Source organism: Mytilus californianus, unplaced genomic scaffold (assembly GCF_021869535.1).
Source record: "Mytilus californianus isolate M0D057914Y unplaced genomic scaffold, xbMytCali1.0.p SCAF_1, whole genome shotgun sequence".
Lineage (NCBI taxonomy): Eukaryota > Metazoa > Mollusca > Bivalvia > Mytilida > Mytilidae > Mytilus > Mytilus californianus.
Window position 1 is genome coordinate 141229173 of NW_026262581.1, and position 288358 is coordinate 141517530.

At 34.4% G+C, this 288358-nt stretch overlaps 4 protein-coding genes across 5 annotated transcripts; 2 read left to right on the plus strand and 2 right to left on the minus strand.

The window, feature by feature from the left end:
* Positions 1–16063: 16063 nt before the first annotated feature.
* LOC127739169 (uncharacterized) lies at positions 16064–94746 on the minus strand. Its single transcript, XM_052250770.1, has 7 exons — positions 94622–94746; positions 67781–67845; positions 58450–58836; positions 54340–54569; positions 32176–32428; positions 19659–21902; positions 16064–16146 (listed from the first exon to the last, which is right to left on the minus strand). The coding sequence occupies exons 3-7, from the start codon at positions 58667–58669 to the stop codon at positions 16064–16066; spliced, it is 3030 nt and encodes a 1009-aa protein (XP_052106730.1). The 5' UTR covers positions 58670–58836; positions 67781–67845; positions 94622–94746.
* Positions 94747–108005: 13259 nt separating this feature from the next.
* On the plus strand, positions 108006–175732 carry LOC127737584 (QRFP-like peptide receptor). 2 transcript variants are annotated; one of them, XM_052248419.1, is made up of 4 exons: positions 108006–108565; positions 146347–146442; positions 161442–162154; positions 174720–175732. In XM_052248419.1, exons 1-4 carry the CDS (start codon positions 108253–108255, stop codon positions 175017–175019), a joined length of 1422 nt encoding a protein of 473 aa, XP_052104379.1. In that variant the 5' UTR covers positions 108006–108252; the 3' UTR covers positions 175020–175732. The 2 variants fall into 2 exon arrangements, with proteins under 2 accessions (XP_052104379.1, XP_052104388.1); XM_052248428.1 differs by lacking the exon at positions 108006–108565 and having other exon boundaries at positions 146339–146442.
* Positions 175733–276447: 100715 nt separating this feature from the next.
* Positions 276448–277206, minus strand: LOC127739175 (uncharacterized). The gene has a single exon (XM_052250784.1). It carries the CDS (start codon positions 277204–277206, stop codon positions 276448–276450), a length of 759 nt encoding a protein of 252 aa, XP_052106744.1.
* Positions 277207–277830: 624 nt separating this feature from the next.
* On the plus strand, positions 277831–288236 carry LOC127739183 (galanin receptor 2a-like). The gene is made up of 2 exons (XM_052250796.1): positions 277831–277917; positions 287041–288236. The coding sequence occupies exons 1-2, from the start codon at positions 277842–277844 to the stop codon at positions 288234–288236; spliced, it is 1272 nt and encodes a 423-aa protein (XP_052106756.1). The 5' UTR covers positions 277831–277841.
* Positions 288237–288358: the final 122 nt, after the last annotated feature.

Below are 288358 nucleotides of genomic sequence, written 5' to 3' on the forward strand. Positions count from 1 at the left end.
CTGTGTTATTGCTTAATACTGTGCAATTGAAGATTTCTTACTATTGCGCAATACTGTGTTGTTGCACATAACTGTGCTATCGTGCAATACTGTGGAATTGAAGATATCTTGCTGTTGCGCAATACTGTGCAATTGAAGATTTCTTGCTATTGCGCAATACTTTGTTATTGCTCAATACTGTGCAATTGAAGATTTCTTGCTATTTTGCAATACTGTGCAATTGAAGATTTCTTGCTGTTGCGCAATACTGTGCAATTGAAGTTTTCTTGCTATTGCGCAACATTGAAGATTTCTTGCTATTACGCAATACTGTGTTATTGCTTAATACTGTGCAATTGAAGATTTCTTACTATTGCGCAATACTGTGTTGTTGCACAATACTGTGCTATCGTGCAATACTGTGGAATTAAAGATTTCTTGTTGTTGCGCAAAACTGTGCAATTGAAGATTTCTTGCTATTGCGCAATACTTTGTTATTGCTCAATACTGTGCAATTGAAGATTTCTTGCTGTTGTGCAATACTGTGCAATTGAAGATTTCTTGCTCTTGCGCAATACTGTGCTATTGTGCAATACTGTGCTATTGTGCAATACTGTGCTATTGCGACATACTGTGCAATTACAGATTTTTTGCTATTGGGCAATAATGTGCAATTGAAGATTTCTTGCTATTGTGCAATACTGTGTTGCTGCACAATATTGGCTATCGTGCAAAACTGTGCAATTGAAGATTTCTTCCTGTTGCGCAATACTGTGCAATTAACATTTCTTGCTATTGCACAATACTGTGTAATTGAAGATTTCTTTCTATTTTGCAATACTGTGCAATTGAAGATTTCTTGCTATTGTGCAATACTGTGCTCTTGCGCAATATTGTGCAATTGTGCAATACTGTACTATTGCGCAATACTGTGAAATTGAAGATTTCTTGCTATTGCGTAATACTGTGCACTTGAAGATTTCCTGCTATTGCGGAATACTGTGCTATTGCTTAATACTGTGATATTGAAGATTTCGTGCTATTGCGCATTACTGTGCAATTATTTGAAATTTCAAAAATTGTGAAGACAAAAAATATGAACCCCAAAAAGAAATTGTGCTATTGTGCTAATGTGCAAAAATGTGCAATTAAAGTTTTCTTGTTATTGCGCAACATTGAAGATTTCTTGCTATTACGCAATACTGTGCTATTGCTCAATACTGTGCAATTGAAAATTTCTTACTATTGCGCAATACTGTGTTGTTGCACAATGCTGTGCTATTGCACAATACTGTGCTATCGTGCAATACTATGCAATTGAATATTTCTTGCTGTTGCGCAATACTGTGCAATTGAAAATTTCTTGCTATTGCACAATACTGTGTAATTGAAGATTTCTTGCTATTGTGCAATACTATGCTATCGTGCAATACTGTGCAATTGAAGATTTCTTGCTGTTGCGCAATAATGTGCAATTGAAAATTTCTTGCTGTTGCGCAATACTGTGCAATTGAAGATTTCTTGCTATTGCGCAATACTGTGCAATTGAAGATTTCTTGCTATTGCGCAAAATTGAAGATTTCTTGCTATTGTGCAATACTGTGTTGCTGCACAATACTGTGCTATTGCGCAATACTGTGTTATTGCTTAATACTGTGCAATAGAAGATTTCTTACTATTGCGCAATTCTGTGTTGTTGCACAATACTGTGCTATCGTGCAATACTGTGGAATTGAAGATTTCTTGCTGTTGCGCAATACTGTGCAATTGAAGATTTCTTGGTATTGCGCAATACTTTGTTATTGCTCAATACTGTGCAATTGAAGATTTCTTGCTGTTGTGCAATACTGTGCAATTGAAGATTTCTTGCTATTGCGCAATACTGTGCTATTGTGCAATACTGTGCTATTGTGCAAAACTGTGCTATTGCGACATACTGTGCAATTAAAGATTTCTTGCTATTTGGCAATAATGTGCAATTGAAGATTTCTTGCTAATGCGCAAAATTGAAGATTTCTTGCTAATGCGCAAAATTGAAGATTTCTTGCTATTGTGCAATACTGTGTTGCTGCACAATATTGGCTATCGTGCAAAACTGTACAATTGAAGATTTCTTCCTGTTGCACAATACTGTGCAATTAAAATTTCTTGCTATTGCACAATACTGTGTAATTGAAGATTTCTTGCTATTTTGCAATACTGTGCAATTGAAGATTTCTTGCTATTGTGCAATACTGTGCTCTTGCGCAATACTGTGCAATTGTGCAATACTGTACTATTGCGCAATACTGTGCAATTGAAGATTTGTTGCTATTGCGTAATACTGTGCACTTGAAGATTTCTTGCTATTGCGCAATACTGTGCTTTTGCTCAATACTGTGATATTGAAGATTTCGTGCTATTGCGCATTACTGTGCAATTATTTGAAATTTGAAATTTCAAAAATTGTGAAGAAAAAAAATATGAACCCTAAAAAGAAATTGTGCTATTGTGCTAATGTGCAATACTGTGTAATTGAAGATTTCTTGCTATTGCGCAACATTGAAGATTTCTTGCTATTACGCAATACTGTGCTATTGCTCAGTACTGTGAAATTGAAGATTTCTTACTATTGCGCAATACTGTGTTGTTGCACAATACTGTGCTATTGTGCGATACTGTGCTATCGTGCAATACTGTGCAATTGAATATTTCTTGCTGTTGCGCAATACTGTGCAATTGAAGATTCTTGCTATTGCGCAATACTTTGTTATTGCTAAATATTGTGCAATTGAAGATTTCTTACTATTGCGCAATACTGTGTTGTTGCACAAAACTGTGCTATCGTGCAATACTGTGGAATTGAAGATTTCTTGCTGTTGCGCAATACTGTGCAATTGAAGATTTCTTGCTATTGCGCAATTCTTTGTTATTGCTCAATACTGTGCAATTGAAGATTTCTTGCTATTGTGCAATACTGTGCAATTGAAGATTTCTTGCTGTTGCGCAATACTGTGCAATTGAAGTTTTCTTGTTATTGCGCAACATTATAGATTTCTTGCTATTACGCAATACTGTGTTATTGCTTAATACTGTGCAATTGAAGATTTCTTACTATTGCACAATACTGTGTTGTTGCACATAACTGTGCTATCGTGCAATACTGTGGAATTGAAGATTTCTTGCTGTTGCGCAATACTGTGCAATTGAAGATTTCTTGCTATTGCGCAATACTTTGTTATTGCTCAATACTGTGCAATTGAAGATTTCTTGCTATTGTGCAATACTGTGCAATTGAAGATTTCTTGCTATTGTGCAATACTGTGCAATTGAAGATTTCTTGCAATTGTGCAATACTGCACTATTGCGCAATACTGTGCAATTGAAGATTTCTTCCTGTTCCGCAATACTGTTTAATAAAGATTTCTTGCTATTGCACAATACTGTGTAATTGAAGATTTCTTGCTATTGTGCAATACTATGCTATCGTGCAATACTGTGCAATTGAAGATTTCTTGCTGTTGCGCAATACTGTGCAATTGAAAATTTCTTGCTGTTGCGCAATACTGTGCAATTGAAGATTTCTTGCTATTGCGCAATACTGTGCAATTGAAGATTTCTTGCTATTGCGCAAAATTGAAGATTTCTTGCTATTGTGCAATACTGTGTTGCTGCACAATACTGTGCTATTGCGCAATACTGTGTTATTGCTTAATACTGTGCAATAGAAGATTTCTTACTATTGCGCAATTCTGTGTTGTTGCACAATACTGTGCTATCGTGCAATACTGTGGAATTGAAGATTTCTTGCTGTTGCGCAATACTGTGCAATTGAAGATTTCTTGGTATTGCGCAATACTTTGTTATTGCTCAATACTGTGCAATTGAAGATTTCTTGCTGTTGTGCAATACTGTGCAATTGAAGATTTCTTGCTATTGCGCAATACTGTGCTATTGTGCAATACTGTGCTATTGTGCAAAACTGTGCTATTGCGACATACTGTGCAATTAAAGATTTCTTGCTATTTGGCAATAATGTGCAATTGAAGATTTCTTGCTAATGCGCAAAATTGAAGATTTCTTGCTAATGCGCAAAATTGAAGATTTCTTGCTATTGTGCAATACTGTGTTGCTGCACAATATTGGCTATCGTGCAAAACTGTACAATTGAAGATTTCTTCCTGTTGCACAATACTGTGCAATTAAAATTTCTTGCTATTGCACAATACTGTGTAATTGAAGATTTCTTGCTATTTTGCAATACTGTGCAATTGAAGATTTCTTGCTATTGTGCAATACTGTGCTCTTGCGCAATACTGTGCAATTGTGCAATACTGTACTATTGCGCAATACTGTGCAATTGAAGATTTGTTGCTATTGCGTAATACTGTGCACTTGAAGATTTCTTGCTATTGCGCAATACTGTGCTTTTGCTCAATACTGTGATATTGAAGATTTCGTGCTATTGCGCATTACTGTGCAATTATTTGAAATTTGAAATTTCAAAAATTGTGAAGAAAAAAAATATGAACCCCAAAAAGAAATTGTGCTATTGTGCTAATGTGCAATACTGTGTAATTGAAGATTTCTTGCTATTGCGCAACATTGAAGATTTCTTGCTATTACGCAATACTGTGCTATTGCTCAGTACTGTGAAATTGAAGATTTCTTACTATTGCGCAATACTGTGTTGTTGCACAATACTGTGCTATTGTGCGATACTGTGCTATCGTGCAATACTGTGCAATTGAATATTTCTTGCTGTTGCGCAATACTGTGCAATTGAAGATTCTTGCTATTGCGCAATACTTTGTTATTGCTAAATATTGTGCAATTGAAGATTTCTTACTATTGCGCAATACTGTGTTGTTGCACAAAACTGTGCTATCGTGCAATACTGTGGAATTGAAGATTTCTTGCTGTTGCGCAATACTGTGCAATTGAAGATTTCTTGCTATTGCGCAATTCTTTGTTATTGCTCAATACTGTGCAATTGAAGATTTCTTGCTATTGTGCAATACTGTGCAATTGAAGATTTCTTGCTGTTGCGCAATACTGTGCAATTGAAGTTTTCTTGCTATTGCGCAACATTGAAGATTTCTTGCTATTACGCAATACTGTGTTATTGCTTAATACTGTGCAATTGAAGATTTCTTACTATTGCGCAATACTGTGTTGTTGCACAATACTGTGCTATCGTGCAATACTGTGGAATTAAAGATTTCTTGTTGTTGCGCAAAACTGTGCAATTGAAGATTTCTTGCTATTGCGCAATACTTTGTTATTGCTCAATACTGTGCAATTGAAGATTTCTTGCTGTTGTGCAATACTGTGCAATTGAAGATTTCTTGCTCTTGCGCAATACTGTGCTATTGTGCAATACTGTGCTATTGTGCAATACTGTGCTATTGCGACATACTGTGCAATTACAGATTTTTTGCTATTGGGCAATAATGTGCAATTGAAGATTTCTTGCTATTGTGCAATACTGTGTTGCTGCACAATATTGGCTATCGTGCAAAACTGTGCAATTGAAGATTTCTTCCTGTTGCGCAATACTGTGCAATTAACATTTCTTGCTATTGCACAATACTGTGTAATTGAAGATTTCTTTCTATTTTGCAATACTGTGCAATTGAAGATTTCTTGCTATTGTGCAATACTGTGCTCTTGCGCAATATTGTGCAATTGTGCAATACTGTACTATTGCGCAATACTGTGAAATTGAAGATTTCTTGCTATTGCGTAATACTGTGCACTTGAAGATTTCCTGCTATTGCGGAATACTGTGCTATTGCTTAATACTGTGATATTGAAGATTTCGTGCTATTGCGCATTACTGTGCAATTATTTGAAATTTCAAAAATTGTGAAGACAAAAAATATGAACCCCAAAAAGAAATTGTGCTATTGTGCTAATGTGCAAAAATGTGCAATTAAAGTTTTCTTGTTATTGCGCAACATTGAAGATTTCTTGCTATTACGCAATACTGTGCTATTGCTCAATACTGTGCAATTGAAAATTTCTTACTATTGCGCAATACTGTGTTGTTGCACAATGCTGTGCTATTGCACAATACTGTGCTATCGTGCAATACTATGCAATTGAATATTTCTTGCTGTTGCGCAATACTGTGCAATTGAAGATTTCTTGGTATTGCGCAATACTTTGTTATTGCTCAATACTGTGCAATTGAAGATTTCTTGTTGTTGTGCAATACTGTGCAATTGAAGATTTCTTGCTATTGCGCAATACTGTGCTATTGTGCAATACTGTGCTATTGTGCAAAACTGTGCTATTGCGACATACTGTGCAATTAAAGATTTCTTGCTATTTGGCAATAATGTGCAATTGAAGATTTCTTGCTAATGCGCAAAATTGAAGATTTCTTGCTAATGCGCAAAATTGAAGATTTCTTGCTATTGTGCAATACTGTGTTGCTGCACAATATTGGCTATCGTGCAAAACTGTACAATTGAAGATTTCTTCCTGTTGCACAATACTGTGCAATTAAAATTTCTTGCTATTGCACAATACTGTGTAATTGAAGATTTCTTGCTATTTTGCAATACTGTGCAATTGAAGATTTCTTGCTATTGTGCAATACTGTGCTCTTGCGCAATACTGTGCAATTGTGCAATACTGTACTATTGCGCAATACTGTGCAATTGAAGATTTGTTGCTATTGCGTAATACTGTGCACTTGAAGATTTCTTGCTATTGCGCAATACTGTGCTTTTGCTCAATACTGTGATATTGAAGATTTCGTGCTATTGCGCATTACTGTGCAATTATTTGAAATTTGAAATTTCAAAAATTGTGAAGAAAAAAAATATGAACCCCAAAAAGAAATTGTGCTATTGTGCTAATGTGCAATACTGTGTAATTGAAGATTTCTTGCTATTGCGCAACATTGAAGATTTCTTGCTATTACGCAATACTGTGCTATTGCTCAGTACTGTGAAATTGAAGATTTCTTACTATTGCGCAATACTGTGTTGTTGCACAATACTGTGCTATTGTGCGATACTGTGCTATCGTGCAATACTGTGCAATTGAATATTTCTTGCTGTTGCGCAATACTGTGCAATTGAAGATTCTTGCTATTGCGCAATACTTTGTTATTGCTAAATATTGTGCAATTGAAGATTTCTTACTATTGCGCAATACTGTGTTGTTGCACAAAACTGTGCTATCGTGCAATACTGTGGAATTAAAGATTTCTTGTTGTTGCGCAAAACTGTGCAATTGAAGATTTCTTGCTATTGCGCAATACTTTGTTATTGCTCAATACTGTGCAATTGAAGATTTCTTGCTGTTGTGCAATACTGTGCAATTGAAGATTTCTTGCTCTTGCGCAATACTGTGCTATTGTGCAATACTGTGCTATTGTGCAATACTGTGCTATTGCGACATACTGTGCAATTACAGATTTTTTGCTATTGGGCAATAATGTGCAATTGAAGATTTCTTGCTATTGTGCAATACTGTGTTGCTGCACAATATTGGCTATCGTGCAAAACTGTCCAATTGAAGATTTCTTCCTGTTGCGCAATACTGTGCAATTAACATTTCTTGCTATTGCACAATACTGTGTAATTGAAGATTTCTTTCTATTTTGCAATACTGTGCAATTGAAGATTTCTTGCTATTGTGCAATACTGTGCTCTTGCGCAATATTGTGCAATTGTGCAATACTGTACTATTGCGCAATACTGTGAAATTGAAGATTTCTTGCTATTGCGTAATACTGTGCACTTGAAGATTTCCTGCTATTGCGGAATACTGTGCTATTGCTTAATACTGTGATATTGAAGATTTCGTGCTATTGCGCATTACTGTGCAATTATTTGAAATTTCAAAAATTGTGAAGACAAAAAATATGAACCCCAAAAAGAAATTGTGCTATTGTGCTAATGTGCAAAAATGTGCAATTAAAGTTTTCTTGTTATTGCGCAACATTGAAGATTTCTTGCTATTACGCAATACTGTGCTATTGCTCAATACTGTGCAATTGAAAATTTCTTACTATTGCGCAATACTGTGTTGTTGCACAATGCTGTGCTATTGCACAATACTGTGCTATCGTGCAATACTATGCAATTGAATATTTCTTGCTGTTGCGCAATACTGTGCAATTGAAAATTTCTTGCTATTGCACAATACTGTGTAATTGAAGATTTCTTGCTATTGTGCAATACTATGCTATCGTGCAATACTGTGCAATTGAAGATTTCTTGCTGTTGCGCAATACTGTGCAATTGAAAATTTCTTGCTGTTGCGCAATACTGTGCAATTGAAGATTTCTTGCTATTGCGCAATACTGTGCAATTGAAGATTTCTTGCTATTGCGCAAAATTGAAGATTTCTTGCTATTGTGCAATACTGTGTTGCTGCACAATACTGTGCTATTGCGCAATACTGTGTTATTGCTTAATACTGTGCAATAGAAGATTTCTTACTATTGCGCAATTCTGTGTTGTTGCACAATACTGTGCTATCGTGCAATACTGTGGAATTGAAGATTTCTTGCTGTTGCGCAATACTGTGCAATTGAAGATTTCTTGGTATTGCGCAATACTTTGTTATTGCTCAATACTGTGCAATTGAAGATTTCTTGCTGTTGTGCAATACTGTGCAATTGAAGATTTCTTGCTATTGCGCAATACTGTGCTATTGTGCAATACTGTGCTATTGTGCAAAACTGTGCTATTGCGACATACTGTGCAATTAAAGATTTCTTGCTATTTGGCAATAATGTGCAATTGAAGATTTCTTGCTAATGCGCAAAATTGAAGATTTCTTGCTAATGCGCAAAATTGAAGATTTCTTGCTATTGTGCAATACTGTGTTGCTGCACAATATTGGCTATCGTGCAAAACTGTACAATTGAAGATTTCTTCCTGTTGCACAATACTGTGCAATTAAAATTTCTTGCTATTGCACAATACTGTGTAATTGAAGATTTCTTGCTATTTTGCAATACTGTGCAATTGAAGATTTCTTGCTATTGTGCAATACTGTGCTCTTGCGCAATACTGTGCAATTGTGCAATACTGTACTATTGCGCAATACTGTGCAATTGAAGATTTGTTGCTATTGCGTAATACTGTGCACTTGAAGATTTCTTGCTATTGCGCAATACTGTGCTTTTGCTCAATACTGTGATATTGAAGATTTCGTGCTATTGCGCATTACTGTGCAATTATTTGAAATTTGAAATTTCAAAAATTGTGAAGAAAAAAAATATGAACCCCAAAAAGAAATTGTGCTATTGTGCTAATGTGCAATACTGTGTAATTGAAGATTTCTTGCTATTGCGCAACATTGAAGATTTCTTGCTATTACGCAATACTGTGCTATTGCTCAGTACTGTGAAATTGAAGATTTCTTACTATTGCGCAATACTGTGTTGTTGCACAATACTGTGCTATTGTGCGATACTGTGCTATCGTGCAATACTGTGCAATTGAATATTTCTTGCTGTTGCGCAATACTGTGCAATTGAAGATTCTTGCTATTGCGCAATACTTTGTTATTGCTAAATATTGTGCAATTGAAGATTTCTTACTATTGCGCAATACTGTGTTGTTGCACAAAACTGTGCTATCGTGCAATACTGTGGAATTGAAGATTTCTTGCTGTTGCGCAATACTGTGCAATTGAAGATTTCTTGCTATTGCGCAATTCTTTGTTATTGCTCAATACTGTGCAATTGAAGATTTCTTGCTATTGTGCAATACTGTGCAATTGAAGATTTCTTGCTGTTGCGCAATACTGTGCAATTGAAGTTTTCTTGTTATTGCGCAACATTATAGATTTCTTGCTATTACGCAATACTGTGTTATTGCTTAATACTGTGCAATTGAAGATTTCTTACTATTGCACAATACTGTGTTGTTGCACATAACTGTGCTATCGTGCAATACTGTGGAATTGAAGATTTCTTGCTGTTGCGCAATACTGTGCAATTGAAGATTTCTTGCTATTGCGCAATACTTTGTTATTGCTCAATACTGTGCAATTGAAGATTTCTTGCTATTGTGCAATACTGTGCAATTGAAGATTTCTTGCTATTGTGCAATACTGTGCAATTGAAGATTTCTTGCAATTGTGCAATACTGCACTATTGCGCAATACTGTGCAATTGAAGATTTCTTCCTGTTCCGCAATACTGTTTAATAAAGATTTCTTGCTATTGCACAATACTGTGTAATTGAAGATTTCTTGCTATTGTGCAATACTGTGTTATTGCGCAAAACTGTGCAATTGAGGATTTCTTGCTATTGTGCAATACTGTGCAATACTGTACTATTGTGCAATACTGTGCAATTGAAGATTTCTTGCTATTGCGTTATACTGTGCACTTGAAGATTTCTTGCTATTGTGCAATACTATGCTATTGCGCAATACTGTGCAATTGAGGATTTCTTGCTATTGTGCAATACTGTGCTCTTGCGCAATACTGTGTAATTGTGCAATACTGTGCTATTGCTAAACACTGTGATATTGAAGATTTCTTACTATTGGGCATTACTGTGCAATTATTAGAAATTTGAAATTTCAAAAATTGTGAAGACAAAAAAATATGAACCCCAAAAAGAAATTGTGCTATTGTGCTAATGTGCAATACTGTGTAATTGAAGATTTCTTGCTATTGCGCAACATTGAAGATTTCTTGCTATTACGCAATACTTTGCTATTGCTCAGTACTGTGAAATTGAAGATTTCTTACTACTGCGGAATACTGTGTTGTTGCACAATACTGTGCTATTGTGCGATACTGTGCTATCGTGCAATACTGTGCAATTGAATATTTCTTGCTGTTGCGCAATACTGTGCAATTGAAGATTCTTGCTATTGCGCAATACTTTGTTATTGCTAAATATTGTGCAATTGAAGATTTCTTACTATTGCGCAATACTGTGTTGTTGCACATAACTGTGCTATCGTGCAATACTGTGGAATTGAAGATTTCTTGCTGTTGCGCAATACTGTGCAATTGAAGATTTCTTGCTATTGCGCAATTCTTTGTTATTGCTCAATACTGTGCAATTGAAGATTTCTTGCTATTGTGCAATACTGTGCAATTGAAGATTTCTTGCTGTTGCGCAATACTGTGCAATTGAAGTTTTCTTGTTATTGCGCAACATTATAGATTTCTTGCTATTACGCAATACTGTGTTATTGCTTAATACTGTGCAATTGAAGATTTCTTACTATTGCGCAATACTGTGTTGTTGCACATAACTGTGCTATCGTGCAATACTGTGGAATTGAAGATTTCTTGCTGTTGCGCAATACTGTGCAATTGAAGATTTCTTGCTATTGCGCAATACTTTGTTATTGCTCAATACTGTGCAATTGAAGATTTCTTGCTATTGTGCAATACTGTGCAATTGAAGATTTCTTGCTATTGTGCAATACTGTGCAATTGAAGATTTCTTGCAATTGTGCAATACTGCACTATTGCGCAATACTGTGCAATTGAAGATTTCTTCCTGTTCCGCAATACTGTTTAATAAAGATTTCTTGCTATTGCACAATACTGTGTAATTGAAGATTTCTTGCTATTGTGCAATACTGTGTTATTGCGCAAAACTGTGCAATTGAGGATTTCTTGCTATTGTGCAATACTGTACTATTGTGCAATACTGTGCAATTGAAGATTTCTTGCTATTGCGTTATACTGTGCACTTGAAGATTTCTTGCTATTGTGCAATACTATGCTATTGCGCAATACTGTGCAATTGAGGATTTCTTGCTATTGTGCAATACTGTGCTCTTGCGCAATACTGTGTAATTGTGCAATACTGTGCTATTGCTAAACACTGTGATATTGAAGATTTCTTACTATTGGGCATTACTGTGCAATTATTAGAAATTTGAAATTTCAAAAATTGTGAAGACAAAAAAATATGAACCCCAAAAAGAAATTGTGCTATTGTGCTAATGTGCAATACTGTGTAATTGAAGATTTCTTGCTATTGCGCAACATTGAAGATTTCTTGCTATTACGCAATACTTTGCTATTGCTCAGTACTGTGAAATTGAAGATTTCTTACTACTGCGGAATACTGTGTTGTTGCACAATACTGTGCTATTGTGCGATACTGTGCTATCGTGCAATACTGTGCAATTGAATATTTCTTGCTGTTGCGCAATACTGTGCAATTGAAGATTTCTTGCTATTGCACAAATACTTTGTTATTGCTAAATACTGTGCAATTGAAGATTTCTTACTATTGCACAATACTGTGTTGTTGCACAAAACTGTCCAATCATGTAATACTGTGTAATTGAAGATTTCTTGCTGTTGTGCAAAACTGTGCAATTGAAGATTTCTTTCTGTTGCGCAAAACTGTACAATTAAAGATTTCTTGCTTTTGCATAATACTGTGTAATTGAAGATATCTTGCTATTGTGCAGTACTGTGCTATCGTGCAATACTGTGCAATTGAAGATTTCTTGCTGTTGCGTAATACTGTGCAATTGTAGATTTCTTGCTATTGCGCAATACTGTGCAATTGAAGACTTCTTGCTATTGCGCAAAATTGAAGATTTCTTACTATACTGTGTTGTTGCACAATGCTGTCCTATTGCACAATACTGCACTATCGTGCAATACTGTGCAATTGAAGATTTTTCCCTGTTGCGCAATACTATGCAATTAAAGATTTCTTGCTATTGGACAATACTGTGTAATTGAAGATTTCTTGCTATTGTGCAATACTGTGCAATTGAAGATTTCTTGCTATTGTGCAATACTGTGCTCTTGCGCAATACTGTGCAATTGTGCAATACTGTACTATTGCGCAATACTGTGCAATTAAAGATTTCTTCCTGTTGCGCAATACTGTTTAATTAAAGATTTCTTGCTATTGTGCAATACTGTTGAAGATTTCTTCCTGTTGCGCAATACTATGCAATTAAAGATTTCTTCCTATTGCATAATACTGTGTAATTGAAGATTTCTTGCTATTGTGCAATACTGTGCAATTGAAGGTTTCTTGCTATTGTGCAATACTGTGCAATTGAAGATTTCTTGCAATTGTGCAATACTGTACTATTGCGCAATACTGTGCAATAAAAGATTTCTTCCTGTTGCGCAATACTGTTTAATTAAAGATTTCTTGCTATTGCGCAATACTGTGCAATTGAAGATTTCTTGCTATTGTGCAATACTGTGCTCTTGCGCAATAGTATGCAATTGTGCAATACTGTACTATTGCGCAATACTGTGAAATTGAAGATTTCTTGCTATTGCGTAATACTGTGCACTTGAAGATTTCCTGCTATTGCGCAATACTGTGCAATTGAAGATTTCTTGCTATTGCGCAATACTGTGCAATTGAAGATTTCTTGCTATTGCGCAATACTTTGTTATTGCTCAATACTGTGTAATTGAAGATTTCTTACTATTGCACAATACTGTGTTGTTGCACAAAACGGTCCAATCGTGTAATAATGTGCAATTGAAGATTTCTTGCTGTTGTGCAATACTGTGCAATTGAAGATTTCTTTCTGTTGCGCAATACTGTGCAATTAAAGATTTCTTGCTATTGCACAATACTGTGAAATTGAAGATTTCTTGCTATTGTGCAGTACTGTGCTATAGTGCAATACTGTGCAATTGAAGATTTCTTGCTGTTGCGCAATACTGTGCAATTGTAGATTTCTTGCTATTGCGCAAAATTGAAGATTTCTTACTATTGCACAATACTGTGTTGTTGCACAATGCTGTCCTATTGCACAATACTGCACTATCTTGCAATACTGTGCAATTGAAGATTTCTTCCTGTTGCGCAATACTATGCAATTAAAGATTTCTTGCTATTGCACAATACTGTGTAATTGAAGATTTCTTGCTATTGTGCAATACTGTGCAATTGAAGATTTCTTACTATTGTGCAATACTGTGCAATTGAAGATTTTTTGCTGTTGCGCAATACTGTGCTATTGTGCAATACTGTGGTATTGCGCAAAACTGTGCAATTGAAGATTTCTTGCTATTGCGCAATACTATATTATGGCACAATACTGTGCGATTGTGCAATACTGTGCAATTGAAGATTTTTTGATATTGCGCAAAACTTTGCAATTGAAGATTTCTTCATATTGCGCAATACTGTGCAATTGAAGGTTTTTTCTATTGCAAAATACTGTGCACTTAAAGATTTCTTGCTGTTGCGCAATACTGTGCTATTGTGCAATACTGTTCTATTGCGCACAACTGTGCAATTGAAGATTTCTTGCTATTGCGCAATACTATGTTATGGCACAATACTGTGCGATTGTGCAATACTGTGCAATTGAAGATTTTTTGATATTGCGCAATACTTTGCAATTGAAGATTTCTTCATATTGCGCAATACTGTGCAATTGAAGATTTCTTGCTTTTGCACAATACTGTGCAATTGAAGATTTCTTGCTATTGCGCAATACTGTGCTATAGTGCAATTGAAGATTTCTTGCTTTTGCCCAATACTATGGTATTGTACAATATTGTGCTATTGAGCAATACTGTGCAATTGAAGATTTCGTGATGTTGCGCAAAACTGTGCAATTATTTGAAATTTTTTGAAGAAAAAATAATATGAACAAAAAAAAATTGGAAAAAAAAATTCCCCCAAACTTTTTGAACCCCCCTCTTGGAGTAATTACCCCTAACTCAATCCCAGCCTTCCCTTTATGGTATGGAACCTTGTAGTACAATTTTAGAGAGACCCATACACTTAAACACAAGTTATTGTCTGGAAACTAGAAAAATGCTTGTTTTTGGCCCCTTTTTGCCCTTATTCCTTAACGCTTGGAGCATTTACCTCCAAACTCAATCTCAGCCTTCCCTTTGTGATATTGAACCTTGTGGTACAATTTCAGAGAGATCCATACACTTACACACCATTTATTGTCCAGAAACTACAAAAATGCTTGTTTTTGGCCCCTAATTCCTATATTGTTGGAACCATAACCCCCAAAATCAATCCAAACCTTCCTTTTGTGGTATTGAACCTTCTGGTAAAATTTCTTAGAGATGCATTCACTTAAACTAAAGTTATTGTCCGTAACCAAATGTGTCTTCGGACGACGACGCCAACATCATAGCATTATATGACACAAACATTTTTTTGAGGTCGTATAAAAACTTTATAACTATATTATTAAAAATAAAAGAGGACATGTTGTCATATTCCGTCAAAATTTCATAGAATCCGGTATAAACAAAAACATTGAGATAGTAACTGTCTCATCCACATATACCCTATATCTCATTTGATCCATTTTAAATAGTGAGGGAAAATACTCTTTAAAAAACTTTACTGTTTTCGAGACTTAGTAAAACTCATCAAAAACTGAAAGGCAGCAATATTTATTGATATTTACAAGTTATAATAATTTCATAACAAAGTTTAATCATTGACTAAATAATACTTTTTATATCATGGACAAGGTTGACCTATGTGAAAATAAAATAATCAGGCAAAAACTCTGTGGTAACAAATGTCAATATTACCAATAAACAACTCTATGGTAAACATATGTTAAAATCATCAGTTAACAATTCTGTTGTAAACATATGTTAAAATGACCAAAAACAACTCTGTGATAAACATATGTTAAAATGATCAATAAACAACTCTGTGGTAAACATATGTTAAAATGACCAATGACAACTCTGTGATAAACATATGTTAAAATGACCAATAAATAATTCTGTGATAAACATATGTTAAAATGACCAATGACAACTCTGTGATAAACATATGTTAAAATGACCAATAACAACTCTGTGATAAACATACGTTAAAATGACCAATAACAACTCTGTGATAAACATATGTTAAAATGACCAATAACAACTCTGTGATTAACATATGTTAAAATGACCAATGACAACTCTGTGATAAACATATGTTAAAATGACCAATAAATAATTCTGTGATAAACATATGTTAAAATGACCAATAAATAACCCTGTGGTAAACATACATGTTTGTTAAAAATTTCAGTAAATAATTCTGTGCTCAGTAAATAAGTCTATAGTAACAAATGTCAAAACTATCAGTAAATTTAATTCTGTGCTTAACAAATGTTAAATTTATCACTATTTAACTCTGTGATTACATATGTCAAAATTATCAGTTAATAACTGTGTGGTAACATATTTCAAATTATCAGAAATTAATTCTATGGTAACAAATGTCAAAATTATCAGTTAATAACTCTGTGGTAACTATAAAATTGAGGAGATGTGGTATAATTGCAAAGGAGAGAACTCTCCATCAGAGACCAAATGACATAGAAGTTAGTAAAAACATTCTCTGTAGGGGAGACATTAATTTGGTTTCCAGATGTCTATTTTTTTGTATTGTTGGATTGCTGTCTCATTTACATAATTATATACACAATATCTCCTATATTGATTAAAACATGACCCGCTTAAATAAATGATGTCCTAATACTTGTAACCTTTATTTCCTATAAGAACATTAACTTGACCAATTCTATTGTAAATTATGGGCATTTCGACAATCAATATCTCTTCAGTGATACTCAATGTTTTTATAATACAAAGCCCAATACAAACATGGTAGCATTGATTACAACAAACAATTAATACATTTTTGTACATTCATATTAATGTTTATTTCGTCCTCAATTTAAAATAAAGTAGACTTAAGCACCTGCTTGACTATTTGTGGCAAAATACTATGCTAAAGTTTATGGTAATACTATTGATATCATTCAAACACTAAATTAATTAAAAATGAAATAGAGGTAGCATCAGTTTAACATGTCAAACAGACATGTCAACCTTTATAAGTACAGAATGAATAATTTAGACCTAACTATGAGTCTATATATAGTAAATACATTTGACGTTCTTCTTACATATTTTGACCATTTACCTTTAAGTTAACTATAAAAACTTTACACAACCAAATCAAGTACCCCATTTGTCTATTTATTAAAGTTATTTTGCTGAAACTTGAAGGCAGTTGATCTGAATCATTGTGGCACACAAACGTTATCAATTTTAACAATCATGACAGATATTATAACTTTTTTTATTTGCAAAAAGAATGGTTTGCCTCTTTATCATGTTTATAATCCTTATAAATTTGGACACCATTTTCTATTAAATAACTTCAATGAAAAACATTGGCATATTTAATTGTGAAACAATCCAAAATGAGAAAAATAACGCCATAAATTATGCTTAACAAAATTAATATATACGTATACTCCATTATGGACTTTTAGCTTTATATGATATTTGTATTTTGTTAATTTATTTTGTACACAAATTAGGCAGTTAGTTTTCTCGTTTAAATTGTTTTACATTTGTCATTTTGGGAACTATTATAGCTGACTATGCGATATGGGTTTTGGTCATTGTTGAAGGCCGTAAAGTGACCTATAGTTGTTAACTTCTATGTCATTTGGGCTCTTGGTGAGAGTTGTCTCGTTGGCAATCATACCACATCTTCTTATTTTTATATTTCTCAGACTTTTTGTGATGTAACTAGATGACAGTTTTAAATTACAGTGGTAAATATTAGAATAAAATTATATCTATTATTAACAGATTGAGTACAAAGTATTAAACAAGATGGTGAATTAACATTAAGTTTAAAATCTTCAAAATGATTTGTATGAAACAACAAAGTCTTGTGCCTTTGACTTTATATGTAATAAGCATAATCATATCAATATTACTGATATCTCATTCCTATTCTGCTATATATCCTCAGATATTACAGTTACTTTCCTGGAACGTTCATTTATCAAACTAACTATTTCACTGTGACCTTTTTCAGATGCAATCTTTACAGGTGACCAACCATCATTGTTACATTTATTATAATCTGCTCCTATGTCTAACAACATCCTTACTATGTCTGTATGTCCCTCACTACAAGCAATCTTTACAGGTGACCAACCTTCATTGTCACATTTATTATAATCTGCTCCTATGTCTAACAACATCCTTACTATGTCTGTATGTCCCTCACTACAAGCAATCTTTACAGGTGACCAACCATCATTGTCACATTTATTATAATCTGCTCCTATGTCTAACAACATCCTAACTATTTCTGTATGTCCCTCACTACAAGCACTCATTACAGGTGACCAACCTTCATTGTCACATTTATTATAATCTGCTCCTATGTCTAACAACATCCTTACTATGTCTGTATGTCCCTCACTACAAGCAATCTTTACAGGTGACCAACCATCATTGTCACATTTATTATAATCTGCTCCTATGTCTAACAACATCCTTACTATGTCTGTATGTCCCTCACTACAAGCAATCTTTACAGGTGACCAACCATCATTGTCACATTTATTATAATCTGCTCCTATGTCTAACAACATCCTTACTATGTCTGTATGTCCCTCACTACAAGCAATCTTTACAGGTGACCAACCATCATTGTCACATTTATTATAATCTACTCCTATGTCTAACAACATCCTTACTATTTCTGTATGTCCCTTATTACAAGCATTCATTACAGGTGACCAACCATCATTGTCACATTTATTATAATCTGCTCCTATGTCTAACAACATCCTTACTATGTCTGTATGTCCCTTATTACAAGCACTCATTACAGGTGACCAACCATCATTGACACATTTATTATAATCTGCTTCTATGTCTAACAACATCCTTACTATTTCTGTATGTCCCTTATTACAAGCATTCATTACAGGTGACCAACCATCATTGTCACATTTATTATAATCTACTCCTATGTCTAACAACATCCTTACTATTTCTGTATGTCCCTCACTACAAGCAATCTTTACAGGTGACCAACCATCATTGTCACATTTATTATAATCTGCTCCTATGTCTAACAACATCCTTACTATGTCTGTATGTCCCTCACTACAAGCAATCTTTACAGGTGACCAACCATCATTGTCACATTTATTATAATCTACTCCTATGTCTAACAACATCCTTACTATGTCTGTATGTCCCTTATTACAAGCACTCATTACAGGTGACCAACCATCATTGACACATTTATTATAATCTGCTTCTATGTCTAACAACATCCTTACTATTTCTGTATGTCCCTTATTACAAGCAATCTTTACAGGTGACCAACCATCATTGACACATTTATTATAATCTACTCCTTTGTCTAACAACATCCTTACTATTTCTGTATGTCCCTCACTACAAGCAATCATTACAGGTGACCAACCTTCATTGTTACATTTATTATAATCTGCTCCTATGTCTAACAACATCCTTATTATTTCTGTATGTCCCTTACTACAAGCACTCTTTACAGGTGACCAACCTTCATTGTTACATTTATTATAATATACTCCTATGTCTAACAACATCCTTACTATTTCTGTATGTCCCTTATTACAAGCACTCATTACAGGTGACCAACCATCATTGTCACATTTATTATAATCTGCTCCTATGTCTAACAACATCCTTACTATTTCTGTATGTCCCTCACTACAAGCAATCTTTACAGGTGACCAACCATCATTGTCACATTTATTATAATCTACTCCTATGTCTAACAACATCCTTACTATTTCTGTATGTCCCTCACTACAAGCAATCTTTACAGGTGACCAACCATCATTGTCACATTTATTATAATCTGCTCCTATGTCTAACAACATCCTTACTATGTCTGTATGTCCCTCACTACAAGCAATCTTTACAGGTGACCAACCATCATTGTCACATTTATTATAATATACTCCTATGTCTAACAACATCCTTACTATTTCTGTATGTCCCTTACTACAAGCAATCTTTACAGGTGACCAACCATCATTGTCACATTTATTATAATCTGCTCCTATGTCTAACAACATCCTTACTATGTCTGTATGTCCCACACTACAAGCAATCATTACAGGTGACCAACCTTTATTGTCACATTTATTATAATCTGCTCCTATGTCTAACAACATCCTTACTATTTCTGTATGTCCCTCACTACAAGCAATCTTTACAGGTGACCAACCTTTATCATTGTCACATTTATTATAATCTGCTCCTATGTCTAACAACATCCTTACTATTTCTGTATGTCCCTTATTACAAGCATTCATTACAGGTGACCAACCATCATTGTTACATTTATTATAATCTGCTCCTATGTCTAACAACATCCTTACTATGTCTGTATGTCCCTTATTACAAGCAATCTTTACAGGTGACCAACCATCATTGTCACATTTATTATAATCTGCTCCTATGTCTAACAACATCCTTACTATTTCTGTATGTCCCTTATTACAAGCATTCATTACAGGTGACCAACCATCATTGTTACATTTATTATAATCTGCTCCTATGTCTAACAACATCCTTACTATGTCTGTATGTCCCTCACTACAAGCAATCTTTACAGGTGACCAACCTTCATTGTTACATTTATTATAATCTACTCCTATGTCTAACAACATCCTTACTATGTCTGTATGTCCCTTACTACAAGCAATCATTACAGGTGACCAACCTTTATTGTCACATTTATTATAATCTGCTCCTAATTCTAAGAACATCCTTACTATTTCTGTCAAACCTGTAAATGCTGCTGTATGCAATGGTGTTATTTTCTCACTCCCACACTGATTAACATCAACACCATGATTAACACACCAATGAATCAAAGGAATATCACCTATAAAACATAACACTAACAGAGTAGTATTGTTGTTATACACATCACAGGTTTGTGCTAATTGTTTCTGGTAAGATACATCCAGTGCATTCACAACACATAGAAATCTCTGTCTGAACTGAGGTACTTTCATATTGATGTTACTAAATACATAATTGACTTCACCTTTTGACCAGTCATTAATCATTCTTTGTATGTACATTTCATGATACATAGGAGGCACAATTGTTATAAACTGATCCATATTTTCTTGTTTTTCTAGTAAAAATCTTTCCTTGATCAACCTACTATGTGCATTCTTTATCAAGCAGTGGATTATTTTCTGTCCAAAGTAGTACACCAGAAAGTCAAATATTTTATCATGAATAGTTTTGTATATGTTTTCCTCCTTTTTCAAGAATGTATGTATAAGTGAGTTCAGGTCATCTTGTAATGTAATCCTTGATGTCCCCCTATCCAGTTTACATGCCTCACATGTTTTCTCAATGATGATTCTTGTTTCTTCATTCACCTCCTCGGTTAACATTTCATCCTTTAAATTGTTGTTAAATATGACACATAAAGCCAAAGCACAGTATTTACTAGAAAATCCTTTTTTCTGTAGTTTGTCAATCTCTGCTTTATAAACTGTAAATGGGTTCTGGAAAAAATCTGTGATATTAAGTGCAGGATTTTCATTATATAATTTGCATAAAAGTGGGAAACAATCATATAAATTATAATAATCTATAATCTCAGGAGCTTTAGTTTTCAGGTATAACTCAGCTATTGACCCCTTTTCAGTTTTTGTCAAGCACATGCTTTCTGATAATAGGTTACATACACATGATTTGAAAACTGATAAACATTCAAATTTGTCATCCTGATACACTTGTAATCGACATGCTACAATTATCTTGGCAAGCTTATTTGAAAGGATTTTTTTAATTCTCTCCATGACAGGTTCCCAAACTTTCATGTCAGTCTGGTTTAAAGAATAGTTTCCACATAAATCATCGATAACAAACAATGTTTTCTGTTTTGGGTTATAATACTTGACAATGTCACCTGGATCTGTCACTAAAAGTACATCGTACCCTTCATCTGACATCTGTAAAGCTACATGTCGCAGTGTAGCTGTCTTCCCTACGCCAGAACTAGCAGTAATAGTTACACAACTGTTCTCCTTTATACATTTCAGTACATGTTTGGTAGCTTCTGTTGTTATAAACATCTTATCATTGTCCTTCCACTCCACAAGGATCTCATTAATTTGTGCTAAAAAATGAATAATAAAATATTTATTTAGATTATTCTGCAGTTAAAGTATTTGGTTATTGTCTGAATTATGATTTTTTTCACCACAAACACGAGTTTGCTAATTTCAAATAATTTAACTAATTTTGAGCGTTTTATTGAAGTAAAGAGGCCAAGTCATTGTCTCTAATTATATAGGCATTGACCTCTAGATCTCTTTTGATTTTTGGTGTAGTTGGGTTGTTGTCCCTTTAAATGACCTCAATGTCTTTTTCTCACAGATGTATAATCTTTTTTCTTGCTTTTTGAGGATTGATGCATTCAATCAGTGCAACCACTTTAACTGTTTTTGCTTGAAACTAGTTTTAACAACATATTCGTTTGACTAAAATTCCAAATTTCTCTATGTTTTTTTGTTTCTGATGTTGTTTGCTTGCTATCTCATTAATATATGTCCCACTTCTTTTATTCATTATGTTAAGTTTATAAGAAGTCGAGATATTATAAGGGAGCTACCATTTGATTTTTATGGGGGGGGGGGGGGGGGGGGGGGGGGCTAGGATGAAAAATTTTGTCCTGCATTTTTTTTAGTTGTAATCTCTGTCCTGCCTTTTTATTTTCCCCCCACCCATAAAAATCAAATGGTAGCTCCCTAAGATGTAATAAGACAAAACTATCATAAAAAGGAGACAAACATCTGTTGAAGAAATTAATGTTTATTTTCATGACTCTTTTACTCCTTTTCCTTGTAACAAGTACATATATTGTTAAATGGCGTTAAGTTATCAAAAAACATACAGAATAAATATTACAGATATTACAATTTTTGAACATATAACTCAACTTTCATGCTAGATAAGGTTAAGGTAATTAGGTGCTTTATTATTGAGAATTTTATGAACATCTTTCAACATCAATTCAATCAGTATCAGTAAAACAGGCGAGACATCTCAGTGTGGCACTATTGGCTTTATAATAAATCATATTTGGAAAAAATAGGCAGAATATATCAAGGGGACATTCAAAACTCATAACTGATTAGAAACTGTTTCTAAGGCACCTAATTACCTTAAAGAACTATGTTGTCCAATTATAAACCTACACAGCAGAAATTTAAGATCCTCTACAAATAATAATCTAGCGGTAGTGAGGCCTAATACAAATTCCATGAAAAAATCATTCACATACAGCTCCTCAATACTTTGGAATAAACTACCAAATGAAATAAAACTATTTGAAAATCTTGGCACTTTTAAAAGGAAATGTGTAGATGTTTTTTAACTATAAATGATATGTAACAACTCTCTAACTCTATCATGTTTGTGTATAATGTATTATTTTGTTTTTCTAGTTCAACAGACAATCATTTAGCGTTAAAGTTTAATTATATGTTCAAAAGTTGTAATATTTGTAATACTTGTTCTGTATGTTTTTTTGTGAGGGCCTCAAGGTAGATTAGTGAATGCTAATTGAGTCAACCTCTTTAAATAGTCAATAGGTTTAATACAAGTATCAAATAATCTTTACATTATCACTGAACTATGTAAATGAGGTGAAGGTCAGATGAACCCTTCCAGACAGACATGTACACCATACAACCATTCCATACACCAAATATATTTTACCTATTGCTTATAGTATGTAAGAAACATGCAGACATAACCACAAAAACTTAACATTAACAAATGAATTGTGAAAATGAGGAAAAGGTCAGATCAAGCCTGCAGATGGACATGTAAAACATACAATCATTCCATACACCAAATATAGTTGACCTACTGCTTATTGTATCTGAGAACCAGACCAAAGCACAAAAAACACAACATTCACCAATGAACCATTAAATGAGGTCAAAGTCAGATGAAAACTGCCAGACAGACATGTACACCTGGCAATCATTCTGTACACCAAATATAGTTTACCTACTGCTATAGCATCTGAGAGACATACCTTATTCCAACACTTAACATTGACCAATGAACCATAAAAATTAGGTCAAGTCAGACGAACCCTGCCAGATGGACATGTACAATTTACAATCATTCCATACAATAAATATAGCTAACCTGCCACTTAATGTATCTGAGAAATGAATCTATTCATGAAAATTTAACATGGATCTCTAATCAATGAAATGAGGCCAAGGTCACCATGTCTCAGACATGAAACCCTTGCAGGGATGCCGTATATCAAATATAGTTATCCTTCTACTCATTATAGGTGAGAAATACTGCTTTTTAAGCAGTGTATAACCATGAAAATGAAGATGATAGACATATTACAGACAGACTTCGTAACATGAGGCATTTGTATACAAGGTATGAAGCTTCAGAGACTTCTACCTTCTGAAATTTTAAATTTGAAAAAATAGGTCATGCCTTGGCTTCAATCACACCCCGATTAACATCTCTATGTCTTGTATTCTGCAACCTTTGTAACGGGCGAGACAAAAACCTTGCTTTTTCCAACCTTTAAAGGGCTGTTCCAAAAAGGTTATATTCCTTATTCTAAGGAAAAGGACTTTTTTTTACTTTTATCACTCATAAAAATCTATTCTATTTTGAACAAGATTGCTTTGCCGTAGCCAAATGTCCCCCACGCTGTATAAATGAGGAATAAAATTGTGTGTCACAATGTGTCATTGTGGTACGATAGTCAAAATATTGTAAAAGTCCCACAACTCTCATAAAAATGGTCAAATCAAAATGATGGTATAATGTTGTCAATTACACATGATGGCAAACAATCCTACTTAGTATGAGAGCTTTCTGTCAAATGGTCTCAGAGAAGTTGCATTCAAATGTGACACTATTACAATACTTAAAAATAAAGGGGCGCAGCTTGATACAACCGCAGAGGTTGAACCCTGAACAGAAGGGGCAAGTATGGACACTACATTCAAGCTTGATACAGCTCTGAATTTGGATTGTGATTGAATATTTGACACAGCATAGGTTTCTGACACAGAATGAATATGGTCAAAAGATAAAAGATAAATCAAAGATAAGACATAAGTTAACTCTTAATGTAAACAAGAGTGCACACGCTGAAATGTCTCGCCTTCTTTACTAACCATTGATATTATGTTGATAGTCCTAAATGAAAGCTTTACTACAACTATTACATAAACTTAACATGATCCAAGAAAATGAAGTCAAGGTCAGATAATCCAACGAGAAATACATGTACACCTTACAATCATTCAATACACTAAATATAGTTGACCTATTATAGTTTCAAAGAAACAGACTTAACCAAGAAAACTAAACATTGATCAATGAATCGTGAAAATGAGGTCAAGGTCAGATGAACCATACCAGGCAGACATGAACAGCTTACAATCCTTCCATACAACAAATATAGTTGACCTATTGCTTATAGTTTAAGAAAAACAGACCGAAACACAAAAACTTAACACTGAGCAATGAACCGTGAAAATGAGGTCAACGTCAAATAAAACCTGCGAGACTGACATGTACATCATAAAATATTTCCATACACCAAATATAGTTGACTTTTTGCATATAGTATTAGAAAAAAACCAAAACTCAAAAACTTAACTTTGACCACTGAACCATGAAAATGAAGTCAAAGTCAGATGACACCTGCCAGTTGGACATGTACACCTTACAATCATTCCATACACCAAATATAGTAGACCTTTTGCATAAAGTATAAGAAAAACGGACCAAAACACAAAAACTTAACTATAACCACTGAACCATGAAAATGAGGTCAAGGTCAGGGGACACCTGCCAGTTGGACATGTACACCTTACAATCCTTCTATACACCAAATATACTAGACCTATTGCTTATAGTATCTGAGATATGGACTTGACCACCAAAACTTAACCTTGTTCACTGATCCATGAAATCAGGTCGAGGTCAAGTGAAAACTGTCTGACGGGCATGAGGACCTTGCGAGGTAGACAAATACCAAATATAGTTATCCTTTTACTCATAATAAGAGAGAAATTAACATTACAAAAAATCTCAACTTTTTTTTCAAGTAGTCACTGAACCATGAAAATGAGGTCAAGGACAATGGACATGTGACAGACGGAAACTTGGTAACATAAGGCATCTATATACAAAGTATGAAGCATCCAGGTCTTCCACCTTTTAAAATATAAAGCTTTTAAGAAGTTAGCTAACGCCGCCGCCGCCGGATCACTGTCCCTATGTTGATCTTTCTGCGACAAAAGTCGCAGGCTCGACAAAAATTATATAAAATGATACGACCGCAGAGGTCAAACCCAGAACAGTTGGGGCAAGTATGGATAGTACATTCAAGTTTGATACAGCTCTGGTTTTGGATTGTGATTAAATATTTGACATAGCATAGGGTTCTGACACAGAATGAATGACTTCAATGTGGTTAAAGAACTGGAAAAATTGAAATTGGACTTTTACCTATCATGGTAAAATTTCCAAAATCTAAATACATGGTTAGATTCAGGTTATCATATAACCCTAAGAATTTGATTTTTTAATGAAATCAAACAAACTTTAATTTTGGACATCACTGTGGTCCAATTTGATAACAGGGCCCTGAAAATCGAAAGTCTAAATACACGGTTAGATTTAGCACATTAAAGAACGTCATATAATTAATTTTTGGACAGAATCAGCATATTCAAGTATACCAAGAAATCAATATAGGAGTAAGATCACGAATGGTTCAAACTAAGAATTTGATGTTTTTTTTAAATCAGTCCAAAATACTACAAATTTCAAGTAGAAATAGTTGCGATGTAACTATTTATACAAGGTAACTTGTTTTTGACACATCATATCTAAAATTAAGTATGCCTTATTTTTTAAACATGAGTTTTTTGTAAAATTTTCAATATTACCAACAGTTTTTTACATAATTTACTTTGGACGCCATCCCTGATCCAGGATGTTTTGTGTCTAGGGATTGAATAACATGATTGGCAACTTTTGGCTACTGAACATTTTTTATCCTAAGTGGCGTTCAAGGGTGGTGAAAGTTATTGGATATACTGGCAGCTAAAGTATGTCATGTCTCAAATTCCAGTGGTTGTACATGTGTCAAACACTTCGAAAAGTTAAAGCGAGTATTTATAATTAAAAATGTATTGCAAGTTACATTGAAATTATAAAGTGCTACTGTTGAGGTAAATTTGTGCACTTTAACCCACAAAATAGGCAAGATTTTCTGAATATTCAATTTTCACTCCCGGGGTGGGGGATTTAAGTTTTGTTATTTTTCTAGTTGCCTTTTATCCACTATTTATTTGTAAATGACAAACTGAATAGGAATAAAAAATACAGTTTAGTGTACATCATACATATACTAGTTTTAATCGAAAGCTCATCTAATTAGGTTTAAATAAATGGGGAATGTGTCCATGGAACACAGATGATGCCCCCGCTTGCATATAATGTTATAAAGGGCCATAACTCAAGAACTGTAAAAGTGACACTACCCAAATTTGAACTTGAACTGAATTTTATGGTAATAAGCATTGTTTATAAGTTTCATAACATTTAGTTGACGTAAACTTAAATAAGAGAACAGAAACGAAAAATTCAGCAATTTTTCCATTTTTAAAGGGCATAACTCTAGAATAGTAGAAGTGATGCCACTAAAATTCAATCTTTGTCTGTGTTTTGTGGTAATTAGCATTGTGCATAAGTTTCATAACATTTGGTTGAGGCAAACTAAAGTTAGAGAACAGAAACAAATATTTCAGCAATTTTGAGATTTGCAAAGGGGTATAACTCTAGAACAGTAAAAGTGACGTCAACAAAATTCAAATTTGATCTGTGTATTGTGGTAATTAGCATTGTGCATAAGTTTCATAACATTTGGTTCAGGCAAACTAAAGTTAGAGAACAAAACTAATATTTCAGCATTTTTTCCATTTGTAAAGGGGCATAACTTTAGAACGGTAAAAGTGACACCACCAAAATTCAAAATTGATCTGTGTTTTGCGGTAATAAACATCGTGAATAAGCTTCATAACATTTGGTTGAGGCAAACTCAAGTTAGAGAACGGAAACAAAAAAATCAGCATTTTTTCCATTTGTAAAGGAGCATAACTCTTGAAAAGTAAAAGTGATGCCACCAAAATTCAAACTAGATCTGTGTTTTGTGGTAATAAGCATTGTGGATAAGTTTCATAACATTTGGTTGAGGCAAATTAAAGTTAGAGAACGGTAACAATTTTGGAACGTACGGACGGACAGACGTACAGACGGACAAGGGTAAAACTTAATGCTCCCTCCACTAGTCGGGGGCATAAAAATCCAGAAAATCAAATTCACATTTTACAAAGTATAGAAAATATATTCAATATCTGCACGTCAGAGCCATTAAAAATCACCTTTTTCGTTAAGCGAAAAAAATAGACGATGTTTTGCAACTGCATTTTAAGTCAACTTTTGCCGCATGACCATATATAATTTTTTGGTTGTTATGCAACACTGACATTTCTAATAACTGGAAATGCTACCCATTTTTTCCTAGTTTGTGTAGTCTTTGAGAAATTAAATATGGAATACCACTGGTACCCTATGGAAAATGCATTACAAATAATTGCGCTCTTGTAACCAGAAATGTTTGGAAATTTGTATTCAAAGGGAGATAATGTTATGTATTTATAGTGAATTATGATTTTATTGTATTTTGAGTTATTTCCCTTTGATCTGAAAAAGCCAATCTATTTTAGAATATGACTCAACTATTAGTTGTTCAATAAATCTATAGATTTAGATTTAGATTTTTGGTGTTTTATCGCCACTTTTAAGCACCGCTTTTGGGCTATTTCGTGGCGGCCAGTTGGTATTGGTGGAGGAAGCCGGAGTTCCCGGAGAAAACCACCGACCTTCGATAGGAAAACTGACAATCCTAGTCAATTAAGATTGGAGTCGAGTGCACCCGCACGAGCGGGGTTCGAACTCACAACCTCAGTGTTAACTGGCTAGTGATTACAGTAGTAACTACTTAGACCACTCAGCCACCGAGGCCCCTCAATAAATCTATAAATGTAGAGCTTAATTAACTATTTAATATCTCAACCCTCCTATTGTGGTATGGAAACTTGTGCTAAAATTCCTTTCACATCCATACACTTATACTAAAGTTATTGTCTGTGAACCAATTTATTTTCCATAAACCAAATTATTTTCCATGAACCAGTGATGTAAACCACAAAAATAGTTCTCTGAAATTAGATATGATGTTATTTCTATTTTCAACTATGACCCAACTTAAAATTTCTGCTAATTGTCTAATAACATCTCTGAATTTAGATTCTGAGCAAATATGTAATAATAGCATAGTTTCTGACACAGAATGAATGTGGTATAAGTTCTTAAATAATTTTAAAATGTGACATTTACCAATTAAGGTCCAATATTCAAATTCTAAATACATGGTTTTGACCCCTTTTTGGTCCTTAATTACTAAACAGCTACAACAATAACCCCCAAAATTAATCCCAACCTTCCTATTGTGGAATGGAACCTTGTGCTTAAAATGATATACAGATCTATACAGTTACATGTATACTCAAGTTATTGTCTGTGAACCAGACAAATTATTGTTTTTGTTAGGCCCTTTTTGGCCCCTAATTCCTACTATAATAACCCCCAACCTTCCTATTGTGGTATGGAACCTTGTGCTAAAATTGAATAGAGATCCATACACTTATACACAACTTATTGCCTGCAAACCAGAAAAATAGTTGTTTTCTGCCCCTTTTCAACCCCTAATTATTAAATGGTATGGGCCATGACCCTCCAAAAATCATTCAAAACTTTCCTTTTGAAGTATGGAACCTTGTGGTAAAATTTAAAGAAATCTATACTCTTATACACCAATTATTGTCCCGAAACATGAAAATTGCTTGTTTTGGCCCCTAATTCCTAAACGGCTACGACAATAAACCCCCAAATTTTAATAAATCCCAACCTTCCTATTGTGGTGTGGAACCTTGTGCTAAAATTTTGACCAAAGAAATATCTTTTATACTCAAGTTATTGTCTTAAAACTAGACAAATAATTGTTTTTGGCCCCTTTCTGGCCCCTAATTACAAAACAGCTAAAACAATAAACCCCAAAATCAATCCCATCCCTCCTATTGTGGTATGGAACCTTGTACTAAAATTTCTTACACATCCATCATTACACTAAAGTCATGAAAGTTATTGTCTGCGAACCAATTTATTTTCCATGAACCAGTAAAACTGACCTTTTTTGGCCCCTGATTACAAAACAGCAAGGACAATAGCCCCCATAAACAATCCCAACCATTCTTAAGTGGTATGGAACCTTGTGCTAAAATTTCATAGAGATCCATGAACTTATACTCAAGTTATTGTCTGCGAACCAAAATGTCTTCAGTCGCAGACGCAGACAACACCATAACATAATACTAACGCAAATTGCGGTCGTATAAAAAACCAAACAAATGAAATTGATCAACTATAAGCAATTCAGCATAGCAAAAACCCTACCATTCAATTTTTGTTGAAATCAAACAGTTTAATTTTTGGACCCTTTTTTGTTTGTTGTTGTTTGTGCTTGCTGCTTGTCTCATGAGTCATGTATAATCCTGCCACATTCTGTATACATGTGCATATTTGTGTCATTTGTTGCTGTCTACCAAAATTGTTGTAAATTTTTTGTTTAAGTATAAATCAGGCGGTTGTTTTTCTCTGTTGGATTGCTTCCCACTCTGTTTTCTCCATAAACTAGACCTAATCACAAACTAATACATTTTTGACGCAGCCGCCGCCGGAAACTACATACCTATGTCTCACTTTTTGACTCCGTATGATAATAAAAAGATCTTAAAGACTCATCAGTCAGGGGACTTATTGAAATAAGTGATTATTAAATCACTTATTTAAGTAGCAAATTCGAAGTTTTGTCACAAATTGTGATTTTGTAGTTTTACCAAAATTTTAAACACATAGGTTTAGATAATATCTTTTCATTAGTAAAATTGAAAAAAATGAACTTTTTGCTTCTTTTAAGCAGCAAGGTTTATGCCTTTGATGCAATCATTTAGCTGCAAATTCTATTTTAGTTAAAAATGCTATAAAAATGGCTTTACATAATGGACTGATACTATCTTAACAGATTTTTCCCAGCAGTGGGAGTTTTTTTCCAGTAAAATTCAAGGTTTCTTCTTATAGATTATGTAATAAAATTCTACTGTGCACGATCAAAATTTCACTGTTCGAAAGGGGGGGGGGTTGAAATTAGTGGGGGTTATTAAAACAATACTTAAAGAAGTGATTTTCTGGAAGGAAATTGAGGTATGATACTTAAACAAGTGATTTTATGTCATTATCCTAGATTTAGTACAAGGTCATCCCCTGACATGACCCGGTCATCCTATCAACACAGATGTTGGTTCTGATAATTTTAGCAACGTAATTAGTCCCTGGATCATTAGTATTGTCTATTTAAAGGTACAATAAAATTAAATCACTTAGTCTAGTGATTAATTTGTACTACTTAAATAGGTGATTATTAAAGAAAGACAACTTTTTTTTCCAACCTTTCTGGACATAATGTTACTTGAATCAATGATTTAGAAAATCACTCATTTAAGTAAGTCCCCTGACTGCTCATAGAAGGACGACATCTCTGATTTTTTTTGTATTCACAAATTGACAACCACTTTAGACTAAGGTTTCTTTTGAAGAAACAATCCATAATATCAATAGATGAGGTTTTACATGTTTCCCTTCCAATATATGTTTAACTAGCCTGACCGGGTATACAGGGTTTTTTTTCTACAAAAACTAACATTTTTAGACTTTTTATAGTATCTTTTATTTGTCCCTTTTAATGAGAATGTACATTTTAGAGCTTATTTAGCCAGATGTACATTCATTAAAAAGAAAACATTGTTTGATATTAACATATTTTAAGCAAAAGAAAATAGGCTTTCAGAACATGTGACTATTAGCCTTGATGACTGTGATGTAATTATAGTAACGTTAAATGTATGATATTTCAGATCTTTAGCAAACATAAGCTAATTTTAAGTACATTTTGGCTATATTAATTAACATACAATGTAGAGCACAAGCATTGGCAAACTGATTTTTTTTCCCGGGAAAAGATAATGCAAAATAAACATACTATTAAATTATCTTTTTGAAAGACCGCTGCCTAGAATGTTTTATTTAAGAACATATATTCAACATTGACCAGCAAAAATCAGATATAGTTTGAAAATATATTTGATTTTAGGGCCAATTTGGCCAAAATTGAACCACCTCCTTGTTGACTGACAAATATTTACCTCTAATATTCCAAGGAACTGTATCTTCATGAGATATTTTCAACTTTTTCACTTCTTCTGTCATATCTTCATTGGTTGTTTTCATCTTTTTCACTTCTACTGACATATCTTCATTGGCTTTTTTCAGTTCCATTATTTCATCATTGGAATGTTTAATGCCAAGCATTATTTCCTGATTACTCTGGTCCAGTATCTTTGTCTTCAAAATATCACACTCCTGTTTCATTGGATGTCCACCTAATCTGCTGATAGCCTGGAAATGTAAGAGAACAGTCTTTATAAGTTAAATAAATGTAAGAGAACAGTCTTTATAAGTTAAATAAATGTAAGAGAACAGTCTTTATAAGTTAAATAAATGTAAGAGAACAGTCTTTATAAGTTAAATAACAAAGGATAATATGACTTATCACACTCCTGCTTCATTGGATGTCCACCTAATCTGCTGATAGCCTGGAAATGTACAGAGAACAGTCTTCATTAGTTAAAAATAACAGAGGTTAATATGACTCATCACACTCTTGCTTCATTGATTGTCCACCTAATCTCCAAATAGCCTAGAAATGTAGGAGAACAGTCTTATTAGTTAAATCAGTTAAATAACAGAGGTTAATATACATTTATTTCCCGTGCCGGAGGGAGATATGAAGATTTGTTCACCCAAGAATATTCATATTTCACGAGGGCTCTGCCCGAGGGAAATATGATTTTTCGAGGGTGAGCAAATCTTCATATCTCCCGAGGCAAAGGGAAATGAATGTTTTATTCCACTGCCTATGCTTTGTTTACTATCAATACATTAAATATTATTTTGCATACATTTTTTTTCTTATCCGCTTGTTTTTGTAAGTCAAACTAAACACGACATACCCATTTATAAACAGTAAGGATCAAAATTTAATTATAAGTCTTTTTGTTTTATCGTCTGAAATAAATTTGAACATGATAATGATTTTTGCTATCGCTATTTTAAGAAGAATAAGAAGTTCAAAACGTTATGTACATTAACCACGCGTAACGTCGCACGAAGTAATCCCGACATTTCAGAGGGGAATATGATCCTCAGAATGGAATATGAAGATTTGTTCAATGACACATGGGATAGTCTCAACCAATCAAATATTGATTAAACTATCAATATGTTTAAACAGTGGAATAATATGACTTATCACACTCCTGCTTCATTGGTTGTCCACCTAATCTACTGATAGCCTGGAAATGTACAGAGAACAGTCTTCATTAGTTAAATCAGTTAAATAACAGAGGTTAATATGACTTATGACACTCTTGCTTCATTGATTGTCCACCTAATCTCCAAATAGCCTAGAAATGTAGGAGAACAGTCTTATTAGTTAAATCAGTTAAATAACAGAGGTTAATATACATTTATTTCCCGTGCCGGAGGGAGATATGAAGATTTGTTCACCCAAGAATATTCATATTTCACGAGGGCTCTGCCCGAGGGAAATATGATTTTTCGAGGGTGAGCAAATCTTCATATCTCCCGAGGCAAAGGGAAATGAATGTTTTATTCCACGCCTATGCTTTGTTTACTATCAATACATTAAATATTATTTTGCATACATTTTTTTTCTTATCCGCTTGTTTTTGTAAGTCAAACTAAACACGACATACCCATTTATAAACAGTAAGGATCAAAATTTAATTTTAAGTCTTTTTGTTTTATCGTCTGAAATAAATTTGAACATGATAATGATTTTTGCTATCGCTATTTTAAGAAGAATAAGAAGTTCAAAACGTTATGTACATTAACCACGCGTAACGTCGCACGAAGTAATCCCGACATTTCAGAGGGGAATATGATCCTCAGAATGGAATATGAAGATTTGTTCAATGACACATGGGATAGTCTCAACCAATCAAATATTGATTAAACTATCAATATGTTTAAACAGTGGAATGATATGACTTATCACACTCCTGCTTCATTGGTTGTCCACCTAATCTACTGATAGCCTGGAAATGTAAGAGAACAGTCTTCATTAGTTAAATCAGTTAAATAACAGAGGTTAATATGACTTATCACACTCTTGCTTCATTGGCTGTCCACCTAATCTACTAATAGCCTAGAAATGTACAGAGAACAGTCTTCATCAGTTAAATCAAGTTAAATAACAATGGTAAATATGACTTATTCCTTTCTACCAGCAACAAAAATTAACTTAGCCCTTAAAAAAATAAATGTGGATAGTGTCCACATGTGGACACAGATGATGCCCCCGCTTGCATATCATATAGTTATAAAGGGACATAATTGAAGAACGGTAAAAGTGACACTACCCAAATTTAAACTTGATCTGAGTTTTGTGGTAATAAGCATTATGTGTAAGTCTCATAACATTTGGTTGAGGCTAACTTAAGTAGAGAACAGAAATTAAAAATTCAGCAATGTTTCTATTTGTAAACACATATAACTCTAGAACGGTTGTGTATAAGTTTTATAACATTTGGTTGAGACAAACTAAAGTTAGAGAAAGGAAACGATAAATTCAGCAATTTTTATGTTTATAAAGGGACATAACTCAAGAATGGTAAACGTGTCGCCATCAAATTTCATACTTAATCTGTATTATGTAGTAATAAGCATTGTGTATAAGTTTCATAACATTTAGTTGAGGCAAACTAAAGTTAGAAAACGGAAACAAAAAATTTGTTTCTTGATCTTAGTTTTGTGGTAATGAATATTGTGTATAGGTTTTATAATGTTTGGTTGGGTCAAACTTAAGTCACAGAATGGAAACTAAAAATTTTGCAATCTTTCGATTTATAAAGGGGCATAACTCAATAATGGTTAAAGTGACACTGCCCAAATTCAACTTGATGTGTGTTTTATCAGTGGAAGTCAAAATTACACATTGCATTAATTTTATTATATTGTATAAAGCATTGATTGTAGGTGATTCAACTATAATCATGGACAAAGGAAGATAACTCCAATTTTAATAATTACTTGATATTTAGAAGAAAATAAAAATTTTGCAATTTTTCCATTTATAAAGGGGCATAACTCTAGAACGGTTAAAGTGACGTCACCAAAATTCAAACTTAATCTGTGTTTTGTTGTAATAAGCATTGTGTCTAAGTTTCATAACATTTGGTTGAGGCAAACTTAAGTTAGAGAACGGAAACTAAAAATTTTGCAATTTTTCCATTTATAAAGGGGCATAACTCTAGAACGGTTAAAGTGACGCCACCAAATTTCATACTTAATCTGTATTATGTAGTAATAAGCATTGTGTATAAGTTTCATAACATTTAGTTGAGGCAAACTAAAGTTAGAAAACGGAAACAAAAAATTTGTTCTTGATCTCAGTTTTGTGGTAATGAATATTGTGTATACATGTAGGTTTTATAATGTTTGGTTGGGGCAAACTTAAGTCACAGAATGGAAACTAAAAATTTTGCAATCTTTCGATTTATAAAGGGGCATAACTCAATAATGGTTAAAGTGACACTACCCAAATTCAACTTGATGTGTGTTTTATCAGTGGAAGTCAAAATTACACATTGCATTAATTTTATTATATTGTATAAAGCATTGATTGTAGGTGATTCAACTATAATCATGGACAAAGGAAGATAACTCCAGTTTAATAATTACTTGATATTTAGAAGAAAATAAAAATTTTGCAATTTTTCCATTTATAAAGGGGCATAACTCTAGAACGGTTAAAGTGACGTCACCAAAATTCAAACTTAATCTGTGTTTTGTTGTAATAAGCATTGTGTCTAAGTTTCATAACATTTGGTTGAGGCAAACTTAAGTTAGAGAACGGAAACTAAACATTTTGCAATTTTTCCATTTATAAAGGGGCATAACTCTAGAACGTTTAAAGTGACGCCACCAAAATTCAAACTTGATCTGTGTTTTGTGGTAATAAGCATTGTGAATAAGTTTCATATATCTTGTTTTTTTTTTAAACTCTATTAACAGAAACTTACTAATATTAAGGTTTAAACTGCACATAAGCGCTTCAATTAAATTTTGTATTAGTGGCCCGAATACTCGTTTTCTGTATTGATATTCACGAAGTAGAAATTGCAGAGACTATGATGTTAACAAACAGTTCTATAGCATAGATTAAATCAAAAGTCATAAAGGATTTTTAAAAATAAGCAACAAATGTCTTCTATTGAGCAGAAAGAATTTAAATTGAAAGCTGTAAAATATCTTGGCGAGCGAAGTACAGTATGAAGATAATTAATCACACCACATCATCTTATTTGTATGTGGAAAGAAAACCGTAATTCACTTCAACACAGAAAATTTTATTTTCTAGTAAAGAAGTAAAAGATGAAAACACAGATAAAGATAAACATTGTGTATAGACAGTACATAGCATTACATGTATTTCAATAATCATAGAACACATTATAATTGTACAAAAGTCTTCAGACACCAGAACCACACGTGCACTCATAAACATCATTCTCATTCCGGAGGATTACATGCTTACTCTCAAATCAACATTCAGAAATAAACATTTAAATAAACGATAGTTTCATATAATACTTCCATTCATACGTCACTGACCACATTACATAGTACTGCTTTCTCTAATTGTACCTACAGGGCATGAAATATGTAGTCATTTGTAAAAATTGAAATATAATTCTTTCAAATGGTTCAATAAATCCTTTTTATATTTTCCCAGAACTCTTTTACTAGACAAAGTAATAGTTTAAAGGCAGTGGCTATTTTGCTGGCGCCGCCAACATTGAAAATATGCTATTTTGCTAACTCTCGGTAAGCGGAAGCATGCCAGTAAAAGATTTTGTTTACAGATATGCAATTCAAAACTGACTATTATTTCAAAATTAAATTTAATTTAAACATTTTTGATTTTGAAGCTATGTGATTCTATTTTTTAGACTGTATAACATTTTTATCAAATCGATATGCTATGTCTTTAGTTTTATTTACAGCATAGTTTAAAAATCTGAAATTTATTCTTATGCATATACATGTAGCAATAGACTGATTTTAGAAGTAATTTCAACTACATGTTTAAAGTGAAATGAAATGTGAACCTGTAAAAATGTTTTAAGAGTTTTCAAAAAGTTTGCTTAGTTCCAAAAAGTACGATATAAACAAATAGGTTTCACAAAGATGAGCAAGAGGAATACTGAGATAAACGTAGATGTGACAGCTACCCAACAATGATAAAATTAATATTCTATTCTTCAACTACACACTGCTCACTGTCACTTTCATCCATGGCATGTGAATAAATGCTGCATCTTCAAGAGAAGTTCCTCAATTCTGTACTCTATGTGTGATGTTCAGATTATATCTTGTATACCCTAGATACCAGAGTCTAGAGGCAGTGTGCGCAAATTAATATGTTCTCGTCTGGAATATGCATCTAACTTGCCGCTGGAAGTTAAACAGTCATCCATCATCATGAGACAAACAACTCAAGTAGTAAAATGGTGTGTTTCTTTGATATTCAATATTCTTTTTTTTTTCTTTTTTCCCAAAAAGTGAAATAATAGACGTTTAAATATCTTCTCAAAAGATTTTAAAATCTTTAATCATTTATTTAGTTATGTTTAAAGTCATTATTGTTCTGTAACTTTAGAGGAGATATGATTGATAGTTGTTTGATGGATGTCCAGTGGCAAATACTTCATGCATATTTATGATGTAGAGCAATTTAGAGAATCTATTTCAAACAGGAATTAAACAAGAAATTGCATGTGTTGTCATTGAACATAAGAGAAAATTCTACAAAGTTGGTGGGTGAATAAAATCATACAACACCATGATCATATAGAGGCGACAAAAAAAAAACAGCAATAAAAAAATATAAAAACAGATAAGTACAGATTGAACACAACCTCAGGCCACCACAAGAAATGCAAAAATCAAAAATATAAAGATATCTCATAGATAATTTATTCATAGTAAGCAGCCATTTTTGTTGGTCGCTTATAACATAGTCTCACTCAAATTTAAAAGAGACCACCAAAAAGGGACCAAATAAACAATTGCTCCTTGTATGCATTCTGACCAATTATGTACGCTATCCCGACTGAATATCAGATATTTATTTGAAGTTACCCAAGCTATATGATTGTGTCGGATAGTTTTGTTTCATCTCTATTTCAGTTTTCATTGAAAACAAATATTTGTTCTGGTTGAATGTCACGGATAGTATACACCATGCCCTCTCATGGCGTCGTAAATTTTATTTTAATTAACATGATTAAAGAAATATTAAAAAGCTTATTGAACCACTGTGCAATATGATATCAAAATTCTCACGTGGTTTCTTCTTATGTCCTACGATTTTCTATGTATGTTATTGCTCATAGTTCTGTAATTTATTTACACCATCTGAAGAAATTATCTAAAATGTTAACTTGGCATGCCATACATGATATAAAATGTGGACGTGAAAGAAAGCACTTCATCAAAAGCATCAACATGAGATTACATTCCGTGGAGGAATTACATTTCGACGATTTCGTCTTTAAAAAACAAAATAAGTGTATCTAAAAGGAAATTTGTATTAAATGTTTATGTCGACACCCATATCGATCTGCTGGATGCAGATTTTTACGGAAAAAAACTACGGCTCTAATACACTTTAGGGGACAACCATTTGATATTCTGGGGGGGGGCCAGGAGGATTTTGAAAATAAATAACTCAGCCTTGATAATCACAAAAATAAATGGTTTGTTCTGTGGTAGTTTGAAAATAAATTACCTGACTTGCAATGTATTGAAAATAAATAACTCAGCAGGTCTAATCGAAAGTATGAGATGGCACCAGATTCTTCATAAATTCATCTTTTTTCCAAAAAAAAAAAATCGGGAAACACTTCCCATATCTTTTAATAAAAGTATAAATATTATTTAAATATACTTGAAATGTCAGAAAATTGGTTTCATTTAACTTGAGGTTAATTGTCTCAGGAACACTTGCCTCACTTTTATTAAATCAGGGCCGTAACTACATTGAGACAAATGCCTCATGTAGGAAATTTCAAAACCAAACGCTTGTCTCCATATCAAATTGTGTTCACCGTGAGTGCCTTGCAAGAAGCAAGTTCTGTTCTCCCTCAGACGTAGCCCCTGATTTTTCGGGATCACTGTTTCTTATTTATTTGTCTTTTGTTCATTGATTGCCCTTCTGTATTCTGTTAGTGTTGCATTCATTTTGTAATTTAGTAATTTTATTATTAACTTGATTATGAGTTTAAAAAAAAACAGCAGCCACAGACTTAACTATGTGAATTACATTTTTGCTTTATCATGCATATTTGTCTTTTGATGTTGTTCCTAGAAACTTAAGTCTTACACTGAATCTATAACGTGATTTTGCTTTGAGATCAAAATATTGTCATAAAATTATTAAAACAGAACTTGCATTTTCAGTTTAAGAAAGGGTCTGGGGAACACCCAGAAGGCATGATTTTGCATCATTTGTTCTATAGCATCTTGGGCCTTCAGCGGTTCAAAAACCCTTCAAAAAAAATTTTGCCTTGCTCCGCTCGGCAAAACATGTTTGCCAATACTTTTAAAAGAGCCTTAGTTACAACCAAACTTTAATACTGATTGTGTATGCAATACATGTATATGCATTGGGGGATATAGAAGATTCATTTCTGCAGAGGATAATAATTAATTCTGATTAAATGGTACATAATGACTTGACTATACATGAATTATTTATAATAAACAAATAATTTAAAAATTGTATGTTTTCGAATATTATAAATATAGTTGAGAAAATAAATAATCAGTCCCTTGCTTTAATGAAAATGAAAAATCTTGCTTCAATAGTGCAGAAAATAGATAATCTGTCCTCTTAGTTTACAAAAATAAATAACCGATCCAAAACAAATCCTCCTGGCCCCCCCCCAGAGTATCAAATGGTCGTCCCCTTATCTCTATTTGGAAATCTGCGCCAGTTGACCTGAGAATCTGCACCGCTTGAACTATTGATGTCATACAACAATCACTTTTTCATTGTGGCCGTCAGATATTTTGTATTATGATGTCAAAATTTTATGGGAACTTTTGTAAAGTCCAGTAATGGTGGACAAATAGCGATAAGGTGTATTTAAAACTGTCATATTTTTGTTTGCATAGCACAGACCGGGCAAGCCTTTCAAGACAGACTAAGACCAGGCTAGTTATTACAAAATAACGTAGATATGAACTTTAAAATAATTTGCAAATTCATAATTTTTATTTCCACCAATTGGTCTTTTTTTTAACAGTTATCCTCGATGATTGGAAGTTCGTTACCCTAACTCGAAACGGAAGAAAAAAATCACAACATTGGAGCAACTATTATCCACTGTGAATGTAAATATTCTTTACTTATTTGCAAACAGTCTGATACACTTTATTGATGAATAGCTTCAGAAAAATGGTCAATCTGTCTATGTTTTGTATTGTGACCCGATTCCGTAAAATAAGTCGACATGCTTGTAAGTTCGTGACCTTTGTCTTGGGCGTTGGCTTTTGCGCATGTACAACAATATATAGGTCAGGCCTATTGTATTATCAGAGACATATAATACAAGAGATTCGCAACTCAGCGAAATCCCGTAATAACACGCGGCCACTAGTTAAACCTCGCGAGATCTCCTTAGGTAATAAAGTCATTAATAAAAGTATTAAAAGTACTTGAAGTAAGGACGAATGCTTTAGCTGTGAAAGGTATCGGCATTATCCATTAGAAAAATCGTGAGGCGTAGAACCTTTTTCACAACAATAGCGGTTTTTTACCCATAAATCCATCGGATTAATCGGCTTTCCGGTGGCCACGTCATTTCCTTGGCTGTTATATAGACTCCACTAGAGTTGCGAATCTCTTGTATTATATGTCTCTGGTATTATGTATTTGAACATTACAGAATAAATTTGAGACTAAGTAACAAATGAATATCTCGAAAAAAGAGAAATTGGGGCATTCTAACTTTTGCATTCTCCCTACAACAATTATTCTAATTTTTACACGTGACTTTCAATGGTCATTGGAAAGTCCAGAATTAAACAATTTAAACACGTTTAAGATAACTACAACGATGTCACAATGTGATTAATGCATCAAAGTATTTTTTCATTTAATTTGCACTCAATGCCATAGGATTAAATTTATTTTACGAGCCAATAGTCCGTATGTTTTGTTTTATCGAAATAAATCAAATCATTTTCTGATCTTAAAAAATCCGCTCACATACAAACTTTAAAAAATTATATCCTTGGCCTTAAAAAAAGAAAAAGAGCGCCACATAACCTAAAAATAGATGATGACTTTTTGTTGAGATGTCAAAAACATTGCTGAAAGGATTTTCCCAAGAATTCAACGAAATTCTAGGATAGGAGTAAAACAGTCATAGTGGAAATAGACGTTTAAACAAATAATATGCAAGAACATACACAACTTCTCTTTTTCAAGCCGATATTAGTAAAAATGCAATGCAAAATATCCGGTTAAGTTTTTTTGAAATAGCACGTTGCCGATGATAAATACTTATGCATGACGTCACAAATAAAGTGCAAACATCGACGATATGTAACTTATGAGGACGTATCTGTGTTTAAAAAAAGCGGTTAACGAAGCTTCGCTTAAAACAAAGACTTGTTATTCCATTTTCTTCTTTTTTGTTTGTTATAAATAAGAAAATAATAAATTATAGAATGTATTCTATTTATAGCAATTGAACAAGTTCTTGGTACAGTTATTTCGTCACAGAATCTATCGTACCTCAGAAATGGCGACGTTGAATCAGGATTTGCTTGTCAGCAAAAGTTAAATTATCAATGTGGCCACAGGCCTCGACCACGCTAAATATTGTTGCAAACTGAGTCAAAGTGTCAAACAATCAAAATAAGAGAAAACTTACTTTGGTCAAGGCCTGTGGCCAATGCAAAATTTAACCAGGAAGTGTGAAATTCTTTCGGAATTTGAACATTTTGAGCGTTTCGGTTTGATTCCGGGTATTACGTCACATTAATGACGTCACAAAAATATGATTTTAAACTATAATAACTAAGAAGATATGTTTTTGCTATAAAGGATCCACCTTATTTCTCTTTTATTTTTTGTCACCTCACAGGGCCAATATCGGCACTTCGTGGCCATACTCCTTTCAGAAATCCTTGTAATGTAGTTCCTGAGAAAGATGTGACGAAAAATATTCATGGGAAGCTAGGACTGACGGATGGACATATGCAGATGGACAGACAGAGGTAAAACAGTACACCCCACTTTTTTAAAGCGGGGGTATAATTACTTCTGACAATAAACTGATTCGCCGAGCGCAGCTGGATACGACCGCAGAGGTCCAACCCCGAACAGTTGGGGCAAAAATGGACACAATATTCGCGCTTGGTACAGGTCTGAATTTGGATTGTAATTAAATATTTGACACATAATAGGTTTCTGAAACAGAATAACTGTAGAACTGGTTATATGATTTAAATTATATATATTTTTTTTGCTTTGTATGCTGTTGCGAATTGCCCCCCCCCCCCCACCTTTTTTTTGCTTTTGTGCAATACACTATGCTGTTGCGAATTGAACCCCCAATTTTTTTTTCACTCCCCCCCCCCCTTATCTTTCCCTCAAGATATGGTCATAATATCAATTCAACTTTCCAATGGAGTTTGCAACCATAATTACCCATTTAAATACATCATAAAAGTCATAAAATAGAAAATGACATACATAATCATGGCTAAAATTAATATTCCTTAATCAGCATTTTTAAATAGTAACTTCTAAAAATAAATTGACAGCTAATCACCTCAAGACAATACAACATTTCTTTATACATAATTTAAAAGCAATGTAAGGGAGGTAATCCAAACATAACATTGTACTTTTTTTTAAATGTCCATTAACCAGGAAACCCTTGTTTTTCCCCCTTTTTTGCCCCTAATTCCTAAACGGTTTGAGCCATAACCCCCCAAAGCCAATCCTAACCATCCCTTTGTGGTATGGAAACTTGTGGTATAATTTCAGAGAGATCCATACACCGTCCCACAAGTTATTGTCTGGAAACTAGAAAAATGCTTATTTGGGCCCCTTTTTGGCCCCTCATTCCTAAACTGTTAGGACCATAACCCCCAAAATCAATCCCAATCTTCCTTTTGTGGTTATAGACCTTGTTTAAAATTTCATAGATTTCTATTTACATTTACTAAAGTAATGGTCCTGAAACCAAATGTCTTTGGACGACACTGACGACTATGACGCGATACCAATATTTTGCGGTCGTATAAAAACAGGATTCCCATATTTCAGTGATTCACTTTATACAGGGCTCAAACTGTTTCAGAATAACAGGGAGAAGTGACTCTTTTTTAACTTCAGAAAATTAAGTGCTAGTTTGCCTCTGATAACACAATGTTTAGCTAATATATATAAAATAACTGCCATTATTTAAATTATAATTTTAAACAAGAGTGCACACGCTGAAATGTCTCGCATACTATTCTGACCATTGATTTTATGTTGATAGTCCTAAATATAAAGTTTTACTACAAGTATCACATTAACATTTATGTTCCAAGAAAATGAGGTCAAGGTTAAATAAACCAAGCCGGAAATACATGTACAACTTTAAAACAATCATTCCATACACCGAATTTAGATGAACTATTGCTTATAGTATAAAAGAAACAGAACAAACCATGGAAACTATATATTGACCAATGAACCATGAAAATGAGGTCAAGGTCAGATGAACCCTGCCAGACAGACATGAACACCTTAAAATTATTCCATACATCAAATATAGTTGACCTATTACTTAAAGTTTAAGAAAAACAGACCAAAACACAAAAACTTAACATTGAGCAATGAACCATGAAAATGAGGTCAAGGTAAAATAAAACCTGCCAGACTCAGATGTACATCGTAAAATATTTCCATACACCAAATATAGTTGACCTATTAAAAAAACAGACCAAAACACAATAAAATGCTCCGCGGGGCGCAGCTTGATAGGACCGCAGAGGTCGAACCCTGAACAGTTGGGGCAAGTATGGACACAACATTCAAGCTTGATACAGCTCTGAATTTGGATTGTGATTAAATATTTGACACAGCATAGGTTTCTGACACAGAATGAATGTGGTCTAAGAACTTAAAATTTTTTAAATTACCTATTATGGTCCAATATCCAAAATCTAAATACATGGTAAGATTCAGCATATCAAAGTATCCAAAGTATCCAATTTTTGATGAAATCAAACAAAGTTTAATTTTGACCCTTTTGACCTCAATGTGGACCAATTTGATAACGGGGCCCAAAAATCAAAATACATGGTTAGATTCAGCATATCAAAGAACCCCATATATTCAATTTTTGTTGAAATCAAACAAAGTTTAATTTTGGACCCCAACTTGGACCAACTTGAAAACTGGACCCATAATCAAAAATCTAAACACATGTTTAGATTCAGCATATCAAAGAACCCCAATAATTCAATTTTTGATGAAATAAAACAAAGTTTAATTTTGGACCCTTTTGACCTCAATATGAACCAATTTGATAGCGGGGCCCACAAATAAAAAATCTAAATACATGGTTAGATTCAGCATATCAAAGAACCCCATATATTCAATTTTTGTTGAAATCAAACAAAGTTTAATTTTGGACCCCAATTTGGACCAACTTGAAAACTGGGCCAAAAATCTAAAATCTAAATACATGTTTAGAATCAGCATATCAAAGAACCCCATATATTCAATTTTTGTTAAAATCAAACTAAGTTTAACTTTGGACCCTTTGGACCTAAATGTAGACCAATTTGAAAAATGGACCCAAAATTAAAAATCTAAATACACGGTCAGATTTGGCATAACAAATAAATAAATGTGGTCAAAGATTTTACAAATCTAATGCGCCATACTGTGCAATTAAAGATTACTTCTTGAAATTTTTCAATATTTGAAATTTGAAAAAAAAATAATATTTGAAGAATAATTCTTTTTAATTTCTGAAATCTGAAATGAGAAAAAATTGACCTCCCACAATTTTTTTTTACCCCCCCCTCAATTCTTTCCCTCAAGATATGGTCATAATCTCAATTCAAATTTCCAATGGAATTTGCAACCATAATTACCCATTTAAATTTACCATAGTGCTAACTTAATTTATTTTATAATAGAATTTAAAATATGGTGTCAAATCTTTCATATGGATTTTTTTGTAAAAAAAAAAAAAGATGCAACATTTGCAGATATTTTTACTGGTCTTCCTTTATAAATATGCATTTCTTTAAACATAATTTAAAAGCACTGTAAGGGAAGTAATCAAAGTGTTGTATGTGGATTACCTCCCTTACACTGTTTTAAATTGTCTTAATTGTTCATTAACCATTACTTTATACATAGTTTAAAAGCAGTGTAAGGGAGGTAATTTAAATGATGTATTTGATTTATCTCCCTTACACTGCTTTAAATTATGTTTTGTACTAAAGTATTTGTCCATATAAAAATGCTTGTTTTTTGCTCCTTTTATGGCCCCTAATTTCTAAAATTTTGAGGCAATTACCCCCAAAATCAATCCCAGCAATCCCTTTGTGATATGGAACCTTGTGGTACAATGTCAGAGAGATCCATACACTAACACACAAGTTATGTCTGGAAGTTACAAAAATGCTTATTTTTGGCCACTTTTTGGCCCCTAATTCCTTAAATGTTGGTACCATAACCCCCTTAATCAATCCCAACCTTCCTTTTGTGGTATTGAACCTTATGTTAAAAATTTATAGAGATCCATTCACTTAAACTAAAGTTAGAGTGCGAAAACCAGTGTGTCTTCGGACGACGACGACGACGCCAATGTCATACCAATATACGATCGCAAAATTTTTTTTGCGGTCATATAAAAACTTAACTTTTGCCACAGAACCATGAATAAGAGGTCAAGGTCAGATGACACCTAGCTACCAGTTGGACATGTACACCTTACAATCATTCCATACACCAAATATAGTATAACTATTGATTATAGTATCTGAGATATGGACTTGACCACCAAAACTTAACCTTGTTCATTGATCCATGAAATGAGGTCAAGGTCAAGTGAAAACTGTCTGACAGGTATGAGGACCTAGCAAGGTACACACATACCAAACATAGTTATCCTATTACTCATAATAAGAGAGAAATTAACCTTACAAAAAATCTTAACTTTTTTTTCAAGTAGTCACTGAACCATGAAAATAAGGTCAAGGACAATAGACATATATGACAAACGGAAATTTCATATCATAAGGCATCTATATACAAAGTATGAAGCATCCAGGTCTTCTACCTTCTGAAATATTAAGCCACCGCCGGATCACTATCCCTATGTCAAGCTTTCTGTGACAAAAGTCACAGGCTCGACATAAACCAAGATATAAGTAAACCATTTATCAAGTAAATTTAAATGAAGTAAACTGTTTTGTTTATACCCAATGCTTCTCTTCAGCGAATGTATAAATTGAATTAATTGAGGCAACTTGAATAACTGAATTGAATCAATGTATTTGCATTATTATATACACTGGTAACTTATCATAAGGGATTCTAACAAAACATCTAAGTATGTACATAGAGTGCATGTTGTTCCCTCTTTGGCTCATCGTTCTCTGTTAACTGAGCCCAACAAGTGTAGTAAGAAGATGAATCCCAGTCATTGTCAGTCTGCCTCTGACTAAATCTGTAGTAAGTAAAAGCATGATAAGGTTGCAATAGTAAATAGATAGAAAAAAAAATAGAGGCTCTAAAATGACTGTGGCGCTCACCTGCATTTTCAACAAAAAGTAAAAATCATCATTTTAGATTTAGGTCATGTTGACTTATTTGTAGATTTTATCTTATTGATCATTTGGGCTACATAAAATTTCTATCTATTTTTTATAGTTTCTAGATAAAGATATTAGGCAAAAGGTCAAAAATTGGTAAAAATTGTCATTAAAGGGCAATCAGCCATGCTGACTTATTTGTAAATCTTGTCTTGCCGATCACTTTTCTTAAATAAAGATTCTCTCTATCTACATGATCTATATTTATAGTTTTCGAAATGATCAGCAATAAAATGCTCCGCTGGGCGCAGCTTGATACGACCGCAGAGGTCAAACCCTGAATAGATGGGGCAAGTATGGACACAACATTCAAGCTTGATACAGTACCCATACAGAAAAAATGATAGGATGGCCAACTGCATTGCTCAACTGGCCGCCAGTTGAACAAACAGTTGAGGGCTAGCTGGCCATCAGTTGAGCAAATAGTTGAGGGCCAGTTGAGGGCTACCTGGATTTTTGCCATGCAAATTAGGTAGCCCTCAACTATCAAATGCTCAACTTTATGCAAATTAGTTGAGCAAGGTTGAAAAAATATCATAGTTGAGGGCTAGGTGTCCAACAGTTGAGCAATTAGAGTTGAGGGCTACCTGGCCAACAGTTGAGGACCAGGTCATTAAAAGTTGAGGGCTAGGTGGCCAATAGTTGAGGACCAGGTCATTAAAAGTTGAGGGCTAGGTGGCCAATAGTTGAAGGCCAGGTCTTTAAAAGTTGAGCATAACATGTATCTGGTCATTGCAAACTGATGACTACACATTGTAGAAAAAATAAATTTAAATTGTGTATTTTATTTAGCCAAAATACTGCTGAAAGATCTTAACACACAACAGACTACATGACAGCTTTATCCTTGCTTTTTAAAAGTTATTATCTAGTAAATAAAATCTAGTTAATCCTGCAGCCATATTAATCTTTATGCAAGGAGAAGTATTTAGATATATATTGAAATACTCAAAACAGAAAGTGTTGTTCAACCAGAAAAAAAATTATATATATATTTATCTGTCATTTGTGGATAGATGTCTTATTTGCAGTCATACCCCAGATCTCTAGTTTTATACCAAATTCATTATATTAGAATATTCTTATTTTATTAGTAATACTTTCTAAAACAAATTGTCTTAAATAATAAAATAAATATGTCTCCTGTCTTACACATTTTGATAATATATAAATTAATGCATAAATATATTGTCTAAAATTTTTCTTCACTCTAAAAAGTTAACAAGACACTTTAAATATCACTGTTTTGAACTATTAAAGAGCATATACACTTATTCAAAATGGTGGAAATTCTAATCCAATGACTACTTACCAAAAGATGTTTCCATAAATATGTGTTAAAACATCAATCTTCCTAAATCCAAGAGTCATGTCATCAGAAGAATACACTGCACTATTCAATGTCAATACAGTTATTTGTAACTTTTTGATCTACATCCATTGAAAAATTCATATTTTATTCATGATAGCTAGAAGACATCTTTGCTTGCCATGTGCATGCTCAAGCCCAGTTCAAATTTTAAATGTTTGAGGTTTTTTATGGTATTTTGACAGTGTGATCCCTTTGAAATTTGCCGTAATAATAACTGTTAATTACCTAAATCATGAATATTTGATATATCTTATAATAAAAAAAATACTGTTTGTTTTTTTAATTTATCTTTATGTTATGAGTTATAGTTAAGTTAAAATACAGAAAAATGTATAAAAACATGTGCTTCCCTTAATTTGGCCTCAAACTCTGTGTACATTTATAATAGTACTTCCTGTCTACTTGCATTATACACAGAGATAAATGGAAAACAGATGGCACATTACATTTATATCACCAGCTCATATTTCTAATTGCTCAACTTCTGCTCAACTATATGAAAAGTTAAACCAAAGATCAATTGCTCAACTTTTCCTCAACTACAAAAAAAATCAAAGTCTGAATGCTCAACTTTTCCTCAACTTTTCCTCAACTCAGGGTTTTTTCTGTGTATTTTGGGAAAAAGGACCCTGGCCAGTTTTGGGAATTTTTTCACGCGCTTTTCAATGAAATAGGGAAAACAGCAAATATACCAGATTTGAGCTTAAGTGTGTTTAGTTCATTTAAGGAATGACTGTAATAATTTTTCTGTCTATGAAGAAAGCGTAGCGGGTTATTTTAAAGTGTGCACCACATTTTTTATGTTATTTCGAATAGACAGAAAAAATATTACAGTCATTTCTTATAATTTAAGTCTAAATTCCATTTTAAACTGGAGTAAACCATGAAAAAACGTTGATGACGTCACGGTCACATGACAAAATTATGTCTATGAGCTCATAAACAAAACAACGTCAGCCAATCAGAAGACGCGTTACATCCAAAATTAAATTATTAAAATTATCTTTTATTGTGAAAATAAAGTAAGAAACTTCCAGAATTTTACTGGCCCTTCAAAATAGAGAAGAAATTACCTCTTGGAATTGTAGTTATATGTTTACACTATAAAAACATCTACATGTAATATCAACATTTATTAATGATTAGGAAAATTACTGTCACATTTTATTGGATTTTGACTTGAAAATTTGTGAACTAAAACAATACAAATCCTTGACTAAAAGTAATTTTGAGTTTCTGTATAAATTATTTCCTGTTTTTTCTTGTTTTCCCATATTTCTTTTGGTTTTCAATTCTAGTGTTTATATTTCATCATCAACATGTATTTTGTCACCTGCCTGGAATTATTATTTTTTTATTGTATTTGATCGGCAAACCCAGAATTACCCTTATCCGTCCCCGGAATTGACCCGGTATTGTTATTGTCTTCATTTCCGGTTTATGGCATCCATTGTTTTTCAATGTTGTTTTTGTCAGTCATATACGATTTTACTCGGATTTACACATTACTTGTTGGCGATTTTCGGCATAAAGCTAGCGGTTGAACAAAATGAACATCGCTGTCATGAATAATAAAGATGAAAATAAATTTTGAGATCGTTTGGGAATTTTGCTCCCAAAATTGGGAAAAATGTAGGGTATTTGCCATTGGGAATGGGTCCGAATACCGGACCCTGTGGAATGCTAGAAAAATCCATGCAACTACAAAAAATTCAAAGTCTGAATGCTCAACTTTTGCTCAACTATATGAAAACCAAAGATCAATTGCTCAACTTTTCCTCAACTTAATGGCCAGCTTCAGTTGAGGGCCAGTTGAGCGACATCTATCAAACATACAGTGCTTGGCCAGGTTTGAGTTGAGCTAAGATGCTCAACCCCTAGCCCTCAACTATTTTGCTTAAAACAGCTAGCCCTCAACTGTCCGCCACATGGCCCTCAACTGGCCCTCAACTTTTTTTTCTGTAGGGGTACTGAATTTGGATTGTGATCAAATATTTGACACAGCATAGGTTTCTGACACAGAATGAATGTGGTCTAAGAACTTATAAATTTTTAATTTACTTATTCAAACCATATCATTATTATTTGCTTTTATATATAAATCAGAAAGAACCAATTTAAAATGGAAAATTTTAAAGAAAAAAAAATCCCCCCCAAATTTTTTGAAACCCCTTTATGATTCATCACCCCCAAACTCAATCCCAGCCTTCCCTTTGTGGTATGGTACAATGTACCTTGCAGTACAATTTCAGAGAGATTCATACACTTTAACACAAGTTATTGTCTGGAAACTAGAAAAATGCCCTTTTTGGCCCCAAATTCCTAAACGTTGAGGGCAATTATCCCCAAACTCAAACCCAGCTTTCCCTTTCTGATATGGAACCTTGTAGTACAATTTCATAAAGATCCATACACTAAGACACAAGTTATTGTCCTGAAACTAGAAAAATGCTTGTTTTTTGCCCCTTTTTGGCCCCTAATTCCAAAAATTTTGAGGCAATTACCCCCAAAATCAATCCCAGCCTTCCCTTTGTGGTATGGTACCTTGCAGTACAATTTCAGAGAGATCCATACACTTGAACACAAGTTATTGTCTTGAAACTAGAAAAATGCTTATTTTTGGCCCCTAATTCCTAAAATTTTGAGGCAATTACCCCCAAAATCAATCCCAGTATTCCCTTTGTGATATGAAACCTTATGGTACAATGTCAGAGAGATCCATACACTAACACACAAGTTATGTCTGGAAGTTACAAAAATGCTTATTTTTGGCCCCTAATTCCTTAACTGTGGGTACCATAACCCCCAAAATCAATCCCAACCTTCCTTTTGTGGTATTGAACCTTATGATAAAATTTCATAGAGATCCATTCACTTAAACTAAAGTTAGAGTGCGAAAACCAATGTGTCTTCGGACGACGACGCCAACGTCATACCAATAGACGACCACAAATTTTTTTTGCGGTCATATAAAAATGAAAAAAAAAGGTATAATTTGACATTTAAGGGCAATAAGTCCTATAAGAAGTCCTCTGACAGGTTTGACTTAAAATGGACAGCAGGTAGATATCAACATTATGAACATTTCTGTCCCTGTTGGATTATCTCTATTCATAGCAGTTTTCAAGATAATAGACAAAACTTGCACTTTACCCCTATATTCTATCTTTAGCCATGTCAGCCATGTTTGTTTGCAGCCCAGACCATCAGACACATTTTTTAAACATGACACATTCATAATAATTGCGGCCAAGTTTGGTTAAATTTTGCCCTGTAGTTTCAGAGGAGAAGAGTTTTGTAAGATAATAATCAAAAATGCAAAAAAATTAGTAAAATTCATAGTAAAAGGACATTAGCTCCAATAAGGAGTCGTCTGACAATTTAAGCCATGTTTGACTCATTTGTAGATCTTGTCTTTTTGATCATTTTTCTTAGATAAAGTTTTTCTCTATCTTTTTCAGTTTTCAAAATAATCAGCAAAAACGAAAAAAAATTGTTAAAATATGAAACTGAAGGGCAATAACTCCTAGAAGAAGTCGCTTGACAGTTTTGATGTAAATGAACAGCAGGTAGATCTCAACATTCTGAACATTTCTGCGCCTGTCAGAATTTCCCTAATCATAGGGGTTTTCAAGATAATAGACAAAACTTGCATTTTACCTAGGGCTATATGTTCTATTTTTAAACATGTCGGCCATGTTGGGTGGCAGGCGGGGCATCAGACACATTTTTAAAACTACATACCGCAATAATGTTTGTGGCTAAGATTGGTTAAATTTGACAAAATAGTTTCAGAGTAAAAAAATTTTGTAAAGTGAAACAACAACAGTGGACGACTGATGGCGGATGCCAAGTGATGAGAAAAAACGTTTCGGTCAGTTGAGCTGAAAAGATAGAATGTCAAAAAATAACAAATTGTACAACGAGTACATGGCCAATGTATATAGCAAGCACAGAATCTTTTATTAATGTACCGGTATATAAATAAATGGGGTATGTGTCCATGGGACACAGATCATGCAGATGATGCCCCTGCTTGCATATAACGTTATAAAGGGACATAACTCAGGAACAGTAATAAAGAAGCTACCCAAATTCATACTTGATCTGAGTTTTGTGTATAAGTTTCATAGCATTTGATTGAGGTAAACTTAAGTTAGAGAACGGAAACCAATTTCTGGACGTACGGACATACAGATGGACATACAGACAGACAAAGGTAAAACTTAATGCCTCCTACGCTACGGCGGGGGCATACAAATATTATAACAGCCACTGAAAATACTCTTCCTGTATTGATTCTATTGTAGGGTTTGTATAAATGTACCTTTTGTTATGCCACTGACCAATATTAATAAACAGCTGCGCCATGAGCACATGATACGCCCTTCGCTTTTTCAAAGAATAAAGTTCAATTACTTCTCAATGTCATATCAGAAATTCATGAAAAACTAAAGGGAGGTTATCTTCGTAAATATAAACCAGTCACTAAAGTTTCATGATAACTGCTCAAAGCAATTTGTCTGAAAACTTGAAAATCCCCTTTTTTATGAATAAAATCACATAACTCTGAAACGTAAAATCTAAAATTTATAAAAATCAAAAGGGAGCTTACGTCAATAGATATAAACAATTCACCAAAGTTTCATGAAAACTGCTGAAAGCATTTTTGAGTTATAGCCTGAACTAGAGGCTCTAAAGAGCCTGTGTCGCTCACCTTGGTCTATGTGCATATCAAACAAAGGACACAGATGGATTCATGACAAAATTGTGTTTCGGTGATGGTGATGTGTTTGTAGATCTTACTCTACTGAACATTCTTGCTCCTTACTATTATCTTTATCTATAATGAACTTGGCCCAGTAGTTACAGTGGAAAATATTATGTAAAAATTTACAAAAATTTACAAAATTTATGAAAATTGTAAAAAATTGACTATAAAGGGCAAAAACTCCTTAAGGGGACAATTGACAATTTTGATCATGTTGACTTTTTTGTAGATCTTACTTTGCTGTACATTATTGCCGTTTACAGTTTATCTCTATCTATAATAATATTCAAGATAAAAACCATAAGCTGCAAAATTTTCTTAAAATGACCAATTCAGGGGCAGCAACCCAACAACGTGTTGCCTAATTGTTCTGAAAATTTCAGGGCAGATAGATCTTGACCTAATGAACAATTTTAATCTGTCAGATTTGCTCTAAATGCTTTGGTTTCAGAGATATAAGCCAAAATCTACATTTTACCCCTATGTTCTATTTTTAGCCATGGCGGCCATCTTGATTGGTTGGCCGGGTCACTGGACACATTTTTTAAACTTAATACCCCAATGATGATTGTGGCCAAGTTTGGACAAATTTGGCCAAGTAGTTTCAGAGGAGAAGATTTTTGTAAAAGATTACAAAAATTTACGAAAAAATGGTTAAAAATTAATTATAAAGGGCAATAACTCCTTAAGGGGTCAACTGACCATTTTGGTCAAGCTGACTTATTTGTAGATCTTACTTTGCTGAACATTATTGCTGTTTACAGTTTATCTCTATCTATAATAATATTCAAGATAATAACCAAAAACGGCAAAATTTCTTCGGGCCAGGTGAGCTAAAAATGGAAAATCCCCTTTTTTTAATGAATAAAACCCCAGAACTCGAAAACATAAAATCTAAAATTTATAAAAAACAAAAGGGAGCTCACGTCAATAGATATAAACAATTCACCGAAGTTTCATGCGAATTGGTTCAAGCGTTTTTGAGTTATTGTCCGACATGTTGACGACGAACGGACAGACAGACAGACAAACAGACGGACGGACAGAGGTATACCATAATACGTCCCATAAACGGGCGTATAAAAAGGGAAAGGGTTAAGATATTAAGCTACTAGTTGATTCAGTAATATCGTCCATTAAATGTGGTGAACAACATATTATTTAAAATGAACTTACATTAGTTATATTGTCCCATGCTGTGGTGAATGTAGTATTGTCTATTTTCCCCTCATCCAGGTGAGCCAAAATATTTCTGTAATATTTTATCCTGGCTAAATCTGAGGTTGGTGTAGTTTCATTATCAGATGGTAACCAGTCATATCCACCATGAGGAGGGGTCAGATCAGTCAGGTGTCTAATTAATGTTATTATTAGAGTTACATCAAATGTTTTAGAATCAGGTCCATCTAAAATAAAATATATGCAAGATCATAAAATCATTGAGTAGTGAAAGAAATACACAGGAAAGAACAGACAGTTTCAGAGATTTTGTCTGAATCAATATGACAGGCTTGTGTACTCCCCTTCAAAAGAAGGAGCTTATTGCATATATTGTGCTCTATTTGGGGTTGACAATTTGGGAACCCTAGCATACAAACCATTAAATGAAATGGCACATGCTTGTACTAGACTTAACGAACATTTTGGCGAGATGACAAACTTTGTAAAAAGAGCCATGCTGAGGCAAGAGCCAAAGCACAGCTTTTCCTTGACAATATTGAGAAAAAGGTGGTCAATATACAAACTTTTATTGATTGAGCCATGACTGAGCAAATCAAAGCAAACAGAACTGTTTTAAAGTCGATCTGTAAATTTATTTGCTTTGAGGTAAGCAAACATTCCAATTAGAGGTCATAGGGATGATGCAAAACATGTATCAGATAAGAGTTTCAATTCTGGTACAAGCTTGACTATCGAACATTTTTGCCATCATCATAATTGTTTGCACCATGAGTGTAACAAGTTGTGAATGTGGTGCATTCTAATAGTGGGCTCAGGTTACTGAAAACATTTTTACATGCAACAATGGGCCAGAAACGACTAAATGGACTTGCACTGATGCATGTGCATTATAATTTACATATATAGAATAATGTGATCGCTTGCACACAGGCATCCTCAAACTAGTGTCTCTAAAGAGCCTGTGTCGCTCACCTTGGTATATGTGCATATTAAACAAAGGACAAAGATGGATTCATGACAAAATTGTGTTTTGGTGATGGTGATGTGTTTGTAGATCTTACTTTACTGAACATTCTTGCTGCTTACAATTATCTCTATCTATAATGAACTTGGCCCAGTAGTAACAGTGGAAAATATTTTGTAAAAATTTACAAAAATTTACAAAATTTATGAAAAAATTGTAAAAAATTGACTATCAAGGGCAAAAACTCCTTAAGGGGTCAATTGACAATTTTGGTCATGTTGACTTATTTGTAGATCTTACTTTGCTGTACATTATTGCTGTTTACAGTTTATCTCTATCTATAATAATATTCAAGATAATAACCAATTCAGGGGCAGCAACCCAACAACGTGTTGCCTGATTGGTCTGAAAATTTCAGGGCAGATAGATCTTGACCTGATAATCAGTTTTACCCTATGTCAGATTTACTCTAAATGCTTTGGTTTCAGATCTAGAGATATAAGCCAAAATCTACATTTTACCCCTATGTTCTATTTTTAGCCATGTCGGCCATCTTGGTTCGCGGGCGGGGTCATCTGACACATTTTTTAAACTATATACCCTAATGATGATTGTGTAAAAGTTTGGTTAAATTTGTCTAAGTAGTTTCAGAGGAGAAGATTTTTGTAAAAGATTACAAATATTTTCGAGAATGGTTAAAAATTGACTATAAAGGGCAATTACTCCTTAAGGGGTCAACTGACCATTTTGGTCAAGTTGACTTAATTGTAGATCTTACTTTGCTGAACATTATTGCTGTTTACAGTTTATCTCTATCTATAATAATATTCAAGATAATAACCAAAAACAACAAAATTTCATTAAAATTACCAATTCTGAGGCAGCAACCAAACAACGATTTGCCTGATTGGTCTGAAAATTTCAAGGCAGATAGATCTTGACCTGATAAGCAATTTTACACCATGTCAGATTTGCTCTAAATGCTTTGGTTTCAGAGATATGAGCCAAAAACTGCATTTTACCCTATGTACTATTTTTTAGCCATGTCGGCCATCTTGGTTCGCGGGTGGGGTCATCGGACACATTTTTTAACTATATATACCCTAATGATGATTGTGGACAAGTTTGGTTAAATTTGTCTTAGTAGTTTCAGAGGAGAAGATTTTTGTAAAAGATTACAAAAATTTATGAAAAATGGTTAAAAATTGATTATAAAGAGCAATAACTCCTTAAGGGGTCAACTGACCATTTTGGTCAAATTGACTTAATTATAGATCTTACTCTGCTGAACATTATTGCTGTTTACAGTTTATCTCTATCTATAATAATATTCAAGATAATAACCAAAAACGGCAAAATTTCCTTAAAATTTCCAATTCAGGGGCAGCAACCCAACAACGGGTTGTCAGATTCATCTGAAAATTTCAGGGCAGATAGATCTTGACCTGATAAACAATTTTACCCCATGTCAGATTTGCTCTAAATGCTTTGGTTTCAGAGATATAAGCCAAAATCTACATTTTACCCCTATGTTCTATTTTTAGCCATGGCGGCCATCTTGGTTGGTTGACCGGATCACCGGACATATTTTTTAAACTAGATACCCCAATGATGATTGTGAACAAGTTTGGTTAAATTTGACCCAGTAGTTTCAGAGAAGAAGATTTTTGTAAAAGTTAACAGACGACGACGGATGCAAAGTGATGAGAAAAGCTCACTTGGCCCTTTAGGCCAGGTGAGCTAAAAATGACAAATTCTGGGATCCACCCTTGCATTATTATGATGGAAACATTTTGTTGTGTTGAGGTAGTTATTTTTGTTTGTTTGATGATAAAGACTGTTAAGTATACAGGTCTACGATTTATGTCTGTCAGGGACGATAGAGTCAAAGACAAGAAAACAAAATGGCTCCACTACCACAAGTATTTAGGCACCAAAATAAATAGTTTTGTTTCCTGTTACATGTCCCTAAAATAGCAAAGAATTATTTTTTTTGCCTGCTTGCACATGTGGAATTGTGTTTTTAAACCATCAATCTGTTATGTCTTTGGGTCCATTTCATCAGTTCCTACGTGATCTTCCAATTGGTTATTTTCCCGGAAAACTTTGACATCACAAAGCAAATATATTTACGTCACAATGTCCTTTGAAGCATTTCCCCCCAAATGACGCCAAGTCAATCGGGCAATTCATTTACAAAATCAAAATTGGAATGTCGTGAATTGTGTAGATATATGAAGTCAATTGTGACACATTTATTATTATTATTATTATTCAAGGTCACAAAAACGTTCCTTTAAATAGAGCTTATTAGACCCAGAAGATTTAGGGACAAGCTAAGGTAGTAATACACAGTTATGGAAAAAAACTTAAAAATTGACACTCATAATTTTTAACAACCCTCTTTCCCTTGCTTTCTAACAAATAAGGCTTAAATGTTTGTGTTATGTATGTTCATGATCATATGTATGGAAACAGCATCTTCCATAGACTTTATTTTCAATAGTTGAAATGGTGAAATATAATCTCTCTTTGGTGAAACCATGGCAACAATCTGCATTTATTTGATAAAAAATATTGCAAAAAGGTGGAGTGAAAATGTCACCAAAATTAGGTCCAAAGTAGAATTGCAATCCATTCAAGTGATACTTTTTCTGAAACCATTGACATATATCGATCTATAGATCAGATAAAAATCATATGCATTTCACCTCATTTTTCCATAAAACTGAATTGGAAAATTTGAGGCTTAAATATTTTTTGGAAACACTACAATTATTTATGGACATGGGCGGTACAGATGTGAAAATACGGACTGTCAAACAGAAAATGGCCTATAACATGCAAAACAAATCTTGATGTTTACATAAACCCACTTTTGAAGGCTATATTATTCTTCAGCAATCTAAAAATCAATTTTATTGCACAATAACTTTCATATAGAACTAAAAAATTCACGGCCAAAATGCGTTATCCACCTTCTAACTGTATATTGCTACCTTAAAATGCTAAAGGAAGAGCTTTTAAAATAAATTAGGTTGGGCGACTGGAAACACAACTATTTTTTGTTATTTAGTTTCACACTGTGTAGACATGTGCCTTTTGATGTTAACGTACGTAGCTAGGCAAATGCTACTTACCAGGACGTCTTGGGAACAGTAGGTTCCACTGTGGCTGGTTAATTATTCGCTTCTTCTGAAGTTCTCTAAGTTTATTGTACTCTTTCTTTATTGTGGCATTCAAGCATGCTGGAACAAATTCACGATCAAACAAAGCTCGTGCTGCACGAGGAGATATTCCTGTCAGTAGCAAGCTCATCCTGACATAGTTTTCTTCCTCTTGTGAGAGTCTAGATGCCATGATGTAAGGCTATAATAATTTAGCTTATAGCTATCTTTTGTACAGAGTTCTATCTTTTTTTCCTTAGACAAAGATCATCACAGCTATTCATGCATATTTGGATCTTTATGCTCACAGCTGCACTTTTCACGATTTTCCTGAGGTCTGTTTCTTAACTTGGTTAACATCTGAAATATTTTCTTAAAAGTAAACCATCTATAAATAATAGAACAGATTTCCAAAGTCCCCCATGTTGTACATTTTTTTTGTTTGTTTTTTGTTTTTTGAAACTTTTTAAAATTATCTTAGAGATAAAGGGCCATAACTCAATAAAATCTTTGATCAGCACTTAATTTCGAAATTTTCAGAGAAATTTCTGTTATAAACCTTTGATATGAATTTGATAAAAATCTGGCAAAAATTGTATATGTGTGAGCATTTACAATGCAAATTTCCATATAATATATATTTCTAAGGCACATAACGTTAACTCTTTTTAAAAAATATAGATTGACTCTGATCTTCGAACTTGTCTGAGACATTGCTGATATAAACCTATAACATAAGTTTCACAAAAATCCGGCAAGAATTGTACACATGAGAGTGCTAACGATGCAATTTTCCATATAACTAATGTTTCCAAAGGGGCAAAACTCTTTAAAATTTAGTTGATCGGCACTGATTTACGAACGCTTCCAAGACATTGATGATAAAAATCTATGATATAAGATTAATAAAAATCTGGCAAGAATTGTACAAGTGAGAGTGCTAACAAGACCAGACGAAAGGATGCAGGGATGGATTGACAGACAGACAGATGGACGCCCGGTATTTCTATGTCCCCCATGACCCCTGCAACGGGTTAAAAAAAAATGAAAAAGAAATTATGATTCATCAATTAAAGTTTTATGAGGTAAACTATTCAATTTTTGATATTCATTGTTTCTCATTCATGTTGTCACTAAAACATTGTAAAAAAGTATATATTTTCATTGTAAAAAGAGTATAAATTTAACAAATAAGCAACTGAAATCACCAAATTGAAACAATGATTTGCATAAAACATTTTTTGTAACTAAAGGAATTTCACAAAATGTCAATAAATGTATGTTGAATGCGTATTTATCACTTTTGGGCTCCTAAATCTTGTGTCAGCTGAGCCATGCATGTGTCAGTAGTTCTTACAGTAAGATTGCGGATTTCGCTCATTGTTGGTAACCAATTGCCATCCACAGTTTCAATGGAAACATCTGATACACCAAACAATCAACACTTACTGGGTGGAGCTGACTGTGCACGAAACATCAATGTTTTGTTCTCTACAATACCTTTGTGGAACATTTCACATAGGAAAATGTCATCCTACTGCAACAAGGGTTTAACATGTTCCCTCATATTATGTCTAATGGAAGATCTAGGTATGCTGATCATCTCTACTGTTGACAGTTTCTCTCTACTGTTTATCTATTGAAGTGTTCATGAGAATTGCAAGAAACACATTTGGTATAAAGTATGCTCACATTATATTTTCATATTACCGGTACCCGAATAATTCAGTCCCTCCCCGTAATCGATCTCTCCTACTTACGAGGTACGTTAATGTAGTAATCGTAGATCAGCGGAATATAATGACTGAATTATTCGGGTTATATTACCTGTACCAATTTTGACTCCAGAGTATATATTTCTTCTACAGGTTAACTTCTCTGTGGTAGGACCTTCTGACACTCAGTCAAGTAGGAGTAACTAAATGAATTTCTTTTAGTTTCTATTAATAGGCTTATTACCATAATGTCCTACCACAGAGTAGGTAACCTGTCGAAAAATTATATACTCCAGAGTCAAAAGTTGGTAATATAAACTGTTATCACAGAGATATGTCTCGCCTTTTTGTAATTTTGATATGCAAATGTTGAAATTAAAATAGCAATACTTTAACATGTAAGTTATGCAAATATTCAAAGTCAATGAACCATGACTGAAGGTACATGGCTAAACAATCTCCATGAAATGAGATGTGCCAATGCTAATACAACTGCATACCAAATACCATTGACTTATTATAAGTCATTCCCTTTAAACAAACCTAAACACAAACATTAACATTTAAACTATGTAAAAGTTTCAAAGTCAATGAACCATGATCAGGGGTGGGGCTATATAATCTCCATGGAAATGATACTTGCAAATGCCAATACATTTGCATACCAAATATCATTGACTTAACATTAGCAGTTCATCTTAGTCTGATCTAATCACAAACTAATACATGTAAACTATGAAAAGTTTCAAAGTCAAAAGACCATGACTGAGGGGCGGGGCCAAATATTCTCCATAGAAATGAGATGTGCTAATGCTTATACAACTGAACACCAATTAACATTGGCCTACCACTAATGGTTCCTCTTGAACTGACCTAATCACAAACTAATACATGTTAACTTAGCAAAATTTTCAAAGTCTATAGACCATGACTAAGGGGGCAGAGCCAAATAATCTCCATGGAAATGAGATATGTCAATGTTTAAACAAATGCATACCAAATATCATTGACCTACCACTAGTGGTTCCCCATAAATTGACCTAATCACAAACTTATACATGTAAACTATGAAAAGTTTCAAAGTCGATAGACCTTGACTGAGGGGGCGGGTCCAAATAATCTCCATGGTAATGAGATGTGCCAATGCTAATACAACTGCATACCAAATATCATTGACCTACCACTAGTGGTTCACCATGAACTAGACCTAATCACAAACTAATACATTGTTGACGCCGCCGTCGACGCTGCCGGAAACAGCATACCTATGTCTCGCTTTTTGACTCCGTCAAGGCGAGACAATAAAATAGTTATAATACTACATTTTTGTTTTGGCAAATTGTTTTCTTATACATTAGCCTTAGGCCGTTAGTTTTCTCAATTAAATTATTTCATATTTTTCATGTCAGGGCCCTAAAGCTTCATGTCTGACTAAACGGTATTGGTTTTTCTCATTGTTGACAGCTGTACCGTTGCCTATAATTGCTTACATCCACTTCATTTGAACTTTAGTGAATAGTTAGGTGGATTGGCAATCATATCACATCTACTTATTTTTTATATTTATACCAAATGTGTTTCTTGCTATTTTAATGAACACTTCAATAGATAGACATTAGATAAGAAAATACTTCACTGAGCGCAGCCTGATACAACTGCAGTGGTGGAACCCTGAACAGTTGGGGCAAATTTGGACACAATATTCAAGCTTGATACTATCTCAATTTGGATTGTGATCAAATTTTTGACATAATATAGGTTTCTGACACAAAATAAATGTGATCAAATTTTTGACATAATATAGGTTTCTGACACAAAATAAATGTGGTCAAAGATCTTACAAATCTAATGCACAATACTGTGCAATTGAAGATTTCTTCTTGAAACTTCAAAAATTTGAAATTTTGAAAATTTAAAAAAAAAAATATGAACCCTTTTAAAAAAAAATTGGAAACCCCTCCTTCCCCCCAAACTTTTTGAATCCCCCTTTTAGCATTAACCATCAAACTCAATTGCAGTCTTTGCTTTGTAGTATGAAACCTTGTAGTACATTTTTAGAGAGATCCATACACTCAATCACAAGTTACTGTCTGGAAACTAGAAAAATGCTTTTTTTAAAACATAAAAGCCCATTTAAATACATCATAAAAGTATTAAAATAGAAAATGACATCATAGTCATGGCTAAAATTAAAAAACCTTCATCAGCAACTTTTAATAGTAATATCTAATCAAAGCACTGTAAGCGCTGTAGGCAGTTAACCAAAAACCAAGGCAAACATAATTATGAAAACTGTGGCTATGTTGCTTCATTTTTTTTAAGATTTAAAAGAACAAACATTAAACATTCATATATTGTGCATTTATGTTCATTTAATGAATTAATTATTAAGGCAAATAGTTCATATTTTATCAAGGTTTTCCAAAGCAACGCATATATCAAGTATATTTTTAATGGTCATGTGTCTGCAGTGGTACAAGTTCGAAATGATTGCAGTTGTTCTAGTTGATAGTTAACGTTGGTATTAGTTGACTGTTAGTAGTTCAAGTTGACTTAGTACGAGCTTGTAATAGTATGCATGGACTTGCTTCCCTGGAAAGAAAACTGAGTTTGTGTTCTACAGTGCAAAAGTTATGAGACACAAATCAGACAAATGTTTACTACTACGGGGATCAAAGGTGAGGTCTGACTGACTTGCCCATAGTAAATGTAAATAACCCCCGCCTTCACCCCAAGTCCATGATGTCTAAGTTTGGAATAAAATGACAGGTGATTATAATAAAGTTGGTCAAACATTCTTGGGCTTGAAAGATATGTTTTCTTTAAAATGAGCCATATTAAAATGAAATTTTTTATAGAACCAGAAATTATTCAAAATATAATTAAGGTAAATTCTTTAAACCTACTCATTTTTTGCATCAATAAAATTTTATAATAAACAAGAAATAATTGTAACAGAATGCTGTTACGAAGTCTCCCAAACAAAGCTCCCATAATTATTCATTCCCATGGTCGCCTGACATTGGGCAAAGTCTAGTACACATTGATTAGGTCTAGTAAAGTGATATGCATATGTGACCTTCAAATCTGTTTGAAATGACGAACAGGAATGAATATGGTTTAGGAGTTGGTATCTCAAACTTTTACAAGTTCTTAAAACACACACAAGAGGGGATGGGGTGACCTTAGGGACTACCCCTATATTTCATTTGATTTTTTATGTTGTCCCATACATGAATATATATATGGTTTAGGGGTGGGGATCTCGGCCGTTATCAAGTTTTCAAACAGGAGGGGGTGGGGTGACCCCAGTGACTTCCCCTATATTTCATTTGATTTGTTATATTGCCAAATACATAAGTATATATGGTTTAGGGGTGGGGATCTCATCTGTTTCCAAGTTATCAAACAGGACAATATTTCATTTGATAAGTTCTGCTGTCCCATACATGAATATATATGGTTTAATTTAGAGGTCGGGATCTCGACTGTTTCCAAGTTCTCAAACAGGAGGGGTGGGGTGACTGCAGGGACTCCCCTATATTTCATTTGATTTGTTAGATAGTTCCATACATGAATATATATGGTTTCGGGGTGAGGATCTCGACCGTTTCCAAGTTCTCAAACAGGATGGTTTACAGTGACCATAGGAGCTGCCCCTATATTTCATTTGATTTGTTATATTGTCCCATACATGAATATATATGGTTTAGGGTGGGGATCTCGACCGTTTTCAAATTCTCAAACAGGAAGGGGTAGAGTGGCCCCAAGCACTCAACCTATATTTCATATGATTTGTTATATTGTCCCATACATGAATATATATGGTTAAGGGGTGGGGATCTCGACCGTTTCCAAGTTCTCAAACAGGAGGGGTGGAGTGACCCCCAAGGACTCCCCCTATATTTCATTTCATTTGTTATATTGTCACATACATGAATATGTATGGTTTATGGGATCATTATTTTTTTGTATGCTCCAATGAACAAATTATGTCTTTAAGAGAAAGGTATATACCTACATATTACACACAAAATCCTTCCCAATTGAAACTTACTGGTCTATTATCACACTGTAACGTGCCACTGCTAACAAAAGTGTGCATGTTTCTAAGACATATTGAAAAAATATTTTCATAATACAAAGCATGTTACAATAACTTCATATCCACGTTGCAATTAAGAATTTTGCAAACAAATCAACCAAATATGGTTTATTTCAATTTTATTGTATGATATCACTTATTTATTTATTGTGTGTCTTGCTTGTAAATGTATAAGTATATATGTAATTGTTAATGTATAATTGTTATCCTCTTGTAGCACCATACGTGTGCTTAAGTTTAAATAAATTGTCTTGTCTTGTCTTGGGATCTTGACCGTTTCCAAATTCTCAAACAGGAGGGGTGGGGTGACCGCAGGGACTCCCTCTATATTTCATTTGATTTATTATATTGTCCCATACATGAATATATTTGGTTTAGGGGTGGGGATCTCGACCATTTCAAAGTTCCCAAACAGGAGGGTTGGGGTGACCCCAGGGACTCCCCTGTATTTCATTTGATTAGTTATATTGTCCCATACATGAATATATATGGTTTAGGGGTGGGGATCTCGACTGTTTCCAAGTTCTCAAACAGGAAGGGTGGGGTAACCCTAGGGACTTCCCCCTATATTTCATTTGATTAGTTATATAGTCCCATACATGAATATATATGGTTTAGGGGTGGGGATCTCATCCGTTTCAAAGTTATCAAACAGGAGGGGGTAGAGTGACCCAAAGGATTCCACCTATATATCATATGATTTGCTTACATTCAGGTATCATATAATCTAGTTGCACTATTTGTGAAAACAAAGTAAGAAACTTCCAGCTATTTTAACTGACCCTTCAAAATTGAGAAAAAAATTGCAGTAATATGTTTACACTTTAAAAGCATCTTACATGCATTATCAACATTTATCACTGATAAAGAAGATTTATACTGTCACCAGGAACATATATATTGTTAGATATACTGTTCCCAGCTGTCACATTGTATTGGATTTGGACATTAAAATTTGTCAGAAAGTAATTTTGAGTTTCTGTATCAAATATTTTTTGCTTTTTCTTTCTTTTACATATATCTTTTGGTTTCCATTTCTAGTGTTTATATTTATTTACCATGCATAGATGTATTTTGTCACCTGCCTGAAATTTATTTTGTAGTTGATCTCCAAAACCCGGAATTACCCTTATCCGCTTCCGGAATCGGACCCGATATTGTAATTGTCTACACGGCATCCATTGTTTTTCGATGTTGTTTTTGTCAGTCAGATACGATTTTACTCGAATTTACACATTACTTGTCGGCGATTATCTGTATAAAGCTAGCGGTTGAACAAAATGAACATCGCTGTTATGAATAATAAAGATGAAAATACGTTTTGAGATCGTTTATTTAGAGACTTTGGTAAAAAGGTTTGCAAAGTTATTTTTAATTTCTTTCAAGTGAAAGGTCCGTCGGGCGTAGCTAGTAACCAAGTCGAGAGTCCGATTGCAAAAGTGGAAGGTCGCGGACCTCGGACCACCGCTAATTTGAACCCCTGCCTCCAAATTGAAATGATACGAAAATTTCGTCTTCTAATTTGAAATTGCCGCCAACAGCATGAACAGTTGAACTTATTAATAGACTACTGACGTAGTTGTACCACGTATTGACGACAAACAATATTCCTACGACTTTTGCCATTTGGGAAATCTAAACTACTTGTCTTTAAAGATTTTCGGCGATTAAATATTTCATACAATTGTTCTTTGACATCTTAACCAAAAGCACAGGGGATAATAAACTACATAAGGATTCCTAATGTGCTCTACTTCCTATGTGCAACTTCAAAACTTTTGGGTGGTTCGACGATCATTTAAGGTTTTTTCTGGTCATATTTTTGTAATCCAGAATTAAAAGTATGAAAAAACTATTCAATTAGTTATAAATAACATTATATCCAGCTAGATAATAACAATGGCACGTATTTCAGCATTTATTGGGTAGAACACAAATCTAGGGTGCTCGCATAAGGCAGCTTAACTGCCTAAAAATAAAATTCCTTCATCAGCATTTAAAAGTAACTTTTAAAAATAAATTGACAGCTAGGACTTTGCAACCATAAAACCCATTTAAATACATCATAAAAGTATTAAAATAGAAAATGACATCATAATCATGCCTAAAATTAAAACACTTTCATCAGCAACATTAAATAGTAATATCTAAAATTAATTCCTTCACATACATCATGTACATAATTATGGCTAAAATTAAATAATTTTAAAAATAGAAAATGACATCATAATCATGCCTAAAATTAAAAAGCCTCCATTAGCAACATTAAAAAGTAATATGTAAAAATAAAATTCCTTCACATATATAATCATGGCTATAATTAAATTACCTTTATTAAACATTTTTAAAATAGTAACTTCTAAAAATAAATTGACAGCTAATCACCTAATGACAATACATTTCTTTATAAATAATTAACAAGCAGTGTAAGGGAGGTTATTTGACAATATGTGTTTGAATTACCTCCCTTACACTGCTTTAAAATTATGTTTTGTACTTAAGTAATTGTCCATTAACCTGGAAGCCCTTGTATTTCCCCTTTTTTTGCCACTAATTCCTAAACAGTTTGAGCCATAACCCCCCAAAGCAAATTCTTACCATCCCTTTGTGATACAGTAACTTGTGGTATAATTTCAGAGAGATCCATACACCATTTCACAAGTTATTGTCTGGAAACTAGAAAAATGCTTATTTGGGCTCCATATTGGCCCCTTATTCCTGAACTGTTAAGACCATAACCCCCAAAATCAATCCCAACCTTCCTTTTGTGGTCATAAACCTTATGGTGAAATTTCATAGAAATCCATACACTTAAACAAAAGTTATTGTCCGGAAACCAATGTGTCTTCGTCCGATGACAACGACATGATACCAATATATGACCGCAAAATTTTTGCTGTTGTATAAAAACTGTCTGAAACTATATGCTATGAGTCAAAAATCTGTAACATGAAATTTAGAGGCTATTCTAAATTTCAGAAAAGAAATGATTTGTAGTCCCTGTGAAAAATGCCACCAAAATTTAATACATGGCCATTAGCATGATTAGGGGTAAGAATATATATATATATATATATATATATATATATATGTTTTGCATGCACACGTATAAAAATTGCGGTTTTTATCCAACGCAATAATAGGTTTGAACGTTGTTTTCAATTTAGACTTGTTTATATGTATTCCAAAATGTCACTGATTTAATTACCATTAAAAGTTCCTTTTAAACTGACCTAGTCACAAACTTTAATAAATTGTTGATGTAAATGCCATCACAAGAATCTGTATGCTTAAGTCTCACCTCTACCATTCACTTGAGGCAGGACAATAATCAAAAATGGTGTCTATCAATCCTTAAAATCTTTTGTGTTGATGGCAGTCCTTTTTATTTGATGTCATGTGCCCTTTTCCTTGTTATCTTGGCATTCTATCATCAAGATCATATTTATTGAACAGTCCTGACCTTTTTGTTTCTCTTACTAACCTGCATTCAGTTAATTTTCCCAAGTACCAGCATTCCACTTCACCTTGGTTTCACATCTGTATTTCCTAAAGCAGAAATATACCAAATGTCCAAAAAAATAAAGAACTCATGATTGATTGATTGTTGCTAGACATCAAGATGCAAATATTTCATGTACATTCAAGACAATTTTAATAATACAATATATATCCTTCAGTACAAAAAAAGGATACAATCAACATTTCCATTAATTAAAATATGTGTGTCTATCATATTCCCTTAAAACATACTGTTAAGATAGCTCTAATTTTGGAACATTTTGCAATGTGAGCATAAAATTAAAAATAAGACTATATTTGAATCATTGTGAATGGAGGTTATCTTCCTTTGTCCATTTTTGTAGCGTTGTAGTGGCACCCATCTTTGGAACAGATAAATACATACATCATTGTCTCATTGGCAATCATACCACATCTTCTTTTTTATATCTTGAACAACTTATGTATTTTTAATAAACAAGTTTTCTTCAAAAATATGATTATACACATACATGTACATGTCATTTAGAAATTTGAATATCTGAGCAAACGTGTATATCATAAATACATTATTTGACATGTGCATGGTTAAAATCAAAAGAATTCTAACCTCGCTGTACTATGTTGTTTATATCCTCAAAGAAGAGATGAGGCCTGCAAATTATTTTCAAAAATTGACTAATTACTCATGAAAATAAGATTTCCATGAGTTCAATTTAAATCCCAGGAAATTGTGAGAATGCTGGATTTTGCACCATTAACCCCGGCCCAGAGCTTCTGTGGGCCTTAAGCGACCCCCAGAACCCTTGCCTTTTGACTTCATCCTTCCGGCATTGAGTACACATCATGTTGGCCTAGCTACGCCCCTGCTATGTCGCAGATTTTGGTAATATTTTACAAAAAACTTTGGCTCATTGAACTATAACTGGAAATAGAAAAATAAAGCATTTATCTCTTTTATTTTCAGTTATCATGGTTATAGTTCAATGAGCATTGATGAGCCAAAGTGGTACCAAAACCTGTGACATACAAAATGTAGCCCATTTACTGTACAGCTCAAGTTCCATAACTCTAGAGTGACAAACTGAAAAATTCTTTAAAACTCAAAATGGGAGCTTCCTTTCATCAAACCCAACAATAATGTAAAGTTTGGAGGAAATCAATCCAGGAATACTGGAGTAAGTTCAGGATTTGTGTATAATTGCCTTAAATCTAAGGATCAATGATCCGTAACTCTTGAATGACTAAGCAGCCAATAATTGAAAAAATCAAAAGGGGACTTTCTTCTGTCAATTCTAATGTTGTGTTAATATAAATAAGAAGATGTGGTATGAGTGCTAATGAGACAACTATCCATCCAAGTCACGATGTGTAAAAAGTAAACAATTATAGGTCAAAGTACAGTCTTCAACACGGAGACTTGGCTCACAACGAACAGCAAGCTATAAAGGACCCCAAAAAGACTAGTGTAAAACAATTCGAAAAGGAAAACAAACGGTCTAATCTATATAAAAAACGAGAAACACTTATGAACCACACCAACATACATGACATACAACAACCACTTGTTCAACTCTTGTTATTTAATTTCAATAATAGTTATATACTCAACAAAACATCACTTATTACTATATTGATATTTAATAACTCAAGTTGATATCAAGCGATAACCATGTCAGATAATCAAATCTCAGTGGTTATGAAACCTATAGTAATCACCTGATTAAAGGGTTTATGTAAAATTTATCTTTTATTCATTAGATTGGTAAAAAAAACATTGTATTAAAAGATACAACAAAAGTGCACACACTGAAATTTCTCGCCTGCTTTACTAAAACATGATTGAATTTCATACTATACACCTAATATAGTTAGACTATTGCTTATAGTATCTGAGAAACAGACCTAATTGCACAAATTGAACATTGACTAATGAATCATAAAAATTAGGTCAAGGTCAGATATCATGAACCCTGCTAGACAAAATGAACACCATGCAATTATTCCATACAGCGAATAAAGCTGACCTTTGCTTATAATATCTGATTAACACAAGAGTGCACACGCTGAAATGTCTCGCCTTCTTTACTAATCATTGATATTATGTTGATAAATATAAAGCTTTATTACAACTGACACATAAACTTAACATTAACCAAGTAAACTAAACATTGACCAATGAACCATGAAAATGAGGTCAAGGTCAGATGAACCATGCTAGGCAGGCATGTACAGCTAACAATTCTTCCATACAACAAATATAGTTGACCTATTGCTTATAGTTTAAGAAAAACAGACCAAAACACAAAAACTTAACACTGAGCAATGAACCTTGAAAATGAGGTCAAGGTAAAAAAAAAACCTGCGTGACTGACAAATAGATCATAAAATATTTCCATACACCAAATATACATTGATATAGTTGAACTATTGCATATAGTATTAGAAAAAAAGACCAAAACTCAAATACTTAACTTTGTCCACTGAACCATGAAAATGAGGTCAAGGTCAGATGACACCTGCCAGCTAGACATGTACACCTTACAATCATTCCATACACCAAATATGGTAGACCTACTGCATACAGTATATGAAAAATAGACCAAAACACAAAAACTTAACTATAACCACTGAACCATGAAAATGAGGTCAAGGTCAGATGACACCTGCCAGTTGGACATGTACACCTTACAGTCCTTCCATACACCGAATATACTACACCTATTGCTTATAGTATCTGAGATATGGACTTGACCACCATAACTTAACCTCGTTCACTGATCCATGAAATGAGGTAGAGGTCAAGTGAAAACTGTCTGACGGGCATGAGGACCTTGCAAGGTACGCACATACCAAATATAGTTATCCTATTACTTATAATAAGAGAGAATTTAACAATACAAAAAATCCTAACTTTTTTTTCAAGTAGTCACTGAACCATGAAAATGAGGTCAAGGACATTGGACATGTGACTGACGGAAACTTCGTAACATTAGGCATCCATATACAAAGTATGAAGCATCCTGACCTTCCACCTTCTAAAATATAAAGCTTTTTAGAAGTTATCTAACGCTGCCGCCGCCGCCATAACTGCCGCTGAATCACTATCTCTATGTCGAGCTTTCTGCAAAAGTCGCAGGCTCGACAAAAAAACATGAAATCTTAACATTGACCAATAAACTATGAAAATGAGGTCACGGACAGCTGAAATCTGCCAGACAGACATGTACACCTTACATGTAATTTAATATAACTTAAGAACATTTTTTTCCAGCCTTTAATTGTTTGACAAAAGAAAGAAAATCTGTAGCGGTCTTTATTACATTGAATTTGTCTGTAGCAGTTTTCATGGGAAGACCTTGTTGTAGACAGACTATGATGTAGAAGGTAATTTTTATGACGGAATGGCAATGGGAATCACATGCACTTGTCTCTGAAAAAAATAAATGTGGATAGTGTCCACATGTGGACACAGATGATGCCACTGCTTGCATATCATATAGTTATAAAGGGACATAACTGAAGAACGGTAAAAGTGAAGCTATCCAAATTTGAAATTGATCTGAGTTTTGTGGTAACCAGCATTGTGTGTAAGTCTCATAACATTTGGTTGAGGCTAACTTAAGTCAAGAGAAACTAAAAATTCAGCAATTTATCTATTTGTAAACACGCATAACCATGATAACTCTAGAACGGTTGTGTTTAAGATTTATAACATTTGGTTGAGACAAACTAAAAAATTCAGCAATGTTTATGTTTATAAAGGGACATAACTCAAGTATGGTAAAAGTGTCACCACCAAAATTTCGTACTTAATCTGTATTATGTAGTAATAAGCATTGTGTATAAGTTTCATAACATTTGGTTGAGGCAAACTAAAGTTAAATCAAAGCACTGTAAGCGCTGTAAGCAGTTAACCAAAAACCAAGGCAAACGTAATTATGAAAACTGTGGCAGTGTTGCTTCAATTTTTTTTTTTAAATTTGAAAGAACAAACATTAAACATTCGTATATTGTACATTTATGTTCATTAAATGAATTGATTATTAAGGCAAATTAATTAATATTTCATCAAGGTTTTCAAAAGCAACTCATATATCAATGTGAATGACCCCATCCTCACCCCCATATGCATGATGTTACTCCATACCAAGTTTAAAATAAATGACAGGTGATTATAAAACAGTTGGTCAAACATTCTCGGGCTTTACACTGCTTAAAACAATGTTAAAATGAGACATAAATGAAAATTATTATAGACCCAGAAATAATTTAATAAATAATTAAAGTAAATTCATTTAACCTAGACTCATTTTTTGCATCAATAAAATTTTATAATAAACAAGAAATAATTGTAACAGGATGCCGTTACAAGTCTCCCAAACAAAGCCCCCATAATTCTTCATTCCCATGGTCTCCTGACATTGGGCAAAGTCCAGTTCATATTGGTTTGGTCTAGTAAAGTGATATGCATATGTGACACCTAGGAGATTGACCCTGTATGTCATTCAAATCTTTTTGAAATGATGAACAGGAATAAATATGGTGTAGGTGTGGGTATCTCGACCGTTTACAAGTTCTCAAACAGGAAGGGGTGGGGTGACCCCAGGGACTCCCCCTATATTTCATTTGATTTGTTATATTGTCCCCTACATGAATACATATGGTTTAGGGGTGGGGATCTCGACAATTTCCAAGTTCTCAAACAGGAGGGGGTGGGGTGACCCCAGGGACTCCCCAAATATTTCATTTGATTTGTTATATTGTCCCATACATGAGTATATATGGTTTAGGGGTGGGGATCTTGACTGTTTACAAGTTCTCAAACAAGAGGGGGTGGAGTGTCCCCATGGACTCCCCCTATATTTCATTTGATTTGTTTTATTGTCCCATACATGACAAGAAATAATTGTAACAGGATGCTGCTAAGAAGTCTCCCAAACAAAGCTCCAATAATTCGTCATTCCCATGGTCGCCTGACATTGGGCAATGTCCAGTACAAATTGGTTTGTGATATGCATAAGTGACGCCTATGGATTAACCCTGTATGTCATTCAAATCTTCTTGAAATGACGAACAGGAATATATATGGTTTAGGGTTGGTGATCTCGACCATTTACAAGATAAAAGCACATTCTCAAATTGAAGGGGGGTGTGGTAAGAATATAAGGGGGGAGGGGGGTTGATCCCCAGGGGGTTCGCCCATTATTTCATATGATTTGTTTTTTTTTGTCCCATACAAGAATATATATGGTTTAGGGGTGGGGATCTCGGCCGTTTACAAGTTCTTTAACAGGAGGGGGTGGGGTGACCCCAGGGGACTCGCTTTTTAATTCATTTGATTTGTTTTATTGTCCCATACAAGAATATATATGGTTTAGGGGTGGGGATCTTGACCGTTTACAAGTTTTCAAAAAGAAGGGGGATGGGGGTTACCCCAGGGGATTTCCCCTTAATTTCCTTTCATTTGTTTTATTGTCCCATACAAGTATATATATGGTTTAGGGGTGGGGATCTGGAACGTTTACAAGTTTTCAAAAAGAAGGGGGTGGTGGTGACCCTCGTGGACTTCCCCTATATTTCATTTGATTTGTTTTATTGTCCCATACAAGAATATATATGGTTTAGGGGTGGGGATCTCAACCGTTTACAAGTTCTCAATCAGGAGGGGGTGGGGGTGGGGGTGACCCCAGGGGGCTTGCCTTTTATTTCATTTGATTTGTTTTATTGTCCCATACAAGAATATATATGGTTTCGGTGTGGGGATCTTGACCGTTTACAAGTTCTCAAAAAGATGGGGGTGGGGGTGACCCCCCTGGACTTCCCCTATATTTCATTTGATTTGTTTTATTGTCCCAAAGAAGAATATATATGGTTTAGGGGTGGGGATCTCGACCGTTTACAAGTTTTCAAAAAGAAGGGGGGTGGGGTTACCTCCATGGACTTCCCCTATATTTCATTTGATTTGTTTTATTGTCCCATACAAGAATATATATGGTTGCGGGGTGGTGATCTTGACAGTTTACAAGTTATCAAAAAGAAAAGTATGGAAAGCCTCAGCTGTCATATATTTGAGATCTACAAAACGTTATGCTGAAGCTTAAAATGTAAAGTTAAGACAGCGTGATGTTGAATTGAGTCTTCAAAATGCTAACTCTAAATTACAATATGCTAAGTTGAATTTGCGCAATGTTGACTTGCAATGACAAGTGCTTTAGTCGTGATAGTATAATGATAAGTCACGATGTTGTGATGATATGCCAAATACACGTAACGTTGGGTTTAAAGTACATGATGTGAAGTTGACGTTGCATGATGTTAGCTTGCAGATGGATACTGCTCAATCATCCACATCGACAGCTATGATAACAAATAAAATGAATAGCTAAAATGTATGGTGCTGACTTGTTATTAATAAATGTTGAGCTGAAATAGTACGATGTTATATCATTGTGATATTACGATTGGTCTTTCATGCAATCTGTTGATTTAAAACACCATGATGCACAGTTGAAAGAACATGATGTTAAGTTAAGATAACACGATGCTACACCACTATACTGAAACGAAAGGTTTACCATACAATTTGTTGACTTAAAACAACACGATGCAACGTGTTAAGCTTAAGATGCTCACTTGAAACTACAGGACGCACAGTTGAAATTTTGTAATATTAAGCTACGATAGCACGATGTTATATCATTATAATGTCACAATAGGCTTATCATACAATTTGCTCATTTAAAACTACACAACGTACAGTTGAATGTACGTGATGTTAAGCTAAGATGGCACGTTGTTATATCATTAGAATGTCACGATAGGCTTACCACACGATAAGCTCGTTTAAAACTACACGACGTACAGTTGAAAGAACGTGATGTTGAGCTATGATAGCAATATCTTATATCATAATAATATCACGATAGGCTTACCATACAATATGCTCATTTAAAACTACACGACGTACAGTTGAAAGTACGTGTTGTTCAGCTAAGATAGCACGATGTTATATCATTATAATGTCACGATAGGCTTATTATACAATTTGCTCATCTAAAATTACACCACGTACAGCTGAAAGTACGTGGTGTTAACCTAAGATAGCACGTTGTTATATCATTAGAATGTCACGATAGGCTTACCACACGATATGCTTATTTAAAACTACATGACTTTCAGTTGAAACTAGGTGATGTTAAGCTAAGATGGCATGTTGTTATATCATTTGAATGTCACGATAGGCTTACCATACAATATGCTCGTTTGAAACTACACGACGTACAGTTGAAAGAACGTGATGTTGAGCTATGATAGCAATATCTTATATCATAATAATATCACGATAGGCTTACCATACAATATGCTCATTTAAAACTACACGACGTACAGTTGAAAGTATGTGATGTTGAGCTATGATAGCACGATGTTATATCATAATAATATCACGATAGGCTTGCCATACAATATGCTCATTCAAAACTACACGACGTACAGTTGAAAGTACGTGTTGTTGAGCTAAGATAGCACGATGTTATATCATTATGACGTCACGAGAGGCTTATCATACAATGTGTTGACTTGAAACTACACGATGTCAACTTAAAGTATTTGGTCTTGACTTGAAACAGTCAAATGTTAAGTTATAAAAACAGAACGTAATGTCAAAATAAAACAATGATAGGATGACATATACTTGTTCAGAATTGAAGATTTTTGGTGTTGACTTCGAATATAGTACAAATATTAGATCGGTTTATGTTAAATTGAAAGACAATAGCGATGCGTAAAACATTACAGAATTATGTGAATTGAAACTGCAATTCTACGGAAAAGAATGAGGGACAAATCCACAGGATTTTTTCTTCTTCATTTGCAAGTTCGGAGGCAAAATGATATACAAAGAAAGTTTTCCATACATTCATAAAGCAAAAGAATTACCCATCGCTATATATTACACTTGAATACAGTTTTGCCGTATATTTTACATGTTTCGTTTGGATTTTTTTTTATGATTAAAAACCAGACTTTTTTTTAAGAACAATATTTAAGAAAATATTTATCTATGTTGTGTGTTAATATATACAACATAATATTGTGCTTATAAGACTTATGACTGCGAGGGTCAAATATTTTCTCATTTAAAATCACATCTATGTAAGAGTTAGCGGAGAATTTGTATTTACCACTCCCGTTTTCCACGAAATAGAACATAAGAATCTGGAGTCTTAATCTTAAAAAACAAAAATCAACTGATATAACAAATAATACGATTAACGTATGACTGAGAGGGTCAGAGTTATATCAGAATGTGACCCCCCCCCCCCCCCCCCCCCCCCCCCCCCCCCCGGTCTTGTTAGAGGTATCTGAAAATATGCATGTAATATTTGCCACTGTACGTAAAACGCACCCCTTTTCCCCGAAATAAAACCAAAAAATCTGGACGTAATCAAAACCGATGCTATTTGGATTTCCAAAGATTGTCAGGGTGGGTTTCAACTATATGTCCCCATTCAAATGCATTGATCGTCAAAAAAGGGGGGTTACAACCCCCGGAACCCCCCCCCCCCCCCCCCCCTTGGATCCGCCACTGCAAGCAAAATATGTCTTGTACAGAGCCAAGATTTATTCATATTTATATCACACTTACATATTCTCGTCCTTATATGCATGTAATATTTGCCACTGTACACTAAATACAAATACATTTTCATCAATTCTTTTTTATGAAAAGGAGCCTATTTTAAGCACGTTCATCGATTTGACACCCTGTAGTTCATGTTTTTGGGAGTTCCTCGAAAATTATAACACATTCCTTCTTTATTTGCACAACCGCCAAGTGACGGGTGCCACATAAGAAACAGGATCTGCTTACCCTTCTGGAGCACCTGAGATCACCCCTTTTTTGAGGGTTTCATGTTGCTCAGTTTTTGGTTTTCTATATGTTGCGCTTAATATACTGTTGTTTGGCTTTTGATCTTTTTTCTCTCGTTTATTTCGGCTGATGTGTTTTGTCATGACATTGTCAGTTTGGTTAAGATTTTTACTATCCTTTTTGTATCTTTCGCCTTCTTTTATCCATTTTTGTGTATTTTTTTTTTCGATTCTCCCCTCCCCTGAACAGTATAATAGATAGATAAATGAAAACAGAAACCTTTTTCAACAAAAGGAGATCTACAAGTAACTCGAAGTGACCGAAATTGTAAATTTCTTCCTCATTAGATATATTGCCCTTAGGGTAGATCGGGTGTCTTCCGCCATCTTAGGGAGCTACCATTTGATTTTTATTGGGGGCTAGAATGAAATTTGAAAAAAAAGGCAGGACAGGAGTTTTGAGTAAAAAAAAGGCAGGGTGACAATTCATGTAAAAATAAGTCAGAATTAACTAATAAAAAAAATGCAGGACCGAATAGAGTGAAAAATAAAAAGGCAGGACAGAGATTACAACTAAAAAAATAGGCAGGACAAACATTTTTGTCCTTGCTAGCCCATCCCCTCCCATAAAAATCACATGGTAGCTCCCTTAGATTCTCATATAGCTCAACACAATCGGTCTAGATCTAAAAAAATATACACATTTTGAGAGAGGAATGTTATTCATATGTAGTACTTTTCATCTTGATGAAGAAAATTATGAGATTTATCTGATTAAAACGACTATTTGTTTTTGACTACAGAACGTTTTTTGCATATTTTTTCAACTTTTCCATATAGGGGAGATAACTCGGATAACATTATTTTTTTTGTCGTTTTTTTTTTATTTTTATTTTTTGCCATGGCATTGTCAGTCTGTTTTCGACTTATGAGTTTGAAATCCCTTTGGCATATTTCGTCTCTAATGATGGAATGTGTAGGGACTTTATCTATTTTGTTTTGTAGACAGAAAACGAGTCTCGTGATCCCAATTTTTATTTTCATTTTCTAACATTGAGTTTTCCATGTATAGTTTATACAAATTCTGACAATACTGCATAACCTGTAGCTTGCAAAAAGCTATGTGGCCCAAACTTTTTATTATGTTATTCAAAAAAGAATAAACTACATTTAGCAAATAATTAAAAACAAATCTACCAATTTTAATTTAGACCACACTCATGAAAACTATAAGAGAGAGAGAGAGAGAGAGAGAGAGAAACTGTTGACATAAAAAAAACATATTTACAAATTAATCAAAGCAATACCAAAATAATTCATGGACTTTAACAATTTTTACAGATTTTTGATCTTTTTATTTTTCTTTGAAAACACATATAGATAGAGAGAAGCTGCAAAGAACTAAGAAAATAAGTGACGGAAATCATTAATTGGCTTCTTATTATAAGTTATAGGAGTCATTGTCCATTAATGAATTTACCAATTTAAAAAAATTAAACATTCTCCGAGTGGATATATACATAAACCTGGGAACTATCTTACTTGGTGCTGAAAAAATGGTTGGCACTGCTGTAAATGATGTATTTTTTTTTTTTTTTAAAGTTGACGATTTAGACTGGAGGCTCTAGGTCAAATTTTATAAGGTTTCATATAGACTTCATGTATGAGCGAAAAGTATACAACAGAATCTACCATACTTTATGTTTTGGTTGGCCCAATGCAGTAGGATTCTTCCACCTATCAATTCTTTTTCTTTTATTTCGTGGAAAAGAAAATTCAAATTTTCAGATACCTCTAACAAGGCCGGGGTTGGGTGTCACATTCTCATATAGCTCTGACCCTCTCAGTCCTACGCTTTTCCGTATTATTTGTCATATCAGTTGATCTTTGTTTTTTAAGATTAAGACTCCAGATTCTTATGTTTTATTTCGTTGGAAACGGGAGTGGTAAATTATACTAATTCTCCGCTAACTCTTACATAGATGTGATTTTATATGAGTAAAATTTGACCCTCACAGTCATAAGTCTTATAAGCACAATATAATGTTATATATATATTAACACACAACATAGATAAATATTTTCTTAAATATTGTCGTTCATAAAAAAAAGTCTGGTTTTTAATCATAAAAAAAAAATCCAAACAAAACATGTAAAATATACGGCAAAACTGTATTCAAGTGTAATATATAGCGATGGGTAATTCTTTTGCTTTATGAATGTATGGAAAACTTTCTTTGTATATCATTTTGCCTCCGAACTTGCAAATGAAGAAGAAAAAATCCTGTGGATTTGTCACTCATTCTTTTCCGTAGAATTGCAGTTTCAATTCACATAATTCTGTAATGTTTTACGCATCGTTATTGTCTTTTAATTTAACATAAACCGATCTAATATTTGTACTATATTCGAAGTCAACACCAAAAATCTTCAATTCTGAACAAGTATATGTCATCCTATCATTGTTTTATTTTGACATTACGTTCTGTTTTTATAACTTAACATTTGACTGTTTCAAGTCAAGACCAAATACTTTAAGTTGACATCGTGTAGTTTCAAGTCAACACATTGTATGATAAGCCTCTCGTGACGTCATAATGATATAACATCGTGCTATCTTAGCTCAACAACACGTACTTTCAACTGTACGTTGTGTAGTTTTGAATGAGCATATTGTATGGCAAGCCTGTCGTGATATTATTATGATATAACATCGTGCTATCATAGCTCAACATCACATACTTTCAACTGTACGTCGTGTAGTTTTAAATGAGCATATTGTATGGTAAGCCTATCGTGATATTATTATGATATAAGATATTGCTATCATAGCTCAACATCACGTTCTTTCAACTGTACGTCGTGTAGTTTCAAACGAGCATATTGTATGGTAAGCCTATCGTGACATTCAAATGATATAACAACATGCCATCTTAGCTTAACATCACCTAGTTTCAACTGAAAGTCATGTAGTTTTAAATAAGCATATCGTGTGGTAAGCCTATCGTGACATTCTAATGATATAACAACGTGCTATCTTAGGTTAACACCACGTACTTTCAGCTGTACGTGGTGTAATTTTAGATGAGCAAATTGTATAATAAGCCTATCGTGACATTATAATGATATAACATCGTGCTATCTTAGCTGAACAACACGTACTTTCAACTGTACGTCGTGTAGTTTTAAATGAGCATATTGTATGGTAAGCCTATCGTGATATTATTATGATATAAGATATTGCTATCATAGCTCAACATCACGTTCTTTCAACTGTACGTCGTGTAGTTTTAAACGAGCTTATCGTGTGGTAAGCCTATCGTGACATTCTAATGATATAACAACGTGCCATCTTAGCTTAACATCACGTACATTCAACTGTACGTTGTGTAGTTTTAAATGAGCAAATTGTATGATAAGCCTATTGTGACATTATAATGATATAACATCGTGCTATCGTAGCTTAATATTACAAAATTTCAACTGTGCGTCCTGTAGTTTCAAGTGAGCATCTTAAGCTTAACACGTTGCATCGTGTTGTTTTAAGTCAACAAATTGTATGGTAAACCTTTCGTTTCAGTATAGTGGTGTAGCATCGTGTTATCTTAACTTAACATCATGTTCTTTCAACTGTGCATCATGGTGTTTTAAATCAACAGATTGCATGAAAGACCAATCGTAATATCACAATGATATAACATCGTACTATTTCAGCTCAACATTTATTAATAACAAGTCAGCACCATACATTTTAGCTATTCATTTTATTTGTTATCATAGCTGTCGATGTGGATGATTGAGCAGTATCCATCTGCAAGCTAACATCATGCAACGTCAACTTCACATCATGTACTTTAAACCCAACGTTACGTGTATTTGGCATATCATCACAACATCGTGACTTATCATTATACTATCACGACTAAAGCACTTGTCATTGCAAGTCAACATTGCGCAAATTCAACTTAGCATATTGTAATTTAGAGTTAGCATTTTGAAGACTCAATTCAACATCACGCTGTCTTAACTTTACATTTTAAGCTTCAGCATAACGTTTTGTAGATCTCAAATATATGACAGCTGAGGCTTTCCATAGAAAAGGGTGGGGGTTACCCCCATGGACTTCCCCTATATTTCATCTGATTTGTTTTATTGTCCCATACTAGAATATATATGGTTTAGGGGTGGGGATCTCGACTGTTTACCAGGTAATAGCACTTTCTCAAATTGAAGGGGGTGGGTGTGACCCCAGGCACTCACCCTTTATTTCATCTGATTTGTTTTATTGGTCTGTGATCATTTCTGAAGACTGCGTGTGTCTATCACTTACAATTTTCAAGTTAAAGTCATTGGAAAATTTAAAAAAATAAAATCTCATAGGTTTCTATAGTAAACCCCTCTCTTCTTTATTCCCCTTAAAATACCCCTAAATAGACTCTAATGCACAAACGATTGGTTGATGGCTCCCCTAGACATGTTAATCTAACATTTTATGAAACCCTAAGTAAATCTGACAAGGGGTTTTGGAGAACCACTGCGGACAAGTTCATCTTTAAAGTGGCGGAAGAAGAAAAAGAAAAAGAAAAAGAAAAAGAAAAAGAAAAAGGAGAAGAAGAATAATAAAAATAATAACTGAGCAAAAACAATAAGTCTCCAAAATTTGTTTGGGAAACTTAAATATATATGGTTTAGGGGTGGGGATCTCGACTATTTCCAAGTTCTCAAACAGGAGGGGTGGCCCATATATTTCATTTGATTTGTTATATTGTCCCATACATGAATATATAAGTTTAGGGGTGGGGATCTTGACTGTTTACAAGTTCTCAGGGTGTCCCCAGGGACTCCCCCTATATTTCATTTGATTTGTTTTATTGTCCCATACATGAATATATATGGTTTAGGGGTGGGGATCTCGACCATTTCCAAGTTCTCAAACAGGAGGGGGTGGGACAACACCCGGGACTCCCCCAAATTATTTTCATTTGATTTCTTTTATTGTCCCATACAAGTATACATATTGTTTAGGGGTGGGGATCGCGACGGTTTACAAGATAAAAGTACATTTTCAAATTGAAGGGGGTTGGGATGACCCACAGGGACTCACCCTATATTTTGGTTGATTTTTTTTATTGTCCTATTCTCATTACTGAAGACTGCATGTGTCTATCACTTACTGTTTTCGAAAAATAGTCATTTGAAAATTGAAAATTTAAAAAAATAAAATCCCATAGGGTTCTATAGTAAACCCCTCCCTTCTTCAGGCCCCTCCAAATACCCCTAAATAGACCCCAATGCTCAAACAAAGATTAATGGCTCCGCTAGACATGTTAGTCTAATATTTTATGAAACCCTAAGTAAATCTGACAAAGTTGTCTTCTTAGACGGTTTGAGTGGATTCGGTCCGACTTGTCTAGGGGACGAGTTTTCCACATTACTTAAAACATCCCATCAACGTCGATTTCCGCATCTGTTTCATGGCTTCGTTTCATTCTAGCCTGGCATCCTGGCCCAATCATACTGCGTCGATAACATGTAGCGGAGCAAATTAGTAGCCAGGACCCCAGGCTACGTTTCATTCATACAATAACAATAACCTTATTTGGCAAGATAAGTTAAAAATTACCGCCCACTTATATAACTTTATTTCCTCTATCATAGCCTGGGGTCCTGGCTAATCTTGTCAATATAGCCAGGCGTGTATAAATATACTGCCTGTCAATGATTGGTTAATCCTAATTTTGTCGCGCAATGTATACTGGGAAAGTAGCCTGGAATCCCGGCCCGATCTAGCTGCGCGTCGCAAGGGCCAGGTGGGGAACAAATACCACGTTCATAATATATGTACCTGTATGCAAGTGTATATGCTAGCCAGAAGAATTTTCCATATATTTTTTCGCTTTTTCAAATTCTATACAATCGATGCAGACTATATATTTAAGCATATTAAAACTATCAATTTTTGCCCAATTGAATGTTCAGATACAAAGAGAAACAATACATCAAAACTTTTCAAACATATATGTTATAAATTTTAAGTTATTATGATTATTTTTTGCTAAGATATGAGTCTTTTTGGTTTGTTTTACATCTGTATCCAATTTTTGTTTAACATGAATAAGTAAAAATTAGACTGTATTTATTTTCTTTATAAATTGATGTACAGTATTACCGTATCTAATTATCAGTCTGATTATAATTAGTAAGCAGAAAAGGGTTAATTCTTATCAGCAATCACCTGGTGAGAAAGTTAAAACTCTAAGATTTCACATGGCCAAGGTGTAAATTGGATTTCAATTTTACGACTTAATTTACATGTACACATGTATCTAAAAGGGCAAAAGATGGTAACACATGGGAAAAACCATAAAAATTAAAGGACAACAAAAATTGCGGTTATATTTTTGGGGGTTAAAACATTTAACATTTCAAATGATGTGTGCAGGTGCAAAGATACATGTACATCTATTTTAATTTACAGTTACATTAGACAATTACAATATTTATTAAGTTTGATTTTTTTTAATCATAAAGAGTTGTTTCGTTGACCCTTACCCCATACAATCCTTCCTGATAAAATATATATTAAATGTACAACATTTTTCAAAGTATATTTAGTTGCTTTTGATTACACGTACTAATAGTTATTAATTCATACTGTTTAATTTATATTTATTTTATTAAGTTACTGACAATGGAGACTGGTCAACCTGAGAGCAAAATTTATTGAATCAGAAGCAATGTTTCTTAAACATTGGTTTGAAATCGCTGGTTTACATGAAACATACAAATTTATGCATATATTTATTCAGCCTCACTTTAGATTCAGAGTCAACTGGCACTGAATCGATCACGTGGTATTTGTTCCCCACCTGGCCCTTGCGACGCGCAGCTAGATCGGGCCGGGATTCCAGGCTACCTCTATCATAGAGATTTGTTGTATATGAACAATATTCCTGCGCATTTTGCCTTTTGGGAAATATAAACGACTTGTAATTACTGATTTTCGGCGATGAAATATTTTCATACAATTGTTCTTTGACATCGTAGTCAAAAGCACAGGGGATAATAAACTACGTACGGATTTCTATTGAGCACTACTTCCTATGTGCAACTTCAAAAGTTTTGGGTAGTTCGACGATCATTTAAGGTTTTTCTGGTCATATTTTTTGTATTCCAGAAATAAAAGTATTAAAAAAATGTCCAATTAGTTATAAATTTCACAATAGCCAGCTAGATAATAACAATGGCACGTATTTCAGCATTTATTGGCTAGAACACAAATCTAGGGTGCTCGCATAAGGCAGCTTAACTGCCTAAAAACAGAAACAACAAGCATTCTGAGAGTATTGCATGGCAATGCATAGTCCCCTATAGCTACCGGGTAATAAACAGCTGCGCCATGAGCGCATGATAAGCCCGTCGTCTTGTGTGTGAATTTTTATGCAATAAGCATAATTAGTTTCTGACATACGGCGTGACATGCGAAAACCCCCTTTTTTTTATTACAAAAACTCAATATCTCTAAAATAAAATTTTGAATCAAAACCAAAAAGTATACAGATCTTAAGATTAATATAACTAAGAAGTGTGTAAAATTTTAAGCAATAATCATAAATCGTTTTTGAGATACGGCACGACATGTGAAAACCCACCCCTTTAAAAAATCAAAGCACGAAAGCGCTGTAAAGGCAGTTAATTACAGGTTGTGTGTATTTTAAGTCCAGTTATATCATTATCTTGCATAGTACAGTGTACTTATCAGAGGCGTACTTTTCAGTATTTAAGATTTAGAGTTCTCTAATGATATTGAATAAGTTTTATGAATGTCATATTCTGAGCACTATATGAAGGCATTGTTCTCACTTGTTTATGAACTAGTGCATTATGTCCAGTTTGTACCTTTTTTATCTATGTTTATAGTCAAATTAGTTATCAAAGGTACCAGGATTATAATTTAATACGCCAGACGTGTGTTTCGTCTACATAAGACTCATCAGTGACGTTCAGATCAAAATAGTAACAAAGCCAAACAAGAACTAAGTTGAGGAGCATTGAGGACCCAAAATTCCAAAAAGTTGTGCCAAATACGGCTAAGGTAATCTATTCCTTGGATAAGAAAATCCTTAGTTTTTTCATTGGCAATCATAACACATCTCCTTATTTATATAATGATCTATATTCAACGACCTCAGGTACAAAAAAAATGTATATAACTAAACTATGATGGGAAACCTTTGACTTCTTTCTTTATATAAACTTTTGATTTGGTACCATAGAACTATGTAGAGTAAATGTACATTGCAACATGTCAACTCTTTCAACTCCAAGCAAAATTATATTTCCAAGCATAAAGTAATTTATGAATGAAATAAAATGCTCCGCTGGGGCGCAGCTTGATACGACCGCAGAGGTCGAACCCTGAACAGTTGGGGCAAGTATGAACACAACATTCAAGCTTGATTCAGCACTGAATTTGGATTGTAATTAAATATTTGACACAGAATGAAAGTGGTCTAAGATACTTAAAAAAATTTAATTTACCTATTCAAACCATATCATTATTATTTGCTTTTATATATAAATCAGAAATAACCAATTTAAAATGGAAAATTTTAAAGAAAAAAAAGGGAAAAGAATCCCCCCCCCAAATTTTTTGAACCCCCTTATGATTCATCACCCCAAAACTCAATCCCAGCCTTCCCTTTGTGGTATGGTACCTTGCAGTACAATTTCATAAAGATCCGTACACTTGAACACGTTATTGTCTGGAAACTAGAAAAATGCTTGTTTTTTGGCCCCTTTTTGGTCCCAAATTCCTAAACGTTTAGGGCAATTACCCCCAAACTCAAACCCAGCTTTCCCTTTGTGATATGGAACCTTGTAGTACAATTTTATAAAGATCCATACACTTACACACAAGTTATTGCCATGAAACTAGAAAAATGCTTGTTTTTTGCCCCTTTTTGGCCCCTAATTCCTAAAATTTGGAGGCAATTACCCCCAAAATCAATCCCAGCATTCCCTTTGTGATATGGAACCATGTGATACAATGTCAGAGAGATCCATAGACTTACACACAAGTTATTGTCATGAAACTAGAAAAATGCTTGTTTTTTTCCCCTTTTTGGCCCCTAATTCCTAAAATTTGGAGGCAATTACCCCCAAAATCAATCCCAGTATTCCCTTTGTGGTATGGTACCTTGCAGTACAATTTCAGAGAGATCCATACACTTGAACACAAGTTATTGTCTGGAAACTAGAAAAATGCTTATTTTTGGCCCCTTATTCCCAAACTTTTTGGGCAATTACCCCCAAATTCAATCCCAGCATTCCCTTTGTGATATGGAACCTTGTGATACAATGTCAGAGAAATCCATAGACTTGCACACAAGTTATTGTCATGAAACTAGAAAAATGCTTGTTTTTTGCCCCTTTTTGGCCCCTAATTCCTAAAATTTGGAGGCAATTACCCCCAAATTCAATCCCAGCATTCCCTTTGTGATATGGAACCTTGTGATACAATGTCAGAGAAATCCATAGACTTGCACACAAGTTATTGTCATGAAACTAGAAAAATGCTTGTTTTTTGCCCCTTTTTGGCCCCTAATTCCTAAAATTTGGAGGCAATTACCCCCAAATTCAATCCCAGCATTCCCTATGTGATATGGAACCTTGTGATACAATGTCAGAGAGATCCATTGACTTGCACACAAGTTATTGTCATGAAACTAGAAAAATGCTTGTTTTTTGCCCCTTTTTGGCCCCTAATTCCTAAAATTTGGAGGCAATTACCCCCAAATTCAATCCCAGCATTCCTTTTGTAATATGGAACCTTGTGGTACAATGTCAGAGAGATCCATACACTTACACACAAGTTATGTCTGGAAGTTACAAAAATGCTTATTTTTGGCCCCTTTTTGGCCCCTAATTCCTTAACTGTTGGTACCATAACCCCCAAAATCAATCCCCACTTTCCCTTTGTGGTATTGAACCTTATTTTAAAATTTCATTGAGATCCATTCACTTAAACTAAAGTTAGAGTGCGAAAACTAATGTGTCTTCGGACGACGACGCCAACGTCATACCAATATACGACCACAAAAATTTTTTTGCGGTCGTATAAAAAGGAGTTCTTAATTAAGAAATAAACTGATTCGCTGAGCGCAGCTGGATACACCCGCAGAGGTACTACCCTGAACAGCTGAGGCAAAAACGGACACAATATTCAAGCTTGATACAGGTCTGAATTTGGATTGTAATTAAATATTTGACATATTATAGTTTCTGAATAAATGTAGTCAATGAACTTGAAATCGGTTATATGAATTGAATTTATATTCAATTAAAGATTTCTTGCTGTTGTGCAATACACTGTGCTGTTGTGCAATACTTAATAAATCTGTTGCCAGACTATAAACAAATAAAGTTCAATTTCTTCTCAATGTCATATTTGAAATTTATGAAAATCAATAGGGAGATTACATCAATAGCTATAAATAATTCACCAAAGTTTCATGTGAACTGCTTAAAGCATTTTTGAGTTGTTGTCCAAAAACTGGAAAATCCCCCCTTTTTTAATGAATAAAACCCCATAACTCAGAAATGTAAAATCTAAAATTTATAAAATTCTAAAGGGAGCTTACGGATTGATAATTTAGTCTTAGATGCAAGATTTTTTTATCAGTTGTTAGTGGCTTTGAACTAGCTGTCAGTAACTGCGAGTACTCTCAGATTTGTACTTAGTGTCTTTTTGTTGTTTGGATGTACAACTACCTGACCACGTCCACTTGTATTTGTATTTATCCATCTGATGAGTTTAGCCTCTTTCAACTGATTTTTATAGTTCTCTCTTATATTGTACTGTTACACCACTGTCCCAGGTTAGGGGGAGGGTTGGGATCCCGCTAACATGTTTAAGCCCGCCACATTCTGTATGTACATGTATGTGCCTGTCCCAAGTCAGCAGCCTATAAAAGTGTAATTCAGTGGTTGTCGTTTGTTTATGTGTTGCATATTTGTTATATTTGTTCATTTTTTTACATAAAATAGGCCGTTAGTTTTCTTGTTTGAATTGTTTTACATTGTCATTTCTGGGCCTTTTATAGCTGACTGTGCGGTATGGGCTTTGCTCATTGTTGAAGGCCGTACTGTGACCTATAGCTGTTAATTTCTGTGTCATTTGGTCTCTTGTGCATGTGTGGAGAGTTGTCTCATTGGCAATCATACCACATCTTCTTTTTTATATTTACATCAACAGATATAAAACATTCACCAAAGTCAAGGTGAAACAACAAAACTTAGTTGTAAGATCTCTGAAATTTTTTACACGGTACGAGTTTTTCTCATTGTTGGAGATTGTACGGTGACAGTAACACCTGTAACTGCTTAAACCCATTTCTTATGCACTTTAGTTTGATAAACTCACTGAATATCATACCACATCTCCTTATTTTTATATGCATTACAATTTACATGTGGATGTAATTGTAAATATATATATATCAGAACAAAATTCATTGCGTCACTTTTATTTATGCATCCTTTGGCACAATACAAGTTCTAAAATTACACAACATAAAACAACTAAATGTTATTTCAGATGAAAGTTTTGTTTCAGTTCCATTCATAGGATTTATTAGAATTTTGTATGTTTTGCCAAGTCCAATAATTCGCTCTATGTGACATAGAGACATAGTTGACTAAACCACCAGGTGTCGAACATTCAAGAATTTTCAGTGTTTCTGTTTTTATTTGATGAAAAGGTTGCCTGAGCTCTAGGAGCTTTAGGTTTTATCACGGGATAATCTGTGCTGTCAATAATAATCCAAGTCGTAGGAAACTTTAATTTGAAGTTGGATGGTGAAAAATACCTGACTAAACCACTAGATGGCCAAGTGTTAGCCTCACACCACTGTTTAGACATAAAAACAATCCATGTATACACAATATTCTTAACACTAGATTCAATCTAGAATCTAGACAGTTCAAAGTTGGTTGTATGATGCCTCAATTTCATCAAAGTCATAAAAAAACTGATTTTCAACTGACACCCTATCAATTTGAAAATATATGTATCTCAAACAATGTGCTGCTGGACCAAGTGTGGTCAAAACAAATAAAAATTTAGTATACAACTCTAAACCGGTATAAAAATGCATGGCTGTGTCACGTGTCTTCATTTCAAAATTCTCTGCTGAAAACATAGGCATTGATGGTGTTTGCGTAATTCCATCTGTGAAGCTCAACATTAGCTCGGCAGTTGGTGGTGGACAGTCATAAATCCTTTCTGCAGTATGAATGACTTCTTCAGGAAAACCAACTTTACAATCAAAACTTTCCTCTAGATTTCTACTACAATATTCATCAAGTTTAGTTCTTTTGTTTTCACAGGAAACTGCCCTGATTTTTCTTTTTGCGGACGATTTAGTCTCTTGCTTGGTCCAGGAAAATAGGCTGGGAATTGCAGTAGACTTAAGTCTCTGTATGGTGGGTTTGCGCCCTGAAAAAGGTTATAAAACATTAGTTTTTTTATAATTAAATGAACTTCCATTAGCAATGTATACTTTGTACTACCTGGCGAAATATTAACTAGATTTATTCATTACAATCTGGATAAAACTATGTTTGCCTGATTCAATGTATGTTATGTAAATTCAAAGGACAAACAATGAGAGACTTATGCAACAAACGTACATTGTTTGTACCTAAATAACTATAATATAGATGAGAGCATGTCATTGTTTTGTTCCTGTTAACATTGTCATTGATATTTTTCAAGAAAGTCTATGAGGCATAGCTTATGCATTCCTGTCATTACTACATTAGCATAATTACTGCTACAATAATTCTCAGTATGATATACCTCTTGTAAGAAATCATTATAATTGTAGCAATCACCAAAAAATCTCAAACAGATCACATTGAATCGTAATCCAAAAAATTATGACGTCTTGAATTACCCACCCCCTTTTATTCTAAAACGATAATTGCGGTTGTAAACAGACTTTGGTTTATTCGCATGGCGATTACATATATAACTATATATTTCACAAAGAAAATAGAGTTTTACCATGAATAGTTTCCTGCACGTAGTCTTTTTCAGTAAAACGTGCCTTGCAAACAACAGCTGATTGAGATGGACTCCACGATATCATCGTGTTCTCGTCCAATCTGCGTATGGGCCATGGCGTTGATCCAACTTTTCCTTCTTTTTAAGTCATTTGGAAATGCATGTCCTCCTCTTAAATGACATCCAGGTACACAACAACAAGTATTTGGCATCGTTAATTAAAAATATAACTGAAATAGTTGCACAGTGCAGAAACCGGAAGAAGAGGAACAGGATCCGCTACCACGGCGCCACCTATTCAGGAACGATAATTTGCTACTTTAAATAACTGCGAAAATAACGTTAGACGGGTTCACGTGCATAAACAGAAATGCGCTTTAAATTGTATAATATAATTCATGTTCAGTCGACCTTTAATTATTATATCAACGACTGAAATGATTTATAAACATCTAGATTGCAGATAACACTCGAAATTAACCCGAGCTCTTTCCACACGGAATTCAAATAATTCTAGTTTGTCAATCGGTTGACTGCTTATAATGCAAAATACTAATATATCAAAAGTTTTTAAAACTAACAAAACACAATGATCGTTTCTCTATTTCCCAATGTAAATGAAATGAAACAAAAAACATTTTATATCGCAATAAGAAGAGGAGAGAATTCAACATTTCCGGATCTACTTGGAGTCTAATGACCCCCCACGTAGATAAGTTGGATATCGCGGAAGGAAGGATTAACCCGGCAACTAGAAAGGCATTAAAGCACTGCCTTTAAAAAAATCAATATCTCAAAAATAAAATTTTGAATCAAAACCAAAAGGTATACAGATCTTTAGATTAATATAACTAAGAAGTGTGTAAAATTTTAAGCAATAATCATAAATCGTTTTTGAGATATGGCGCGACATGTGAAAAACCCCTCCCCCTTTTTTTACAAAATACTCAATAACTCAAAAATAAAATTTGAATCATCACCAAAAAGTATACAGATCTTAAGGTTAATATAACTAAGAAGAGTGTAAAGTTTTAAGCAATAATCATAAACAGTTTTTGAGATATGGCGCGACATGTGAAAAACCCCTCCCCCTTTTTTAACAAAATACTCAATATCTCTAAAATAAAATTTTGAATCATCACCAAAAAGTATACAGATCTTAAGATTAATATAACTTAGAAGTGTGTAAAGTTTTAAGCAATAATCATAAATTGTTTTTGAGATACGGCGCGACATGTGAAAAAAAACACACACCTGTTTTAGTTACTAAGTCCCGTAACTCAAAAAGTTTTAATCTTATTTTCACCAAAAAGTATACAGATCGTTTGACCATCATAAGAAACAACTATGTTAAGTTTCATGAAATTTGGATAAGTCATTCTCAAGTTACGGTGCGACATGTTTACGCCGGACAGACAGACGGACAGACAGACAGACAGACAGACAGACAGACAGACGGACAGACAGACAGACAGACAGACGGACGGACAGACAGACGGACAGACAGACAGACGGAGGACATTTGTATACCATAATAGGTCCTGTCAAAAATTTGACGGGCGTATAAAAATTCATTATACTGGAACAAAATGCTAACTTGTTATATAACTTGCCATGGTGTAAACAAAAAAGTAAATATCATGTCAATATCTTCAAGCATGACTAAAAACAGTGTGGAAAACTGATTATATGAGTGAATTTTTCAAGTCCAAGGACCATAACTCTGCACAAAATTATTAGACCGAAACAAAAATTTGAACTTGATCTGTAGCATGTCATGATAAAACTATATACCAATTATCAATCAATATCGTATAAGCATGATGAAAAAAACATTAAATATGATAATAGTTCTCTAAAATTAGATATGATGTAATACAGTGTATATCTATTTTCAAATTATAATCAAATATAATTAATAGTTCCAAATATTTTTTCTTTCATTTGTCACAAACTAATATAGATTTGTAACTTTTCTATAAAATGTCAACAACTTTTATCTACACAATGTAATGTATTGAAATATATACATAATAAAAATAGATTATTATCTAATTAAAGGATTTCTCTTCACATTTTTTATTTATATATATATAGCATTCAGAAAATTAGTTTATACTAAATAACAAACAAACCTGCCAAAAATTCTTCAAATAATTAAACAAAGAATGTCTTTTAAAAAATTAGTTATCTCCCTTTGTACAGAAATATGGTTTAACATAGTACTCTAACATTAGATATGGTCCAGAGTTATGCTCCATAACTCTGGATTAAATCATCAGACCGGAACAAAATTTGAACTTGATCTATAACTTGTCATGATAAAACTATACACTAAATATCAAATCAATATCTTCAAGAACGAAGAAAAAAAGTGTGGAAAGCTGATTTGCCGGACTGACAGAAGGACAGACAGACAGACAGACAGACGGACAGAGTGCAAACCTAAAGTCCCCTTCGACTTCGTCAGTAGGGGACTAAAAAATTTGTACTTGATCTTAGTTTTGTGGTAATGAATATTGTGTATAGGTTTCATAATGTTTGGTTGGGGCAAACTTAAGTTACAGAATGGAAACTAAAAATTTTGCAATCTTTCGATTTATAAAGGGGCATAACTCAATAATGGTTAAAGTGACACTACCCAAATTCAACTTGATCTGTGTTTTATCAGTGGAAGTCAAAATTAAACATTGCATTGTATAAAGCATTGATTGTAGTTGATTCAACTATAATCATGGACAAAAGAAGATAACTCCAATTTTAATAACTCAAGAATGGTAAAAGTGTCGCCACCAAATTTCGTACTTAATCTGTATTATGTAGTAATAAGCATTGTGTATAAGTTTCATAACATTTGGTTGAGGCAAACTAAAGTTAGAAAACAGAAACAAAAAATTTGTACTTGATCTTAGTTTTGTGGTAATGAATATTGTGTATAGGTTTCATAATGTTTGGTTGGGGCAAATTTAAGTTACAGAATGGACACTAAAAATTTTGCAATCTTTCGATTTATAAAGGGGCATAACTCAGTAATGGTTAACAGTTAGGGATATAACTCTATAGGGTTATTACAGAAAAATAACATACATTTGTTATTGTGCACTAAAAAATCAAAGAAGTGTGATAACATATGTATGTTACATGTTTCAAAGGGACAATATACATCACTAGTTTAGTTAAAATGCATACAAGTTCTATTGATATTACTATTGTCTTTATGTATACTTAACTATAGAAAGATATAACAGTTCATAGTTTGCCAATTTTGCATAGTACACCTATATGTTATTACAGAAAAAAATATGCCTGTAATAACTAAATGGTGTTATCACAGCTTCTCTATATCACTCCAAAGCATTTTCTCAGACATACATCATGCTTAATTACAATGTATTTTAATTCATTGTAAGAAATAATGACCAGAGCATGTAATGAGGTTCTGCGCAAGCTTCCCAGTAATTCCCAAGTGTCTCATATAATAGGTAACATTCCTTTAATAACTAAGCTATGTTATTACAGCTAATTTTATCCCTTAAAAGCCTCATCTCATTGATTTACCATGGTTAATCAAAAATGTATTAATTTAATTAAAAAATTAATTATCAAAATTAATTATCAAGGCTATGCATTTAGTTTCTGCACAAAGTCTCAAGAGTTCCCTAGAGCCCATTATAAATTAAAATATTTTTGATTTATTTTACAAATAACAAACACATGTTATTGCAGATTTAGAAAATTTAAGGAATAAAGAGTAGACAACTCATGAAAGTATCTGTAATAACACACACAAGTTATTTTCTGTAATAACCCTATAGAGTTGTATCTCTGACTGGTTAAAGTGACACTACCCAAATTCAACTTGATCTGTGTTTTATCAGTGGAAGTCAAAATTAAACATTGCATTTTAAAAGCATTGATTGTAGTTGATTCAACTATAATCATGGACAAAGGAAGATAACTCCAATTTTAAAAATTACTTGATATCTAGAAGAAAATTAAAATTTTGCAATTTTTCCATTTATAAAGGGACATAACTCTTGAACGGTTAAAGTGACGCCACCAAAATTCAAACTTGATCTGTGTTTTGTGTGTATAAGCATTTTGTATAAGTTTCATAACATTTGGTTGAGGCAAACTTAAGTTAGAGAAGGGAAACTAAAAATTTTGCAATTTTTCCATTTATAAAGGGGCATAACTCTAGAACGGTTAAAGTGATGCCATACAAATTCAAACTTGATCTGTGTTTTGTGGTAATAAGCATTGAGTATAAGTTTCATAACATTTGGTTGAGGCAAACTTAAGTAAGAGAACAGAAACCAAAATTTTGCAATTTTTCCATTTATAAAAGGGCATAACTTTAGAACGGTTAAAGTGACGCCACCAAAATTCAAACTTGATCTGTGTTTTGTGGTAATAAGCATTGTGTATAAGTTTCATAACATTTGGTTGAGGCAAACTCAAGTTAGAGAACGGAAACCAATTTTGGGACGTACGTACGTACGTATACAGACGGACAAGGGTAAAACTTAATGCCCCCTCTGCTACGGCAGGGGCATAAAAATCCTATATACCTTAATATAACATTAAAGGTATTTGTTGTAAGGTATAATATATAAGAATTTTTTTCAGAGACAAGTGCCTGTGATGGGAATGCATGAAACTGCATGATTTTTATATTACAGTCGGTTAAACATGTTTCGTGGTTATTGTGTACATATATGCCGACTTGAAATTAAATTTCCTCACTTAGTTAAATATTACTAACTAGTTTACCTGGAAAAGTGAGTGGGGAGGGTCAGCTGACATTTTGAGTGATTTTTAACGAACTAAATTATAATAAGTTTTAAATTTTTGAAAAGTATTAAATGTAACTAACGTTACCACATGAAGCTTCGAAACAAGTTAGTCAGTGATCCTCATCATCATGTAGACAAAAAAGGATTTTCACTTTCAATTTCACTGTTGGTGAGCTTAGGTTATTTCCCTCTGTGCAAATCTCAACTCGTACCTTTGCCAACTCGTACCCGATTTTTACAAACTCGTACTTTTACCAACTCGCACCCAATTTTTAGATATTTTTCATATTTTTCATATTGCCTTCATAATTTCAAATCAACATATTCTAGTTCGCTAAATCATTCAATTTTAATAATTTTATATGATCGAAATAACTACTGTATTGCATATTTGAAATTATATAATCAGTTTGTTGATAATAGACTAGCCTACAAACTGATAAGATTTGGGTTGCCCGTAAAAAAAAAGAAATGTTAATAAATACTTGGAAAATAACAAAATCTTATAATACGACCTTCAACATGGATTCCGAGCATCAAAATCATGTGAAACTCAGTTGGTATCATTTATTCAAGAACTTGCAAAAACAACAACAATAACATCCAAACTGATATAATTGTGATCTGGGACTATTATACTAACAGTCCCAGTTGTGATGGACTTTGCCAAAGCACTTGACAAAGTTCCTCTGACTTCTTTCCAACAGGGACTTTCTATAAAAAAAAATAGTATAGAAAGTCCCTGTTTCCAAACTTAAATACTATGGCAATGAATACTATACCTTAAATTGGATAGAAGATTTCCTCACATTTTGCACACAAACAGTCAATATCAATGGTGTACAATCAGACAAAATTAATGTAACATCTAGCGTTCCCCAAGGAACAGTTTTGGGTCCTATCTTCTTCTATTGGACGACCACCCTATTTGCAGGGTAACCGCATTAAAAACGTATGCGGGTTTTTTTAAATTAATTTACCTTCAAGTTGTTAATATAGTTATAAATGTTAGTTAAATAAAGGCAAAATGGTAAATGGATAGGGCCTTTTTATCGAGTGGGAACCCTCATATTTGAGTGAATTAAAATCTAACATTTTTAAATTCTACTGATAGTATCAAATTTAATTTTAAATATCAGTGAGTTTGTAATGATTTTAAAATACAAGATTTAACCTTAAGAAGTCCTCAACGTCTAAAAATGGTAGTTACCTATTATCTAGATGTAAGAAACATGGGGATATAAAGTTAACTTAGTTAATTCTATAAAATACATCGCATACTAAGAATCCAGTAAAGAAGTTGTGATAAAACATATGTAGTTATCGATTCGCATGACCGATAGTACAACCGCTGATGTATAGTTGTGATGACTATTTAGTCGATTAATGTTAGTTTTGTTAGAACCAATATGTCATCGATTCTCATGACCGATAGCACAACCGCTGATGTATAGTTGTGGTGACTATTTAGTCGATTAATGTTAGTTTTCTTAGAACACAGTTCTTTTAATTACCACAGTGGTTCAGCTCTCTTGATATGCAATGCATAGACCAAATTTTTGCATATTCTTTCTATAGCATCTATAGGAATTGAGATATAGGTATGCAGGTATTGGTGTTGCAGTCGACTGACAGTTTATGTAGGTCCATTTCTGATTTAATGACATAATTATAAATATTGTCTTATTCCTGTTTCTTGTATACATAAATGACTTCAATGAATAAAATTGAGAATGGAAACTGGGAATGTGTCAAAGAGACAACAACCCGACCAAAGAGCAGAAAACAGCCGAAGACCACCAATGGGTCTTCAACACCGCGAGAAAAGCCCGCTCCCGGAGGCGAGCTTCAGTTGGCCCCTAAACAAATGTGTACTAGTTCAATGAAAATGGACGTCTCACCAAACTCCAAAACATATAAATGAACTAGAATTAAAAAACATACAAGACTAACAAAGGCCAGAGACTCCTGACTTGGGACAGGCGCAAAAATGCGGCGGGGTTAAACATGTTTTGTGAGATCTCAACCCTCTCCCTATACCTCTAGCAAATGTAGAATAAACAAACACACAGCAATACGCACAGTAAAACTCAGTTTAAAAGAAGTCTGATTCCGATGTCAGAATAGGTAACAAAAGAAACACATGAAATATAGCACTCTAAGACTATTTGCAGATAACAGCATAATATACAAAACAATACGAAACAAAGAAGACACTCAAAAACTGCAAAAAACAAACTGACATTAGCAGCAAAATAGGAGAAGGACTGGCTCATGTCATTCTACCCAGAAGACAAGTGCTCAGTCCTTCTGATAACAAATAAGAAAAACCCAATTAAATTTGACTTCAATCTCCACCATCAAGTACTGTAAAAAAATCCACAAAATACCTTGGGGTAACAATACAAACAGACTTAAAATTTAACAAACATATTAATAATATTACAGCTTCAGCCACACAAAAGCTTAACTTCATCAAGAGAAATATAAAGGTTAACTTCAAAACAGTAAACGAGAAAGTATATACATCACTGGCTAGACCTAAGCTAGAATACAGTAGCTGCGTCTGGGACCCACATACCAAATCTTAAACACACCAACTTGAAATGGTCCAGCGCAGGACAGCTAGGCACACTTCCAACATATACCACAACGTACACCAGCTTCGTCACTGAAATGTTACAAACTATAAACTGGACAACTCTTGAGAAAAGGCGAATAAGAACATGAATCATCTTTTTTCTATAAAATAATACATCATCTTGTAGATATTTACCAAACCGATCTTCTTATCCAATCCGACACAAGAACAGGACAAACTTCACACAATCTTTTTTACAGAGCAATACAGACCACTTAAGACTCGTATAAATACTCATTTTTTTCGAGAACAATATAACAATGGAACCTTCTACCTGTAGCTGCAGTAACATGTACTACACTTGACTGTTTCCGAGGACAATATTACAATGGAGCCTTCTACCTGTAGCTGTAGTAACATGTACTACAATTGACTGTTTCCGAGAACAATATAACAATGGAACCTTCTATCTATAGCTGCAGTAACATGTACTACACTTGACTGTTTCCGAGAACAATATTACAATGGAACCTTCTACCTGTAGCTCCAGTAACATGTGCTACACTTGACTGTTTCCGAGAACAATATTACAATGGAACCTTCTACCTGTAGCTACAGTAACATGTACTACACTTGACTGTTTCCAAGAACAATATTACAATGAAACCTTCTACCTGTAGCTGCAGTTAAATGTACTACACTTGACTGTTTTCGAGTACAGATCCCAATATCTGTTCTCAACAATCACCTACATATATAAATTAAACATACAATGCAAAATAAAAAGTACAAAACTGAAGAAAAAGAAAATTACTTTGAACTGTTATTTGTATATATTGAACTGTAAATAGAAATTATATCCCACGCACGCGCGGCATAGTGACAGCAGTGCCCGGTACGTTATCATCATTATGTTGATGGATTGCTGAACTATAAGAAGAAAAAGAAGACATAAATTTCGGAATAAATACTGCACTTTTAAAATCCAAGTCCGATAATTCACAATCACATTTTTCACCGAAAGCAAAAATTATAGCTTTAAAGTTTGACATTTCAAACTTGGTAAAATGTATTAACACATGACATAGGCAAAATCTCTTTGTTCTTACTTTGTTATAATCTGGATAATGCACAGCTAAGTTGTGCATTAACTACTTCAGATATACTGCATAGTTCAAGGATACTCTTATCTTTAGGGGCGGATCCAGGATTTTTCAAAGGCATAAGGGCGTAATTCCATAAAAAAAGTTTGATGATTTCAGGATTAAACATTATATATTTTCCAATCAAAGGAGAATATTTTTTTTTTTTGTTATTTCTTAAAATATCCAAATAGCTGAAAACTGATTTGGATTAGTTTTGTTCCAATAGAATTTATTATCACTTTTTAAATATTAATTCGTTTTAAGTGACTATTTTGGGATCGAATTGAATGAGGTTCATATTCAAGTATGTGCCAAAACCAAAAACAATATACAAGTAAGTCGGAGATCAATCCGAGACTTCGTTTAGATGGGACATGTCTTCGGGGAGTTAAAGATTGAAAAGTGAAACGCTTTTTGTTTTTATTTACTTTGCACTCTAAATTTAAGTACATCTCTCTTTGAATCTTCTTCTGTGCACATTCTTGAGGGAAACCAATGCAATTAATCTATACTCAATATAACCCTTTCATTTAAGATTTGTCACACACCGATTTAAACGTACATCAAACGGAACTAAAACTGTAGGAGATGTGGGTTATACGCCAATAAGACAGCAATCAAACGACAAAAACCACCTACGCACATCTAGAGGGCAACATATAGTGTTCAACAGACATGTGTCTTAACAACATTTCAAGTTCTAAATCGTTTATGTCGGTTCAAAAGCTCACTCAGAGCTTATGTTGTATTGTTATTTAACTTGCCGACTAAAAAGAAAACTTATTTGATTTGATTTATTCGTCACAAATTTAAATAGAAAATGTGAATAAATTTAACAGAAACAATCAAAGATATGCCTGCCATTAAAACGAAATTCTATAAATACTGTAACATTATTAAGAAGAAAACCTGAATATCAAAAAAATTTAAAGTGATTAAAAAGTTACCAAACTTTTACTTCTTAAATGCGTATTTCCCCCTTTCTTTACGTATAACCTACAAGAAAACTTTCCCAGTAGCCGTAGATTGAATATCGTCTGAATATTTCCAAAACGTTCATGTAAATTGATGGCGTCATGTGTTAACACAGTTATTGACCAATCAAATCGGTATATATCATTTAATCTGCACGGTCAGGATGACACACTTACCCAAACTCATCACAGGGACTCGGTTAGAAGATGATAAAAAAATTAATCAATGTTTTTTTATTTTTTTTTAGTATTTCCTGTCTATTTGTATTAACGTTTTTAACGATCTTTGTTTTCTAGCAATGTGCAGTTTACTATCCACATCTGTATACTGAAAAACCTAGGAAAGATCTGGTATCGGGTCGTGAATGCAAGTTATAGTTCAAAATCTGGGGAAAACTGCTGTATTTGCAAAAGGTGGAACAAATAAGAAAAAAAAGAAATATGTCTGTCAAAATGATTCAACATCCTTAATGATACAGTGCACTACATTAAAGAAAAAAGGCAGTACATTTTTTTAAGAAAACACAAAAAGCGACACACGATCCTATGAGAATCAATAAGAAAAAAAATACGTTTTTATCTATAATGGTCACATTCCAATATTAAAAAATAAGTGAGAGCACCGCTGATTTTTAAAATTGCTGATATAAACCTTGGATATAAATTTCATAAAAATTATTCAAGAAATGTAGACTTTAGAGCGCTTAATTAAATGCAATTTTCCATATAATTAATATTTTCAAGGGCATAACTCTTTAAAAAATTGGTTGATCACTTGTAAAGCATCCGTTAATTTACGGACCCGTTAATTTAACGGAGACGTTAACCGGTATGTCCGTTAAAATTTAACGTGGGTGGTATTTACAAAGTTTTAACGTTTCCGTAAATATTGTGATATTAACGGGTGCGTTATTATGCAAATTAGGCGTAATTGATGTGTCGGGTGTTTTCATTGGTTTATATATCGACTGCATTGGGCAATACAGTAAACGAAGTGTTTGTTTATATGTTTATTATAATAATATTAATAGGCGATATCTAATTTCCCCCATAGTTTATGCATATAAAATTTTCTTCAATACGTCTAAAACAATCAATCAAGATCATATCTTGGTAAGGTTTAATTTATCCATTTAAAATAAAAATAATCCATTTATTATATTCTTCTTATTTTTAATTAGATTTGATAGGCTAGTGGTAATTCCGTGCGCACCTCAAGTGCGAGATGTAGATTTTCGATTCTTGCAACAACTCCCTGAGTGATCCGAAGGTTATCTATTGCAAGGAAAATTGTCTCCCCTATCCAACCTACCCTAGAGTTTTTAGCGGGAATCAAATGTCTCGCCCTTCATTCCGGTCGATCCACTCATTCAAAGCCTACCAATGATATTAGATGTTTTGTTATTATGTTCTCGGTCTGAATACGCATAAAATATCTGCCACTGAACAGAATTCATTCTTTTGAACTCAGAACCCTGGACCACAGGTTATTTATTCTCAATTCATTCTTTTGAACCCAGAACCTTGGACCATAGGTTATTTATTCTCAATTCATTCTTTTGAATTCCAGAACCCTGGACCATAGGTTATTTATTCTCAATTCATTCTTTTGAACCCAGAACCCTGGACCATAGGTTATTTATTCTCAATTCATTCTTTTGAATTCCAGAACCCTGGACCATAGGTTATTTATTCTCAATTCATTCGTTTGAACCCAGAACCCTGGACTACAGGTTATTTATTCTCAATTTATAAAGGGAATTATGCACTATCAAGGAATCAGTATCACTGATTCATTTGGGAAGCTTTTAAATAAGCAGGTCCTTTGAAAAGTATACTAGTCAACAAAAGAAACGATACAAGGCAATGTATTTTCCATATATAATGTAATTGGATTCACTGTACCAAGGTAGATAATTGCCTAATTGGTCTAATATTTACAGAGTGTTATTTTCTTATCAAAACCATTGATTTAAGGCAAATATGCGAAATATTTTTTTTTTGCAATTTTTGTTATTTCAAAAATCGTATTTTCACCCCAAAATTCAAAAATCGACTTTAGAACTTAAAACTTTAAACTTAATCATAGTCTGTCTAAAATTTTGAATGCCTGTGCAGATATTTGAATACTTAATTCTCATCTTCGAAATTAAGTGCCGACTTTTGTCATCATTTTCCGCAAAATAAATTTGACCCCTGTGTTCAATAACACGGTATTTTCTCACTTTCCAGTTTGGTCAGATTCCTTTAATCATATGCATTTGCTTTGCAAATGAATGCTTTTCATTGGATAATTTAACAGTTTTTCGTATTTATTATATTTTATGATAAATTAGAGTTCAAACTTGTGTATCGTTACTTTTGTTGACTAGTATATATTATCGTAAATGATAGCAAAATCGGTTTCTCCAAAAAAGGAAGACTATCGGATCTTATGTTCATTCTTAAGACTATTATTGATAAGCATTGTAACACAAAATAAGGTAGAGTGTTTCCTGCTTTGAGCAAAAACCATACCGCATAGTAAGCTATTAAAGGACCCGAATTCAAACAAGAAAACTAACGGCCTGATTTGAGTACAAAACAATAAACAAAAACCAAATGTGATATACAGCAACAAACGACAACCACTGAATTACAGGTTCCTGACTATGGACAGACACATACAGAATATGGTGGGGTTAAACATGTTTGCTGGCGCCAAACCCGGCCCCTAAACTGGGACAGTAACAGTAACAGTGTAACAGTACAACATAAGAAAAACTATAAAAATCAGTTGAAAAGAGCCTAACTCATCAGATATATACAAAGCACAAAAAACTAACATAAACACAAAAGACACAAAGAACAGATCTGAGAGTACTCGCAGAACTTTACTGAAAGCTAGTTCGAAGCCAATAACAGCTAATAAAAAAAATCATGTTTCTAAGACTAAGATATCAATCAATAGACAATCCAACATACAATGGATTTAATGAAAAGACGTTATTAACAGTCAGAGAAAAACATGACCTTGTGCAATGCCAAAATATAGGTATCGACAGATTGTAGGACCGTGAATGTACATATGTAAGACTCTGAACCGCGATGGTACTCCGAACCGCGATGGTCACGCTGAAGTGCGTTGGTCTGCGCTGTAGTGCGTTGGTTAACACGCTGAAGTGCGATGGTGGCATTGTGACGCTAACTTGTTGATAGCTACGCTGAAGTGCGTTGGTGGTTACGCTGAAGTGCGATGGTCTAACTGTGACGTTGACGTTGATGGTCACGATGAAGTGCGATGGTGTTTACTAGCTAAAATGCAATGGCCTGAAGTAAGAACCACATTTAATGTGGTGGTTAGCGTGCTAGCCTTGCATTTGGAAGGTCGATTTTGATTTCTGGTCAGGTGATACCAAAGACTTTAAAACTTAAATTCTCCGCCTAACATGCAGCAGTATGGAGCCAGAAAAAAGACTGGATGGCTCAGATTAAGTATAATGGATTCGAGTGGGAGGACATATCTTTATATGGAGTGTACAATGGCGATAAAAAAATATAAGCATGTCGGTCTATAGTACTAAGCAGGGTCAATCTCACAAAAGAAAAAAACCACCAAGTACATTATGCTTGACTTATGTCGAGACGTGTCAAGTGTTCCACCAAAAACTTTAAAATTAGCTGCTTCTACGCTGAGCAGGAGAAATTGGGAAGTACACGTAGGGACGGTTACGCTGATGTGCGATAGATTAACGCTGAAGTGCGTTTTTGATCACGCCGACGTGCGATGGTGTCATTGTGACGCTATTCATTCATTCTTTTTTAGAAGAAGCTTTTCGGTTTTTTTTTTAATGTAAATCATCAAGAGTATAACCCGTTTAATTTAAAACAGTCGAGATAAATAGTCATTCCATTTCCAGTCCTCACTGTAACGTTGTAGTGTACATTATACGGTACTTTTTAAATATAATCAATAGCTTAGACAACAAAAAGCAGTCGTTCATACGATCTTATGATCTTTCAGAATTGACGTTACATACAAAAGCTATTCTCCTTTAAAAGCAGTATTAATTCATTGACTGAAAAACATGTGGTAGTTGTTTGAGATACTTCCTAGTTAGTCAGAACGAAACAAAATAAGCGAAAAATGTATACGGCTGCTGTGAATAAGAACAAGGAATAAGATAAATCACCGATGCTTTTTTTATTGCAACTAGAGAAAATATTGAGTGTTTGGTATTTATATACTAACTTATATAAAAATCGAGCTCTCATAATAACTGAACACCAGTAAATTTTAAACGGCTAGCCAACAAGCGTCTTATAGATCATCACACATCAGCGAAAGGACCATCGCACATCAGCGAAAGGAACATCGCACTTCGGCGCAGACCATCGCACTTCAGCGTGACCATTGCACTTCAGCGTCCCCATCGCACTTCCGAGTCCTACACATATATGTATAAAAATAATATTTAGTTAGGTTTTAATTAATTGATGACAAAATCAATATTTATAACGATAAAAACAATATTGATAGATCTAATAACAGTGTTGAACTGATAACCTATAAGGACAAGAAATCAAATAAGGACAGACAGTCAAATAAAATAACATTTATATGTGCAAAATGTAAACAACTAGTTGAGCATAATATTAACTTAACCATTGTCATTTAAGTTTGTGACTAAACAATCTCAATCTTTATACTTCGATAACCCGAATATTTACTTTGGATGACCGTTCAAAACACATGTGTGCCAGATTACCATGAATGGATAAGTTAAGCTAGTTGATGTTACAATAGGCCCTTCTTATGTTTGCTTATCACTGAACTTATCAATGGATTACGCTTGATACACAACCATGACAGAAATTGCTTACGATTGTTTTTTTTTTCCTACTCAATATTTATTTTTTTCTGTACACCTTGTATATTTACTGAATGTACTTCCTTTTTTTTATTGAATTAATTCGTATTCGTATTGCATATAAGAAATATTACAAAGTTCGAATTCATATGTGATTGATTGCTGGTTGCTTAACGTCCAGTGGCAAATATTTCATGCATGTTCAGGACGATCAAATACAATGCACTCTTAAGCAATATGATTAATATTTCAAAGGGAAACAACTATTTTGAAAATTGTTGATCGGAACCGAATTTCGAAAATGACCGAGACATTGCTAATATAACCTTTGATATAAATTTTATAAAAATCTGTTTAAGAATTGTACACATGAGAGCGCTTACAAGACCGGACGGAAGGATGCACGGAAGCACGAACGAAATTACGGACGCCTTGAATTTTCGAACTTGTCTTGTTGGTATAACATGTATAAACCTTTGATAAAAATTTGATAAAAATCGGGCAAGAATTGTACAGGTGAAAGCGCTTACAATGCAATTTTTCATATAACTTATATTTTCATGGGCATAACTCTTTTAAAAATAGTGACGGCACTGATTTTCGAAATTGTCCGAGACATTGCTGATATAAACCTTTGATATAAATTTCAAAAAAATCTGGTACGTATTGTACACATGAGAGCAAACGGAAGGACGCACGGACGGATAGACGGACGCAAAGAACAGACACCAATATGTCTTCCCTTATATGTGATGTGGATAAGGAATAAAACACATAAAGAGCTAACAAATGAATTTTAGTTCTAATAGAAATATTATTGATAAGTCGTTGTCCGTCTTGTTGAATCTATTTTTCAAGCATTATTAATGGCTAGAGTAAGGCTTTCCGGTAAAGTAATATTTCATAATTCTGACTAACATCATCAACATTCTAATTTTATTCATACGAATTTGATCCCATGTAGCATCAAGAATCAATCAATCGTCGGGGAAAGTCACAATTCAGCAGATATATACTTATCATGTCAAAACTTTGTAACGAATAATGGCTGACTGTCCATATGGAATACTTGATAGGAAACATTTAAACCAAATTAAGTTAGAAAGTTTTCTATGAATGTTGGAAGTGTAAATTTCACCACATAATGTTCAAATGAAGACCTCGTCTTGGGATTTCAAAGTTCAAAGACATTTTTGTACTCTTTTTTTCCCTTGCTCGTTGTAAGTACCGTCAAAATACACTAACATGTCAATATTGACAAACTATTAAAAGTCATTGACAGAAACTACTACGGACTTTTACAAATATAAAGCAATCATAATCAGTTAGTTAGCAATACTATAGAATAATGTGTATATATCAATTACAATTTTTTCTTAAAATTGCCCGTGTAGTTTGTTGTGGAAAGACAAAAAGGTTATAGCACAAAATAATTGATTTTCAAATTTTATAAAATCTTCACACTTTTATTTTTATTTAAGAACACTTACCAATTTATTACTAGAAATACTTATAATGTAGAAAGTAGGATTGTCATTTCAAGCAAACAACACCATCTTTAATGTGAGGATAAAAAATGTACTTTTATTTATAATTATAATAATTATAATAATGAAACAAAGATATCGATTGATTGTTGTTTGTTTCGCGTCTATACTAATTCAAAACGGCATGGGTTTTACTACATGAAGTACTTTGAGTTGAAACCGTTTTTCTGTTTCCTTTCAATGAAGATTTTAGATTGAAACCATTTGCTGTTTCATGCTCTAACAGTTCAATACTTACCTTTTCTCAATTGAGCTCCAAATGTTACGTAATTTGGAGCTGACAAGAATCCGTTAACTATTAGCTATATCAGATATTCAACATTGGTTTTATTTTTTGTTTTATTTTACACCTTCACAAAATCTCGGTTTTAGAGTTTGTCACAGACCATTATTGTGGTTTGTACAGCAAAGTTACTGAAGTGCACGATGTCGGTACGACAGTTATAGTATACAACTGAAATACATCTATTATTTATAAACAAGCCTGGTTTCTCATTTATAATATTAGCATTGAGGTAGCCGTCTTACAATGAAAATGTCAATACTGCTTGAAACACAAACCTGGACCCCCCTCCCTAACCCCCCACCACACACACCCATCAGGTATCATAGAAAATTAGAGTTAATTATTACGAACTATAGACAAAAGACTCATAAGAGCCTGCATAACTCACCTGGCAAAAATATCATTTTTGTATTTATTTCACTTTTATTGCAATCCGTTATTTCTACTAAACAGAAATTAAAACCCAGCAAAGATAATCTAGTCTAGATTATCTTTGCTGGGTTTTAATTTCTGTTATAGTTTCCAAGAAAAGAATTATTCGTCGATCATAAAGTGTATCTTGGTGATAGTTTTTGTCGGTTACAGTTTCTCTCTATTGGAAAACAATAGCCGAATTGGGATTCAAATTGTGTATTCTTATATGTAGATTAGAAGGCCACGGGGCGGATTAACTGTTTTGTTAACTGTGTAACCTTCTGAAAATAAAGAATTTATTATTATTATTATTATTAAATAATCATATAAGGAGAAAAGTACATATAAATAATCGCTGTTTGATTGATTGCAGCCAGTTACAACTGCTACCATGGAAATAATTTATTTGTGGATCCGAAATTATATCTCAATCCGCCAAGGGCGGAGAGGAGGGGACTGAATTGTAACTTGGCTAGCGAAGATGGCATTTATCATGCTTTTCAATAACATATGATCAAATCGCTGAATGACCCCCTCCTAAATTATTGAAAACTACCATTATGCATTGACAATAATATCTAGGTTTTAATTAGATACACCCGTTCGGGCTAACTCCCTCAAGGAGTATCTAATAATTATATGATTGGAATGTTCTATTTAAACATAGAACAATTTTAGAGTTCAGCATGACTTCTTAACGAAGTTAGTGAATTCAATCAGAGTCATTGATTTTGAGAAGCTATTTACTTGAAACTTAAATTTCAGTTTACTGTGACGGGGTTGCTTCCCTTCATATATGTAGTAGATACTTAGCCAGCCGTAAGCGGTTGATCTAGGCCTGTCTCCACCGGGACTGGACACGAACCCGGGACCTCTGTGTTACAAGGCAGCGCTAAAGAAGTACTTCCCTAGCTCAACCGCTTACGGCTGGCTAAGTATCTACTACATATATTAACGGAAGCAACTCCGTCACACTCCCTCCTTTCAAGAGTCATTATACTATAATGTTGATATCGTCAACATTTCCCGGGCTAGGTAATTCTTCTAACCTGGGTTATTACTGTTTGGAGCCAAATGTAACCGGAGAGCATGATTTTCATAACAAAATCGCCTGTCTCCACCGGGACTCGAACCCGGGACCTCTGTGTTACAAGGCAGCGCGTTAACCGACTGAGCTAAAGAAGTACTTCCGATGTTGTAATGAAAATCATGCTCTCCGGTTACATTACCTATGTATTTAAATACATTAATGCTATATAACGTTAGTAATTCATCACTACATAATAATTCCGTTCTGTTAATTAAAGATCCTGCAGGAATCGTCGATGTCTTCAACACCTGACATGACCCTTTTGGGGTTAAACCAGTTTTAACCCACTTTTACACCTTAAACCTGGGAACAGTATAAATATATATATATGTTCCTGCTTAAACCTTTCTTGACTTTACAATGACAAAAACAAAAACAAAAATGAGAAAATGTTGAAAGTCTTGAAAACGTCTGGAGTTATAATTATACATTTTTCTTCGTTAGCACTGTATATCATAATATTAAGCTCAGGTAAACCAATAGATTGTTTAACACGCTGATTGGCTATTATTGTAAGGAGATTTTCTTCACAAACACAATATAAAAAGTTTAGAATGAAGACGAAAACTTCTGTTGTCGTTTATTGATTATTGATAAGTGAGAGATGTATGTTATTGTGATCTAGAAATGGAAACATACTACGATTCTTAGAACTACGATTTATAAAGATTTACAAATAGCGGGAAAACTGCGACACAAAAAAGTCATAAAAGACCTGTGTTTAAAAAAAACTATAGTACAACGACTTGTTAAAGTTTAGTATGTATAAACATTTTTGATTTATTTTCAAACAATGGATGTAGAAATCTGGAAGATAAGTTTGTAGATAATGGTTAACTCTAGCAATGTGAGTCTAGTTTTCCATCCCGGTCCTCCGTGGAACGAGTCAATATTTTGGACTCCAGATTTTAATGACTCAGATTTAGGTTTATCGGATTTCGACGGAATTATTGAAGCGTGGAAACAAAGTTTGATCACTTTAAACCAGCCCAATACAATTATTTTGATAGCTTTATATGTGCCGGTATTTCTGACCGCTATAATAGGTAATCTGACCGTACTGTTTGTGATTATACCAAACCGACGGATGTGGAGTGTTACCAATAATTTCTTACTTAATCTGGCTATAGCAGACCTGTTAGGTAAGTCAACTTTTAATAAAGTAAAATTTACACGTCATACAGTATGTATTGTACGATTAATGTTCTCGTTTTATAACCATCATTACAAGATTACTAATTGTTTCTTTTCTTTTATTGAATTTTGTTTTTGAGAAACAAAAATTTAAACAACTCATAGTCAAAGACGACAATTAATTATAACACTTTTAGTTTGAAATTAAGAATGTTGTTATTTATGATATGTCCTACTGTTTTGTTAAAGGTAACCAGAGATAAATTATATGTGTTACATCTGCATACTGCATGTCCCAATATCCCTGGTCACTAATTAATCTATACCGGTAACCAGAGATAATGTGTTTTGTCTGTATACTACATATCCCATAACGTAAAATAGGTAACATAATTACATCGTACCATTCCGGTAATAGGTAACATTGTTACATCGTACCATTCCGATAATAGGTAACATTGTTACATCGTACCATTCCGATAATAGGTAACACAATTACATCGTACCATTCCGGTAATTGGTAACATTGTAACATCGTACCATTCCGGTGAACAGGTAACATTGTTACATTGTACCATTCCTGTAATCATGGAACATTGTTACATCGCACCATTTCCGTATAATCAGGGAACATTGAAATATCGTACCATTCCGGCAATTAAGTAATGAGGTAACGTTGTCACATCGTACCATTCCTGTAATCAGGGAACATTGTAACATCGTACCATTCCGGTGAACAGGTAACATTGTTACATCGTACCATTCCGGTAATCAGGGAACATTGTTACATCGTACCATTCCGGTAATCAGGGAACATTGTTACATCGTATTATTCCTGTAATCAGGGAACATAGTTACATCGTACCATTCCGGTAATCAGGTAACATTGTAACATCGTACCATTCCTGTAATCAGGGAACATTGTAACATCGTACCATTCCGGTGAACAGGTAACATTGTAACATCGTACCATTCCTGTAATCAGGGAACATTGTAACATCGTACCATTCCGGTGAACAGGTAACATTGTAACATCGTACCATTACTGTAATTAGGTAACATTGTAACATCGTACCATTCCTGTAATTAGGTAACATTGTAACATCGTACCATTCCTGTAATCAGGTAACATTGTAACATCGTACCATTCCGGTTATCAGGTAACATTGTTACATTGTACCATTCCGGTAATCAGGTAACATTGTAACATCGTACCATTCCTGTAATCAGGTAACATTGTAACATCGTACCATTCCGGTTATCAGGTAACGTTGTCATATCGTGCTACTCCGGTTATCAGGTAACATGGTAACCTCGTAACATTCCGGTAATCAGGTTACATTGTAACATCGTACCATTCCGGTTATCAGGTAACGTTGTCATATCGTGCAACTCCGGTTATCAGGTAACATGGTAACCTCGTAACATTCCGGTAATCAGGTTACATTGTTACTGCGTACCATTCCGGTTATCAGGTAACATGGTAACAACGTACCATTCCGGTAATCAGGTAACATGGTAACAACGTACCATTCCTGTAATCAGGTAACATGGTAACAACGTACCATTCCGGTAATCAGGTAACATGGTAACAACGTACCATTCCGGTAATCAGGTAACATGGTAACAACGTACCATTCCGGTTATCAGGTAACATTGGTACATCGAACCTTTCTGATAATAGGTAAAGCCTGCTAAAACGACCACCAGCAATATAAGAAAGATATTTATATAAAAACAAAGAGATGAGGTATGATTGCCAATGAGACACCAAAGTTCAAATAAAGTGGATGTGAGCAATTATAGGCAACCGTACGTCCTTCAACAATGAGAAAAACCCATACCGTACAGTCGACCATAAAAGAACATGAGATGAAAAACATGAAAGAACCCAACCGAGAAAACCAACGGCCCAATTCACAACAAAACAACCAACAAAAAACAAACATGACAGACATGAACCAGCGACAACCACTGAACCACAGGCTCCCGACCCGGGACAGGCACACAAAGAATGCGGCGGGGTCAAACATGTCTGCGAGCGCCCAACCCTCCCCTAACCCGGGACAGCGGTGCAACAGCACAATACAAGAACAAACTATAAAAATCAGTTGAAAAAGGCTCAACTCATCAGACCGACACAAGGCAGAAAAACATCAAACACAAACACAGACCGGACGTGGCAGGGCACTCATCCCCCATCCCCAACAACAAATCAAATCAAATCAAATCAAATATTTATTATTCCAATCATGGTCCCACAGGGGGCATTTACAATTAACAATTATGATAGTATAAGCAACAAACATGAGACATTGTACAGTATATAACGTGACAGATATTATAATAGACAATGAAAATAGCATTAATAACAACAATACATTAAAAGTACTCTTGAGTATTTTTTTTCCTTCCTTCCTTATGTCCAGCAGTGTAAAAATAAAAAAAAAGGTATTAATAATAAAGTTTGATCAACCTTCAATTATTATCTATAAAGATGGAAACTTGTTCATCTGCAGGAGACACCAAGGGACGGTGCTCTAGGATATACTGTTGATTGCGATAGGCAATAACAGCAATCCTCCCCGTGTCAGAAGCAGATGAACAAAATAAATAGAGAAACTGAATCCGGTCAATTAACAAATAATTATTATTATTTTTTTTTTTTTTTAAATAACAACAATTATTAATTATGCGAAACATGTCATATAAATCTGCTATTTGCAGTGTTTAACCAGGAATATACATAACTCTTTTAATACAGTTAAGTTCTCACAAGACAACAGCCATAGCAATTTCTCTTGGGAATTTAAGTTAATGAAATTGTGACATGATTCCGAAATAATGTGATATAAATGGTGTCTGTCTTCGTTATATTTTGTGCAATAAAAGAGAAAATGAACTTCATCTTCAATATTACCAGAGTTACACTGCTGACATAGTCTAAGGTGTGGAGGAGTACCCTGGTATCGTCCTATTTCAATCTGCAAATGGTAAGATGACACCCTAAATTTTGTTAATGATCTCCTAAGTTCAAAATTGGACATGATATTTAGATATTTTTCGAAACCATAATTATTCTTAAATTTTACATAAGTGCGGAGCTTCCCTTCTGAATTCTTGGTCTTGAACAACAAAAAGGACACCAAGTACAGATCAGAGAGTACCCACAGTCACCGACAGACAGTTCAAAGTCAACAACAACTAATAAAAAACCATGTATCTAAGACTAAAATATCAATCAGCACACACCCAACATCCAATTGACCCAGTGCAAAGACGTCATTAACAGTCAGAGCTAGAAAAACACGACCTTCCTCAATGCCAAAATGCTAAAAAGACCGACAGACTGCAGTACCATCAAAGTGCACATATTTATAACAATACTATCAGTATGACCTTAATTCACTGACAACAAAACCAACATTTATACCAACAAAAACAATATTTAAAGATCCAATTATAGTGTCGAATTGGCAACCCCTTAGAATAAGTTCATCCAAAGGATTGATAAGTTTACCCGGATCGTATATAAATTTCCGGGCCCGGCAAACAACACCATCGTAAAACTTAGGATGTGCCACTCCGTCTGAAATAAGTCCCCCACAGTTATAGCCAAACTTGCAAACCAAATCTTTGTATCCATGGAAGATAAATAAAATGCCACCAAACACGAAAGTCAGTAAGTATAGTCAAATGAAACAATGACCTGACATAAATGTAAATAAGTATAGTCCAACGACGACTTAACACATAGCTCAATGGTGACAGAAGACTAACAGAAAACAACAAGTTCATTTCATTTCAACAGACTACCATAACTGTTATATGGTCTGTTTTGTTTTGTTTTGTTTTTGTTTTTTTCCCCAATAAATCTATCATCTGAGCCACAATGATCATTCATAAAAAGGGTAAGAACTTACGTTGAAGACCTTTTAAAAGTTGAATGTATTACCGGCCATGACCAAAAGAGCAGAAGACGAACAGGTCATCTTGTATGCACCTAAAACATGCCGTCTTAAATAAAAGATAAATGGTTTACGAGACAAGAAATATTTAAACATAACAATAAACAATGTATAATAAATACTACACATGTACGGCACATTATTGAAACAAACCACCTGTTACTGCTCGCGACATAATTAATTAAAAAAGCTAATTTATATCAGCATTTTAATTATATATTTTATTTGTGTGTTTATCATAACAAGTATATTAGGCTAAAATGCAAAGTGACTGATCCTTTCATAAAAAGTCAAACTGTAATAATTATATGATTAGGACTTTTAAGTCCGCAAATTTTTTTCTGTATGTTAATGAAATTTAATACTTCGACAATGGTCACAATACATGTTTACGTACAATATCATAAAGCTGATTAATTTTGAATATGTTTTTATGCAGGGTTATGATTTATGTTTAGGTAAATTCGGATGTCCCTTTTAACTTCTTTTAGGTTGATCGGAGAGCATATATTTGTGCGCTCACAAACATGTTTAACCCCGCCACGTTCTTTATGTGACTGTCCAAAGTCAGGAGCCTGTAGTTCAGTGGTTGTCGTTGGTTCATGTCTGTCATATTTGTTTTTCGTAAATTGTTTTGTTATAAATTAGGCCGTTAGTTTTCTCAATTGAACTGTTGCATGTTTTTCATGTCGTGGCCTTTTATAGCCGATTATACGGTATGGGTTTTTCTCATTGTTGAAGGCCGTACGGTTGGCTATAATTGCTTACATCCACTTTAGTTGAACTTTGGTGGATAGTTGTCTCATTGGCAATCATACATGTATCACATCTCCTTATTTTTATATTAATAAAGGCGCGCCTACACATAAAATATAAATTTACATATATTCAATGCCCAGTGTTTTTGTAATTCTGATGCATACATTTGTGGTCTTGAGATTTTCAATGAAGTTTGCAGAACCGATAACGTTTAGTAAATGGTTTATTGTTTTGTTGAATAGTGGTCCCTCCCTGAAAATTCTTGTTCGATGTAACCTTTACAATGTTTTTAAAGATCATTTTGTTATCGATATACGCGTGGAGCAAGATTCGCTTTCCTGTCCGGAGAACTAGACGTCATCCCCGTTTTATTTGTTGTTGTTTTATTGGTTGGGTTTGTGTTTCTATGTATTTGTGTGTAGACTGTTGTTTGTTTCTCCGGTTTTGTTTTCCATTTTTGCCATGGTGTTGTCAGTTTTTGCCATGGTGTTGTCAGTTTTTCTTGACTAGTGATTTTTGTCCTTTTAGGATCTTCGTCATTTTTGTTGTTGCTGCATTATTCATGGTTTTAAACAAAAAAAAGTTCGAAAAAGTATGTTTGCTATGACTGTTAAAGAGAGAAGAAAGATACCAAAATGAATGATAAGAATTATGGAATGATTTGCTAATTCAAAACGTGTGCACCAATTGTTAATAGTAAAACAGAAAGATATGTATGGCTATTTCTCCTTTTTATTGTTTCCTTTATAGAGTTAGAATTAAAACAAAATATGAAATTTGTACATAAATAATATACTTTATACGATATATACCTTTCCATGTTAATCATTTTCCAACAAATTTTCTTCTATCAATAAAAATCGAAATGTAAATTTTGCTTATATCCGACAGATATGCTTTCGGTTTAGAATTTGAAGCTTAAAATTGGTCAAAATCACTTAAAACTACAGTTGGACAATTAGAACTTATAAATCAAAGAACATTGCACCATGAACTAAATACCTAAGACATATAGAAAGTAGAACACATAACGGTATATTGAATTAATTTTCAACAACACGTACCCTTTAATAAAACAAATAGGACATCTATTATTCATAAGCCATTATTTTCCTTACTTAACACCCTTTTGATATTTTGTGTCTACGGCTCCTTAACGATTTATACATTTGATATTTTGGGTCTAGTGCTCCTTGACGATTGAAACATTTGGTGTTTTTGGTCTAGTGCTCCTTGGCGATTGATACATTTGATGTTTTGGGTCTACAGCTCCTTGACGATTTATCCATTTGATGTTTTGGATCTACAGCTCCTTGACGATTGTTACATTTGGTATTTTGGTCTAGTGTTCCTTGTCGATTGATACCTTTGATGTTTTGGGTCTACAGCTCCTTGACGATTTATCCATTTGATGTTTTGGATCTACAGCTCCTTGACGATTGTTACATTTGGTATTTTGGTCTAGTGTTCCTTGTCGATTGATACCTTTGATGTTTTGGGTCTACAGCTCCTTGACGATTTATCCATTTGATGTTTTGGATCTACAGCTCCTTGACGATTGTTACATTTGGTGTTTTTGGTCTACAGTTCCTTAACGATTGATACATTTGATGTTATGGGTCTAGTGCTCCTTGACGATTGATACATTTGATGTTTTGGGTCTACAGCTCCTTGACGATTTATACATTTGGTGATTTTGGTCTACAGTTCCTTGACGATTGATACATTTGGAGTTTTGGTCTACAGTTCCTTGACGATTGATACATTTGATGTTTTGGGTCTACTCCTTGGCGATTTATACATTTGATGTTTTGGGTCTACAGCTCCTTGGCGATTTATACATTTGGTGTTTTTGGTCTACAGCTCCTTGACGATTGATACATTTGATGTTTTGGGTCTACAGCTCCTTGGCGATTTATAGATTTGGTGTTTTGGTCTAGTGCTCCTTGACGATTGATACATTTGATGTTTTGGGTCTACAGATCCTTGACGATTGTTACATTTGGTATTTTGGTCTAGTGTTCCTTGTCGATTGATACCTTTGATGTTTTGGGTCTACAGCTCCTTGACGATTTATCCATTTGATGTTTTGGATCTACAGCTCCTTGACGATTGTTACATTTGGTGTTTTTGGTCTACAGTTCCTTAACGATTGATACATTTGATGTTATGGGTCTAGTGCTCCTTGACGATTGATACATTTGATGTTTTGGGTCTACAGCTCCTTGACGATTTATACATTTGGTGATTTTGGTCTACAGTTCCTTGACGATTGATACATTTGGAGTTTTGGTCTACAGTTCCTTGACGATTGATACATTTAATGTTTTGGGTCTACATTTCCTTGACGATTTATACATTTGATATTTTGGGTCTACAGCTCCTTGACGATTGATATATTTGATGTTTTGGGTCTACAGTTCCTTGACGATTGATACATTTGATGTTTAGGGTCTACAGCTCCTTGACGATTGATGCATTTGATGTTTTGGGTCTACAGCTCCTTGACGATTTATACATTTGGTGTGTTTGGTCTAGTGCTCATTGACGATTGATATATTTGATGTTTTGGGCCTACAGCTCCTTGGCGGTTTATACATTTGGTGTGTTTGGTCTAGTGCTCCTTGACGATTGATATATTTGATGTTTTGGGTCTACAGCTCCTTGACGATTGATACATTTGATGTTTTTGGTCTACAGCTCCTTGGCGATTTATACATTTGGTGTTTTTGGTCTAGTGCTCTTTGACGATTGAAACATTTGGTGTGTTTGGTATAGTGCTCCTTGGCGATTGATACATTTGATATTTTTGGTCTACTGCTGCTAGAGATGATTTATACATTTGTTATGTTGGGTCGCCTGTTCTTCGACGATTGATGACTGAGTGTTCTTTACAAATTGATATAAAAGTTTGCATCTTTACACTATACCTGTTTGACTTTTGATTAACCACAACTTCTATATAGATAAGAAGATACTCATGTTTCCTCATTTATTTGAAAATGCGTAATAAGTCATCAGCTCGATTCTCAAAGGTATATGTTACTTCCTCATTCTACCAATTATCATCAACAAATAAAACAACATTCTTCCTCATTCTACCAATTATCATCAACAAATACAACAACCTACTTCCTCATTCTACCAATTAGCATCAACAAATACAACATTCTTCCTCATTCTACCAATTATCATCAACAAATAAAACAACATACTTCCTCATTCTACCAATTATCATCAACAAATAAAACAACATACTTCCTCATTCTACCAATTATCATCAACAAATGCAACATTCTTCCTCATTCTACCAATTATCGTCAACAAATACAACAACATTCTTCCTCATTCTACCAATTATCATCAACAAATACAACAACACACTTCCTCATCAACAAATACAACAACATACTTCCTCATTCTACCAATTATCATCAACAAATACAACAACATACTTCCTCATTCTACCAATTATCATCAACAAATAAAACAACCTACTTCCTCATTCTACCAATTATCATCAACAAATACAACAACCTACTTCCTCATTCTACCAATTAGCATCAACAAATACAACAACATACTTCCTCATTCTACCAATTATCGTCAACAAATAAAACAACCTACTTCCTCATTCTACCAATTATCATCAACAAATACAACAACCTACTTCCTCATTCTACCAATTATCGTCAACAAATACAACAACATTCTTCCTCATTCTACGAATTATCATCAACAAATAAAACAACATTCATTGTTTGAATTCTATAGATATGATAAAAACTCAAGTGATATTATATATTTGATATTTTTCATATACAATGTGTCCAGGTTTCTTTTTATGACGATTTCTTTTTTTAATGAAATATTCCAATATAAATCGAGATACATACATTATGAAATGTTTCAAATTCACTTTTCAATGGATCCGATTTTTATTAGATGCACTGAGAAAGTTTTATTGTTCGTGAAATATAATTTGTGATCTTGAAAACAACTTTTTTTATTCGTACGCATGATTAACGCACTTATATTTCTGATATAGAATTTTGAAACAGCTCATCATTATTGTCAATGATGTAAACAACAGCTGATTATTGTCGATAATTCGATAATCTGCTCTAACGTTAATCTAACGTTCGAGATTTAAAAGTTCACGATGCTAGTACGTGAGGATAATTAGTCACATCCTTTGTTTTTATCAAATTATTCTGTCTACTGTAGGCTTGTATGTAACAATATATTGAACGCCTGGGAAAATGTTTACATGAAAAAAAATTAAAACCTGAAAGAAATGCGTAGGGATTACACATTCAAAAAGTGGCCGAAGATACCAAGAGGAGAATAATAATATAAGTTGATGAAAAACAGACTTCACAAAAGCCAAAAGAAAGAAACACGAAAAAAAAAAAACAAGAGTCCGCAAAACACTACACAGTTGAGGTCAGCAGCTAATGCTCCTCTAGTGGCACCCGTCAGTTTCTCATTGCAAGTAAAGGCAATGATATGTCGTGTGACACAACTTAGGAAAAGAGGACTAGTTTTTAACTACAACAAGTTTAACATATCCATGGTTACCTGTAATAGTTAGCGTCCGTTAAACTTTTGAAGGAATGACTAAACTAAGCCATTTGAAGCCTTGGTTCAATAACTTCCTTGTAAGCAACAACCCTATTTCAAGGAAATAGATGGCTTCCGTTGGATGCCGTACAGTGACCTAAGGAAATGATGATGGCTTCCGTTGGATGCCGTACGGTGACCTAAGGAAATGATGATGGCTTCCGTTGGATGCCGTACGGTGACCTAAGGAAATGATTATGGCTTCCGTTGGATGCCGTACGGTGACCTAAGGAAATGATGATGGCTTCCGTTGGATGTCGTATGGTGACCTAAGGAAATGATGATGGCTTCCGTTGGATGCCGTACGGTGACCTAAGGAAATGATGATGGCTTCCGTTGGATGCTGTACGGTGACCTAAGGAAATGATGATGGCTTCCTTTGGATGCCGTACGGTGACCTATGGTTATTTGGTCTTTGGTGGATAGTTGTCTCATTGACGGTTAAACATCATCTCCTTATTTGGTCTTTGGTGGATAGTGGTCTCATTGACGGTTATACATCATCTCCTTATTTGGTCTTTGGTGGATAGTTGTCTCGTTGACGGTAATACATCATCTCCTTATTTGGTCTTTGGTGGATAGTTGTTTCATTGACACATCATCTCCTTATTTTATATCAATTCCACTCGATCCTTCGTTGTCGGATACTTATTGAATTTCGCTTTCGCTAAGATAGTTCAATCTCGCATTGTTCCGCCTGGGTGGTCTACTTGGTAGCGTGTTCCTATGGATTGCTGGAGGTCGTAGGTCCAAAGACTATAAAATTGGTATTTTCTGCTTCTCTACTAAGAACGCGGCATTATGGAGTAAGAGCAAAGAACGTGCCCAGTTAGGGTTACATGTCTTCCTGTGGACTGTTACTTTGTAAACTAACACGTTAAAGATCCGGCTCAGCGTGTCAGTCTAGTACAACGCAGGGTTAATGTTTATATTACATTAACATGTTCTCGTCCTGAACATGCATTTTATTTGCCACTGGACGTTATGCAGCCATCCGTCATCATCATCGATCTCGCATTGTAAATATTCTAGGAGAAAAATGACTAGGAAAAACGACTGAATTCTGGTGCAGTAAAACTAGTATCGGTAATGTTATATACACACTTTCCCAGATCCCCCATTGTAGAGACTCCAATTATATAGAATGGTAATTATAGAAGTGCTATATATATTCTTATATCAAAATAACTCACATATTAAATGCATTTACCCATCAGCTCTTAGATATATCAGAACTTACTAACTTTTAGGTTGAAAAATTATTTTGAGAGAAAGAAGACCTTTATCAAAGCTCATCTCCGACCTAAATATAGTACTTTGTTCGTCTCATACTAACTTAAATTGTCTGATTCAGTTTAGTTTAAATGATATTGCACGTAGAACGTGTATTGTCCAAGGTAAAGGTAATAAATCTTAACAAAAAGATTTCATTTCCTGTGATATACTCTTCCATCTTGAATTGCTTTCTGCAAATAAGTTCACGGTCAATGCAGTGCTTTAAAGATTTCAGAGCTTCAAGATGTTGGTCACTAAACAGAGGCGGATGTCATCGACCAACCTTCAGAGATAGACACAGTTTGATTCTATAACATGATTACACTAAGCTATGCTTGACATTTATCGTAAAGTCTTTGTAACAACTGTTTCAATTCATTTCAGAAGATTTTTGCTGAAACCTTGTACGAAAATTTGGAACAATATTTGTAAAATTTGTTATATGCAAACAATACTCTTTATGTCTGCAACATTTATTAATACTAATTCATGGTTTATTTGAAACTTATTCATATAATTATATGCCGTTGGTAGTGGTAGATGAGAGAGACTTTAATTTTCGTCCGATTGATCAATTAAACTCATTTTGTCATTTTGCCGGTCAAAGTTCGAATATTGTAGTTTGTATATTTTAGTAAAACAGGGGGGGGGGGGGATATCTTGTACATTTTGTTCCTAGGAATTGTTGTTTCCTTATTGTCGGAGGTTAAGGGGAAGGTTAAGCACTTATAAACATGTTGTCGTTGGTTCATGTCTGTCATATTTGTTTTTAGTTAATTGTTTTGTTATAAATTAGGCCGTTAGTTTTCTCAATTGAATTGTTTCATATTTTTCATGTCTAAGCCTTTTATAGCCGACTATACGGTATGGTTTTTTCTCATTGTTGAAGGCCGTACGGTTGCCTATAATTGCTTACATCCACTTTATTTGAACTTTGGTGGATAGATGTCACATTGGCAATCATGCCTCATCTCCTTATTTTTATATAGACATTGCCACATTCTTTTATGCGTCTGTCGTTTGAATTGTTTTATCATGCCGGGTCTGTTTTTGGTCTGAATTTTGGGTCCTCAACTTACTTCGTACTTTGGCCTTTTATTAACTTTTTGAATATTAGCGTCAATGATGAGTCTTTTGTAAACGTAACGCACGTCTGACGAACACAATAATAATCCTGGTATCTTTGAGTTTTTTTTACACCGTATGTTTCTTTTCTATTTGAAGAAGGCCGTACGGACTGAGTTATGCTCTATTTGAAGAAGGCCGTACGGACTGAGTTATGCTCTATTTGAAGAAGGCCGTACGGACTGAGTTATGCTCTATTTGAAGAAGGCCGTACGGACTGAGTTATGCTCTATTTGAACAAGGACGAACGGACTGAGTTATGCTTTATTTGAAGAAGGCCGTACGGACTGAGTTATGCTCTATTTGAAGAAGGCCGTACGGACTGAGTTATGCTCTATATTTGTTTTAGTGTTCCAGTTGTCTCCAAAGACAGTACAAGCGGTTTTCAATTAATGTCTTTAAATCAATCAAATTATTCACTGGCCTTGTTTTAAGGACGGTCCAAGTTGTCTTTATAAACTTTCCAAATTGGCTCTGTAGGAGATCCGAGTTGTGTCCATAGACGGTCAGAGTTGTATTTTTTCAAAGATCCCCGAGTTGTATCATACTCGGGCCTCAAGGTTTTGGTTCAAAATTTGGAGAAGAGTACCTGTAGGGCGGGAAAGTGGCGTGTAGATACATACATTTTCACAGGAATAGCCTCAAAACATTACAGAATTTGAAGATTTTATGCATTATATCATGTCCCAATCTAATTTGGAAAGAATTGGGGTTAAATAAATTGAATACTAGTATTATAATATATGTCGAGAAGTACTTAGAAAGAGTATCGCTAGCTGCAAGATATTTGCTCGACTAGCAACAGAAATAGCATTGTAAAAGATACTCAAACTCTCCTTGCGCATGAGTAAAAAAAAATGCATTTACGTTGACAAAAACAGAGACCGACTCTTGCACCGAAAAAACTGTTACTGCAAGTAATCAGTGTTAAGATAGTCAGAACTAATAAATAAAGTTGATAATACTAACACCAAAACCACAAAAATAATAATAGAAGCCTATTGAAGGAAAACAAAATAAATGTTATTTTATGAAGTTCACTATCTTCACGTCAACAATGCTCGTGATTCATATGCAATAGATACTATAAAACACGACATGAATAAAATATGTATAAGAAAATGTTCTATTTATAATAAACAATGATCTATTGGAAACAAAGAAAAAAGCAAAGTCTTGAAGTATCATATAATTGGTTTTATATGTCTGTTGATAGCTCTATTGCTGTTATATCTCATTAGATCAGTTAAGGATGTAATTGCTAAACATATTTCATTGACTGTAAATGATTATATCTCCAATTTCGAGCTTGAGCTTCCATACATATATCATTTATATGACTCAGGCAAAGTTGGTCTTGCTGAATTGGGTTATTCTTTTAATATCCCTTTTGGTCATTTAAATTCTTACATTTCTACATAATATGTTAACACTCGTGGATTTCAAATGTTCCAGATGGAGGTAAATCCAGAAACTTGCTTCGGACGCACGAAATTTATAAAGTACTTTTGTTTGTTTGTTGTTAGCCTGGAGTCCAGTGGCAAATAGTTCTTCATAACTGTTGTCAAGGCTTTATCAAATTTATAGTACAAACACCAATAAAGTAACAAAATGAAACTGATACTGATAAAAGATATTTGTCATCTGGAAAATAGTTGTTTTTACTCATGATTTGATCATCTTTAATATTACTTATTTTTAATAATAGTAATGTTGTGCTTTTAATTGTGTTATTTCTGTGCGAATTCTTTTAATTGTGTTATTTCTGTGCGAATTCTTTTAATTGTGTTATTTCTGTGCGAATTCTTTTAATTGTATTATTTCTGTGCGAATTCTTTCAATTGTGTTAATTCTGTGCGAATTCAAACGCTTCTATTATATGGCGACAGACAGTCGTTTGGATAGTTTGTGACAGTCTTGATATTATATTTTGAACCATTATCTTTCCCTTTCAGTCCAATGGAATCATTAGCGTCGTGTCTTTTCTAAATAGTACTCTGTCAATTTTATGAATACAAATATTTATTTTGTTTTATGCGTTGATTCTGGGTTAAGTGAATTTATAGTGTAGTCTTTTAGTTTTGTTCTAAAATCAGTAGCCTCAATAAATGGAGCTTCTCCTATTTAATTTGTCAAATATAATGTATATGGTTTGTGATCAGTCTGTTTACCGTTCACATTTTAATGCTCTTCCTTAAAACCAATGAAAAATGATGAAGAACGAATCTGGCCCTCAAATTATCGACCTAAATGTACTCGCGGTTACTGAAAGCTATTTCCAATTTCAAACAACAATCAAACCATTTCCCCCCAACTTATTATCTGTACACGCTTACTATAGGAAAAGTGTAACAAAACGCTAGCAAAACGTTACTAACCTCTTTATTCAGATATGTGTATGTTAAATCAGGGGATTCTTATTGTATTCATATATTATAAAGCATAGTAAATTGAAGGACCTGTGTAGACGACGTTATGCAATACCGTAAATATCCATCGAACACCAGACAGCCGAGACAACAAAAAATGGCAAGAAAGAGAATGCATGTATTTTGAACTTTTCTCTTTATATCAATATATACCATAGCATTACTTCTTTGAAACGAAAACACTTATTTGATTAATGGCAAAACAATTAAGAAACATATTTTAAAAACAGAAATTATACCACAATTACGTTCACAATTACTGGGATTATGCAAAGAATGCATGCTACCTATCAATATAAATGATTCCAAACTCTTATCATTTTTGTAGATAAGGTGAATTTCTATAATTTTAACAAATGTGTTTAATATCTGTTTCTTAAAGGATTTTATCTAAATGCAATAATATATACAATCTCATAACATTTCTGAAAACAGATTATTCAGGTTCTCAACAAAACGTATTCATAGATCGGAAACATAAAACAATATTTCTATCAACAAATTGCTTATTACAACGCCTAATTTTCGTCTTTCTGTTTACATAATCTGTACAAAGAATGAACTAACGATGTGTTGTCGCCAGGTTCTTTGTGGTTTGTTTGGTTTTTGTGGTAATTGATATATTTGCTCATGTTGATTCGGTATTCCAAGGTAATAAAAATAATAAAATGCACATAATATGATGACAAAAACAGACATTGATGTATCAGTGATGTATCAGTGGGTATGAGGTTGTATCAGTGGGTATGAGGTTGTATCAGTGGGTATGAGGTTGTATCAGTGGGTATGAGGTTGAAGATTCACCTTATAATCATAACGGTAACAACAAGGAAACTTGAGTGATAATTAGGTTATCGAACTAGGAAATCAAATTTAATTAAACACAATAAATATATATGGTGTAAAACTTCCAAACAAAGGCATTTTAAGAAAAAATAACACTATATATGACTTTTAATGCGTATCATACTTTTATTACACTGTAGAGTACAATTTTTGTGGTCATCTAAGACACCATTTTATTTGCCAAAACATTAAAAATATGAAATACAAATATCACCAAATAACAATATAATTCCTCTGTAACATGAAATGTTTAAAATCTAATATATACCAAATTTTATGTTGTTTATATATCATCAACAAAAGTATCGACACACGACTGAAATTGATTTTATGGGGAGTCAAATATTAATATTATATGAAGGGGAAAACTGTTAAATTATCCCATTCATTTGTAAATTCAGTTTATACATTATTCAGAAATTCAGACTACGTAGGTAAAATGGAAAGCAATATGGTATTATTTAACAAAGTGGTCAAATTTATATTTCGGGAAAAGATGACAATTTTCGACACCCTATAATTGAAGATGAGAATTTAATATCCAATTATCTGCAGAGGAATTATATAGCAATAACAATATACAAGTTTGGACAGGTTAACAAATAAATGCAACAGCTTTGTCGTAAAATCTAAATAAAATAGCTGCTACTGTATCATACCGAACGAATGGTCAACCTTTCCAAGATATGTCAAAAACCTGTTTATTGATTTGGTCTAATACTAGTTGATAAAAGGTGTAACATATATACACGTTAACATGAATAGTTGTGCAGCAGATTTGTCAAAACTATCACAAAGTTATAAGCTTTCAATTACAATTGTGTGAATCAGAACTTCAATCAATAAAAGTGAAACCAGTTGTGTAACAAAGGGAATGTCTGACTACCAAAGTTAATCCCATAGTTCTGTTGTCTGGTATGTGGCCTATTTATTTGAATGGAATGACCTAAAACCTCCCGACAAGTTAAGAAAACAGTGGATTAAGGTAACCAGATGCTTCCATATTGATCGCATACACAACCACTGATTGTTGTGGAAATTACAATGTTAATATGGCCGCTGATAAAAAGTAACATCTGTATATATTGACTTGATAGGTTACAAACAACCGAATGCATTAAGAGCAGCATTCCGAGCTCACAACATAAACAATGAAATAAGATAAAGAGTGACAACGAATATAATTTTCAACAAGAATTTTGAGTATAGGTTTATCTCATTGTTGAAGGTCATACGGTTGCCTATAATTGCTTACATCCACTTCATTTTAACTTTGGTGGATAGTTGTCTCATTGGCAATCATACCACGTCTCCTAATTTTTAGATTGTTAAAAATTTTCTAAACATGAATAATTTTATGGATTAACCATCTTCATTCTATACCTTTTTTTGCTCAAACAAATCTGTTGAATGTACACATTATTAAAAAGTAAACGATAAAATCATGAATTATATATACAATTACAAGCTTCCTCTGACCTTGTCATGTTTCATTGGTAGACATGTTTTCGTGATAAGCTCCAATACTCAGATACTATTAGTAATACAATGAGTGAAAGGAGTTACAGTATATGTCTGTCTGACAGGGTTCATTTGATCTTGGCCTCATTTTCAAACTTCATTGGTCAATCTTAAAGAATTTGTGTTTAGATCAATTTTTCAGATATCGTAAGAGGTAGTTCAGCTATATTGAATGTATAGAATGATTTTACAGAAGACTTTATGAAATGTGTAAAAAAATCTAACAAAGGCAAACAATAGCTCCGAAAACTGTAACAGGAGTCAACAATAAACTAAGGAAGGTGCGTGAACTGACACAAGATCCCAACCTCCCATAAATGGACCATCAAATCCTGTGCTAGGGACAGTCGTCGTGTGTGAGATTTTGCACCATGTTGTAGACCGCACTGTGACATTACGGTAAAGGAGAGCAACACAAAGTGATGTATCCTTTACTATAGGGTGTGTCAAGTACACAAAGTGATGTATCCTTTACTATAGGGTGTGTCAAGTACACAAAGTGATGTATCCTTTACTATAGGGTGTGTCAAGTACACAAATTGATGTATCCTTTACTATAGAGTGTGTCAAGTACACAAAGTGATGTATCCTTTACTATAGAGTGTGTCAAGTACACAAAGTGATGTATCCTTTACTATAGGGTGTGTCAAGTACACAAAGTGATGTATCCTTTACTATAGGGTGTGTCAAGTACACAAAGTGATGTAACCTTTACTATAGGATGGGTCAAGTACACAAAGTGATGTATCCTTTACTATAGGGTGTGTCAAGTACACAAAGTGATGTATCCTTTACTATAGGTAGGGTCAAGTACACAAAGTGATGTATCCTTTACTATAGGGTGGGTCAAGTACACAAAGTGATGTACCCTTTACTATAGGGTGTGTCAAGTACACAAAAGGGATGTATCCTTTACTATAGGGTGTGTCAAGTGCACAAAGAAAGTGAGTGTATGAATTGGTACACCATATCTTATCTGTCGGATGAATAGGAGTAAACAACAAACCTAAACATATACCAAAACTTTAGATATACAGATTGTTATATGAATTATCAACAACCTGTCACATGATAATGGCGTACGAATAAAACAAGATGCGGAGTATATGTCAATTAAACAACAACCTGACGACACAAAAATCCAAACGACACAAAGAGGTCTGCATATGGAATTTTACAACACAGGGCTACAATATGTCTAAAGCACCCGGGTGAATTGTTTCTAGTATTATTTCAATATAGACAATTTTCATATTTAGATTGAACTTCCACTAAATTAACCAAAACACGTTGCTTCACCAATTAAATTATACTATTTTAGAACAATTGAAAACTTGACATATATGATGTCTGTATCTGATTTTCAACTTGTATGCCAAAATATTAACTCAATCTAAACGCGAACATTTGTTTTAAAGCATGACAAAATGTTATTCTTTTTGTTTTATATAAAGTAGACTGGTACGCTGCATTAAATATCTGTCTATGTATGTGCATATAATACTCTACAAAATATATTCATTATTTGACCCGAGCCCAAGTATAAATTGTATGTGTTAATATTTGACAAAATATGACATCCGTTAACTTTCATGCTAATTACATAAAGTTACATTTTATAATCATATATGACATATATGTAAAGTTTACATGTAAGTTTGCATGAAACTGTCAATCAAATGAAAGGCCGAGAACGTTGTGAAAAATGGGCCATGGATTTAAGCCAATGAATGAACAAACAATCAAAACTTTTGCTATCTTGGGAAAAGTTATAATTCCACGGTCTCGAATTAATTTTAAAAAAACTGAGTGTAAATAGAAATATATCATATCATATCGCATTCCACTTTGATCACATTTTTAAGAACAGCTACAAAAGTTTTTTAATTAAACATTCTTCTTTCTTTAGCCTATATTTTACTAAAACAGTTAGATCTCGTATCAATTTTTATTCAGATTCACAAAACCAAGACTGTGGGTGCGTGCGTTTAACTGTGTAGATGAACAGATACTCGGCCACGTCTGGTCTGAATGAGCATTATATTCAATGCCTCACGAGAGATTGTCACGCTCTGAGCTGGCAATAAAACCAGTCTCCATCTAACATATCCTTTTTTTCAAGTGAAACATTATAATTAAATGCCTTCCAATCCGGACGACAAGTATTGCAGAACACACCATTTGATTTTTTTTTCAGCAGTTTGTTTGCTCATTGATCATCTCGCAAAATCCCATATGACCTTTTTGCGTCATATAGCACATATTTTTTTGTTCAACACTTTGAAATGAGACCAAACTAATTGTAGATTGAAACGTCGATCAAAACTTGGTTACCTTTGTTCCTATTATATAACAAACGTAGTCACTACAGCTCTGATTGGCTGAAATATTGAAGTTTAAAGTTCTCCTTTTTGATTTTTCTCTTTGTTTCTTACTATTATTAAGGATTGTTTTTTGTGTCTAAATGATAAACACGTTATTCTGTGTGATTGGTGATAAACACGTTATTCTGTGTAATTGATGTCTCAATCATAAACACGTTATTCTGTGGGATTGGTGTCTCAATGATAAACACGTTATTCTGTGTAATTGGTGTCTCAATGATAAACACGTTATTCTGTGTGATTGGTGTCTCAATGATAAACACGTTATTCTGTGTGATTGGTGTCTCAATGATAAACACGTTATTCTGTGTGATTGTTGTCTCAATGATAAACACGTTATTCTGTTTGATTGGTGTCTCAATGATAAACACGTTATTCTGTGTGATTGGAGTCTCAGTGATAAACACGTTATTCTGTGTGATTGGTGTCTCAATGATAAACACGTTATTCTGTGTGATTGGAGTCTCAGTGATAAACACGTTATTCTGTGTGATTGGTGTCTCAATGATAAACACGTTATTCTATGTGATTGGTGTCTCAATTGCAAACATGTGATAATATAATAAATTGCTTATAACAGGCCATGGAATGCCAAATGTGAAACGGCCTTATTTATCAACAAACAATGAACGGAAAACAAGTATAACAGTTAGAAACCAACGACAACCACTGAATTTCTTGTTACAGGCTTCTGATTTAGTACAGGCACATACAGAATGAGGCGGAGTTAAACATGTTTGTGAGAGGTAAACCCTCATTTAACCTGGTACAAAGGTGTAATAGTACCACATAATAACAAACTGTAAAAACAGTTGGAAATGCCTGGACTTATCAGATTGGCAAGAAGCACAAACAATATTATCATAAAGACAAAAGATAAAAAGTACCGATCTAAGAGTACTCAGTTTTTGACATTTTTACCTATTATATCTGTTTGTTTTTCTCACAGATTGTTGTCAATATAATGGAATTCTATGCGATTGTCATACAAGTGAGATGTTTAGCTACATGTAGCTATAAAAATAGGCTTAATCCACCATTTTCCACTTTATGAAATGCCTGTACCAAGTCAGGAATATGACAGTTTTCCATTCGTTTGATGTTTGAATTTTTGATTTTGCCATTTGATATAGACTTTCCGTTTTAAATTTTCCTTTGAGTTCGGTATTTTTGTTATATTACTTTTCACTAAATGTAAGTTCAAAGCCAATAACAACTAATAAAATAAATCAGGTTCTGCCAGACTTATACATGTAGCAATCAGTACATATTCAACGGATTCAGTGTAACGACGTCATAAACCGTCTGAGAAATGCATGACCTTGTGTAATGCCAAAATATAATACATAATATCAACTGGATGTAGGACCATAACTTTTCATAAAATTGAAATAAAAAGAAATACGTATTTAGTAATCATTTAATTTGACTATCACAAACAAAATCAATGTTACATGTTGTACCGATAAAAATCATATTCAAAGATCTTACTACAGTGTTAAAAATGTATCCTTTACGAATGTTTATTTCAAGGATCAATGAATGTGTTTGAATCTTATTAGGATTAACGTGCTTTATAAACTACATTATCGTATGAATTAAGATGTGATATCCGTTTTATATAAACTCTACAGGTACCACAAAACCAAGTATTTGTAGCTTTGAAAGAGTTTGGTAAAAGTTTAAGGATAAACACGTTATTTTTATTTGGTTTGATACATTTAGTAAGGATTACAGATTTTCTGTTTTGTAGCAATCTGTGAACGACATATTAATCATACTTGACTGACATAAGTTATCTATCATTAGTTGATTTATAAACCGGTCAATGTGTTACTTAACAATTTTAAGTAAATTTAAGGGAATAATTTCTTATGCATGACGTTACTTCGTTAGCGTCTTGTCCACATTAATTTTCATTAAAACGCTAAAATGCAACGGTTGTAATTGCCTTTGTAAAAGAGCATTAATCTCGCATGAACAATTCCACGAGACTTAAAGAGTTAGAAGCAACTCGGGAGCGTTTTAATCAGAACAGGTTGATTATAGTTATTGATGATTCTGTTAAACGCCAACGACAAAGCATACTTCATCATCACACTGATGGTGACAAGACATTACTGCACTCAAACACTTTTTGACCGGCCCCCACAACCCACGTAGATAGACGCAAATGGATAGTGATTGTCTTTTGTATAGACTAAGCTAGATCAAACAAAATACTGTCTTTGCAATAAATAAAATTTCAAAAGGATCACCACACTGGCCAGAGCTATTTGTTCTGAAATTCCTTAAAATAAGACAAATATACGGTAGACAGCATAAGGTAAATTCAAGCTACATAACATATACAAAATATAACTTGTTGTTTCAAAAGTGGTTAATTATTGCTTTTACTATTGGTGTAAAGTCAGCGTGTTTTACCTCAGTAATTTGTCCTCGAAAAGACCAGTCATGTCCCTGGAAGTTTAGAAAAGACCAGTCATGTCCCTGGAAGTTTAGAAAAGATCAGTCATGTCCCTGGAAGTTTAGAAAAGACCAGTCATGTCCCTGGAAGTTTAGAAAAGACCAGTCATGTCCCTGGAAGTTTAGAAGAGACCAGTCATGTCCCTGGAAGTTTAGAATCCCTGGAAGTTTAGAAAAGACCAGTCATTTCCCTGGAAGTTTAGAAAGGACCAGTCATGTCCCTGGAAGTTTAGAAAGGACCAGCCATGTCCCTGGAAGTTTAGGAAAGACCAGTCATGTCCCTGGAAGTTTAGAAAAGACCAGTCATGTCCCTGGAAGTTTAGAAAAGACCAGTCATGTCCCTGGAAGTTTAGAAAGGACCAGTCATGTCCCTGGAAGTTTAGAAAGGACCAGTCATGTCCCTGGAAGTTTAGAAAAGACCAGTCATGTCCCTGGAAGTTTAGAAAAGACCAGTCATGTCCCTGGAAGTTTAGAAAAGACCAGTCATGTCCCTGGAAGTTTAGAATCCCTGGAAGTTTAGAAAAGACCAGTCATGTCCCTGGAAATTTAGAAAGGACCAGTCATGTCCCTGGAAGTTTAGAAAAGACCAGTCATGTCCCTGGAAGTTTAGAAAAGACCAGTCATGTCCCTGGAAGTTTAGAATCCCTGGAAGTTTAGAAAAGACCAGTCATGTCCCTGGAAGTTTAGAAAGGACCAGTCATGTCCCTGGAAGTTTAGAAAGGACCAGTCATGTCCCTGGAAGTTTAGAAAAGACCAGTCATGTCCCTGGAAGTTAAGAAAGGACCAGTCATGTCCCTGGAAGTATAGAAAAGACCAGTCATGTCCCTGGAAGTTTAGAAAAGACCAGTCATGTCCCTGGAAGTTTAGAAAGGACCAGTCATGTTCCTGGAAGTTTAGAAAGGACCAGTCATGTCCCTGGAAGTTTAGAAAGGACCAGTCATGTCCCTGGAAGTTTAGAAAAGACCAGTCATGTCCCTGCAAGTTTAGAAAAGACCAGTCTTGTCCCTGGAAGTTTAGAATCCCTGGAAGTTTAGAAAAGACCAGTCATGTCCCTGGAAGTTTAGAAAGGACCAGTCATGTCCCTGGAAGTTTAGAAAGGACCAGTCATGTCCCTGGAAGTTTAGAAAAGACCAGTCATGTCCCTGGAAGTTTAGAAAAGACCAGTCATGTCCCTGGAAGTTTAGAAAAGACCAGTCATGTCCCTGGAAGTTTAGAAAAGACCAGTCATGTCCCTGGAAGTAAAGAAAAGACCAGTCATGTCCCTGGAAGTTTAGAAAAGACCAGTGATGTCCCTTGAAGTTTAGAAAAGACCAGTCATATTCATGGAAGTTTAGAAAAGACCAGTCATGTACCTGGAAGTTTAGAAAAGACCAGTCATGTCCCTGGAAGATTAGAATCCCTGGAAATTTAGAAAAGACCAGTCATGTCCCTGGAAGTTTAGAAAGTACCAGTCATGTCCCTCGAAGTTTAGAAAGGACCAGTCATGTCCCTGGAAGTTTAGAAAAGACCAGTCATGTCCCTGGAAGTTTAGAAAAGACCAGTCATGTCCCTGGAAGTTTAGAATCTCTGGAAGTTTAGAAAAGACCAGTCATGTCCCTGGAAATTTAGAAAGGACCAGTCATGTCCCTGGAAGTTTAGAAAAGACCAGTCATGTCCCTGGAAGTTTAGAAAAGACCAGTCATGTCCCTGGAAGTTTAGAATCCCTGGAAGTTTAGAAAAGACCAGTCATGTCCCTGGAAGTTTAGAAAGGACCAGTCATGTCCCTGGAAGTTTAGAAAGGACCAGTCATGTCCCTGGAAGTTTAGAAAAGACCAGTCATGTCCCTGGAAGTTAAGAAAGGACCAGTCATGTCCCTGGAAGTATAGAAAAGACCAGTCATGTCCCTGGAAGTTTAGAAAAGACCAGTCATGTCCCTGGAAGTTTAGAAAGGACCAGTCATGTTCCTGGAAGTTTAGAAAGGACCAGTCATGTCCCTGGAAGTTTAGAAAGGACCAGTCATGTCCCTGGAAGTTTAGAAAAGACCAGTCATGTCCCTGGAAGTTTAGAAAAGACCAGTCTTGTCCCTGGAAGTTTAGAATCCCTGGAAGTTTAGAAAAGACCAGTCATGTCCCTGGAAGTTTAGAAAGGACCAGTCATGTCCCTGGAAGTTTAGAAAGGACCAGTCATGTCCCTGGAAGTTTAGAAAAGACCAGTCATGTCCCTGGAAGTTTAGAAAAGACCAGTCATGTCCCTGGAAGTTTAGAAAAGACCAGTCATGTCCCTGGAAGTTTAGTAAAGACCAGTCATGTCCCTGGAAGTTTAGAAAGGACCAGTCATGTCCCTGGAAGTTTAGAAAAGACCAGTCATGTCCCTGGAAGTTTAGAAAAGATCAGTCATGTCCCTGGAAGTTTAGAATCCCTGGAAGTTTAGAAAAGACCAGTCATGTCCCTGGAAGTAAAGAAAAGACCAGTCATGTCCCTGGAAGTTTAGAAAAGACCAGTCATGTCCCTGGAAGTTTAGAAAAGACCAGTCATATTCATGGAAGTTTAGAAAAGACCAGTCATGTACCTGGAAGTTTAGAAAAGACCAGTCATGTCCCTGGAAGTTTAGAATCCCTGGAAGTTTAGAAAAGACCAGTCATGTCCCTGGAAGTTTAGAAAGTACCAGTCATGTCCCTCGAAGTTTAGAAAGGACCAGTCATGTCCCTGGAAGTTTAGAAAAGACCAGTCATGTCCCTGGAAGTTTAGAAAAGACCAGTCATGTCCCTGGAAGTTTAGAATCCCTGGAAGTTTAGAAAAGACCAGTCATGTCCCTGGAAGTTGAGAAAGGACCAGTCATGTCCCTGGAAGTTTAGAAAGGACCAGCCATGTCCCTGGAAGTTTAGGAAAGACCAGTCATGTCCCTGGAAGTTTAGAAAAGACCAGTCATGTCCCTGGAAGTTTAGAAAAGACCAGTCATGTCCCTGGAAGTTTAGAAAGGACCAGTCATGTCCCTGGAAGTTTAGAAAGGACCAGTCATGTCCCTGGAAGTTTAGAAAAGACCAGTCATGTCCCTGGAAGTTTAGAAAAGACCAGTCATGTCCCTGGAAGTTTAGAAAAGACCAGTCATGTCCCTGGAAGTTTAGAATCCCTGGAAGTTTAGAAAAGACCAGTCATGTCCCTGGAAATTTAGAAAGGACCAGTCATGTCCCTGGAAGTTTAGAAAAGACCAGTCATGTCCCTGGAAGTTTAGAAAAGACCAGTCATGTCCCTGGAAGTTTAGAATCCCTGGAAGTTTAGAAAAGACCAGTCATGTCCCTGGAAGTTTAGAAAGGACCAGTCATGTCCCTGGAAGTTTAGAAAGGACCAGTCATGTCCCTGGAAGTTTAGAAAAGACCAGTCATGTCCCTGGAAGTTAAGAAAGGACCAGTCATGTCCCTGGAAGTATAGAAAAGACCAGTCATGTCCCTGGAAGTTTAGAAAAGACCAGTCATGTCCCTGGAAGTTTAGAAAGGACCAGTCATGTTCCTGGAAGTTTAGAAAGGACCAGTCATGTCCCTGGAAGTTTAGAAAGGACCAGTCATGTCCCTGGAAGTTTAGAAAAGACCAGTCATGTCCCTGCAAGTTTAGAAAAGACCAGTCTTGTCCCTGGAAGTTTAGAATCCCTGGAAGTTTAGAAAAGACCAGTCATGTCCCTGGAAGTTTAGAAAGGACCAGTCATGTCCCTGGAAGTTTAGAAAGGACCAGTCATGTCCCTGGAAGTTTAGAAAAGACCAGTCATGTCCCTGGAAGTTTAGAAAAGACCAGTCATGTCCCTGGAAGTTTAGAAAAGACCAGTCATGTCCCTGGAAGTTTAGAAAAGACCAGTCATGTCCCTGGAAGTAAAGAAAAGACCAGTCATGTCCCTGGAAGTTTAGAAAAGACCAGTGATGTCCCTTGAAGTTTAGAAAAGACCAGTCATATTCATGGAAGTTTAGAAAAGACCAGTCATGTACCTGGAAGTTTAGAAAAGACCAGTCATGTCCCTGGAAGATTAGAATCCCTGGAAATTTAGAAAAGACCAGTCATGTCCCTGGAAGTTTAGAAAGTACCAGTCATGTCCCTCGAAGTTTAGAAAGGACCAGTCATGTCCCTGGAAGTTTAGAAAAGACCAGTCATGTCCCTGGAAGTTTAGAAAAGACCAGTCATGTCCCTGGAAGTTTAGAATCTCTGGAAGTTTAGAAAAGACCAGTCATGTCCCTGGAAATTTAGAAAGGACCAGTCATGTCCCTGGAAGTTTAGAAAAGACCAGTCATGTCCCTGGAAGTTTAGAAAAGACCAGTCATGTCCCTGGAAGTTTAGAATCCCTGGAAGTTTAGAAAAGACCAGTCATGTCCCTGGAAGTTTAGAAAGGACCAGTCATGTCCCTGGAAGTTTAGAAAGGACCAGTCATGTCCCTGGAAGTTTAGAAAAGACCAGTCATGTCCCTGGAAGTTAAGAAAGGACCAGTCATGTCCCTGGAAGTATAGAAAAGACCAGTCATGTCCCTGGAAGTTTAGAAAAGACCAGTCATGTCCCTGGAAGTTTAGAAAGGACCAGTCATGTTCCTGGAAGTTTAGAAAGGACCAGTCATGTCCCTGGAAGTTTAGAAAGGACCAGTCATGTCCCTGGAAGTTTAGAAAAGACCAGTCATGTCCCTGGAAGTTTAGAAAAGACCAGTCTTGTCCCTGGAAGTTTAGAATCCCTGGAAGTTTAGAAAAGACCAGTCATGTCCCTGGAAGTTTAGAAAGGACCAGTCATGTCCCTGGAAGTTTAGAAAGGACCAGTCATGTCCCTGGAAGTTTAGAAAAGACCAGTCATGTCCCTGGAAGTTTAGAAAAGACCAGTCATGTCCCTGGAAGTTTAGAAAAGACCAGTCATGTCCCTGGAAGTTTAGTAAAGACCAGTCATGTCCCTGGAAGTTTAGAAAGGACCAGTCATGTCCCTGGAAGTTTAGAAAAGACCAGTCATGTCCCTGGAAGTTTAGAAAAGATCAGTCATGTCCCTGGAAGTTTAGAATCCCTGGAAGTTTAGAAAAGACCAGTCATGTCCCTGGAAGTAAAGAAAAGACCAGTCATGTCCCTGGAAGTTTAGAAAAGACCAGTCATGTCCCTGGAAGTTTAGAAAAGACCAGTCATATTCATGGAAGTTTAGAAAAGACCAGTCATGTACCTGGAAGTTTAGAAAAGACCAGTCATGTCCCTGGAAGTTTAGAATCCCTGGAAGTTTAGAAAAGACCAGTCATGTCCCTGGAAGTTTAGAAAGTACCAGTCATGTCCCTCGAAGTTTAGAAAGGACCAGTCATGTCCCTGGAAGTTTAGAAAAGACCAGTCATGTCCCTGGAAGTTTAGAAAAGACCAGTCATGTCCCTGGAAGTTTAGAATCCCTGGAAGTTTAGAAAAGACCAGTCATGTCCCTGGAAGTTGAGAAAGGACCAGTCATGTCCCTGGAAGTTTAGAAAGGACCAGTCATGTCCCTGGAAGTTTAGAAAAGACCAGTCATGTCCCTGGAAGTTTAGAAAAGACCAGTCATGTCCCTGGAAGTTTAGAATCCCTGGAAGTTTAGAAAAGACCAGTCATGTCCCTGGAAATTTAGAAAGGACCAGTCATGTCCCTGGAAGTTTAGAAAAGACCAGTCATGTCCCTGGAAGTTTAGAAAAGACCAGTCATGTCCCTGGAAGTTTAGAATCCCTGGAAGTTTAGAAAAGACCAGTCATGTCCCTGGAAGTTTAGAAAGGACCAGTCATGTCCCTGGAAGTTTTGAAAGGACCAGTCATGTCCCTGGAAGTTTAAAAAAGACCAGTCATGTCCCTGGAAGTTAAGAAAGGACCAGTCATGTCCCTGGAAGTATAGAAAAGACCAGTCATGTCCCTGGAAGTTTAGAAAAGACCAGTCATGTCCCTGGAAGTTTAGAAAGGACCAGTCATGTTCCTGGAAGTTTAGAAAGGACCAGTCATGTCCCTGGAAGTTTAGAAAGGACCAGTCATGTCCCTGGAAGTTTAGAAAAGACCAGTCATGTCCCTGAAAGTTTAGAAAAGACCAGTCTTGTCCCTGGAAGTTTAGAATCCCTGGAAGTTTAGAAAAGACCAGTCATGTCCCTGGAAGTTTAGAAAGGACCAGTCATGTCCCTGGAAGTTTAGAAAGGACCAGTCATGTCCTTGGAAGTTTAGAAAAGACCAGTCATGTCCCTGGAAGTTTAGAAAAGACCAGTCATGTCCCTGGAAGTTTAGAAAAGACCAGTCATGTCCCTGGAAGTTTAGAAAAGACCAGTCATGTCCCTGGAAGTTTAGTAAAGACCAGTCATGTCCCTGGAAGTTTAGAAAGGACCAGTCATGTCCCTGGAAGTTTAGAAAAGACCAGTCATGTCCCTGGAAGTTTAGAAAAGACCAGTCATGTCCCTGGAAGTTTAGAATCCCTGGAAGTTTAGAAAAGACCAGTCATGTCCCTGGAAGTAAAGAAAAGACCAGTCATGTCCCTGGAAGTTTAGAAAAGACCAGTCATGTCCCTGGAAGTTTAGAAAAGACCAGTCATATTCATGGAAGTTTAGAAAAGACCAGTCATGTACCTGGAAGTTTAGAAAAGACCAGTCATGTCCCTGGAAGTTTAGAATCCCTGGAAGTTTAGAAAAGACCAGTCATGTCCCTGGAAGTTTAGAAAGTACCAGTCATGTCCCTCGAAGTTTAGAAAGGACCAGTCATGTCCCTGGAAGTTTAGAAAAGACCAGTCATGTCCCTGGAAGTTTAGAAAAGACCAGTCATGTCCCTGGAAGTTTAGAATCCCTGGAAGTTTAGAAAAGACCAGTCATGTCCCTGGAAGTTTAGAAAGGACCAGTCATGTCCCTGGAAGTTTAGAAAGGACCAGTCATGTCCCTGGAAGTTTAGAAAAGACCAGTCATGTCCCTGGAAGTTTAGAAAAGACCAGTCATGTCCATGGAAGTTTAGAAAAGACCAGTCATGTCCCTGGAAGTTTAGAAAAGACCAGTCATGTCCCTGGAAGTTTAGAAAAGACTATTCATGTCCCTGGAAGTTTAGAAAGGACCAGTCATATCCCTGGAAGTTTAGAAAGGACATGGTTAATAATTATATTTGGGAATTGGTAATTTGAGATTTTTAACTGATTAGGAAGAAAATAAGATTAATATAAAAATTTGAGATACTTTATTTACAGGGAAAACGGTTATAGTCTGACAATATATCGGATTAAACTCACATTTCTTTTACTTTGCTTCTTTTACTTAAGGCATTTCATTATTCAGTATTAGAAAAATAAAGTCAAATGATGGCCCCGTCCTATTCCTACTGAGCTTGCCTACAATATTCAACATACCGTCGTTCAAAATTATAATTACAGGTAATAAAGAGTCTTTCAAAAAAACTTCTCATCAAAGTTTCAGTGTATATGTGTGCTGCAATTGTGGGATAACAAGCTACATAAACATATACATTGTCATTGGTTGTACATAAACATATACATTGTCATTGGTTGTACTTAAACATAAACATTGTCATTGGTTGTACATAAACATATACATTGTCATTGGTTGTACTTAAACATAAACATTGTCATTGGTTGTACATAAACATATACATTGTCATTGGTTGTACTTAAACATATACATTGTCATTGGTTGTACATAAACATATACATTGTCATTGGTTGCTGACTGTCACATTTGTTTTTCTTTAAATGAAGAAGTAAAGATCAGGATGTGTTTTTTTTTGTTCGTTTTGAATTTTGTTTTTATAATTGTTTCACATTTTGTCATACCAAATCTTTTTATAGCTGGATAAACAATATACTAGGTTTTGCTAATTGTTGGACGCTGTATTGTGACCAGTAATTGCAATGTCGCATCTTTTTCCTTTTGGTCTCCAACGAATAGTTGTATCTTAGGCCATAAAGCCACATCTCCTTATTTCATGTATCTTAGGCCATAAAGCCACATCTCCTTATTTCATGTATCTTAGGCCATAAAGCCACATCTCCTTATTTCATGTATCTTAGGCCATAAAGCCACATCTCCTTATTTCAATATGCAATAAAATCAGAGCAGAATAACATCGCTCATTAAACAAAACAATGGAAACCTTGATACTGATTAATACCGTATGAAATAACAGATGTTACCATGGTAACCACGAGCAAAAAATTCAGTCTTTGGTCGGGTTGTTGTCTCTTTGACACATTCCCCATTTCCATTCTCAATTTTACCTCATTGAAAAATGTATTGATATTAAAACACACGATCCTCAACAATGAATAAGTGGTTAAAAAGCCCTGAATTTGGCCGAGTTGAAGATATGGGTACATAACAACAAGACAGCAACACAGCAATATCAGAATACATTAACATCCGTCAAACGTACGTTCCGTTTTTTCCTATGTAGATCTGTGAAATAACAACGCAATAAGTTTAAAGTTTCTCGCAAATTTACCAATGTTTCTGGCATTTTCATGTTAGAATCAGTTATTACTCTGTTTTGTTAAACATGTACGATGAGAGCTGAGAGTAAGACGGGAATCCATGATTGTGAAAACAAAACATACGAAAAGTACATATACCTTGATGAAAAAGTAATATCATTTTATTGAAGCTATTATTGGACAGGGTAAAACACATACTAAAAGTACACAAGACTTTGATGAAAAAGTAGTATGATGGTTTATTGAAGCTACAATAGGACAGGGTGAATAGGGAATACCAGGAAGAATTTCTAATAACAATATACTTAAAAGTTCATAAAAATAAGAAGATCGATTTGTTGTTGTGTTGCATGTTTCATTAACGATTGTTTTTACTTCAAAGAATCTATTTATAATAGATCTCCATTTTTAATTAAACGGCGTTAATTATTTATCCAACAGAAGAAATTAAAATGTTACCTTTAATTGCGAAACTACCACTCAGTGATTAGACCATTTATAGGACAAGTATTGATGAATGTCAATGAGTGCCGCTTACGTCAACGCTAGGGACTGTCTGAATATGGCTAAACTATGTCTTTGTCGAAAACCTTCACGTAGCTGACAAGTTGATTAACCGTAAATAAAATTGTTCATATGTCAAATACCTGCACTGGCCCAGTCGTTATAATTCCGATTCACTGTCTACTGGTTGATAGTACCTTCAGTGAATAATAAAATAGTCCGTTACACGGTACAGGAACAGACGTCATAAATACCGAATCATCGTCCACTATGACCACACCCTCGATGAATAATAAACAGAAGTACAGGTCAACTCGTTTTAATACTAAATCAATGTCTACATGGTGTGTAGAGCTCTCAGGGATTAATGAACAGTCCGCTAGAAACAGTACTTGCCTAGTCGTTTTAGTACTAAATCACTGTCTACAAGGTGTGTGGAGCTCTCAGGGATTAATGAACAGTCCGCTAGAAACAGTACTTGCCTAGTCGTTTTAGTATTAAATCACTGTCTACAAGGTGTGTGGAGCTCTCAGGGATTAATGAACAGTCCGCTACAAACAGTACTTGCCTAGTCGTTTTAGTATTAAATCACTGTCTACAAGGTGTGTGGAGCTCTCAGGGATTAATGAACAGTCCGCTACAAACAGTACTTGCCTAGTCGTTTTAGTATTAAATCACTGTCTACATGGTGTGTAGAGCTCTCAGGGATTAATGAACAGTCCGCTACAAACAGTACATGCCTAGTCGTTTTAGTATTAGATCACTGTCTACAAGGTGTGTGGAGCTCTCAGGGATTAATGATTAGTCCGCTACAAACAGTACATGCCTAGTCGTTTTAGTATTAAATCACTGTCTACAAGTTGTGTAGAGCTCTCATGGATTAATGAACAGTCCGCTACAAACAGTACATGCCTAGTCATTTTAGTATTAAATCACTGTCTACATGATGTGTAGAGCTCTCAGGGATTAATGAACAGTCCGCTACAAACAGTACATGCCTAGTCGTTTTAGTATTAAATCACTGTCTACAATGTGTGTGGAGCTCTCAGGGATTAATGAACAGTCCGCTACAAACAGTACTTGCCTAGTCGTTTTAGTACTAAATCACTGTCTACATGGTGTGTAGAGCTCTCAGGGATTAATGAACAGTCCGCTACAAACAGTACTTGCCTAGTCGTTTAAGTACTAAATCACTGTCTACATGGTGTGTAGAGCTCTCAGGGATTAATGCACAGTTCGCTACAAACAGTACATGCCTAGTCGTTTTAGTACTAAACCACTGTTTATAAGGTATGTGGAGTTCTCAGGGATTAATGAACAGTCCGCTACAAACAGTACAGGCATAGTCGTTTTAGTATTAAATCACTGTCTACAAGGTGTGTTGAGCTCTCAGGGATTAATGAACAGTCCGCTAGAAACAGTACAGGCATAGTCATTTTAGTATTAAATCACTGTCTACAAGGTGTGTGGAGCTCTCAGGGATTAATGAACAGTCCGCTACAAACAGTACATGCCTAGTCGTTTTAGTACTTAATCACTGTCTACATGGTGTGTAGAGCTCTCAGGGATTAATGAACAGTCCGCTACAAACAGTACTTGCCTAGTCGTTTTAGTACTAAATTACTGTCTACATGGTGTGTAGAGCTCTCAGGGATTAATGCACAGTTCGCTACAAACAGTACATGCCTAGTCGTTTTACTACTAAACCACTGTCTATAAGGTGTGTGGAGTTCTCAGGGATTAATGAACAGTCCGCTACAAACAGTACAGGCATAGTCGTTTTAGTATTAAATCACTGTCTACAAGGTGTGTTGAGCTCTCAGGGATTAATGAACAGTCCGCTAGAAACAGTACAGGCATAGTCATTTTAGTATTAAATCACTGTCTACAAGGTGTGTGGAGCTCTCAGGGATTAATGAACAGTCCGCTACAAACAGTACATGCCTAGTCGTTTTAGTATTAAATCACTGTCTTCAAGTTGTGTGGAGCTCTCAGGGATTAATAAACAGATCGCAAGAAATAGTACAAGCTAATTAGTTATACGTCTAGCTTACCAATAAAGCGACAGATAAAACAACCAATTTTTTTTTATCAGAAATATAAAATATTGCTTCTGCATGACAAAGGCATTCCATGTCCAGACAAACCAGATTATTAATTGACATTATTTATGACCTTTGTGTACTAATCATCTAAAGAAAAATGTCACTTGTCTGACACATTCGACAGACAGAAGGAATTAACAGAAACAGTTACAGGACAACGACCCATTCACTCAAGGCCAAACGTATAATCTAGGTCTACATTAAGAACCTAGAAGGCGAAAAAGATAAAACGTTATTCGATGTAGAAGAAACAATTATCTCTGAGAAGCACATTCATTTATCTTTGTTTCAAGATGATTTGTTTAGCCAGGTTTATTTTGTTAAACGTCAATACATCCTCATTTATACTAATAGTTTAAATTGCTGTTGTTCAAATAATGATAAACGACGTACTTGACTAACACAGATTTATCTGAAATTCTACAACATGGCATGGCGGTGGTTTCGATTGTTTAAATCAGCCTAAGTGAATCATTACATGGAAATGAACTGCTTTAAAAATCTGCCAAAAATCATCAGCAGTTTTAAATATCTAAATTGTTTTACAAAAAAATTGGAAATTACAAACATATTTCAGTTGGGGAAATTCTAAACATCAATATCTATACTGGCTATAGATCTAAACGATCCTCATTGGGATACTTGGAGATTGACTGTCAAAGTGCTGACTTTGGAGATTGCCTGTGATAGTGCTGACTAGCTGACAACTTACCTACACAATCTTCAAGGAACACTTGGAGATTGACTGCTGTTGTGCTGACTAGCTTCTAAACGATCCTGGAGAGAGCGCTTGGAGATTGACTGTCGTAGTGGAAACTAGCTTGCTACATACCTTAACGATTCTCGTGGGAACACTTGGAGATTGACTGCTTTTGTGCTGACTAGCTTCTAAACGATCCTGGAGAAATCACTTGGAGATTGACTATCATAGTGCTGACTAGCTTGCTACATACCTAAACGATCCTCGTGGGAACACTTGGAGATTGACTATCATAGTGCTGACTAGCTTGCTACATACCTAAAGGATCCTCGTGGAACATATGGAGATTGACTGGCATAGTGCTGAATAGCTGGCTACATGCCTATACAATCTTCGAAGGAACACTTGGAGATTGAGTGTTATTGTGCTGACTAGCTTTTAAACGATCTTCGAGAGAGCACTTGGAGATTGACTGTCATAGTGCCGACTAGGTGGCTACATACCTAAAGGATCCTCGTGGAACACTTGGAGATTGACTGTCATGGTGCTGATTAGCTGGCTACATACCTAAAGGATCCTCGTGGAACACTTGGGGATTGACTGCTATTGTGCTGACTAGCTTCTAAACGATCCTGGAGAGATCACTTGGAGATTGACTGTCATAGTGCTGAATAGCTGGCTACATACCAAAAGGATCCTCGTGGAATACTTGGAGATTTACTGCTATTGTGCTGACTAGCTTCTAAACGATCCTGAAGAGATCACTTGGAGATTGACTGTCATAGTGCAGACTAGCTGATTACTTACCTACACAATCTTCGAGGAACACTTTGGGAACACTTGGAGTTTGAGTGTCATAGTGCTGACTAGCTGGCTTCATACCTAAAGGATTCACGAAGGACACTTGGAGATTAACTGTCATAGTGCTGACTAGCTGGCTACATACCTACACAATCTTCGAGGAACACTTTGGGAACACTTGGAGTTTGACTGTCATAGTGCTGACTAGCTGGCTACATACCAAAAGGATCCTCGTGGAATACTTGGACATTTACTGCTATTGTACCGACTAGCTTCTAAACGATCCTGGAGAGAGCGCTTGGAGATTGACTGTCATAGTGCTGACTAGGTGGCTACATTCTTAAACGATCCTCGTGGGAACACTTGGAGTTTGACTGTCATAGTGCTGAATAGCTGGCTACATACCTAAAGGATCCTCGTGGAACACTTGGAGATTGACTGTCATAGTGCTGACTAGCTGGCTACATACCTAAAGGATACTCGTGGAACACTTGGAGATCGACTGTCATAGTGCTGATTAGCTGGCTACATACCTAAACGATCCTCGTGGGAACATTTGGAGATTGACTGTCATAATGCTGACTAGCTGGTTACATACCTAAACGATTCTCGTGGAACACTTAAAGATTGACTGCTTTTGTGCTGACTAGCTTCTAAATGATCCTGGAGAGAGCGCTTGGAGATTGACTGTCATAGTGCTGACTAGCTGGCTACATACCTAAACGATCCTCGTGGAACACTTTGAGATTGACTGCTTTTGTGCTGACTAGCTTCTAAATGATCCTGGAGAGAGCGCTTGGAGATTGACTGTCATAGTAGTTGGATACATACCTAAACGATCCTCGTGGAACACTTGGAGTTTGAGTGTCATAATGCTGACTAGCTGGCTACATATCTGAACGATCTTCGTTGGAATACTTGGATATTGACTGTCATAGTAATGACTAGCTGGCTACATATCTTAACATTTAGAGTTTGACTATAATAGTGCTTAGTAGTTGCTTTATATCGTGTCAATTCTCGTGGGAACGCTTGGATAATGACTGTCGTATTGCTTCGGAGAAGACATTTTAGATTATTAAATAAGATCCATAAAACTTTACGCATCATCTTTTTTTGAAATTTCGATTAATTTTTTAAGCGAAAGGTAGTTAGTTGCATTTATGTCAAGTTTTGAATGTCAAACAATTTCCGAAGAAAAGGTATAAATTGAACAATTAATAATATTTATTCCATCAAAGGTTGGGTCGACCTCAAGAAACTTAACCGATAAGAATGTGGTCTTCTCGTTCTGTGGCTCGACTCGATCTTATCAATCATGCTACTTTCTGTGAAGAAGAAAATTACAGTAACTAATAATACATTATCGAAATGACCACACCCTAAATGTGCTTGCCAATATTAGGAGAATGGATGTCACTCGTCATAATTTACTCTCTCCTGTAGGTGCAATCGACGCCCGGGGAACCTCAACAGAGATATGTATTTAAGAACATCTTGAGGAGGACACAAACACTTTAATTGCATACACACCCAGGTTGTAATCGACAATCATGATTACATCGTTTTCTGGGACGTCAGGTGCCCAGCAGTACAGGGTCATGCATCAAATCGGAATAGACCAATCGCTTCTTTTCTCGTTCAATATGAATTTTCTCTGGGAGTGGGATAAAATATATCAAGACCGTTATTTTGTTGAGATGCCTTACACCAGTCAGCAGGTAACCCGAAAACAGGAACACCATCAGAGAATAACAGGGGAGGATCCAGCCATTTTTTAAGGGGTCCCAACCCAGGATAAAGGGGAGGATCCAACCATATGTCGCCATTCAAAAGCATTGATCGTAAAAAAAAATATTGATTGTGTGAATAATATTACTTATTGATTCGTATACAATCGAATAAACATGTCTTAGACATGAAGTTGTATAACATAACCTCTTCATATTGCAAAAACGTTTAACGAGAAGAATTACTTCGCAATGCAATCCTCGAACTGTTTCTTTCGTCATACAACATAAAACAATAACAGATATTACAAAAAAAATCATAATGTAACATTGCCAATGTCTTGTGAAAACATGATGTTGACATTGTAGAAGTCTGGTGAAAACATACTGTTAGGCCGTACTTAGACTTATAACTTTTTATACATTGTGACTATGATCAAGAGTTGTCTCATTGGCACTCATACCACATCTACTTATTTATGTTAACATTGTTGATGTCTTGTGAACGATTGATATTTCTGGAGCATCTTGTAAGAGATCGAGGGTGAATAATTTACTAACAAAAAGTCAAACGTGTTGCATTGGATAATAAGTGTATGTGTTGATAGCTTGGAAACAACATGAGAGATTAAAAATCATAAATAATGACCCAAACATAACAGTTGAAATAGTCTTAGATCACCAATACCCGAATAATCTAAATCTTTGTCACCTAAGACTATTTGAACATTTGAATTGGTTCCGCTTTTGTTTTTTTAATGTGTCGATATGTGTTTTGTTTTGTGCTTTTTTGTCCAAAAAATTTCAATGGTCACCTCTGAAATCATATGTACCGTTTATAGTAAAATTACATTAGTCATGTTGATGTACATGTTACTATACTCTTTTTGATTTTTATGGGGGCTAGGATGAAATTTGAAAAAAAGGCAGGACAGGAGATTTGAGTTAAAAAAAAAAAGGCATGATGAGCAACTTTGTAAAAAAAAAGGCAGGATGACAATTTATGTAAAAGAAGTCAGGATAAACTAATAAAAAAATGGCAGGACCGAATAGAGTGAAAAATAAAAAGGCAGGACAGAGATTACAATTAAAAAAAAAATGCAGGACAAAATTTTTCATCCTAGCTCCCCCCCCCCCCCCCCCCCTCATAAAAATCAAATGGTAGCTCCCTTAAGTGAAGTTGGTGATGAACTATTCATTAGAATTTCTTTTCCCTGATATTATTTAAAGACAAACCATTTCTTTCAATCTGATACAAAATAAAATACACCAATGAACCAATATGGTATGTATAACTCTGTTTTCAATATCAGTAAACAGTATGGTCAGTATGACTCTGTTTCCGATAACAGGAATAGTAGGGTCAGAATAAGTCTAATAAAGAAACAGTAAGGTCAAAATGATTCTGTTTCCAATTTCAATAAACAATAGGGTTCGTATAGCTCTTATTCCAATATCGAAAAAGACCAGTGTTTTAACAGCATGCGAGACAACAATTTCATTATGCATTTTTCTCATTTTTGCAAGAATTAAAAAAAAATACACGGCTGGAAATTGTGAAATCTTTGGTTCGTAATCAGAAAATCAGTTGGAAGGGGAAAACGTTAAGAAGCTTTACAATAAATACCAGTCGTGTAATGAACCTTACTGATAACACAGTATTATGATATAAATCAAAATATTATGATATAAATCATTGTTATGGAAACAAAATTATGCGGTAGAGAAAACAATATCGGTTTAATGACCTACACTGGCTGGTGTTCGAGCGGTTGGAGATAAGCTGGTTTAATATGCTAAATAAATACAATATCGATTTAACGGTTTACATTCGTAATATGTAGTGTATACTGTTGTTTGTATTTTGGTCGTTTTTTTGTTTTTTTTGGCATGGCATTGTCATTTCGTTTTCTAGTCTGATTACACCTTTGGTGTCTTCCGCCTCTCTTATGAAAATTTACCCTACTTCAACATCTTCGACATCTTACAACATTTCCCATTACGACATACGCGTTTTTTACACCATTCAACAGCTGTAATATCACTGAACTCTTTGCATTGGACATGTCTTAAAATTTACAGGAAAAGTCACCATATGTTATATTATTGCGCGTTTTAATAAATGCAATTAATCGTCTTTCTTTTTTTTTTCCAGTTGCCTTCATATGTGTGCCAATGACCGTTGCAGAGAAGATCTATAAACTATGGATATATGGAGATGCGTTATGTAAATTAGTTCCATATCTTCAAGGTAATTGATTATATATAACCAGTTGGAATTTGTTTCACATTTTTAAGGTATCACCAGTCGTCTCCCAGTCCTTATGTCAAATAGCTTTTTTTGATGTTTTTATTTGCTACGTTTTCTCACTGTTTCTAAAGCTCGTACAAATAAATTTTATATTTTTTTACAATGTACGGATATTGTTTATTTATATCATAACAAATTCAAAGCGTTCGTAATCCTATTGAAACTAATTCGTTTATACGCCCTTTCACGTTTAATGATAACAGTATTAACATACTATCTTTCCATGACAATAAAGAAATAGGCATCAAAGAGTTTTCCCTTTGTTTGAAAAAACTCATCGAAATAGAATCTTTTGAGACGCTATGATCATTTATCATTCTATACGACAAAAACCAGTCAATTGTAAAGAACTTCATTTTAAACAGTGATCTTAATAAACAAAGTGCAGAAATTAATGAAAAGATGTTCGTGTTTCATTATTAGAAACAGATTGAAGCAGAACATGGCCATAAAACAATATTCTATAATGAGAATGAGTATATTAGAGATCAATTACTTCAATAAAAATGCAACTTTAAGTTCCATTGATAAAAGTTGAACAGCTGGTACCATATGTTTGTTAACTTTTTTATATCTTAGAGTAGGTTGGATATATGAACACGGTTATATTCTCTCGTCTAAACACATATATCCCAAGATAAAAAGAAGTGTATTTGTTTGTTTTGAATAATAATTTGAAATTTACATTGGATATTAAATTAGTAAAACAATAGCTAAGAGAAACACCAGGGGCAATTAATTTGATCACTATTCTAACAATTGATTTTTTTTTTCATTACAAATTGTGGTGTTAATGCTGATCCTTTTTTAGCCATAGTCTTGACTTTATTTATATACCGTCTACGAAGAAAGATTTGGTATGCAAACCAATAAGACATCAAAAATTGACCAACACACATAACGGGAACACCTTCAGAAACAATGAGACGTCAACAATTAACCAACACACATAACGGGAACACCTTCAGAAACAATGAGACATCAACAATTGACCAACACACATAACGGGAACACCTTAAAAAAACAATGAGACATCAACAATTGACCGACACACATAACGGGAACACCTTCAGAAACAATGAGACATCAACAATTGACCAACACACATAACGGGAATACCTTCAGAAACAATGAGACATCAACAATTGACCAACACACATAACGGGAACACCTTCAGAAACAATGAGACATCAACAATTGACCAACACACATAACGGGAACACCTTCAAAAACAATGAGACATCAACAATTGACCAACACACATAACGGGAATATCTTCAGAAACAATGAGACATCAACAATTGACCAACACACATAACGGGAACACCTTCAGAAACAATGAGACATCAACAATTGACCAACACACATAACGGGAACACCTTCAGAAACAATGAGACATCAACAATTGACCGACACACATAAAGGGAATACCTTCAGAAACAATGAGACATCAACAATTGACCAACACACATAACGGGAACACCTTCAGAAACAATGAGACATCAACAATTGACCGACACACAAAAAAGGGAATACCTTCAGAAACAATGAGACATCAACAATTGACCAACACACATAACGGAAACACCTTCAGAAACAATGAGACATCAACAATTGATCGATACACATAACGGGAACACCTTCTGAAACAATGAGACATCAACAATTGACCAACACACATAACGGGAATACCTTCAGAAACAATGAGACATCAACAATTGACCAACAAACATAACGGGAACACCTTCAGCAACAATGAGACATCAACCATTGACCAACACACATAACGGGAACACCTTCAAAAACAATGAGACATCAACAATTGACCAACACACATAACGGGAATATCTTCAGAAACAATGAGACATCAACAATTGACCAACACACATAACGGGAACACCTTCAGAAACAATGAGACATCAACAATTGACCAACACACATAACGGGAACACCTTCAGAAACAATGAGACATCAACAATTGACCGACACACATAAAGGGAATACCTTCAGAAACAATGAGACATCAACAATTGACCAACACACATAACGGGAACACCTTCAGAAACAATGAGACATCAACAATTGACCGACACACATAAAGGGAATACCTTCAGAAACAATGAGACATCAACAATTGACCAACACACATAACGGAAACACCTTCAGAAACAATGAGACATCAACAATTGATCGATACACATAACGGGAACACCTTCTGAAACAATGAGACATCAACAATTGACCAACTCACATAACGGGAACACCTTCAGAAACAATGAGACATCAACAATTGACCAACACACATAACTGGAATACCTTCAGAAACAATGAGACATCAACAATTGACCGACACACATAACGGGAACACCTTCAGAAACAATGAGACATCAACAATTGACCGACACACATATCGGGAATACCTTCAGAAACAATGAGACATCAACAATTGACAAACACACATAACGGGAATACCTCCAGAAACAATGAGACATCAACAATTGACCAACACACATAACGGGAACACCTTCAGAAACAATGAGACATCAACAATTGACCAACACACATAACGGGAACACCTTCAGAAACAATGAGACAATACACTTGACGTAAGGAAAGTTTTAATTAGATATAATTAATACAAGTTTAAACATGTCTTTCTTTCATAATTCTTAATAAAAAAAGTATTTAAAATCGAAATTCCGATTACAAGAAGATATCTGTCATTCCCGACACAATCAATTTCCTCAGAAGATGACAAGGAGACAATTGAAGTGCGACTGGTGAAGTTTGTCTCACGGAAACCATACAGATGACCTTATTTCATTTTCACGGATTACGCTGCCGTTGCAGATACAAAATCGTAATATTAAGAAAGAGACACACTAACCTATATGGTCGAGCAGAAGCATATTACCCTATATGGTCGAGCAGAGGCATATTAACCTATATAGCCGAGCAGAGGCATATTAACCTATATGGCCGAGCAGAGGCATATTAATCTATATAGCCAAGCAGAGGCACATTAATCTATATAGCCAAACATAGGCATATTAACCTATATGGCCATGCAGAGGCATATTAATCTATATGGTCGTGCAGCGGTACATTAATCTATATAGTCGAGCAGATACACATTAACCTTTACGGTCGAGCAGATACACATTTATCTATATAATTGAGCAGAGACACATTAACCTATATGGCTGAGAAGAGGCATATTAACTTATATGGCCAAGCAGAGGCATATTAACATATATGGCCGAGCAGAGGCATATTAACCTTATTGCCTAGCAGAGGCATATTAACCTATATGGCCGAGCAGAGGCATATTAACCTTATGGCCGAGCAGAGGCATATTGACCTATATGATAGAGCAGTGACACATTAACCTATATGGAAGAGCAGAGGCATATTAATCTATATAGACAAACAGAGGCACATTTGCCTATATAGCCCAGCAGAGGCATATTAACCTATATGGTAGAGCAGAGGCATGTTAATCTATATAGCCAAGCAGAGGCACATTAACGTATATGGTCGAGCAGAGGCACATTAATCTATATAGCCAAGCAGAGGCATATTAACCTATATGGTAGAGCAGAGGCATATTAACCTATATAGTCAAGCAGAGACACATTAACCTGTATATATAGCCATTCACTGGCATATTAACCTATATGGTCGAGCAGAGGCACATCAACCTAAAAGACCAAGCAGAGGCACATTATCCCATATAGCCAAGCAGAAGCACACGGACCTATTTATAGCCAAGCAGAGGCATATTAACTTATATGGTAGAGCAGAGGCACATTAAGCTATATGGTAGCGCAGAGGCACATTAACCTATATGACCAAGCAGAGGCACATTATATAAATAAGAAGATGTGGTATGAGTGCCAATGAGACAATTCTCCATCCAAGTCACAATGTTTAAAAAGTTAACAAATATAGTTCAAAGTACGGCCTTCAACACGCTTGGCTCACACCGAACAGCAAGCTATAAAGGGCCCCAAAATAATCTATTTAGCCGAGCAGAGGCATATTAATCTATATGATCGAGCAGAGGCACATTAACCTATATGGCCGAGCAGAGGCATATTAATTTATATAGCCAAGCAGAGTCTCATAAACCTATTAAGCCGAGCAGAGGCATATTAACCTATATGGTAGAGCAAATGCACATTAACCTATATGGAAGAGCAGAGGCATATTAATCTATATAGACAAACAGAGGCACATTTGCCTATATAGCCAAGCAGAGGCATATTAACCTATATGGTAGAGCAGAGGCATGTTAATCTATATAGCCAAGCAGAGGCACATTAACGTATATGGTCGAGCAGAGGCACATTTATCTATATAGCCAAGCAGAGGCATATTTACCTATATGGTAGAGCAGAGGCATATTAACCTATATAGTCAAGCAGAGACACATTAACCTGTATATATAGCCATTCACTGGCATATTAACCTATATGGTCGAGCAGAGGCACATTAACCTAAAAGACCAAGCAGAGGCACATTATCCTATATAGCCAAGCAGAAGCACACGGACCTATTTATAGCCAAGCAGAGGCATATTAACTTATATGGTAGAGCAGAGGCACATTAAGCTATATGGTAGAGCAGAGGCACATTAACCTATATGGTCAAACAAAGGCACATTAACCTATATGGTCAAACAGAGGCACATTACTCTATAGGGTCGAACAGAGGCACATTATATAAATAAGAAGATGTGGTATGAGTGCCAATGAGACAATTCTCCATCCAAGTCACAATGTTTAAAAAGTTAACAAATATAATTCAAAGTACGGCCTTCAACACGCTTGGCTCACACCGAACAGCAAGCTATAAAGGGCCCCAAAATAATCTATTTAGCCGAGCAGAGGCATATTAATCTATATGATCGAGCAGAGGCACATTAACCTATATGGCCGAGCAGAGGCATATTAATTTATATAGCCAAGCAGAGTCTCATAAACCTATTAAGCCGAGCAGAGGCATATTAACCTATATGGTAGAGCAAATGCACATTAACCTATATGGAAGAGCAGAGGCATATTAATCTATATAGACAAACAGAGGCACATTTGCCTATATAGCCAAGCAGAGGCATATTAACCTATATGGTAGAGCAGAGGCATGTTAATCTATATAGCCAAGCAGAGGCACATTAACGTATATGGTCGAGCAGAGGCACATTTATCTATATAGCCAAGCAGAGGCATATTTACCTATATGGTAGAGCAGAGGCATATTAACCTATATAGTCAAGCAGAGACACATTAACCTGTATATATAGCCAATCACTGGCATATTAACCTATATGGTCGAGCAGAGGCACATTAACCTAAAAGACCAAGCAGAGGCACATTATCCCATATAGCCAAGCAGAAGCACACGGACCTATTTATAGCCAAGCAGAGGCATATTAACTTATATGGTAGAGCAGAGGCACATTAAGCTATATGGTAGCGCAGAGGCACATTAACCTATATGACCAAGCAGAGGCACATTATATAAATAAGAAGATGTGGTATGAGTGCCAATGAGACAATTCTCCATCCAAGTCACAATGTTTAAAAAGTTAACAAATATAGTTCAAAGTACGGCCTTCAACACGCTTGGCTCACACCGAACAGCAAGCTATAAAGGGCCCCAAAATAATCTATTTAGCCGAGCAGAGGCATATTAATCTATATGATCGAGCAGAGGCACATTAACCTATATGGCCGAGCAGAGGCATATTAATTTATATAGCCAAGCAGAGTCTCATTAACCTATTAAGCCGAGCAGAGGCATATTAACCTATATCATAGAGCAGATGCACATTAACCTATATGGTCGAGCAAAGCATATTAACCTGTATGGTCAAACAGAGGCACATTGACCTATATGGTCGAACAGAGGCACATTACTCTATAGGGTCGAACAGAGGCACATTGACCTATATGGTCAAACAAAGGCACATTAACCTATAGGGTCAAACAGAGGCATATTAACCTATATGGTCAAACAGAGGCACATTAATCTATATGGTCGAACAGAGGCATATTAACCTATATGGTCAAACAAAGGCACATTAACCTTTATGGTCAAACAGAGGCACATTACTCTATAGGGTCGAACAGAGGCACATTAATCTATATGGTCAAACAGAGGCACATTAATCTATATGGTCAAACAGAGGCATATAAACCTATATGGTCAAACAGAGGCACATTAACCTATGTGGTCAAACAGAGGACCATTAACCTATATGGTCGTGTAGCGGCATATATACCTATATGGTCAAACAGAGGCACATTAACCTATATGGTCAAACAAAGGCACATTAACCTATATGGTCAAACAGAGGCACATTAATCTATATGGTCAAACAGAGGCATATTAACCTATATGGTCAAACAGAGACACATTAATCTATATGGTCAAACAGAGGCATATTAACCTATATGGTCAAACAGAGGCACATTAACCTATATGGTCAAACAGAGGACCATTAACCTATATGGTCGTGTAGCGGCATATTAACCTTTATGGTCAAACAGAGGCACATTAACCTATATGGTCAAACAGAGGCACATTAACCTATATGGTCAAACAGAGGCACATTAATCTATATGGTCAAACAGAGGCATATAAACCTATATGGTCAAATAGATGCACATTAACCTATATGGTCAAACAGAGGCACATTAACCTATATGGTCAAACAGAGGCACATTAATCCATATGGTCAAACAGAGGCATATAAACCTATATGGTCAAATAGAGGCACATTAACCTATATGGTCAAACAGAGGACCATTAACCTATATGGTCGTGTAGCGGCATATATACCTATATGGTCAAACAGAGGCACATTAACCTATATGGTCAAACAAAGGCACATTAACCTATATGGTCAAACAGAGGCACATTAATCTATATGGTCAAACAGAGGCATATTAACCTATATGGTCAAACAGAGGCACATTAATCTATATGGTCAAACAGAGGCATATTAACCTATATGGTCAAACAGAGGCACATTAACCTATATGGTCAAACAGAGGACCATTAACCTATATGGTCGTGTAGCGGCATATTAACCTTTATGGTCAAACAGAGGCACATTAACCTATATGGTCAAACAGAGGCACATTAACCTATATGGTCAAACAGAGGCACATTAATCTATATGGTCAAACAAAGGCATATTAACCTATATGGTCAAACAGAGGCACATTAACCTATATGGTCAAACAGAGGCACATTAATCTATATGGTCAAACAGAGGCATATTAACCTATATGGTCAAACAGAGGCACATTAACCTATATGGTCAAACAGAGGACCATTAACCTATATGGTCGTGTAGCGGCATATTAACCTATATGGTCAAACAGAGGCACATTAACCTATATGGTCAAACAGAGGCACATTAAGCTATAGGGTCAAACAGAGGCACATTAATCTATATGGTCAAACAGAGGCATATTAACCTATATGGTCAAACAGAGGCACATTAACCTATATGGTCAAACAGAGGCACATTAATCTATATGGTCAAACAGAGGCATATTAACCTATATGGTGAAACAGAGGCACATTAACCTATATGGTCAAACAGAGGACCATTAACCTATATGGTCGTGTAGCGGCATATTAATCTATATGGTCAAACAGAGGCACATTAACCTATATGGTCAAACAGAGGCACATTAACCTATATGGTCAAACAGAGGCACATTAATCTATATGGTCAAACAGAGGCATATTAACCTATATGGTCAAACAGAGGCACATTAATCTATATGGTCAAACAGAGGCATATAAACCTATATGGTCAAACAGAGGCACATTAACCTATATGGTCAAACAGAGGAACATTTACCTATATGGTCGTGTAGCGGCATATTAACCTATATGGTCAAACAGAGGCACATTAACCTATATGGTCAAACAGAGGCACATTAATATATATGATCAAACAGAGGCATATTAACCTATATGGTCAAACAGAGGCACATTAACCTATATGGTCAAACAGAGGCACATTAATCTATATGGTCAAACAGATACATATTAACCTACATGGTCAAACAGAGGCACATTAACCTATATGGTCAAACAGAGGACCATTAACCTATATGGTCGTGTAGCGGCATATTAACCTTTATGGTCAAACAGAGGCACATTAACCTATATGGTCAAACAGAGGCACATTAACCTATATGGTCAAACAGAGGCACATTAATCTATATGGTCAAACAGAGGCATATTAACCTATATGGTCAAACAGAGGCACATTAACCTATATGGTCAAACAGAGGCACATTAATCTATAGGGTAAAACAGAGGCACATTAACCTTTATGGTCAAACAGAGGACCATTAACCTATATGGTCAAACAGAAGCACATTAACCTATCGGGTCAAACAGAGGCACATTAACCTATATGGTCAAACAGAGGCACATTAACCTATAGGGTCGAACAGAGGCACATTGACCTATATGGTCAAACAGAGGCACATTAACCTATATGGTCAAACAGAGGACCATTAACCTATAGGGTCAAACAGAGGCACATTAACCTATATGGTCAAACAGAGGCATATTAACCTATATGGTTAAACAGAGGCACATTAACCTATATGGTCAAACAGAGGCACATTAACCTATATGGTCAAACAGAGGAACATTTACCTATATGGTCGTGTAGCGGCATATTAACCTATATGGTCAAACAGAGGCACATTAACCTATATGGTCAAACAGAGGCACATTAATATATATGATCAAACAGAGGCATATTAACCTATATGGTCAAACAGAGGCACATTAACCTATATGGTCAAACAGAGGCACATTAATCTATATGGTCAAACAGATACATATTAACCTACATGGTCAAACAGAGGCACATTAACCTATATGGTCAAACAGAGGACCATTAACCTATATGGTCGTGTAGCGGCATATTAACCTTTATGGTCAAACAGAGGCACATTAACCTATATGGTCAAACAGAGGCACATTAACCTATATGGTCAAACAGAGGCACATTAATCTATATGGTCAAACAGAGGCATATTAACCTATATGGTCAAACAGAGGCACATTAACCTATATGGTCAAACAGAGGCACATTAATCTATAGGGTAAAACAGAGGCACATTAACCTTTATGGTCAAACAGAGGACCATTAACCTATATGGTCAAACAGAAGCACATTAACCTATCGGGTCAAACAGAGGCACATTAACCTATATGGTCAAACAGAGGCACATTAACCTATAGGGTCGAACAGAGGCACATTGACCTATATGGTCAAACAGAGGCACATTAACCTATATGGTCAAACAGAGGACCATTAACCTATAGGGTCAAACAGAGGCACATTAACCTATATGGTCAAACAGAGGCATATTAACCTATATGGTTAAACAGAGGCACATTAACCTATATGGTCAAACAGAGGACCATTAACCTATATAGTCAAACAGAGGCACATTAACCTATATGGTCAAACAGAGGCACATTAACCTATATGGTCAAACAGAGGACCATTAACCTATATGGTCAAACAGAGGCACATTAACCTATATGGTCAAACAGAGGCACATTAACCTATATGGTCAAACAGAGGCACATTAACCTATATGGTCAAACAGAGGCACATTAACCTATATGGTCAAACAGAGGCACATTAACCTATATGGTCAAACAGAGGACCATTCTTATATTGTCATGTAGCGGCATATTAACCTATATGGTCAAACAGAGGCACATTGACCTATATGGTCAAACAGAGGCACATTAAGCTATATGGTCAAACAGAGGCACATTAACCTATATGGTCAAACAGAGGCACATTAAGCTATATGGTCAAACAGAGGACCATTAACCTATATGGTCAAACAGAGGCACATTAAGCTATATGGTCAAACAGAGGCACATTAACCTATATGGTCAAACAGAGGCACATTAACCTATATGGTCAAACAGAGGCACATTAACCTATATGGTCAAACAGAGGCACATTAACCTATATGGTCAAACAGAGGCACATTAACCTATATGGTCAAACAGAGGCACATTAACCTATATGGTCAAACAGAGGCACATTAACCTATATGGTTAAACAGAGGCACATTAACCTATATGGTAGAGCAGTGACAAAATACAAGTCATCTGAGTTGATTCTTCTTCTTTTGTTTCACTGAAAGACAGAAATCGAGTGTCACATGTACCGATCTCATCATACCTTCTCCTTTAAATATTCAAGAGTCTTAATAATTTTCTACGATAATTTTACAACAGCCATAAAATTAAAAAGTTTTCCACCGCTACGCATTCATGATGATGCCAATTTGATACAATTTTTGCCAATTCTTGTGGTAAATTTTGTATCAAAGGATTTTCTGTTTTTATATTTGTTTTTTTTTTTGTTAAAAGGGCATTAGACACATTAGATTTAGACACACATTTAAAATACGATTCTTTTTTGTTTCAAGTATTAATAAAAGCGGAATTTTTAAATAAAATTTCGTTATAAGCAGTCAGTTTGGCCCAAATTTGTCAAAATAAGCACAAAAACATCGCTGATGTATTATTGACTTGCCCTCATTGATTCCGTATTCATGTGTACTTCAATTTAATTCCTTAGCTAGAGATGGGTTACGCATGTACTAGGCAAGTTCAGCTATCAAAACGACAAGAATGTCAACTTTAAAAGTGAAACAAGGATGAACTATTTATGGTTGACTGATTCAATCCACAAAAAATCATTCTTATTCAGGTAAAAACGATGATTAACAGTTTGTTTTAACCTATAATATGAAATCAAACAGACCTAGAAAAATCCAATTGCACGTGCTCGCTATCTATTTATATTTATATCTATGTTTATATCGGGTTATATGACGGTCAGCAGTCTTCGGAGGTCATTTTGATGGTTAATTAGATAGCTTCTAGACTCAAATACAAACGAAATGCTGATACATATTATCGAGTCCTGTCATGGAATAGAAGCTCCTTCATAATATAAGTTCCAAATAGAAACAATATTCTGGAATATTATTTCCACTGGAATAAATATAACAGTAAATGTTCCTAACGGAATAAATGGTATAGAATATTTGTTCCAACAGGAACAGATATTATGACATTGTTTATAACAAAGTTCCCAATGGAACTTCTGTTAGGCGGAACAAATATACGTTGACAATCCAAGCACTTTCAATTATTTATTCTAGACTTTTTGTAATTTGGATATAATTTTTTGTATGTTATAAATCAAATATGAAGATTTGAGTCAAATCAGTGAACATGAATTTGACAGCTAATGCCCTTTTAATTAAGATGTCAATGTTAGCTTATCTGACCAATATTCAAAAAGGGAAAACAATTTATTAAACTTGAAGGTTTCAACAGCATGAACCGTTACGTTACGAGAAAGTATATTTTTATTTATTTATTTCATTCAATGTTGGGGATATATTTTTTTGTAAAGTTCATTTCATTATGATTTAATTTTGGATGTAACACGTCTTCTGATTAGCTGAAAGTTTTTTTGTCTATCAGCTCATAGACATAATTCAGTCATGTGACCGTGACGTTATCAACGTTTTTTTCATGATTTACTCCTTAAAAATGGAATTTAGAATTAAATTATAAGAAAAGACAGTAATTTTTTTTCTGTCTATTCGAAATAACCTCAAAAATGTGGTGCACACTTTTAAATAACCCGCCACACGGGTTATTCGGTGTGCACCACAATTTGATGTTATATCTTAATAGACAGAAAAAATATCACAGTCATTCCTTAAATGCATCACATTGGGCATAATATAACACCGACTAAGTTAATAATCGGGCAATCTCACTTTTGCGCAGCACAAACTTTTACACGGCACAAATGCATTTGAATATCTATAAACTGTCTACAGCAAATACTTTGCTGTGCTGTTTAAAAAAAGTGAATACTGGAATTCGACATTTTGTAGTTGTGTCATGCTGAATGCCTAGCATAACCTTTTATTCAGAATTGGAATCGGGAGTTTTAATTCTCAACAAATTAAACAATTCTACTTGACGTATGCATGTGTAAGGATGTTTGATAAAAACAAAAGTTCCAAATAAAAACATGTTACAATATTGTAACAAATGACCCCTTTGAGATTTAACCCATGAAAGCAAATGTCAATCAAATGAAAACCGATATATTTAATTACATTTCTTGAAAATGCGTGGTGTATATAATGTTTGAATCAAATATAATGTTAATACTTTCTTACGCACTCAGAAGTTTTAAATGTCAGTAAAAGTATTACTGTTTGTTGATTCAAATTTAATAAAATTTAAAAACACGTGGTTTATATATTATCTAATATTATACACGAAACATACATTTATAGACGTACTTCTTCTATAAGTTATTTTAAAATAATTTTAATAGCCATTATTCGAGCTTCTCCAGAGGATAAAATATATGAAATAATATTTGCCAGATTCGCATTGAACGACACCCTTTTAGACAGACTAAGGCCGTGTTCACACCAAACGTCGCGTACACTGTACGTATTGGATACAATACAAAGGTAACAAAGAAACAGGCCGGTTACAACCATTGTCGGATAGTTTTTCTGCACGAGTAGTCAGGTGAAGGTCTGAGGCGATAGCCGAGGACCTTGACCTGACTACAAGTGCAGACAAACTATACGACAGTTTGTTTCCGGCCTGTTTTTTTTGTTACCTTTGTTTTGTATCTGACTTGTACGACGTTTCAAGAAAGAAGTAGTACATTTTGCATTTAGTCGAGTTAGCAAAATTAAACAGATTAGAAACTTAAATGGCGGTATACCAGTTAATGTAAGTTACAGGTTAAACAAACTTTTTTCACTTCCCTGCAGCCGAGAGTTTTTTCTTAAGAAATTCAAGAATCTAATAATAATAAAAAAAAAGAACCATGTAAAGTAAAGGATGAATGTCGTACACATTTGAGACTTTTTAAAATGCAACTTCGCAAGTAAGTAATGTATGAAAAAGATTTCAGAGGAAAATTTAAGCAAGCTAAAATTTGATTTTTTTGGGGGAAAAACGGAAAAGGGGGGGAGGGATAAATAAATAAACAGGCTTGATCCTTTCTTTGTTGAAAAAATGCAGGATGTGCCATTCCATTCCCCCATTCCCCCTTGAAAAATAATAAAAATCGAACGTTTGCTCCCAAATATATGAATTCAATATATATGAATTCAATAGATATTAATTCAATAACAATATAAATGTATAAAAAGAATGAATTTCCTATTTCATTAGTGAATGAAATGTTATGAAAAAATGGATTTAAATTTGTCTTGTTATTAGATATATATAGGCATATATTTTGGATTTTCTTTTTAAATTTCATGCTTATAGGTTTTTAAATGTCTCTAATAGTGTTGATCAGAATTGAACACGTGTCACAATATGATCCAATCGCAACTTACCGTCCAAAATTGGAGTCATAAGTTGAATGATTTTCTTCAAAATTGGCTGCCTATTTGAACATGTATTACACGGACCCTTTTTATTTATAAGATCAATCGTGCACTGGTGAGTTGATAGGGATTTTATCTTTTGATTAGATTTGATTTTTTATATATATTTCCTGTCTTTTTTATTGAAATATAAACGTCGGTCCCTGCATTTCTTTACTTTCAGCATTGTCCAGAATACTATTCATGTCCATATATTGAAGAAGAAAAAAACATTTACGAACCGACCATTTAGCTTCAAAAGGGGGGGGGGGGTATGTTTTTTTCTGAGTAAGAACATTATTTAGTTTTTCAACGCTATCACCCAAATATTTTTTTTCGAAATAAGCACTATTATATACGGTATTCGGAAAATCAGGAATCAGAACATTATTTTGTCATCTGCTTGACCACAATATATTTTTTTTCACAAAATTTGAGATCAGAATATTTTTTTAGGAAAAAACCATAACCCCCCTTTTGAATTCCTTAGTGTACTGATATGAATAGTAATATACTGGAATTGTTTGAAAAAATATAGTTTTTGATGCCAACGTTAATAAAAAAAGACAGGAAATATGTCGGTGAAACAAAAAGTTCAAATCTAATTGAAATTTAAAGTGCTCATGAACTCACTGATCATGTACGAGTGATTCTATTCATAAAAAGTGTCCGTGTAACAACTAAAAAGTGTCCGTGTATCATCTAAAAAGTGTCCGTGTAACACCCGTTAATGTACTGTTTTTCTATAGCTCTGCTGGGGGCAAAGTCGTACAAACCTGTTTACAATTAGTTTCATGTATTGAACACTGGTTTCACATGTAATTACCTTTACATGACAGTAACAACATGTACACGTAATAGAATTTAGTTTTAAGTGTCGAGTACACCACACCGAGTTTAGCTCAATGTAAACGCGGACTAATTGATTTTGTTTCACGTAAAATTATGGTATGTTGGTAAGGAATTTTTGCTTTGATACATGCCCATTTATGACGTTTTAAAAATAGTTTAATTTCTCTTAATAATTCTAGATAACTATTTATGAATTTGGCGCGTCCGAAGCGTTTTCTGGATTTACCATCATCAGGAACGCTCAAACCTAAACACGTGAACGCCAGTGAAGTAAAAATACGTAGGAACGTTATAATCTATATCACCAACAGGAACCTTAAAATAATTGTCAAATTAATGTATGGCTAACTTTGCTTGAGGGAGTTAAAACCTTTGTTTCTAAAGGATTTTTTTCATTTATATCAAACAGAGGCATCAAATTTTAAAAGTCCCTTTTTCAACCAGACATGGAATTATTTCCCTCATTTCATTAAAACTAACGGAAGTGAAATTTAATATAGTTTACAAAGGTCAAGGACTGTGTAAAAAACAGTTGATTATCTTATTACTTCATAATTTAAAATATTATGTTTATTTCAGGTGTAGCCATAACAGCCAGCATATTAACAATAACGAGTATGAGTTTAGATAGATGTCTAGCAATACGACATCCGGTTAAATACAGACACATTAGGACAACAAAATATGTCCGAATTGTCGTCGTAGTTATATGGATTATTTCACTTTTATTGGCTATACCTATGCTGTTTGTTAGGTCTACGGTTACAACCGAAATAATACCCGGTGATTTTGTAACGTTTTGCTCAGAAAACTGGGAAAATAATTTGCACCGACAGATTTATGACATCATTTTATTGGTTCTAATCTTTGTTATTCCAAGTTCTACGCTTCTTGTGGCATATTTCTTGATGGGAAAGAAGTTATGGGTCCCAGACAGGAAATTAAGTGCAGAAAGGCCAATTACTAGAAGGAGTGGACAAACAAGTAGTGAACGCGAAAGAAGTATGCGAAATCTGACTCTAAATCGACGGAGATTAGCTAAATTATGTATTGCTATAGCAGTTGTATTTATTATGTGTTGGACGCCATATTTTATTGTCAGTACGTATTTAGACTTCCAGTCTGACGTAAGCAACATTGACATACTGAGCTACACACTTTTGATAGGCCATATGCACTGTGTAACAAATCCAATTGTATATTGCTTTCTCCATAAAACATTCCGTCATTACGTATTTCGATGTTTCTCAGGGCACGTCAAGAAGAGGGCAACAGCAGGAGTATATGAAGCGGTAAGATATTTCTTAACATTACCAGCTTTATAGTTGTCTGAACACTGTGTAGAAATCGTTAATCGACATAATTCACCACAGCACCCAACCTTTCTATCTTCTTTATTGACTTCTTATCGTACCTCTGCAGTTGAGAACACCGACTTACAATTTTTTAAATTACAAATTTTGTTAATAAAAATTTGCGAGACATTGTAATATCCTTTATAACGTATTACGAAAAATCCCGAAAATAAATGAAAACCGGAAAGATTTAAAGCCCACCATTTTGTTGAAGGTCTTTAAGTACCATACTGGACAAGACCAAAATCGACCCTCCGATCATTTATGCTCCATTAAAGAACATATCAACTGGTGTATCATTACATATTAGTTTGTAACATATACGAATACTATAATACGAAAGTTTTATTTTGATTAGGTTCACATATAACAGTACAAACATATCGAATATAAATAACATATTCATAACATAAAACAGAGAACATGCAGATAATATATAAGCAGCATATAGTACAATGCATTGATACAGCACAGACATATTGAAATACATGCAAAGCTCTACTTAAACATTAAACATTAAACATATTTTATTTCCAATTCGGAGCCCTTGTGGGGCATACAGATACATACATGTTATGAGAATATAATGATCCATATAGAGGTAGCAAAAATATAAACTATGTTCTGACATATGATGTTATTTTAGTAGTTATATTAAAAGATTTAAGTACAGTTTAAATCTTTTGTATGATGTCATAATACAAAATGTTTATAGAAATAATATGTAAATATTTATTTAAAGAATGTCCTGGTTTCTTATTTCATAATTAGTTTGCATGAAATTTGCAAGTATACATAAAATGGTTTTGTCTTCATTATTGAAAAGCCAATAAAAATTTTTGCCAGTTGTTTAACAATAAATAGTTTTGACATAATTGAACAATTTTATTTGTCATTTGTAGACGTTCATTGGCATAGAGTGGACATTCGAGCATAAAATGTTGTTCATTCTCAACTTCGTATAAGGGAACTACCATTTGATTTTTATGGGGGGGGGGGGGGGGGGGGCTAGGATGAAAAATTTTGTCCTGCCTTTTTTTTTAGTTGTAATCTCTGTCCTGCCTTTTTATTTTTCACTCTATTCGGTCCTGCCTTTTTTTTTTGCCAAGTTGCTCATCCTGCTTTTTTTTTTACTCAAAACTCCTGTCCTGCCTTTTTTTTTTTTAGCCCTCCCATAAAAATCAAATGGTAGCTCCCTAATGTACAATGAGTACATAATCGATTTTCTCTTTTTAGTGGCACTAATTGTTCATTTATTTTCTTTTTTTCGTATCGCCCAGTTTCTATACGACTTAATCTAAATCTGGTTACAATATTACGAGGTTTAAAATCCAAGGCATTTAAATAGGCTTCTCGTCGGAATCTAGTTTTTAATCTATAAAATGTGGTAAGTTTACCAGAGTTCAAGCCCGACTCTTTTTTGTGTTCCAAAAATTTTAGATAATTTTCTTTCAGGCATTTTTATACGACCGCAAAAAATTTTTGTGGTCGTATATTGGTATGACGTTGGCGTCGTCGTCGTCGTCGTCGTCCGGCGGGCTTTGTCGTCGTTGTCGTCGTCGTCCGAAGACACATTGGTTTTCGCACTCTAACTTTAGTTTAAGTGAATGGATCTCTATAAAATTTTACCACAAGGTTCAATACCACAAAAGGAAGGTTGCGATTGATTTTGGGTTATGGTACCAACAGTTAAGGAATTAGGGGCCAAAAACGGGCCAAAAATGAGCATTTTTGTAACTTCCAGACATAACTTGTGTGTTAGTGTATGGATCTCTCTGACATTGTACCACAAGGTTCCATATCACAAAGGGAATGCTGGGATTGATTTTGGGGGTAATAGCCTCAAAATTTTAGGAATTAGGGGCCAAAAAAGGGGCAAAAAACAAGCATTTTTCTAGTTTCATGACAATAACTTGTGTGTAAGTGTATAGATCTTTCTGAAATTGTACTACAAGGTTCCATATCACAAAGGAAAAGCTGGAATTGAGTTTGGGGGTAATTGCCCAAAACGTTTAGGAAAAAGGGGCCAAAAAGGGGCCAAAAAACAAGCATTTTTCTAGTTTCCAGACAATAACTTGTGTTCAAGTGTATGGATCTCTCTGAAATTGTAATGCAAGGTGCCATACCACAAAGGGAAGGCTGGGATTGAGTTTGGGGGTAATTGCCCAAAACGTTTAGGAATAAGGGGCCAAAATGGCCAAAAATAAGCATTTTTCTAGTTTCCAGACAATAACTTGTGTTCAAGTGTATGGATCTCTCTGAAATTGTACTGCAAGGTACTATACCACAAAGGGAAGGCTGGGATTGATTATGGGGGTAATTGCCTCAAAATTTTAGGAATAAGGGGCCAAAAAAGGGGCAAAAAACAAGCATTTTTCTAGTTTCATGACAATAACTTGTGTGTAAGTGTATGGATCTGTCTGAAATTGTACTACAAGGTTCCATATCACATAGGACAAGCTGGAATTGAGTTTGGGGGTAATTTCTCAAAATGTTTAGGAATAAGGGGCCAAAAAGGGGCCAAAAAACAAGCATTTTTCTAGTTTCCAGACAATAACTTGTGTTCAAGTGTATGGATCTCTCTGAAATTGTACTGCAAGGTACCATACCACTAAGGGAAGGCTGGGATTGAGTTTGGGGGTGATGAATCATAAAGGGGTTCAAAAAATTGGGGGGGGGGGCGGATTTTTTTTTCCTTTTTTTTCTTTAAAATTTCCCATTTTAAATTGGTTATTTCTGATTTATATATAAAAGCAAATAATAATGATATGGTTTGAATAGGTAAATTAAAAATTTTTAAGTTCTTAGACCACATTCATTCTGTGTCAGAAACTTATGCTGTGTCAAATATTTAATCACAATCCAAATTCAGTGCTGTATCAAGCTTGAATGTTGTGTCCATACTTGCCCCAACTGTTCAGGGTTCGACTTCTGCGGTCGTATCAAGCTGCGGAGCATTTTATTTAATATTTATTCTGAATTTTCCTTGTCCATATTTTTAACAACTGCCAAATTTATCTTTAGTTTATCTGCAAGCACTTGTACAGTAGTATATCGTGATAATATATTTTTATCATGTAAAAGTTTATATTCTGCATATGCTGACTCAATCAAACTGCTTGGTTTTGATTCCACTTTATGCCAATACATAGAAATAGATGTTACAAGTTAAATTGGAAACTGCCCCAACTCAGCTAGCACAGCTAGATTAGTAGTTTTTTTGTTGACACTACTAAACTACACATCTAAACATTCTAAAACTGAAGCATAACTTAAATTAAAGCACAACTAACTTTTCAGCAAAACTAATTCGAAGCACAACTAAAAATTAAATCACACATCCAAAATACAAACATTAAGCGCTATAACTAAAATACACGAAAAGCTTATTTACATGCAGCACAACGACATTCTGATCCATTCTAGGACTGCATAGGGCTCTTGAATTATAAAAAAAAAACTATTTTCAGTCCTGAAATGGGCGGATAGGCTGTTCCACAGAGTAGCAGCTGCAAATGTAAAAATTCCTACCAAATTGTGTTGAATTTACATGGGGAAAATCCAGTATATTACTATATATCTGAAAGAATATTTACAATTTTTTGCATTTAATATACAGTCCGCCAAAAGTTAAGCACCACCTATCTTTGTTGCATCGAAATTTCTTTCCTTTAAAAAAACCAGTTAATCCTCGAAAAAGAGAAAATATTCATGTAGCAATTTCGCTAACATATGCCATAAACAAACCATAAACTTAAGTTTGGTCACTGATGCAAGTTCTATGCATTTGAATTTTGCGTTCATAGAAATAGTGAAAATTACACAAATCAGAAACGGAATTTAAGTTTTACTTTGATTTTATTTTTTTACAACAATTAATCACCCAAAATCATTAAAAGTCTCTACAAATAATCTTTGGTATGTTCGGCAAATTTAGTGTCAATATTTAAGTCAATAGGACGTGTAACCACCTCTCTTCCGGTACAGTTCCACAACACGGCGTCTCATACTCTGTACAAGCCTTCTGAACTTTAGTTGAGCAAATTTATTCCATTCATCAACAATTGCCCCTCTTAAATCGCCATGATTTTGCAAAGGTGGATCTCTGCGATTGGTTTTCTGCCAATGGCATCTCAGACATGTTCGATAGGGTTCAGGTCTGGAGACATGGAAGGCCAAAAGATAGTGTCAATGGCTTCTTGATCTTTGTAATCGACAATCCTTGCCCTGTGTGGTCTAGCGTTGTCGTCCATGTACGAGGGTCTTGACGCAAGTTGGGGATTCTCAAAATGAGGGACTACAATGTTTCTAAGCACCAAATCCCTATATGTCTGTCTGTTCATGTTACTAGTACCCTGCAAAATATGCATAACCACCTTACAACAGTATGAGAAGAAACCCCATACTGTAACACCACCAACAAAGATTGCTGTCGTTGGGCAATTGTTGTTTTGGTGATAGGCAGTTTTATTTCCCCACCAAACTCGTATTCTGCCGTCTATTGGTCGTAACAGAAACCAACTCTCATCTGACCAATGAATATTTTGCCAGGTTCTCATGTTCCATCGTCGATGGTCATTAGCCCTTTGAAACCTGATTATACGGTGCCTGGCTGTTAGGGCACGTCTTTTGACAACACGACGTGCTCTTGGGTAGCCTCTATGAAGTTGACGGACCAATGTTCGAACACTAACACGACTACCTGGAGGCCAGTGGTGTCTAAGCTATGGGGTAGGAGTAAATGGGTTGGCTTTAGCACGACCAATAAGTAGTCTGTCATCAAGATAGGTAGTTAAACGGGGTCTTCCGGACACAGGACCTTGATCTATCATTCACAGTTCCTGTGTCAATATGACGTTGTAAAAATCTGACAATGACGGTGCGATTAACATTGAAATGGTTACCAATGCTCCTATTGCTACTACCGGCATTTGACATGTCAATTGATTGTCAACGTTCAGTCACAGATAACTTACCGCTTGCCATATTTCACAGTGACTTGGTGAAGGTCAAATTTCACCTGTACGCGGGACAGTAGGAAGATGGTTTAAAGGCATCGAAACAGTGTATTTGTAAAAGTGCAGATGACCTTCAATAAAAGGTTGCTTGGCGGGTATATCGGAGTTTAATTTTTTTGGTAGTAATGAATTTTCTTAGTGTATGCTACAGGTAATTCACAACACCAAACATAAATATTTTTTCGCAATAGTTAAACAAATATTGACAGTTATATTTAGGGGGTGCTTAACTTTTGGCGGACTGTATAGATCATTTAAGGTACATTGGGGGGTCTAAATTAAAATCCATAGAAGTTTTTGATAATTTGTCAAAATGTAGTTTATGTCATGTTTTTTTCAAAAATATAATAAAAAGTATGGGTCACCGGGCTTTTTATCACACTACAGGTTGTGCAAAATGGTCAGATTTTGTATAGATTATGCATGGAAAACCCAATTTTGTGTGATAAAAAGAAAACTACACCATAGAATTTTAAGATAAAATATGAGAAGATAGCTCAAATAATATGCTTTAAGATAAGAAAAAGAAAAAATGGGGTAACTGGACTCGTTTTCTTGCTACATAAGAAAATAGGTAAATTCACAACACATTCTATTATAAAAGTTACTTTATCTGAGTTAAGTCCCCTTATATCTGAGTTATCTACCCTTATGTGGCAAAGTTGGAAAAAAGTGAATCAAACAAAAATATTCTGTTTTTTGTAAAATACAGCCGTAAATATGATAAAACACATAATTTTCTATATTAAAATGACAAGTCTTACACATGAACTACATACTACTTTCGAAATTTGCACATTTCATTAAAGATCTAGACCGATTGCTATCTGCTATTTCAAAATCCAAGATGGAGGAAGACACCCCAGCTACCTTAAACAGACAGGTGCTACTTTATTAACTCTGTTGAAAGTTTCAATTACCATTGATCTGTGTCTTTTAATATGCAGTGACGGCATCTTAGTTTTTTTTCTCAGGTAACTGTTGGTATGAGCTTGAATGATCTTCATGAACAAACCTTAATTGAATGTTCTTGCACTTTTTTTTCTAACTTTTTTGATTTTTTCTCAGTACAGAAATTCCATGCCAAAGGGCAGAAATTGAAATTGCTCAAAATAAATGTATGGAATATAGTTAGCCTACTTAGCTTGATCACATAAGTTCTCAAACGTTTCAAAATATTTAGTTGCTGAGATACCTTTCTGCATATTTTACTGATATGAGTAACAAAATTAACTGATAATCAATGCCAATGCCAAGAAGTTTGACAGTTGACTCACATGAAAGATCAGCACTTTGAATACGTATACATGGATTTTTGATATACGTCTTTTCTCCAGCTGCTCAAACCAGAAATTTGTCAGGGTTTGCCTGCATTTTATTAATTTTGAACCATTTAAGTTAAATGATTCAGATTCTAAAGTAAAAATTAAAACATCATAATATAGATTACAGTAAAATAAAGTATTGACATCTGCATAATTATACAGATTTGCGTTTTTTTTAATAAAAATATATCGTTGATAAAAAACATTGAACAGTAGGGGCCCAGGATAGAACCCTTGGTGACCCCCCTTATGAATGTCAGTCCAACTTCTAAGCATACTGTTTATTTTAATTTGCTGTTTCCTGTCCGAAAAATAAGATTGAAGTTGTGAAATCGAATGAGAAGAGACATCATATGCTGATAATTCATCAAGTAGAATTTCATGCGGTAGGCAATCAAAAGCCTTAGAAAGGTCCATTAAACCGCAGCTATATACTGGATATTATCTAATGCTGCACGCCAATCTTTAAGCATTTGAACAGTGTGGTCTGACACCTTGGCTACGTCTTAAAGCACATAGATAAGGATGAAATATATTTATTTTCTAAATCACCAAGTTGTATTTCAAACTCCTTTTCATAAATTTTAGAAAAGATAGGTAGAACACGGACAGGCCTATAGTTAGGTTTGTCAAGTTGGTTGTTTTTAGTCGAGCCTGCGACTTTTGTCGCAGAAAGCTCGACATAGGGATAGTGATCCGGCGGCGGCGGCGTTAACTAACTTCTTAAAAGCTTAATATTTCAGAAGGTAGAAGACCTGGATGCTTCATACTTTGTATATAGATGCCTTATGATATGAAGTTTCCGTCTGTCATATGTCCATTGTCCTTGACCTCATTTTCATGGTTCAGTGACTAGTTGAAAGTTAAGATTGTTTGTAATGTTAATTTCTCTCTTATTATGAGTAATAGGATAACTATATTTTATATGTGCGTACCTTGCAAGGTCCTTATGACTGTCAGACAGTTTTCACTTGACCTCGAACTCATTTCATGGATCAGTGAACCTTGTTAAGTTTTCGTGGTCAAGTCCATATCTCAGATACTATAAGCAATAGGTCTACTATATTTGGTGTATGTAATGATTGTAAGGTGTACACGTCCAACTGGCAGGTGTCATCTGACCTTGACCTCATTTTCATGGTTCAATGGTCATAGTTTAGTTTTTGTGTTTTGGTCAGTTTTTCTAATACTGTATGCAATAGGTCAACTATATTTGGTGTATGGAAATATTTTACGATGTACATGTCAGTCTGGTAGGTTTTATTTGACCTTGACCTCATTTTCACGGTTCATTGCTCAATGTTAAGTTTTTGTGTTTTTGTCTGTTTTTCTAATACTGTATGCAGTAGGTCAACTATATTTGGTGTATGGAAATATTTTACAATGTACATGTCAGTCTGGCAGGTTTTATTTGATCTTGACCTCATTTTCACGGTTCATTGCTCAATGTTCAGTTTTTGTGTTTTGGTCTGTTTTTCTTAAACTTTAAGCAATAGGTCCACTATATTTGGTGTATGGAATGATTGTAAGGTGTATATGTCTGTCTGGCAGGTATCATCTGACCTTCACCTCATTTTCATGGTTGATTGGTCAATGTTCAGTTTTCTTGGTTAACTTTGTTTCTTAGATACTTTAAGCAGTAGGTCAGCTATATTTGATGCACGGAATGATTTTAAGGTATACATGTCTGTCTGGCAGGGTTCATCTGACCTTGACTTCATTTTCATGGTTCATTGGTCAGTACAGAATTTCCATGGTTTGGTCTGTTTCTTTTATACTATAAGCAATAGGTCATCTATATTCTGTGTATGGAATGATTGTATTAAAGGTGTATATGTATTACCGGCTTGGTTTATCTGACCTTGACCCCATTTTCTTGGATCATAAATGTTAATGTGATACTTGTAGTAAAACTTTATATGTAGGACTATCAGCATAAAATCAATGGTCAGTATAGTAGGCGAGACATTTCAGCGTGTGCACTCTTGTTTTAATTTGCAGTGGTGTTGTTTGACTCTGCTTTAGTCTATCAGGAAATACACCAGTTTCTAAAAATAAATTTATTAGTGTTGTTAATTATACTATGGCACAATGATAGGTTTTTAATATTTCATTTCCTTTGCTGGTATGCCATATACTTCAGTAGTCTTTTAAGCTCACCTGGCCCGACGGGCCAAGTGAGCTTTTCTCATCATTTGGCGTCCGTCGTCCGTCGTCGTCGTCGTTAACTTTTTACATTTTGAACTTCTTCTGGAGAACCACTGAATAAAATGAAACCAAACATGGCATGAATGTTCCTTATGAGGTGCTGACCAAGTGTTTGTACTTTGTAGCCGATTCATCATCGAAGATGGCTGCCTACGGGGGGGAGGGGGGCTTCGTTTAGCATATGGACAATACATACGAATGTCTTCTTTTAGAGAACCATTGAATGGAATGAAACCAAACATGGCATGAATCTTCCTTATGAGGTGCTTACCAAGTGTTGTTACTTTGAAGCCGATCCATCATCCAAGGTGTCCGCCAGAGAGGGACTTATTTTAACATAGGACCCTATGGGAAATACATACAAATGTTTTCTTTTAGAAAACCACTGAATAGAATGAAACCAAACATTGCATGAATGTTCCTAATGAGATGCTGGCCAAGTGTTGTTACTTTGTAGCCAATCAATCAACCAAGATGGCTGCCAACGGGGGACTTCGTTTAAAAAAGGACCCTATGGGAAATATATACAAATGTCTTCTTCTAGAAAACCGCTTAATGGATTGAAACCAAACATGGTATGAATGTTTTTATGAGGTGCTGACCAAGTGTTGTTACTTTGTAGCTGATTTATCATCCAAGATGGATGCCAGCAGGGGGAGTAAGTTTAACATAGGACCCTATGGGAAATACATACAAATGTTTTCTTCTAGAGAACCACTGAATAGAATGTAACCAAACATGGCATGAATGTTCCTAATGAGGTGCTGACCAAGTGTTGTTACTTTGTAGCCGAACCATTATCCAAGATGGCCGCCATCAGAGGACTTAGTTTAACATAAGACCCTACGGGAAATACATACAAATGCTTCTTCTAGAGGAGCACTGAATGGAATGAAACCGAACATGGCATAAATGTTCCTTATGAGGTGCTGATGAAGACCTTAATACATGTATCTTTATAGATTGAGATCTACTGTAAACTGCAAAAATATCAAGAAAAGAAGATCTACACATAAGTCAACATGAGCAAAATTGTCAATTAGCATCTTGTTGGAGTTATTGTCCTTATAAAGTCATTTTCTACAATTTCAATGAATTTATTGGTAATTTCTGTAAACTTTACCAAAGTCTTCTGCTTTTGATTAAATTACGGGGCCAATATTAAACCAAATTTGGCCTCAATCATTATTAGGGTACCTGTTATGATTTTAATCTATTTTTACATGATTTCCAAAACCAAAGTAGAACCTTGAGAGCCTCTAGTTAATGTTAATTATGTTTGTAATTTTTGCTACATTTTCTATTGTTGTTTTCTGAAAATCAAATTGTGTGTTAGTGCAATTATGATCTTTTATTTGCAAAACACTAGCAGGAGTTGGTGGGTCGTATGTCACATCACTGCCAATCTTGCCTGCAACTGTCAAAAAAAATGTAATAAACATCTTTGGTGTTATCAAGATTTTGTTGTTTTCTCATAAAGAATTTTTTGTTCCCCAGAGTGACATTTTTTCTTAGAAAAACGGCTTTACAGTTGTCCAAAAGTAACTGTTTTTGGCTAGTTTTGCATGGACACTTTTTTAAGTTTTGTAACAAGGTTTAGCTGTTTTCTATATTTTCCCAATGATTTTGAATCATTTTAACATGACATTTAAGTAGTCACACGATTTACATACAGTTTAATAAATGGCCAATTCCATATCGGCCTGGTTGTCATTCCGAGGTCCCCATTAGAGGAGCTACCGATTGGCTGATAGCTTAAGGGATAATAACCGGGTCGATATGGAACAGGCCAGAATTAATAATCGGTTTATCGTATACTTCAGATTCTAGGTTCTAGGTTAGACGATCTTATCAATGAATGTGATTACATACCAATATGGAAATAATATCAGTGTGCCATTAAAATATACATATATTAGAATATATAACCTTTTTAGGAAGACCAACACCAGACTGATATGAAAATCGGAGAATAATAGAAAATTGATAAATTGCTTAAGTCTCCCATTAATAAAAAATATTGAATGAAACCTTACGCAACTAGCATCAATATAACTTTTAATGTTTTTTATGTTATTCATTGTTATTCAGGATATTATCATTAATGTAAATAAAGGAAAATGTTCTTCAATTTACAAGAAACGTTTTTCTCGTATTTTGATTTTGATTTATCAAACATCTAAGATAAATAACTGAAAATTTAATGAAAATTTTTCATTAATTGAACTCATCATATACTAAGCAACGATATGTCCAGTCTTGCATATGTAAAAACCGAAGTCGAATTTCATTTATCAAAACAATAATCTAGAGTAAAATAAACGATTTCATATGCGATTTTCAGCCTGGGTCCGCTCGTAAATCGGAAATGTATGATGAATAGATAAATCTATGACCTTTTCCATTTCTGTCCAGTTATTATCCATCGGCCTTTACCATATAAAAATAAGGAGATGTGGTATGATTGCCAATCCACCAAAGTTCAAATGAAGTGGATGTAAGCAATTATAGGCAACCGTACGGCCTTCAACAATGAGAAAAACCCATACCATATGGTCGGCTGTAAAAGGCCCCGACATGAAAAATATGAAACAATTCATTTGAGAAAACTAACGGCCTAATTCATAACAAAACAATTTACGTTAAAAAAATATGACAGACATGAACCAACGACAACCACTGAACTACAGGCTCTTGACTTGGGACAGGCACATAAAGAATGTGGCGTGGTTAAACATGTTTGTGAGCACTCAACCCTCCCCCTAACCTGGGACAGTGGTGTAACAGTACAACATAAGAACAAACTATAAAAATCAGTTGAAAAAGGCTTAACTCATCAGATAGATACACATAGAAATACATCTAACAAAAACAAAGAGTGGTCGTGGACGGGTATTTATATATCCACACAACAAAAAGACACTAAGTACAGATCTGAGACTACTCGCAGTTACCAGACTGTTACCTTCATTTCTGTCATTAAACTATTTTTTCAACTCACTCAATTTATCTGTTTCACAAAGTTTTCATTTCTTATAACATATCAGGGGCGGATCCAGGATTTTCAAAAGACAGCATATTTCCATACATCGTAATAGATACTGCCTTTCCTAAAAAAATCAAAAATTTGTGGGCCCTGTACGCCCTATCCTGGATCCGCCACTGCGTATGTCTAATGGAAACATTAACATTAATAACATTCACAATACATACAATTTGTTCATTCGGAAACACTTTTTATCCAATGACCTAGAAATATTCCTTACTCCACGTGTCTACATTTTCTTTATTTATTATTTGTCTTGTCTATCAGAAGTTCCAATGGATACTTAGTGATAAATAGTACCTTTAATATGTAATTACTGTTGAAATAAATATTATATATTATTCCGACGGAAACAAATACTGAAATACTTCTTTCTTTGGAAATAATATTACAAAATATTTCTTCCAGTTGGAACTAATATTATAAAGGAAGTTCTATTCCATGATACTAATAAGTAAAACTCATTTGCCCCAAATCTAAAAGTTTTAAAAACTTTAACAGAAACTTGCTTTTAGCTAATGGGGACATTATCTGATAGGGAATTAATGCCTTATTAACCTGTTAGTTATCTATAATGCTGGTATTAAAGAGTTGATCGCCTTTTCTGAACTAAAATTTAAATACGTTATTCTACATAATGATATTCCTGATAGAAGTTAAGAGAAGGAAGTTTCATTGCTTAAAAAATAAATAAATCAGAGTTTAATCCCTCAATTTGTTTATGGCATTTGTTTTATCTGAATAGTTTCGGACATTTGATGTTGATTTGTTGATATTCGTCTATTGTTAAAGATCGAATGATGAACTTAAATTGGATGAATTTTGCATTTTGTGTTGTTGTCTCATCTCCTTCATAAACAAGTGAAATTCATATGATTAAATTCATACATTTATTTCTTTTGCAGCCGTACATGACTCTTAATAGAGGAACACCCAACAATTCAAATAGAAAAGGTTCTATCAAATCATTGAGTTCACAACGACGTGCCTCGTCCTCGACTTCAAGTACACAGGGACGAATGGACGATAAAGGAAATCAAGAAATGCCAGAAACTTTGAAGGAAAAGTTATTATTGAGAAACAATTTCACTCCTCTCGACATAGAGAAATATACCTTACCACGAAAACTGGAAATTCCTTCAATAATTAAAGAAGAATCGAAAGCATACTCAAGTCAATCGAGATCAAGGTCTGATTTGTTTTGAGAACAAACGTGATCTAGAGATCAAAAAGGGGGGTGGTGGGGTCTTTCCATTTTTTTCTTTCACTGGTCAAAAATAAGGTAATAAGAACTACACAATACGACGCGACAGAAATTTTATCATTTTTGATATTTTGTACTAATTTTACAACTGATATGTATAGATCAGTCTGTGATACTGTACAATAACAAAAATGCATTACTGCACCAGACGTGCATTTCGAAAATTAATGGCAAACTATATAAACAAATCCATATTTTCTAAACATTTGATTCCGACATAATGGTTATCGTGTGATGTAATTTTATCAGTGACGTCATGGAAGGTTTTGTATAATATTGTTTTAAATTGTTCGGACTATTTTCCCTCTTAATTAGAATCTATTGCTTTCCTGAAAGAATAAAAAGACTTGAAATAATTCCATGAAGTTTCAACATAAACACCATGTTTTGTAACGATTAACCTTGATCGCCTCATCACAGTGTCTAGGTTAAGGGGAGGATATGGTACCTCATGTGTATTATGATTTGCCTCATCACAATATCCAGGTTAAGGGGAGGATATGGTACCTCATGTGTATTGATTTGCCTCATCACAATTTCCAGGTTAAGGGGATGATATGGTACCTCGTGTGTATTGACTTGCCTCATCACAATATCCAGGTTAAAGAGAGGGTATCGTGGATTATATTTGCTCAATCATTATCTAGTTGATGTTATGCCTTATGCTTTTGTTGTTTTATACATATTAAATATCAATATAAAATGTTTATGTGTTTCATTTCAATGAAGCAAATCATGCAGGACATTATTTTCGGACATTATATCAGAGTTGCTACGATAAAATAACATAACATTCGATACATCACTCGTGTTATGGGAATATTCCAAACTTTTTATTGTAATCATGGCTTTGTATTATTAATGATCGTTGCCGCACGGTAATAAATAAAACATTAAAAAAGTCAAAAATGAATATCCTCGGAATCTTCAATTTACATAAAAATGTCATAACAAATGACGCAGTAATATCTCTAAGACAGCTGTACATACACAATCAATCAGGCGCCACACTAGTAGAAGCTTGATAAATAAAACTCCCATGACATAGGGTCAAGGTTTATTTTTTTCCTCTCATAACTATTACTATTTTTCAGATGCATTTTTTTAATTGTCTCTCTCTCTTCCTACAGGTTACGGGTCTTTTCCAACATCTGTAACCATTTTAGGTTGGAAGCTGGAGTGTAAATGTAGATATATGCTATCAGTCTTTTAAGTTCAATAAAGTGTATTATTTTAGGTTGGAAGCTGGCGTGTAAATGTAGATATTTTCTATTAGTCTTTTAAGTCCAGCAACTTGAACTATTTTAGGTTGGAAGCTGGGTGTAAATGTAGATATATGTTAACAAATATAAGAAGATGTGGTATGAGTGCCAATGAGACAACTCTCAATCCAAGTCACAATTTGTAAAAGTAAACCATTATAGGTCAGTCTTTTTAAGTCCAATAACATGTACAATGTTAGTCTGGAAACATTCTTTTGTCCAATATCTTGTACCTGTTTTTGTCTTAACGGATCGATTGATTGTTGGTTGTTTAACGTCCAGTGGCAAATAGTTGATGCATGTTCAGGACGATTGATGTATGTGTAGATATAATTATGTCAACAGGCTTTTGTCAAATCTTACTGAACATAACCAAAACGATGACATATAATAAATGCAGACATATTCTACTACAACGCACTTCAAAATTCCAACGGACTCTTTATGATTTGGTATATGATGAAAGCTGAATTTTACTCACAGGTAATATTTATTTTCAAATTAAGCAAGTAGATAGGTACATTGTTTATAATGATGAAATGTGTATTATTGTATAATAAATGAAATCATTTCAAATTAACTGATAAAAAATGTCCGGCCAATTGAACCTTGTGTCTCTTCATTTAAATTAGCACAAAAATTAAGCATCGACCCATCCACATTCTTTATATGTCTGTTCCAAGTCAGAAGCCTGTAATCCAGTGCTTGTCTTTGGTTGGTGTCTGTCATACTTGTTTTTTGTTTTTTGTTAATTGTTTTGTTTTAAATCAGGCCGTTAGTTTGAATTGTTTAGTATTTTTTATGTCGGGGCCTTTTATGGCTTGCTATAGTTGCTTACATTCATGTCAATTGTTCTCTGCTGGATAGTTGTCTCATGGCAATCAGTTGTATCTCTTTTAATTTATATGAATTGGTATAAAGGCATTTTCACGACGACGTGTAATTATTGGTGTCTTTTTTTTCTTCCTTTTTTTTTTATTATCGACAAACATTTAAACCGATCGTTGGTGTATTGATTTTTTTCGGTTTTCTGTCTCGTTGACTTTTGTATTCATATGTCTGTGAACCTTATCATTCACCATCAGTAAAGTGGGCGGGAACATACAACTTTTAATGACCTGATCAAAAACTCATTCAATTGCTATCTTCCAATAATGTTTTACTTATAGAAAGAAACATTTTAGTTTCAATCATATTTTCATTTCAATTTTAATTAAAATTGTAACGAGAATAGGTAATTATTCAGCTATATTCTGCATCCATAAGTTGTGCTTCTAAGCCCCACCCACCGATCGAATTTGCCGTTTTTACAGTGACATTTACACAAATAAAAGACGATCAATATTTTGTTCACAATCGTTAGTTCAAAGACCATATAAAAATATTGTTCCATGAATTCCTATGTTTAAGATGTAGCAATGTGACTCGAAAATTACAGAGCCTTAACTTTGCGGTTCAATTCCCATATGTACATTTTTTCCCTCACGAATCGGGGATTATAATACTCAATTGAAGTAAAATTACAGGAATATTTTTGATTCACAGTTTAGTATAACAAAATGACTTTTCATCAGAGGAACAAGAGGGATGTTGATATCCTAAACTTTGATGAAAGAACATGCCCTGTTCATATGTTACTATTTTTAAGTTGTTTTCGAAGAATTTTTTTTTTCTAAATTCATTGAATATTTACTGATTAATATTTTGTAAGTCTTGGAGAACATTGATTATACAATAGTTGTAGGCTGCTAGTTGTAGGTGGGTGTCAAATTAGCTTTCAGTAACTGTGATTATTCTTAGATCGATCAGTACTGTGTTTTTGTTTTATTTTTGTATTTGTGCTTCTTGGCAATCTAATGAGTCAAGCCAACCATCTGCCTTAGAGCACTCCAATAATCAATAAGTCGAGCCATTCCAGCTGTCTTTTATATTTTTTCTATGGGAACAAACAATGTTTTTGGACTTACATTATAAGCAAAAAAAAATATATTTACTTACAATAATTTTTTTTTTCATCAACATACATTCCGAACATAGGATTATTTTGAAAACCCAATCAATGTATTTAGTTTTACCCTAAGTTTTTAATTGAAACACTTTTTTTATTCTTTACTTCTGAAACCAGTCTAAAAAAAAATTAAGGACAATAATGTATTTAGAAAAGACCTCGTATGAATCGCCCCTAACACACATATGAAATTATGAATGGTCATTGTCTTGCATACACATTATTTGTTGGATTAGTGAAAGTTGTCTCGTTCGCAATCATACCACATTTCCGTATTTTTACATTGTATGCAAAACAGTCTTCAGAAAACCTTCAAAAGATCAGCATTTAGAAAAGGTAAACAAATCAAGATTTATAATTATCTCCTCTTGAACGTGCATGAAATATATGACACTGGATGTAAAACAAATACCCAATCAATTTCATTACTTTCTATTGTAGATTTTGATAAAGATTTATGATTCATGTTTCACAAATGAATGGAATATATCCGTCATCAATTTCATCTTTTTTTTCAAACCAGCTTAAGGAGAAGGAATGGTGATGTAAAGAAGATCCCTAAGTTGGAAGAGGGGGGTATGCTTACATATTTTCAGTTAATGTCTATGGTTTTTTGGGAGGGGAAGGGGGTTGCCTTTATAGGAAAATACAAAAATAGAAATAATGTATTCATTTAAAAGGTCAAATTGTGATGAATGAAACAACAGGTTATCAACATAGGAAAAAGTGTAATACCCTTCTAAATTTTAGGATTAATGTTACAACTGCAAGGGGGTTTTACAAAGAGAAACAGGCATATGTCAGTGGAGGTGTTTCTCAATGACGTTTTATCAGTCTTCAAGAAGCCTGTTAGGTTTTTCGTTTTATGAGTTTAGCTGTCAATATGATGTATTCCTTTCATCCCCTTTGTCATATTTAGATTTCGCCATATACTTTTCCATCGATCCTGTCATACAGCAGCCGTCACTTACAAGATTTGATTTAATGTAATAATTGAAATTATAAATCCGTCCTGAAACGTTTTCATTGTGGCATGATCTGTGGGCGTGAATTTGTCCTGATCTACAATTATCGTATCAAAATTGAAATTAGAATCACCTCAAGTATTTCTAATCAGACGTTTTCGTATATGACTAATGGCAGTCAAGCTTCCGCGACTTAAATTCGTTCACAATTGATGTTTTAATCCTAACTTTCATCAGTGATCCATTCTTTATGTATTGATTTTGCCAAATGCCCAAGGAACGGAGATGATTCGACGACCAGCACTTTGAAGAGATGAGGGTAGCGGATATGTGTATATTGGGAATGGTCATCGTGCCTGACAAGATCTATCACATCTTACCATATATAGTAGTTTCACAGTTTCTTGTTTTTGAAACATATTTGTAGAAATATAGTATATTTTAAACATACGTGTAATCTTAAAATTACTACAGACTTTACAGAGAAATTTTCATATTATATATATTGAATGAGATAAGTAACAGATGGGTCAGTTGGTTGTTTGTAGTCTCTAAACTAGATTGATTGGTTGATTAATTGGTGTTTAACGCCACTTTCAACACTATTGTGCTTTTTCGTGGCGGTCAGTTTTTATTGGTGGAGGAAGCCGGAGTGTCTCTAAAATAGAATTATATAGACCAGTATACATATTAATGTCTTTATGTTCGTTTGAACGAAAGAAATTGAGAAAATAATGGTAAGTATAACAAACAAAAATGATCAAATGTGATCTTATCTATTGTTACGGCCAGATTATCTATTGTAACGGCCAGATTATCTATTGTTACGGCCAGATTATCTACTGTTACGGCCAGATTATCTACTGTTACGGCCAGATTATCTATTGCTACGGCCAGATTATCTATTGTTACGGCAAGATTATCTATTGTTACGGCCAGATTATCTATTGTTACGATTATCTATTGTTACGGCCAGATATCACCTTTAAATTGAAACCAAAAAAAAAGACACAAATCAATAATAAAATTTAACAAGATTTATTATACAAATTGAAATGTGAACTTAACTGTTAAAATATATGTCCCATCCTTTGTCTTTTCTTTATAACGGAATTCTTCTCTTCACTGTTACGGGAATCCAAACATAATATTATGTCCAATAAGTTACAATCTAGTATGATGTTCGTAAATAAAAATGCCAATGTAACAACTCCAGAGAACTTCTGAGAATCTGACTTTAGTGTCTGTATATATATAGTTGTCACGGAAATCTCTAGAACATTGTAGAAGAGAAACTTCTAGAATACGGTAGAAGTTTACACATCGTAGATTATGATCATTCCAGAACTATTATGTAAGTCAAATAGAAAGTTCTAATCTTCCATCAGTATCTATGATTGTTCCAGTGATTTCTAAACTGCACAGTTATAACATTATTTTGTAAACAAATATAAATATTATGTAAACAAATTATACATGTTATAAGGCCACACAAAACAAATTAGGCCAAATAAATAAACATGATAGTTACATTATCATAACACTATCGAAACTTTTCGGAATTCTCAATGCCCTCCAACTTAAGCTTTGTACTTATTTGTCCTTTTTAACTTTTTTGATTCGAGCATCACTAGTGAGTCTTTTGTAGACGAAACGCGGGTCTGGTGTACAAAATTTCAATCCTGGTATCTATGTTGAGTTTATTTACATTTTTTTTCCTTTAATTGGAATTTAAAATTCAAAGCATAACAAGAAGGTGTCCACCATTGTCCATCTGTCATTTTATGGCGAATACATTTTATGGCGAATCCATCCATATACATATTGACATCTACTGCTACAAATATTAATTTTTCAATCAAACTATCACACAATTGAACTTACTACCTTCAAATGTATCACGCAATGGGACTTACTACCTTCAAATGTAGTATTTTCCCCTTCACACAGTATTTTTAGTGAACAGTTACTAGCCTTGATTTCCCTCCGTTTGGAAACCGTGACCTTGTTGATTTACGTTCCTGGTCTTCCTCCGCTTGTCTAACTCTGTATCTAGTCTCCTTCCATTTGAATTACCCTGTACCGGGTATCCTTCCATTTGGTACCTGGTTTCCCTCTGCTATGCTTACCCTGTATCTGGTCTCACTCCGTTTGACTTACCCTGCACATGGTAACCTTCCATTTGAATTACCCTGTACCTGGTATCCTTCCATTTGAATTACCCTGTACCTGGTAACCTTCCATTTGAATTACCCTGTACCTGGTAACCTTCCATTTGAATTACCCTGCACATGGTAACCTTCCATTTGAATTACCCTGCACATGGTAACCTTCCATTTGAATTATACTGTATCTGGTATCCTTCCATTTGAATTACCCTTCACATGGTAACCTTCCATTTGAATTACCCTGTACCTAGTATCCTTCCATTTGAATTACCCTGCACATGGTAACCTTCCATTTGAATTACCCTGTATCTGGTAACCTTCCATTTGAATTATACTGTACCTGGTAACCTTCCGTTTGGGACCTGGTATCCCTCTGTATAGTTCAGCCTGTACCTGATATCTTTTTGTTTAACTTACCATGTATCTGATCCCTCTCCGTTTTGCTTTTCCTGTATCTGGTCTCCCTCCGTTTTGCTTACCCTGTATCTGGTATCCCCCGTTTGGCTTGCCCTGTACATGGTATCCCCATGGTATTCCCCCGTTTTGCTTACCCTGTATCTGGTCTCCCTCCGTTTTGCTTACCCTGTATATTGTCTCCCTCCGTTTAACTTATTTGCACCTGGTTTCCTCCCAGTTGTTTTACCCTGTACCTGGTATCCCTCCGTTTGGCTTACCCTGTACCTGGTATCCTTCCGTTTGACTTACCCTGTATCTGGTAACCTTCCATTTGACTTGCCCTGTACATGGTAAACTTCATTTTGGCTTACCTTGTATCTGGTAACCTTTCATTTGACTTATCCTGTACCTGGCTTACCCTGTGAATAGTAACCTTCTGTTTGATTCACCCTGCACCTGGTAACCTTCCATTTTGCGTACTCTGTATCTGGTAACTTTCTAATTGACTTACACTGTACCTGGTAACTTCACAGTTGGCCTACCCTGTATCTGATATATCTCTGTCTTGTTTACCAAAGTATCTGGCAACCCTCCAGTTGGCTTACCTTGTATCGGGTATCCCCTCTTTTGTCTTACCGCGTACCTGGTTACCTTCCATTTTGTTTGTTTACCCTGTTTCTGGTATCCTTCAATTTTAAATAAGAATTGGTATAATTGCCAATTGGACTACCCTCAACCACAAACCAATTTACATAGAAATTTAGCAACAATAGGTCACCAATGAGCAAACCAATACCGCATAGTAATCTATAAAAGGCCCACAACAAATAAAAAAAAAAGAAAAACTAACGGTCTGATTTATGTACAAAACAATAAACGAAAACAAATATGATAAACAGAAACAAATGAGAACCACCGAATTACAGCCTGCTGACTTGGGACAGGCACATTCAGGATGTCAAACTTGTTTGCGGGCCCCCAAACTCTCCCCTTACCTAGGACAGTGGTGTATTAACAGCACAACATAATAACACGCTTTGAAAATCAGTTTAAATAACTCATCAGATATATACAAAGCACAATTAACAAACTAACAAAATCACTCGGGTTAAAAGTACAGAACCCCACCAAAAACTGGGGGTGATCGCAGGTTCTCCGGAAGGGTAAGCAGATCCTGCTCCACATGTGGCACCCGTCGTGTTGCTTATGTTAGTACAAACCCAGTAATAAGTCTACTTCGGTAGGTCACATTCGGGAAAAGGGATTGTAGTTACGACATTAGGAACATATCCGCTATCATCTGTGAAACGGATATTCCATAACGGTCAACCAACTCGTGATGGCGTCCGCAAAACTTAAGAAGGGATGATTTCAACTTCACCACATGGAACTCTTGGTTTAATAGCTTCTTTGTGAGCAGCAACCCTTTATCAAGGAAATCATGATAGGAAATACAAGCCCTGGAATATCGTATCAACTGGGAGATATATACTCAGTATGCAGGCGCTGCTGGAATGTTGCTACATAGAAATGGAAAGTTCACAATTGAGAAGCTGAAATCTTCTCTTTTATCGTAAAGTTTGGTTTTCAACCGACCATTAGTGTCAATTTCTAGATGTAAGTCAAGATATGAGGCATACTTAACTGTATCTGTTGTATGCTTCATCTCAAGTTCGATGGGATAGATGCGTTCAACATAGTCAACAAATTTTGAATTATTCAGTGAGAGAACATCATCTATATAGCGAAAAGTACAATTAAAGGATACTGCTAACTTCATTTCTTTCTTCATAAGAAGTTCCTGTATGAAGAAGTCAGCCTCATATGAATAAAGGAACAAGTCGGCAAAAAGAGGGACACAGTTTGTTCCCATGGGAATGCCGATTGTTTGTTGAAAAACACGTCCTCCAAACGTGACAAATATGTTGTCAATCAAGAAATCAAGCATCTTGATAATGTCAGTTTCAGAGAATTTTTTGTTTGAATCAGAGTGATTTTTTACAAAGTAAGATTTATCCCTCCCTAAGACAAGATAGCTAATTCAAAGCCAATTGAATAACAACTAAAAAAAACTCATGTATCTAGTCTAAAATATCAATCGTTACACAACCAATGGATTTAGTATAAAAAAGTTATGAACACATGATCCTGTGGAATGCCAAAATAAAGGTATCGACAGAATATATCATATACGTAAATGTCCATAGCTATATACATGTAGCAATATATTTCATCTAAGGTCAATAACTCCCAATAAGCAGTCATGGAATGGTTTTAGCTAAATGTCATTTTTGTAGATTTTGTATTGCTGGTGGTCATTTTTATTGTTTATAGTTTCTTTCAATCTATAGTAGGAAAAACATGAAAATTAGTAAAAAAAATCAACATGAAAGGGTAATAACTCCTTAAATGGTCATTCAATGGTTTTGGTTGCATTTATATTTTTGTAAATCTTGTATGACTGATATCTGTTTGGCTTATCACAATTTCTGCCGACTTATTATCGTTTTCGAGATAATATTCAAAACCATGAAGATAAAACGTCATGTAACGGCAATAACTCCTTAAGAAGTCATCCAATGATTTCGGTTGTACTGGCATTTTTGTTAATAGTTTTACCTAATGATTACACTTTTTGAGATTCTAGGCAAGAATATGAAAATTAGCCCAAAATCGCAATTTAAGAAAACCTCTGTTAATTTTGGTAAAAAAGGATGTAGGTATATCTTAATATTCTCTTAAATTTTGTTCAGTCAAATTTTCCATTTCTGTTATGGTTTTCATAATATAAGAAAGTTAATTCATTTTACCCCCAGGTTTTTCTTTTTAGCGATTATATGATAAGAAAAAAACATGAAAAGAAGTTAAACAATCGTCAGTTAAGGGCAATTAACTCCTTAATGACTCATCTGATAAATGAAATGAAAATAGGAAGTAGGTAGATCTTGACAGTGTGATCATTTTGGTTCTGTCATATTTTCACTATCTGATATGATTTTCAAGATTTAAGACAACTTATGCATTAACACAAACTATATACTAGATTCCCTGCGTATCAAGCAGGCCTAGATTGGTTCAGTTGTTTCAGAGGAGAAGTTCCTTTACAAAGTTAACATCGGACGCCAAGTGATGATTAAAACTCTCATGGTCTTTTAGGCCAGTTGAGCTAAAAAGCCATGTAATATTCTGTATTTATCCGACGTACGTGTTTTGAATATCCTATTAGTTTTTATTTGACATAATTGGCTCAGCATTCTCTGCATTCCGTTTATTTGTCTATCGTTATATACTCGGCCTACAACTGTTCTTTTTACGCAAATAACACATTTTGTTCTTGAAAAGAGATTTTCCCTCGATGAAAATATTAATAAAAAGAAGAAAAACACGACGAACAAGATCAAAATAACGTGACATTTTTAATCCCACGTTATAGATTCTTAATCTAAAGACAGAAATTAAATAGAAAAAGCTCGAGGAAGAAACAAGATGTTATTTCTCCCTGTAAAGGTTAAGTATATTAACGTGGATGGCTCGCCTTTTTAGTTAATTAGAATGCAATCAATCTCGACTGGCTTATTCATCAGAGGACGATTTAAGAAACATGACAGTCACCTTGACTTTAAATTAAATAGATATATCAGGTTCGGGAAGAATACTTACGTAAAGATCAGTTCACAGAAGGTGAACTCTTCAGAACCGCTAGGCTCGATAACGTTTTGTGTTTATTGACATACAAAACAGGTACCGATATTAAAGGATTTATAGCTGCGATTCTTAAAGTATAAGTTCAAATGCTCAAAGCCAAATATTTGAAAGCCAAGGATGTATAAGAACCGAAACAGTTGAAGAGCTATATATATATGACCAAAAGGACATAAAGATAGCCATATCAATCTAAGGTCAACTTTGCCTGAGGGAGTTGAAGCCTTAATTTCTTTATAATTTCAAAATTTCAAAACGGACAAATTTAGAAAAATTTGTTATAAATCGTGTCAGTACCGATGTACTGACTACTGAGCTGATGATACCCCCGGGGACTGATAGTCCAGCATGCAGAGGTATCGACCAAGTATAGTCTGAAGCGCTTTTCTGGATTAACCTTCACCCAGAACGCTCAATGCCAAATATTTGAAAGCCAAGGATGTATAAGAACCGAAGTAGTTGAAGATCTATATAACCAAAAAGGACCTAGAAATAGTCAAATCCATCCAAATTCAACTTTGCCTGAGGGAGTTGAAACCTTAGTTTCTTTACAATTTCAAGATAGTAAGTGTTCTACAACTTATCTTTCAGTGCTTTTAACTACTATGAAAGAACTTATCATTAATTTTTGAGTTAAAGCATATGAAAATAGTGAAATCAATTATTTTTGGAGTGTAAAACATTCTTTGGATGTTTTGAATAAATATAAGCGCATTTGATGGTCCTTTTATTTCGGTTGACAGTTTTGACTTTTATTACACTTTCACACAATCTTTTCAATAAAAAGTTTTCCTATTTAATTAAATGATCGTTTGAAAAATCTGATTGCAAATATATTTGCTTCAACTCATATGAAGCCTTCTTCTCTAATTAGAGTTGTTAATATGCTAGATATACTTACATGAACTGTCAACTCGGCAATTAAGTTTATCGGCTGGTTGTAGGGATCCCTATAGGAACTAATTGCGCTCCTTAAATAGCAGACTTGTTCCTGTATTGTTTTTTTTAAAATCAATTTATGGCAAAAATCAGTAATGATCCGTTTAAATTACATTTAATTGATATTTTGAAAACACTTACCGTTTCATTGATGATATTTTTGCTTGAATTAATCAAGAGCTTTCTAATTTTACTGCGCAAGAAAACTAACTTTAAATAAATCTAATACAAACAGCAATAAATGTTCATTTTTTAGATTTTGGACATATCAGTTTTACACACGAAACTTTATACAAAAATCATATGCCAAATACAGAAGGGGAAATAAATCTCACATGGAGTCTTCGTATCGATTCAGTCAAAATTGAACAGAATATTCTGAGGATCAATTTGGAAAACAAGTTTGTCGATTTCTTTTACGTTTACGGAAGAGATGCGCTTACAAAAAAAAAAGTTTTCGGACAGACAAATCTTACAAGAAGTATTCTATTTTGTACTCTGTGAGATTATTACGCCTTGGAAGTTTTAGACTGCACTTGCTAGTACACAAAGTCGATAAGATATATTTATAGCACTCGAGCTATTAATAGCATAATTGACCTGCATTAGCTTCAATTGTAGATCTAAAGAACTTGTCAGTGATATTTACCTTCTCATGTATTAAAGGTTAATAAGCCTACAAAATCCAATGATTTGACAGTGGTGATATTGACAACTTCTTTACCTAAATTCATTACTCTGAAAGTTTGATCTTATATCAGTAATGTTTTCCTTTTATTGTAGCAAATATCTCTTATTGGCGGTTTTTGTTCAATTTCGTAAAGATTGGTGACATCTTGCATACCGTTACCAAAGTTAAGCGTCCATTAGGACACAAACCAAACTTATTACTGACTGAGTCAGTAAAATTCAAAAGGTCTTTCCTATGGTGGCCGGATGCGGCCATTTTGGCTTTTCGCGTTTTCGCGTTTTCTCCTTTCACTTTGCAAACGCGAAATCGAGAAATCGAGAAATCGGGAAATCGGGAAATCGGGAAATCGAGAAATCGAGAAATCGAGTAAGCGAAATCGAGATATCGGAAATCGAGAAATCGGGAAAGCGAGAAAGCGAAAACGCGAAATCGAGAAATCTATTTCCCGTTTTCGCGTTTTGGCCTTCGCGTTTTCTCGTTTTCGCTTTCTCGATTTCTCGATTTCCCGATTTCCCGATTTTTCGATTTCCCGATTTCCCGATTTCTCTATTTCTCTATTTCTCGATTTCGCGTGAAAGTGAAAGGAGAATACGCGAAAACGCGAAATGGCCGCATCCGGCCACCATACTTTCCACCTCTTAAAATTATCTATTAGAAGATTATCAATTTTGATATAGTGTATGTTATTGGAACCCGGATTTGATTGAATTATGCTGCTCCATTATTTTGTTTTTCTCTGTGGTTTATTTGTACTTTTGTTGTCTATAACCCTTAGTAAGACTGTGTAATATTTAAGGTAGTATGGAAATGATTGATGATTTTGGACAGCTTCTTCTTTCTCGGAGATAATCAATGTTCTGCCTTTGGTACTGATGATTTATGTCTCACATTTCTACACTCCTTTGATGTTCTCCCGTAATTAACGTATCGACGTTTTGTATGATTACCTGAATCGTTTAAACATTCTGGGTAGTTAAATTGTTTATGGTTTTTGGCGTGTATAGGATTCAATTTTTATAATTGATCCCACAAATCAAGAGGATGAAACAATCGTCGGAAGTATGGACTATATAGTCTTTAAGGCATTATTCCGGATATCATTACAGGATTATTGCCATTAGTTTTATATAAGTTTAACAAAACTTGTTTTCATTCAATTTCCATTATTCTAAACTAATTAGAGGTAAGAATAGTCCAAAAGAAAAAACCTATAATAATTGCATGAGCAAAATGACAGAAAAAAAGATTGTTGCTGTGCTGAATTCTAAGAAGAGAAAAACGAATAGAAAAATAGATTACGCGTCAAAACAGTAATGGTATTGTTTTGATTGTAAACATTAAGAAAAAAACCAGGATCTATATCAAAATCAATCTGCATCAAAGGTTTCTTTTGGCAAAGTTGAATTCATCCGTTCTAAAGACCGACGCCATCATTAATAGTTTGACATTTATGTTAAGTATGTGTCCCAAATGACCAAAATTATGTTCCTATTGTCGAAGGAACCATTTCATCCTCCTTGTCCCGATAAGAACATCACCGAATGTGACTTCTTACAAGAAGTATTCTATTTTGTACTCTGTGAGATTATTTCGCCTTGGAAGTTTTAGACTGCACTTGCAAGTACACAAAGTCGATAAGATATATTTATAGCACTCGAGCTATTAATTGCATAATTGACCTGCATTAGCTTCAATTGTAGATCTAATGAACTTGTCAGTGATATTTACCTTCTCATGTATTAAAGGTTAATAAGCCTACAAAATCCAATGATTTGACAGTGGTGATATTGACAACTTCTTTACCGAAATTCATTACTCTGAAAGTTTGATCTTATATCAGTAATGTTTTCCTTTTATTGTAGCAAATGTTACTTCTTACACTTCTTACACCGAAATTTGTTTGTAATGACTATGACTTAGGATGCCATTAGTGGACCTGCTTGTAATGAGTATGACTTAGGATGCCATTAGTGGACCTGCTTGTAATGACTATGACTTAGGATGCCATTAGTGGACCTGCATGTAATGAGTATGACTTAGGATGCCATTAGTGGACCTGCTTGTAATGAGTATGACTTAGGATGCCATTATTGGACCTGCTTGTAATGACTATGACTTAGGATGCCATTAGTGGACCTGCTTGTAATGAGTATGACTTAGGATGCCATTAGTGGACCTGCTTGTAATGAGTATGACTTAGGATGCCATTAGTGGACCTGCTTGTAATGAGTATGACTTAGGATGCCATTAGTGGACCTGCTTGTAATGACTTTGACTTAGGATGCCATTAGTGGACCTGCTTGTAATGAGTATGACTTAGGATGCCATTAGTGGACCTGCTTACCGACTAATGGTGGGGTTGTAGTTGACCTTAGTTTTTTCTTGAAGTGTTTTTTTACTGTTGTTTGTCATCTCGTTTTACACTTTTTGGCTATTGTGTTGACTGTTATTTGTCATCTCGTGTTTATACTTTTTGGCCATGGTGTTGACTGTTGTTTGCCATCTCGTGTGTATACTTTTTGGCCATAGTGTTGACTGTCATTTGCCATCTCGTGTGTATACTTTTTGGCCATGGTGTTGACTGTCATTTGCCATCTCATGTTTTTACTTTTTGGCCGATGTGTTGACTGTTGCTTGCCATCTCGTTATTATACTTTTTGGGCATGGTGTTGACTGTTATTTGCCATCTCGTGTTTATACTATTTGGCCATGGTGTTGACTGTCATTTGCCATCTTGTATGTATACTTTTTGGCCATGGTATTGACTGTCATTTGCCATCTCATGTATTAACGTTTTGGCCAAGGTGTTGACTGTTGTTTACCATCTCGTTATTATACTTTTTGGCTATTGTGTTGACTGTTGTTTGCCATCTCGTTTTACACTTTTTGGCTATTGTGTTGACTGTTATTTGTCATCTCGTGTTTATACTTTTTGGCCATGGTGTTGACTGTTGTTTGCCATCTCGTGTGTATACTTTTTGGCCATGGTGTTGACTGTCATTTGCCATCTCGTGTGTATACTTTTTGGCCATGGTGTTGACTGTCATTTGCCGTCTCATGTTTTTACTTTTTGGCCAATGTGTTGACTGTTGCTTGCCATCTCGTTATTATACTTTTTGGGCATGGTATTGACTGTCATTTGCCATCTCGTGTTTATACTTTTTGAACATGGTGTTGACTGTTGTTTGCCATCTCGTGTTTATACTGTTTGGCCATGGTGTTGACTGTCATTTGCCATCTTGTATGTATACTTTTTGGCCATGGTGTTGACTGTCATTTGACATCTCATGTGTTTACGTTTTGGCCAAGGTGTTGACTGTTGTTTGCCATTTCGTTATTATACTTTTTGGCTATTGTGTTGACTGTTGTTTGCCATCTCGTTTTACACTTTTTGGCTATTGTGTTGACTGTTATTTGTCATCTCGTGTTTATACTTTTTGGCCATGGTGTTGACTGTTGTTTGCCATCTCGTGTGTATACTTTTTGGCCATGGTGTTGACTGTCATTTGCCATCTCGTGTGTATACTTTTTGGCCATGGTGTTGACTGTCATTTGCCATCTCATGTTTTTACTTTTTGGCCAATGTGTTGACTTTTGCTTGCCATCTCGTTATTATACTTTTTGGGCATGGTGTTGACTGTTATTTGCCATCTCGTGTCTATACTTTTTGGTCATGGTGTTTACTGTCATTTGCCATCTCGTGTTTATACTTTTTGGCCATGGTGTTGACTGTCATTTGCCATCTCGTGTTTATACTTTTTGGACATGGTGTTGACTGTTGTTTGCCATCTCGTGTTTATACTGTTTGGCCATGGTGTTGACTGTCATTTGCCATCTTGTATGTATACTTTTTGGCCATGGTGTTGACTGTCATTTGCCATCTCATGTGTTTACGTTTTGGCCAAGGTGTTGACTGTTGTTTGCGATCTCGTTATTATACTTTTTGGGCATGGTGTTGACTGTCATTTGCCATCTCGTGTGTATACTTTTTGGCCATGGTGTTGACTGTCATTTGCTATCTCATGTTTTTACTTTTTGGCCAATGTGTTGACTGTTGCTTGCCATCTCGTTATTATACTTTTTGGGCATGGTATTGACTGTTATTTGCCATCTCGTGTTTATACTTTTTGGACATGGTGTTGACTGTTGTTTGCCATTTCGTGTTTATACTGTTTGGCCATCGTGTTGACTGTCATTTGCCATCTTGTATGTATACTTTGTGGCCATGGTGTTGACTGTCATTTGCCATCTCATGTGTTTACGTTTTGTCCAAGGTGTTGACTGTTGTTTGCCATCTCGTTATTATACTTTTTGGCTATTGTGGTGACTGTTGTTTGCCATCTCGTTTTACACTTTTTGGCTATTGTGTTGACTGTTATTTGTCATCTCGTGTTTATACTTTTTAGCCATGGTGTTGACTGTTGTTTGCCATCTCGTGTGTATACTTTTTGGTCATGGTGTTGACTGTCATTTGCCATCTCGTGTGTATACTATTTGGCCATGGTGTTGACTGTCATTTGCCATCTCATGTTTTTACTTTTTGGCCAATGTGTTGACAGTTGCTTGCCATCTCGTTATTATACTTTTTGGGCATGGTGTTGACTGTTATTTGCCATCTCGTGTTTATACGTTTTGGTCATGGTGTTGACTGTCATTTGCCATCTCGTGTTTATACTTTTTGGCCATGGTGTTGACGGTCATTTGCTATCTCGTGTTTATACTTTTTGGACATGGTGTTGACTGTCATTTACCATCTTGTATGTATACTTTTTGGCCATGGTGCTGACTGTCATTTGCCATCTCATGTGTTTACGTTTTGGCCAAGGTGTTGACTGTTGTTTGCCATCTCGTTATTATACTTTTTGGGCATGGTGTTGACTTTTATTTGCCATCTCGTGTTTATATTTTTTGGACATGGTGTTAACTGTTGTTTGCCATCTCGTGTTTATACTTTTTGGCCATGGTGTTGACTGTTGTTTGCCATCTCGTGTTGAAAAGCATGAGTTCAATAAAATCAGACCATGACCAAAAAGAAAAACGACGACTAGGTTAATTACAATAGCAAAACACGAACCATAACAAAAAGATGCTTCGGAAGGGTAAGACTTTTATGTTAACTAAATCCTGATAGTGTCCGTAAAACTTTCGAAAGGATGATGTCAGCTTTACAAGACTGAACTCTTGATTCAATAGCTTTCTTGTTAGCAGTAAACCCTGATTAAAGAAATAAAAATAGGAATCACAAGCCCTAACAAATCTAATTAAATGGTGTTACTTTAATGTTGCTACAGAGAAATGGAAGTTCATAATTGGAAATTGAAAGCATTATCGTAAAGTTATTTTGTACATAACCTCTTTGTTGATTTCTAGATGTAAGTCTAGATATGAGGCAGACTTTAACTGAATCTGTGCAAGTTCATGGGGATAGATGCAGTCCCCATAGTCACCCAACTTCGATTATTCATTGAAAGGACATTTTCTATATAGCGAAAAGTGAAGTTAAATGATAATGTCAGCTTCTTTTTGCTTATCTTTTGAGAAGGCTTGAATGAAGTGACGAATCTACAAACAGAGGGATACAGTTAGTTCATATAGGAACGCCGATTTTCAGTTGAAAATATTTTCTCCTCCAATTCTTCGTTGTCAGATAAATAAAATCAAGCATTTTGATGATATCAGTTTCAGTGAACTATTTGTTCGATTTAGTATGTGTTTTTTATATATATATATATACAAAAGATCATTTCCAAAAGAGCAAGTGCGTTGTAGATTCTGTTTTATTAATCATAGATAGGTCTGATGTTCTAAATATTTCAAGAGAATCTCATTGTCTTCACCTAATTACAGTCACGCTTTGTTGTATCTAAGATATCCTCATTGTCTTCACCTAAGTACAGTCACGCTTTGTTGTATCTAAGATGTCTTCACCTAAGTACAGTCACGCTTTGTTGTATCTAAGACATCCTCATTGTCTTCACCTAAGTACAGTCACGCTTTGTTGTATCTAAGACATCCTCATTGTCTTCACCTAAGTACAGTCACGCTTTGTTGTATATAAGATATCCTCATTGTCTTCACCTAAGTACAGTCACGCTTTGTTGTATATAAGATATATTCATTGTCTCCACCTAATTACAGTCACGCTTTGTTGTATATAAGATATATTCATTGTCTCCACCTAATTACAGTCACGCTTTGTTGTATATAAGATATATTCATTGTCTCCACCTAATTACAGTCACGCTTTGTTGTATATAAGATATATTCTTTGTCTCCACCTAATTACAGTCACGCTTTGTTGTATTTAAGATATCCTCATTGTCTTCACCTAAGTACAGTCACGCTTTGTTGTATATAAGATATCCTCATTGTCTTCATATAAGTACAGTCACGCTTTGTTGTATATACGATACCCTCATTGTCTTCACCTAAGTATAGTAACGCTTTGTTGTATCTAAGAGAACCTCATTGTCTTCACCTAAGTACAGTAACGCTTTGTTGTATATAAGATATCCTCATTGTCTTCACCTAAGTACAGACACGCTTTGTTGTATCTAAGAGAACCTCATTGTCTTCACCTAAGTACAGTCACGCTTTGTTGTATATAAGATATCCTTAATTTCAAGCTGAAGGATAATGTGGTGATCAACATCGCAATCAAATGTCAAATAAAAAATTAGAAATGTTTTAAACTTAAAAGATAAATCATTTTCAGCAATAACCTATTGTAAATTCATACATTTTACTGCTATAAATCATGAGAGATAAAAAATCAAAAAAACAAATCGAGTACAATTATCGTACACAGACTCAGAAATCAACCAACAATATACTGGATTTGGTGTTTCGAGCACAAATTTTGTACCCCGAGTACTGAGTAAAGTCTTATGACCGAGAGCCCATGATCGAGTACTTGATATGGTATTGCAGCTATTACTTGCGTATTCATTTTGTGTTTTGTTTTGTTTTTTAAGATTTTGATTTGTACTCTTTTATTTTCAATTAAAACATGAAGGTTCCGTGACATAACGAGTAAAAGATAAAAAAAATATAACTTTTAAAATTTGAAATATTTTGGTAGGAAATCAGTAAGCTGGTTAATAGCTAAAATTTGTTTTTAAAGCTTTGAAAACTTCGTTTGATATATTCAGTAAGAGCCCAATCATTTAGATCCAGAGGCAATGTATACATTTTGAGTATTTTTCATGTCGCATAATCATTAAAAATTGGAAAACAGATGTGAAAAACTGACAGCTATTTTCTCCGATAACAGAGTACCACTTAATACAAGACTTGTTATCTCTAATGTGTCCCGATAACAGAGTACCACTTAATACAAGACTTGTTATCTCTAATGTGTCCCGATAACAGAGTACCACTTAATACAAGACTTGTTATCTCTAATGTGTCCCGATAACAGAGTACCACTTAATACAAGACTTGTTATCTCTAATGTGTCCCGATAACAGAGTACTACTTAATACAAGACTTGTTATCTCTAATGTGTCCCCACATTTAAATACACAAATCGATGTTTGTTCACTGCGAAAAAATTTTCAAGCCACGAGAAGTAACCTACAGTTTCGCAGAGGACAGATACTGAAACTGTCCTATAAAATCGCGACAAAAAGCCTTTAACTTAAAGCAAGTTACAATCCACGGAAAGGAGGATATCAAATTTTAGAAATACATTTTTGTTGATGAAGAACTTTACATACGTTCCTATGAATATTCTTGGATGCAGTTTGGTAGTGTCCACATTATATAGTGCACCAAACTATTTTCTTCTGATTAAAATAGAGTTACTCCCTTTTCATCAAATTGGACGCCAACGATGTACGAATAGTTAGATACGTGAGCTGCTACATGTAAATCATTGAACGGGATAAATAGTTGGAACCTTTGTTTGGTAAGAATTTATCAACCGAGAATTTAAGAAATCTAATTAAACGATACCAATTTTAACAGCTACAGATGTGCATTTTGATAGTAAATGGGTCTTCAGTGATACTCAATGCCGGACTATTTGAAAACCTTAACGAAATATAAACGTTGAAGAGCGGATATTATTGTTCTTTTGAGTGAGTGAAAGCATGTTTTCAGTGATGTCAGAACCGTAGCACTGACCTCTGAGCTGATGCTATCATCCACCTTTGTGTACGCTATAATAACTGTTTCTGGGTAGCTATATAATGTCAGATATATATATTAATGTCTGTTTTAATATGTCTAAATCGTATTTCTGGGTGTGTTTGTGTCCTTCTGAAACTGATTTTTCTCATTGTTGAAGACCGTATGGTTGCCTATAATTGCTTACATCCACTTCATATGAACTTTGGTGGAAAGTTGTCTCATTGGTAATCATACCAAAATCTCTTCATTTTTATATTAGTACATTTTCCAAATATAGATTTACATAGCTTACATAGAATCCTTGTTCGTGTGTTTCTTTAAGTATTTGTTGTTTTATCAGCGCTTCAATTTTGGTAAAAGGCCTTTTTAATAGATTTGTTGACCTCGAGTATCACCGCATAGAAATTAATTATCAACATGCCCATTTAGTGCAAAATGGTACCGTTAATACAACTCCAAATATAACAGTGTAATTAAAATAATCTTTTGTGTTATTTATTCATTAGAAAATAAATTTTATTTCAAAGTAGATTTGATAAAGATGAATAGGTAATTAAGAAAAGTCAAAATCAAGAAACAGATTGAGAGCTGCGCTACCGTAAATATCAACTTGAACGATATAGTTCACATTTGTCCTTTTCATTCATATATCATATATCTTACTCGCCTTACTTACCCTACCATTTGGATACATAAAAGTGTTGACTACTGATCCAGTTTTTCAACGCCAGGGTGAGATAATTTACAAATTTTCAAATATTTTGGCCTCGAGCATTATTGATTGTCGAAATGCGCATCTGGTGCAGAAAAATTGTACCGTTTATGTTATTACAAATTCAAAAAACCCTAAAAATGTGATTATCTTTCAAGGATGCATGTATCACCCGCCATTGCAATTCACATTCTTTCAAAATGTCACAAAAGAGTAAAGGACATACTTAGAAAAACTACAGATCATATTCAGGCATGTAAACCACTAAAACATGTCGGTACTTAGGTGGAACGACACAGACAGGCATCTAGACCACTACAACATGTCGGTACTGAGGTGGGACAACACAAACAGGCATGTAAACCACTTTAACATGTTGGTACTGAGTAGGGACGACACAGACAGGCATCTAAATCACTAAAGCATGTCGGTACTGAGGTGGGATGGCACAGACAGGCATCTAAACCACTAAAACATGTCGATACGGAGGTGGGTCAACACAGACAGGCATCTAAACCACTAAAACATGTCGATACTGTGTTAGGACAACACAGACAGACATGTAAACCACTAACACATGTTGGTACTTAGGTGGGACGACACAGACACACATTATCGGTAAACAATGTCGTGATTGTGACCGGACTACTTAATAGTTTCGATTTTAGTCGTTCATCCTTATAACACTTGGAGCAGATTTTGTGTCGGCACCACATCCCTGTTAATGAAGTCCGTACAATGTCAACAAGCAAAAGATAAGCGTGTCAATCAATACAAACCAGTTAAAGTCTGAAATGGCCTGAATCGAAGTTCAACTTGGAATTTAGCGACAGCAGAGCCAGGGTCTACCGGGGGCGCAATGAACGATTTTCTGATGCGTGCGTACAGGAAACAGATCAGTTTGGTGGTGGCGGAATTATGGTATGGTGCGGAATAACCTACCAGGAACGCACCGATCTCAAAATTATTGATGGTAACCTAAATGCACCAGGTATAGGGTCGAAATTCTGGCTCCAGTTGTTCTCCCGTTTCTCCAAAGGCATCGTTTCAATCACGTTTTTCAGCAGGACAACGCCCGTTGTCACGTGGCACACATTTCGATTAATTTTTTGAAGAATAATCACATTCGTGTGTTGCCATGGCCAGGAAAGTCTCCAGATTTATCGCCAATCGAACATCTTTGAGACGAACTTGGACGACGTATCAGAAACAGCCAAAATTCACCAGAAACGCTGGCCCAGCTCCGAATAGCACTTTTTAGGGAATGGAACAATATCCCTCAAGACTTCATTCAATGTCTAATTGATTCCATGCGACGGAGGTGTCAGGCGGTCATAAATGCAAGAGGTGGTCATACACAGTATTGACATGTTAACTTGAATTTTGTACTCGTCCTGCTAAAATTGTCCCAAAATGTGCAATATCATTTCCAATAAAGAAAACTTGTTATTGTTCTCTTCAAAATGATGTTAGCTAACTATTCCATTAACTTATTGTTATCAATTTTTTGTTATAAAAAAATATAAAAGATCTTACAAACATGTAACGTTTCTTTTTTTGCATAGTATTTATACATACTTGATACATATCAATTATGTCATTCAAAAACCTACATTTTTGTGAATGCTTGAATGTTATATTTTACCAGTGAAATTGAAATAACGACTGAAACTAGGACTTCTGCTCCATACTTTTGTGTCCCAACTTACTACCGACATGTTTATGCGGTCTAAGATCTTTAAATGCCAGAATAGTATGGATTCACGTATTGGGTGGTGCATGAAAAACAAGAGCCACTTAGATGTCGACGCACCTGATCTCATATTGTGTTTAGTTCATGAGATTCTCAAGGTTTTGTTTTGTTTATCCTAATTTGAATATACATAAGAAGATGTGGTATGAGTGCCAATGAGACAACTCTCCATCCAAGTCACAATGTATAAAAAAGTTAACAATTATATGTCAAAGTACGGCCTTCAACACGGAGCCTTGGCTCACACCGGATAGCATGCTATACAGGACATAAAATGACTAGCGTAAAACAATTCAAAGGGGAAAACCAACGGTCTAATCTATATAAAAAAACGAGAAAAGAGAAACACCTATGAACCACACCAACAAACGACATCCACTGAACAACAGGCTCCTGACTAAGGACAAGTGCATAAAAATGCAGCGGGTTTAAACGTGTTAACAGGCGCCAACCTTCCCCCTAACCTGAGACAGTAGTGTAATATTGCAACATAAAAAGACACACTATAAAATATCAATTGAAATAGCTTAACTCGATCAAAAAGACATTTAAACAAAAACAATTAGGTCAACATACACTAAACGAATAAGTTTGATCTATGACAATATAAATACAATATTAAAACGTAGGTGCTTTTATAACATAGACTTTACAGGTAGTAATAAAAAAAGATGTAGGAAGAGTGTCAATAAGACAACTCTTACCTGGGACAAAATGGCGTAAAAAAAACAACGTACACAGGTTAATTAGGATCTGCTTACCCTTCCGGAGCACCTGAGATCACCCCAGTTATTGGTGGGGTTCGTGTTGCTCAGTCTTTAGTTTTCTATGTTGTGTTTTGTGTACTATTGTTTGTCTGTTTGTCTGTTTGTCTGTTGGTCTTATTCTTTTTTTAGCCATGGCGTTGTCAGTTCATTTTCGACTGACGAGTTTGAATATCCCTTTGGTATCTTTGGCCTTTCTTTTAGTATTCAACAGGCAACACTAGTGTACTTATGTTGAAATCTAGAATTTCCGTGACAAATATAAAACAAACTGTGGAAATCGAACGAATCAATGCGGAGATAAACCGGATGCTTTTGTAGGATAGTACAGTAGTTATCGATGTTCAACTTCATAAAACAAATCAGAACATTCACATCGTTATGCCCGTGTGTGTAGTGATGTTATAGAATTTAACGAACGTAATCAAGGCATCACTGGTAAATTATTAAGTCAGGGATTTTGTTACCATAAATTACTTAAAACATTTACTTAATTCTTTCATAGATACAAAGATTATATTAGTAAATTTGGCTGTACTTGTAGAAAACTGATTAAAAATGGTATTTCACATCCTAAATTTCACGGTTATATTGTACTAAAAGCGCGGAAATCACTATGTGATCCGTGTAAACTCATCGACCCTTTAAACAAACTTATTAGTAAATGTTAGCTTATCAATGTTGTAATAAGATCTTTGAATATTGTTTACATTGGCATTAACATCGATTTTGACATCAACGAATTAAAACATAACTAATTTCGAATGGTTTTTAGGATGTATAAATACACATTCACGTTAATTTTCTATTTAGAAAACTAAAGACTGAGCAACACGAACTCCACCAAAAACTGGGGGTGATCTCAGGTGCTCCAGAAGGGTAAGCAGATCCTGCTTCACATGTGGCACCCGTCGTGTTGCTCATGTTAGTACAAACCCGGTAATAAGTCTTATTCGGTAGGTCACATTTGGGGAAAAGAGGACGGGATTGTAGTTACGACAGTTGGAAGATATCCGCTATCATTTGTGAAACGGATATTCAATAACGATCAACTCTTTCTGGAGTAATTGAGAATGAGGAAAACTGGTAGAAGGTGAATAACTCTTTTTTTTATTACAGCACATAGGAAAAAGAACAAAGTACGATACTAAGAATATAAGTTCATCACCGACAAATCTACATCATATATTGTTTCTTTTCTTGTCTCGTGTAATAATTAACAAGTCCTTTCATATTTATAAATCAAAACAGAATATACTATGCATTAAGGTATATAATATAAAAAAGAAGATGTGGTATGATTGCCAATGAGACAACTCTCCACAAGAGACCAAATGACACAGAAATAACCGTAACCGTAACCGTACGGCCTTCAATAATGAGCAAAGCTCATACCGCATAGTCAGCTATAAAAGTCCCCGAAATGACATATGTAAAACAATTCAAACGAGAAAACTTACGGCCTAATTTATGTACAAATTAATGAACGAAAAACAAATATGTAACACAGCAACAAAAGACAACCACTGAATTGCAGGCTCCTGACTTGGGACAGACACATACAGAATGTGTCGGGGTTAAGTTTGGATAACAGGTTGTACCTATCTATCTTTAATAAATGATCCCCCTTCAGCTGTTATCTCCAATTTTATCAATAAAAACATGTATTATAAGATGTATGAATAAAACGATGTTCCTTTATTCATATGAGGCTGACTTCATACTGGAACTTCTTAAGAAGAAAGAAAAGAAGTAAGCAGTATCATTTAACTTCACTTTCCTCTATACAGATGATAGACGAGTGACATTAACCATAAAATTTTATTTTTAATGCACCCACCTAACATACGGCTAAATCATATACCATTCGAAAGCACATCATCTGCACTACCCTTTTTTGCCCGGTCGTCAAAAATTCGTATGGTGCAGTTTCTGTCAAATCACAACGAAATGTCTAGGACGGACAACTTCTAATTTTACAAGAAGTCAGCATTTTTTGCATATTCTGTCTTCTGAATAATGATATTTTGTATGGACATATGGAAATCTGTTAGAACAGATGTTAATAGTAACTTATTAAAAGCACTTTGAAATATTAATGTCGGATTTTTAATAAATAGCGCAGTTTTCCAGAAATTCCATTGAGAATGACAACAATGCATGAAAATCAAATTTTATGTCTGTGATTCAACTGTTATTCACCATAAAACCAAATAAAATATTTTATTTAGTGCTAAGGATGTTTTTGACATCATTAAATTACTGCAATTACGCTTCTTGTTAATTAAACAGCCATTTATAACAACCATGCAGCTGCCCAAAATACCGCCATCTGCAAGAAAATAGCTTTTTTAGCTGTTCTTTGTTAAAACAATTTATATGTAGTCGATATTATGTTGAAAAATACAAATTTTAAAAGTGCAAAAATGTTAAAGGATAGAATACACAGAAAATTCGTGCATTTAGGGAAAAGTTTGGGAGCGAAACTTTGATACTTCAATATTTCAATATTTGTATGTTTTCTTGGTTGCTTATACTGCATCTTGCATTGAATGAGGAAGTGAAAACTATTATAAGCTAGCCACTGAAATGTTCTTCATGTCTGGCCAATATATTTATTCTTATCCAACTACGCAATATCATGTAAATAAATTGAGACCCTAGTAATTATATTTACTTACATTAATTTTTGAATTGGGAAATCTAGCAATTCGCAATAACAATACATACATTTCCATTAATCAAATTTACTCCCTGAATTGTTTACATATAAATACATTTTAATATAAAAATGATTGATTGATTGTTGGTGTTTGACGCAATTTTCGTTTTAGCACTTTTGGCTTCTAAAGTATTTTGCGGCGATCAGTTTTAAATGGTTTAGGCCCATGTAATGCCCAAGGAACCACCGACCTTTGGAAGGAAAACTGGCAATCCCCATCAACAATACATTAGTTATAGCTATTAGTATCAAGGACTAAGTTACTGTGTAGGTGTCACAACACAAATATACCAATCAGCATTGATCACCTTTTGTAAAAGTAGGCAACCTCTAACCAAACACAGCAGTGTTAATGTTGATGTTTACTTCAGCTAAATGTTACAAGTAAAGTTTCTTAATAGAAACAAAAATATAAATGCATTTGAACCATTTTTATTTCAAATTTAATTGGCCATGATTTTGCATTAAAATTTCAATGTAGATTTGCCACATAATATTTTCATTTTAGGCATTAAAAAAAAGAGCACGATCTACTATTTTAGTAGATCATCTATTAAGCATTGGTTGATCATTGGCATATTTAAGATAGTACATTTATATTAAGAATACATATGGCTAAACTGAAGTTATTTTATTCTAAAATATCTATACAATTGTGAGAAATGAAAAAAATGTGGTTGCATTTATTCAGTTTTTTTAATTGGTTTTATGTCATCTGATCTTAAATTATGTTCGTGAATATTTATTGTGCACTGAGCCCTCTGTTATTGATCTTGTTCAAGTTTCTAATGGTGCGAAGATCTCACAACAATAATAAGTGATATAAGTTGACATGAAAAAAAACCGTACAAAATATTATGTATAAGTGTTAAAAACATGGGTTAAAACAATCTGACTAAAACTAAGATCAATCCCGACTCGCCTGCTCATATATCGCATGAGAATAACGAAATCAGAGAACTACATTTTAATAAGATTAGGGTTAACTTGATTTGATAGCTTGAAAGCAGGTATGTTCTGGTAAATTTAAAGCAATTACTGTTTTAGCGCTATTTGAATACGTCTATTATGAAACAAATCCCTTCACGTATAACCTCCATATGTGCACTTTGAACTTCCATAATTCTGCCAAGCAATGTCGAAGGAATATTGCTCATTACAATTCGGAGACTAACATATGGATATGTGAATGGAAAGAACAAAAGAAAAAAGGACGTAAGGACAAGATGATTCCTACATTTCCGCTATATCATATAAAGATAGATAGAGATGGAGAGAGAACTACGAGGTCTATCACAACTGGTTTCCAATCGTTTGATGTGTTTCAGCTTTTGGTTTTTTATATGTGATAAGAGACTTTCTGTTTTGAAATTTCACTTGGAGTCCGGTAATTTATGTTGTTTTACTAACTTAATTTTTTGCATCAATATCTGAGTTTAAAGTTCTGTTGTCTTTTTTCGCTCAGCTTTGAAATTAATGGTTTTCTTTTCTTTGATTGAAAGAAGGGATAAAAAGGGATAAAAGTCTCAAACCATGGTCGAAGAAAAACAGATGACAGCATGACCATGGCGAAAAAGTAAGACAGACAAACAAATCTTCTTAAAACACTATACCGAATTGTGTGAACAATACATAAACCAGTATGGTGATTACAGTAGTTCATGAAGGTTATTCAATCATAATTAATCTGAATTATTAATTTTCAGTCATATTTAATAATACAACAAACAAAGTATATTAAAATGGGTTAACATTAAAAGGATATCGCCGGATTTGACATTGAAAAGCGCATGGTACAGACAGTTTTCTTTCGAACATTGAACGAGCATAATCTTCGTAACATGTCTTTCCACATGGGAAACTAATTTTTACCAAATAGACTTCTTTTGTTCCTTAAAAGTCTTCCATAACCTTTTTTTAAACATGGTTGATCATTATCTGCCGATATTAGCAATATTATCTAACAAAAAAAAAGCTAAATGATCCCCATTTGCAGATGGTGTTTTTTGGGGCAACTACAAAAGCTTCATTAGAAGGCTGCATCTGGACCTACATCATATAATTTGCAGTTTAAAATGATGAAAAAATTCCCTCGGTCCATAAACAATAAACCTATTCTATTTTTGACATACAAATATTCAAATTTCAGAAAACATTTAGATTTTATTGCAATTTTTATCATTTTTGGAAGTTTTTAAGGTTTAGATCAATTTTAGGGAATAAAATGCCATACAAGTACCTGAAAATGGCATTTTGTGTAGTTATAGCAAACATTTGGAATGCTCAGTTTAAACCTTTGACCTTCATTTAACGAAAATTGCACCGTACGAATTATTGACGAACGGGCAAAAATTAAAGTACAGGTAATAAGCTTTCGAATGATATATAATATAGCCGTATGTTAGGTGGGTGCATTAAAGTCGTTAACTAAGCGTCTTTTTGAAAATTGTCACTCGCCTATGATGTTCTCTCACTAAATATCTCAAAATTTGTTGTCTGTGTTGAACTCATTTATCTAATCGAACTTGAGATAAGTATATAACAGATACAGTTAAGCCTGCATCATATCTTGACTTACATCTAGAAATTTGGTCGATTGAAAACAAAACTTTACAACAAAAGAGATGATTTCAGCTTCCCAATTGTGAACTTTCCATTTCTATGTAGTAACATTCCAGCAGTGCCTGCATACGGATTATATATCTCCCAGTTAATACGATATTCAAGGGTTTGTATTTCCTATCATGATTTCCTTGATAGAGGTTTGATGCTCACAAGGAGGCTATTAAACAAAGAGTTACAAGTGGTCAAGTTGAAATCATCCCTTCGTAAATTCAACGGTCGCCATCACGAGTTAGATGACCGTTACGGAAAATCCGTTTCACAGATAACAATTGATTTCTTTCAATTGTCGTAACTACATTTCCGTCCCCTTTTTCCCGAAAGTAACCTGCCGAATTAGACTTATCACCGAGTTTGTACTAACAGGAGCAATACGACGGGTGCCACATATGGAGCAGGATCTACTTACCTTCTCGGAGATCATCCCCAGTTTTGATGGGTTTTGTGTTGCTCATTCTTTGGTTTCCTAAGTTGTGTTTTGTGTTTTGTGTTCTGTTGTTTGTCTGTTTGTCTTTTTGTTTTTAGCCATGGCATTATCAGTTTATTTTCGACTTATGAGGTTTAATGTCCCTTTGGTATCTTTCGCCTCTGTTTTCCTTTAAAATAAAACCACTCTGAAACGGTATGTAATCAACTGGCTGGCTGGGTTGTCAGGTTCACTCAGCCAAAATAATCTCGTCACGTCTCGATTCTTTTCGTTAAGTTAAATTTGAAGGAAAGCTTTTACAATGTCTGTCGTTGCTGCATATTTGTGTAATCTAAATCTTTCTATTATCCCAGTTAACTCATCATTCATTTGTGTCGGGATGTCTATAAGGTAATCATTTTAACTGGGGTTGTCTGATGATTTCCGACAGCTGCAATCATTTACAATGCGAATGGGGGTGGTTGTTGAGTCTTTCCTGACAGCATGATGAGGAATGTAGTTTTTTTCTCACCTGTATTTTCATCTTGAATGTCTCCATAGACTGTCATCAATATATATCGGTTGTCCTTCATTGTAATACTGTCTGATTCATATGTCTCGAAAGAGTCTTGGCTAGATTTCACTGATTCGTCAGTTACATTTTCCAATGATTCGATTTTCCAAAAAAGTTTCAAATCTACTTCTTCTTTTTTGTGTTGCATCATAACATTGAACATGCAAGCTGAAGTTGTGAGTAAAGTCGAGTCTATCATTGGTTCAGAAAACACGTATCCTAGTTTCGATTTTACTGCGGTCGGGCATGGTCCACGGATAACCTTATCCTCTACAACGTGTAAGAACCTTTAAAAACAGAAATCTTTTTATCAATGTCGCTTACAGGGTGTGCTTATTTAAGTCTTCTGAGCAATGATAATTGAGCAGCATTGTATGTCATGCGATTTTGTAACGGTGCTACGATAGTGGGAGCTATTTATCTTCCATCGTATTTTTCTTCCATTCTAAATTACATTTATCTTTGCATCTCCAAATACTGCGAGGCTGATTGTCGAAGTTAAATTGTAATTCAACGGCTAACTCTTCGTGTATAAATGACTTCTGATATCCTTATCTAAAAGTATTTTTGCAGTTACTGACCTGTTATCTACCCAAACTGATGAGATAGCTATTTTTAACAATACGTGAGTCCTGTATTTGATGCTTGATCTCGCTATGTAGAATGTTAATGTATCATTGTCGCTCTATACTGTGTTTACGAAGGCATTTTGCAGTAATGGTTTTTGTACTTACGCTTTTCTTTCTTGATTCTTTGTCCTGTCATAAATGCTACTATGATGGCGTTTGATAGAGATAAACCGAATATGCTTTTTGCGGCTCATAGTGTAACTGGGATTTTGCTCGTTTGTCAAAGAGGGATTGTGATGAACGGTTCTCTTCACCGATTCCCAGAATTTATGCCATCTTAACATGTCTCCAGTAAAGTTCGGCAATTCAGTTTTTGTAATCTTTGATAAAAGTTTGTTGTTGTGTTTGCGTTCGTATTAATAGAGAATTTTTCCACTGAAAATATGTTATCGGTATGGTTTTACTTGTGATTTGCGGTATGTATGTGCTATAGGAACAGAAGATGATTCACTCACCGTAGGCTGAATGTGTTTGTTTGTTTCTAGAAACTATGTCCTTGTATCGGCGAATGGCGACTTCTATATTCAAATTGTAATCGTCGGCGTCAAGGATTATTCTTCCATGTCGTCAACTTCTATAAGGTACAAAATCTGACCCACTCCTGAAGAATGTTTCGCTTCCTCTTAAGGGTCTCCAATGCGGCATGCAATTCCTGTGTACTAATGTCATTGCTCGTTATTTTGTCGTCGATCTTGTTGATTATTCTAAATACTACACTTCTGTGTCCACCTCGTATTGCTCTATTTTTCTCCATTAGTCACGGCACCAATATCGTGAAGGTTGTGGCAGTTACTTCTCTTTGATTGATAAGAAGTATGTTTCAAACAAATTGTATAGATAACGTAAGTGACGTTAGTTACATGGTTATTGAATAGCGGCAAATCCTTGACACTGTCCTTTGTACATTAGTGGAGCAGTATCTGCTCTCACTTGCGGCATATCTGCAATCATCACTGTGTTTGTATTGAGTTCTTGATTTTAAATTTTTGTTTGCCTCGAGCATCACTGAAATGAACATCTGGTGCAGTAAAATTAGTGTTGTCAATGTTATTACTACCACTGGGTCAATACCGCTTTTGCGGGACTGTTAGTAGCTAGAAAATACTGTTATTATTTGTTGAAATTTGAAACTGTCTTAAATTAAGGAAAATATCTTCCTGATGCAAAACTCTAATTCTGTATCCCGATATGGATTTGCTTTAGGTCATATCGGTAAAGGAATAAGGCCTTTTACTATTGCTTACCGTGTTAAAAAGACCGTTGAGGATATCCTAAAAATATATTTTCAAATACTTACCCTTCAGTTCTAGAATAAGCAGTAAAGTAATTAAATTTACAAATGCACCTAGGTAAACAATCATAAAGGTTTTCCAAATGTTTGATCCTGATCGTATATAACTGATGAAGAATATTCCAGAACCAAGTGTCATGCGCACAGAAATCCGTATCATTGCATTTGTATATCATAATTGATTGACTGTAATACCAAACTTTTAGAATTGATACATCCAATTGAAGACACATTTAAGTTTTATCTAAAGTAATTAGCACACACGATCGTCTTCAATGTTAAAACCGATTTGGTATGACTAGTTTTCAAATCTTAATGTTCAAATGGTCGTCTTAAATGCTAAACGTCGATTTGGTATGACCTGTTTTCAAATCTTAATGTACAAACGATCGTCTTCAATGCTAAACGTCGATTTGGTATGAATTGTTACAAATCTTAATGTACAAACGATCGTCTTCAATGGTAATTGTCAACTTGGTATGACTTGTTTTCAAATCTTAATGTACAAACGATCGTTTTCAATGCTAAACGTCGATTTGGTATGACTCGTTTTCAAATCTTATTGTACAAACGATCGTCTACAATATTAAACGTCGATTTGGTATGACTCGTTTTCAAATCTTGATCTACAAACGATGGTCTTCAATGGTAAATGTCAACTTGGTATGACTTGTTTTCAAATCTTAATGTACAAACGATCGTCTTCAATGGTAAACGTCGATTTGGTATGACTTGTTTTCAAATCTTAATGTACAAACGATCGTCTTCAATGGTAAATGTCGATTAAGTATGACTCGTTTTCAAATCGTAATGTACAAACGATCGTCTTCAATCCTAAACATCGATTTGGTATGACCTGTTTTCAAATCTTAATGTAATTAACGTCTTCATTTGGAAATTATACATCGTTTATAACCATGCTTGTATCTGTCATGAAAAATTAAAACATCCTAGAATCACTGTGTACATGAGAATCGAATGTATGTGTACGTGCATTTTGTTTTAGCAATATTGAGGATGTATTCCTGATCCAAAATGTGCGCACGCAATTGAAAAAGACAATGAGCAGCTGTTTTGTTGCTGCTTGTCATCTCAAAGTCAAAGTAAATGCTTCAAAATCTCACAATTCCATCATGACGCTCTTAAGTTGATTTTTTTAAAGATATCAATAATGCTACATTTGTGCATAGAATACAAATACAAATACACATATTTTTTTGGCACAAACTCATTTTCAGTTAATGGTTAAGACCTATTGCATATTTAACAATATCAACAGACATGATAGAATGAAAAGTTAAATACTAATATATCATATTATTAAACAATACTCAAACTTGCTTTAACGGTCACCTCGTTTCTGCAGTCACCTGGTTCTGACAGTTACTCGCAGATCCGCCCAAACGTTTTTCTCCTATATAATTTAACTGTTTTTAGAGTTAACCTGCTTACAGTCCAACTTTTAACAACGTTCATTGAAATAATTTTAACTACTAGTATAATCTTGAAAAAAAACTATATAAGTTTAGTGTGGAAGTCCAAAAAAGAACCGGAACCCGTTTGCAACCGATATCACTCAACAAGTGATGAATCTTTGAATTCCTCGTGTTCCAATCCTTTCAGTGCCCATTGAAAACCGTATCACCAACTTATTTCTCAAAGAATATCAACAGATTTCGTATTTCGTAAATTTTCAACGATGGCATCCGCCCGTTTTCATATCACTGATCACAAGAACGATAACTTTACCGATTAAAACACTTAAACAATTTGCCTGTTTCCCGGCCACATGCGATGTCGGAAACGGATTTTTTTCGTAACCAGTTTTAAAAGGTCACCTTTCTTTAGTGGTCACGTTTGATACTTCCTCTCTTGAAGTTACAATTATTTTATAAGGAAGTTACAATTCTTTTATGATATTCAACATAGTAATTCACTAACCTATCTTTGCAATTTTGTTCCACCAACAATCCAAAGTACAGCTATTTACCCCTTACGTAATGGGAATGATATAATATACCCATTTTTTAAACTTTCATTGACCACAGAATACTTCATACCTTCAACTATACGACCGTGGGATAACCTTAATGTGGTTACCCGCAACATTGACTCTTTACGTAAATTTAAAACCGAATTAAAAAATATTTAACTGAATTCAAAAGCCCAAGTACCCAAACATTATGCATTTGGCAATCGTAAACTCTATATCATGTTGACTCAACTTAGATGCTCAGCTTCTTTTTCGAATCACGATCTTAACAGAGTCAATATCATTTCCGATCCGTCTTGTCGCTGTGGTGCTAAATAAAAGCAACAGTGGTTTACCGCTGTTCAATAGTCATAAATAAATTTAACTATAACAAATCCGGGTCACAAACCAAACCGAGGGAAACACATCAACTATAAGAGGAAAAAGCAAAACAAAAGAAACACTGAACTGCTACAAAAACAAACGCCATCATATATAGAAACGGACTATTTGATAACAACTACCATACTCCTGACTTAGTACAGGACATTTTAAGAAAAAAATGTGGGTTGAACCTGGTTTAACGGCTAGCCAAACCTCCCGCTTATATGGCAATGTTAAAAATACGACTAAAATGACAACATTACGTGACAGGAATACAGTACAAATAAACGCAATAACACTCAGGACGGAGAAATACATAAATAAATAATATATTAGTACATTACAACATGTAGACCACAGAATAACAACGGACACTTCCCATGTACACCACAATAGAATGATGAACTGTGCGTCACACGAATGTATCAACGCCACAAAAAGTGACGTCACAGGTAAGCGTGAAGATGCATATCACTTCTTTTTTGAATGTCCTAATTATGCGAATATAAGAATCAAACTATCTAATAATCTGAACTGGTTACCAGATAACTCTCCACTAAAACTGAACATCTTAACCTCCGGTGAATCGCCATTAACTAATGATGAAAATGAAAGAATTTTAAAGAATGTATATGGATTTATCAAAGAGTCAACATTTCCAACATTTATAAAGTATTGTTTGCATGCATGCTTTGTAAATACTCTATTGTTATGAATTGTTCATGGAAGACTTTATAAAGAAACTAAGTTTAGACAAAAGTAAAATAACAAAAATACCGAACCCCGAGGAAAATTCAAAACGGAAAGTTTTGTTTATTAAATGGCAAAATCAAAAGCTCAAACACATCAAACAAATAGAAAACAACTGTCATATTCCTGACTTGGTACAGGCATTCCCTTATGTAGAAAATGGTGGATTAAACATGGTTTTATAGCTAACTAAACCTCACACTTTAGCTTGTATGACAGGCATATAAAATTCCATTATATTGACAACAATGTGTGAGCAAAACAAACGGACATAATACATGTAATAGGTAAAAATGTCAAAAATTGGGATAGATTCCTGTATGTTTTCATTTTGAATTTGCAAGCATTGATCATAAATTCTTTGTTTTATTTGACTTAAGGATGTACTCAGGTCAGGTTTAGGCATGTTTGTCAAATGTTAGGACTCCTTGATTTTTTTCCTACGATACAGGGTAAAATATGTTGCCCCATAACACCCATCTTTCTTTTCATATAAGACTTCAATAGCTCATAAAAGGTCATTTACAAAAAATTAAGCAGATTCTTGATTTCTTTTCTTTCGATTTTAGACCAGAATATTACCAATGCAAATATAAGGTAAAAGTCCGAGTCAGCCTTTTCACGCCATTTAAAAAAGAAAAATATCTCGAAAAGGAGCTCTATAACCTATCATAATTTTTAGCTAATTTTGTTTCCTAACTGATGCTCTTCTAATTTATAGTATCTATTTTAAATTCTAGATTTTTTAATTTCACATAAGTACATCCTTAAGTATTGTTTGGTTAAACAACTGTTATCCACTAGATATGAATATCCTGAATGTGTATGTATTAAAAATAACAGATGCGATGGCATATCGACAAATAATAGAATATAACCGGCAGAGTAACTGAATATATATATTGTCAGATTTTGCTCAACAGTCTAGTTGATAAATACAGAAACAATACAAAGTAAGTGATCTTGTTTTATACTTTTCTGTGCTTTCAACGTATTCCCTGAAAGAAAAGAACTTGTGACTTATGACTTAAGCAAATGACTCGGGTCTATAGTGACGTTTTGTATTTCAGACATATGTTGTGTATGAATAGTAAATTATTAAGTCAGAGATTTCGTTACCTTAATTTGCCTAAAACTTTTACTGAATTTTTCAAAAATGTAAAATATTTGATTAAAATTTTGACTATACCTCAATAATTTTTTTTCAAACAAGGGATATAACAATGAAATTGTTTCATTAAAAACAAATGACAGTAGAAGATGCGAATACATTGTTTAAAGAAGGAGATAATCAAACTTCACTACTATTCTTTCTACAGTAAAAGATGGCCTTCAAAAATATTGTGATGAGATATATTCTACCAGTGGTGTCAATCATATGTGGATTCTCAAAAATTCAAAAGATCTACTGCTAAATGTTACATCACAATCTCTCTAATTTTGCAGCAACATTAATACCGTTAATTTTTCTACGCTTTACATTACTATTCCCCATGCTCAATTGAAAGATCGACTTCACCATCTCATTAAACAGAGCTTTTTCTATAAAAATGGGAATCGTAGATATAAATTTCTTGTTTTGGGTTATAATAATTCTTATCTTGTGAAGAATCACACTGATTCTATCAGAAAATACACTGAAGATGATATTATCAAAATGCTGGACTTTTTAATCGACAATATATTTGTTGAGTTTGGAGGATTGATATTTGAACAGACAGTCGGTATTCCAATGGGTACAAATTGTCCACCCCTTCTGGCCGACTTGTTTTTGTACTCGTATGAAGCAGAATTCATTCAGAACCTTCTAAAAGACCGAAAGAAAAAGAACCTTGCAAAATTCTTTAATTTTACTTTCAGATATATTGATGATATCCTATCACTGAATTACCCATATTTCAGTCAGTACTTGAATCTCATATATCCCAGTGAACTTGAAATTAAGGATACTACTAATACAAGAAGGACTGCTTCATACCTTGATCTTTTCCTCAATATTGACACAGATGGACGACTTCACACTAAAATCTACGACAAACGGGATGATTTCAACTTCCTAATAATCAATTTCCCATTTCTCAGCAGTAACATACCCTCTGCTCCGTCGTATGGTGTTTACATATCTCAATTGCTACGTTATGCTCGTGCATGTTCACACTATACGGACTTCATATACAGGAGTGTTCTCCTTACGCAGAAACTGCCCCAACAGAATTATGAGGAGGAAAGATTAAAAATGACACTCCGTAAATTTTATGGACACCATCACGAATTGGTTGATCTATACGATGTGTCTGTGTCTAAACTAACTAATGACATTTTTACCACGTCTTAGATTGTGGTTTAACATCTATGTCGTCTGTATGCTAAGTACCGAACGTGACCTATTCCCGAATATGACTGTTTTGTCGAGTGTGAATTTGAATTGCTATACGACGTGTCTCGGTATTTTATACATCCAACATTCATGTATTTATTTATGATTTTTCTGTTGTGGTTTCGATTGGATAATGTGTTATGTCTTATCGTTTGTAGTCCAAATAATTATAAAATAGCCTTTCAATACCGTCATTATCATGATAATTGTTTGTGAAAATAATTGTATGAATTTCAAGATTAAATATTCGTTACAAAAATACGTCATTGTTTGTGATGTTCTGTACTGTCTGTCGTTAATGGAAGATGTTCGTTGTTATTCTGCGGTTTACATGTTGTATCGACTTTTATATTATTTATTTGTGCGTTTCTCTGTGATGTGTGTTATTGCGTGTGTTTGTGCTGTATTTCTGTCACGTAGTGTTGTCATTGTAGCGATATTTTTTAACATTGCCATATAAGCGGGAGGTTTGGCTAGCCATCAAACCAGGTTCAACCCACCACTTTTTCTTAAAATTTCCTGTACCAAGTCAGGAATATGACAGTTGTTATCAAATAGTTCGTTTCTATGTATGTTGGCGTTTGGTTTTGTTGCACTTCAGTGTTTCTGTTGTTCCTTTGTTTTCCTCTTATAGTATATTTGTTTCCCTCGGTTTTTAATTATGTCATAACCTTTGATTTGTACTTATTCTTGGTAACAGCGTATTTATGATATTCGATTTTAGCTGCCCCTTATATATTTCATTAAAGAGTAAATCCCACATCGGAATAGGATACTGATTCCATAACTTACAGACATTCATTATACCAAACATTATAGCATTGGCATCTCCTGTTGCTTTAAGCCTGGTTATTCATTAGAGATTTTAATTAGAGTGAGTATTTTAATTAATTGATATGACAGTTTATATGACAGAACACATTGTCACAGGTGGTGTTCTTACCTACTGTATATAGTATTGATTGTTGTTTTGCTAGATATAATAAGTCATCTCTCGGCTTGGAGGCTTAAATACTACTACTTGAACAGTTGAAGTAATTAATGTCATTTTTGATAAATCTCACAACTTTATCTAATTTCGGGTAGGACGTTTTGTTTCCGGATTTGAGCTGCTTTAATGTCACATTAGAAATGGAGATTGGATTTACTAGAAGATGTGAGTCGTGACAAGAGGTTTAGGAGGTCGTTATCGACAAATCATATTCATTGACAAATACTTTGATTTTTGTATAACTGATAACAAAACAGATATAGGCATTGTAATGATGGTCAAATAAATAAAAATCAATTGGTTTAATTCGGCAATATTCAAGCACTGATGATCAAACAATCATCTGACTGTCAGTGCGATAACAGTTTTTATATTTTGCATATTTGTTTGTTAATACAACTCTTTTTCTAATGGAATACATTATGAACAATTCGACTACCGCCCCAATTAACACAACCCTGGATGAGCAGATTAATCTAATGGATTTTATGAACTCTATGCATCCAGCTGATGGGGTAGCATCCGTTGTGCTCATTTGTTTCTATATTGTTATCTTTTTGATATCATTAGTTGGAAATTCATTGGCAATGTTGGTATTGACTCGTTTAACTAGGTCTAGAGAGAGGCTTGCGAAGAACGTATACCTTTTTAATTTAGTTATAGCAGATTTATCCGGTAAGTGATTTAGTTTTAAGTATTTGTTTTATCTATATTGTCCTCGCATCTTGAGTGATATTCAAACAAAAGTTATCGCAATATGAATACTTATTAACTTTTTTATCTTTCCTTATTTGGGGAAAACAAGAATAAAGACAACAATAATGACCTGGTAAAGATATACGATGTGTTGGTATGAACGTTTAAAAATAGAGATCATTTGACTTGTCCAGAACTTTTAAAAGTTCTACAGACGCTACCATGAGCTAGTTGACCGTAATGAAATATTTGTGTAACAGATGAGCACGAGTGTGTACCAAACATTATAACCACAATCGTATCCTCTTTTCCCTAATTATAATATTAGCGAATCAGACTCATTACAGAATTTGTACTTCCCATGACTAACTCGATGGATGCTTCTATTTGAGCAGAATGATCTACGTACCCTTCAGAAGCACATTTTTTTGTGGTATTTTGCACCTTTTTTTCTATAGCAGTGGGTTTTGTATAATTATTGTCTTAAATATAAAACATCATTGCTCTAAATATATTAAGGCCGTATTTTTTATCATACACCAAGCGTTGAAAGTTATTACATATACCAAAACATGGAATTAGTATTTGTATAAAAAATATTAATTGTGATATTGTTTTGGTCTGTTAAAATGATATGTAACTGCAGTACGTATAAAATTTGGATTATTATATATATAGATATTTTAACATGTTTTTGTACAGAAATGTTTGAAATATTTTTTAGCTTTTATGAAAAAAATGACTTCCTAAATGATGGTTCCTATAATTAAATACTTTTAGCGCTTATCGCAGAACAGGTTTTCTTTTATTTTTACCGTAGAAAATGATAAGCAAGGAAACTTTAGTTTTATCTCATATATTGTAAAATTTACAAATGCTTGTCCTTCAAACAAAAACCTAGAAAATTATGTGATCTGATTCTATCATTAACCTTAATCTTAATGTATAGGTTTACGTTGTAAATTGATACATAACAATCACTCCAAACGATGGACGCATTTCAGTTTATGCAGTTGGTTTAAAATCCCCGTTGTTTAAGCGACGTTTTCGATTTCAACATACAAATAATTCTTTTTTGGCTTCTTTATGGATAATGGTTATAATCTTTCTGTAAAATTCATCATAGATACAAGACCGAAAATCTACTTTACCAGACACACGCCCGTCTACACAAGACTCGCTTAGTGGCATTCGGATTAAAATAGTTGATTCACCTTTGCATTAGTGAATGTTCGAAGTCGGACTCGATTGTTTTATAAAATTAAATATTATTTTCATAATTATCATCAGTTTTAGTATCTGTTGCACATAAATTCCAGTTCTGCCCTGAAAAATCTCTTTATATTTTTTCCTTTGTTTGTTTGTTTTCGTTTTTCTTCACTTTTCATCAAAAAGTGATATCAAATGGTTACCTAAACTTGTATACCTTTCTCACGGAGTTACCTCTACCTGTGATTTTGTCATCTGTAATGAAATCATGTTTTTTTTAGACCTGTGATTTTGTCATCTGTAATGAAATCACGGGTTTTTTTTACCTGTGATTTTGTCATCTGTCATCAAATCATGTTTTTCTAGATCTGTGATTTTGTCATCTGTATTAAAATAATGGGATTACTTTTACCTGTGATTTTTTCAGTAATAGTTATACACCGAGGGATAGGTGTGTCTGGATAAGAAACCCCGTCGGCCGGAGGCCGGAGGGGTTTCTTATCCAGACACGCCGTATCCCGAGGTGTATAACTAACTTACACCCCATTTTAAACCCTATATTTGTTAACATTGATTATTAAATGAAAATAAAAACGATAGCATATTTATTGACAATATCAAACCATGATTTATAAAAAAAAAATTTTTTATTACATGAAACCCCACTAGTAACCTTTTTTTGGTTATCTTCGTTCAAACTTTGACAAGTGAGTATATTTTACAAATGTCAAAGTTGTTTTGCATATTCCCGTTAAAAACATGTGCTAATATGGATCAGCAGGTCAAGGTTAACTGTTTCGTGTATTCTTATTACAAACAAAAAATACATCATACTCCTGGTATACAGTTGTCAATATGGACGCGTATAAGACGGACGACATTTTGTGGCAAGCGTTGGATTTGGTATAAGAGACTAAAGACAAAGACAATATTATAACCCAAAGTACTTACCTGTATCAGTTTAATAAAGGTAATCATAACTGTATTTTATATCTTACGATTTTATCAAAAAACGAAAGCCCCCCTCCCCCTCTTCTCGAGAATAAACAAACATTCATATTCGAACATACTAAGGGATATGTGTGTCTGCATTAAAAATCCGACTACCAGACACGCTCAACATACAATATTTGATATAGAGGAACTCCCTTTTTGGGGGCAATCAGGGGCTGATCCCGGGGGTTCCCAACTCAAGAGAAAAGGGGGGGGGGGGGTCCAACCATTCAAATGCATTGATCTTTTAAATAAATGTCGGGTCCAACCCGCAGAACCCCTAACCCCGGATCGGCAACTGGGTAACGGGGGGGGGCGTTCGGGGGGTTAGAATCCCCCTTTTTTTTAAAGATCAATGCTTTAGAATAGAGACATATGACTGGGATAAAAAAAAAATACCTTCAAGCAAAAGAGTATTTAAAGGATTATTTTTGTATTCCATATAGATGCTTATTGGAATTTCCTAAAATGTTTTTTTTAATATCATGAAACAATTTGTAGTGAACACTATTAGTAATTTCTTATGTTCATGCTATTTAAAAAATAATCAATTTCTATTGTTACGAATAACAATGGACTTTGTTTGCGGGGTGTAGAAGCAGGGGTTTCCAGAAACCCCGCTCGTCACACCCTGTGGTCAAAATCCATTGTTATTCGTAACAATAGATCTATTCAATTTACACATGTTTCAGAAATAGAAACTATGAAGTATAACAATAGAACTGGGGTGTAATCTGTATGAAAATATATCGGGATTATTTATACCTGTGATTTTTTCATCTGTAATGAAATCACGGGGTTATTTATACCTGTTATTTAGTCATCTATAATGAAATCACGGGGTAATTAATATTTGTGACGTTGTGCATAGAAGTGAAGACATTGATTGTTTTTACTTCATCTTAAATAGTTTTATATTCATTTCCAATTATTTTTATGGTTTTAGCTTACAAAATGGTTGCCATTTAATCCCCTTATAGTCTTGACATTTTATGTAAATAATTCGATTATTTGATAAATCGGTGATGTTTTGCAACCAATATATAGATGATTCCAACTAACTGAACCCGTATCTTCCCGGTAAGTTTTATCTGCAGACTTAACACGTTTATCACTAAAAGAAAACAGATTTCCGTAAAAGCCGTACTTTAAATAGTAAATGTCTGATTTCTGACAAAATGCCACTAAAACTTCACTAAATAAATCTGGTACGTGAAATGCCGTTAAAGTCCGTAATTCTTATAATATTATAATATATTCTGATATTGATTCAAGATAACCATATACTGGAATACTGTACACGCTATTTGGTTTTAAGAACAGTTGATGTATGCATAACAGGGAAAGCTTACCCTGTCGAAACACCCGGTTATGGTCCTTTTGGAGTTGATGGAATCCCATCAGTTTTTGCTTGTTTTCTTTTGTGGGGTTCGTGTTGCTCAGTCTAGTTTTCTATGTTGTGTTATGTGTACTGTTGTATGCCTTTTGGTCTTTTAGTCAATATCATGACAGCGGCCGTAAATTTTTAAAGAGATTACTTCAACTTTATCTTTTGAAACCTTGTTAGTTAACCTACCTTGAACGGAGTTATACTCTATCAAGGAAACCATATTAACTTACGATTCATGCTTGATTAAAAACCGAAACGATAAAACAAAAATGAACCATTATTTTTATTTTTTAATAGGCATTGGCAAAAAATAATGGCCACGGCTCACAAATATATCATAAATCAAGATGAAACATTAGGATGATCATGAATTATTTTAAAGATCAGTCTGTACCTATCATTTCTTATACCTATACCAAACCAATTGCAACTAAAATTTTCAATTACAAACACGTGTTGCAGGATCTCAATATTGACGACTTCAAGTCTAAACCTCCTGATTGCACCTGTGCTAGTTCCCCATTCATATATAATCCGGCTGGACACGTTATTACTGGTGACCTAAACATTGTCAATAACACTTCTCTGCGAAATGTGTTATCCAAAGGCCCGAAATATCGTGAGCCTAAATCCATCAATTGGAAACACAACTTCAAAATACTGATGGATTCAGTCGAGGATTATGCCATTCAATGGGTTAAACGCGAGAAAGAAGACGTAGATACTCTTTCCGAATGGATTAAGGCTGTGAGGTCGTTAATACAAATCAGAATTAAGAAACTGAATGGGTCTATTAATACCCAAGTTACATCAATCTTTAAAGACCAAAATATTGCTAAACACTTGTCCTACCTCCATGACAAATATGTTGTTGTCCCCGCAGATAAAGCCCCAGACAACATAGTTTGTGTGTGTAAATCACATTACATAAACTGCTTGATAAATGAATTAGGTATTGACAATTCACTTGGAAACTCAACATATACCCCCACCTTACAAACAACGGTGTATTGCTGGGTCTTCCAAGTGCTCCACGAAACCTGTTTCTAAATTATTAACATCAATTTTATCAGCAATCAAATCCGGGCTTCAAAGTTATTGTGAAACTACCTATTCAAGAGGTGGCGTGAATCAGATGTGGATACTAAAAAAGTCCAAAGATCTTTTAGAGTACATACAATCTAAGACTCTTTTATCTTGCAATAGTATTAAAACATTTGATTACTCTACACTATACACAAGTATTCCCCATTCCAAACTAAAGACAAATTGAAAGAGTTGGTCCTGCTTTGTTTCATAAAAAAAATGGCCAACGTAGATACAAGTATTTGGTCTTAGGGAGGGATAAATCCTACTTTGTAAAAAATCACTCTGATTCTAATAAAAAATTCTCTGAAATTATCAGTATCAAGATGCTTGATTTCTTGATTGACAACATATTACGTTTGGAGGACTTGTTTTTCAACAAACAATCGGCATTCCCATGGGAATCAACTGTGCCCCTCTTCTTGACGACTTGTTCCTTTATTCATATGAGGCTGACTTCATACAGGAACATAAGGAAAAAAGAAAAGAAGTTAGCAGTATCCTTTAACTTCACTTTCCGCTACATAGATGATGTTCTCTCACTAAATAATTCAAAATTTGGTGACTACGTTGAACACATCTATCCCATCGAACTTGAGATAAAGGATACAACAGATACAGTTAAGTCTGCCTCATATCTTGACTTATATCTAGAAATAATGACAATGAAGCTCGGTTGAAAACAAAACTTTATGACAAAAGAGACGATTTCAGCTTCCCAATTGTGATCTTCTTTCCATTTTTATGTAGCAACATTCCAGCAGCGCCTGCATACGGAGTATATATCTCCCAGTTGGTACGATACTCCAGGGCTTGTATTTCCTATCATGATTTCCTTGATAGAGGGTTGCTGCTCTCAAGGAAGCTATTAAACCAAGAGTTCCAAGTAATGAAGTTGGAATCATCTCTTCGTAAATTTTACGAACGCCATTACGAGATGGTTGACCGTTACGGAATATCCGTTTCACAGATGATAGCGGATATGTTCCTAATGTCGTTACTACAATCCCGTCCCCTTTTCCCGAATGTGACCTACCGAATTAGACTTATTACTGGGTTTGTACTAACATGAGCAACACGACGGATGCCACATGTGGAGCAGGATCTGCTTACCCTTCCGGAGCACCTGAGATCACTCTCAGTTTTGGTAGGGTTCATGTTGCTCAGTCTTTAGTTTGCTGTATTGTGTTTTGTCTAGTATTGTTGGTCTGTTTGTCTGTTTGTCTTTTTCTTTTTTAGCCATGGCGTTGTCAGTTTATTTTCGACTAGGGTTAGGGTTTTTACAAATGATCAAATTTAACACATTAGTGTGGATCACTGATGATTAGTTTTAACATTAGAATGGTTCACGATTGATCAATTAAAACATTAGCATGGATCACAACTGATCAATTATAACATAATCATGGATCAAGATTGATCAATCAGAACGATCTGTAAAAACAGAACCCTTTACCATAACTGTTCATTTATGAATACAGAACGTTGACATTTAAGATTATGGTCCTGGGAACAGAAGCTCAATAAAGAATATTATAGTTCATTATGTGAACATGGTGGAAGATTGTTGGTGTTTTGTCGCTTTCTTGCCACATGATCACATATATAAAACGCGACCCACCGCCATGAAATAAAAAAAAAGAGACAACATGCCGTAAATTTATTGACTTTTGGTGAACAGATCATTATATCAATACCTTCTCTTTTAGGGCGAAGCTTTGAAATAAACGAACATCAGTGCACATTATTGCAAGTGCACGACTTAAATCGATAAACATTATTGCATTTGTAATCACACAGTTTATACATCAAAAATTAGTATATATATATTTTTTTCCATTTTGTAACGCTTTAACAACTTCCTGGATATAAAAAAATGAATTATTTAAAAAATAAATAGTTAATTACCTATGTTTGAAAGGTGGACCTTGTCCTTGTGGAATAGTCATTTCTCATTCTTATTTTTTAAAGATATTTAATCTATCCCCCATTGGACTTGCGACATAACCAAGCAGACAACATTGATAATCCTGACAGCAACACGGTTCAGAGACATAATGTTTTTGCCATTCTGCCAAAAAAACCTCGGTAGTATCTGGGATAAAATATGTTTAGTTTAAATTAGAAATTCCAAAAACTTATACAGTGATGTCTTAATCTACCGTCTAAAATTATGTAACTTGCAGGAGCCTATTGTCGTTGTCCCAGCATAGTACAATTAAAAAAAATTGTTTCCTGTTCAAATTTAAACAAAAACAAATATTTTATCCTTGGTACTAATTCGCCGAATTTATGCTCCCTTTAAAGTGACCAAAAGATACAATTTTTTCGCTTCAAACCCAAATTGAAGCCGTCATAAGTGGTGCGGGCAAAGGTACATGCATGTTTTATAATGTACAAGCAATGATCCAAACCGAGTTTTTATTATATCTTTCAAGTAGGTCTATTGAAATACAATATTTGTTTGATAACACATGTTTACATTCATAACCAATAACTTTTATTGCTCAGCCCATGACCACATCAAAATAAAAGTATTACAATCTAATGTATGACCTATATGCAACAGATTTCCATCGTCCTAGTTCATATTTTCCTCAATAGAAATTCCCTTAGTCTAGGCATCTGAAGCTGCCCCAATCCTGAAAGAATGGAACTTGTAGCCACTTGAATCAATACCTATGACATTTAATGCCTTGATCAATATACAGGAGAACTGATATCGAGCCACATATTTTCCACTAAAGTGACAAACTAAAGGGCCATCTTCATTTGGTCTTACTGTTAGGTATCTTTTTAATAGATGTATTGGACAAAATTGGGTGTCCGTCTCCAATAGAAATACCTTTACCAATTGTAAGCTTCTTAACTTAGGCTTGTGGAACCTTGTAACGAAATCCAATAACAGTCACATAACAACTGACAGTTTTATGTGCTCTCACTTTCAATGATAAATATGCAATTATTCGCACAATATGCGAGGGGAGGTGGTCAAACGCATTCACAATCAAAATCTTTACGAAATATTTCAAAACTCTGAATCCCCGGTTTGTATGTATCCTTCGTGTTCGAAGCTATTGAAGCATCTTCTAAACGATCAATTGAAGGTCCGAAATCAGCTGCAGAAAAGTTTGTGGAAATTAGTGTCGCTTCCGTCTCTTCCTTTTGTTTTACCGTGCGGAATATGTGGTACTGTTTTCGTGAAATAGCATCAGGGATGAAGTGAGCGACCTTTTATATGTACGGTTTTAAATTGCATACTAAAAAGCATTGTAGGTAAAACAAAAGGTCGAACCAACTCCATTTTGAGAATTTCTTGTTCAAAATACTCACAAGCGCCTTATCATCTGTATGAAAAAGCATTCTTTTGTAATGCAAATCGTCTTTAAATAATAACATTGAGATCACAATAGGCACAATAGGCACCGACTGTACGAACGCTATGTCAGCCATTATATCAGGATTTCCCCAACTAGAAGGCCCCCATCGACCTGAAAAGTAAACCCCACACTCTAAATCTGAGATACCCGTATACAAATGCATTCACAATTTGAAAGAAATTTACTCTCACCAAAAGCCAAAATACCATTTCAAATCTCGAGAAAAATTTTTATATCCTCTTTCAAACCTAGTGACACTCGTTTAAATTGATTTGGCCTTTGTATCCAACACATCGCATCACAAAACCTCCTGTTAAAAATAAAGGATAACAAAAATACCGAACTCCAAGTCAATTCTAAAAAAGGTGAAGTCTAACTGATAAAATCAAACGCTATCAATGAACGGTACAAGTCAAAAACAACTGCCATATTCCTGACTTGATACAGGCATTTCTGAAATAGAAATACGCCAGCCATGAATTTTAGACCCCAAGGGAGGCTCGTTAGCTAACACCATATCGGTGATAAGCTCGTTATGACGGAATTGCTTTGGCACAAAAATGCAGAGATCCCACTAAAGATTGACTATCCTTCAGAAAGATTTTTCTTTTTATTATAGTCAATACAGTTTTCCCTAACTTCTTTTAATTTGTCTTGTGGTATTCGAATAACTATCTCCAAAGTGTCTATTTCTAAACCAAGATAAGTCAAAATACACGAAGGACCTGAAGTATTTTCCTCCGCTAAGGGAACTTTAATATCACTACAAATAAGATTAAACTTTTTCATGCGATGAAAACACTGCCCGACCTAGCTTCTCAAGCAAGTAGGAAATCGTCTAAATAACAGATACAGTTAGGTCTGCCTCATATCTGAACTTTCATCTAGAAATTGAGAATGAGGGTCGGTTGAGAACAAAACTTTACGACAAAAGAGATGATTTCAGCTTCCAAATTGTGAACATTTCATTTCTATGTAGCAACATTCCAGCAGCGCCTGCATATGGAGTATATATCTTCCAGTTGATACGATATTCCAGGAATTACGTTTCCTATCATGATTTCCTTGATAAAGGGGTTGTTGCTCACATGGAAGCTATTACAGCAAGAGTTTCAAGTGGTGAAGTTGATAGCATCTCATCGAAAATTTTATAGACGCCATCACGAGAAGGTTGACCGTTTTGGAATATCTTATCACAGATGACGACGGATATGAAACAATCGTTGTAACCACAACACCGTCCTCCTCCGCACGTGACCTGTCGAATTAGATTCATTACTGGGTTTGTACTAATATGAGCAACACGACGGATGCCACATGTGGCCAGTTTTTGGTGGGGTTCATGTTGCTCAGTCTTTAGCTGTCTATGTTGTGTTTTCTGTACTGTTGTTTGTCTGTTTGTCTGTTTGTCTGTTTGTCTGTTGATCTTTTTCTTTTTTAGCCATGGCGTTGTCGGTTTATTTTCGACTTATGAGTTTGGATGTCCCTCCGGTATCTTTCGCCTCTCTTTTATATCGATCCTCGTTCTTACGTCAAATAATTATGCAAAACTACATTATTATTTTTTAAACGCATTAAAAATTCTACTTTTCATGAATATTTATACTTTGCAATACCACAGTACCACGAAAAACCTTTATAACCCGCTGTAAAAAATTCTTAAAATTCCGCCTCTACAGAATCGAATATATTTGATTAGAAAACCTTATAAAACACGTTTTTTTTCCTTTCTGATTAATACTTTTCTCACATTACATAGAATATTTTTATATTTTTTATATGACATAGTAATATTTATATTTTTCTCATATTATATAGAAATATTTATATTTTTCTCACATTACATAAAAGTGTTTATAAAAAACCTAAAATGTAACTCTGCTTTATGTCTGCTTGATTCCTCTTCAACTCTCTGAGTACTAACACAGACGATGGAATGACGCCACAAACGTTATTGGTTCACTGGACACAAGACCCTTTTTCGAGAATCAAATTTAATATATAGAATATCGCAGACATATTTATGTAAAGACTTATCAAGAACGGTAATTCAAAAGCCAACTTCTACTGCAACTTCACAAAGTTAAAACAATCTATCCCGTATCTATAGAATGAATAATGATTAACAAGTCCTGGAATATCTTTTCAACTGGGAGATGTATACTATATATGCAGCGCCTCCTGAAGTTTGCTACACAGAAATTAAAAGTTCACAATGGGAAAATCATCTCTTTTGTCGTCGTCAATGTTTAGATGTTAGTCAAGATATTAAACAGACTTGATCGAATCTGATGTGTCCAATCCAACTCATTTATGAAGTCATTCTTATAATAATAAAAGAGAAGGTACCTTTGACTCGAAACGTAACAAATATGTAACAATAAAATGAATAGAGCAAAATGCTTTAATCTCCGATCTAACGATATTGTCATATCAGTCAAGAATCGTTTAGTTTCTCATGCTGTGATTTGGAATTTGAAAATATTGCAGATACAATAAAGATAGCTGGAATGAATGTCTGCTATCATTGAGACGGTGTACTTTTTCCATTTGCCAACTTTCCATTATTGATTGGCAACATAGTCATCTGCCTTCTCTCTTCTGTTAGTTGTGGATATTGATTAATGAAAATTACTTTGGAATGCTATGACAGGCGATGCATGCATGTCGAGAGAATATGACCCTGTTCAGTGTGAGGTTTCTCTAAGAACTACTAGCATTTTTAAAAACTATTTTGTTTTATTTTTGTATTGAATGAAAGCGGCTTTCTTGTCATTTGTTGTACTAGTATTAAAGTCATATGACACGATCCCAAGACCTTTTGTCGACAAAAAATATTTCATTTGGTAAGTTTTGATTGCAAACATTAGCTGCTAATAAATTGTCGGGTTTTGGGGCCGAATGTTCAGCTCACTACCTTGATAAACAATCAACACAGTATTATTGAGCACATGTATAATAAGCGAGATGATAGAGCGATGTTCGTTTATTTTGTTTTTCCAATAGTTCCAATTTGTTAACCAAAACCTTGCAAAAACAGTTATTTAATAATTTGGTGCATTATTTTTTTTCTTTCTAAAACGGTTAACATTGTATCCCCTAAAACTTAGTTTACATTTTCTTTCATCGTAGTTTTTTTCTTTGCACTTGCTCTGTTCGAATGGCAAATGCCTAAAAAAAGATGTGTCATTATGAAGTTCGCTGTATACTGTAAAACCATAGGGAAGACAATAATTCTCTAGCAGTACAATTCTGAATATTTTGATAAGATAGAACATTTTTCTTCTTAAAGTAAGTCTATGCACACGTGATTTATAGTGAAGCTAGCAACTAGACCATGTGGAATTGTAAAAGGAATACCGAAAAAAATAAATGGAAGTAACTTTCATACTTTCGGATAAGGCAAATTAAACACGCTTTGGAAAGAGGTACATATATACAGAATGCACGTAAATATAGCCAAAAATATTGACTTTAAATTGCATGTTCTCAAACACTATCTTTCGAATTGTTTTTGATTAATTCCACTAAAGCTTCCATTTATTAATATAAAATTTAAAGCGGGTCATCAATTATTTCATTCAAATGTATATATCATTGTGTATTGTTTCTGAAAGCGTCAAAAACTAAGATGTCGATGCACAATGCAGTCACGACGTAACATAACTTTTGTTTTTTCGGAAATTTGTTAACGCTGTGCAGACGATAAACATTTTACACCCAAAAATGAATTCGGTAACCCTTTATAAATTAAAGTAAAAATAATTTTCAAGGAGAATTTGACAAACAGGTTATCGCGAAATGGGTATTTAAAGTCAAAATTGCTGAACTTTTCGTGAAGTTTCCGTGCATTGTAAATTTGTACATTTGTACTTCAGTGTTCCTGATATTTAAAAATTCTCGATATATCTGTAGGTATTCCATTTAGCAATACATACTAGTATCATGTCGATATACATATGCAATTCCCCGTGATCTAATTGCATTCAAAAATTAAAAAAAAAACAAAAAACTTCGTGAGATTGATAAATGACGTTCCTGTTACTTTAAGGGTGTAGTGCTATTACTGTATCTATTATCAGTGCACATATGATTATGCTTTAGAGACAGATAATTTGTACGTAACGACGAGGTATTAGTTTTGTTATGTCATCGGTTAAGGCAACAGACGTGTACTATTTCAATTTGGCTAGTCAACGGGTTTCACTAGTAAAACAGGAATACGTTTCTGTGTTTTCTATCAGGTCTCTGATAAAACGTCGATTCCAAAAGTTGAAAACTGTGTAAATGATCGACCAAAGTCCATATACAGAGACAGAGAAGCTGTGAAATGTCTATCATCTCTTCATGATAAATATGTTGTTGTTTGTGCGGACAAAGTTTAAAATAATATTGTTTTTGTATGTAAATCGTACTACTAGGAGTGTCTTGTAAAAGAATAAGAATAAATGAGCACTCAGGTAATCCTACATACAAAACATATCATTTGACAAGTGTGAAATTGTGGCGAATCATAAGTCCTTCATGGCTTCAATTAACATTAAATTGAACAGCAAATCTTAGGACTTAGCTTTTGTTTGTATAAGATAAACTTCACAAAATTCAGTACAAACTACGATACATAGCCGGCTCATCTGCATGTTCAACAAAGGAACTGTCCATTAGATTTTCAAAATTCTGTCCGCAGTGAACGAAGGTCTTTAGAAATACTATGAAACTGTTTACTCGCGTAGTGGTATTAATCATATGTGGATTCTAAAAAACTCTAAAGAACTGCTCGATAATTTTAAATCTCGATCCTTCTCTGAAAATAATTGAATCAAAATCTTTAATTTTTCAACCCTTTATACAACCATTCCTCATGTCAAATTGAAAACAAATCGTCTAACAGAAATAATCCACAATGCTTATAAATATAAAAATGGTAAAATACGCTATTAAGGTATTGCCTTTGGATACCATACGGCATATTTTGTTAATACTGAACAAAAAAGATAAAACATACTACACCGAGGAACAGGTGATCAGTATGTTGGAGTTTCTAATTAACATATTTATTGAATTTGGAGGTAGACATTTTTCAACAAATTGTCGACATTCCTATGGGAACGAACTATGTGCCTCTCCTTGAAGACCTCTTATTATTTTCTTTTGAGTCATTGTTCCTTCAGACAATGGTCAAAAACAAGAAGATCAAAGAAGCCAGATCATTTAATTTCACATTCAGATATATTGATGATGTTCTTTCCATGAACAATCCAAACTTTTCTGAATGGGTTCCAATAATATAAACCCCAGAACTAGAAATGAAAGAAAAAACAGACACGGCTTCCTACGCGTCATTTTCAGACTTATACCTTATACTTCAAATTTGACATAGTGGTCATCTCAGTACCAGAATCTATGTAAAACGAGACGATTTAATTTTGAAATTATCAATCCCCCCCCCCCCCAACCTTAGTAGCAATATACCAACTTCACCTGCATATGGCATATACATTTCCCAACGCATTCTGTATTCAAGAGCATGCAACTGCGGATCAGACTTTATAAAACATCAACAGTGTCTGAGTAGAAAGTTGATGAACCAGGGGTATGTCAAAGAAAGTCTCGTACTTTTTCTAAAAAAGTTCGTCGGAAGAATCCAAGACTTGTTGATAAATATTCCGTATCAACTTCAGAAATAAAGCATGATGGTCTTGAAGTATAGATTCTAGGTAGTGACGTTGTTTATCAACTGAATTGCGCGCTTTAGTGGTCTTTTATTTTTCTTTGTATATTATTAACCTTTAATGTTTAGTCCATATTTGGTAATATCCTTTTGTTGTGGCTCGGTATTTATACATCCCGCCATTGTGTTATTATGCTATGGTCTTTTTTGTATTCTTGTCTTTCATGTTTGTTTTTATAGTGATTAAGATTATAACACAATTTTGACTGCTGTACTCCTATTTTTGATATTTTTACCTATCATATCTGTTTGTTTTGCTCACACATCGTTGTCAATATAATGAAATTGGATGCGACTGTCATACAACATGAAGAAGTGAGAGGTTTAGGTTACTATAAAACCAGGTTTAACCCACCATTTTCTACATAATGATACATGTTTCAAGTATCTTGATAAACATATATGTAAAGTAAGTCTCGGTTTGATGAAAAATATTGATCCAAGCAAATATCAAATTGATAATTCTTTCTTGTTTCTCATATCATATAAGATATTGTGAAAAGAAACTAGCAATGCAGATATATTCCCGTGTAGATATTAAACATATATGTATACGTTAGATCTTTTGAAAGGTCTAATGAGGGTTCGTTAGGCCCTAAAGGTGCCACATTTGGTAATTTGGACATTTTTGCCGAAACTCACTAAGCTTCAACCTCCGGAGATCTGAAAAAAGATATATTCGAAATAAATCTAAAAGAGGTGGTCATGTTCTATGTACATTTTGTATATGCATATACATTGCGCATATTTGAAAGATCTTAGATTAATATTCTGAGAGTAATATGATGAACAAAAGGGGTATCCTTTATACCACTCTCCTGCACGTCAACCCGCCCTGCATCTGGCCATACTGTCATAACATTATATAATTCGACTGTTTTTTACTGTTCGCAACCCGTCCATAAGTTTTGAACTCGAGTAAACCTTTATGTTAAAAAGTCTGTCGACATTGATTTTGAAAATTGCAAAAAGTAAAAATACCAAGTAAAAATTGAAATAATTTACAAGGGAGGCCAGGGGATTTGTTTCTCTCAACCCCGAATCTTTTCTTGCGGCTTCCTTTTTCTCTTTTCTTTTGGATCCATGTACCTTCTGCAATACCCTTGTCCCCTGTAAGAGGTCTATTTGGATGAAATATTATGGATCTTATAATATGTATACCTCACGGAAAATTTTTTATGGAATTCTCGTCCCATAAGGAATATTGATAATGAAATTGTCTATAATAATGCTTTCAAACGGACATCTGTTAAACAGTATTGTATGCAGTTTAAATGATACACAGGTAATTTAAATCTTTAAATCCCTTTTGTGCTTTGATACGATACCCACATTTAAAGTCTAATTTGTCAACCTCAGCGTCGAGTATATACTATTTCGTAATACGTCTACTCGAAAGAAAAAAAGATAAAAATGTATTAATATCTCTACAATATTAATACAACCGCTTTCAGTTTATTCTGAGAAAATTTTTATTCGTTATTGTAAATTATACCTGAGAGATTAAAGAAATGTCAAGGTTTTCGAATGAATTGAACATGTTGAAAGGAAACAGAACTCATTATTGAAATTTTTGTTTTATCATTTTCATAAACAACAATGGAATTCTGTTATCGATTGTAAAATATTTAGTGTAATTGTGTGTACAGAACAGACATTAACCTGGAAATAACACTTTGTACATTGCATATTGTCACATTTTTTCATTATCATGTCATTATTGTCATTATATATTATTTCATTTTGCTATAGCAGTATGCGTGCTTCTGCAATGAAATATTGATTCATTCATCCATGCATTCATACATCTAAAGAACTTTGATGAGTTTACCTCCAACACGAAAGATCAAACACAAAACGTTAAAAGCAAATGATGTATAAACATAAAAGAAGAAACGAATGTATCATTCAGAACTCAAAAAATAAAAAAAAACTGTCAACCGCCATGGCAAGAATACGATAATCGACGAAAAGACGAACAAATCCATAATATACTGTATCGAAAACTAAAGATTGAGAAACTCGAACCCCAAAAAAAGCCGAGATGAACTCTAATGCTCCAGAAGGGTAAACAAAAAGAGGGGCGAAGAATACCAAAGGTAAGCAGTTCCTACTTCACGTATAGTACCCGTCGTGGTATATTCTCAACCACGTGAGCTACTTTAAAGTAAACAGGCATTTGAAATGAACAATTCGTCATAGTTTAACTTTGACCAATCGCTTTTCGTCCAGTGAAAAGACCACAAAAGGAATTCTGGTATTCTAATAAAGTGATGATAGGCTGTAAGGTTTCGTTTCGGAATCAGGATTTAATCAGTGACCCTCGAATCAAAACAGTTAAAAAGGCCAACTAAAGTTCGTGGTTGAGGAGCATTGATGACCAAAAATTTCAAACGGTTTTGCTAAATACGGCTATGGTAATTTATTCCTGGAGTAGTTTATCTAAAGGATCGATAAGTTTAAATAGAAAGTATCTAAATTTACGTGCCTAATAAATAACATCGCCGTAAAACTAAGATGTGAAATCCCGTTTTTGATAAGAATTCTACAAACGAAATCCCTGACTTAAAAATGTATCAGTTATACATACATGCATGCATTTGTAATTTCGTCAGATGTAGGGATCAGTTATAGTTCGGATCATTCTCCGGTTATTGTTAATTTATGATTTTCAAGCCAAATAAGAGGGATGGGTACATGGAAAATAAATCACAGTCTTTTGCGGGAAGCTGAATTAGATGACAAAGTAAATGGGGACATCAAAACTGTCATTGAAGAATATGAGTTTGATCTCCATCTATGGATATTGAGACATAGGATAAACAGTTTAATATAAGCTATTAGTTATGGGATATGATAAAGATGAAAGTCCGCGAATCTGCAATCTCATTTTCCTTATTTCAGAAAGAGGTAGGAAATAAAAAAGAAAAAGAATGCTTATGCGCTTTGTCTATATGCCATTTTGCTTTTCTTTGTTGACATTTTTGTTTGTTTTATAGTGATTAAGATTAAAACACAATGTTGACTGCTGTACCCCTATTTTTTACACTTTTACCTATTATGTCTGTTTGTTTTGTTCACACATTGTTGTCAATATAATGGAATGTTATGCGACTGTCATACAAGTGAGAGGTTTAGCTAGCTATAAAACCAGGTTTAATCCACCATTTTCTATATGAGGAATTGTCTGTACCAAGTCAGGAATATGACAAATGTTTCCATTCGTTTGATGGGATTGAGCTTTTGATGTTGCCATTTGATAAGGGACCTTCCGTTTTGAATTTTCCTAGGAGTTCGGTATTTTTTTTGTTTTACTGTTTATAAGGGCGAAGGCAAGATGGTAAGTAGAGGAAGAAAAACATTGTTAGTCTTGTATGTTTTTTTTAAAATTTTGGTTCATTTATATGTTTCGGAGTTTAGTGTGACGTCCAATGTCGCTGAATTAGTATACATTATTGTTCAGGGGCCATCTGAACCCCGCCTCCGATTGCAGGAATTTCCTCGCTGTGTTGAAGACCCATTGGTGGCCTTTGGCTGTTATCTCCTCCTTGGTCAGGTTGTTTCCGTTTACATTCTCAATTTTATTATACAGAAAAAAATATTCTTAAACTTATTCTTGAGGACGAGTCTGAGATAACAAATCAAAGTAATATCAGAAATCAACAAAAACAATTTTATAAAAAAATAATACACTAGTTCTAATCCATTGTTACTTGAATCCCATTTCTTCAACATGACAATCCGTTTATTACTAAAGCTAATGAGGAAGAGGTGAGTCACTGTGAGGGACCTCTAATGATGCAGGAATGTCGGTCTTCTCTTAAACATATGAAGAATTTCAAATCACCTGGTATAGATAGATTCACTATTGAGTTTTATAAAAAAATATTGGAATGATATTAAGATACCACGTGTAAGATTTTTAAAAAGGCCTTATAATATGGAAAGTTATCTATCACTAAAAGGTAGGCACTCATTACTTGCATACCAAAGGAAGGTAAGTCAAAATGTTATTTAAAGAACTGGCGACCTATCACATTGCTGTGTGTAGACTAAAAGATAGCTACATCAAGTCTAAAAAAAGACTCAAAAAGGTGCTGGTAAATATAATAAGCCAAACACACAAAAAAAATCTTAAAGGTATATAGAGCAATGTATTAGATTTATTTATGACCTGATCAAAAAGATGGAGGAAGATGACATTCCTGGGCTTTTACCTATAGTCGATTTTGAAAAAGCATTCGACTTAGTCGACTGGTCTTTTGTATTAGAGGCATTGCAGGTTTTATGGCTTTGATCATACAGTTATAAGTTAATTAGTGCAGTGTTAAATATCGGGTATATTTCAGATATGTTTTCCTTGAAAAGGGGGGACAGTCAAGGGGATCCTCTGTCTCCTTATCTATTTATTTTAGTGCTTGAATTGTTCAGTGCAGCTATTGAAAATGACCCTGATGTTGCTGGTGTAATAATGAATGACTCCGAATTTTTATTGAGTCAAAATGCCGATGATTTTTCCTCAGTCCTGGATGGTGATCGAAAGTCCCTAAATCAATGTTGACATCTGTTTGAAAATTTTCAGAATGTGCTAGACTTAGGTGCAATGTTGACAAAATTGAAGCCATATGAATTGGGTCAAAAAAAGGTAGTATGGAGAAATTTTTGCCAGACATAAATCTTGTTTGGAACCTTTCTGGGAGGTTCAAATTATTAGGTATATGGTTTGAGCTTGCTTAAGTGGATAAATAGATGGCAAGATGATTTTGAAGTTCAAATATATTGAAAATTGTGTATTATTTATTAATGATGTGGTGTCAGATAATTATATATTATTCTCAAATGGAGAATCTAAAAAAAAAGTAAAATATCAATACTAATTTTGTAGAGTTTTATGGTATTATACGCGCAATTCCAAATAGATTTAAAAGGTATGACAGAAGTAGTTCTAAATTGGACAATATTCAAATAAATTGGTAGACAAGGCTAAAAAGAAACTAAAATCCTGTAAATTTTTCTATAAGTTATTTTTGGAAGATAATAAAGTATGAGCGTTATCTTCTGGTTATAAATGGGAAATAGATCTGAATACGCAGATTGAAGATTGGGATACTATTTACTCAATGCCTTTTATTATTACAAGAAATTCATTTTTATAAAATTTCCATTTTAAGATTGTTCATAGGATTCTACCATGTAATTTATTTTTTATCTAAATGTTAATTAAAAGAAACTGTGCTATGTACATTTTGTTCAGAAATCAGAGAAAACATTTTTCACAATTTTTGGGAATGTAATGTTGTACTAAATTTCTGGCTATCCATGATAGAATGTATTGGAAATTATGAAATTTTCTTGCCTTTTAGCGCAAAAGAAGTAATTTTAGGTGTGTCTGAGAATTTTGTCAACAGTAAATAAAGGCAACAGTAGTATACCGATGTTCAAAAGTCAACAAAAACAAACGCCAACACACATAGAAACGAACTATTTGATTACAACTGCCATATTCCTGACTTGTTACAGGACATTTTAAGAAAACATGGTGGGTTGAACCTGGTTTCATGGCATGCCAAACCTCCCGCTTTATGACAATGATAAAAAATATTGCTAAAACACTACGTGACAGAAATACATCACAAACACACGCAAGAACATTAATATCATAGAAACGCACAAACAAATAATATAATAGTCGACACAACATACAAACCACAGAACAACAGCGAACATATTCTCCATCAACGAAATACACCACAGGATATCAAAAACAGTTGCGCGCTTACGTAACTAACATGCAATCTGGAACTTTATACAATTATTTTCATAATATTGGTCCAAACAATTTTCATGACAATAATGGTATTGAAAGGCAGTTTTATAATTATATTGACTACAAACGATAAGTCATAACAGATTATCCAATCCAAACCATAACAAAAACAATAAAATAAATCCATTAATGTTGGATGTACAAAACACCAAGACACGCCGCACAGCAATGTAAATTCACATTAAGTATAACAGTCATATTCGGGAAAATGACAATGATGGTATTGTAAGGCAATTTTTTAAATATTTGGACAACAAACGATACGACATAACACATTATTCTACCGAAACCATAACAAAAACATCAAAAAATAAAAACATGAATGTTGGATGTACAAAATACCGAGACACGTCGTATAGCAATGTAAATATTGATAATTGGGAAGTTGAAATTATCCCGTTTGTCATATATTTTAGTGTGAAGCTTCCTTGTGAGCAGCAATCCTCTATCAAGGAAATCATGATAGGAAACACAAGCCCGGGAATATCGTATCAATTGGGAGATATATACTCGGTATGCAGGAAAGTGTAACACTTTCGTGGTAGAGTTTTTAATTGTCGTAAATTAATATCAACAGGTTTAGTTGTTTGACAATTCCACATAATGTGACCTTAAAGTTAAAAATAATACCTGCTCCTACATAGGTTTCAAATTCGTTGGTTAACCTCTGCCTCGCATTTACATGCGGTCATTATTAAAATTCAATAATTACATAATTGCTTGTTTCTTTCTAACTATACATTGCTTTATAAACATCAAGAACAATTTTGTATAAATAAGACGGTAAAACGAAACTGTATTTTTTAGTTTTCGTTTCCTATCATAATTTCCTTGTTTTGTGGATTGCTGCTCACAAGGAAGGTATATAACCAAGGTTTCAAAGTGTGAAGTTGGGGTCATCCCTTAGAAATTTAAACGGACGCAATCCCGAGTTGTTTGACCGAAATGGAATATCTGTGTCACAGATGACCACGGTTATGTTCCTATTATCGTTACCTAAATCCTGTTGTCCTGTCCGCGATTGTGACATCACCGAATCAGACTTATCATCGGATTTGTACTTGCCTGAGTAACACGATACCGGTTCCATATGTGAAGCAGAACTGTGTACACTTTCGGAGCACATGAGTTCATCTTGTATAAATAAGACGGTAAAACGAAAGTTAGTCTATACCTTTTATTTAAGATAACCTTTCACGACACTATTACTGTTTTGTTGGCTTTAAAAAAGATACCTCTGCTGGTGGAATGCTAGTCGCCTAGGGAAACATCAAAGATACCTCTGCTGGTGGAATGTTGGTCATTGATTTACCAGAAATTAACATCGATATACTACTGTTGCATACACTTTCTCTTTGATGCGTGCAAGTTAATTGATGAAAAATACCTGTATATACAGACATAGGGAGATTTGTTAAGAATCATGCATTTTGAATTACATAATGGTATTAAAAGAATGATATGGAAATACTATGATAAAGCACCTTATTTAATTAATTAAAGGTCAATGTTAACTTTTCTTGAAACATTAATCAACATACTGATCTTTGTCGTATTGTCACTCGATAAACGTGATTGTAATCCTATAAATGTTTTAGTCGATAAATCCCTTTTTCTGTAATGAAAATTACAAAAATAAACCAGCTGGACACGCAAACAAATGATTAAAGCAATTTACTGTCCCATTAGTGCAGATTTAATCCTTAACTGTTACAAATAAAAGGATGGGTATTTTTTCAACATGCAGAAATTTGACCGATGTATTATATGTAGTTTGTTTGAACGAAACGATGTGTCTGTTAGTTAACTCACATGTGACACGTATTCGTTGTCTTAGTTCTTTGGATAGCAGAATAGTCGTCTGATCTATAACATGTGACACGTATTCGTTGCCTTAGATCTTTGGATAGCAGAATAGTCGTCTGATCTGTAACACGTATTCGTTGCCTTAGATCTTTGGATAGCAGAATAGTCGTCTGATCTGTAACACGTATTCGTTGCCTTAGATCTTTGGATAGCAGAATAGTCGTCTGATCTGTAACACGTATTCGTTGCCTTAGATCTTTGGATAGCAGAATAGTCGTCTGATCTGTAAATGATTTACAAAGACAAATAAAAGAACACTATAACACATAATTAAGATGATAAACAACATCAGTACCTAGAATCTATACTTCAAGACCATCATGTAGTATTTGTAAAGTTGATACGGAATATTTATCAACAATGTCTTGGTATCTTATATATCTCCCAGTTGAAACTGTATTTTTTAGTTTTCGTTTCCTATCGTAATTTCCTTGTTTTGTGGATTGCTGCTCACAAGGAAGGTATATAACCAAGGTTTCAAAGTGTGAAGTTGGGGTCATCCCTTAGAAATTTAAACGGACGCAATCCCGAGTTGTTTGACCGAAATGGAATATCTGTGTCACAGATGACCACGGTTATGTTCCTATTATCGTTACCTAAATCCTGTTGTCCTGTCCCCGATTGTGACATCACCGAATCAGACTTATCATCGGATTTGTACTTGCATGAGTAACACGATACCGGTTCCATATGTGAAGCAGAACTGTGTACACTTTCGGAGCACATGAGTTCATCGGATGTTTTTGATGGGGTTCGTGTTGCCCAGTTTTTAGTTTTCTATGTATTGATGATTTGTTTTTTCGTTGTTGTTTTTTTTTGCCATGACATTGTCAGTTTTTCTTCGACTTCCTCCTCTTATATGTATATATATGTACCTACAGTTCTAGGTTGAGACAGAGAAAGTTGAACTTAAATGGAGTTGGCTTTTATATTTGGGGATTTCTTATCACGAAGCTCTTGAACTGTTTCCTTTCTTTTACCTTCTATGGTTTCAAATTTTCGGCTTTGAGTGAATCCAGTAAAGCGTTTCGGACGTATGAAACTTACAATGTGTTGTTTACATTTTATAAAATCATTTATACATATTTAGATATTAGAGTCAAAAAGTGTCTTAAATTATCGAATGTGATGTTGAATTGTTTATTTATTCTTCCTGAAATAAATAAACTGTACAAAACTGTTCTGTAAAACATCATGATTTTAGTTAAGTTAGATTCACACAAAACAATCATTATTTTCTTTTGAAGAATAACACAGCGAATTCCAAGTAATATCAATGATAATTGCCGCAAAATTTCTGCATTTTGAAACAGAAAATGATGATCAATGAAAACAATAAGTAAATCCACTCAATCATAATATTTTACAAAACCTTTTGATTAATGAAATGAAATCATTTAATGGAAAACCTTTGACTGAAATTCCAATAAATGAGTTTTTCCATTAGGGATTTCTGATTAGAGAAAATTGTTTTGAGAAAATTGCTTACAATATAAAGAGCAGCTTTAAACAAAAACCAAATAAATCGTCACAAACGTAAGAAAATAAGGAAGAGACAATCAAAGCTTTTCAATCGATAAAATAATAGATGATACGATGGTCAAATTGATGATTGTGCAAAAATCAAAACTCATTGATACGTATTGTTCCTGGTATACAAATGGGTCCCGTCATATCTTGTATTTGGAAACATTTGTTAGAGTGGTGTCTTCTTTTTGTTATTGCACAAAATACCATACGAGGAGTTTACTTAAATAAATAAGAATGAAATGAAATTGTTGTTTTGCATCCAAATAACGAAAAGAAACAAACTGTGGAAGTTAAGATTCAAGTATCAACTACATGATCAGGTAATTGTTAAAAAGTAATACTCTTGAAACTGACTAATTACAGCTTCAGTTCAACAAAATATATGTATTCCTTGTTTATTTTCTGATATCAATGCAAATGGCTTATGGTTTTTTGTAGTTCCACTATATCTTGGTGACTGTTGAACATTCATGTTTTATTAAATTTGATTGACAGTAATTTTGTTTAAACGCTCATAGACTATGTTTTTATAAGAAGCGTCTGTCACAGAAACGTTGTTTGGGAGTTTTCTGTCATTATAAATCACAAATTATAACAATAAGCAGTCAATATTGTTTCTTTAATGAGCACATTTTGATGAAAAAATACACATTTTATTTGTATCACTTTTCAAATGCCGCTTATATGATTTATTTATGGTTATACTGTTTTACAGAGAAAATCAATATTGTAATAATAAGGCCGCGGATCATACCGAGTGGACATTCAAAACTCACAAGTCGTTAGAAACTGAGAACGACACGGTAAAAACAAACGCGAAAAATGACGAAAATACAAACAAGTTCATGAGACGCTACAGATAACTATTGGCTGAGCAAAAAAAAAATCACCAAACACTGTGGATGACCATTAGTGTTATAAAGGAAATATGACTAGTTCTACCCGTGATCTTGACTCAAAATAATACTTCATCCACTTTATTTGTTAGCGTGATTTAATTGCATCTTATACAGAGGATATGATTTCAATTAATGATTTATCTATTTGTCACATGTATTCTATTAATAAATCATGTGATGTTTTACTAAGTTATTGATTTCGCATCAAGTATCAATATAATACAAATTGTATATCTTTGTGAAACGGCTAGCCAGATACCCATTTTAATTCTGATAGAAAGAACATAGTGATTACATTTTTAATAAAATGCAACGTTTTACAAACAGTATCTAATGAAAATTATTCCAGAACACGTGCAGCGCCAAAAACAATTAGTATCGGTATATATGTCTTCATTCATTATGAGTGTGGACTATTATTATGAATTTTTTGCTAATTCGAAAATAGGAATATATCAAAGCAGAAAAGAAAAAAAGTCACAGGAATACATTACAAAACTAAAGTAAAAGACAAGCAATAGTACAAGTGCATAATATAGTACTGTATAAAAACTCAAACTGATGCAAAAACTGGTAGGTTTCAAGGTTATTGATTTATGTTCACGGTATTGCGATCTATGGTTATATAAATCAACCAGTAGTGGGTTGACACCAGTAAGTTAAACAAATATAACGTGGCCATTCGGAATATAACTGGAGACTTTAAAATATACATTCGGTACTTTAAGACTTAAAAGAGAGGTGAAAGATTCCAAAGGGATTAATAATTAATTCATAAATCGAAAATAAACTGACAACTCCATGGCTAAAAAAAAAAGACAAACAGACAAATAATAGTACACAAAACACAACATAGAAAACTAGAGACTGAGCAACACGAACTCCACCAGAAACTGGGGATGATCTCTGGTGCTCTGGAAAGGAAAGCAGATCCTGATCCACATGTGGACCCGTAGTGTTGCTCATGTTAGTACAATCTTGATGATAAGTCTAATTCGGTAGGTCACATTCGGGGAAAAAGGGACGGGATTGCAGTTACGACAATTATTACATATCCGTTGTCACCTGCGAAACGGATATTCCATATAACGGTTAACCAACTCGTGAAGGAACGATTTAAACTTCACCACTTGGAACTCTTGGTTTAATAGCTTCATTGTGAGCAGCAACCTTCTATCAAGCAAATCATGTTAGCAAATACAAGCCCTTGAATATCATATCAACTGGGAGATATATACTCCGTATGCAGGCGCTGCTGTAATGTTGCTAAATAGAAATGGATAGTTCACAATTGGGAAGCTGAAATCATTTCTTTTATTTCGACCTCATTGTCAATTTCTAGATGTAAGTCAAGATATGAGGCAGACTTAACTACATTTATTGTACCATTTATCTAAAGTTCGATGGGATAGATGCGTTCAACATAGCCACCAAATTTTGATTTATTTAGTGAGAAAATATCATCTATATAGCGGAGAGTGAAGGTAAAGGATACTGCTAACTTCTTTTCTTTCTTCTAAGAAGTTTATGTATGAAGTCAGCCTCGTATGAATAAAGAAGAAGAGGAGCACAGTTAGTTCCCAAGGGACTGCCTATTGTTTGTTGAAAAAACACGTCCTCCAAAAGTAACAAATATGTTGTCCATCAAGAAATCAAGCATCTTGATAGTGTCAGTTGCAGAGAAATTTTTGATTGAATCAGAGTGATTTTTTACAAAGTACGATTTATCCCTCCCTAAGACAAGAAACTTGTTTTTACGTAGTCCATTCTTTTTTTATGAAACAAAGCAAGACCAACTCTTTCGATTTGTCTCTTAGTTAAGAGTCTTAGATTGTATGTACTCCAAAAGATTTTGGATTTTTTTAGTATCCACATCTAATTCGCGCTACCTCTAGAGTGATCAAAGTTAAGATTGTGCAATAATAATTGAAAACCGTAGTTACAATACGTGTGATATTTAATATTTACATATGAGATGATTGAGAGTTATAGTCCCAATTGGACCAGCTGTTTCTTAATACAATCACAAAAACATGAAGGATATCAGCAATTTATATTATAACTTCTGTACTTTGCCTAAGGTTAACTGCAGACTGCATATATATATATATATATATATATATATATTCCAATTTGTATAAAAGGATGACTTTTGATAACAGTGTTTAGCGGGCGATGAATTTGGCAAAAGATCATAGTCTGTTATTAAAATAAATCTTCTTTTGTGTCATCTTATATAGTGATATGATAATTTTGGCGAACTTTTGTGATTTGCTGAGGAAACTGACTACGTAAGCGAAAATGGCGGGTGTATAACCTTATTTGTAGCTATAGAATTGTGTTTAGCAAATAGATCACCATAGTAACATGTCTCGTTCTATCTTTATAAACACTTGAATTACTGAAATAAACCGACTGTGAATCGTCTCATTACATCTAACAGTTTTATCTTAATGCAGACATCTTCTCGTCAAGGATTAAATCCCTCTCTAATTATCTAATCTCTGTTCAATTGTCTACAGCTTTTTGTCCTGATTCATGTTGTTCGTTCGTAATATAATACTGAATATGTTAACAGATATAAAACATTAAAAAACATAATGATACATACATACACAGAAGAAAAAAAATGGCAACTTAAAATATTTTGTCACTGACAAAATTCTTATAGCTTAGATGTATATGAAATATCGTCGTATATAAGTTTAAAAGATCTATCTGTCACCATGTGAGTAATAGAAATTTTTTGTTGTCAAATTGATGCTTGGGTTTTAGAGAACAAAATGAAGGAAATAAATTTATCTTAAAATCGTATGGTAATGGCTTTCTGTAAACACCGATGATATCCTTTGTCAGTCATTTACGGAAATCTTCTGTTGGCTTCCGTTGTCATTTTCAATTTGCATAAATCTAAAATAAAAGTATTGTACTCCTACGTACTGAATAACATCTAAATGATTAAGGATATCAAAACATACATCTCCTAACCTTAAATTCTCTGTAAATTTAGTGTATGTTCGTATTAAGATGTGATGATTCGTATTAAAATTTGGGTATTGTCATTATGTCCTTATGTGGACATGTACCTGCTTTCTTTTTAAAATTATCTTTGGTCGATTTACTGGACCGGCATCTGCTCTATATCTCTCTCTCTCTTTTGTTTTGGTGTCAATGAAATACAGAGCATCATCAATATATCTGGGAGGAAATTAAAGAGATTTATCCGATCCCTTTTCCTTCTGTCTTTGATAAGATTCTTTATGAATTTTGCTTCATTTATTAGTCAGTAAAAAATAACACGTCGGTCAATATTATCAGATTTTTAACTTAATTTGCATGAGGAGTCTTTTTAAAACTGTGTGTGAATGATTACTAATTTGTTATCACCTATCGTTGTCATCAAACAACATTTACAAAAGAATTGAGTGATGTCACAATGTTTTGACGTTTTAAAATTCTGTTTTACAGGAGACTGTGTCACATTATTTACACTGCAAATATACATGTAGTGTTTACATATTTAAACCAGATTCGAGAGCAAATTTGAACTTCGTTTAGCTTCATCATGAACTATCATGCATAACAAATGGTAGCCAATCATGTATAACAACCTAATCATGTGACATGTCGGGGCCTTTTATAGCCGACTATATGGTATGGGTTTGTCTCATTGTTGAAGGCCGTACGGTTGTCTATAATTGCTTACATCCACTTTATTTGAACTTTGGTGGATAGTTGTCTCATTGGCAATCATACCTCATCTCCTTATTTTTATATGATCAAAAGGAGTCTAAAATAGTAACCAAATTCAACTTAGATCACGAGTGGGTTGACCGTTACAAAATATGTTCCAATTGTCATAACTACAACCCGTCCCCTTTTTCCCGAATGTGACCTACCGAATTGACTTATCAATGGGTTTGTACTAACATGAGCAACGTTAACACAACGGATGCCACATGTGGAGCAGGATCTGCTTATCCTTCCGGAGCACCTGAGATCATCCCCAGTTTTTGATGGTTGTTCAGTATTTAGTTTTCTATGTTGTGTTTTGTGTACTGTTGTTTATTTGTTGGTCGTTTCATTTTTAGGCCATGGTGTTGTCAATTTATTATTGTAATTTACTTATGAGTTTGAATGTCCCTTTGGTATCTTTCGCTTCTCGTTTGCTTAAGGGAGTTGGAACCTTAGTTTTTTAATAATTACTCAAAATTTATCAATAAACGCATCATAGCTACTCAGTCATCAACTGAGAATATCATGAACTCAGTTTTATCAATCCAGATATTTAAGACTCATGGGGTGACCGTCCTAAATTTTCTTGAATTCTCGTAAATAATTTGAATATGTTATATCATCTGCCTGTAAAGGAAATAAGAGTAAACTTATTTCAAGATGTCGTCATACCTACTGTCATCTGCCTTTAAAGGAAATAAGAGTAAACTTATTTCAAGATGTCGTCATACCTACTGTCATCTGCCTTTAAAGGAAATAGAAATAAAATAATTATAAGATGTCGTCATACCTACTGTCATCTGCCTTTAAATGAAAAAAGGGTAAACTAATTACAAGATGTCGTCATACCTACTGTCATCTGCCTTTAAAGGAAATAAAAGTAAACTAATTACAAGATGTCATCATACCTACTGTCATCTGCCTTTAAAGGAAATAAGAGTAAACTAATTACAAGATGTCGTCATACCTACTGTCATCTGCCTTTAAAGGAAATAAGGGTAAACTTATTTCAAGATGTCGTCATACCTACTGTCATCTGCCTTTAAAGGAAATAAGAGTAAACTAATTACAAGATGTCGTCATACCTCCTGTCATCTGCCTTAAAAGGAAATAAGAGTAAACTAATTACAAGATGTCGTCATACCTACTGTCATCTGCCTTTAAAGGAAATAAGAGTAAACTTATTTCAAGATGTCGTCATACCTACTGTCATCTGCCTTTAAAGGAAATAAGAGTAAACGAATTAACAGATGTCGTCATACCTCCTGTCATCTGCCTTAAAAGGAAATAAGAGTAAACTAATTACAAGATGTCGTCATACCTACTGTCATCTGCCTTTAAAGGAAATAAGAGTAAACTTATTTCAAGATGTCATCATACCTACTGTCATCTGCCTTTAAAGGAAATAAGAGTAAACTAATTACAAGATGTCGTCATACCTCCTGTCATCTGCCTTAAAAGGAAATAAGAGTAAACTAATTACAAGATGTCGTCATACCTACTGTCATCTGCCTTTAAAGGAAATAAGGGTAAACTAATTTCAAGATGTCGTCATACCTACTGTCATCTGCCTTTAAAGGAAATAAGAGTAAACTTATTTTAAGATGTCGTTATACCTACTGTCATCTGCCTTTAAAGGAAATAGAAATAAACTAATTACAAAATGTCGTCATACCTACTGTCATCTGCCTTTAAAGGAAATAAGAGTAAACTAATTACAAGATGTCGTCATACCTACTGTCATCTGCCTTTAAAGGAAATAAGAGTAAACTTATTTCAAGATGTCGTCATACCTACTGTCATCTGCCTTTAAAGGAAATAGAAATAAACTAATCATAAGATGTCGTCTTACCTACTGTCATCTGCCTTTAAAAAAAATAAGAGTAACCTAATCATAAGATGTCGTCATACGTATTGGCATCAGCCTTTAAAAAAAATAAGAGTAAACTAATCATAAGGTGTCATACTCTCATCTGCCTTTATAGGAAATGAAAAAGTAAACTAATCATAAGATGTCGTTATACCTTCTGTGATCAGGAAACGATTTCACGGTTAATATATAGGAATCAATTATCACTTTAGTTTTTGCGAAACAGTCCTGCCAATTATTTGAAATTGAATGAAGTTTCAAACAGTGCATGATTCGTTTTCATGCCTTACATTTTCAATACTGGATATTCATACAGGTTCAACCCACCATTTTTTCTTTAAATGTCCTGTACCAAGTCAGGAATATGGCAATTGTTATCAAATAGTTCGTTTCTATGTATGTTGGCGTTTGTTTTTGTTGCACTTCGGTGTTCCTGTTGTTCCTTTGTTTTTCTCTAATAGTTGATTAGTTTCCCTCGGTTTTAGTTTGTAACCCGGATTTGTTTTCTCTCAATCGATTTATGACTTTTGAACACCGGTATACTACTGCCTTTATTTATACATTACATTGAAACATAAAAAATGTTCAATAGTATTTGAAAAATTTTATGGACTCGATTAAGGATATTAAATTTGGTCCTGTGGTGGAGGTAGTTTTAGAAACAAGCGAAATGTTTGTTTATTGCTGGATATATTTTCAAAAATAATTAGATACTACCTATTCTAGAAATCACTAGAGAAAAAACCCGCGCGAGCGCGGCTTGAAGACTACTTGAAATGTTTATGGTGATGCACAGCTTGGGTTCGTGTTTCTCAAACTGTTTTTATCCTGTCCCAAGTCAGGAGCCTCTGGCCTTTGTTAGTCTAGTATGTTTTTTTACTTTTATTTCATTTATAAGTTTTGGAGTATAGTGTGACGTCCATTTTCACTGAACTAGCACACAATTTTAGAAGTTTAATCGGTGGGAAAAACTTTTAAAAAATACCAGGCTTTTTGGTTCAGCACGCCATACTCGCGTTTCGTCTACACAAGACTTTTCATTGACGCTTAAATTAAAACAGTTGAAAGGCCATTTTGTATGTTTTCCTATAGTTAAAATAATCACCTTTTTATTAATAATGTATAATCTAGGTTTTAAAGCGACTGTAGTTTACCGATGTTCAATATCGTTAATCGATAGACAATAGACAAATTAAGGTAGCACACAGAAACTGTGGGAGTCGCATAAACTCTAAAGCAACAATCCTGGTGGGTATACAGGGTAAGCGTCTCCTGCTCTACATGCATCGCCCATCATGCGAATTCACAATTAGCATATTCAATGTTATATGTATTACTCAATTTGTTTGCAGAGAAAAAAAAATGGATACCACGCTCAACGGCTTATCAATATTACAACAATACGATAATTACGACGTTTTTGGATAGTGTTACACCAATAAGCTCATTCAGAATCATAAAAAATACGTAAACTAATTCGGTGACATAATGAGAATATTTCTTTACAAAAAAGATTAAGTAACAAAAAATTGATATCGATCAAAATGTATGTCCACTTTATGAAAGATTGAGACGCCAAGGTTAATTTGGAGAATATATTTCGCCAAAGTGTGGTTCAATCTATACAAAAGTATTAACAATAATATAGAACTCCAAGGTAAACTCACAAAGGGGAAGTCCGTTACAACCGACAAAATCAAACGTTAGACGTTATCACCCAACAGGATGAATGGAAAACATTCACATTTGGTACAGGCTGGTTTTATAGTTAGCTTAACCTCCAATTTACATGATTTGTATAACAATTATCTATAGTTCCGTTATATTGATAAAATTGTGACCAAATGTGTATCTACGAGGATTATCAAATTGTACAACATTAAGTTAAACGAGGACAAGAACGAGTAAAACATGAAAGTAAAAGTAAATAGACGAGAAGATGTTTTCAAAGCAAACTGCAATTTTACCGACTATATAAGTTTCAAATTGATTTAAATTCAACACTTTCATTTGTATCAATATTCTGGTTTGTCTTTAATATTACACTCGTCCTGATCCTAGTTTGTCTTTAATGTTACACTCGTCCTGATCCTCGTTCGACTTTAATGTTACACTCGTCCTGATCCTCATTTGACTTTAATATTACACTCGTCCTGATCCTCGTTTGACTATAATATTACACTCGTCCTTATCATTGTTTGACCTAAATGTTACACTCGTCCTGATCCTCTTTTGACTCTAATGTTACACTCGTCCTGATCCTCTTTTGACTGTAATGTTATACTCGTTCTGATCCTCTTTTGACTGTAATGTTATACTCGTTCTGATCCTCATTTAACTTAAATGTTACATCGTACTGATCATTGTTTGTCTTTAATGTTATACTCGTTCTGATCTTCGTTAAACCTATATGTTATACTCGTTCTGATCTTCGTTAGATTTTATTGTTATACTCGTTCGATCTTCGTTAAACTTATATGTTATACTCGTTCTGATCTTCGTTAAACCTATATGTTATACTCGTTCTGATCTTCGTTAGATTTTATTGTTATACTCGTTCTGATCTTCGTTAGATTTTTATTGTTATACTCGTTCGATCTTCGTTAAACTTATATGTTATACTCGTTCTGATCTTCGTTAAACTTATATGTAATGATCATCGTTTGATTTTAATGTTTTACTTGTTCTGATCCTCGTTCGACTTTTATGCTACATCGTTCTGATCCTCTTTTGACTTCAATGATATACTTAATCTGATTCTCGTTTGACTTAAATGACATACTAAATCTGATCATCGTTTGACTTTAACGTTATACTCGTTCTGATACTCGTTTGATTTTAATATTTGACCATTCTGATCCTCGTCGGACTTTAATTGTATACTCGTGATTATCCTTGTTTCACTTTAATGTTATACTCGTTCTGATCCTCGTTTGGGTTTGATGTTAAACTCGTTCTGATCCTCATTTGATTTTAATGTTACACCATTCTGACTCTCGTCGAACTTTGATGTATCACCGTTCTGATCCTCGTTCGACTTAAATGTTACACCGTTCATATTCTCATTTGACTTAAATGATATAATCGACTGATCCTCGTTTGCTTTAATTGTTATACTCTCTCTGATCCTCGTGCGACTTAAATGTTATAATTGTTGTGATCCTTGTTTGACTTGTATTTTATACTCGTTGTGATCCTCTTTTGACTGTAATGTTATACTCGTTCTGATCCTCGTTTAACTTAAATGTTACATCGTACTGATCCTCTTTTGTCTTTAATTATATATTCGTTCTGATCCTCTTTTGTCTTTAATTATTTACTCGTTCTGCTCCTCTTTTAACATTAATGGTATGCCCGTTCCGATCATCGTTTGACTAATGTTACAAGGTTCTGATCCCCGTCTGACTTTAATGTTTTACCCGTTCTGATCCTCGTTTGATGTTAATCTTACACCTTTCTAATCCTCGTTTCACTTGAATGTTATACTCGTTTCGATCCGTGTTTGCCTTTAATTTTATACTGGTTCTGATCCTCGTTTGTCTTTATTGTTATACTGGTTTTGATCAGCGTCTGACCTTAATGTTACACAGTTCTGATCCTCGTTTGACTTTAATTTCATACTCGTTCTGATCCTCGTTTTACTTTATTGTTACACCGTTTTGATCCTCGTTTGACTTTATTGTTACACCGTTCTGATCCTCGATTGACTTTAATGTTACCAAGTTCTGATCTTCGTTTGACTTTAATTTTATACTCGTTCTGATTTACGTTTGATTTTAATATGATACTCGTTCTGATTCTTGTGTGACTTTAATGTAACAACCTTCTATTCCTCGTTTTATCTTAATGTTTCACTGTACTTATCCTCTTCTGACATTAATGTTATACCTGGTCTGATCTTCGTTTGACGTTACGCTTACACCGTCCTGGTCCTCGTTTGACTTTAATTTCATACTCGTCCTGGTCCTCTTTGACTTTAATTTCATACTCGTTCTGATCATCGTTTGACTTTAATTTCATACTCGTTCTGATCATCGTTTGACTTTAATTTCATACTCGTCCTGATCCTCGTTTGACTTTATTGTTACACCGTTCTGATCCTCGTTTGACTTTAATGTTACCACGTTTTGATCTTCGTTTGACTTTAGTTTTATACTCGTTCTGATCCTCGTTTGATTTTAATGTGATACTCGTTTCTTGTGTGACTTTAATGTTACACCGTTCTATTCCTCGTTTTATTTTAATGTTTCACTGTACTTATCCTCTTCTGACATTAATGTTATACTTGGTCTGATCTTCGTTTGACGTTACGCTTACACCGTTCTGATCCTCGTTTGACTTTAATTTCATACTCGTTCTGATCCTCGTTTGACTTTAATGTTACAAAGTTTTGAACCTCGTTTGACTTTAATTTCATACTCGTTCTGATCCTCGTTTGACTTTAATGTTACAAAGTTTTGAACCTCGTTTCATTTTAATGTTATACTCGTTCTGATCATCGTTTGACTTTAATTTTATATTCTTTCTGATCCTCGTTTGACTTTAATGGTATAATGTAATACTCGTTTTGATAATCGTTTTACTTTAATATTATGCTTGATTTTTTTACTCGTTCTGATCCTCGTTTGACCCATTTTTTTCTTTCTTTCCTTCTCCTTCTTTATTTATTAATTACTATTATAATTCTTAACGTTATCTTTGTGTTTTGGTTATGTTCAAACTTCCATTAACTATATGCTATTTTTAAAATTTTGATTTAATAGAAGATATAATTATGTATATAAATCATATACGAATTTATAAATGTATGTGATATTCATGAATAATGCTTCATATTGTTAGTAGAGATGAGCAGGTATAACAGGACAGCAATTTTAGTTGATCATATTTATTTGGCTGAAATGTCAACTGGAAAATATGTTGGTATTCATAATGAATGGAACCGTTCTATTCCCTGGTATTTTAGTATCCGTCGTATTGTTTGTTCTAATATCGCTGGCTTGTTTTGCCATTAGTTTTCATTCATAATACCTAATGTTATCTTGATGTTTGCATTTCATTTCTTACATTGTGTATAGTGTAATGAAATAGATGGTTATATGTAAAAGGTTAATGCTGGTAATGGTCGTTGCTTCTAGGATTTCACGATTTAAGCTTCGGAGGAAAACAACTACCGTATTAACTAAAGAAACGAATTTACATCATTGATATCTTCTTTCAATTGCTGCTTTATTTCATCCTTTCTCTGTTATATTAGGGAAATGACCAGTGGGGATATATTTCATCTTCTCTATCAAATTTATTCTCGATCTTAATGATTCTATTTATCGTAACAGTCATTTTGATTTCTAATTTGATATGTATTTTGATTTGTTTTCTTTCTATTCAACTCAAGGATAAGTTAGGCCCAAATAGATCCATTAAATAGCATCTTGAGATAATTTATATGTAAATGTTATCTTGTACTTTGTTACAAAAGATTAATAATTATACTATGTTGCGCCTATTATGGGTATAGACTTTACCAAACTGGAATTCATTATCATGTGAAAGAAGACAACGGAAATGACCGTTAAACCCAGATCAGTTAGATGGACAAATAAAACTCGAAAAGCTATTATGAAGACGCAGAGTATTCAATTAAGGCGACAGTAGTTTACCGATATTAAAATCTCTTTAATCGATACGGAAGAGACACGTCAAGATTACAAACACCAAAACTGAGGTTATCGCATGAACTCCAAGAGAAGACCTAGTGTGTTGACAGGGTAAGACCTAGTGTGTTGACAGGGTAAGCATCTAGTGTGTTGACAGGGTAAGCATCTAGTGTGTTGACAGGGTAAACATCTTCTGTTATGCATGCATAATCCAGCATACGATGTCATAATCGGTAAGATAACAGTTCAAACAACTATAATGGTATCTAAAAATCTAATACAGCATACGATGTCACAATGGGTAAGATAACAGGTCAAACAACTATAACGATATCTAAAGATCTAATACAGCATACGATGTCACAATCGGTAAGATAACAGTTCAAACAACTATAACGATATCTAAAGATCTAATACAGCATACGATGTCACAATGGGTAAGATAACAGGTCAAACAACTATAACGATATCTAAAGATCTAATACAGCATACGATGTCACAATGGGTAAGATAACAGGTCAAACAACTATAATGGTATCTAAAAATCTAATACAGCATACGATGTCACAATGGGTAAGATAACAGGTCAAACAACTATAACGATATCTAAAGATCTAATACAGCATACGATGTCACAATCGGAAAGATAGCAGTTCACACAAATATAATGATATCTAAAGATCGAAGACAGCATACGATGTCACAATCGGTAAGATAACAGGTCAAACAACTATAATGGTATCTAAAGATCTAATACAGCATACGATGTCACAATCGGTAAGATAACAGTTCAAACAACTATAACGATATCTAAAGATCTAATACAGCATACGATGTCACAATCGGTAAGATAACAGGTCAAACAACTATAATGATATCTAAAGATCTAATACAGCATACGATGTCACAATCGGTAAGATAACAGGTCAAACAACTATAATGGTATCTAAAGATCTAATACAGCATACGATGTCACAATCGGTAAGATAACAGGTCAAACAACTATAATGATATCTAAAGATCTAATACAGCATACGATGTCACAATCGGTAAGATTACAGGTCAAACAACTATAATGGTATCTAAAGATCTAATACAGCATACGATGTCACAATCGGTAGGATAACAGTTCAAACAACTATAATGGTATCTAAATATCTAATACAGCATACGATGTCACAATCGGTAAGATAACAGTTCAAACAATTATAATGGTATCTTAAGATCTAATACAGCATACGATGTCACAATCGGTAAGATAACAGTTCAAACAACTATAATGGTATCTAAAGATCTAATCCAGCATACGATGTCACAATCGGTAAGATAACAGGTCAAACAACTATAATGGTATCTAAAGATCTAATACAGCATACGATGTCACAATCGGTAAGATAACAGATCAAACAACTATAATGATATCTAAAGATCTAATACAGCATACGATGTCACAATCGGTAAGATAACAGTTCAAACAACTATAATGGTATCTAAAGATCTAATCCAGCATGCGATGTCACAATCGGTAAGATAACAGTTCAAACAATTATAATGATATCTTAAGATCTAATACAGCATACGATGTCACAATCGGTAAGATAACAGTTCAAACAACTATAATGGTATCTAAAGATCTAATCCAGCATACGATGTCACAATCGGTAAGATAACAGTTCAAACAATTATAATGATATCTAAAGATCTAAGACAGCAAAACATGTCACTATTGAGTTGAGATACCAACATATACTATTGGTGGTCAACCAATTCTCGATGGGGACCATTAGTTATCATTAATAAAGATAAAAAGAGTGCAATGGAAATAATATAGAAAGACAAAAAAAACAGATAAAGACGACAAAACTAATAATTACTACATTCACAAATGAGAAACAACAATCCAACTAATGTGTTTTGCAATGAGAGGATAATCACGTTCTGCTCAAGAAGAGACATCCATGTAAAGTTCCGGCGACATGTACTTCCAGGGATAAGTCAAGAAGAATGACATTCACGTGAAACAGAATACAGTCTTTTCTATACAGCTATTTTGGGTCAAGAACACCGAAGATTGATAAAAACAGTTAACGAACAAGAGAAAGCCTTGAACGAAAAAAAAAACACAGATATCAACCAGAAATATACTGATAAGATTATCAGTACCAATATTGTGGTTAATAGTTAGAGTAAAGGCAACGACATACAATAGGCTCAACAATCCCCTTTGTAAATAAATAGACATTCAGTTGGGTGTGACTCAGGTACACGATGGAAAGGTCGTTTCTAGCTCGACTAAAAACTAGGCAAATATAAATCAATCAAACTAGGCCAAAATAAAACATTCAAACTAGGCCAAAATAAAATATTCAATATAGGCCAATATAGAATAAAAATAAAATATTCAATATAGGCCAATATAGAATATTCAAAATTAGCCATTATAGAGCATTCAAAGTAGACCAATAAAGAATATGTTAAATGGGCCTATATAGTGTCTTGTAAAAGAATTAGGAATAAATGAGCACTCAGGTAATCCCACATACAAAAACATATCATTTGACAAGGATGAGATTTTGGCGAATCATAAGTCCTTCATGGCTTCAATGAACATTACATTGAACAGCAAATCGGAGGACTTACCTTGTTTATATTTGATACCTAAGCTTCACAAAATGCATACAAACAACGGTACATTGCCAGCTCATCTGCATATTCTACAAAGGAATTGTCCATTAGATTGATAAAAATTCTGTCAGCAGTGAGAGAGGGTCTTCAGAAATTCTGTGAAACTGTTTACTTGCGTAGTGGTATTAACCATATGTGGATTCTAAAAAACTCTAAAGAACTTCTGGATAATTTTAAATCTCGATCTTTTTCTGAAATTAGTTCTATCAAAACTTTTGATTTTTCAACCCTGAATACCACCATTCCCCATGTGAAATTGAAAAATCGTCTGAAAGACATAATCTACAATGGTTTTCAACATAAAAATGGTAGCATACGCTATAAATTTATTACTTTGGGATACCATACGGTATATTTTGTTAATAGTGAACAAAAAGGTAAAACACAGAGGAACAAGTGAGTTTCTTTTTGACAACATATTTGTTGAATTTGGAGGTAGACTTTTTCAACAAATTGTCGGCATTCCTATGGGAACAAACTGTGCGCCTCTCCTTGCCGACCTCTTCTTATTTTCATATGAGTCGGAGTTCCTTCAGACACTTGTCAAAAATAAAAAGATCAAAGAAGCCAGGTCATTTAATTTCACATTCAGATATATTGATGATGTTCTTTCCATTACCCATCAAACTTTTCTGATTGGGTTCCATTAATATATCCCCCAGAACTAGAAATTAAAAAAACAACAGACACGGCTTCCTCCGTCTCATTTTTAGACTTATACCTCGAATATGACATACACGGTCATCTCAGTACCAGAATCTATGACAAACGAGACGATTTTAATTTTGAAATTATCAATTTCCCTCACCTTAGTAGCAATATACCAACTTCGCTTGCATATGGCATATACATTTCCCAACTTATTCGGTATTCAAGAGCTCGCAGCTGCTACTCAGACTTTGTAAAACGTTACCAGTGTCTGAGCAGACAGTTGATGAACCAGGGGTATGGCAAGGAACGTCTCGTCCTTTTTCTAAAAAGGTTCATCGGAAGGTACCAAGACCTTATTGATAAATATTCCGTATCAACTTCACAAATAATACACGATGGTCTTGAAGTATAGATTCTGGATACTGAAGTTGTTTATCATCTTAATAACGTGTTATATTATTCTTTTATTTGTCTTTTTGAATATTACTTTTACTCTTTAGTCTATTTTTGGTGTTATTCGTTTGACGTGGCTCGGTACTTATACATCCCGTCATTGTGTTTTTGTGCAATGGTAAATTTTATGTGCTTTGTCTATATACCTTTTTGTGTTTATCTATTACATATTTGTTTGTTTTCATAGTGATTAAGATTATAACACAATGTTGACTGTTGTACCCCTATTTTGACATTTTTACCTATTATGTCTGTTTGTTTTGTTCACACATCATTGTCAATATAATGGAATTTTATGCGACTGTCAAATAAGTGAGAGGTTTAGCTAGCTATAAAATAAGGTTTAATCCACCATTTTCTACATTTGAAAATGCATGTACCAAGTCAGGAATATGACAGTTGTTGTCCATTCGTTTGATGTGTTTGAGCTTTTGATTTTGCCATTTGATTAGGAATTTTCCGTTTTGAATTTTGCTCGGCGTTCGGTATTTTTGTTATTTTACTTTTGTCATAATAGTCCAATATAGAAATCAAAATGGCCAATATAAAGCATTCAAAATAGACCAATATAAAACATTTAAAAAGGTCAATATAAAACATTCTAAATGGGCCAATATAGAACATCTAAATACACCAATATGAAACATTCAGAATAGGCCAAAATAAAACATTCAAATAGGCCAACACAAAACATTCAAGATTGGCCAAAATAAAACATTCGAATAGGTCAATATATATGATATAAAACATTCGAATAGGCTAATATAAAACATTCAAGAACTTCATTATAGAACATTTATGACAATTAGTAAAGGAAACAATAATAATTAGTAAAAAGCTATAAAGACGGAAATTTTAATAGCGTTCATGATTGGGATGTCAATAGTGTGTTTAAGGAGGTATACGTTCTGAAGCTTATTTAAGAATGTTTATCAAATCTTTTTTTTTTTCGAAAGTCTCTTAACGTATAATCATTCCTAATTGTCCTTTGTTAACATATAGAAATTTGTGTTTGGTGACTCCTGATGTTGATTTTCTTAATATATCGCCGTCGTCTTGGTTCTAAGTTTGTTTCAATCTTGTTTATTTATTTAGGAAAGACTAGAATCATATCTAAAATATTTACTGAAGATAAAGCTAAATCAGTTTACGTAGCTTTCGTATAGATTTTGTGACGAGACAATAGATTCTATCGTTCCCTGATATCATAAAATAAATCGTTTCATGCAAATCGCATCTGTTCTAAAACGAAAGTTGAAGTAGCCATCCTATTATAAATCGCCATGGTTAACAACCAACAGTAGTATACACAAAGTTTTTATCATTTCCGCTCCAAGGGAAACAAAAATCTCCACAATTCATGCTCGACCGAGTCGCGGTTGTAAATGTTGACTATATATGAAAAAGGAATGATTGCATGTCCAATGTAAAAAAATCCAATTACAATGAGGAGAGTATCCCTTTGGTATTTATTGACATATGCATTCAACATGTAATTAAATGATTGGGTTCAATTCAATCAGATATGATAATTATTATTTCTGCAAAGTAGGTAAATTAACTTGTTTGTCCTGTTTGATTGAAACGTACGTAGATATTTACTTTTTTTTATATTAACTCCTTCCAATAATACTTGATAACTGTTTACATTGGATGTGGTTTATATCATTTTCTCCTTTAGTGGGTACTATTAGAAATCAAATCTATATGAGCATTCAGTAATGATTAGTGTTTGTGACAGGGATGATCGGCGAGTGTATGATATTAGTCACTAAGTAATACAATGTGGCATTAATAACTGCATTTATCATTAAAAATCGCCGACTTATTTGCAAGGAGAAGAAAAAGTGTTAACCTTCTTGAATCTTTGGCGATGGATCAGGGAATATTAGTCAAGTTATTAGATAGGAATGTATCAGGAATCAATGAGACGGAGATTTTAGAACTATATAGATCCTTGCAAATGTTTGACACCTATCTCCATGAGGAAAGTATAGTTTTGACAGCTTTATATGTTCCGGTATTTCTTCTCGGATTTCTTGGAAATATAATAGTTACTCTTCTGGTACTAACAAACCAACAGCTGAGAAATTCTACCAATCTATATTTGTGTAATATGGCTGTAGCAGACTTGTTCGGTAAGGTATCGAAATTTTTTAAACTCCCTATTTTTTGTACAGCTTGCTTTATGTATATGGTATTTTTGAAAATCTATCTTACAATATCCTTAGCATTGTATCCATAACCATTTTTTGTAATTGATTGCGGGCATGGCCAGTTCAACAAAGCAAACTTTGGAACCTACATGATTTATCTATTACAATTTGATGAAAATTTGTTGTTCATACATTGCAAAACTGCATTAAAATATCATTGTACTGGATAATATCTAGGAATCTTTGTTGCAGATTTTATTCTTTTGTATATCTTTCACTATCATTGTTTTCTTTTTTTATAGTTTGACTCTGAATGAACCTATGTTGATGTTTACAAAGTTTCTAACCGTCCTAAGTAAGCTAAGTTCTTTCATTTTTAAGATAAACTGTTAAAAGTCTTCCTAAAAATAAAGTTGCAATCAATACGACGAAATATTAAAGTTTAAACAAGTCTAAAACCTGTGCTATAAATATGAGTGTAGAACAGCTTAACATTTTATCTGAAAAAATCAAAGAAATGTCACATGATACATGACTATCAATATTGTTGCTAGGAATATAACTTTCTAAACTTTAAGTTTTATAAAAAAAAAACAATCGATGTTCATGTTTACCATAGTATACTAGAAGGTTAAACACTCCAAATCAATAATTATCTGAACAATACATTGTATGTGGTTAACTGATTTGAAAATGTACACCGTCTTTTGTTTCCCCCCTTTTTTGTTGCTACCAAGAACTACTAATGGCATGGTAAAAAAAAGGCTGATATGATGAAGACATTTAATATTGTCAAAGATATCCCTTTATTCTTATTACGGAAAGAAACGTTTACGTTACCCTGAAGTAAATTTCTACGTCATCAACGATGAAATATGAATTTAACTAAAAAACCGTTTTAACTTTTTATTCAACTCGAAAATCTAGTTAATATCCAATAAATCAAACATATTAAATCCTGCCACATTCTTATTCTAAGCAAGAAATATGTAGTCTAGTTGTTGTCCTTGGTTGTTGTCTGCTCGTGTTATTATGATTTTATCATACACCAGACCGTTCGTTATCAATTTTGAACTGCTTCATCATATTTACATTTAATTATCCCAGGGCCTTTAATAGATTACTATGCGGTATTGGTTTGGGTCATTTCTGAAGTCTAAAAACACTTGTCCGCCTGCTCGTTAGTGGATATTTGCCTTGTTTATATTATTTCATATCTCCGCTCTTTTATAATGATATAAAAAACATGGAGATTTCAGCATTTATAACACTACTCATATTAAGTTTCCATATTGATTGTTGTCAGTATGACCTGTTTCATAATGCAGTTGATTGTCCAATTTTTTTACCTTGAGATTGTACTATAAGTTAGTATTTCCATTGCATTTATCCCGCATATCCATGGGAATCTTAGATGAGGTATACCATAAAGACAAGAATGTGTACTCCATTGTAAGATATTTTCTCACAATTGATGGACATCAAAAACTAAAATCTATAACAAATGCGATGATTTCTGCTTTTTTTCATTGTCAAATTCATGCCTTGGTAGTACCAAACCCTAAATGACAGCTTATGGCGTTTATGATCCCAGTTGATAACATTCGTTTGTAATCTTTCTCGTTATTTCGATTACTTTCACACACAAAATATTCAAACTGGGTTCGGGAAAAAACGACCGAATGGTTGTTACGGTGTCCCGTTTTCATTGATAAAAAAGGTTAACTCAGTCATAGATACATGTCCACTATTTTCAATTTGAAAATTTTACTGTTTTTTGTTCATGCACCTTGCTTTAACACGAACTATGGATTGACGACGGATGATACATGCACAGGGGCAGAACTTTACACTGGGGATGCAACTTTGTTGTACATATTTGAATCCTATTATTTTACTCTTTTTTCCTGTTACTGAGACGTGCATCTACCACTTTTATGTGTCACAGGTAGATAAAAGTTGTTGAATATAGTTATAGGTATCAGTTTTAAAAATTCCAAAATGCTTTTTTTTTTCTTTATACAGATGAACTGGTTATTGGTGATAGTTATTTATTGTTGTTGCAACTCTTATACCGCCTTGCATTTGTTTGGTTTTTTTTGGGGTTTTTCTTATGTCTTGTATCTTTGTATCTATCAATATGAAGTATAGTAAACGATACCTTGAGTTTTGATATCGGCGTCTAACCTATCATGACTGGAATCCAGATGATACATGAAGTATATTAAACGATGACTGGAGTTTTGATATCGGCCTCTAACTTATCTTCATTGGAATCCACAAAAAACATGAAGTAAAGTAAACGATGGTTGAAGTTTTGATATCGGCCTCTAACCTATCATGATTGGAATCCAAATAATACATGAGGTCTAGTGAATAATGACTGGAGTTTTGATATCGGCCACTAACCTATCCTCATTTGAATCGAGAAAATACATGAAGTCTAGTAAACGATGACTGGAGTTTTGATATCGGCCTCTAACCTATCATCATTGAAATCCAGATAATACATGAGGTATAGTGTACGATGACTGGAGTTTTGATATCGGCCTCTAATCTATCATGATTGGAATCCAGATAATACATGAAGTATAGTAAATGATGACTGGAGTTTTGATATCGGCCTCTAACCTATCCTCATTTAAATCCCTATAATACATGAGGTAAAGTGAACGATGACTGGAGCTTTGATATCGGCCTCTAACCTATCCTTATTTGAATCCAGATAATACAGGAAGTCTAGTAAACGATGACTGGAGTTTTGGTATTGGCCTCTAACCTATCATGGTTCGAATCTAGATAATACATGAAGTAAAGTAAACAATGACTGGAGTTTTGATATCGGCCTCTAACTTATCCTTATTTAAATCCAGATAATACATGAAGTAAAGTAAAGGATGGCTGGAGTTTTGATATCGGCCTCTAACCTATCACGATTGGAATCTAGATAATATATGAGGTATAATAAACGATGCATGGAGCTTTAATATCGGCCTCTAACCTGTCCTCGTTGGAATCCCTATAATACATGAGGTATGGTGAACGATGACTGGAGTTTTGATATCGGCCTCTAATCTATCCTCATTAGAATCCAGATAATACATGAAGTAAAGCAAACGATGACTGGATTTTTGATATCGGCTTCTAACCTATCCTAATTTGAATCGAGATAATACATGAAGTCTAGTAAACGATGACTGGAGTTTTGATATCGGCCTCTAACCTATCATGATTGGAATCCAGATAATACATGAGGTAAAGTGTACGATGACTGGAGTTTGGATATCGGCCTCTAACCTATCCTCATTTGAATCTAGATAATACATGAAGTCTAGTAAACGACGACTGGAGTTTTGATATTGGCCTCTAACCTATCTTCATTGGAATCCAGATAATACATGAAGTATAGTAAACGATGACTGGAGTTTTGATATCGGCCTCTAACCTATCCTCATTAGAACACCTTTAATGCATGAGGTATAGTGAACGATGACTGGAGTTTTGATATCGGCCTCTAACCTATCCTTATTTAAATCCAGATAATACATGAAGTAAAGTAAACGATGGCTGGAGTTTTGATATCGGCCTCTAACCTATCACGATTGGAATCTAGATAATATATGAGGTATAATAAACGATGCATTGAGCTTCAATATCGGCCTCTATCCTGTCCTCGTTGGAATCCCTATATTACATGAGGTATGGTGAACGATGACTGGAGTTTTGATATCGGCCTCTAATCTATCCTTATTGGAATCCAGATAATACATGGAGTAAAGTAAACGATGGCTGGAGTTTTGATATCGGCCTCTAACCTATCCTCATTGGAATCCAGATAATACATGAGGTATAGTAAACGATGCCTGGAGTTTTGATATCGGCCTCTAACATATCATCATTTGAATCCAGATAATACATGAAGTATAGTAAAAAATTACTGGAGTTTTGATATCGGCTTCTAACCTATCCTCATTGGAATCCAGATAATACATGAAGTAAAGTAAACGATGCCTGGAGTTTTGATATCGGCCTCTAACCTATCCTCATTGGAATCCAGATAATACATGAAGTAAAGTAAACGATGCCTGGAGTTTTGATATCGGCCTCTAACCTATTACGATTGGAATTCAGATGATACATGAAGTATAGTAAACGATGACTGGAGTTTTGATATCGGCCTCTAACCTATCACGATTGGAATCCAGATGATACATGAAGTATAGTAAACGATGACTTTAGTTTTGATATCGGCTTCCAACCAATCCTCATAGGAATCAAGATAATAAGCTTAGCGGCAAACACCTTCTTATTTTGTTTCTATAAAGATAACAGGAAACCGAAACCTTCTCAATGATTTAAGTCTATTTTATTAAATCATCAGATTACTTTTGTTATATATTACTATGTTTATAGAAGAGCGCTTATTTAAGGCACTCTTTCTATGAATTCTGGTATAATAAGCCTACGCAGGTCTATAGATATATCTGCTCATTCTAACGGGATGATGCATTGTTTATGCTTTTAAAACGTCTAACGTTTGATAATAGAATGCTATGAATAATTTATCTATATACATATATTAGACGAGCACACGTTGATGAGATATGTTGAATGTTGGTGTTTAAAGCCACCTACGGCACTTTTGTCTTTATCGTGAGGATCAGTTTGTTTATTTGTGGATAGTGTCTTACATTTTCAACATTGAATGTCGAAACACAAATTTCAATTATTGAAAAATATATTCCACTAACCGAGTTTCTGTGTCACGACCTACATGTTGCTTTTCTATGTAAAATAGAAAACATAAGGTGCAATATGAAAACATGTTTTATGATCTAAAAAAGCTATCAAAATTGAAAGACTTATTCAATATAGATAGATGATAAAGTATCTGCCAATAAGTTAGTAGATTTACTTTTATCCAGTTAGTAAGTCTAGACTTTTGTTAAATCCTTTATTTTTCAGCTGTTACAAAGTCCTTTCCATTATAGCATGAGACATTCAGGTTAATCACGTGATAACTACATGGTCAATAACCATATCAATAATATTACGTTCCCCCTTTTTTACAACATTCTATTTTTTACAATAATAGAGTTGCACTATTGTCTCATTGGCTACCTTCATTATAACATTTCTTGTCCTGTATTGATCAGTGGTTACGGAAGCAATTGCTTTCGGTTGAATAACTATTGTCCGGTTAACTTTTTTTCAAATTCTTCCCAAGAAACCAACTCCAGTTTATTGTATAGGATTTGCTATTTACAAGATATTGACTTATTTAGTTGACAATTTGTTTATGATCTCTGTTGGGGGTCTTCATTTCTGTATTCTTTATTTATTTGACCTACATAAGTATTTTTCTTGATTTTGTATTATGTTGTTCATTATTCTTTACTGTTTATATCTTAGCAGACCAGCATCATCTATCATTCTTTTTTGGGGCCCGCTGTCTATAATGTGTGATAGATTATTCTCTATTTTGTACGCCCAATCTAGACCTGCATATTTTCAAACATAGTTTTTTCTCCAGTTTATTTTTACTTATTAGATAAATTGGTATAAATTTTTTCATTCAATTTAATTTATAATGGTTGAAGACAAGTACGTATTTATAACTGTACACGGTATTTTATTGATTCTCAAAACAAAATTTATTCCAAATATCCAAAATTAATATTTACATTCCAAAAACTCTCAATATCATCAACTTATTGTCAATACTGTTTTCCAGTTTGAGGCATGCAATCTTTGTAATACGATCTTTGTATATCTGAAATTGTACAATTTAACATAGTAAGCAATGGGACGATGAATAAGTGGGTTTTCTTCAAAACATTGATTACTCTGTTCACATCTTTGACCACTGGTCGTTATGGGTGAGTCTTATTGGCAATCAAACCACGTCTCCTTATTTTCTTACACAAAACACTAAATGGTTGATGGGTTAAATACACACTTTCATTATAATACAAGCATTAGTAAACCAATTTACATCTGAAACGGTCATTTTGATCTAAACAGCTCTTAAAAGACTGAACGAATAATTGTTAAGTCATTTTCAACTTTAAAGACAATGTTCAGACTTATTCACTGCGGTAAATTCAGTACTATTTAGACAGTTCGCTTGCAATCAGTTAAGATCTGTTTAGTCTATGTTCAGACTGTTCAGTAGTTATCAGTTACATGTACACATCAATCCTATACTGAACTGCCTGAAAAGCTAGTGAATAGTACTGAATTGACTGCAAGTGAATTCTCTGAACAGTACTGAATTGACTGCAAGTGAATTTGTGAACAGGTCTGAATTGACTGCAAGTGAATTGTCTGAACAGTACTGAATTAACTGCAAGTGAATTGTCTGAACAGTACTGAATTACCATAATGGATTCATCTACAAACTGACTGGAAGACTGAACATGACTGAATAATTTATTTATTCAGAACTTTCAGATGGTGTTTAATTCCAACTGACCGTTAAACTTAAATTGTTAGTGAAGGTACCATTAGATAAACATATCGTGCTCCATATGTATCCCCTTGCTCCTAAACTCGGTGAAGGTGTCACTAGATATAAACATATCGTGCTCCATATGTATCTCCTTGCTCCTAAACTCGGTGAAGGTGTCATTAGATATAAACAAATCGTGATCCATATGTATCCCCTTGCTCCTAAACTCGGTGAAGGTATCATTAGATATAAACAAATCGTGCTCCATATGTATCCCCTTGCTCCTAAACTCGGTGAAGTTATCATTAGATATAAACAAATCGTGCTCCATATGTATCCCCTTGCTCCTAAACTCGGTGAAGGTGTCATTAGATATAAACATATCGTGCTCCATATGTATCCCCTTGCTCCTAAACTCGGTGAAGGTATCATTAGATATAAACAAATCGTGCTCCATATGTATCCCCTTGCTCCTAAACTCGGTGACGGTATCATTAGATATAAACAAATCGTGCTCCATATGTATCCCCTTGCTCCTAAACTCGGTGAAGGTGTCATTAGATATAAACAAATCGTGCTCCATATGTATCCCCTTGCTCCTAAACTCGGTGAAGGTGTCATTAGATATAAACAAATCGTGCTCCATATGTATCCCCTTGCTCCTAAACTCGGTGAAGGTGTCATTAGATATAAACAAATCGTGCTCCTTATGTATCCCCTTGCTCCTAAACTCGGTGAAGGTGTCATTAGATATAAACAAATCGTGCTCCATATGTATCCCCTTGCTCCTAAACTCGGTGAAGGTGTCATTAGATATAAACAAATCGTGCTCCATATGTATCCCCTTGCTCCTAAACTCGGTGAAGGTATCATTAGATATAAACAAATCGTGCTCCATATGTATCCCCTTGCTCCTAAACTCGGTGAAGGTGTCATTAGATATAAACAAATCGTGCTCCATATGTATCCTCTTGCTTCTTAACTCGGTGAAGGTGTCATTAGATATAAACAAATCGTGCTCCATATGTATCCTCTTGCTCCTAAACTCGGTGAAGGTGTCATTAGATATAAACAAATCGTGCTCCATATGTATCCCCTTGCTGCTAAACTCGGTGAATATTGGTAACAAGGGTGCTATCTAATTAAACAAATTAAATATATAAATCAACAAATTGGTATAAATCTAAAAGAGAAGACTCTGACGCAACTGCAACGCGGCAATAAAAACATTGAAATAAAACATTTTTCCTATACTTGTTGTCAGGAAACAGCTACCAGCTAAAAAGTTAATAACTTCTCTCGCTTGCTAACATTTTATTAAAATTCGGTGCATCATCAATACCAATAAAGGAAAACTTGAATGATTTTAAAAGCTACTGACCATTTGACATTTTGAATTTCATTTAGTCTTTGATCAATGTTGACGTTTTAATGGATATATAAACGTTAACAGAGTTCTTCTCCTAAAACGTACAATTTAACAGATTAACTTTTGTTTTAACATGCACTGTATTGTTGAAATAAAGAAGTCAGTACAGTTTCACGCATAGATAATCGTCATTGAAGAGATGAGGTATATGTGACGTAGGTTAGAAATGCATTGAAGTTCGTACATTATTCGTTTTGTGTTACATGAATCAAAGCATGACGTGCACTCTCTTCTTTAAAGACATCAAGCCTTTAACGATATTTAACAAGTGTTTGTAAAATATGTCAATATGTTAATGACATACGAATATATGTTTATTTCTGGGAGATTTTTTTTCAACATTTTTGTGTTGTTTTTGTGATGTTTGCTTGCTGCCTTATTGACGTTTAATTCATATCTCTTTTATTAAAATTGAATACAACTACATTTAACAAGTTAGAAAATGAACTTTCTCATAAAGTTTAATCCTGCTACATTCTTGTATTCATTCATTGGTTGTCATTGGTTGCTGTCTGCCATAATTGTTTTTCATTTAATGTTTTTACATGAATTAGTCCTCTGGTTTTTCGATTGAATTGTTGTATAGGGTTAGTGACGTTACATACGTTAACCCGGCCTAAATAACTTTGACCCGGACATATCACCGACATCATAATGAATGAACCGACATTCATTAGTTAGACCCGAACTTATTAAGTCATCTTCCGATTTGCTGTTGAAACAAAAATAAAATAACTTGTTTCTATCATGCAACATATATAAATGCAATCCAATAAATCAATTCTCAAATTTTCATCATATCTATTTGTAAAATATCAGTTGCTCAACACAATATGAAGCCTTTTGGACTAGTTCGTTGCGCTCATTCGACAAAAGGCTTCAAATTGTGACTCGCAGCTGATATTTTACAATATCAATATGCAGACAACCTGATAATCGGTACCTATCATGAAGATAATCGGTAACTATCATGAAGATAATCGGTAATTATCATGAAGATAATCGGTAATTATCATGCAGATAATCGGTAACTATCATGAAGATAATCTGTACCTATCATGAAGATAATCGGTAACTATCATGAAGATAATCGGTAACTATCATGAAGATAATCGGTACCTATCATGAAGATAATCGGTAACTATCATGAAGATAATCGGTACCTATCATGAAGATAATCGGTACCTATCATGAAGATTATCGGTAACTATCATGAAGATAATCGGTACCTATCATGAAGATAATCGGTACCTATCATGAAGATAATCGGTAATTATCATGAAGATAATCGGTACCTATCATGCAGATAATCAAACAACGTCATCAATATCTTTGTATAGAGAACATGGCTTAATGTACAACTTATGTAATTCAAAACAAGAACTCGGGTTGAACTTTGAAATTTGGTATTGTACGCTAAGCATAACATTTTCCTCTATGAATAAACGCTCTTGAACTGTAATGCACACCATCAATATACACCCTGAACACATGGACATGGTTTAGTGCAGCCAAACAGATTCCATGTGTGTCGTTTTTTAATTAAAGTTTAAATAAAGAACATGACCTTCATAGTAAAATGACAAGAAGTTACCAATGGGGCAATGCAAATTACAACAGATCAGTAGATGAAAATACCAAGGTGTCAATTAGAATAAAGGGGGAATAGAAATATAAAGGTGGAAATAAAAACACCAATAGGCCAATAGAAAAAAAATACCCATAGATCAAATAAAATACCAAGATAGCAATGCAAATATTATGTGGGCAATAAAAATACCAAGGTTAAAAAAATGCCAAGTATGCAATAAAAATACCCAGCGGGCAATATAATTGAGGAGGGGCAATAAAAAATACTATGGCGGAAATGAAATTTATAAAGAGCAATAAAAATACCAAATACCCAGAAGACAATAAAAATACAAATGGCAATTACAAATACCAAGGTTAAAATGAAAATACTAAGACAGTAATATTACTACCCAGAGACCAATGAAAATGCAAAGGGAGCATTAAAAATACCAAGAAGGAAATACCAAGGGAGCAATAAAAATAAAAAGAGTGAAACAAAAACTCTTATCTGAAGAAAGACAGACAATAATGGGAACAAAAGTAAAAATCCGATATTAAGTTGCATTTTGTGATAAGACATAAACGAGGTAAGGGGAAAATATCGCCGATAACTATAAATATATTTCACATAAGTGATGCAAAAATTCCTAGACAGAACAGGGAAGTTTGCTGAAAAAATGTAGTATGTAATACAATACGTTCACTAAAAGAAAAGATCAGATTCAAAGCTTTTATCTATAACCTAATAAACGTTCTGATAGATTCCCTTTGTGTACAAGATATGATGAATATGATTTCACTAAGCTAATAAAGTAACCTAATTTACATTTTCTTTTCAACATGAAATGAGATTATAGGTAGGTCAAAATGACGACCCATTGTGAATTACAAAGTTTCTACTTCCCAACAGTAAATATAAAGTTGTTTTCCTTGTAATGTTATACATACCCTCTTGTTAGATTTAAGCGACAGTACAGTGGTGATCTAGTTTCATCAGTGTGAGCGTTCCTGTGTCAGACAAAGTGCTGATCTAGTGTCATCAGTGTAAAAGGTCCCGTGTCGGACAGCGTGCTGATCTAGTGCCATCAGTGTGAGAGTTTCTGTGTTGGACAGAGTACTGATCTTGTGCCATCAGTGTGAGAGTTCCTGTGTCATACAAAGTGGTGATCTAGTGTCATCAGTGTAAAAGTCCCGTGTCGGACAGAGTACTGATCTAGTGCCATCAGTGTGAGAGTTCCTGTGTCAGACAAAGTGCTGATCTAGTGTCATCAGTGTAAAAGGTCCCGTGTCGGACAGCGTGCTGATCTAGTGCCATCAGTGTGAGAGTTCCTGTGTCAGACAAAGTGCTGATCTAGTGTCATCAGTGTAAAAGGTCCCGTGTCGGACAGCGTGCTGATCTAGTGCCATCAATGTGAGAGTTTCTGTGTTGGACAGAGTACTGATCTTGTGCCATCATTGTGAGAGTTCCTGTGTCATACAAAGTGGTGATCTAGTGTCATCAGTGTAAAAGTCCCGTGTCGGACATAGTGGTGATCTAGTGCCATCAGTGTGAGAGTTCCTGTGTCAGACAAAGTGGTGATCTAGTGTCATCAGTGTAAGAGTTTCTGTGTGGGACAGAGTGGTGATCTAGTGCCATCAGTTTGAGAGTTCCTGTGTCAGACAAAGTGGTGATTTAGTGTCATCAGTGTAAAAGGTCCCGTATCGGACAGAGTGTTGATCTAGCGCCATCTACTTCCCAACAGTAAATATAAAGTTATCATTGTTTTCCTTGTAATGTTTTACATACCTCTTGTTAGATTTAGGCAACAGTAGAGTGGTTATCTAGTGCCATCAGTGTGAGAGTTCCTGTGTCAGACAAAGTGGTGATCTAGTTTCATCAGTGTAAAATGTCACGTATCGGACAGAGTGCTGATCTAGCGTCATCAGTGTGAGCGTTCCTGTTTAAGACAAAGTGGTGATATAGTGTCATCAGTGTAAAAAATCCAATGTCGGACAGCGTGCTGATTTAGTGCCATCAGTGTGAGAGTTCCTGTGTCAAACAAAGTGTAGATCTAGTGTCATCAGTGTAAAAGGTCCCGTGTCGGACAGAGTGCTGATCTAGCGCCATCAGTGTGACAGTTCCTGTGTCAGACAAAGTGGTGATCTAGTTTTATCAGTGTAAAAGGTCCCGTATCGGACAGAGTAGTGATCTAGTGCCATCATTGTGAGAGAATCTGTATGGGACAGAGTGGTGATCTAGTGTCATCAGTGTAAAAGGTCCCGTATCGGACAGAGTGGTGATATAATGCCATCATTGGGAGAAAATCTGTGTGGGACAGAGTGGTGATATAATGTCATCGGTGTGAGAGTTCCTGTGTCAGACAGAGTGGTGATCTAAATTCATCAGTAAGAACTATCGTGTCCGACAGAGTAGTGATCTAGTGTCACTAGTGTGAGCGTTCTTGTGTCAGACAGAGTTATGTTCTAGTGTCACCAGTGTGAGCGTTCTTGTGTCAGACAGAGTGATGATCTAGTGTCACTAGTGTGAGCGTTCTTGTGTCAGACAGAGTAGTGATCTAGTGTCACTAGTTTGAGCGTTCTTGTGTTAGACAGAGTGATGTTCTAGTGTCAACAGTGTAAGCATTCTTGTGTCAGACAAAGTGATGATCTAGTATCACTAGTGTGAGCGTTCTTGTGTTAGACAGAGTGATGAGCTAGTGTCACTAGTGTGAGCGTTCTTGTGTCAGACAGAGTGATGATCAAGTGTCACTATTATGAGAGTTCCTGTGTCAGACAGAGTGGTAATCTAGTATAACTAGTGTGAGTGTTCTTGTGTCAGAAAGAGTGGTGAGCAAGTGTCACCAGTGTGAAAGTTTCTTGATATACAAATGATATATACAGTAGAAAGATGTGTCCATGGCTTCTATACAGTGATACAATATAACATTGAAGAATTACTTGTAATCGTAGATTACCTCCTCGAGTCTGTTTTACAAGCCTGATCTTTCCAAGAATACTGTCTGAATTTTGATAAATGAATTGTTTAACTTCTCCAGACTTTATTTTAAACAAATCTTCTGACACTAGTCTTCGCATTTATATGTTGAATTAGTCATCTAAAAAATAAATTGCACGACAGTACGACGTTTATGCAATATCGTTGCTTTTAATAATCTCCGCGTTGTTTTTCAACCTGGAATTTGCTTTTTGTGAACATGAGTTGATTGAAGGTTATAGAATGCAGTTAGCGTACCAGATAATTAGTGATTAACTATTTACAATAAATTAAATTACATCATTGGATACTAATAACTATACGAGTGAAGCGCTAGTTCTATTGGTAAAAATGAAAATGGGTTCTGAAGCAATATGTGAAAAATAATGTCTTTAGTAAAATAATGTTTATATGTGAGACGGTTGTAAAAGAATGGAAAGAACAGAATTTTCAGTTTTATCGCCATTAAATATGTCTAATGCAACTGAAATATTCACTTTGTTGGATGAAATGTTTGCCGTCGATTTGAGTTATATCAATGTTATTTTGGCAATTTTATATGTTCCTGTATTTCTTCTTGGATTTGTTGGAAATATTATAGTTGTATTACTTGTGTTTGTGTATCAACCACTGAGGAATTCTGCCAATTATTATCTGTGTAACATGGCTGTCAGCGATCTTTGTTGTAAGTTATATTATTATCTGTGAAGCATGGCTATCAGCGATCTTTGTGGTAAGTTATATTATTATATGTGAAGCATGGCTGTCAGCGATCTTTGTGGTAAGTTATATTATTATATGTGAAGCATGGCTATCAGCGATCTTTGAGGTAAGTTATATTATTATATGTGTAACATGGCTATCAGCGATATTTGTGGTAAGTTATATTATTATCTGTGAAGCATGGCTATCAGCGATCTTTGTGGTAAGTTATATTATTATCTGTGAAGCATGGCTATCGGCGATCTTTGTGGTAAGTTATATTATTATATGTGAAGCATGGCTATCAGCGATCTTTGTGGTAAGTTATATCATTATCTGTAAAGCATGGCTATCAGCGAACTTTGTGGTAAGTTATATTATTATATGTGAAGCATGGCTATCAGCGATCTTTGTGGTAAGTTATATTATTATCTGTAAAGCATGGCTATCAGCGAACTTTGTGGTAAGTTATATTATTATATGTGAAGCATGGCTATCAGCGATCTTTGTGGTAAGTTATATTATTATCTGTAAAGCATGGCTATCAGCGAACTTTGTGGTAAGTTATATTATTATCTGTCTAACATGACTATCAGCGATCTGTGTGGTAAGTTATATTCCGAATTCGAGTTGTCCTATTGCCGTCTATATAAATGATTTCCATATTTGTTTTGTGATTTTTGGCTGAGTCGTTCCAGAGTTTTTGGACTTTAATCGTAAATTTACTAAACAAAATTGTCAGCAATATTTCTTACGATCACCAATTCACATGTGCCGATGATTAAGGAATTTGTTAGACAAAAAAACATTAGTTTAACTAATCGGCTATTGTATGATTCGTAATCACCTGAGTCTGACATTCACAGTTGGAGCAGGAACTGTTGCGTAATCACCTGATCTGACATTCACAGTTGGAGCAGGAACTGTTGAGTAATCACCTGATCTGACATTCACAGATGGAGCAGGAACTGATCGTAATCACCTGATCTGACATCCACAGTTGGAGCAGGAACTGTTGGGTAATCACCTGATCTGACATTCACAGTTGGAGCAGGAACTGTTGGGTAATCACCTGATCTAACATTCACAGTTGGAGCAGGAACTGTTGCGTAATCACCTGATCTGACATTCATAGTTTAAGAAGGAACTGTTGCGTAATCACCTGATCTGACATTCACAGTTGGAACAGGAACTGATGCGTAATAACCTGATCTGACATGTTGGAGCAGGAACTGTTGCGTAATCACCTGATTTGACATTCACAGTTAGAGCAGTACTGTTGCGTAATCACCTGATCTGACATTCACACATGGAGCAGGAACTGTTGGGTAATCACCTGATCTGACATTCACAGTTGGAGCAGGAACTGTTGGGTAATCACCTGATCTAACATTCACAGTTGGAGCAGGAACTGTTGCGTAATCACCTGATCTGACATTCACAGTTGGAGCAGGAACTGTTGCGTTATCACCTGATCTGACATTCATAGTTTGAGAAGGAACTGTTGCGTAATCACCTGATCTGACATTCACAGTTAGAGCAGGAACTGTTGCGTAATCACCTGATCTGACATTCACACATGGAGCAGGAACTGTTGCGTAATCACCTGATCTGACATTCAAAGTTGGAGCCGGAACTGTTAGGTAATCACCTGATCTGACATTCACAGTTGGAGCCGGAACTGATGCGTAATCACCTCATCTGACATTCACAGTTGGAGCCGTAACTGTTGCGTAATCACCTGGTCTGACACTCACAGTTGGAGCAGGAACTGATCGTAATCACCTGATCTGACATCCACAGTTGGAGCAGGAACTGATGCGTAATCACCTGATCTGACATTCACAGTTGGAGCTTCATAATGGTTAATGCATAGACTTTTAACGTTTTTTTTCAGCTAAAGTTATCATCTTTATACCTTTTCTTCATTTGTGTTTACATTTATTGTTAGGTACAAAATAAAAATCGACATGTTTTACATTTAATATATTTTTCTTTAATTTAATGATATTAGCTCTGCACATTTATTGTTATTTCAAGTGAAACTTTGGGTGTGATGATAAAAACAATGTTTAAAACAAATTCCTTTTTAAATTTTTTTTAAAGAAAGTTTAATTTTATGTATCGAAATGTGAAACAAGTGATTGTTTAAATCCCCACTGGAAGGCCTCTTACAGACTGAGTGAGCGTAAAATCATTGTTATCGATAGCCGATGACAAACAAGTTAAAGGTAAATGATTCAGTGTTATGTAGAATATGGCAAAGTACTCTCGACCAATGAAATTGTAGGATTGGATGCCTCTTAATTGTGAAGAATGAATGTAAATCATGTTCTTAGTAAGGGATTATCCTATTAATTGGGTCTATTTACAGTTCAAAACAAAGAGTTCTATAAATGAGTTACAACTGCCCCGAAGCACATTTATCAGATTGAAAGGATTTATCACACAGTGATTGAAACCTGACTAATAGTTGAATTGTGAAATAAACAAAAATCTCAAAATAAGTTGAAGTTTACTGGCGCAGTAAAATTGGTACCGTGAATTTTATTATGAAAATATTAATAACTTCAAATTACTATAAAATTAAACAATACCAAAGCAATGCAAAAAAAAAAAGAAAAAATCTTTCAGATAAAAAATAACCTAAATCTTTAGCTTTCCAAATCTTTGATTACTTGATCAGCGGTTGGGGAGAATAGTTATTTCCAATACATGTATTCCGATAAAAAAAAACAGGAATTTAATTTTGAACATATTAAAAACTTTTAAGGGCATTATTTTTTAACATTTCCCTGACATAATGAAACAGTATTTGATGTAAAAAGCCGGACCAAATTATTGGCTGTGAAACAGAATTTAGTTGTAACTCAAATGCATTAATTGATATAAACTGTAAATAAAAAAAAGGATAATTCCTCACTAAAATATTACATGATTTACATTCATACTCACAATCAGGAAACATACAATCCCTACCTTTTCTTTCTACTGTTGTGTCACCTAATATCTATAACACATTTTTTTTTTTTAAATATTTCCCAAATGATAAGAAAGTCCTCACATCACTAAAACTAATCCATAAATGACATGCCGAAAAAGGAAGTCATGCATACATTAAAAACATTGCACTCACAATGAAACTAATTCTTGAATAGATCATTTGAGCCTTGAGCACTTTACAATATTCTAAGTTTGTAAGAGAATCATAATCCCTTACTTCATGATAAGTACTCGCTAACGCTCGTACTTATTCACGAAGAAAGGGATTATCATTCTCTTACATATACATAAAAACATAATCATTACGGTTGTCCACACTGTTATGGGATTACCTCTTATCTATTGTTGTCAGTTTTACGGTTAACTAATTGAACTTCAGTACAATGGCTATAAGATTGTTTTTTTGTTTGTTAGATATACGGTTATTTAGGTGATTAGTTTCTGTGCGACACTGTTATAACTTACATTTTTGTTAGTTTTAAGTTTGATTTAATTGAACTGTTTTCTCTGTAAAATGGCTAAAATAAATAAATCTTATGGATCTATACTGATAACCAAGTATTTAAGATCACGAAAGCAAGTCGCCAGTGAGTTGAGACACCGACACATCGTATCGGTCAACCAATTCGTGATGGTGAAAGTAAAGCTTATGAAACGTCGAGTGTTTTTTTAACTCACGCTATATACTTTAAGTGACGATTAATTCAGATTTTTTTTTACGTTCGTCTGACATAAATAATTTGATTCATCAGAGAGAATGGTAATATTTCAGAATAAACGGTATCGCGTGCGAATACGCTTCGTGGAGTAATTATTATTTCTAGTTTTTATGTACCTGTATTTTATATTATGTTTTCCTCTTTCACACTCCCGTATTTGTCCCGTATTAGGGACCCTAAAAACGGATTATATTCCCTGTTAGGTCGCATTGTGTATTATATTTCTAATAATAATGAAACTGTAACCCGTAAATTCCCGATACTTCGAAGCTCCCCCTGACATTTTGGAAAGGTTAAACTTGTGTTCTTTTGCCTTTATGTTGGTTGTATTGTTCTTTGTTTTTAATGCTGTTTGTAATAGTCGTTTGTTCGTATGCTTTGTGTTCAACTGTTTGTAATAGTCGTTTGTTCGTATGCTTTGTGTTCAACTGCTTGTAATAGTCGTTTTGTTCGTATGCTTTGTGTTCAACTCTTTGTAATAGTCGTTTTGTTCGTATGCTTTGTGTTCAACTCTTTGTAATAGTCGTTTTGTTCGTATGCTTTGTGTTCAACTGTTTGTAATAGTCGTTTTGTTCGTATGCTTTGTGTTCAACTGTTTGCAATGGTCGTTTGTTCGTATGCTTTGTGTTCAACTGTTTGTAATAGTCGTTTGTTCGTATGCTTTGTGTTCAACTGTTTGTAATAGTCGTTTTGTTCGTATGCTTTGTGTTCAACTGTTTGTAATAGTCGTTTGTTCGTATGCTTTGTGTTCAACTGTTTGTAATAGTCGTTTTGTTCGTATGCTTTGTGTTCAACTGTTTGTAATAGTCGTTTTGTTCGTATGCTTTGTGTTCAACTGTTTGTAATAGTCGTTTTGTTCGTATGCTTTGTGTTCAACTGTTTGTAACAGTCGTTTGTTCGTATGCTTTGTGTTCAACTGTTTGTAACAGTCGTTTGTTCGTATGCTTTGTGTTCAACTGTTTGTAATAGTCGTTTGTTCGTATGCTTTGTGTTCAACTGTTTGTAATAGTCGTTTTGTTCGTATGCTTTGTGTTCAACTGTTTGTAATAGTCGTTTTGTTCGTATGCTTTGTGTTCAACTGTTTGTAATAGTCGTTTTGTTCGTATGCTTTGTGTTCAACTGTTTGTAATAGTCGTTTGTTCGTATGCTTTGTGTTCAACTGTTTGTAATAGTCGTTTGTTCGTATGCTTTGTGTTCAACTGTTTGTAATGCTCCAGAGGGGCGCGCAGATCCTGATCCGTGCACATGTGGCATTCATCATGTTGCTCGTGGTATAACTATAAATCTGATAAGTCTCATTCGGTGATGTCATAATCGAGGTAAAGAAGACGGAGAAGTGGTTCCGACAATTCGAACATTGTCATGGTCATATACAAGAAATCTTTTTTTTTGGGCAAAAAATCCGTTTGGGTATGGCCATGGCTTGAATCTCAATTGCATGACAAGATCTCTAAAGGATGTTTTTTTAAGAAGAGGGTTGTTTTTGCAAGTTTTGCCTCGGAAGCCTCACCGTTAATATTTCAGACACAATATGAAAATTTAGATACTGAAATCTGACAGACTAAAAATGTCTTGTTAACATCTTAAGACTGTTAATAATTTTGATTGATTTATAATACTTTTTTGATTGGCCTTGGCATGCCTTCTGCTTTACATATTTCTATATTAAAATTTTGTAAAACTTACCCATATCTGATTATATCTTAATGAAAGGCTGGAGGAAAATGAAAGGAAAAGAAAGTTCATGGGAAATAATGCATTGTTTTTGTCATCTAAATTTACGAGTTTATTAGAAAAATGTGGAGAAAATGTTGGGTTTTTTTTTTATCAATTAACGGCTAGTCTGTATATATCAGAAAAGAATACTAGACTAAGTCGGTTTTTTTGTCACAACTGACTCAAATGGACTATAGATAAAATTGCGAATGGAAATTGGGAATATGTCGAAGAGACAACAAACCGACCAATAGAGCAGAAAACAGCCGAAGGCCACCAATGGGTCTTCAACACAGCGCGAAAAGCCCGCCTCCTGGAGCTGGCCCCTAAACAAAAATGTGTACTAGTTCAGTGAAAATGGACGTCACACTAAACTCCAAAAACATATAAATGAACTAAAATTTAAAAAAAAACATACAAGACTAACAAAGGCCAGAGGCTCCTGACTTGGGACAGGCGCAAAAATGCGGCGGGGTTAAACATCTTTTGTGAGATCTCAACCCTTCCCCTATATCTCTAGCCAATGTAGAATAAACAAACACACAGCAATGCACACAGTAAAACTTAGTTTAAAAGAAGTCCGAGTCCGATGTCAGAATAGGTAACAGAAGAAACTAAGCAAAATGACAATGATACATAAATAACCACAGGACTACTAGCAGTTACTTACATGCCAGCTCCAGACCTCAATTAAACTGATTGAAAAATTATGTCTTCATCATATGAAAATCAAGCACAATCCCTCCCGTTAGGGGTTTAGTATCATACCATCATAAAATATATGAGAAGAACATAACCTGTTTCATGCCAACAACTGGTTTTAGAATAAATGTGTTTATTTTCGATGCAAAGACCCTATGAGTGAATCAATATTAATTCCAAAATATGCCATCTTTAATGACCTGACAACAGTATCGTAACTATATCCCTTCTGAATAAGTCTGTTTAAATGTTTGGTTTGCTTTTGAAGTAAATGACGACATTTTTGTGCTTTGTATAGAATATTACCCTAAAAGATTGGATGTGAAATAATTAACGTATAAGATGTCTGAATGCTGATTTATATTTACGAATGATGTCCTTGTACTGATGATAAAATTTAATAATGTTTTGACTAGTTTGTGATATCGAAAACCCTGGTGTAATAATTTTTCAGTAATACAGAGAATTCTTTCGTTAAAATCAAATACTTTGTTACATAAACGAGCGAATCAAACGTCACCATCTAAAAATGGATAATTAATAATAGGAAATGAAAAATCATCTCTTTTATCGTAAATTTTGGTATTAAGCTTTGTTTGTATCGATTATTAAACTTTCAGGTTACTAAAACATTTAATTGAACAGATAATAACATTACACATGTCGTCAAACCTTTTGTGTCAATGACCTTTTACAACTAACAGAATTGTCTAACAACACTCACAGAACCAGTAATATTTATTTAGATGTTTACTTGTTCATTGTATCTTTTTCTTTATTTTATTGTGGTGTCTATTGTACTAATAAGTGTAAAGAATCTCGTCAGTGGTCAGAGTCAGTGGTAGTCATTTGTAAGAGATCTCGTAGTTCTATCTAAATACTTTGTCACTGAGCGAATATTTTGAGATCTTTGATGGTCTTTTATGAATTTATTCAGAGCTTTTCTATACCCGTTACGATTTAGAGCTTGATATAATATTTATAGGTGAGGACTGTTTGTTTGATATATATATATAGGTGAGGACTGTTTGTTTGATATACTATTTATAGATGAGGACTGTTTGTTTGATATACTATTTATAGGTGAGGACTGTTTGTTTGATATACCATTTATAGGTGAGGACTGTTTGTTTGATATAATATCTATAGGTAGGGACTGTTTGTTTGATATAATATTTATAGGTGAGGACTGTTTGTTTGATATATTTAAAGGTGAGGACTGTTTGTTTGATATATTTAAAGGTGAGGACTGTTTGTTTGATATATTATTTATAGGTGAGGACTGTTTGTTTGATATATTTATAGGTGAGGACTGTTTGTTTGATATAGTATTTATAGGTGAGGACTGTTTGTTTGATATAATATTTATAGGTGAGGACTGTTTGTTTGATATATTTATAGGTGAGGACTGTTTGTTTGATATACTATTTATAGATGAGGACTGTTTGTTTGATATACTATTTATAGGTGAGGACTGTTTGTTTGATATACCATTTATAGGTGAGGACTGTTTGTTTGATATAATATCTATAGGTAGGGACTGTTTGTTTGATATAATATTTATAGGTGAGGACTGTTTGTTTGATATAATATCTATAGGTGAGGGCTGTTTGTTTGATATATTTATAGGTGAGGACTGTTTGTTTGATATACTATTTATAGGTGAGGGCTGTTTGTTTGATATACTATTTATAGATGAGGACTGTTTGTTTGATATATTTATAGGTGAGGACTGTTTGTTTGATATAATATTTATAGGTGAGGACTGTTTGTTTGATATTATATTTATAGGTGAGGACTGTTTGTTTGATATAATATTTATAGGTGAGGACTGTTTGTTTGATATAGTATTTATAGGTGAGGACTGTTTGTTTGATATAATATTTATAGGTGAGGACTGTTTGTTTGATATATTTTTAGGTGAGGACTGTTTGTTTGATATAATATTTATAGGTGAGGACTGTTTGCTTGATATAATATTTATAGGTGAGGACTGTTTGTTTGATATAATATTTATAGGTGAGGTCTGTTTGTTTGATATATTTATAGGTGAGGACTGTTTGTTTGATATACTATTTATAGGTGAGGACTGTTTGTTTGATATATTTTAGGTGAGGACTGTTTGTTTGATATACTATTTATAGGTGAGGACTGTTTGTTTGATATAATATTTATAGGTGAGGACTGTTTGTTTGATATACTATCTATAGGTGAGGACTGTTTGTTTGATATAATATTTATAGGTGAGGACTGTTTGTTTGATATAATATTTATAGGTGAGAACTGATTGTTTGATATACTATTTATAGGTGAGGACTGTTTGTTTGATATACTATTTATAGGTGGGGACTGTTTGTTTGATATACTATTTATAGGTGAGGACTGTTTGTTTGATATAATATTTATAGGTGAGGACTGTATGTTGGATATAATATTTATAGGCGAGGACTGTTTGTTGCATATAATATTTATAGGTGAGGACTGTTTGTTTGATATACTATTTATAGGTGGGGACTGTTTGTTTGATATAATATTTATAGGTGAGGACTGTTTGTTTGATATACTATTTATAGGTGAGGACTGTTTGTTTGATATACTATTTATAGGTGGGGACTGTTTGTTTGATATAATATTTATAGGTGAGGACTGTTTGTTTGATATACTATTTATAGGTGAGGACTGTTTGTTTGATATGATATCTATAGGTGAGGACTGTTTGTTTGATATACTGTTTACAGGTGAGGACTGTTTGTTTGATATAATATTTATAGGTGAGGACTGTTTGTTTGATATACTATTTATAGGTGAGGACTGTTTGTTTGACTTTTGTTGCATCATTTGCAGGGGCAGATCCAGCCATTCATAAAAAGGAGGTTCCTAACCTAGGATAAAGGGGGGAGGGGGGTTCCAACTATATGTCCCCATTCAAATGCATTGATCGTCAACTCCCGGAACCCCCCCCCCCCCTTGGATCCGCCACTGATTTATTAATATATACATACACCTACATTGATTGATTAATATATACATACACCTACATCGCCATTTATTTACAGTCAAGAAGATATAACGGACATTGAAACTCTGGGTCGATTCCGCTATTGGTGGACGTTTCTGCCCGAGGGTGTCACCATGTCATTAATTAGCACTTTTGTGTTGACATGAAAAATCATCAAAACGGTGGTCATCAAATAGTTTTCTCTTTTACTTTTCTGTTTATAAAATTTTGAATTATTCGAAACACTAAGGTTTTTTCGGACTCCGGCAAAGATGACCTTAGCCTTATTTAGCTCAACTTTTCAGAATCTTAGATTTTCAGTGTTTCTTCAACTTCGCATCTTATTTGACCTCCCAACTCTTATTGAATCTTTGAATCCTTGTATTTTTGAATAGTTGTTTTAAATCAACATAGACCGGGGGATCATTGATATTGTTGTATCTATATTTCAGTGAGCTTGATATGTGTTCCTATGGCTGTTGGTGATGCTTTATACAGAGTGTGGATTTATGGAGAGTTTATGTGTAAGGTAACAGCTTATTTACAAGGTAAGCATCCACGATATCAAGTCTATCGGTATTGGTCGAGGTCATCAGTAACATACGACTGTTGGGGTGTGTATATATATTAACAATTGTTTCATCTACCCATTCAAATGTTAAGATTATGAGTTACTTACCACACGACGATGACACTTAGGTCATGTAATTAATTACTCCATCCAAATCTAATATCATAGTTAGGGGTAAATAATGACAACAGACGAGAACAGTGAATCACTGAGAGAGTGTAGGTGGAAATAAGGGACTTATAAACTTCTGATCCATTGAAATATTCAGTTATTATTCTAGTTAGTCAGGGGCATTCAGGGTCAAATAATGACTACAGAGAAAGTCAGCCAATCGCTTTGAGGGTCAAATAACATTCTCACCTCTTGATATTATCAGATAATCGTTAAAGGTCAAGGTCATGCAGGATTAAATTTCAATTCCGATCAGGGTGTGAAGTAACAACTCCTTCCACTGTGATTATCAGTTAAACATCAAAGGTCAGGGGCACTCAGGGTTGAATACAACTCCGACCACTGAGATAAGCTCTAAGGTCAGGGGCGATCAGGGTAAATTAACAACTCCGTCCTCATGGGATAACTATTACTTTTAACTCAGCTGGGTCAATTTACACCTAAGGAGATTATCAGTTAAATATGAAATGTCAGGGACAATTAGGGTAATTATTCGACTTGGTTACTAAGGTTGGTCGGCTACTCTTTGTAGTTCTATAGGGTTGTAATGACGTTGGTCAGCCTCTCTTTGTAGTTCTAAAGGGTTGTAATAACGTTGGTCGGCTTCTCTTTATAGTTCTATAGGGTTGTAATAACGTTGGTCGGCTTCTCTTTGTAGTTCTATAGGTTTGTAAAAACGTTGGTCGGCTTCTCTTTGTAGTTCTATAGGGTTGTAATAACGTTGGTCAGCTTCTCTATGTAGTTTTATAGGGTTGTAAAAACGTTCGACGGCTTCTCTTTGTAGTTCTATAGGGTTGTAATAACGTTGGTCGGCTTCTCTTTGTATTTCTATAGGGTTGTAATAACGTTGGTCGGCTTCTGTTTGTAGTTCTATAGGGTTGTAATAACGTTGGTCGGCTTCTCTTTGAAGTTCTATAGGGTTGTAATAACGTTGGTCGGCTTTTGTTTGTAGTTCTAAAGGGTTGTAATAACGTTGGTCGGCTTCTCTTTGAAGTTTTATAGGGTTGTAATACCGTTGGTCGGCTTCTCTTTGAAGTTCTATAGAGTTGTAATAACGTTAGTCGGCTTCTCTTCGTTGTTCTATAGGGTTGTAATAACGTTGGTCGGTGTCTCTTTGTAGTTCTATAGGGTTGTAATAACGTTGGTCAGCTTCTCCTTGTAGTTCTATAGGGTTGATATAACGTTGGTCGGCTTCTCTTTGAAGTTCTATAGGGTTGTAATAACGTTGGTCGGTTTCTCTTTGTAGTTCTATAGGGTTGTAATAACGTTGGTCGGCTTCTCTTTGTAGTTCTAAAGGGTTGTTATGACGTTGGTCAGCTTCTCTTTGTAGTTCTATAGGGTTGTAATAACGTAGGTCGGCTTCTGTCTGTAGTTCTATAGGTTTGTAATAACGTTGGTCAGTTTCTCTTTGTAGTTATATAGGGTTGTAATAACGTTGGTCAGCTTCTGTTTGTAGTTCTATAGAGTTGTAATAACGTTGGTCAGCTTCCCTTTGTAGTTCTATCGGGTTGTAATAACGTTGGTCGGCTTCTCTTTGTAGTTCTAAAGGGTTGTAATAACGTTGGTCAGCTTTTCTTTGTAGTTGTATAGAGTTGTAATAACGTTGGTCAGCTTCTCTTTGTAGTTCTATAGGGTTGTAATAACGTTGGTCGGCTTCTCCTTGTAGTTTATATAGGGTTGTAATAACGTTGGTCAGCTTCTGTCTGTAGTTCTATAGGGTTGTAATAACGTTGGTCGGCTTCTGTTTGTAGTTCTATAGAGTTGTAATAACGTTGGTCGGTTTCTCTTTGTAGTTCTATAGGGTTGAAATAATGTTGGTCGGTTTCTCTTTGTAGTTCTATAGGGTTGTAATAACGTTGGTCGGCTTCTCTTTGTAGTTCTATAGAGTTGTAATAACGTTGGTCGGTTTCTCTTTGTAGTTCTATAGGGTTGTAATAACGTTAGTCGGCTTCTCTTTGTAGTTCTATATAGTTGTAATAACCTGGTCGTCTTCTCTTTGTAGTTTTATAGGGTTGTAATAACGTTGATCAGCTTCTGTTTGAAGTTCTATAGGGTTGTAATGACGTTGGTCGGTTTCTCTTTGTAGTTCTATATGGTTATAATAACGTTGGTCAGCTTCTGTTTGTAGTTCTATAGGGTTGTAATAACGTTGGTCGGCTTCTCTTTGTAGTTTTATAGGGTTGTAAAAACGTTGGTCGGCTTGTCTATGTAGTTCTATAGGGTTGTAATAACGTTGGTCAGCTTCTCTTTGTAGTTCTATAGGGATGTAATAACGTTGGTCGGCTTCTGTTTGTAGTTCTATAGGGTTGTAATAACGTTGGTCGGTTTCTCTTTGTAGTTCTATAGGGTTGTAATAACGTTGGTCAGCTTCTCTTTGTAGTTTTATGGGGTTGAAAAAACGCTGGTCGGCTTGTCTTTGTAGTTCTAACGGTTTGATATACCGTTGGTCGCCTTCTCTTTGTAGTTCTATAGGGTTGTAATAACAGTTAAGGGTCGTCTTCTTTTGTATTTCTATAGGGTTGTAATAACGTTGGTCGGCTTCTCTTTGTAGTTCTTTAGGGTTGTAATACCGTTGGTGGGCTTCTCTTTGTAGTTCTATAGGGTTGTAATACCGTTGGTCGGCTTCTCTTTGAAGTTCTATAGGGTTGTTATAACGTTGGTCAGCTTCTTTTTGTAGTTCTATAGGGTTGTAATAACGTTGATCGGCTTCTCTTTGAAGTTCTATAGGGTTGTAATACCGTTGGTCACCTTCTCTTTGTAGTTCTATAGGGTTGAAATACCGTTGGTCAGCTTCTCTTTGTAGTTCTTTAGGGTTGGAATACCGTTGGTCAGCTTCACTTTGTAGTTCAATAGGGTTGTAATAACGTTGGTCAGCTTCTCTTTGTAGTCTTATCGGGTTGTAAAAACGTTGGTCGGCTTGTCTTTGTAGTTCTATAGGTTTGTAATTACGTTGGTCGGCTTCTCTTTGTAGTTCTATAGGGTTGTAATAACAGTTAAGGGTCGGCTTCTTTTTGTATTTCTATAGGGTTGTAATAACGTTGGTCGGCTTTTCTTTGTAGTTCTATAGGGTTGTAATAACGTTGGTTGGCTTCTCTTTGTAGTTCTATAGGGTTGTAATAACGTTTGTCGGCTTCTCTTTGTAGTTCTATAGGGTTGTAATAACGTTGGTCGGCTTCTCTTTGTACTTCTATAGGGTTGTAATAACGTTGGTCAGCTTCTCTTTATAGTTCTATAGGGTTGTAATAACGTTTGTCGGCTTCTCTTTGTAGTTCAATAGGTTTGTAATAACGTTGGTCGGCTTCTCTTTGTAGTTCTATAGGGTTGTTATAACAATTAAGGGTCGTCTTCTCTTTGTTTTTCTATAGGGTTGTAATAATGTTGGTCGACTTCTGTTTGTAGTTCTGTAGGGTTGTTATAACGTTGGTCGGCTACTCTTTGTAGTTCTATAGGGTTGTAATACCGTTGGTCGGCTTCTCTTTGAAGTTCTATAGGGTTGTAATAACGTTGGTCGACTTCTGTTTGTAGTTCTGTAGGGTTGTTATAACGTTGGTCGGCTACTCTTTGTAGTTCTATAGGGTTGTGATAACGTTGGTCAGCTTCTCTTTGTAGTTTTATAGGGTTGTAATAACGTTGGTCAGCTTCTCTTTGTAGTTCTATAGGGTTGTGATAACGTTGGTCAGCTTCTCTTTGTAGTTTTATAGGGTTGTAATAACGTTGGTCAGCTTCTCTTTGTAGTTTTATAGGGTTGTAATAACGTTAGTCGGCTTCTCTTTGTAGTTCTATAGAGTAGTTATAACGTTGGTCAGCTTCTCTTTGTAGTTCTATAGGGTTGTTATAACGTTGGTCGGCTTCTCTTTGTAGTTCTATAAGGTTGTAATAAAGTTGGTCGGCTTCTCTTTGTAGTTCTATAGAGTTGTAATAACGTTAGTCGGCTTCTCTTCGTTGTTCTATAGGGTTGTAATAACAGTTAAGGGTCGTCTTCTTTTGTATTTCTATAGGGTTGTAATAACGTTGGTCGGCTTCTCTTTGTAGTTCTTTAGGGTTGTAATACCGTTGGTGGGCTTCTCTTTGTAGTTCTATAGGGTTGTAATACCGTTGGTCGGCTTCTCTTTGAAGTTCTATAGGGTTGTTATAACGTTGGTCAGCTTCTTTTTGTAGTTCTATAGGGTTGTAATAACGTTGATCGGCTTCTCTTTGAAGTTCTATAGGGTTGTAATACCGTTGGTCACCTTCTCTTTGTAGTTCTATAGGGTTGAAATACCGTTGGTCAGCTTCTCTTTGTAGTTCTTTAGGGTTGGAATACCGTTGGTCAGCTTCACTTTGTAGTTCAATAGGGTTGTAATAACGTTGGTCAGCTTCTCTTTGTAGTCTTATCGGGTTGTAAAAACGTTGGTCGGCTTGTCTTTGTAGTTCTATAGGTTTGTAATTACGTTGGTCGGCTTCTCTTTGTAGTTCTATAGGGTTGTAATAACAGTTAAGGGTCGGCTTCTTTTTGTATTTCTATAGGGTTGTAATAACGTTGGTCGGCTTTTCTTTGTAGTTCTATAGGGTTGTAATAACGTTGGTTGGCTTCTCTTTGTAGTTCTATAGGGTTGTAATAACGTTTGTCGGCTTCTCTTTGTAGTTCTATAGGGTTGTAATAACGTTGGTCGGCTTCTCTTTGTACTTCTATAGGGTTGTAATAACGTTGGTCAGCTTCTCTTTATAGTTCTATAGGGTTGTAATAACGTTTGTCGGCTTCTCTTTGTAGTTCAATAGGTTTGTAATAACGTTGGTCGGCTTCTCTTTGTAGTTCTATAGGGTTGTTATAACAATTAAGGGTCGTCTTCTCTTTGTTTTTCTATAGGGTTGTAATAATGTTGGTCGACTTCTGTTTGTAGTTCTGTAGGGTTGTTATAACGTTGGTCGGCTACTCTTTGTAGTTCTATAGGGTTGTAATACCGTTGGTCGGCTTCTCTTTGAAGTTCTATAGGGTTGTAATAACGTTGGTCGACTTCTGTTTGTAGTTCTGTAGGGTTGTTATAACGTTGGTCGGCTACTCTTTGTAGTTCTATAGGGTTGTGATAACGTTGGTCAGCTTCTCTTTGTAGTTTTATAGGGTTGTAATAACGTTGGTCAGCTTCTCTTTGTAGTTCTATAGGGTTGTGATAACGTTGGTCAGCTTCTCTTTGTAGTTTTATAGGGTTGTAATAACGTTGGTCAGCTTCTCTTTGTAGTTTTATAGGGTTGTAATAACGTTAGTCGGCTTCTCTTTGTAGTTCTATAGAGTAGTTATAACGTTGGTCAGCTTCTCTTTGTAGTTCTATAGGGTTGTTATAACGTTGGTCGGCTTCTCTTTGTAGTTCTATAAGGTTGTAATAACGTTGGTCGGCTTCTCTTTGTAGTTCTATAGAGTTGTAATAACGTTAGTCGGCTTCTCTTCGTTGTTCTATAGGGTTGTAATAACGATGGTCGGCTTCTCTTTGAAGTTTTATAAGGTTGTCATAACGTTGGTCGGCTTCTCTTTGAAGTTCTATAGGGTTGTAATAACGTTGGTCGACTTCTCTTTGTAGTTCTGTAGTGTTGTTATAACGTTGGTCAGCTTCTGTTTGTAGTTCTATAGGGTTGTAAAAACGTTGGTCGACTTCTGTTTGTAGTTCTGTAGGGTTGTTATAACGTTGGTCAGCTTCTCTTTGTAGTTCTATAGGGTTGGAATACCGTTGTTCAGCTTCTCTTTGTAGTTCAATAGGGTTGTAATAACGTTGGTCAGCTTCTCTTTGTAGTTCTATAGGGTTGTAATAACGTTGCTCGGCTTCTCTTTGTAGTTCTATAGGGTTGTAATAACGTTGGTCAGCTTCTCTTTGTAGTTCTATAGGGTTGTAATAACGTTGCTCGGCTTCCCTTTGTAGTTCTATAGGGTTGTAATAACGTTGGTCGGCTTCTCTTTGTAGTTCTATAGGGTTGTAATAACGTTGGTCGGCTTCTCTTTGTTGTTCTATAGGGTTGTAATAACGTTGGTCAGCTCCTGTTTGTAGTTCTATAGTGTTGTAATAACGTTGGTCAGCTTATCTTTGTAGTTCTATAGGGCTAATAACGTTGGTTGGCTTCTCTTTGTAGTTCTATAGGGTTAATAACGTTGGTCGGCTTCTCTTTGTAGTTCTATAGGGTTGTAATAACGTAGGTCGGCTTCTCTTTGTAGTTCTATAGGGTTAATAACGTTGGTCAGCTTCTCTTTGTAGTTCTATAGGGTTGTAATAACAATTTAGGGTCGGCTTCTGTTTGTAGTTCTATAGGGTTGAAATAACGTTGGTCGGCTTCTCTTTGAAGTTCTATAGAGTTGTGATAACGTTGGTCGTACACACGTTTTTAGTATCACACAAATTGCTTTTGTCAACACTATTTCATTCGAATAAATCTACAAAAAGAAGCATACAATTCCTAAATCAAAGTTAGCGTTGTTCTATAATTTCAAAATATGTTGTCATCCTATTACAATTAATAGGATCTTGTAGTGTATGATAATACGTGTAATAAACTTCAGATGACCTCTATGTTGGCATCAGATAATATTAAAGAGTATTAAGCTGGTTAATTATCGATATCATCTATCTTCGTACAATGCCTTATTTATTACCAAACACGTAAAACGATCCTATTTATTTGAGCACTGTCTATTTAGAACAGAGAAAAACTCGTGTTCTATAATTAAATAAAAGTTAAAAAGAGAATTATATGTGTGTTAGTGTTTATAATTGTATTCTGTGTATCTATCATTTATTAATTTCAATGTTGTATGTTAAGTTTTAGGCGCTGGCTACGATTACGTTGAAATGTAACAATAATAAAAAAAAAGTTATTGTTATATTGGACACTAATTGCCGGAATGCTAGGTTGGGTAAGGAACCAATTGATTACGAACGTAACAATAATATTTGCGTCTACTGTTACGTTTCGTTATTGTTGCGTTAGATTTATTAAACTACTATAGTTTTGTGCTTAATTCTTCGATATAATAATAATAATAATAATAATAATAATAATAATAATAATAATAATATTATTCAAATAATGTTTAAATAGTTAATATAGTTTTTAAGTAATTTCTTAATATATCCAAAAGTAAAAGATTGAGGTTATATTTAATTTTAAAACCTTTTTTTTTTGCATTGCTTTGATTTAGTGTAATCTTTTAGTAATTTGAAGTTATATTTAAAATATTCTCATAATAACATTAACGGTTTCAATTTTACTGCACCAGCAGACTTCAACTTATGCTGATTTTTTTGTTTGTTTCAAAGTTCAAGTTTTTATTAGTCAGTTTCAATCACAAATCCGTTCAAGCTCATAAATGTGCTTCGGGGCAGTTGTAACTCATTTATAGAAACTCTTTGTTTTGAACTGTAAATATTCATAAATAATAGGATAATACCATTTAAATTAAAACACATCAAATCTCTTTGTTTTGAACTGTGAATATGCATAAACAATCGGATCCTACAATTTCATTGGTCGAAAGCACTTTGCTATATTCTAAGTATTGAACTGAAAACCTACCCTTATTACTGTCGTTATAATTTGAACAATGGATGAAGTGATTTCTATTACCAAATTTGTTTTGGGTGACAAATTAAAAACTTTAGATGCGTTTGAATCAAAACTAAAACAATATCAAGAATCAAATTGTATGTAGTTATACAAATGCAGTTTTCGAAAAAATTGACACATCAAAGGCAAAGTTTTAAAGCAGTGAACTAAAATACTGCGATCTTCTGTAGTATCTGTATGCTTGTATCCATGGAGGACGTAATTTCGTTTCAAAAACAGATGGAGTACGTTCAGATTGATTGGAACTTTTTTGTCTGCAAAACCGACGTGCACATTGCTGAATCACTCGTTTGTGATGGGTACCTAGAGTGGTTTCACCAAATATGCGTCGGACTAAAACATGCTCCCAAAGGCACATACTGGATATGTAGAAGCTGCTATCAGTGTAAATAAGATGAAACAAAAATGTATGCAATATTGTAGCAGTGCAGTGTTTACGAATAAAAAGTGTTAAAGTTGTATTTTGATACATATTACTAGTTCCATCATACATTGAAGCGCATTAACGTAACAACAACACAACGTAACCGTATACACAAATATTATTGTTACGTTCGTAAATAATCGGTTCCTAACCCAACCTTGCATTCCGGTAATTAGTGTCCAATGTAACAATTTTTTTTATTATTGTTACATTTCAACGTAATCGTAGCCAGTGCCTTAGTTTTATTGGTGAGCGTCATGCCAACCAAACATGTTTATTCATGTTTAAAAAGTAAAATAACAAAAATACCGAAATCAAGGAAAATTCAAAACGGAAAGTCCCTTATCAAATGGCAAAATCAATAGCTCAAACACATCAATATAAACTATTTTCATGACGTCATGAGTATATGAATTACTACACAGGAAAAAGTTTCTGTAATCATAATTTTAATCTTGATATACTATTTTAGTATTTCTTATTTGAAATAACAAGGAAACGAATTTTTTTAATGGAGATGTGTAAGTTCGGCCTTTCAAGTACTCAACAACTTAGCCTTCGGAGAAGAGGCGGGATCACCTACTATGTGTTCGAAGCTGTGGTCTTATTTCAGAGAGAACTATATACCAGTAGAACAACGGACAAAGATATAAACAAATACATATCATTGTACGGCTTTCAACAATGAGAAAGTTATAATAAGCACATCATGACAACATGTAAAACGTAACAACAGCGAAAACTAACGGTCCAATTTAAGCTAATATTTAACGAAAATTAAAAATTACAGACGACAAATGGGCTTATGCTGTTACTGAAGGCTTGTTCTAAGTCAATGTTCAACTACTAAATAAACCTTGGTTCTCACAGTTTTCATAAGTTGAACATACAAAAATTAATGTTTTTTTCTTTTTGTTTCAGGAGTAACCGTTGCTGCCAGTATTTTTACGATATCAACATTAAGTGTAGATAGATTCTTAGCTATCCGTCATCCAATGATATTCCGTCGAGTGAGTAACACAAGAGCCGCTACCAGAATTATTATAGTCATTTGGATAGTTTCAATTGTGATCATGGCGCCACTTCTTATTGTTAAGAAAGTGAACACTTTACATCTATTTGAAGAACCAATACATTTCTGTCATGAGATATGGCCACATATCACACATCGACAAGCTTATGATATCTGTTTATTTTTGTTTGTATACATTATACCAGGTATTGTAATTTTTATTGCATATAGTCTTATAGGTAATAAATTGTGGACCGAGGACAAAAATCTACAGAGGACCGAGTCGGAGACAAGTAAAGGTATTGGGAAACATGTAATGTCCGGGCGGAAGCGAGTAGCTAAGATGTTGATAGCTTTAGCAGTATTATTTGCCGTATGTTGGTTGCCTTATTATATTGTAAGTTTGTACTTAGATTTCACAACAGAAGGTGCCAAGAACTTTTTGCTCGTTTTGCCGTTCACTATATTGTTGGGGCATTCTAACAGTGCTTTCAATCCTATATTATATTTCTATTCCAGTAAAAATTTCAGAAAGTACCTGTACAGAGCTTTGAAATGTAAGTCAAAGAGAACTAAACGTTCGCTTGCCGTTCGATATACACCTGCTCAGAACAATAAACACCAAGATGCAAATGTCAAACCTCGCATACGAATTTCAAGTACCGGAAGTTTTAAGTCTTCGGGTACTGGAAGTTTTAGATTTTCCAGGTCATCAAATACAAGTCTCAAATCTTCAAACTTGTCAAGTCGATCACGTGACAGTAGAAGTGACAAAAAACGTGAATCGGATAAAGATACATTAATGATCGAAAGAAAAAGTTATACTCTGCCTCTTGTTATCATGCATGGAAATGGCGGGAAACGATTACTTAAAGCTCATAAAAAAGAAATTCTTGATACATCATTAAGTATTCCCTCCACAATCAATGAAGAAAGCAGCCGACTAGGATCAATTAGTCCTGTCAATGCTGTAACTACTTTTAAAGCAGATGTAATGCCAGAGATAGAGGAAGCACCTGAAGACATACAGTTGTATCTCAGTGTGTCTAAAACAGAACTGTCACTCAAATTCATCGACAGCGAAGAAGAAATAGACGACGTATGAATTCCATTGAAATTTACTATTAAATTATATTTTGTAGAAGTTGTTTTTTATACACCGTTTATAGCTAGACATTACTCAGTACATCTTATTAAAACAACAAAAAAAAATAAAAACTGACTTGA

Bases quoted from the DNA above. Each gene is read 5' to 3' on its own strand.
- LOC127739169 (XM_052250770.1), bottom strand. From the start codon at position 58,669: ATGGCATCTAGACTCTCACAAGAGGAAGAAAACTATGTCAGGATGAGC. The intron at 54,570-58,449 runs GTAAGTAGCATT...ATTTTATTTTAG, and splicing joins ACTGTTCCCAAGACGTCCTG to ATGGACCTGATTCTAAAACA. The intron at 21,903-32,175 runs GTAAATATTTGT...TTCATTTTTTAG, and splicing joins AGTTCCTTGGAATATTAGAG to CACAAATTAATGAGATCCTT.
- LOC127737584 (XM_052248419.1), top strand. From the start codon at position 108,253: ATGGTTAACTCTAGCAATGTGAGTCTAGTTTTCCATCCCGGTCCTCCG. The intron at 108,566-146,346 runs GTAAGTCAACTT...TTTTTTTTCCAG, and splicing joins GGCTATAGCAGACCTGTTAG to TTGCCTTCATATGTGTGCCA. The intron at 146,443-161,441 runs GTAATTGATTAT...TGTTTATTTCAG, and splicing joins ATTAGTTCCATATCTTCAAG to GTGTAGCCATAACAGCCAGC.
- LOC127739183 (XM_052250796.1), top strand. From the start codon at position 277,842: ATGGCTGTTGGTGATGCTTTATACAGAGTGTGGATTTATGGAGAGTTT. The intron at 277,918-287,040 runs GTAAGCATCCAC...TTTTTGTTTCAG, and splicing joins GGTAACAGCTTATTTACAAG to GAGTAACCGTTGCTGCCAGT.
- LOC127739175 (XM_052250784.1), bottom strand. From the start codon at position 277,206: ATGCAACAAAAGTCAAACAAACAGTCCTCACCTATAAATAGTATATCA.